We start from the raw sequence: 288,358 nt of genomic DNA, 5'->3' as shown, positions 1-288,358 counted from the left end.
CAGATAAGTTCTGTGCCCATGGTGAAGTAGGTTGGAGTGCGATAAGTTCTGTGCCCATGGTGAAGTAGGTTGGAGGTGTAGATAAGTTCTGTGCCCATGGTGAAGTAGGTTGGAGGTGTAGATAAGTTCTGTGCCCATGGTGAAGTAGGTTGGAGGTGTAGATAAGTTCTGTGCCCATGGTGAAGTAGGTTGGAGGTGTAGATAAGTTCTGTGCCCATGGTGAAGTAGGTTGGAGGTGTAGATAAGTTCTGTGCCCATGGTGAAGTAGGTTGGAGGTGTAGATAAGTTCTGTGCCCATGGTGAAGTAGGTTGGAGGTGTAGATAAGTTCTGTGCCCATGGTGAAGTAGGTTAGAGGTGTAGATAAGTTCTGTGCCCATGGTGAAGTAGGTTGGAGTGTAGATAAGTTCTGTGCCCATGGTGAAGTAGGTTGGAGGTGTAGATAAGTTCTGTGCCCATGGTGAAGTAGGTTGGAGGTGTAGATAAGTTCTGTGCCCATGGTGAAGTAGGTTGGAGGTGTAGTAAGTTCTGTGCCCATGGTGAAGTAGGTTGGAGGTGTAGATAAGTTCTGTGCCCATGGTGAAGTAGGTTGGAGGTGTAGATAAGTTCTGTGCCCATGGTGAAGTAGGTTGGAGGTGTAGATAAGTTCTGTGCCCATGGTGAAGTAGGATAGAGGTGTAGATAAGTTCTGTGCCCATGGTGAAGTAGGTTGGAGGTGTAGATAAGTTCTGTGCCCATGGTGAAGTAGGTTGGAGGTGTAGATAAGTTCTGTGCCCATGGTGAAGTAGGATAGAGGTGTAGATAAGTTCTGTGCCCATGGTGAAGTAGGTTGGAGGTGTAGATAAGTTCTGTGCCCATGGTGAAGTAGGTTGGAGGTGTAGATAAGTTCTGTGCCCATGGTGAAGTAGGTTGGAGGTGTAGATAAGTTCTGTGCCCATGGTGAAGTAGGTTGGAGGTGTAGATAAGTTCTGTGCCCATGGTGAAGTAGGTTGGAGGTGTAGTAAGTTCTGTGCCCATGGTGAAGTAGGTTGGAGGTGTAGATAAGTTCTGTGCCCATGGTGAAGTAGGTTGGAGGTGTAGATAAGTTCTGTGCCCATGGTGAAGTAGGTTGGAGGTGTAGATAAGTTCTGTGCCCATGGTGAAGTAGGTTGGAGGTGTAGATAAGTTCTGTGCCCATGGTGAAGTAGGTTGGAGGTGTAGATAAGTTCTGTGCCCATGGTGAAGTAGGATAGAGGTGTAGATAAGTTCTGTGCCCATGGTGAAGTAGGTTGGAGGTGTAGATAAGTTCTGTGCCCATGGTGAAGTAGGTTGGAGGTGTAGATAAGTTCTGTGCCCATGGTGAAGTAGGTTGGAGGTGTAGATAAGTTCTGTGCCCATGGTGAAGTAGGTTGGAGGTGTAGATAAGTTCTGTGCCCATGGTGAAGTAGGTTGGAGGTGTAGATAAGTTCTGTGCCCATGGTGAAGTAGGTTGGAGGTGTAGATAAGTTCTGTGCCCATGGTGAAGTAGGTTGGAGGTGTAGATAAGTTCTGTGCCCATGGTGAAGTAGGTTGGAGGTGTAGATAAGTTCTGTGCCCATGGTGAAGTAGGATGGAGGTGTAGATAAGTTCTGTGCCCATGGTGAAGTAGGTTGGAGGTGTAGATAAGTTCTGTGCCCATGGTGAAGTAGGTTGGAGGTGTAGATAAGTTCTGTGCCCATGGTGAAGTAGGTTGGAGGTGTAGATAAGTTCTGTGCCCATGGTGAAGTAGGTTGGAGGTGTAGATAAGTTCTGTGCCCATGGTGAAGTAGGTTGGAGGTGTAGATAAGTTCTGTGCCCATGGTGAAGTAGGTTGGAGGTGTAGATAAGTTCTGTGCCCATGGTGAAGTAGGTTGGAGGTGTAGATAAGTTCTGTGCCCATGGTGAAGTAGGTTGGAGGTGTAGATAAGTTCTGTGCCCATGGTGAAGTAGGATAGAGGTGTAGATAAGTTCTGTGCCCATGGTGAAGTAGGTTGGAGGTGTAGATAAGTTCTGTGCCCATGGTGAAGTAGGTTGGAGGTGTAGATAAGTTCTGTGCCCATGGTGAAGTAGGTTGGAGGTGTAGATAAGTTCTGTGCCCATGGTGAAGTAGGTTGGAGGTGTAGATAAGTTCTGTGCCCATGGTGAAGTAGGTTGGAGGTGTAGATAAGTTCTGTGCCCATGGTGAAGTAGGTTGGAGGTGTAGATAAGTTCTGTGCCCATGGTGAAGTAGGATAGAGGTGTAGATAAGTTCTGTGCCCATGGTGAAGTAGGTTGGAGGTGTAGATAAGTTCTGTGCCCATGGTGAAGTAGGATAGAGGTGTAGATAAGTTCTGTGCCCATGGTGAAGTAGGTTGGAGGTGTAGGTAAGTTCTGTGCCCATGGTGAAGTAGGTTGGAGGTGTAGATAAGTTCTGTGCCCATGGTGAAGTAGGTTGGAGGTGTAGATAAGTTCTGTGCCCATGGTGAAGTAGGTTGGAGGTGTAGATAAGTTCTGTGCCCATGGTGAAGTAGGTTGGAGGTGTAGATAAGTTCTGTGCCCATGGTGAAGTAGGTTGGAGGTGTAGATAAGTTCTGTGCCCATGGTGAAGTAGGATAGAGGTGTAGATAAGTTCTGTGCCCATGGTGAAGTAGGTTGGAGGTGTAGATAAGTTCTGTGCCCATGGTGAAGTAGGTTGGAGGTGTAGATAAGTTCTGTGCCCATGGTGAAGTAGGTTGGAGGTGTAGATAAGTTCTGTGCCCATGGTGAAGTAGGTTGGAGGTGTAGATAAGTTCTGTGCCCATGGTGAAGTAGGATAGAGGTGTAGATAAGTTCTGTGCCCATGGTGAAGTAGGTTGGAGGTGTAGATAAGTTCTGTGCCCATGGTGAAGTAAGTTGGAGGTACAGATAAGTTCTGTGCCCATGGTGAAGTAGGTTGGAGGTGTAGATAAGTTCTGTGCCCATGGTGAAGTAGGATAGAGGTGTGGATAAGTTCTGTGCCCATGGTGAAGTAGGTTGGAGGTGTAGATAAGTTCTGTGCCCATGGTGAAGTAGGTTGGAGGTGTAGATAAGTTCTGTGCCCATGGTGAAGTAGGTTGGAGGTGTAGATAAGTTCTGTGCCCATGGTGAAGTAGGTTGGAGGTGTAGATAAGTTCTGTGCCCATGGTGAAGTAGGTTGGAGTGTAGGTAAGTTCTGTGCCCATGGTGAAGTAGGATAGAGGTGTAGATAAGTTCTGTGCCCATGGTGAAGTAGGTTGGAGGTGTAGATAAGTTCTGTGCCCATGGTGAAGTAGGATAGAGGTGTAGATAAGTTCTGTGCCCATGGTGAAGTAGGTTGGAGGTGTAGATAAGTTCTGTGCCCATGGTGAAGTAGGTTGGAGGTGTAGATAAGTTCTGTGCCCATGGTGAAGTAGGTTGGAGGTGTAGATAAGTTCTGTGCCCATGGTGAAGTAGGTTGGAGGTGTAGATAAGTTCTGTGCCCATGGTGAAGTAGGTTGGAGGTGTAGATAAGTTCTGTGCCCATGGTGAAGTAGGATAGAGGTGTAGGTAAGTTCTGTGCCCATGGTGAAGTAAGTTGGAGGTGTAGATAAGTTCTGTGCCCATGGTGAAGTAGGATAGAGGTGCAGATAAGTTCTGTGCCCATGGTGAAGTAGGTTGGAGTGTAGATAAGTTCTGTGCCCATGGTGAAGTAGGTTAGAGGTGTAGATAAGTTCTGTGCCCATGGTGAAGTAGGTTGGAGTGTAGATAAGTTCTGTGCCCATGGTGAAGTAGGATAGAGGTGTAGATAAGTTCTGTGCCCATGGTGAAGTAGGTTGGAGGTGTAGATAAGTTCTGTGCCCATGGTGAAGTAGGTTGGAGGTGTAGATAAGTTCTGTGCCCATGGTGAAGTAGGACAGAGGTGCAGATAAGTTCTGTGCCCATGGTGAAGTAGGTTGGAGGTGCAGATAAGTTCTGTGCCCATGGTGAAGTAGGTTGGAGGTGTAGATAAGTTCTGTGCCCATGGTGAAGTAGGATAGAGGTGCAGATAAGTTCTGTGCCCATGGTGAAGTAGGTTGGAGGTGTAGATAAGTTCTGTGCCCATGGTGAAGTAGGTTGGAGGTGTAGATAAGTTCTGTGCCCATGGTGAAGTAGGTTGGAGGTGTAGATAAGTTCTGTGCCCATGGTGAAGTAGGTTGGAGGTGTAGATAAGTTCTGTGCCCATGGTGAAGTAGGATAGAGGTGTAGATAAGTTCTGTGCCCATGGTGAAGTAGGTTGGAGGTGTAGATAAGTTCTGTGCCCATGGTGAAGTAGGTTGGAGGTACAGATAAGTTCTGTGCCCATGGTGAAGTAGGTTGGAGGTGTAGATAAGTTCTGTGCCCATGGTGAAGTAGGATAGAGGTGTAGATAAGTTCTGTGCCCATGGTGAAGTAGGTTGGAGGTGCGGATAAGTTCTGTGCCCATGGTGAAGTAGGTTGGAGGTGTGAGATAAGTTCTGTGCCCATGGTGAAGTAGGTTGGAGGTGTAGATAAGTTCTGTGCCCATGGTGAAGTAGGTTGGAGGTGTAGATAAGTTCTGTGCCCATGGTGAAGTAGGTTGGAGGTGTAGATAAGTTCTGTGCCCATGGTGAAGTAGGATAGAGGTGTAGATAAGTTCTGTGCCCATGGTGAAGTAGGTTGGAGGTGTAGATAAGTTCTGTGCCCATGGTGAAGTAGGATAGAGGTGTAGATAAGTTCTGTGCCCATGGTGAAGTAGGTTGGAGGTGTAGATAAGTTCTGTGCCCATGGTGAAGTAGGTTGGAGGTGTAGATAAGTTCTGTGCCCATGGTGAAGTAGGTTGGAGGTGTAGATAAGTTCTGTGCCCATGGTGAAGTAGGTTGGAGGTGTAGATAAGTTCTGTGCCCATGGTGAAGTAGGTTGGAGGTGTAGATAAGTTCTGTGCCCATGGTGAAGTAGGATAGAGGTGTAGATAAGTTCTGTGCCCATGGTGAAGTAGGTTGGAGGTGTAGATAAGTTCTGTGCCCATGGTGAAGTAGGTTGGAGGTGTAGATAAGTTCTGTGCCCATGGTGAAGTAGGATAGAGGTGTAGATAAGTTCTGTGCCCATGGTGAAGTAGGTTGGAGGTGTAGATAAGTTCTGTGCCCATGGTGAAGTAGGTTGGAGGTGTAGATAAGTTCTGTGCCCATGGTGAAGTAGGTTGGAGGTGTAGATAAGTTCTGTGCCCATGGTGAAGTAGGTTGGAGTGTAGATAAGTTCTGTGCCCATGGTGAAGTAGGATAGAGGTGTAGGTAAGTTCTGTGCCCATGGTGAAGTAGGTTGGAGGTGTAGATAAGTTCTGTGCCCATGCTGAAGTAGGTTGGAGGTGTAGATAAGTTCTCTGCCCATGGTGAAATAGGTTGGAGGTGTAGATAAGTTCTGTGCCCATGGTGAAGTAGGTTGGAGTGTAGATAAGTTCTGTGCCCATGGTGAAGATGAGCAAAGTGGAAAGTCATAACTTTCACAGATGTATGTGGGAAAGCACTGGACTAGGGACCACCTTTTGAAAGTATCTTCGATAATGGCAGGGTTCTGTCGGTGATAGAACTGGATGAGACTTTCACCCTCTGTACCCTGTTTCGAGACTCTGCAGCATCTGGTGACCCTGTGATCTCTGTCTCAGAGGCCACCATCAGAACATCTTTGTTACACCTGATAGAAGTGTTGAAATCCTGTGCCAACCAACCGAAGGGAGAGTTCAAGGACATCTTCAATCTCTCACTGATGCAATCAGAGGTTCCCACCTACTTCAAAACCATGACTATCATAAAATGCCCAAGGAGAGCCTCAACGACTATTGCCCAGTTGCTCTCACATCTACTCTGATGAAATGCTTTAAGAGGTCTCCTTAAAGTGGCCAGAGCAAGCTACTGCCTAAGCAAGAACCTGGATCCACTGCAATCTGCCTATCACCACAATATGTCTACGCTGGCTGCAATCTCACTGGCTCTCCGCTCAGCCTTGGACCACCTGCACAAAAGTAATACTGTACCTACATCAGATTGCTGTTTATTGATTACAGCTCAGCATTCAACACCATCATACCCTCAGTATTAATCAACATACTCCAAAACCTGGGCCTCTGTACATACCTCTGAAACGGGATCCTTGACTTCCTCATTGGAAGACCAGAGTCAGTTCAGATCGTATATAACATCTCCTCCTCACTAACAATTAACACTGACTCAATTCAAGGATGCCTGCTTAACCACTGATCTACTCTCTCTATGCTCATGACTGTGTGGCTAGGCACAGCGCTAACACCATCTATAATTGTGCCAATGACACAACTGATGCTGGCAGAATTTCAGATGGTGACAAGGAGGTATAAGCAGTGAGTTAAATCAGCTGGTTGAGTGGTGTCACAACAACAACAACTTTCCACTCAATGTCAGTAAGACCAAGGAATTGATTGTGGACTTCAGGAAGGGCAAGTCACAGGAATTCACATCAGTCCTCCTTGAGGGATCAGCAGAGGAAAGAATGAGCAGTTTCAAATTCCTGGGTATCAACATCTCTGATTATCTATCCCGGGCACATTGATGCAATTACAAAGAAGGCATGACAGCACATTTCATTTGGAGTTTGATGAGATTTGGTATGACACCAAGTACTCTAGGAAATTTCTACAGATGCACCATGGGGAGCATTCTAACTGGTTGCATTACAGTGTGGATGGAGGGGCCACTGCACAGCTCTGGAAATAGCTGCAAAAAGTAGAAAATTCAGCCTGCTCCATCATGGGCACTAGCTTCCCCAGCATCGAGGACATCTTCAAAGAGCGATGCCTCAGAAAGGCAACATCCATCATTAAAAACCTTCATCACCCAGGACATATCTTCTTTTCATTACTACCATCAAGGAGGAGGTAACAGAAGCCCAAAGACACACACTCATCATTTCAGGAACAGCTTCTTCCTCCCAGCCATCAGATTTGTGAATGGTCAATGAACTCATGTGTACGACCTCAATAATGTTTCTCTCTTTTTATACTACTGATTTTATTTGTTTTATATATATTACAATCAATGACAAACAATGGCGGGGTGTGGGTCTAAATGGGAGAATGGATCAGCTCATGATAAAATGGTGGAGCAGACTCGATGGGCCGAATGGCTGACTTCTGCTCCTTTGTCTTATGGTCTTATGGTCTTATATAAATTAAATTAAATAGGTAGTGCAAAAACAGATACACAGCAAGAACAAAAGAACAAATTTCATGGCATATGCCAGTAATATTAAACCTGATTCTGATTCTGATTGGAGCTTCCATACCAAGCTGTGATATAACCAGTCAGAATGCTCTCTACTGTATATCTATAGAAATTGGTAACGTACCAACCTCTTTAAGTTCCTAATGGAGTCTAGCTACTGGCCTGCCTTTATCATGATTGTGTCAATGTGTTGAGCCCAGTTTAGATCCTCTGAGATGTTGATGACTTCGAACTTGAAACTGCTCACCCTTTCTACTACCGACCCCTCAATAAGGACTGGTGAGTTTCTCCCATTTTCCCCTTCCTGAAGTCCACAGTGAGTTCTTTGGTCTTGCGAGATTGTTGTTGTGACTCCACTCAACCTGCCAATCTATCACCTTCCTGAACGCTTCCTTGTCACCATCTGAGATTCTGCCAACAACAGTCGTGTCATCGGCAAATTTGTAAATGATATCTGAGCTGTGCCTAGCCACACAGTTATGAGTGTAGAGGTTTCTTCATTCTCCTTCTATTCCACCTCTGGTCCTCTTGTTTTTGTTCCTTTTCCCATTCCATTTCTCCAGCCCCATCTTCCAAACCTCCCTCCCCACTTACCCATTGTCCTCAGCCACTTATATCCACACACTTCACCCTGTAGATCCCCTCCCTCACTTGATTCCCCTTATCCTTCATCTCTCCTTCATCACTAGACCAGTAGATTTTGTATCCCTGTCTATCACCCTCGAGCAGCCATCTCTAGCTGCAACACCCCCTTCCTCCGCCTAATTCTATCTGCCTTTTTATCCCCTTGCCTGCTTCCACCAATCACCCACCTACCTCTGCCTTTCAACTCCACTTCTTTCCCTGCTCCACCAGACTCCATCGGCCCTTCATTCTTCACCCTTCCTCAATCCACCCATCAGATACTTTCAGGCTGTTTGTTTCTTGCTCCAGATTCTATTGTCTGCAGTTTCTTCTGTATCCATCCTGACAGTAGTAGAGGGTTATGTGGGGTTGTGAACTATAAGGTTGGATGCTGTGAAGGGAATATATCTGGAGCAAATGAAATCAGTGATTGTCTGGCAAACAATAGCTTCTGGGACCATGGTCTAGAGAGAGGAGTGCACTGTCTGAGAGCTGATATTTGGCCACTGCAACAAACCACAACAGGATCACTATCAGCACACACGAAGTGCTGGATGAACTCAGTAGGTTAGGCAGCATCTACAGAAAGCAATAAACAGTCGACGTTTCGGGCGAAGGCCCTTCATCAGGACTTCATCATCACTGTTGCTGCTTTAATGACAATTTTGAGGTTGGTCCATAGAGAAGTGGAACACTGCTACTTTATGGAGACATACAGCATGGAGAGAGGCTTTTCAGCCCAACTAGTCCATGCCAGCCACAGTATTCTCCCTGTCAAAGGGTTTCAGCCCGAAACGTCACCTGTACTTTTTCCCATAGATGCTGCCTGGCCTGCTGAGTTCCTCCAGTATCTTGTGTGTGTTGCTTAGAGTTCTGGCATCTGCGGATTTTCTCTTGTTTGTGACAGTATCCTCCCTGCTGGCCCAGTTGCCTCCATTCGGCCCATAACTCTCCAAGCCCCTCCCCTCCTTGTACTGATCCTAATGCCTTTTCAAAGTCACAATTATACCTGACTCGACCACTTCCTCTGGCAGCTCATTCCAAGTACTCAATACCTCTGTATGATGAAGTCACCTCACAAGTCTCTTTTAAATCTCTCCCCTCTTGTATCGGTGCCCTCTGGTTTTGGACTCCCCAGTCCTAGGAGGGAGACTGTGACCGTCCACCTTTTCCATAGGCCTCGTGATTTTATGAACTTCTGTCAGGTCACCTCTCATTCTCCTATGCTCCAAGGAATAAAGATCCATTGTGGCCAACCGCTCCCTATAACTTTGGCACTCTAATCCAGACAGGAACCTTGTAAATCTGTTCTGTACCGTCTTCTGCTTGACAATGTCTTTCTAATACAGGTAGTCCCTGAGTTACGAACGTCCGACTTACGAACAACTCGTACTTACGAACGGCCTGCCACAAAGCCTATTATTGAAAATTCGAGTTAAATCCAATCGTTCGTAGTAACGAACGCATGCACTAATACCGGATTACCTGTTCCGATTTACGTACAAATCCAACTTAAAGACAGACTCAGGAACAGAACTCGTTCATAACCCGGGGACTGTCTGATGATGACCAAAACCGTACATAATACTCCGTAAGGTCTCACCAATAACATCTGGAAATGCAGCATAATATCCTACTCCTAAACTCAATGTCCCGACTGAGCAGGCCACCCTGTCGATGAATGCCTGCCATTCACTGTATGAGTCCTACCCTAGTCTGACGTTCCAAAATGTGTTACCTCACTGTTACCGAAGCCCATCTCCTGAAATGATCAGGATCTCTTTGTAGGTCATTGTAACCTGCCTCACTATCGACAAGAACCCCTAATTTAGTATCATCAGCAAACTTACTAATTATGCCTGGTACATTCACCTCCAAATGATGCATAAAAATAATGAATGGCAGAGGTCCCAATACTAACCCCTAGGATACCTCACTAGTCACAGGCCTCCTGTTGGAGAATTGACCTTTAATCGCCACCTTCCTAGAATCAAGCCATTTCTGAATCCACCTCACTAGCTCTCCATGAATCCCATGCAACCTAGATCAATCTGCCATGTGAGACTTCGTCCATGTAGACAATATCCACTGCCATAACTTCATCTATCCCTTTAGTTGCTTCTGAAAAACTCCAAAAAATTCACAAGACATGACCTCCCAGACACAAAACCATGCTGACTCTTCCTGATCAGGTGTTGACTACACAAGAGATTGTAGATCAGAGTTCTCTCCCGTAATTACTCTATCACTGAAGTCAGACTCTTGGGTCTGTAGTTCTCTGGTCTGTCTTTGCTACACTTTGTGAACCATAGAATAACATTAGCCACTGTCCAGTCTCCCCAGTGACTAACAACAAAACAAATAAGTCTATTATGGTCTCCACGATTTTTTCGTTGGCTTCCCGTAATGTCCAGGGTGCACCTGGTCAGACACTGGAGATCTGCCTGCCTTTATGTACTTCAAGGCTGCAATTACCTCCTTCCCAGTAATATGCATGTGATCTAAGACCTCGCTATTTCTTGCCCTTATTTCTTTGACATCCTTAATACTCTCCTTAGTAAACACCAAGAAGAAATAAACACTAAAAATCTTTGCCATCTCCTGCGACTTTACTCATAGATGGTCTTTCGTCTCTCCCTAGTCACCCTTTTGCTTTTATACCTGAAGAACTTATTGGGCTTATCTTCAATTTTGGTTGCCAAATCCATCTCATACATTCTTTTTGCCCTTCTGATTTCCCTCTTCAGTCTGCTCTCAGCCCAAACAAGGTGATCATCTTACTCTTATTTCTAATTTCAACCCAAAGAGCCTCATTGGATGCTCCCTCAAGAATATTGCTCTAAGCACTGCTTTTATGCCCTCCCTTATCAAAAAGGACAACACCCCTCCACTCCTACCTGTCCAAGTGTCACACCTAAAACATTGGTATCCCAGAACATCGAGCTGCCAGTCTTGCCCTTCCCTCAGCCACATTTCTATTATGGCCACAATACCTCGTCCCTAGAAGCAATATTCACCATCAGTACATCCACCTTACCTGTTAAGTTACATGCATTGAAATAAATGCAGTTTAAGGCAGCAGTCCTATCTGCCTTTTGCCTGATTGCTAGGCTTACACACTTTGATTGATGCATAGACCCTTGTCTTCTCACTGACTTTGCTTTCTTGATCTCACTCCATGCCCATCTAGTTTGAACTCTCCCTGGTGGAAAAAGCAAATTTCCGTGCTACTGTCTCCTGAAGTATATATATGTACTGTAATATAACTTGATGACTGAGATTGGAATGATAATTGGTTTTAGAACTGAGGCAATGAAGGAAAAACTTTGCTGCTCTTCTCGAGGTGAAATGTAGCAGCACAGGAGGAGATTGAAAAGGAGGTTGGTGCAAAGATACAGTTTTGCTTGACTCCGGTATGAACTGGGATTGGGGCTGGCAAAAATTGAAATTTTGACTTGTTATTTTTAAATTACTTATTATGTATCACTTTGACATTCAGTAGACACCATAATTCATCAGAAAACCAGATGGCTATTAACATAACATTTAAGCTCACATAAATGCTAACCATTCATGCTGTAGAGCAATCATAAATTTAGTCCTCTAGTAACACTATGTTCTGCAGTTTGCTAAGTTATCTTTTTTACAAATGTACAATCTTAGAAGAAACATGTTTGCTAAGCCTGATGGGGCAGTGGTTAGGCAGATTCAAGAAGCTGTGATGGGAGACACTGCACAGACCAGGGACTGGGCAAGCATGTATCTAAATAGACTGTGATCTCAGTCAGGTTATTCCATTGGAAAAACTCATTATAAATTCACATCAAAGTCCCAATCCCTTGTGTCCAAACTATCACTAATCATAGGACAGCCACCAGGATTCATCAACCTGCCTGCTATCATAATAAGAGTTATGTACAGTAAATATTGCATTTAGTAAGCCATTTATAAACACACATATGAAGAGTGATTTATTCTTCCACTTCCAAACCAAGTTTCTGTCAATCAGAAACCATCTCTTTTAGAAAATTAAACTGGCATCTATAGTGAAAACAAGACAAGTTCACTTTTTTACTGCATATTTATTTTGGAGAATTGTTTCCATTCTAAGTGGCAAAATACATGCTTTTACTGTAAATTATTTGCCCTTTCCAATCAAGACCGGAAAATGAGCCATTAATGACTTCACTGGAATCTTGTTAAGCAGTCTAGAAGTAAAAGGCAATAGTTAGCACTCTCTTGACCATTCATGGAGATTCAGGCAGCTGGCTTATCTTTCCCATTTCCCCTGATGAATCCAGGAAGAATTTAAAGGTTAACATCGCAGTGCTTTGCTTCTTTTTAATTGCTGCCAGTTAAGTATTTGCATCACTTCATTGCTCAATTACTTAGGAATGACAAACATTCTTGGATAATACTTCTGCAATAATAATAAGTCTGCAATTCCCCAAAGCAGAAACATTTCAATCTAGTCTTATTATTTTTAGCAACTGTGATTGACATGATTGTAGAATAGACACATTCCTTGCAGAGCCACATTTGGATTAGGATAAATAACTCTACTTAAAATGATAGCGGTAAAAAAACTGTAACATCCAGACTAATTTTGTTCTGCAGTTAATCTCAACAAATTGTGCAGGCAAATACAGTTGTAAGCTTCACATTTCATTTAGATTCTCTGGCACTGCATCCTGGTTTTATACTGAAATGCCTATCCCATATTGACCCAAGTGCAGAGGGAGAGACACTGAAGCAGAATGAACAGTTCACTGAGTTTTAACAAGAACTGTATGGAACAAAAAGGAAAATATAAATGCTAGGCCAACAGGGCCACTAACTAAAACTCTCAAGCTAAAACCAAATAGCATCACTGCGGCTCTAAAGCAGTAATTTTACTACTAAATTAATACTGTTGTAATGTGAGCATTATTAAAAGTAACTTAATACTAATTAGGATAATGGGGGGTTTTACTTCCGTTCTTTTTACTTCCGGTGTGCTTTGTATATAGTGTTCCTGCCATGCCGTACAGGTTGTAAAAGCTTCTGTATATACATAACGGTTTTGAAGTTCGAGATAAAGTTGTTTCTTTGGGCATGAAGTTGTCGAGTGTGCCTTTTTCAAAGTAGAAGTTACACATATTCTTGGCGACAAGGTAAATTGGTTCTGTGGACGTGTCGGCACGTTTCGAACGGGAGCAGCAGCGCTGATAAGGAGCCTCATGTTCAGATGGCTACGTTTGGGACTATCGTTGAATTTGTGGAGTTAATGGAGGACTGGCTGGAGTATGAGGAAAGGTTGGGACACTTTTTCTGTGTTAATGGAATTACTGAGGAGGCTAAGAAGCACTCTATTCTCCTGAGTGTGTGTGGGGCGAAGACTTACAAGCTAATAAGGAATTTAGCCGCTCCGCAGAAACTGGGGGACATTCCATATGACAAACTGGTCAAGCTCGTGGGGAACCACTACAATCCGAAACCTTCTGTGATAGTCCAATGGTGTAAGTTTCACAGCCGTTTCAGGAAGCCAGGTCAGTCTGTGGCCGAGCTTTGGCAGCTGTCGGAGCATTGTGATTTCAGAGTGGTGTTGCAAGACATGCTCCGTGATCGATTGGTATGCGGCATTAATAATGACGACATACAACGCCGCCTGTTAAGGGAAACCCCACCATTGACTTTCAAGAAAGCCTTAGAGATTGCCCAAGGCATGGAGATTGCTGCTAATAATGTCAAGGATATCTAGAAAGGACATGGAGAGTTGCAGTCGGCAGCAGTGCACCAAGTCAGGAGGGAGACTGGTAAACAGGCAAAGCGGGTGGAATGTTTCCAGTGTGGAGGAACGCACTATGCAAATGATTGCAAATTCAAAAACACTGTCTGCCATGCTTGTAGCAAAAAGGGACATTTAGCTAAAAAGTGCAGAAGTTCAAAGGGTAAAGTTAAGCCTGGGCCGGGGAAAGCTCAACAGGCTCAGGCAGCCACACACCATCTAGAAGAAGCAGATGAAGAGGCAGCGTGTGCCTACAACGTGTTTGCAGTGGAAACAGATGAGGAACCACCTGGACCATATTGTGCCACAGTCACTGTCAGGGGAAAAGACATTAAGTTTGAGATTGATTCAAGGGCTACAGCATCGGTCATCAGTGAGGAGACCTACAGGAGGGCATGGGGGTCCAACCTGCCTCCCATTACACTGTCAAAGCTCAAACTCAGGACCTATATGGGGCAGCCCATACCTCATTTAGGGTTGTTATGTGTGGACATTTGAGCCGGGGGTAAGAAGGCTGAAGCCAGGCTAGTGATAGCTAAGGGCAGGGGGCCCAGTCTTTTGGGTCGCGATTGGCTTCGCAAAATCCGGCTCAACTAGCATGAAATCAAGTATGCACACACGACGGAGGACATTCTGCAGTGGTACAGTGACGTTTTCAGGGACGAGCTAGGAACACTGAAGGGTGTGACAGTGAAACTCCATGTCGACCCTGAGGCTACACCACGTTTTTTTTAAGCCCAGGTCGGTGCCCTATGCCATGAAAGGCAAAGTCGAGGAGGAGCTGGAACGTTTACAGAGGCTGGGCATTATTGAGCCTGTCCAGTTTTCAAGGTGGGCGGCTCCCATTGTTCCAGTTTGAAGGCAGACAAAACAGTGAGGATATGTGGGGACTATAAGCTTACAGTGAATCAGGTCTCTAAACTGGAGGAATACCCATTGCCACGGGTGGATGACCTGTCTGCGACCCTGTCAGCAGGGGGTAAGCTGTTCACAAAGCTGGACATGAGCCACACCTACCAACAGTTGCTGCTCGACGAGGATTTAAAGGAGTACCTCACAATTAATACGCACAAGGGATTATTCAAGTACAATCGCTGGTGTTTGGAGTGGTGTCCAGCCCTGCCATTTTCCAAAGGACAATGGACACTTTGCGGCAGGGGATTCCACACGTAGCAGTGTACCTTGATGATATTTTGATCACGGGGGCTACGGAGGTGGAGCGTCTGGCTAATTTAGAACGGGTGCTGAAGAGGCTCTCAGGTGCAGGGCTGCGGTTGAAACGCGAAAAATGTGTGTTCCTGGCATCGAGTGTGACTTACCTGGGGTACAAGATCACAGCTGAGGGGCTTTGCCCTGTGGAGGACAAAGTGAGAGCTATTAAGGAGGCCCCAAGCCCTAAGACCGTCACAGAACTCAGATCATTTTTGGGCATGGTGAATTATTATGGCAAGTTTCTTCCTGACCTCTCAAGGGTTTTGACCCCACTGTATAAGCTGCTTCACAATGACACTAAGTGGCAGTGGGGTGAAGAGCAGGAGAAAGCTTTCAAGGAAGTGAAAGAGCTCCTCCACTCAGCGAAGCTGCTTGTTCACTATGACCCGGACAAGGAGATCACCCTTGCATGTGATACCTCACCCTATGGAGTCGAGGCAGTCTCTCACATGTAATGGAGGACTGTTCAGAGAAGCCTATTGGTTTTGCTTCATGTACCCTGACAGCTGCTGAGAAGGGATATTCACAGCTAGACAAAGGCCATTGTTTTTGCGGTCAAACGCTTTCATCAGTACCTTTATGGACGCATATTTACAATTTATACGGACCATAAACCACTGATGAGCCTATTCAGTGAGACTAGATGCATCCCACCGCTAGCCTCAGCCAGGATACAGCGGGATACAGCGTTGGGCTCTTACATTGTCAGCCTACCAGTACACTATAGTGTACAGAGCGGGTGGGAATAATGCAAACGCTGATGCACTGAGTCGACTACCTTTACTTGAGACTCCTGTTGCTACATATGTGCCTCCAGAGACTGTGTTTTCATTGGAGAGGCTGTCAGAGACACCTGTAAAGGCGGCCCAGATCAAGCAGTGGACAGGGAGGGACTCAGTCCTGCCCAAAGTCAAGACTTCTCTTTTACAAGGTTGGCCCAGAGTTGTGGAAGGAAAGGAATTGAGGCCTTATGCCAAACACAAGACAGTCTGCAGGATGGCTGCATTTTCTGGGGGGTGAGGGTCATCCTGCCTCCCCCTGGCCATTCACAAATTGTGGAGGAAGTTCATGAGACTCATCCAGGAGTGTCTCAAATGAAAATCCTTGCAAGATCCTACGTTTGGTGGCCAAGAATGGATCAAGATCTGGAGAACAAGGTAAAATCATACACGCAATGTCAGACTAATCAGAATATGCCACCACCAGCTCCTTTGCACCCATGGGAGTGGCCAGACCACCCCTGGTCTAGGCTACATTTCGACTTTGCTGGCCCTTTTATGGGGCAGATGTTTCTTGTAATGGTAGATGCGCATTCTAAATGGATCGAAGCTCACATCATGAACAACGTCACAGCCCCCTCAACCATAGACAAACTCAGGCAAGTGTTTGCAGTCCACGGGTTGCCTGACACTCTGGTCAGAAATAATGGCCCGGCATTCACCAGTGAACTGTTCAGTGAGTTCATGCAGCAAAATGGCATTCATCACATTCAGACGGCCCCTTTCCACCCAGCCTCAAATGGTTTGGCTGAGCGGGCTGTTCAGACAGTGAAGGAAGGCCTGAAGCGGATGACAGGGGACTCCCTTAGCATTCAGCTTTTGCGTATCCTGTTTAAATACCACCTCACGCCATAGACTATAACTGCCCGCACTCCAGCAGAGATGCTGACGGGGTGTAGGCCCAAGTCAAGATTGGACCTGCTGCGCCCGGACATGAAGGCAGAAGTGAGACAGACGACTGCGGATCCATGTCCACCAGTGACTTTGCCAGAGGGCGAGATGCTGGCAGAGGTGTCGGGGTCCCCTGAAGAGGATGGACATTCTCACACAGACACACAGACCCCTCTCATGCCCCCAAAACCAGATGCACCCAAAACACCCTCACCAGTGTTGTCTGCTGGGTCACCGGGGGTAGTGCGCAGATCACAGTGCACTCGTAAACCTCCTGACAGACTGAATCTTTGACGGGACAGTTTTTTTTTTGTTGTTGTTATATTGAATGTTGAATCTGTCATGTTTTCCAGATGTTTTGTATTGATAAACTGTTGCTGAGATACTAGTATAAGTTTTCAGTGGTACACAAATTAATAACACCACTGTTTTTATTTACTAGTTTTTACATTTGGGGAATGTTGGATTTTAAAGGGGGAGAAGTGTTGTAATGTGAGCATTATTAAAAGTAAGTTGATAATAATTAGGACAATGGGGGGTTTTATTTCCGGTGTGTTTTGTATATAGTGTTTCTGCCATGCCGAATGGGTTGTAAAAGCCTCTGTATATACATAACGGTTTTGACGTTCGAGATAAAGTTGTTTCTTTGGGCATGAAGTTGTCGAGTGTGCCTTTTTCAAAATAGAAGTTACCACAAATTCCACTCATTTACAGTGTGGTAAAGTACATGGACTAAGGTAGGAAGGGAGTGTTGCTGTTGCTATTGTGACGAAAGAGGGTTACAAAAAGTACACATAGACTAAGATGTTAACTGTCCTGTGCTGGCACCAGTGGGATCGGCAGTTGATCTGCCACCTGTCTTCAGGAGAAAGAGAGATAAGGAAGACAATGGAGCAGCATTTGGAAATGTTAATGAAGAGACGAGAGAGTTTAACGGAAGGAGACACCGGTCTGAGAACTGTCAAGATCAGCTCCTTTTTGAACCCTGAACTGTTTGAAGTGTGATGGACAGGCGATACCCCAGCAGGGGGATAAAAAGGGACAGGTTCGCTAAGGCAGGACACACACGACACCACGAGGAAACGAGACCCTGGAAGCGGTGCGCCTTCCACAAGTCGGTGGGAGTTTTGGAGGGCTGGTCGCGGGACCAAGCCATAGACGCACAGGGTGGAAAGGTACGATCGGCGGGAACCTGGTGTGTGTCCACCCTTGCCTGGGTGCCAGGTTCACTGCAGAGGAATGATCGTATCTGAAATGGAGGGGCCACAGTCGGTGACCTCAGAAGACATTACAAAGGGCTCGCCTGAAAGCTGACTGTGAGGAATATCGAAGGTCTGTTTGGAATCCGATTTGAATATTCATTCGCTCTCTCTCTCTCTCTCTCCCAGGGCGATGGCGATTACTGCGAACTGAACTAAACTGAACTCTGTCACTTTGAAACTGGTCATTTACCCCTAGACGATGATAGAGCTTGATTGATCCTATTATCCTAGTTCTGTGTACATGTGTGTTTATTCATTGCTAACCTGTTGCATTTATATCCTTACTATTAGAGTACTGTGTTGCTTATTTTTTTAATAAAACTTTCTTAGTTCCAGTAATCCAGACTCCAACTGAGTGATCCATTTCTGCTGGTTTGGCAACCCAGTTACGGGGTACGTAACATAAGTGGGGTTCTCGTCCATGATTTTGAATGCTAAATTTGGGACGGAGTAAATTGATTGGGTTAAAATTCCCGAAAGAAAGAAAAGGCAAACAGCAGAAATGGAGATTGAGGAATTTCTAAAGGCGCCGACCTTGGAGGCATTAGAGGATGCCAGGAAAGCGGAATTGGCAGCTGTGCCCAAACAGTTGAATCTTGTTAAGGGGAAGTCGACAATGAGGAGAGAGGAGATACACAGAGCTATCGTAGAGCACTATGTATCTAAAGGTGTGTTTCCCCAAGGAGAGCTGGAGGTGATATCTATTGGAAAACCTGGTGGAGACGCAGTACAGGTGCAGATTGAAAAACTGAGACTCGAGCACGAGTTCCGGGTACGGCAGCTAGAACACGAAGAGAAGCAGTTAGAAAGGCAGGAGAAAGAGAAGCAGTTAGAAAGGCAGGAGAAAGAGAAACAGTTAGAAAGGCAGGAGAGAGAGAGATAGAACGGCAAGAAAGAGAGAGGCAGTTGGAGCGAGAAGAGAGGGATAAACAGTTGGAGCGAGAAGAGAGGCAGAGGGAAAGGGAATTTGAGCTGGAGAAGTTAAAGATGATGGCAGCGCAAGGGCCCATGCCGAACCAAGGTGGAGGGTTCAGGGCAACCCAGGAGGTTAGGCTGGTTCCCCCATTTGACGATACCGATGTGGATCGGTACTTTCTCCATTTCGAAAAAGTTGCTACAAGTCAGGACTGGCCGAGGGATAAGTGGGCTGTTTTGCTTCAGAGTGTACTTAAAGGAAAAGCCCAACAAGCTTACTCAGCTTTGTCCGCGGAAGATGCCCAGAGGTATGTGGTGGTGAAAGAGGCCATCCTCAGGCTTTATGAGTTGGTCCCGGAGGCATACCGGCAGAGGTTCCGGAATGCGAGGAAGCAGTGGGACCGCACGTAGTTAGAGTTTGCCCGTGAGATGCAGACATATTGTGAGCGTTGGTGCGCCTCGAAGGGGGTAGAGGGGGATTATGACAGACTGCTATAGCTGATCCTGATTGAGCAGTTTAAAGGTTGTGTCCCTGAAGGTATGAGACCCTACCTAGATGAGAAAGAGGCAGCCACTTTAGCCGCAACTGCTAAGTTAGCGGATGAGTACGCGTTGACGCATAAAATGAAGTTTGCCCCGAGTAAAGGCTACCAGAAGGGTTGTCAGGACGGCGGGGAGAGTCCGCCAGAAAAGTCAGTAAGTAAGCCGGGGACTAGTGAGAAGGATAAGGTAGACCGGGAGCAGTTTGGTAGGAAGTCTCCTGGGGTCGTCTGTTATAATTGTGGGAAAGTAGGACACTTTGCGTCCAGGTGCTTTGCCCCAAAGAAGGATACGGGGAAAGGAAAAACAGGGGTTCTGACTGGCTGTATTGAGCTGGCAAACCAACCTCCAGGGGAGACGAGGTCTGCCAAAGTTCAGGAAGTGTGCGAGAGGTTTATCTTGGCCGGATTGGTGTCGGTGAAGGAGGGGTTAAACCCAGTTCCAATACGGATCTGGAGAGACATGGGAGCTTGTCAGTCATTGATCTTGAGGAGCGTTTTAGACTTTAGTTCAGAGACCGAGACTGGGGAGGTCAGTGTGATCAAAGGCATTGGAAAAGGGACTGAAGCCGTGCCTTTGCACCAGATACACCTACAAAGCGACTTCATCTCTGGACCAGTCACGATCGGGGTGAGACCTGCACTACCGATGAAAGACGTGGAAGTCTTACTCGGTAATGACCTCGCGGGGGGAATTGTGTTCCCAGCCGTGAGATTGACAGCATTGAGGCCCCGCCCATGGACTCGCAGGTTTATCCCATTTGCGCAGTAACTCAGCAGATGTCGAGGAAGGCTGCAGAGGCTGATATAAAGTTAGCTGAGACGTTTCTACCAGCCCTGTACCAGGGGGAGGCAGAAAGTGGAAAGAAGGAGCGTACTGGAACAAGAGGAAGTGAGGGAGCTGAAGCAGACTTAGCATTAGCCAGGAAGGACTTTATACAGGCACAGGAGCGAGACGAGGAAACAGCTCGCTGTGAAACAGAGTTAGGAAGAGAGCCAGTAGTCTATGGTGTGAAGGGGGAGGTGCTAAGGAAGGAAGGGAGACCAAGTACCGCAGATGAGGAATGGGGGATGGTGCCAAAAATCTCTGGGGATGAAATTTTTAACCTGGCCCACAAGGTACCCCTCGGTGGACATTTTGAGGTGCTGAAGGAAACAATTGGCGGAATCGTGAAAGAGGTTTACTGGCTGCACAGGAGGAAGGATGTTATTGATTATGGCAGACGCGAACTGAGACGGTCACAGGTTTTTGATATGCTAACAAACCCAGTCGGTGTTAGCGCGAAAATCAATGAAGCTAGGGTCCCCCTGATAAGGAAAAAAAACCATTTTGAAAAGATGAGTATGGTATCGACCAGATGGGAGAAGGCTATTGTTTTGGCCAGCTCTGCTGATAAGGTCTCTCCCTTAATCTACGAACAAAGCGACTCTTTAGGAGAAGTAATTAAACGGCTCGCACACGTGTGTTTGATTGTCCCGAGGCGATGCAAAGAACTGGGACGTTGGGTGGTGTTTGTCATGCTATGTCAGCCTAGTGAGCAACATCCCTATAGAATGAGTAATTCAGTGACAAAAGGGCTAACGAACACAGAAGTGTATATTGGTGATGTAATATGGCTGTCTGAAGCCAGCCTGATAGTGAACCTTGAAAAAAATGAGTTCGGCCACACGAAGGTCACTTATCTGGGAATTGTGGTGACACAGGGGCAGCTGGCAGCGATGCAAGCTAAGGTGCGGGCTATCTCTGACATCCCAACCCCGACAGACAAGAGGGCCCTCAGAAGGCTCTTGGAGATGGTGGGGTACTGTAGGAAGTTTTGCAATAACTCTGCGGTTACTACCCCTCCCCCTCCTACTAAGCCCTTGCGAGAGAAAACTAAGTCGGGATGGGACGACCCTTGTTATCGTGGTCCGGGATGAAACCCAATGAGACGTTACACTGATCGCAATTCATCAGTGTTTTCGGCCACTATGAAGTTTGCTAAGTTGGAGCCTGGTTTAGGGGATTATTAATAACACATATAAAAGGAACAGAAAATGTGATTGCTGACTGTCTGTCAGGTGTTGACAACTTAAAATTCTCTGTATTAGCCAAATAGCTGATGAAGATGTATATTTGTGTGTATCTAATAATGTATTCATGTTTGTAATTTTTACCCCAGTAAAAATCCTTAAAGGTGAGGGGTGTGACGAAAGAGGGTTACAAAAAGTGCACATAGACTAAGATGTTAACTGTCCTGTGCTGGCACCAGTGGGATCAGCAGTTGATCTGCCACCTGTCTTCAGGAGAAAGAGAGATAAGGAAGACAATGGACCAGCATTTGGAAATGTTAATGAAGAGACGAGAGAGTTTAACGGAAGGAGACACCGGTCTGAGAACTGTCAAGATCGGCTCCTTTCTGAACCCTGAACTGTTTGAAGTGTGATGGACAGGCAATACCCCAGCAGGGGGATAAAAAGGGACAGGTTCGCTAAGGCAGGACACACACGACACCACAAGGAAACAAGATGCTGGAAGCGTTGCGCCTCCCACAAGTCGGTGGGAGTTTTGGAGGGCTGGTCGCGGGACCAAGCCATAGACGCATAGGGTAGAAAAGTACGATCGGCGGGAACCTGGTGTGTGTCCGCCCTTGCCTGGGTGCCAGGTTCACTGCAGAGGAACGATCGTATCTGAAATGGAGGGGTCACAGTCGGTGACCTCAGAAGACATTACAAAGGGCTCACCCGAAAGCTGACTGTGAGGAATATCGAAGGTCTGTTTGGAATCCAATTTGAATATTCATTCGCTCTCTCTCTTTCTCTCTCCCACAGCAATGGCGATTACTGCGAACTGAACTAAACTGAACTCTGTCACTTTGAAACTGGTCATTTACCCCTAGACGACGATAGAGCTTGATTGATCCTATTATCCTAGTTCTGTGTACATGTGTGTTTATTCATTGCTAACCTATTGCATTTATATCCTTACTATTAGAGTACTGTGTTGCTTATTTCTTTAATAAAACTTCCTTAGTTCCAGTAATCCAGACTCCAACTGAGTGATCCATTTCTGCTGGTTTGGCAACCCAGTTACGGGGTACGTAACACTATCAAGATTGGACAAGACTAAAATGAAAGGAAAGGAGTTAAATACCACCCAAGTACCAAGAAACCCAAATTGACTGGAATATGCATTTTCACATGCATGATTGCTTATTTCTTCCAGATGTCTGCCTGCGAGTGAAACATGGGAACATAGAAAACCTACAGCACAATACAGGCCCATCGGCCCACAATGCTGTGCTGAACACGTACTTACTTTAGAAATTACCTAGTGTTACCCATAGCCCTCTATTTTTCTAAGCTCCATGTTTCTATCGTATCCACCTCCACCACCGTTGCAGGCAGCCCATTCCACACACTCACCACTCTCTGTGTAAAAAACTTACTCCTGACGTCTCCTCTGTACCTACTTCCAAGCACCTTAAAACTGTGCCCTCTAGTGTTAGCCATTTCAGTCCTGGGAAAAAGCCTCTGACTATCCACATGATCAATGCCTCTCGTCATCTTATATACCCCTATCATGTCACCTCTCATCCTCCGTCGCTCCAAGGAGAAAAGGCCAAGTTCACTCAACCTATTTTCATAATACATGCTCCCCAATCCAGGCAACATCCTTGTAAATCTCCTCTGCACCCTTCCTATAGTTTCCATGCCTTTCCTGTAGTGAGGTGACCAGATCTGAGCACAGTACTCCAAGTGGGGTCTGACCGGGGTCCTATATAGCTGTAACATTACTTCTTGGTTCTTGAACTCAATCCCATGGTTGATGAAGGCCAATATACCGTATGCCTTTTTAACCACACAGTCAACCTGTGCAACAGCTTTGAGTGTCCTATGGACTCGAACCCCAAGATCCCTCTGATTCTCCACACTGCCAAGAGTCTTACCGTTAATACTATATTCTGCCATCATATTTGACCTACCAAAATGAACCACCTCACACTTATCTGGGTTGAATTCCATCTGCCACTTCTCAGCTCAGTTTTGCATCCTATCAATGTCCTGCTGTAACCTCTGACAGCCCTCCACACTATCTGCAACACCCCCAACCTTTGTGTCATCAGCAAATTTACTAACCCATCCCTCCACTTCTTCATCCAAGTCATTTATAAAAATCACGAAGAGAGGGGGTCCCAGAACAGATCCCTGAGGCATACCACTGGTCACCAACCTCCATTCAGAATATGACCTATCTATAACCACTCTTTGTCTTCTGTGGGCAAGCCAGTTCTGGATCCATAAAGCAAGGTCCTCTTGGATCCCATGCCTCCTTACTTTCTCAATAAGCCTTACATGGGGTACCTTATCAAATGCCTTGCTGAAATCCATATACGCTATATCTACTGTTCTACCTTCATCCTCAAAAAATTCATTCAGGCTCGTCAGGCACGAACTGCCTTTGACAAAGACTATTCATAATCATATTATGCCTTTCCAAATGTTCATAAATCCTGCCTCTCACGATCTTCTCCGTCAACTTACCAACCACTGAAGTAAGACTCACTGGTCTATAATTTCCTGGGCTGTCTCTAGTCCCTTTCTTGAATAAGGGAACAACATCTGCAACCCTCCAATCCTCCGGAACCTCTCCCGTACCTATTGATGACGCAAAGATCATTGTCAGAGGCTCAACAATCTCCTCCCTTGCTTCCCACAGCAGCCTGGGCTACATCTCATTCGGTCCGGGTGATTTATCCAACTTGATGCTTTCCAAAAGCTCCAGCACATCCTCTTTCTTAATGTCTATATGCTCAAGCTTTTCAGTCCACTGTAAGTCATCCCGACAATCGCCAAGGTCCTTTTCCGTAGTGAATACTGAAGCAAAGTATTCATTAAGTACCTCCGCTACCTCCTCCAGTTCCATATACACTTTTCCACTGTCACACTTCATTGGTCCTATACTCTCACGTCTTATCCTCTTGCTCTTCACATACTCGTAGAATGCTTTGGGGTTTTCCTTAATCCTGCTCGCCAAGGCCTTCTCATGGCCCCTTCTGACTCTCCTAATTTCATTCTTAAGCTCCTTCCTGCTAGCCTTATAATTTTCTAGATCTCTATCATTACCAAGTTTTTTGAACCTTTCGTAAGCGTTGCTTTTCTTCTTGACTAGATTTTCAACTGCCTTTGTACAGCACAGTTCCTGTACCTTACCATCCTTTCCCTGTCTCATTGGAATGTACCTATACAGAATGCCACACAAATATCTCTGAACATTTGCCACATTTTTGCCATACATTTCCCTGAGAACATCTGCTCCCAATTTATGCTTCCACCTTCCTGCCTGATAGCTTCATATTTCCCCTTACTCCAATTAAGCGCTTTCCTAACTTGTCTGTTTCTATTCCTTTCCAATGCTATGGTAGAGGAGATAGAATTGTGATCACTAAGCTCACAACCTGACCAGGTTCATTTCCCAATACAAGATCAAGTACAGCCTCTCCTCTTGTAGGCTTATCTACATACTGTGTCAGCACTGGGGCTCCACAGGGGACTGTCTTGTCTCCCTTTCTCTTCACCATTTACACCTCGGACTTCAACTACTGCACAGAGTCTTGTCATCTTCAGAAGTTTTCTGATGACTCTGCCATAGTTGGATGCATCAGCAAGGGAGATGAGGCTGAGTACAGGGCTACAGTAGGAAACATTGTCACATGGTGTGAGCAGAATTATCTGCAGCTTAATGTGAAAAAGACTAAAGAGCTGGTGGTAGACCTGAGGAGGGCTAAGGCACCGGTAACCCCTGTTTCCATCCAGGGGGTCAGTGTGGACATGGTGGAAGATTACAAATACCTGGGGATACAAATTGACAATAAACTGGACGTGGTCAAAGAATACTGAGGCTGTCTACAAGAAGGGTCAGAGCCATCTCTATTTCCTGAGGAGACTGAGGTCCTTTAACATCTGTCGGACGATGCTGAGGGTGTTCTACGAGTCTGTGATGGCCAGTGCTATCATGTTTGCTGTTGTGTGCTGGGGCAGCAGGCTGAGGGTAGCAGACACCAACAGGATCAACAAACTCATTCGTAAGGCCAGTGATGTTGTGGGGATGGAACTGGACTCTCTGCTGGTGGTGTCTGAAAAGAGGATGCTGTCCAAGTTGCATGCCATCTTGGACAATGTCTCCCATCCACTACATAATGGACTGGTTGGGCACAGGAGTACATTCAGCCAGAGACTCATTCCACCGAGATGCAACACTGAGCATCAAAGGAAATCATTCCTGCCTGTGGCCATCAAACTTTACAACTCCTCCCTTGGAGGGTCAGACACGCTGAGCCAATAGCCTGGTCCTGGACTTATTTCATAATTTACTGGCATAATTTACATATTACTATTTAATTATTTATGGTTTTATTACTATTTAATTATTTATGGTGCAACTGTAACGAAAACCAATTTCCCTTGGGATCAATAAAGTATGACTGTGAAACCTTCCTGAACACAACTAACAACTCCTTGCTCTAGGGAGATGCCAATCAGCGTTGGGGAAATTAAAATTCCCCATCACAACAACCCTGTTATTACTGCACCATTCCAGAATCTATCTCCCTATCTGCTCCTTGGTGTCCCTGTTACTATTGGGTGGTCTATAAGAAACACCCAGTAGAATTATTGACCCTTTCCTGTTTCTAACTTCCACCCACAGAGACTCAGTAGACAATCCCTCCATGACTTCCTCCTTTTCTCCAGCCATGACACCATCTCTGATCAGCAGTGCTACGCCCCCACCTCTTTTGCCTCCCTCCCTGTCCTTTCTGAAACATCTAAAGCCTGGCACTCTAAGTAAACATTCCTGCCCCTGAGCCATCCAAGTCTCTGTAATGGCCACAACATCATAGCTCCAAGTACTGATCCATGGCTCTATGTTCATGATACTCCTGAGTGCTCACAGATTCCGTGGCAGTGTCTGCAATTGTGATGGGGCTCCCTGCCTAGATGCAGCTTCTGAAGCCCCAGAGGCCTGTGGTTGCTGGAAGTCGCTGATGAGAGACTTTCTCAAGTGGGAACCTAAGAACATTCCTCTAGGCCATATCTCTCCCAATCCATGATGTACTGGACTGCCCCACATCCGGTAAGATGCAAGGAGACACCACACAGAATAGACCAGGGACCCAATTGCCAGCTGGGAGGAGGGGTAGGTGACTGGAATAAGGGGAAAGAAAGTCACCAGTTTGAGTTGGGAAACATGGAACACTCCATGAATCCTCATGGATGATGGTAGGCATAGTCTAGAGGAGGCTCTGTTAATAGCCTTGGTCACTATGAATAGTCCCAAGTAATGCTGGGTCAACTTGTGGCTCTCAACTCTCAGTGGAAGATCTTTAGATGCCAACCAGACCTTTTCCCTGACCAGAGAGGCCTCAGCTGTTGATGAAGCATATTGGCCTGCCAGGCATATTGTTTCTGGGTGCACAGCAGAGATGCTCTTGTACGTTTCCATGTGTGCTTGTGGCATTGGACTAACTGTTCAGCAGCAGGGACTCCCATATCAAACCTTTGGTCAGGGAAGAGTAGTGCTCAGAATCCCTTTGGCACTCAAAGGGGGACATGCCAGTGGAGAATGACAGAAGCAAACCAATTCAACATGCCCCAGAGGACATCATTGACCATGGTCTGAAAAGCAGCAATGGTGACGGCCAGATCAAATGACTTCATGAGGTACTCATAGTGGCCAGTGGAGGTGTTGAATGCTGTCTTCCACTTATCTCCTTCTTGGACGTGAATCAGGTTGTAAGCATTGCGCAGATCTATCTTGGAAAATATGATTGCTCCCAGGAAATGTTCAAATGTAGAGGAGAGCAGAGAGACAGGGCAGCTGTTCTTCGCTATGATGTTGTTGGGTGGCCAATAATCAATGCAGGAATGGAGCTTACCATCCTTATTCACTGGAAGCAAGCAAGGTTCATGGACAGATAAATCCTAACGACAATCCCTCCTTGATGTATTCTTCCAGTTCTACTGTTTAAGGACAAGAGAGGTAAAAGAGCCAACCCAGGGAGGACTAGTACCATCTAAGAGGTCAATGGCCAGTTTGGAGGGAGAGAGGTGTCCTTCTTCATAATGAAGACTTCAAGAAGGTCAGCATATTCAGCTGAAACATCAGACAGGTCCTCACTAGCAGTTGGCACAGAGGAGGATATGCTGACAGGGGCTTGGTCTGGACCCAGACAGGTAGGCGGGCATGCCAGTTCCCTCTCTAGGAGCACTCTTAGGGACCCATTGATCTGTGGGTTGTGTTGAGATAGACAGGGAAGGCCAAGCACTAGCAGCAGTTCAGGTGCCAACGAGATAGACTGCTCCCTATGATTGCCTCCTAGCACACGTTGGAGGGGTGCTATGGAAAGCTGGATCCTCCTGGTGCCCAGAGGCTAACCATGCCGAGCTTGACATCAATATTCTCTCTCAATTGCTGAGTGGGATCTCCCCATCTTTGAGCCTGAGATGTATCCATATAGTTCCTAGCTGCCCCAGAGTCAAAAAATGCCTGAGGCTCATGGGTCTGTGATCCCCCATGACAGGGAAGCTGACAGCATTACTGAATTAGGAGAAGATGCTTGCAGGGAGAATCAACCCATCAGAATTCCCCTACCTGTTGATGGGTATTCTCTTTTATTGGGTGCTTGGTCAAGATGCCTGAAAGTGTCCTGAAGAGGCAGAAAGTAGAGGCAGAAAGCTGTTCTGCACCAATCTCATTCGTCCTGACTTAGGTGCAGGCCCCTCACCTGCATAGGTTCTTCTGCAGACTGTGTGCCGGGTGGTGAGAGAGGGGGTGAAGACAGGCTGTGATCTAATGAGTGGGAGGTTTGGGGCACTCCCTCTCCGTACCTCTCAACTATCTGGTTGTTTACTCAGATGGCCAGATTTATCAGGCCATCCAGCTATCCTGTTCATCATGCACTGCAATCTCATGCCAGACCCCTGCACTTAGCCCATGTTGGAAAGCACAGAAGAGGATCTCTTGTTCCACCCCTCTCAACTGCAAGAGTGTGAAACTCCACTCCATAGTCCCTCACTGCCTCTCTCCCTTGGTGCAGGTCCAGGCACAGTGGGCATCCTCCTGACCCCATGGACTTTTTACTCTCCTCCCATCCGGTAGGCGCTACAGGAGCCTCCGCTCCCACGCCAGCAAGCACAGGAAGAGCTTCTTCCCTGAGGCTGTGACCCTGCTGAACCTCACACCACAGCGCTAAACAGTATTGCACCCATATTGTACTGTCTCAGTACTTTTATATTTGTGTGCTGTAGCACTTCCTTTTTATTCGCAGTTATTTTGTAAATAACACTTTTCTTGGCATTTCTGGTTAGATGCCAACTGCATTTCATTGGCTTTGTATCTGTACTCGGCACAATGACAATAAAGTTGAATCTAATTTAATCTAATCTAATCCATATTGGAACATCAAACACTTTCTTGAACTTGACTACAAATTGCTGGAAAGACTAGGCTGCAGGGAACCTTGTTCTCATAGAGCATTGAATGGGCTGAGTGGGGGTCCATCTAAGAGATTCACCATGCAAGACATTTTACATGTATTATCATGGAACTGACCTGAAGTCAACTGTCCTCTCTCTTGCTGACAGCAGTTTGGTGATGGTCTAAGTGCAGAGAAAGCGATACGCCAGTGAAGTGAACGGTTCTCTGAGTTTTAATAAGAACTGTACACAACAGAAGGAAAATAAATGCTGTGCTAATGGGATCACTAACTAAAACTCTCAAACTAACATTTAACTCTGTCACTGTGGCTCAGAAACAGTAATTTAATCCGAAACTAATATCACTTCTTTTCAGCGTCAGTCTGAATTGTCATCTTCTTTCCCAGAATGTGGACTAAGATAAGCAGGGACCATTGCCGTTGCTGTTCTTCAACCAAGATGTGACAAGAAACATAGAAATCCTACAGCAAAATACATGCCCTTCAGCCCACAAAGTTGTGCCGAACATGTCTCTACCCTAGAAATTACTAGGCTTACCCATAGCCCTCTATTTTTCTAAGCTCCATGTACCTATCCAGGAGTCTCTTAAAAGACCCTATCGTATCCGCCTCCACCACCATTGTCAGCAGCCCATTCCATGCCCTCACCACTCTGAGTAAACAACTTACCCCTGACATCTCCTCTGTACCTACTCCCCAGCACCTTAAACCTGTGTCCTCTTGTGGCAACCATTTCAGTCCTGGAAAAAAGCCTCTGACTATCCACATGATCAATGCCTCTCATCATCTTATACACCTCTATCAGGTCACCTCTCATCCTCCGTCGCTCCAAGGAGAAAAGGCCGAGTTCAGTCAACCTGTTTTCATAAGGCATGCTTCCCAATCCAGGCAACATCCTTGACAATTTCCTCTGCACCCTTTCTATGGGTTCCACATCCTTCCTGTAGTGAGGCGACAAGAACTGAGCACAATACTCCAAGTGGTGTCTGACCACGGTCCTCTATAACTGCAATATTACCTCTCGGCACCTAAATTCAATTCCATGATTGATGAAGGCCAATACACTGTATGCTTTCTTAACCAAAGGGTCAATCTGCACAGCTGCTTTGAGCATCCAATGGACTCAGACCCCAAGATCCCTCTGATCCTCCACACTGCCAAGAGTCTTACCATTAATACTATATTCTGCTATCATATTTGACCTACCAAAATGAACCACTTCACACTTATCTGGGTTGAACGCCATCTGCCACTCTTCAACCCAGTTTTGCATCCTATCAATGTCCTGCTGTAACCTCTGACAGCCCTCCACACTATCCACAATACCTGCAACCTTTGTGTCATCAGCAGATTTACTAACCTATCCCTTCACTTCCTCATCCAGGTAATCTATAAAAATCATGAAGAGTAAAGGTCCCAGAACAGATCCCTGAGGCACGCCACTGGTCACCAACCTCCATGCAAAAAATGACCTATCTACAACCACTCTTTGCCTTCTGTGGGCAAGCCAGTTCTGGATCCACAAAGCAAAGTCCCCTTGGATCCCATGCCTCCTTACTTTCTCAATAAGCCTTACATGGGGTACCTTATCAAATGCCTTGCTGAAATCCATATACACTACATCTACTGCTCTTCCTTCATCAATGTGTTTAGTCACATCCTCAAAAAATTCAATCAGGCTTGTAAGGCACAACCTGCCCTTGACAAAGCCATGCTGACTATTCCTAATCATATTATACCTCTCCAAATGTTCATAAATCCTGCCTCTCAGGATCTTCTCCATCAACTTACCAACCACTGAAGTAAGACTCACTAGTCTATAAATTCCTGGGCTATCTCTACTCCCCTTCTTGAAGAACAACATCCGCAACCCTCCAATCCTCCAGAACCTCTCATGTCCCCATTGATGATGCAAAGGTCATCGCCAGAGGCTCAGCAATCTCCTCCCTCGCTTCCCACAGTAGCCTGGGGTACATCTCATCCGGTCCCGGTGACTTATCCAACCTGATGCTTTCCAAAAGTTCCAGCACATCCTCTTTCTTAATATCTACATGCTCAAGCTTTACAGTCTGCTGCAAGTCATCACTACAATCACCAAGATCCTTTTCCATAGTGAATACTGAAGTAAAGTATTCATTAAGTACCTCTGCTATTTCCTCTGGTTCCATAAACACTTTCCCACTGTCACACTTGATAGGTCCTATTTTTTCCACGTCTTATGCTCTTGCTCCAAAACAAAAGGAAGGGCGTTAAGTACAATTACCAAAAAAAAAACCAAATTGGCTGGAATGTGCGTTCTAACGTAGGTGATTTCCAGCTTCTTCCAGTTGTCCGCCTGCAAGAGCTCCTGGATTCTATAGCAGTATCCGTGCTTTTGACAAATACCTATCTGCTTATAACTATTTGAGGAACCAGGTGTTCCAAATTTTTATATTTTACGTTAACATAGCCTTACAAGTCATTCAATAGCACCAACTATAATTGCAATTCCAAGAGATGAAGCCTGTCTGAAAGAGGTTTCATTAGTTTTTCTAATGAAATATATTGTGGTAATGGTTCCAATACAAATGTTATCGTATTGTTTAGAATTACTCTGTTGTGTCAGGTCACTCCAAATTTGGTCCGAAATTTGATGCAATGTTGCTATTCACAATAAATGTTATAAATTATGGCTGTTGATATTCCAGAAACAAGTTTGTGGGAGAAGTGATCAGAGTACACCTCATTCAGCACAGGAGGTTGGAGAGTAAGGCTGAATTCACTGTTGAAATGTAATATTGTTTTTGCTATGGCCGATCTCCAAGGGGTTTGCTGATTTTTTGGGGCTAAATTAGTGATTATGCAGATACTAACCCAGAGGTTTCAGTTCCATACCCTTCTTCATATTCACCATTCCATTTGATCTTCCCTCTCTATTCCCAATAAGTTCTCAAATGGCTTCAGGTTTCATCCCTCTATGAATTTCTAACCTGATGTGAAGATAAGCTCTTCTTCTACTTCCTCTACATCCATATCTATTGCTTTGCCCAAGAGTTTTCATTTGTGACCACAGAACTTCTCACCCATTTCCAGAATCTTTAATCTACTTCAGTCCCTCCCCAGACCTATTCATTGATGATTGTCAACATGCCATTGACCTTTTAAAATTCCCCACTGTCTTTACTCATAATCTTGATTCTTTCAGTGAAGCATGCAAGAGGATGAGTTCAAACATCCAAAAGATCATAGTCCTCCAATGACCCAGAATCAAAACAAAATAACTATACTGTATTTAGGTGTATAAAATGACGAAGGGCATTGATCGCATGGATAGTTTTCTCAGGGTTGAAATGGCTAACATGAGGGGGCATTGTTTTAACGTGCTTGGAAGTAGGTACAAGGGGGATGTCAGAGATAAGTTTTTCACACAGAGAGTGGTGGGTGTGAGGAATGCACTGCCAGCGACTGTGTTAGAGGCGGATATTATAGGGTCTTTTAAGAGACTCTTGGATAAGTACATGGAGCTTAGAAAAATAGAGGGCTATGTGGTAGAGTAGTTCTAGGCAGTTTCTAGAGTAGGTTACATGGTTGGCTCAACTTTGTGGGCTGAAGGGCTGTAGATTTCTATGTTCTATGTTCAACGTGAATCATTTTTCACTTCTCAGGAGCAACCTCTCAGCAAAGGAAAAGATCGAGAACAAATTTCACTATCACCCCCAAAGCACCAACACTGCCCACTCATGCAGCCTCTTTGGAGGTACAGATTTCAAGTATTTCAGAGGCTTTGACAAGGACCGAGCCCCTCAACATCTGGCAACCCCAGGAACCTCCCCAGTAAGCCTTTGTGCTGGTTGCATCAGACTTAAGGCGGCTGCATTCCTTTACAGACATCTCGTTGTACTGGAAGACCAAATATCATCTTGAGAAGCTCCTCCCAGCCATATTCTGTTTGACACGTGGACTCAGCATATTTAGCTTCATCCTTATTTGCAGGTATTCTGTTACATTTCACTTGATTTATCAGGAAGGTTTAGATAACAATCCAGCTATTCTGATTAACACCTTCTCTAGTCCTGTGTTTTGTGTCTTTCCACCATCTGCTTTTTCATATCACATCTCTCACTCATTAACAGTATATATTTACACTCACACCATGAATAGGAGACATTTTGCTGTTTGTATTTCATAGTGAACTTGTGATCAATGCTTCAACTTGCAGATTGTAAAACTGTTTCAACAGGAAAGGATTTACAATTAACAGATAATCCAGTTCCAGGCAATGCCACCAGATAACCTGACAACCAGTCCATTGATGCTGAGCATGTTTGAGGGACCATACGTCCTGCTCTTGCTCACATTCCTTTATATGTTAACTAACTTCCTAATAAATATTCATGATCAGCTTTCTCATACATTGTTGCTGAGACAAAAGAAGGAAGGTGCCTCTGATCAGTCAAGTAGGAAGGGTGGAACTGGTCCCAGTCCTGATAGATGCTATCATGAGTAGCCTGGCCCAGAAGCCTCTAGAAAAGGCCAGAATGAAAGAAGTGGACCAGTGCAGTGAACAAAAATTATGCTAGCCGAGATCTCAAGCATAGCACATGCTGCAATTCTGAAAATTTGGAAGTGCTCAGAAAGTCAGTCAGTTTCCACAGTGAGAGAAATAGAGTTAACATTTCAGTCTGATGACATTTCATCATACCTTTCATCTATTGTGACTAGTGGTGTTCCACAAGGATCTGTTCTGGGACCTTTACTTTTCGTGATTTTTATTAACGACCTGGATGTGGGGGTAGAAGGGTGGGTTGGCAAGTTTGCAGACGACACAAAGGTTGGTGGTGTTGTAGATAGTGTAGAGGATTGTCAAAGATTGCAGAGAGACATTGATAGGATGCAGAAGTGGGCTGAGAAGTGGCAGATGGAGTTCAACCCGGAGAAGTGTGAGGTGGTACACTTTGGAAGGACAAACTCCAAGGCAGAGTACAAAGTAAATGGCAGGATACTTGGTAGTGTGGAGGAGCAGAGGGATCTGGGGGTACATGTCCACAGATCCCTGAAAGTTGCCTCACAGGTAGATAGGGTAGTTAAGAAAGCTTATGGGGTGTTAGCTTTCACAAGTCGAGGGATAGGGTTTAAGAGTCGCGACGTAATGATGCAGCTCTATAAAACTCTGGTTATGCCACACTTGGAGTACTGTGTCCAGTTCTGGTCGCCTCACTATAGGAAGGATGTGGAAGCATTGGAAAGGGTACAGAGGAGATTTACCAGGATGCTGCCTGGTTTAGAGAGTATGCATCATGATTAGAGATTAAGGGAGCTAGGACTTTACTCTTTGGAGAGAAGGAGGATGAGAGGGGACATGATAGAGGTGTACAAGGTAACAAGGGGAATAGATAGAGTGGATAGCCAGCGCCTCTTCCCCAGGGCACCACTGCTCAATACAAGAGGACATGGCTTTAAGGTAAGGGGTGGGAAGTTCAAGGGGGATATTAGAGGAAGGTTTTTTATTCAGAGAGTGGTTGGTGTGTGGAATGCACGGCCTGAGTCAGTGATGGAGGCAGATACACTAGTGAAGTTTAAGAGACTACTAGACAGGTATATGGAGGAATTTAAAGTGGGGGGTTATATGGAAGGCAGGGTTTGAGGGTCGGCACAATATTGTGGGCCGAAGGGCCTGTACTATTCTATTTTCTATGTTCTATGTTCTACCTGATAAAAGATCAATTCAAAGATTCAAAGATTCAAAAAACTTTATTGTCATTCTAACCGTACGCCAGCTCTGCAGGGCAGAATGAGACAGCGTTTCCTAGTAGCAGTGCAATCATAACATAACAAATGCAACACTAAATAATAAACATAACAATAAATAGTAAAACACAACAGCCACATGTCAGTTAAAATCAAGTTATAAGTGTCCAGTGCAAGTTAAAAGTGCCCAAAGCCGGGTCAGGTAGAGCAGCTATTTAGCAGTCTGACTGCCTGTGGGAGGAAGCTGTTTAGTAGCCTTGTAGTTTTAGTTTTGATGCTCCTGTAATGTTTGCCTGATGGCAGAAGAACAAACAGTTCATGGAGAGGGTGTGAGGGGTCTTTAATGATGACCTAAAACATTAGCTTCCTCTCTTCACAGATGTTGTTTCACCTGCTGAGTATTTCATGTCTTTACTTACATTAAAAATGCCTTTCAGAATCTCAAGATGTGCCAGAAAGATTTACAAACAATGAAATACTTTTGAATTGTAGCCACTCTTGGAATCTGTGAACATGAGAGCACTCTATTTGCAATGATAAGTGAACATACCTAACAGTAAGAGTGTTGATAATGCAGGAATGCATACCAGTGTCTCCTGGTATTTTCACCAGTTACAGTTTCACCCTGTTACTAGCCGTTGATGTAAATAGCTCATGTTTATTAGAATTTGTAGACAGAAATGTTCATTAAAGTCCAGAATACCTCATCTGGAAACATAGACTATCACAGATGATGAGGTATTTTGGCCTGTTGAAACAGTTGTGGTTTGATTGACCGAGAAAAGAGTGCATTCAATTTCTCAAGAGGAGTCCTTTTAAATGGTGTGAAGAATCCATAATGTCAATGAAGACAGATTCCATTTGTACTTCTGTGTCTATTCTGCTTTTTACAGCTCTTCCAATGGTCTTTAACTGGACAAACATTGCACCAGTAATATTTTGACATCTTGTGCTAAAACTTCTCAGTAGAAAAATAGAGGGCTATGGGTAACCCTAGGTAATCTCTAAGGTAAGGACATGTTCAGCACAGCTTTGTGGGCCGAAGGGCCTGTATTGTGCTGTAGGTTTTCTATTTTTCTATGTTTCAATTTGCATGTTAAAAAAATAAGTTCAGTTTTTTCTTCTATGCCAATCATCCTTAGTAATGTGAATTAAACATTGTGTCCAAATTTCTGGAAGTCAAATAACTGTGTTTGTTGGAAATCTGAGCTAAATGCAGAGAGAGAGAGAGAGGGAGAGGAAGAGACAGCAAGAAAAAGAGAGACTATGAGAGAGAGGGGGAGGGAAGGGGGAGAGGGAGAGAGAGAGATTGACTCAATTATAGTGGAAGTGAAAAGAAAGCAGTAATATCTCAGTACAGCACAATAGGATCCTCAGTCCTTCTGATATTCCAGACAACAGGTAGCTGGAGAGATTCAGACTCTTAAGCGGATCTATATTTGCAGTAATATATAATGTGATACTTTAACAAGCCTCTTACATTTAGCATTGAAATACTTAAATTGACCAATATGAGGCATATTTATTGGAGAATGCATTTACCTGGTTTAGAATTAAGCAATCTGCTTTCATCTTGTCTATGTTTGTCCAGCTCTGGTCCAAAACAGCAGCATCTCTGAATTATTACTCCAGTCTTCTCAAATAATTGTTCACATTGATCAACTAGAAACGACAGACAGCTTATAGTGATTCAGAACTAGTAGAGCTGAGTCACACACAACCAGCAAATGAAGATTTTCAATTTTACTTAATCAGGTGATGATAAGATAATACTTCTGAATTGACTGAAAGAATTTTTATTCATTCAAGGGATGTGGGCTTCACAGGCTGAGCCACAATTTAATTACTCATCCTGATTGCCCTCGAAAGGTTGTGGTGAGCTGCCTTCTTGAACTGATGCAGGTATTCCCTTTGAAGTTTCAAGATTGCAGGCTAGAGTAAGTAAAGGAACAGCAATATATTTCCAAGTCAGGATGGTGTATAGCTTGGAGTGTAACTTCCAAGTGGTCATATTACCATGCTTTTGCCGCCCTGGTCGAGGTTGTAGGTTTGGTCGGTGGTATCTAAGCAGTCTTGGTGAGTTACTGCAGTGCATCCCATAGATGATACAAACTACCACCATTCTGTATTTGTGGTGGAGGAAGTGAATGGCTGTGGATGGCTGCCTACCAAGTATGTTATTTCGAACCTGCATTCTTAAAGGCAAGTGAAGAATACTCCATCACAATCCTGACTTGAGCCTTGGAGATGGTGGATAAGCTTTGGAGAATTAGGAGGTCGGTTACTCACCTCAGGATTCCTAGTCTCTGACCAGCTCTTGTAGTCACATTGTATTTAAGGCTACTTTAGTTCAGTTTCTGATCAATGGATATTGATCATTGGGAATTCAGTGAACTTATTATGCCTTTGAATGTCATGGGGTGATAGCTGGATTGTCTCTTGTTGGATTTCATCCTTGCCTGAAACTTCTGTAGTATGAATATTACTTGCCATCCATCAGCCCAGGCCTAGAGGGTTTCCAGGCTTTGTTCAGGAACTGCCTCATTACATGAATGGTGCTGAACATTGTGCAAACATCTGCACTTCTGGCCATATGCTTTAAGGAAAATCATTGATGATGCAGCTGAAGATGGTTGGACCTAGTACATCACCCTGAGAAACTCCTGTAGAAATGTCCTGTGGACGAGATGGCTGACCTCCACCACAACCATCTTCCTTCGTGCTAGGTATGATTCCAACTAGTGGAGAGTTTCTTCCCCCTATTTCTCATTGACTCCAGTTTAGCAGGTTTTTTTGATGTCATACTCATTCAAATGCTGCAATATTGTACATAATTCAGTAGCATATCTTGAAAATGTAGGAAACAGGATCAAATAGAATAATTGGAATAATAGAGACTGTTAGGAAGACTTCACAAGTCTTGTTCTCTTGACTTTCCTCCCTCAGCCTGAAGCTGTATGTGGACTTCTTGCCTGGTGGTAACTCACTTATGCTTATGATGAGTGCTGATGAAAAGTCCTTCCTTTGTACACTCACAGTAGAAACAATCCAAAAAGTAGTAACAGGTTCCGACAACTAAAAAAATGCCTGGGATGACATTAATCTTTGATGAAGGTGCAAAATGGCTTATAGCAAACTATCAGCAATTATAAAGTCCACAAGATCTTCATTTACACTAATTCCATTTGAATGGAAAATCAGATAGTTGAACATAGATAATCAGTTTACCATGGCCCAGATTGCACCCTTCAGTCTCTCCAAATAAGAAATTGATTATTAGTTTTGCCTTTACTTGAAGTATTCTTCACTTGTCCGAATGTTACCCTTGTTCACTTGTGGTTCATTAGAAAGTTCTAGAACTTGTAGAACTTCTCTGAGTGGAAATGGCGCAGGAATATCACAAGCAGAGCAGTACACCTCTGAGCATATTGATATGCGTCTTCAGCCAGTTCTGGGTTCGAGCGCTGGATGTTGAATTTGAAATTCACATAAAAGTTTCATCACACATGACTTATGTGCAACTTTTGCAGAATGCAAGTCCTCTAGGTCAATTTCAGAGTAAATTTATTAACAAAGTACATATGTATACTACCTTGAAATTCATCATCTTCATTGTAGAGCAGAGAAATGCATAGTGTCAAAGAAAAATTACATAAAAACAAAGATTGAGAAACAATGTGCAAAAGAAGATGAACTGTGAAAATTTAAGTAGATAGACAGACTGAAAGTGAGTCCATTAGTTGTAGAATTAGTTAAGAGTTGAGGTGAGTGAAATTATCCATGCTGCTTCAGGGGCCTGTTGGTTGAAGAGTAATAACTGTCATAGAGGGAGTACAAAGAAGGTTCACCAGATTGATTCCTGGGATGGCAGGACTTTCATATGAAGAAAGACTGGATGAACTGGGCTTGTACTCGTTGGAATTTAGAAGATTGAGGGGGGATCTGATTGAAACGTATAAAATCCTAAAGGGATTGGACAGGCTGGATGCAGGAAGATTGTTCCCGATGTTGGGGGAGTCCAGAACAAGGGGGTCACAGTTTGAGGATAAAGGGGAAGCCTTTTAGGACCGAGATTAGGAAGAACTTCTTCACACAGAGAGTGGTGAATCTGTGGAATTCTCTGCCGCAGGAAACAGTTGAGGCCAGTTCATTGGCTATATTTAAGAGGGAGTTAGATATGGCCCTTGTGGCTACGGGGATCAGGGGGTATGGAGGGAAGGCTGGGGCGGGGTTCTGAGTTGGATGATCAGCTATGATCATAATAAATGGCGGTGCAGGCTCGAAGGGCTGAATGGCCTACTCCTGCACCTATTTTCTATGTTTCTATGTTTCTATGTTCCTGAACCTGGTGGTGTGGGATCTAAGTTTCCTTTTCCTCCTTCATGATGGCAGCAGTGAGAAAAGAACATGGCCTGGATGGTGGGGGTCTTTGATGATGTATGCCATTTTCAACTCTTCTGCATCAGAGAATTTTTACCATGAATCTAGAGATATAGGACATGGAGATTGGCCTCAATATTTAATTACTTATTGAGAATCAGCATGGAGTTGTCCCTTTGAGCTGTGCTGGGCAGCAATTTCCCAATTTAATCCTAGCTTAATCACAGGACAATTTTCAATGCCCAATTAACCTACCAACCAGTACGTCTTGGGATGGTGGGTGGAAATCAGAGCACGTGGAGGAAACCTAAGCAGTCAAGTTAGAATGTACAAACTCCTTACAGGGAGTAGCAGGAATGTTTGAAGTTTTATTAAAAAAAGAAAATGCTTCAAAAAACTCAGCGGGCAGGTAGCATCTGGTGAAACAGATGATGTTTCATGCCCAAGACTTTTCGGCAGAATATTGCTGTGCTCAAATTTCAACCTCTGGGAAACATTCCAACCAATACAATGAAGATGAGGTTACATGTGATGATTAGAACAATCACTCCTCTGTTGCTTTTATTGAAAATAACCTACGAATAGCTGACCTGCAATGTGGTTTATTGAAATAATTTAATTTGATACATTATTTTCACTGTAGATGTTCCATCAGCACAATAGATCTAAAATGAAGAGAAAAAAATTAATGCAAGTATTTGTAATAAGGCATAATTTATCCACAGTATTGAATGCTATGGAACCATGGATTGTATGACATGATGTTCAATCAAGCTGTACACATTTTTTTTGCTAGATGGGTGATGAATCCCTAAACACTGCAAATTTGACATTCTAACTAATTACAAATGCCTTTCTCTTTGTGACACACAATGAAGTCCTCAGAAGACTGATGAGTTACTTTGATGATGCAGGGATCGCTGATTGAGTTTATTTAACAATTATTACCACATTGAAATAAGTGTTTGGAGTACTTAGTAAAATTTCATATCTTCATATTTTCATATTTGAATCTGGTAAGTATTGAAACTACAACAAAATTATCAGGGAATATGCATCATTTACATTGTCTATTTTTTCCATTTTCAATTGGTTAAATATCTGTCTTGTGTTATCACACTACAATCTACAAATCAATTTTTTTTCATACCTCTGGCTGTCCTGAATATGAACTTACCTTATTTTAGGTACATACCTGAATTTGAAATATAAGATAATTGCCCCTAAGGTTTTATTGCCACAGGCAGTCCCCACAATAGATCTATTGGACTGATTGATCGATTACAGTAGAAATAATTATACCCGCAATCATCGTTTGTCTACACATATATTACACCACGAGACATAGGAGCAGATTTAGGCTATTCAGCCCATTGTGTCTGCTCCACCATTTCATCATAGCTCATTTAAAATCCCTCTCAAACCCATTTCCTGCCTTCTCCCAGTAACCTTTGATGTCCTGATTAGTCAAGAACCTGGCAAACTCTGCCTTAAGTATACCCAAAAAATAGACTGCACAGCCGTCTGTGGCAATGAATTCCACAGATTCACCACCCTCTGGCGAAAGGACTTTTTCCTCATCTCTGCTCTAAATGGGCATCCCTCATTTCTGAGGCTATGTTCTCTGGCCCTAGACTACCCCACCATAGGAAACATCCTCTCCATATCCACTCTATGGAGAAAAGTAAAAGTGGCAGGCCGACAAATCCAGGGCAAGCATTAAAAAGGGCCACTTTTCAACATAATTGTATAAGGGCTAAGAAGTTGTAAAAGAGCGCCTGAAGGCTTTATGTGTCAATGCAAGGAGCATTCGTAATAAGGTGGATGAATTGAAAGTGCAGATTGTTATTAATGATTATGATGTAGTTGGGATCACAGAAGCATGGCTCCAGGGTGACCAGGGATGGGAGCTCAACGTTCAGGGATATTCAATATTCAGGAGGGATAGACATGAAGGAAGGGGAGGTGGGGTGGCGTTGCTGGTTAAAGAAGAGATTAACGCAATAGAAAGGAAGGACATAAGCCGGGAAGATGTGGAATCGATATGGGTAGAGCTGCGTAACACTAAGGGGCAGAAGACGCTGGTGGGAGTTGTGTACGGGCCACCTAACAGTAGTAGTGAGGTCGGAGATGGTATTAAACAGGAAATTAGAAATGTGTGCAATAAAGGAACAGCAGTTATAATGGGTGACTTCAATCTACATGTAGACTGGGTGAACCAAATTGGTAAAGGTGCTGAGGAAGAGGATTTCTTGGAATGTATGCGGGATGGTTTTTTGAACCAACATGTCGAGGAACCAACTAGAGAGCAGGCTATTCTGGACTGGGTTTTGAGCAATGAGGAAGGGTTAATTAGCGATCTTGTCGTGAGAGGCCCCTTGGGTAAGAGTGACCATAATATGGTGGAATTCTTCATTAATATGGAGAGTGACATAGTTAATTCAGAAACAAAGGTTCTGAACTTAAAGAGGGGTAACTTTGAAGGTATGAGACGTGAATTAGCTAAAATAGACTGGCAAATGACACTTAAAGGATTGACGGTGGATATGCAATGGCAAGCATTTAAAGGTTGCATGGATGAACTACAACAATTGTTCATCCCAGTTTGGCAAAAGAATAAATCAAGGAAGGTAGTGCACCCGTGGCTGACAAGAGAAATTAGGGATAGTATCAATTCCAAAGAAGTAGCATACAAATTAGCCAGAGAAAGTGGCTCACCTGAGGACTGGGAGAAATTCAGAGTTCAGCAGAGGAGGACAAAGGGCTTAATTAGGAAGGGGAAAAAAGATTATGAGAGAAAACTGGCGGGGAACATAAAAACGAACTGTAAAAGCTTTTATAGATATGTAAAAAGGAAAAGACTGGTAAAGACAAATGTAGGTCCCCTGCAGACAGAAACAGGTGAATTGATTATGGGGAGCAAGGACATGGCAGACCAATTGAATAATTACTTTGGTTCTGTCTTCACTAAGGAGGACATAAATAATCTTCCAGAATTGTAAGGGATAGAGGGTCCAGTGAGATGGAGGAACTGAGTGAAATACATGTTAGTAGGGAAGTGGTGTTAGGTAAATTGAAGGGATTGAAGGCAGATAAATCCCTAGGGCCAGATGGTCTGCATCCTAGAGTGCTTAAGGAAGTAGCCCAAGAAATAGTGGATGCATTAGTGATAATTTTTCAAAACTCGTTAGATTCTGGACTAGTTCCTGAGGATTGGAGGGTGGCTAATGTAACCCCACTTTTTAAAAAAGGAGGGAGAGAGAAACCGGGGAATTATAGACCGGTTAGCCTAATGTCGGTGGTGGGGAAACTGCCGGAGTCAGTTATCAAGGATGTGATAACAGCACATTTGGAAAGCGGTGAAATGATCGGACAAAGTCAGCATGGATTTGTGAAAGGAAAATCATGTCTGACGAATCTCATAGAATTTTTTGAGGATGTAACTAGTAGAGTGGATAGGGGAGAACCAGTGGATGTGGTATATTTGGATTTTCAAAAGGCTTTTGACAAGGTCCCACACAGGAGATTAGTGTGCAAACTTAAAGCACACGGTATTGGGGGTAAGGTATTGGTGTGGGTGGTGAATTGGTTAGCAGACAGGAAGCAAAGAGTGGGAATAAACGGGACCTTTTCAGAATGGCAGGCGGTGACTAGTGGGGTACCGCAAGGCTCAGTGCTGGGACCCCAGTTGTTTACAATATATATTAATGACTTGGATGAGGGAATTAAATGCAGCATCTCCAAGTTTGCGGATGACACGAAGCTGGGTGGCAGTGTTAGCAGTGAGGAGGATGCTAAGAGGATGCAGGGTGACTTGGATAGGTTGGGTGAGTGGGCAAACTCATGGCAGATGCAATTTAATGTGGATAAATGTGAAGTTATCCACTTTGGTGGCAAAAATAGGAAAACAGATTATTATCTGAATGGTGGCCGATTAGGAAAAGGGGAGGTGCAACGAGACCTGGGTGTCATTATACACCAGTCATTGAAAGTGGGCATGCAGGTACAGCAGGCGGTGAAAAAGGCGAATGGTATGCTGGCATTTATAGCGAGAGGATTCGAGTACAGGAGCAGGGAGGTACTACTGCAGTTGTACAAGGCCTTGGTGAGACCACACCTGGAGTATTGTGTGCAGTTTTGGTCCCCTAATCTGAGGAAAGACATCTTTGCCATAGAGGGAGTACAAAGAAGGTTCACCAGATTGATTCCTGGGATGGCAGGACTTCCATATGAAGAAAGACTGGATGAACTGGGCTTGTACTCGTTGGAATTTAGAAGATTGAGGGGGGATCTGATTGAAACGTATAAGATCCTAAAGGGATTGGACAGGCTAGATGCAGGAAGATTGTTCCCGATGTTGGGGAAGTCCAGAACGAGGGGTCACAGTTTGAGGATAGAGGGGAAGCCTTTTAGGACCGAGATTAGGAAAAACTTGTTCACACAGAGAGTGGTGAATCTGTGGAATTCTCTGCCACAGGAAACTGTTGAGGCCAGTTCATTGGCTATGTTTAAGAGGGAGTTAGATATGGCCCTTGTGGCTACAGGGGTCAGGGGGTATGGAGGGAAGGCTGGGGCGGGGTTCTGAGTTGGACGATCAGCCATGATCATAATAAATGGCGGTGCAGGCTCGAAGGGCCGAATGGCCTACTCCTGCACCTATTTTCTATGTTTCTATGTTTCTATGTTTCTATCTATATTCAATAGGTTTCAGTGAAATCTCCCCTGATTCTTCTATAGTCCAGCAAGTGCAGACCCATTCATCTAATGCTCCTTGTATGTTAACAGTTTCATTCCTGGGATCATTCTTGTGAATCTCCTCTGGACCCTCTCCAATGCAGTACATTTTTTCTCAGATAAGGGGCCTAACTGCTCATACGTACAGTCTAACAGTGACTTTTAAAGCCTCAGCATTATATCCTTGCTTTTGTATTCTAGAGCTCTCAAAATGAATGCCAACATTGCATTCGGCTTCCTTACCACTGACTCAACCTGCAAGTCAATCTTTAGGGAATCCTACATGAGGACTACTAAATCCCTTTTAATCTCTGATTTTTGAATTTTCTCCCCATTTAGAAAATAGTCCACGCCTTTATTCCCTCTGCCAAAGTGCATGACGGTACACTTCTCTACATGGTATTCCATCTGCCGCTCCTTTGCCCAATTCCCCAATCTAAATCCTTCTGCAGGCACCCTGCTTACTCAACACTACCTACCCACCCTCCCATCTTTGTATCGTCTACAACCCTGGCAAAAAGGCCATCGATTCCTTCATGCAAATAATTGACATAAAATGTGAATAGAAGTGGTACCAACACCAAGCCCTGTAGCACACCACTAGTCACCAGCGGCCAACCAGAAAAGGTTCCCTTTATTCCCACTCAACCAGTCAGCCAATCTTCTATCCATGCTAGTACCTTTCCTGTAATACCATGGGCTGTTATCTTGTTAAGTAGCCTCATATGTGGCACCTTGTCAAATATCTACTGAAAATCCAAGTAAACAACATTCATTGACTCTCTTTTGTCTATCCAGCCGGTTATTTCCTTAAAGAATTCCAACAGATTTGTCTGGCAAGATTTCCCCTTGAGGAAACTATGCTGACTTTCACTTATTTTAGCATGTAGCTCCAAGTACCCTGAAATATCACCCTTAGTAATAGACTCCAACATCTTTCCAACCACTGAAGTCAGGCTAACTGACGTATAATTTCCTTTCTTCTGCCTCCCTCCTTTCTTAAGAGTGGAGTCACATTTACAAATTTTCAGTCCACTGGAACCATTCCTGAATCTAGTGATTCTTGAAAGATTATTACTCATGCCTCCACAATCCCTTCAGCTACCTCTTTCAGGACCCTGGGATATAGTCCATCTGGTGCAGGTGACTTATCTGCTTTCAAACCTCAGCTTCCCAAGTACCTCCTTCTTAGTATGGGGGAGGGGTAGAGGGAAGGAATCTAGGACCAGAGGACACTACTTCAGAGTAGAGGGAGATCCACTTAGAACAAAGATAAGGAGGGATTTCTTTAGCCAGAGAGTGGTGAATCTGTAGAATTTATTGCCTCAGGCAGCTGTGGAAACCATGTCACAGCACTTAAAGCAGAGGCTAATAGATCTCTGATTAGTCAGGGCATAAAGGTTTATGGAGAGAAGGCGGGATATTGGGGCTGAGAGGGAACTGGATCAGCCATGATGAAATAGTAGAGCAGACTCAATGGGCCAAATGGCCTGATTCTGCTTCTGTGTATTATGGTCTTATGGCCTAACAACGACACTCATTTCTGCTCCCTGACACTCTCACATTTCTGGCATTCTGCTAGTGTTTTCCACAGTGAAGATTGAAGCAAAATACTTATTAAATTTATCCACCATTCTTTTGTCCCCCATTACTACCTCTCCAGTTTCATTTTCCAGCGGTCCAACATCCAGCGTCATCTGACTTTTACTCTTTATGCAGTATATCTGAAAAACCTTTTTGTATCCACTTTTATATTATTGGCTAGCTTTCCTTCATATTTCATCTTTTCTCCCTTTTTGACTTTTTAAATTGCCTTCTGTTGGTTTTTAAAAGCTTCCCAATCCTCTACCTTCCCACTAATTTTTGCAATATTATTCATTTTTGCAATATTATTATTCATAATATCATCAATATTATTCAATATTACTCTTTTGCTTTAATGCTGTTTTTGACTTCCCTTGTCAGCCACAGTTGCCTCATTCTTACTTTAGAATACTTCTTCATCTTTGGGATATATCCTTCCTGCACCTTCTGAATTTCCACCAGAAACACCAGCCATTGCTCTTTTGCCATTGTCCTAACTAGTGTTCCCTTCCAATTAATATTGGCGAGCTTCTCTCTCATGCCTCTGTAATTCCCTTTATTCCACTGTAATACTGGTACATCTGATTTTAGCTTCTCCTTCTCAAACCACAGGGTGAATTCTATCATATTATGATCACTATCTCCAAAGAGTTCCTTTACCTTAAGCTCCTTAATCAAACCACCGAATCACTCAATCCAGAATTGCTGTTCCCCTAGCTGGCTCATCTACAAGCTGCTCTAGAAATCTATCTTGTAGGCATTCTACAAATTCTCTCTTGGGACCAACCTAATTTTCCCAATCTACCTGCATATTGAACTCCATGATTATCGCAACATTGCCTTTTTTATAATCCTTTTCTATCTCCTGTTGTAATTTGTAGGCCACATCTTGGCTACTGTTCAGAGGCCTCTATGTATCTCCCATCAGGGTCTTTCTCACCCTTGCAGCTTCTTAACTCTACCCACAAGGTTTCTATATCTTCCGATCCTAGGTCATCACTATCTGAGGAATTGATTGTACTTTTTTACCAACAGAGTCACCCCATCCCCTCTGCCTACCTCAAACATAAGAAAATCTGCAGATGCTGGAAATCCGAGCATCACACACAAAATGCTGGAGGAACTGAGCAGACCAGGCTGCATCTAGGAAAAAAGTACATTTTCTTCTTCCAGTGCAAGAAGGACGAGACTGCGCAGGCGCATGACGTAACAGGACAGCGCGGAGAGTTTAAAAAGGAGACCACCATATACAGCGGGCAGCGGAGTGAGTGTAGGGCTTTGGCAGTAAACGGGAAGAGCTGAGAGCAAAGCACCAACTCTTTTTTTCTCCCCCCACCTCCCCCCCCCCACTTTCGCGAATAGGCCGGACATTCAGGGCTCTCACAGCTAACGGTACGAGCTAACAGTTTAAAAAGTTTGTTTGGCGAGGTAAGTGGGTGAGTAGACTTATTTTTCCTGTTTCATTCCTGTAGAATTAGATAGCATGCCTGCAGGGTTAGTGCTTTGTTCAGGGTGTCAGATGTGGGAATCCTGGGAGACCTCCAGCCTCCCTGATGGCCACATCTGTGCCAGGTGCACCGAGATGCAGCTCCTCAGAGACCGTGTTAGGGATCTGGAGCTGCAGCTTGATAACCTACTGCTTATCAGGGAAAGTGAAGAGGTGATAGACAGGAGCTACAGGGAGGTAGTCATCCCTAGGCTACAGGGGTCAGAAAACTGGGTCACTGTCAAGAGAGGGAAGGGAAATGCCCGGATAGTGGAGAGCACACCCGTGGCTGTCCCCCTCAGCAACAAATATCTTGTTCTGGATGCTATTGAGGGGGATGACCTGACAGGGGATGCCCAGTGTGACCAGGTCTCTGGCACTGAGCCTGGCACTGTTGTGTAGGAGAGGAGGGAGAAGAGGAATGCGGTAGTCATAGGGGATTCCATAGTCAGGGGAACAGACAGGAGATTCTGTGAGCCTGATTGAGATACCCGCATGGTGTGTTGCCTCCCAGGTGCGAGGGTACAGGATGTCTCGGATCGGGTCCAGAATATTCTGAAGGGGGAGGGTGAGCAGCCAGATGTCTTGGTACATGTTGGTACCAATGACATAGATAGGACAAAGGAGGAGGTCCTGAAGAGAGATTTCCAGGAGTTAGGAAGGAAGCTGAGAAGCAGGACCTCCAGGGTAGTAATCTCGGGATTGCTACCTGTGCCACGTGCTAGCGAGGGCAAGAGTAGTAGGATCAGGCAGATGAATGCGTGGCTGAGAGACTGGTGCAGGGGGCAGGGCTTCAGATTCTTGGATAATTGGGATCTCTTCTAGGGGAAGTATGACCTGTTCAAAAAGGACAGGTTACACCTGAACCCGAAGGGGACCAATATCCTGGCGGGAAAGTTTAATAGAGCTGTTAGGGAGGATTTAAACTAATTTGGCAGGGGGATGGGAACCGGGAATGATAGAGCGGAGGAAGGGGAAAACGGAAATAAATTTGAGATAGTGAGCAGTAAAGATGTCAGGCAGGTGATGGGGCAAATTTGAAGCCATTGGGATGAGTTGCAGTGCAATAAAGTTGCAGTGAAATCAAAGCGAAAAGTACCAAATACTGGTCCTTAAGGTGTTATACTTAAATGCACGCAGCATAAGGAATAAGGTGGATGATCTTGTCATACAGCTACAGATTGGCAGGTATGATATTGTGGTGTGGCTTTATTGGTAAGAAATGATATTAAATCGTTAGAAAGAGGTGACATAGGATCGGAAGGTGCAGAATCTTTATGGATTGAGCTAAGAAATCGCAGAGGTAAAAGGACCCTGATGGCAGTTATTTATAGGCCTCCAAACAGCTGCAGGGATGTGGACTACAAATTACAAGAGGAAATATAGAAAAGACTTGTCAGAAGGGCAGTGTTATGATGATTATGGGGGATTTTAACATGCGAGTGGATTGGAAAAATTAGGTCGGCACTGGATCTCAGGAGAGAGAATTTGTAGAATGTCTGTGAGATGGCTTTTTAGAACAGCTTGTTGTTGAGCCCACTAGGGGATCGGCTGTACTGGATTGGGTATTGTGTAATGAACCGGAGGTGATTAGACAGATTGAGGAGAAGGAACCCTTAGGAGGCAGTGATCATAACATGATTGAGTTCACTGTGAAATTTGAAAAAGAGAAGCCGAAATCTGATGTGTCGGTATTTCAGTGGAGTAAAGAAAATTACAGTGGCATGAGAGAGGAACTGGCCAAAGTTGACTGGAAAGAGACACTGGTGGGAAAGACGGCAGAGCAGCAGTGGCTGGAGATTATGTGAGAAGTGAGGAAGGTGCAAGACAGGTATATTCCAAAAAAGAAGAAATTTTCAAATGGAAAAAGGATGCAAGCGTGGCTGACAAGAGAAGTCCAAGCCAAAGTTAAAGCAAAGGAGAGGGCATACAAGGAAGCAAAAATTAGTGGGAAGACAGAGGATTGGGAAGTTTTTAAAAGCTTACAAAAGGAAACTAAGAAGGTCATTAAGAGGGAAAAGATTAACTATGAAAGGAGGCTAGCAAATAATATCAAAGAGGATACTAAAAGCTTTTTCAAGTAAATAAAGAGTAAAAGACAGGTGAGAGTAGATATACGACCGATAGAAAATTATGCTGGAGAAATTGTAATGGGAGATAGGGAGATAAGGAGATGGCGGAGGAACTGAACGAGTATTTTGCATCAGTCTTCACTGAGGAAGACATCAGCAGGATACCGGACACTCAAGGGTGGCAGGGAAGAGAAGTGTGCGCAGTCACAATTACGACAGAGAAAGTACTCAGGAAGCTGAATAGTCTAAAGGTAGATAAATCTCCCGGACCACATGGAATGCACCCTCGTGTTCTGAAGGAAGTAGCTGTGAAGATTGCAGAGGCATTAGCGATGATCTTTCAAAAGTCGATAGATTCTGGCATGGTTCCGGAGGACTGGAAGATTGCAAATATCACTCCACTATTTAGGAAGGGGGCAAGGAAGCAAAAAGGAAATTATAGACCTGTTAGCTTGACATCAGTGGTTGGGAAGTTGTTGGAATCGATTGTCAAGGATGAGGTTACAGAGTACCTGGAGGCATGTGAAAAGATAGGCAGAACTCAGCATGGATTTCTTAAAGGAAAATCCTGCCTGACAAACCTATTACAATTTTTTGAGGAAATTACCAGTAGGCTAGACAAGGGAGATGCAGTGGATGTTGTATATTTGGATTTTCAGAAGGCCTTTGACAAGGTGCCACACATGAAGCTACTTAACAAGATAAGAGCCCATGGAATTACGGTAAAGTTACATACATGGATAGAGCGTTGGCTGATTGGCAGGAAACAGAGAGTGGGAATAAAGGGATCCTATTCTGGTTGGTTGCCGGTTACCAGTGGTGTTCCACAGTGGTCCGTGTTGGGGCTGCTTCTTTTTACATTGTACATCAACCATTTGGATTATGGAATAGATGGCTTTGTGGCTAAGTTTGCTGACATACAAAGATAGGTGGAGGGGCCGGTAGTTCTGAGGAAACAGAGAGTCTGCAGAGAGACTTGGATAGATTGGAAGAATGGGCAGAAAAGTGGCAAATGAAATACAATGTTGGAAAGTGTATGGTTATGCACTTTGGCAGAAGAAATAAATGAGCAGACTATTATTTAAATGGGGAAAGAATTCAAAGTTCTGAGATGCAACGGGACTTGGGAGTCCTCGTACAGGATACCCTTAAGGTTAACCTCCAGGTTGAGTCGGTGGTGAAGAAGGCGAATGCAATGTTGGCATTCATTTCTAGAGGAATAGAGTATAGGAGCTGGGATGTGATGTTGAGGCTCTATAAGGCGGTGGTGAGACCTCACTTGGAGTACCGTGGGCAGTTTTGGTCTCCTTGTTTAAGAAAGGATGTGCTGACATTGGAGAGGGCACAGAGAAGATTCACTAGAATGATTCCGGGAATGAGAGGGTTAACATATGAGGAACGTTTGTTCGCTCTTGGACTGTATTCCTTGGAGTTTAGAAGAATGAGGGGAGACCTCATAGAAACATTTCGAATGTTGAAAGGCATGGACAGAGTGGATGTGGCAAAGTTGTTTCCCATGATGGGGGAGTCTAGTACGAGAGGGCATGACTTAAGGATTGAAGGGCACCCATTCAGAACAGAAATGCGAAGAAATTTTTTTAGTCAGAGGGTGGTGAATCTATGGAAATTGTTGCCACGGGCAGCAGTGGAGGCCAAGTTATTGGGTGTACTTAAGGCAGAGATTGATAGGTATCTGAGTAGCCAGGGCATCAAAGGTTATGGTGAGAAGGTGGGGGAGTGGGACTAAATGGGAGAATGGATCAGCTCATGATAAAATGGTGGAGCAGACTCGATGGGCCGGATGGCCGACTTCTGCTCCTTTGTCTTATGGTCTTATGGTCTTAACAGTTCGGTCCGAAACATTGACTGCACGCTTTTCCTAGATGATCTCGCAGTGGCCACACATTTTAATTCCACATCCCATTCCCATTCTGACATGTCTATCCACGGCCTCCTCTACTGTAAAGATGAAGCCACATTCAGGTTGGCGGAACAACACCTTATATTCCGTCTGGGTAGCCTCCAACCCGATGGCACGAACATTGACTTCTCAAACTTCCGCTAATGCCCCACCTCCCCCTCGTACCCATTCCGTTATTTATTTATATACACACATTCTTTCTCTCTCTTTCCTTTTTCTCCCTCTGTCCCTCTGACTATACCCCTTGCCCTTTCTCTGGGCTTTTTCCCCCTCCTCCCACTTTTCTTTCTCCCTGGGCCTCCTGTCCCATGATCCTCTCGTATCCCTTTTGCCTATCAACTATCCAGCTCCTGGCTCCATCCCTCCCCCTCCTGTCTTCTCCTATCATTTCGGATCTCCCCCTCCCACTTCCAAATCTCTTACTAGCTCTTCTTTCAGTTAGTCCTGACGAAGGGTCTCGGCCCAAAACGTCGACTGCACCGCTTCCTAGAGATGCTGCCTGGCCTGCTGTGTTCACCAGCAACTTTTATGTGTGTTGCTAGAATTAGAGAACATAGGTTTAAGGTGTATTCATGGTCTAATGAACTATTTTACATTTTGATCCTATTTAAGACATTTTAACTTAAGATGAGGAATACACTGACTAGTATAACAGCTCTTTGATATTTTAGCTCAGTTTTGCAGATATTGAAAATCTTCAGATCTTTGTTTATTTAGCAATACAGTGTGGAGTAGGCCTTTCCGGCCCTTCGAGCCACACCACTCCAGCGTTCCCACAACCCTGATAAACCTGAACCTAGTCACGGGGCAATTTATAGTGACCAGTTAACCTGCCCAATACATCTTTGGACCGTGGGAGGAAACCACAGCACAGGGAGTGGAACCCCTGCATCCCATGAGGAGGACGTACAGAGAATCCTTACAGAATGGTGCTGGAATTGAACTCTCAACTCTGAAATACCCTGAGCTATAATCTCTGGCAGCAAAAGGTGCTGTGATAACAGGGTTAAGGAAGCAAGATGTTTGGCACTGTATAGGTGAGAGGGATTGGTATTAGGTGTCGTTGGGCTTACTTCCTGCTGGAAAGCAGTGCTGATGGGGTGAGCAGAACTTTTAGCTCCACTTTAATTAGAAAATTCTTGCCCTCATTTTCTTATAGCGCCTTTCATTTATCAGATTTTTTTTGTCATACTTCCTTGGCAAAGGTTAGGACTGATTACCCTGGTAGTTCAGGCAAGGAGACAATTAAAGAGTCCAAAGCTAAATTCTATGGTGGAATAATTTAGATTTTTGTTATGGTTGTGGGAGCTTGATGTTTCAGTTATTTAGTACCCAAATTTTGTGTATAGAGTGCCCAGGAGTTTTTCTGGGGAAATATCATTGGGTAAATTTTAGATTAGATTATGAGGACACACAGTCCTCTTTTATTGTTATTTAGTAATGCATGCATTAAGAAATGATACAATATTCCTCCGGTGTGATATCACAGAAACACAGGACAGACCAAGACTGAAAAACTAACAAAAACCACATAATTATAACATATAGTTACAACAGTGCAACAATACCATAACTTGATGAAGAACAGGCCATGGCACAGTAAAAAAAGTTCAAAGTCTCTCGGAAGTCCCACATCTCACGCAGACGGGAGAAGGAAGAAAACTCTCCCTGTCATGCCCGACCACAATCGGACTCTGAGTTGTCCGAAAACTTCGAGCCTCCGATCAGCCCTCCGACACCGAGTACTGAGCACCATCTCTGCCGAACGCTTTGACCCCAGCCTCGGTCACCAGCAGCCGGCAAAGCCGGGGATTTTGGGGCCTTCCCTCCGGAGATTCCCGATCGCACAGTAGCAGCAGCAGCGAACTGGGCATTTCAGAAGTTTTCTCCAGATGTTTCTCTGCTTCTCACATCTGTCTCCATCAAATCAGAATTGTGCATGGCATCCTACTTACAAATCCGATATCATTTCACCGGAGAGCTGCGTGTACTGCGTCACGCCGCCATCTTCACCTCCCACCTTTAGGTTGCTTTAGATTCTCCTGTGGAGTGAGAATAAACAAACTGGAAGATCAATCATGAACTAACATTGACACAAGGATCTAGTAGGGGTATGCATGGGCCTGCACTGATAATTCTATGGATCCAAATCATCAATAGAGGGACTATAGGGAAGAGGCAATGTAAGTCCAGTAGAAAGCCATAGGTGGAAGTTCATCTGGCTACAGTGGACTAGAATGCTGAGCAAGATAGCAACCAGCAGAAACAGCTCAGGGTAGAGTGTAAAAGTAAAAAACACAGAAGTGTTGATTACTAGGGCTCAGTAGCAAGAAAGCTATTGCTAGAATCAAGAGGAACTGGCAGGGTATCATCCCTTTAAGAACAGCAATCTCTAGGGCAGAAGTTGACTTCAGCCTGAGAAAATAAACGGATTCCGTCAAGGACTCACACAGCAGAAAAAGAAACTGAGAAAACAGAAAAGCAGCGAAATACAATTAGCAGCGAAGCATTATCAGTGGCAGATGGGAAAAAGACTTCAGGTTAAAGAAAGTTACTGAATAATTAAGATGACACAGCAAAATAAGAACTGGATTATTATCACTGACATATCACATGAAATGTGTTGTTTTTTGGTAGCAGAACAGTGAAAAGACGTAAAAAAAATCTATAAATTACAGAAATAAAAAAAATGTACAAAAAAGAACAAAGAGGTAGTGTTCATTGGTTCATGGACCATTTAGAAATCTGATTTCGGAGAGGTAGAAGCTGTTCCTAAATCACGGAGTGCAGCTCTTCATGGGCCTGTATCTCATCCCTGATGGTAGTAACGTGAAGAGGGCGTGTCCCAGGAGGTGAGAGTCTTTAATGATAGATGTCACACCACCTTTTGAAGGCTGGTATTGGTATTGATTTATTATTGTCACATATACCAAGATACAGTGAAAAGAATTACTTGTGTGATGTTTATACAGATCAAATCATTACACAGTGCATTGAGCTGAAATAAAGTAAAACAATAACAATGCAAAATAAATTGTAAAAGCTACCAAAAGAGTGCAGTGCAGATAAATGATAAAGTGCAAGTTTATAACAAGTCTGATTCTGAAGCCAAGTGTCCATCATATCACACAAGAGGCCTGTTCAGGTGTCTAATAACAGCAGGATAGAAGCTGTCCTTGAGCCTGGTGGTACGTGTTTCTAACTTTGTTTTACTTTCTGCCTGATGGCAGAGGAAAGAAGAGGGAATGTCCAGGGTGGGTGGGGTCTTCGGCTATGCTGGCTCCTTTACCTCGATGGTGAGGAGGGTTATGTCCATGATGGAGCTAGCTGAGCCTACAAGCCTCTGTAGCCTCTTCTGATCGTGTGCACTGGAAGACTCCATACCAGGCTGTCACGTAACCAGTCAGAATGCTCTCCACCATACATCAAAAGAAACCTTCAGCATCTTTATGACAACCCAAATATCCTTAAGTGGGCTGACGTCAAGGTGCTGACCTCGACAATAATGAAGTGCCTTGAGCAGCTGGTTATGGATGGCATTCAATGCCATCTTCCTGCTACATTGCATCCTTTCCAGTTTCACTCAAGTCGGTCCACTGATGACGCTATAGCCTCTGCACTCCCCTCTGTCCTGTCCCACCTGGAAAATGGTTCCACATATGCTGGGATGCTGCTTATTAGCTTTAGCTCAGCACTTAATACAATCATCCCTCAGAAGGTGGTGGGTATCCTGCCCTTGTTGGGTCTCAATATCTCTCTGTGCAATGGTGGGAGGTAGAATGGGGCAAGCACAACAACTTGAGTGGACAAGACCAAAGAGATCATTGTGGGCTTTAGGAACGTGCTGGCTGACCACTCCTCACTGCACATAAATTGCTGCTCCATGGAGAGAGTTAGGAGCACCAAGTTTCTGGACGTGCACATAACGGACAATCTCACCTGGTCCCTCAATACCACCTCTTTGGTCAAGAAAGCACAGCAGCATCTCCGCTTCCTGAGAAGCTTGAGGTGAATGAGGCTCCCCTCCCTCCCCCCACCTCCCCCGCCCATTCTAACCAATTTTTACAGCAGCACCCATCAAAGTGTCCTGACCTGCTGCATCACAACCTGGTACAGGAATTGCAAGGCATCTGGTTGTAAGGATTGCAAGAGGATCATTGAGGTCCCTCTTTCATCCATCAGAGATATTTATCAGGAATGCTGAGTCCAGCAATCTCTTTGTGTCATAAATGTACCTTATTATTTGTTACTTTACCTTGTGTTATATGTGCGTCCTATGCACCTTGGCCAGGAGGAACATTGTTTCATTTGGCAATATTCTATATATGTGAATGGTTGAATGATAACAAGCTGATCTTGAACTCGAGCTGCTGGTGTGCCTTCAGCAATGTATTAGGCTCAGGATAGATTCTCTGAAGTGTTGACACCCAGGATCATAAAGCGCTCATCCTTTCTCTCAATGGGGACTAAAACATATATTTTCCTGGCTTCTCTTTCATGAAGTCTACAATCAATTCCTTGTCTTGCTGACCTTGAGTTTGCAACACCATTCAACCAGCTGATCTATTTTACTCCTGAAAGCTGCCTCATGGCCATCTGAGATTCTACTAATAGCAGTAACAGCAAATAATAGCAAATTTACAGGCATTTGAGCTGTTTAGCCACTCTATCATGAGTGAATAGAGAGTAGTAAAGGGATGCTGATAGTGAAAAGTAACTATCTATCCACACTGACTGCGGTCTCCAAATAAGGAAGTCAAGGATGCAGTTGCAGAGTGAGATACAGAGGCCTATGTTTTGAAGCTTGTTTATTAATGCTGAGGGAATGGCAGTGTTAATCACCGAGTTGCGAAAAGAAGACCTTTTATTTATTCAGCATCATTCACAATGTTAGAATGTGGTTAAAGCGTGCTCCCTGGTATGCTGTAAAAGTATTAGCCTACTTCTACAATCAGTGTACCTCTAGTGGTAACATATCAATGACTAGAAAAAGATATTCAAGCAATGTAGATTGAATTTAAATATTAATCAAGAGAAGTTCCTTCATTTATCTTGAAAGAATGCCATGGAATGTTTTATGACTTCCTGCGTAGTGGATAGTTAGTAGTTAACATCTCCAGCAGCAGAACACTCCCTCAGTGTGCTGAAAAAGCAGTCTGGAATGCACACTCAAACCTCTTGACTCCAACATGAGCTCATGGTGAGCAGAAAATTGCTCATTAAAAGCAATTAAGCATTGCCCAATGAAATAAGATAATGCCGACATTCAGCAGGTTAGGCAGAATTTGACGAGGGAAACAAATATCAGTGAATGTGAAGTAATGGGATACTGTCATGTTACCTTGTAATGTAGAGCCATCGTAGCTACCAGAGCAGAGCAATCCAGAAATGCCCAAAGATACTTTTTAGCACCAAGAGTTCAATGCAAACAGATAACTTGCAGCAATGAGGATGTATATAGAAAATTTAAACTTGCAATTGGAGTTAATGGATCATAAACAATGAAAGAAAGAATTGGGAAGGAAGGAAAAAATAAAGCATAGAGTTCTTATGAAGTGTAACGTGGTGAAGTCCAAAACCAGCTTGAAACTCATTTGCTTTTCAACTTGATTATTTCCGAATACCCATATTCTTCACACATCATTCTTTGTCTTTTCCTGTGTGTCTTTGTTAATTTTCTCTCCCCCATCGGTTGCAAATGTTTTACACACATAGTGCATTTGTGTCTATGAGGTGTCTTTCATTTCTCTTTGAGGACATCTAGAACTTTTTAACAACGGAAGTATGTTTTGAAACATAGACACTTATAACACAGAAAACATGACAGTCAATTTCTACACAGTATACTCCCACAAACTACAGTGATAAACTCTAAGTAATGTTTAGCTTAAAACAAATGGCTGCTATACATTGGACTGCACTGTAGAATTGCCTCAGCATTGTAATGCAATGTCATATTGATTTTCATGTCTGTCTTTGAATGACACTTGAACCTGCAGGCTTCTGACTCAGAAGATTGTCATTTGCTGAGCCATAGCCAAATGAAATAACTTTTAGTTCTGAGAATGGCTATTTACTGACGAAGGGTCTCAGCCCGAAACATCAACTGTACCTCTTCCTAGAGATGCTGCCTGGCCTGCTGCATTCACCAGCAAATTTTATGTGTGTTGCTTGAAATTCCAGCATCTGCAGATTTCCTCGTGTTTGTACTTATAAACGATTTGTTTCCCTCATTAAATTCTTCCAAATCTGCTGAGTGTTTGAACAATGTTTAATTACTTTTTTACTTAATAACTAGCAATTTTCGGTTTCATGTCAGTTTGTGTTAAAAAGAACCTGTTATGATTCATTTACCTTGTTTAATGTAAGAAATTTGAGCAGTGTCAAATAAAGCTACACTGAATACACAATGCAGCTTCTCACAGTATTCTTCAATAAACCAAAGAAACTTGAATGGAATGTCAAGGTCAATCCCCCTTCAACTTGTTTAAGGACACTCAATTGAATAGTTCATTCCCACTTTGGATCAGCTACGTTTTCACTGTGTCTTCTGAAGTAATTTTTGAGCTGTCATTGAGAATTAAGAATTTAGTTTGATATAACATTAAAAAAATTACTGGTGCAATTTTATAAGGCTCGAGTTGATTTTATATCTAAGGAAGATAAACATACATTTTGTTTGTATAGAATCAAGTCCTGCGGCACTGTGAAATACAATAATATTTTAAAATTAAGTTAATCTCCATGAATGTTTGAGTATCCATGTTTAGTTGTTGTAATTTCCCTTTAATAAGTGAGTCATGTATTGCGAGCTGTTACACAATTCATCATACAAATGTATAATGTGCTAAGGGAATAGAAAGGCCATCTCATCAGAGCAATGCCTAGCTCACTGATTAAAATGTCTAGCAATATTCCTCCCACTGCTTAGCCTTGGATGAGAAAGTGTAGTTGACAGTTGCAGTGGCCTTTTACTGGTTGTATTAGGTGTTTGTATTATCTTCATATCCAGATTGTTACCATGACAACAGAACACTTCAGATAGGCATGCAGTTCTCTCCTTAGATGTGACTCCTGGGGCCTATAATATGCACCAGATATGATTATTAGATAGCAGACTGAACTGAGCATATTTTATTCTGCTTTGTCATTAATGAATGGCTTAGAGCTTCTTCCCAAATATAAAAATCCACAATGCTATCAGAAAAAGAAACAATCAGACATACATAATTGGACTCCTTACTGACTTCAACCATAAGTAATGGCTAACAATTTAACCTGAATAGTAACAGGAATACTGATCATGATAATGTTGAAAATTAAACAGCAAATATTTTCTTAAAACTCCAGTAGATATACAGCTTGTGGACCAAGGATTATCGACAGTTTTGATTAGGAAAAAATTGTCATCATTTTTGCAGGCATTCATATTTATATCAGGGTGTCCAGTTAGGTACTATTACAGTATATTATTTCTTTCATCAAATTGTGGATTTTAACATGGAAATTAGAACACAATCATGAACACTATTATTAAGTAAGTTAATTCTTCTAACTATATAGATTCTAAGAATTCCTTGCAAATACCTCATTAACTTGTCTGCTAAACATTTCTAGTTAATTGTTTCAATTATTCTGTCTTGGTGTTTTCTTTTACTATTCTTCATGGTCATAAAATAATGCTCACATTCAATGCCATGTCTTAATTCTACACTTGTCTGCTCTCTAAATATCATTTAAAGTAATCTTTATCAATGATCTTTTTCTGTTTCCATAATTATCTTTAATACCTTTACGTGTTCATCTCTCAGGAATCTGTTTTCCAGGTTGTAGACTGTTAGTCGTACTTTGATATTTTGCTTCAGTCTTATTTCTTCTTTCTGCATTGCCTCTACAATTTGCGTAAAAGCCATGCTTATATCTTGGAACGAGAACTGAAGCCACAAAGTGAAGTTAGCACAGAGAGTAATCAAGCATAGAGACTTCTGGTGCAATCATTTTACTTGCTGCTTATGCTTGCCTTCGATCATGAGCTTCCCCATGTACTGCAATCAATGCTCAACAAACTCTTCCAAATCTCGTTTCTGATTCCATGTTCATTTCTGCTTTAAATGTACGCAATTATGCAGTAATTTCATTTACACTTTCCTATCCTTTCCTCTGGTCCTTCATCATTAGTTACCATTTTATACTGGGAGTTTCTGATTTTTATTTCTCAAAGCTTTTTCTTCTTGAATGTCATTACACATGAGGCATATTAGTATTGAATACAGTAAGCTGCAACCAATATATCACCTAATCACACATTCAGACCACAAGCTCAGAGAGAGAATTCAATGCTTTTCACTATTTTCCATGACTGGATTTCATAGTTTCTCAGTAATTTGTCCTATTCGTTTATATTTTGTAATGTGCACAAAGTACGAATGGTGATTGATAAGTTTGTGGCCTAAGGTAGAAAGAGTCAATTTTAGAAAACCTAGCATATTTATTTTTCAACATAGTCCCCTCCTACATTTACACACTTAGCTCAGCGGTCGTGGAGCATACAGACTGTGGACCTCCAGAAAGTGCTCACAGCAAGGGTGATTGATAAGTTCGTAGCCTAAGGTAGAAGGAGATGAGTTATACAGCTCTCGTTATATGCACATGCAGTTCAACTCTTTGAGTGATTCAGAAAATTTGAGGTTAATAACTCATCAGGGGTGATTGATAAGTTCGTGGCCTAAAGTAGAAGGAGATGAGTTATTAACTTCAAACTTCCTGCTTACCCATCTGTGGACACTTTCTGGAGGTCAAAATCTGTATGCCCCACAACCTTTGGACTAAGTGTGTAAATGTAGAAGGGGACTATATGAGGTTTTCTTAAAATTGACTCCTTCTACCTACCTTAGGCCACGAACTTATCAATCACCCCTCGTATATCCTGTAAGTCTTGTGTTCTGTGAATCATGGACAGGAGATATATACTGTAATTAAATATGGGAATGCTTGTATTGGTTCATTCCAAAAGCACTTTTAGCTGATGGGTTATATTGTACTGCTGGGACATGCAGAATTATTGCTTTATAATGGACCATAAATTGATCCAACAACCATAAATGTGGTTGAGGTGATCATGCCATTCCTTCTTCCAAAGTTTTAGACCTATCTTAAGAGTCTGCTCCTCATAAACTTCAGGTAGAAAGATATCACACCATCCTGAATTCTAGCTACAAATGTGGGTATTTGGGATCCAGGGCTCTGTGAGTGTGATCTCCCAGCTTTTCCCCCTTCTTTATCAAATGGAGTATGAGCTGTCCTTATTGCCTATACACTCAGTGGTGATTTTATTGGGTACACCTGTACAGCTTGTAAATCAAATATCTAATTGGCAAATCATGTTCAGTAGTTCCATTTACTATCAGAGAAATGTATACAATATACATCCTGAAATTCTTTTTCTTTGCAGACATCCACAAAAACAGAGGGGTGCCCCAAAGAATGAATGATGGTTAAGATATCAGAAACCCAAAGCCCCTCTGTTCCCCCTTCCATCCACAAGCAGCAGCGAAGCATCAACCTTCCCATGTGGCCATAACGCAATGCATAAAACATGCAGACATGCTTGAGAGGTTCAGTTGCTGTTCAGACCAAACATCAGAATGGGGCAAAAGTGATTAAAGTGACTTTGACCATGGAGTGATTGTTGGTGTCAGATGGGGTGGTTTGAGTATCTCAGAAAGTGCTGATCTCCTGGAATTTTCATACACAACAGTCTGTAGAGTTTACAGAGAATGGTGCAAAAAACAAAAAAAAAACATCCAGTGAGTCGAAGTTCAGCCATTAGGCAAACATCCACTGGGCAAAAATGCCATGTTAATGAGAGAAGTCAGAGATTAATGGCCAAGCTGACAGGATGGTGACAGTAACTCAAATAGCTATGCATTACAACAGTGGTGTGCAGAAGAACAACTCTGAATGCACAACACATGGAACCTTGAAGTGGATGTGCTACAGCAGCAGGAGGCCATGGACACGTATTCGGTATCCACTTTATTAGGTTGTCCGTATCTCCTGTACTTAATAAAGTGGCCTCTGAGTGTGTATCGGGCCCAGTTAGAACCTTTGAAACTTTTCCATGCTAACTTCTATTCTTGGTCATTAAATGATGACATTCTTATCAGCTATATTTCATTAGGAGTGTGAGGAGATTTGGTAAGTCAACAAAGACTCTCGCAAATTTCTACAAATGTATCGTGGACAGCATTGTAACTGGCTGCATCACCATCTGGTATGGAGGAGCGAGGCTCCTGCACGGAATCGAAATAAGCTGCAGAGATGGTTTGCTCCGTCATGGGCACTAGTCTCTGTAGTATTCAGGACATCTTCAAGGAGTGATGCCTCAAAAAGGCGGCATCCATCATTCAGGACCCCATCACCCAGGTCATGCCCTCTTCTCACTGCTACCATCAAGAAGGTGGCACACACTCAACAATTCAGGAACAGCTTCTTCCACTCCACCGTCTGATTTCTGAATGGACGTTGAACACTACCTCACTACTTTTTTATTTCTATTTTTGCACAACTTATTTAACTATTATGTATATATTTTTACTGTATTTCACATTTTCCTTTCTGCATTACACTATTGCATTGTACTGCTACCGCAAAGACAACAAATTTCATGACATGCGCCGGTGATATTAAACCTGATTCTGATTCTGATCCTCACCTTTCCAATTACTTGTGTTGTATTGCAGACCCATCATTCCCATCAGATCACTTCTTTAATTGTTCTTCATGTATAATAAAGAAGATATGTTTACTTAATGTAATATCACATTCTGTTTGTACTAGATCCTTTGCACATGCTGTAGAAAAACTACACACATAAAATGCTGGAGGAACTCAGCAGGCCAGGCAGCATCTATGGAAAAAAAAAGTACAGTCAGCGTTTCAGGCCGAGTCCCTTCAGTAGGACTGGAGAAAAAAGGATTTTAAAGGTGGGGGAGGTGAGAGACAGAGGCAATGGCAGGCAAGGAGATAAGGCGACTGCTCATCACCTCCCTCTGGTGCTCCTCCCCGCTTTTCCATTTTCCATGGTCTTCTGTTCTTTCCTGTCAGGCTTCCCCTTCTCCAGCACAGTATCTCTTTCACCAATCAACTTTCCAGCTCTTCACTTCATCCCTCCCGCTCCCAGGTTTCACCAGCAACTTTTATGTGTGTTGCTTCACCTTGTGTTTCTCTCTCCCCTCCCCCACCTTTTAAATCTACTCACCTGTTTCTCTCCAGTCCTGCCGAAGGGTCTCGTCCTGACACGTTGACGGTACTTTTTTCCATAGATGCTGAAAGGCCTGCTGTGTACGTGTTGGTTGGATTTCCAGCATCTATAGATTTTCTATTTTTGTGATCAGAAAACCTACAGTTGATTCCTCCATTAACATATTGGCCATGTTTTTCACTTGTTCTTTTATCTAAACACGGATTTTTTTCCATGATTCACAGATCCTCATGATATATTTTATCTACCAGAGTTCCTTTCTCTATCTCTGGTAGGTTATTTTCAGAACCACTCCTATTTTGTTTCATGTGGACCTTCCCATTTAACCTCCAAGGCACTGCAGACCTCCAGCAAACTTCTCACAATCTAAGTACATTACTGAAGGAGTAGATGGTTCACCTTTGTTTTGTAGTTTGCTGGAGCTTTTCTTGTTTAGCTACTTGAAAACAGACCAAAGGCCTGTAAACTCTAAAGCTGTGAACCACACTTTGCTAAAAAGACAAATGGAGCAAATAGTCAACTTCAGCAATGCAATTTGGCAACAGGAAACTGATTCTTATTTGTGGGAAAATTAAATTGTGGAGGTGGAGAAATCAATCATAAAATAGCTATGTGTAGAAATTTTATAATACTCTGTGTGTACTTAACACTTACATTTCAGTCAACAACAAAAGAACAAAACATACTTGTGATGCACAATTAAGGTCAAAAACATCCAAGAAGCTCTTTAAGGAAGAAAGGAAAGATGGGAAATTTAGGCCCTAGGGACTCATAGCTAGAAGCAAAGGCACCATTGTTCAAGTTTAGTTAATTGTCATTCAAAAGTACACAAGTATATTGCCAAATGAAACAATGTTCCTCTGGGTCAAGGTGCATAACACAGTAAATATAAATCACACACTTAACACAGGAAGTAATATTAGCACCAGTAAATTAACAAATAATAAGATGCATTTATGACATAAGTTATAAAATAAACAGTATAATGCTGCTGGTGTTTCATATGTGATGAGACCTAGCTGGTGGCAGAGAGTTCAGAGGTCATATGATCTGGGGAGAGAAGCTGTTTCCCATCCTAACAGTTCTTGTCCTAATGCTATGGTACCACCTACCTGGTGGTGGTTGATGGGGGGGGGGGGGTCAAAGAGATTGTTGAACAGATTGATGGAGCAACTAAAATTGGTAATGAACAGAAAGACAGAATAAAAGAAACAGCTCAGTGTGTTATAGAGCTGGAGATTATATGGGTAGGGAGAATTAATTGACAAAGGAACAACAAAAATGAGGAGAATTTTTAAATTGAGACATTGCAAAACTGGGGTTAATACCTTCTGAGTCTTGTGGTCAAGGATAACTTGTTTCCCCATCTCATTCTGAGGGCTCTGAAGATACTTTTGTAGACTCAGAATCTGTGGACTCAAGCAGAGGTAGACTGGGCAGCATTTAAGATGGTACATGGGTGGGTTGTTTGAGAGATTCTGTGCTCCATTTAGTTTTTATACTTGGCTGCAGTGTCTTCACCAGACCCTGGAAACACGTGCTCTGCTCTGGAAGTCATCCTAGTTTAGTAAAAAGTGAAAGAACAGTCTGAAGAGTACTTGTAGAGAGTTAAATTCTGTGCAGGAAAGTTCAAAACTGAATGCAAGGCATGGAGCAGATACTGACCAAGGCTGGCCATTGGAATTGTGTAAAGGTACAGATGAAAGTTTCAGCAGAGGAAATGGACTCATGCCTGGAGACAGAAGTTCACGTGTGATGTCTTACATATTGTTCATTGATTTAGAGGCTTTTTATGTTTTGAAATTGTGCATCCATAAGATGAGATGCCACAGAAACTCAATGGGAGATGCAACTCATTTCACAATGCTACAAAAGTTACAAAGTTTGGTATCAAGTTCAGTTTGTTGTCATTCAACCGTACACTGCCAAACGAAACAATGTTCCTCTGGACCAAAGTGCACACCACAGTACATATAACTCACACACACACACACACACACACACACACACACACACACACACACATCACACAAAGTAATATTACCATAAGTAAATAAACAAATAATAAGATGCATCTATGACACAACATAAAAAATAAACAGTATAACAATACTGGTACTTGATATGTGATGAGACCTGGGTGGTGGCAGGGAGTTCTCTAGTCTTATGGCCTGGGGGAAGAAGCTGTTTCCCATCCTAACAGTTCATGTTCTAGCGCTATGGTACCTCCTGCCTGATGATGGTGGTGGGGGGGGGGAAGAGAATGTTGGACAAATAGGAGGGATTATCGACGATGCTATGGGCCCTGTGTATATGCAGTGCTCTGTTGGGTGGAAAAGATAGCCCAATGATCCTCTCAGCAGTCCTGGCAATCCTCTGTAGGGGCTTGTGGTCAGGTGCTTTGCAATTCCCGTACCAGACGGTGTTGCAGCTGGTCAGGGCACTCTCAATGGTGCTCCTGTAAAGATTGCTTTAAAAAGGGGGAGGAGAGAGCCCTGCTCAGCTCAATCTCCTCAGGAACTGGAGACATCACTGTGCTTTCTTGACCAAAGAGATGGTGTTGAGGTGCCAGCTGAGATCATCTGTTATGTGCACTCCCAGAAACAGTGCTCCTAACTCTCTCCACAGAGGAGCCGTGTATGTGCCATAAGCCTGCACATTTGCACATTCCTAAAGTCCACAATATCTGTTAGGTCTGGTTCAAGCTGACACTCATGTTGTGCTCTCACCATTCTACTTCCTGTTTGTACACTGTCTCATTGTTGTTGCTGATGAGGCCAAACACAGCAACTTGATGATTCGGTTTGAACCAGATCGAGCAGTGCTGTCGTGCACCAGCAGGGTAAACAGCAGACAGATAAACTGAGTGGGTGCTGAGTGTAGCAGGAAATGGGTGAATCGTGAAGAGAGAAAAAGAGTCAGAGAGAGAGCAGTCTACCTGAAATTGGAGAATTCAATGTTCATGTCTTTAGAAATATGAGGCATGGTTCCCTGAGTTTGCTTTAGCCTCACACTGACAATGGATCTTTCTAATATATGAATATTGGTATTAACATGTACCAAGATACAGTGAAAAACATCTCTTGCATACTGTTTATACAGATCCAATCATTACACAGTGCACTGAGTTAGAATAAAGTAAAATAATACTTGTGCAAAATAAATTCAAAATGTGACTGAAAAAGTGCACTGTAGATAAATGATAAGTACAAAATCATAATGATTGTGAGGACAAGAGTCTGTCCCATTGTACAAGAGGTCTGTTCAAGGGTCAGATAGAAGCTGTCCTTCAGCTTAGTGGTACATAAGAATGCTTTCTATGGTGCATCGCTAAAAATTGGTAAGTAAATGGGGACTTACCAAATTTGCTTAGCCTCCCGAGGAAGAGGAGGCATTGAACTTGAAGCTCTCAACCACCTCAACCTAAACACCTTTGATGTGGACAGGTGCACGTCCACTGCCCCCTCTCCAAAATCAGTGGCCAGCTCTTTTGTTGACATTGAAGGAAAGGTGGTTGTCACGACACCATGTCACTAAACTCTCTATATCCTCCCTGTACTCTAACTTATCATTATTTGATACGAAGCCCACTATGGTGGTATGATCTGCAAATGTCTAGAAGGAGTTAGTGCAGAATATGGCCAAGCAGTTATTAGTGTACAGGAAGTCCAGTAAGGGCTGAGGATACAGCCTTCTGGAGCACCTGTGTTTAGAATAATCGTGGCAGAGGTGTTGTTGCCTATCCTTACCGATTATAGTCTGTTGGTCTGCTGATCAAAAAGTCAAGGATCCAGTAAAATAATATGTAATTTATTGTGGATTCATTTCATATAATTTTTCTGAAATACTTGTACTATTGTGTAGCATATACAATATAGGTGAAAAATTATCTTTATGAACATGTGATCTGACTTTCAATACATTGTTATGATCTTATATGTGAGTTATTACCCCCGATAAAAGATATTGAAGATATTGTGCTGATCACTTTTCTTCTATTGTTCAGTAATGCAAGCGGCAACTCAAAAGAACCTGCATATCACTAAATCACTGCGATCCATCTTCCTCTGAAGTTAAGCCAACTTCCAGATGAAACCACAGAGAATCAAAGAAGAAAACTGAGTGGGAAGCAGTTTGGAACTGTTGCAGCCCTGAAGGAGGTTATTAAATTAGTGCAATGGTGTCACTATTCTCAGACAAATAGCGCCTGATGTCCTGCGCAGTTAAAGTGGTTGCAAGAGTACTCAAAACTTCAGAATCAGAATCAGGTTTATTATCAGGAATGTTTTCTAAATCAGTATATAGAGGGACCTTCGAGAGAGGTTGCAATACTTCATCTCCTATTAGGGAACCAGACAGGTCAGGTGACAGTAGTATGTGTGGGCAAACATTTTGGGTCCAGTGACCATAACGTCATTAGTTTCAAGTTAATTATGGATAAGGATAGGTCTGGTCCTCGAGTTCAGGTTCTAAATTGGAGAAGGGCCAATTTTGTGGAAATGAGAAAGGATCTAGGAAGAGTGGATTGGGATAAGTTGTTTTCTGGCAAGGATGTGTTCAGTAAGTGGAAGGCCTTCAAAGGTGAAATTTTGAGAGTGCAGAGTTTGCATGTTCCTGCCAGGATTAAAGGCAAAGTTAACAGGCATAGGGAACCTTGGTTTTCAAGGGATATTGGTGATTTGGTTAAGAAAAAGAGAGGCATATAGCAGGTATAAGCAACAAAGAACAAATGAGGTACTTGAAGAGTATAGAAAATGTAAGTAAATACTAAAGAAGGAAATCAGGAAGGCAAAAAGAAGACATGAGGTTGCTTTGGCAGATAGTGTGACCGTAAACCCGAAGGGTTTCTACAAGTACATTAGGTGTAAAAGGATAGTAAGGGACAAAATTGGTCCCCTAGAAGATCAGAGTGGTCATCTATGTGTGGAGCCTCACGAGATGGGGGAGATCTTAAACAGTTTTTTTGCATCAGTATTTACTCAGGAAACTGGCATAGCATACATGGAAGGAAGGGAAACAAGCAACAGTGTCATGGAACATATAGAGATTAAAGAGGAGGAGGTGCTTGCTGCATAACAGTGAATAAAGGTAGATAAATCCCCCAGGCCTGACATGATATTTCCTCCAACCTTGAGAGAGACTTGTGTAGAAATTGCAGGGGCCCTGGCAGAAATATTTTAAAATGTCCTCAGCCACAGGTATGGTGCCGGAGGATTGGAGGGTAGCTCGTGTTGTTCCGTTGTTTAAAAAAGGCTCCAAAAGTAAACCAGGTAATTACAGGCCTGTGAGCCTGACATCAGTAGTAGGTAAATTATTGGAAGGTGTTCTGAGAGATTGGATATACAAGTATTTGGATAGCAAAGGGCTGATTAAGGATAGTCACATACGTGTTTAATGAATCTTGTAGAGTTTTTAATATCGTGTTTAACAAATCTTGAAGAGTTTTTCGAGGAGGTTACCAAGAAAGTAGATGAAGGAAAGGCTGTGGATGTTGTCTACATGGACTTTAGTAAGGCCTTTGACAAGGTTCCACATGGGAGGTTAGTTCAGAAGGTTCAGACGCTGGGTATCCATGGAGAGGTTGTAACCTGGATTTGAAATTGGCTGTGTGGTAGAAGACAGAGAGTGATAGTGGATGATTGCTTCTCAGACTGGAGGCCTGTGTCTAGTGGTGTGCCGCAGGGATCTGAGCTGGGACCGTTGTTGTTTGTTGTCTCTATCAATGATCTAGATAATAATGTGGTAAATTGGATCAGCAAGTTTGCTGATGGCACTAAGATTGGAGGCGTTGTGGATAGCGAGGAAGGCTTTCCAAGCTTGCACAGGGATCTGGACCAACTGGAAAAATGGGCCAGAAAATGGCAGATGGAATTTAATGCAGACAAGTGTGAGGTGTTGCATTTTGGAAGGACATATCAAGGTAGGGCATACACAGTAAATGGTAGGGCACTGAGGAGTGCAAAGGAACAAAGGGATCTGGAAGTTCAGATACATAATTCCCTGAAAGTGGCGTCACAGGTAGTCAGGGTTGTAAAGAAGGCTTTTGGCATCCTGGCATTCATAAATCAAAGTATTGAGTATCGGAGTTGAGATGTTGTGGTGAGGTTGTATAAGACATTGGTGAGGTCAAATTTGGAGTATTGTCTGCAGTTCTGGTCACCTAACTATATGAAGGATATCAGTAAGATTGAAAGAGTGCAAAGAAGATTTATTAGGATGTTGCCGGGTCTTTAGGAGTTGAGTTACAGGGAAAGATTGAACAGGTTAGGACTTTATTCCTTGGAGCGTAGAAGAATGAGGGGGGATTTGATAGAGGTTTACAAAATTATGAGGGGTATAGACAGAGTAAATGCGAGTAGGCTCTTTCCACTTAGATTAGGAGAGATAAATATGAGAGGACATGGCTTTGGGATGAAAGGGGAAAGGTTTAGGGGGAACATTAGGGGAACTTCTTCACTCAGAGATTGTTGGGAGTGTGGATCAAGCTGCCATCTGATGTAGTAAATGCGGGCTCACTCTTAAGAATAAATTGGATAGATACATGGATGGGAGAGGTCTGGAGGGTTATGGACTGGGTGCAGGTCAATGGGACTAGCGGAATAAAGTTTTGGCACAAACTAGAAGGGCCGAATGGCCTGTTTTCTGTGCTGTAGTGTTCTATGGTTCTATCACTGTCATACAGTATGTCATGAAATTTGTCATACCATGGCAGCAGTCACCTATGCAGCTGGTCGCAAAATCATAGATTATAGGTTTAGCAGGCTTGAGAGTTTAAGTATGTGACACTTTACTGATGAAGCAAATGAGCAAGATGCATGAGGAGAGGGAGGAAAATATTTTCTCCGAGACCATTAGGAAGTAGTGTAATTAAATCCCAAAGCATTGGCTCATAGTCTCCTCTGTAGAAATATTACTTTTTTAACTCATCGCTGTATATTTCTACAGCTCAACAGAGTATTTTATTAATATTAAAATTAAAGTAAAATAGGCCTTTGGAACTAAAACAGGTACAAACCTGTTCCGGTAACTTCCCATCAAGCTTTTCTGTTCACTGGCAGATGATGGCTTGGCACTCTGTGATTTATATATCATTTCCAACAAAGTTCTGGAAAATGATAAGGATATTCCCCAAGGGAAACCTAGTATTCAATTTGTTTGTCAGGTAAGGGCAATTCTTCCTGCTCCTGGAACTGGGTAGATCAGATGACATTGCAGAGAGTATCCAGGAAAAACACCTCCAGTTTAAACGAAAGGACAGTCTGACTGATCCTCTTTTGCTTGATTTTCTGCCCTGGCAATCGGATTGTTCACCTGACCAGAAAAAGCTCCTCGCTGGTCAGTGCAGGGTCGGTGCCCCATGGAAACACCACGGACTTTTATCTATCAAAATCATTAAACATTTGAATTTGGATTTCAGAAATAAGCACTATTTGGTTCCAAATTCAAATTGTACAAACAATAATACATGCTTGAAATTTGAATGATGTTCACTTCCATTTTGCCATGTACGGCATAACACTGATTCAAAAAAACAATCCATTTGTAAATGCCAATCATTCATGAAGTGTTACACCAACCCGGAACATCTTGGGAAGGCTTTGATAAGTGCAGTTACTAACGTCCAGTAAGCCTCGTTATCTTGCAGCTATACAGCTGACAATATGTCAGTTTGTTTAATGTCTTCTCGTTCAGTGATATTGAATTGTTAAAGCCCAACCTGCAAGTGGAGATTAGGTACATGAACCGGGGCAGAGGAGGGGAGGAAGAGATCAGCAATAATACAGTGGTGGGACACTGGGGCTTGAAAATCTCACACAGGCCTTGTGCACAAGCCAAGATTTTATATCATGAAATATGCTGCGCCTGATTAAGAATTACATGCATCCATTATGAATAGAAGCCAGGATTTTAAATTCCTTGTTCTGCCCTGTTTGGCCGTGAGAAGCAATACATTACCAAAAGAGGTTTTTAAAAAACCTTTTAACCTCATATAATTGATTTTTATACTTCATACAGAACAGAAGGCAACTTTTCAGCCTGAGTACTGTATACGCTGGCTCTCAGAGCAATCTCATTCCCCCAGTTATTTCCTGATAAACCTTTCCTCCCTCACGTGCCCATCAATTCACACCAGTATTCCTGCGACCTTTTTACGCTGGGGGTAATTTACTATTGTCAACTAACCTATTAAACTGCACATGTTTGGGATGTGAGAGAAAACCATAGCACCTGAGTAAAACACAGTCATGGGAAGAATGTGCAACCTCCATGCAGACAGCACCCAACATCAGATTTGAACCCCGATCACTGGAGATATAAGGCACCAGCATTAACACCTGCACACTAACTATGCCAACTTTCACACTCCTCTGTTCAACTTACAAGTATCATATATGTACAATGTTTAGTTTGCTTCTTTGGATAGTCAGTTGTTAATCTTTATCTGACTATCTTAATTGCTACTTTGCATTTTTGGTATGTTGTATCTTCTCTTTTTCCAGCTTTTACTAACTCTAAAATTTGAAGGATGGGCAATGTTTTGGGAATTTTCCTTGTCCTCACATCATTGTACATTTTCCAAGGGAAAGATTCAGAGACAGTCTGCTCCAAACCAGCACTGCTCTTCAAAACATGATACCATTCAGCTATTCCACATTGTCTGTGTCCTCAGAATTTGCAATTGCTCCAGCATCTCTTCTACTTCTAAGAGAACATAGAACAGTACAGCACTGGAACAAGCCATTCCGCCTGCAATGATGTGCCAAACCAGCTAGAAAGGAAATCCAAAACACCCAAATACTAATCCCTCCTATCGACACCATGTCCATATCCCTCCATCTTCCTTACATCCATGTGGCTATCCAAACTTCTCTTAAATGCCTCTAATGTATTTGCCTCTAGCACCATACCAGGCAGTGCTTTCCAGGTATGCATGACTGTCTGAGTAAAAAGCTTACCCCTCACATCCCCTTTCAACCTACCCCCTCTCACCTTCAATGCATACCATCTGTTATTAGACATTTCAACCCTAGGAAACAGATACTCTCTGTCCACTCCAACTATGCCTCTCATAATCTTGTAAACCTTTATCAAATCCCTCCTAGGCCTCCAACACTCCAGAGAAAGCAACCCAAGTTTATCCAGCCTCTTGTGATAGCACATGTCCTCTAAACCAGGCAGCATCCTGGTAAACCTCTTCTGCACCCTCTCCAAAGCCTCAACATCCTTCCTATAGTGGAGCGACCAGAACAGTACACAATACTCCAGATGTGGCCTAACCTGAGTTTTATAAAGTCGCAACATAACCTCCTGACTTTTGAATTCAGTGCCTGGACTCATAAAAGGAAGCATTCCATAAGACTTCTTAGCTGCCATATTGACCTGTGTAGCCATTTTCAAGTAGCTACGAACCTGGATCCCAAGATCTCTCTGCTTGGCAATACTGTTAAGGATCTTGCCCTTAATGGTGTACTGTCTCCTTGCATTTGTCCTACCAGGGTGCAACACCTCACATTTATTTGGGTTAAACTCCATTTCTCAGCCCATATTTGCAACTGATCTATATCATGCTGTGTTCTTTGCCAGTATTCTACACTATCCACAACTCTACCAATCTTGGTATCATCCACAAATTTACTAACCTATCCATCCACATTAAATCTTATAGCACACAACAATCAGCCAACAAGAAAATTTATTTTTGTATATCAAACTCTTTCCCACAATTAACTTGTCCACAATCATTCAGCTTACATCACTTTTCCTGACTGAAAGTCATCTTAAAACTTTATAATTACTAATACTATATCTCCCTCCCAAGTAAAGCCCACCCCCTTCCTGACTGCTCCCTCCAAACCCAACAAACAATACGAAGGGTATTTGGAGATGTCCAGTGAACACCTGGAGCATGCTTGCCTTTTACAGATGAGGACTGAGGCCAAATATTTGCATGCATGTTTTCGTGTGTGGAGTACTTTAAGAACTGGTTTACGTTATGTGGTATGAGTCAGATACACTGGTGTACAAACACTGCAATTCAGTTCAAAGTTATTGCCTTCAGTAACGGATGTTCAGTTCTAACTCATTTACAGTAGAACAATACTGAGTTAGTGATTGCCAGTATTTACAGTAACAAAAAGGAAATGCTCATAGACTGCAAAATTAGCTACACCCAAGAGACCTGTCTTCTCTGGTGCAGTGATTATCTCTGAACTTAGTTCTAGCCTTGCCTATTTTTAGACCTTTGGTTTTTGACTTAATACATTTTTGGATATTGCACAGGAAGCTCTTCTCTGGCACAGTTTCCACTGGTTACTACACAAACCATGCTACTGTTGACCAGGCTCCTTCAGCAGACTCGCATTGTCTGGTTTCTAAATCAGTTAAGAAGTCAGCAGATAGATCCAGTGGCTGATTTTACTGTTGGGAAAAGCTCCCTGCAATTTTTTTTTGTTTGTTTTTATCAATTACTGAGCACAATAACTCTTGGGAATACTAACTCCAGGTGTTTTTGAGCAGTAGTGACAAGTGATAAACATCTTAACGTTTAATACTTGTCAGTACTGCTCAAAAGCACCTGGAGCAAATTCATTAAGTCAGATGTGTTATATTGAGCTCCCATCACCTGAATGTAGGACTGAAGTACTTCTTTTGTATACAGGGAGGTCATTTTAGGAGTTACATCTTTCAGTTGGCTTTGATCTGAACCATTGCTGCTGTTAAAATAAAAACAAATTAGGACATTTATAAATAGTTGCTTTTCTATAAGGACTTTATTTTAGCCATGAGGGAACAATTTCTTCTCTGAAGAACAGTGGAAAGTACAGATCATATTTTAAGTTTCAAACCAATCTTAAGTGGCAACATATCCCAGTCAAAATGGTATTCACTTATGCTGGTAATAACAGTTGGACGATTCAACCTAAAACTTGAGACTTTGGCAAGTACAATCCAGATAGTATCTGCAGAGACAGGGAATGATCCAACCAGAAAATGAATAACGTATGTAAGGGGCGAGGATGTTAACCTGAGCAAAAAAAGTAACCATTTAAACAGATCACCTTAAAGTCACCAATAAGAGAGCTAACTGATGCCAGTAATGATAAACATTGTAAACAATTGGCCTGAAGGCTGTTAGGTCACATCCTTCATGTTGTTTCATTGCATGAAATAGACAAATATCTGAGTGACCAGCTGCATCACCATCTGGAACAGGAAATGAAAGGCATCTGACCACAAGACTGTACAGAGCAGCTTACAGGTTTGTGGGCCTGATGAATAAGCTTTGGTGAGGTGCTTCAGTGCATCTTGAAGATACACCAGTCAAAGTGTGTCAGTGATGGATGGGATCAAGGTAAAGAGCAATAGATTCTTCTGAGCTGCTGGTTCTGCTCCGAATCTATCCCCCTTGGTATAGCGGAAAGAGTCCTCATCCAGAAGATGATACCTTATACTCACAATGAATCCTACAGCTTAATGACATGGAGTAAACCGGAGACAAAAGAGGCTCCAAAGGGTGTGTAAATGTTTTGACTGGGACCCTGCATTAGGCCTGAGAAGGGACAGGAAAATTTTCCAGTATATAGCGGTTCAATGGGAGTAGATGGCGTGGTGTGATCGAGGCTCATAGGTGGTAGGTGAAGCTTGATGGAGAGGGTATGATGGACTGTTGGAACCAGGTGGATGGAGGGTATGGGAGAGATGAACAAAGTGAGAAGTAAGTTAAGTGGGCAGGCATGTCTGTGTGGTGAGAGAGCACTGAGGAAGTGGGTTACCTGAAAGTGGAGAATTCAATACTCATACCATTAGTATATAAGGCACTCAGATTAAATATAAAATATTGTATGTCCAGTCTACATTTTGCATTGTCCATCCCTAGCCTTATCCATTGCAATGAAAAGGCCAAATTCAAAGGACTATGATCTTCAATCATTCAAAAGTCAGAGACTCTTACCTTACCTTATATAGTCTTCCTCCCAAAAAAAACAATCATTAGTTGAAAACAAAACATAGGCAAATCTGGATTTCTGAATTGAAACCAGTATTAGCTATTTTAAATCAATGGATGAGTTAATTTGACAGATTTTTGTTATTCCAAAGGTAATGTATGCATTGCTTTCTTAAAATATACAATGAGCCTTTCCAGACATACAGCATATAAGTCAGATAGTTATCTTGATGTTAGTGTGCTATTGTTCATTAAATAAGGGTGAACGCAGCAGGCCAAGCAGCATCTATAGGAAGAGGCCTTCAGTTCAGTTCTTCCTTCAGTTAGTCCTGACGAAGGGTCTCGGCCTGAAACGTCGACTGCGCCTCTTCCTATAGATGCTGCTTGGCCTGCTGCGTTCACCAGCAACTTTGATTTCTACAGCTTATTGCTCAGTAAAGTTCTTTGATATCTATGCAACAGCATTGATTTTTTTAAATAAATCAGCTTTGGTTTTGTAGGTTACACACATATATTTTAGCTGTAAACAATAGCTTTAAAAATGTTGAATATTTTTGTAAATATATTGTTGCATTTTGAATGTCAGCGGATAAATTTTTAATATTAAACCCCCAAAAATAGTGACATGCTTGAAAACATCACATTGAAGTACTTATATTTACTTCATGAATCATCCTGGCAGTAATTCACCATTATTGATTTATGTGCTTCTCAATTTTACATCTACTACTTTTATATGTCATTTGCAAATAAAAGTCAGTTAACTTAATTAGTCAGTTGATCATGTAACAATCTCTAAGATTACATTTAATAATAGAACTAAATTAAGTTGTTGTGACCTGGACATGAGGTTCATCTAATTTTATAAGGCTTGAAATTTGACAGGATTTATTTTTGCTTCAACAACAGAACATAGAACATAGAGCAGTACAGTGCAGGAACAGGCCTTTCAGCCCATAAGGTTGTACTGAACCAATTAAATTAGTAATCAAATGCTCAACCAAAATAATTCCTTCTGTCTATACAATGTCCATATCCTTCCATTTCTGGCACATTCAGGTGCCTACCCAAGAGCATCTTGAATGCCTCTGTTGTATTTGCCTCCACCCCAGGCCACACATTCCAGGCACCCAGTCTGTGTAAAAAAAAACTTGCCCACATATCTCCTTTGAACTTACTCTCTTTTAACTTAAATGTACCCTGTGTTCTCTGGTATTAGATATTTCTATCTTGGGGGATAAAAAACAGGATTCCTACTTATCTATGCTCTTCATAATCTTATAAACCTCTATCAGACCACCATCCAGCCTCCACCCCAACCCAAGCTTGTCCAATTTCTCCTAAGAGACCAGATGCCCTCTAATCCAGTTGCAAACTGGTAACACTCTCCAATACCTCAACATCCTTCCTATAATGGAGCAACAAGAACTGAATGCAACAGTCCAGAGGCATCTTAATTAGAGTTTTCATAAAGCTGCAACATAACTTCCTGATTCTTGAACTCATTTCCTCAACTAATAAAGGCCAGGACGCCATTTGCCTTCTTTACCACCATGTCAACCTGGGTAGCCACTTGCAGGAAGCTATTGACTTGGACTCCAAGATCACTCTGCAAATCAGCACTGTTGAGAATCTTGCAGTGTACTATCTCCTTATGTTTTTTCTCTCAAGTGCAACACCACATTCAACCAGCCTAAACTTCATCTGCTATTTCTCCACACATATCTGCACTGGATTTTTATCCCACTGTATCCTTTGCCAGTCTTCTACACTATCTACAATACCACAATTTAGTATCATCAGCAAGCTTAATAATCCACCCATCAACCATCCATCCAAGTCACTTATATGTATCAGGAATGGCAAAGGTCCCAGAACCTTAGATCCCTGCAGAAACCAGCACAGACCTACAGCCAGAATAAGTCCCATCAACCACTACCCTCTGTTTTCTATAGGCAAGCTATTTTTGAATCCAAATGACCAACTCACAGTGGATCCCATACACCTAAGTTTTCTTGGTGAGCAGTCCATGAGGGACCTTGTCAGACATCCTACTAAAATCTGTGTCAAAGTAATGTGATCACTCGAGTTGAGTAAGATGTTTTCCTAAGGGGTTGTCTATTGGTGCGTCCTCAGTTGGCTGTTGAATAACCAGTCATGGCTTTTGTGATATTCATATCACGGCAGTCCCTAGCTCAGACAATTAAAGAGTGAGTGAGATGCCACTGTTTAGACTGGGCAGTGCTGCCAAGATGCCTTGAAATCCATGTAGACAACACCCACAGCTCTACCTTCATCAATCAGCTTCGTTAACTCCTTTAAAAACACAATCATTAATAACACATGACTTGCCCCACACAAAGCATGCTGACTGTCCCTAATTTGGCCTTGGTTTTAAAATTCAAAGTAAAACTGATCAAAGTACATGCATGTTACCATAAATGTACATATATATATATATATATACACCATATATGAAGGGTGATTGATAAGTTCGTGGCCTAAGGTAGAAGGAGTCAAGTTTAGAAAACCAAGCACATTTATTTTTCCTACATTTACATACTTAGTCCAGCGGTCGTGGAGCATACGGTTCCCCTCTTTGTAGAAGTCGGCATCTTGGACCTCCAGAAGTGGTCCACATCAAGAGTGATTGATAAGTTCGTGGCCTCTAACGAGAGCTGTACAACTCATTTCCTTCTACCTTAGGCCACAAACTTATCAATCACCCCTGCTGTGGACACTTCCTGGAGGTCCAAGATCCGTATGCTCCACGACCACTGGACTAAGTGTGTACATGTAGGAGGGGACTATGTTGAAAAATAAATGTGCTAGGTTTTCTAAAATTGACTCCTCCTACCTTAGGCTACGAACTTATCAATCACCCCTCGTATGTAGGTTTATTGTTCATAAATCCTATCCCCAAAGAAATCTTTCCCGTAATTTTCCTACCACAGTCATGAAACTCATCAGTCTACAGTTTCTGGGATTATCTCTATTTTCTTTCTTGAATAAAGGAATAACATTAGCTACACGCGTCACCTGTGGCTAAAGAGGACACAAAGGTATTGGTCATAGTCCAGCAATCTCATCTGTTGCCTCGCTCGATAACCTGGGGGTGTATTCATTCAGGCCTTAGGGACTTATCCACCTCAAAGCTCTTTAAGAGACCCAACACTTATCTCCTTTATTTTGAAATGCCCTAACAAATTAGCACATGGCACACTGATCTCCTTATTATCCTTCATGTTCTTCTTTTTGGTAAATACTGAAGCAAAGTACTCATTTAGGCCCTCACCCATATCCTACACCTCCAAGCAAATGTTCCCTCCTTTATTCTAGGGTGGTTCTACCCTTTTCCTAGTTGTCCTCTTGTTCTTGATGTTTTAATCAGGATCAAAATCACTGACATAAAAATGACCATGTCACCTATAAGATACACACACTTCCTCATCGATCTCACTCATATATTACCTTACTCCAGCATGTACTTACTGGTCATGACATCTACTTTCCTCTCAGAAGAGGTTCCAATGATCTAGAAACCTGCCACTACACCAGTTCCTCATCCATTCATTCATTTGTTCTATTTATCTGTTCCTGCCCTGGCTAGCACATAGCATCGTCAGTAATCCAATCTGTACCATGACCTCTGGTTGCTCACCCTCCCCTTGAGAACATTCTGCAGCTGCTTTGAGACAACTTTGAGCCTGACACTCAGGAGGCAAAACACCATGCTGGCATTTCTTCCGAAGCTGAGAATCTCCTGGCTGTCCCCCTAAGTAATGAGTCTCCAGTCACTGTCGCTGTATCTGACTTCACTCTTCCCCACTGGGATTCAGAGACATCTGCAGTGTCACTGACCTCATTGCTGCTCTGTATCCTGATGTCATCCATGGCCTCAGAAGTATCTAAAGAGGGATACGTCGCTGAGGGGAATGGCTACAGTGGAATCCTGTGGCTCGCTGCCCTTCTTGGTGGCCACCCATTTACCTGAAGCTATGGCTAGGTGTGACCACCTCAGTCTCATCTACGAAGCCCTCAACTTCCCAGATGGTCCTGAGTAAATTCAGATCCAGCTCCAGTTCATTGCCACAGTCTGTCAGGAGCTACACCTGGGTGCACTTCCCACAGATGTTATCGTCAGGGAGACCATGAGGTTTCCTGACTTCCCAGATCTTGCGGGAAAATTGTTCCATGGATCCAGTATGGGCACAACTCTCCTCACCATTAATGAACTCTTCAAGAGGCGGTGCCTCAAGAAGGCTCCATCCATCATTAAAGACCCTCATCATCTGGGACATACCTTGTTCACGTTACTACCATCAGGGAGGTACAGAAGCCGGAAGACCTACACTCAGTGTTTTAAGAACACTTTCTTGCCCTCTGCCATCAGATTTCTGAACGGTTCATGAACCCATGAAAACCACGTCATTATTCATCTTTTGCACTTTTTTTTATTTTTGTAACTTACAATGATTTTTATGTCTTCCACTGTGCTGATGCTACAAAGCAACAAATTTCTTGTCATGTGTCAGTGATAATAAACCTAATTCTGATTCTGAATAGACATAGCAAAGTGTACCTCCTAGCCCATAATTTTCTTAACGTTAACTTTAATTGACTGTTAATCATTATCTGCGTATTTCCCATTATTATGGACCAGTCATTATTTCATTCACCCGACTGTTAATAATCTCATATTATAGATAGGATATTGACATCTCTATGTTCTGGTCTGGCAAAACATGTATTGAATAGTGTACAATTTGACCTTTGAAGAATACAATATTTTCTCATTAGAGAATTAACTAAAATATTTACTGAGAAGTGCAAAGAATTTCTGTATCGATAATGCTGAGTCGGACAGTTGAGCATATTAGTCTTATGCTTTATATCCAAGGGTCCAGTAATTACTTAAACTTTTCAAAGCAAATGAATGACTAATTTTACTGTGATCAAACTTTTAAGTAAACATTTCTGAGGCTTAGTTCCCACAAAACTACAAGCTTATGTGACCTGCCAACAAGTTGCTGTTTCATACAAATGGATACTTCCACAATACATATTAAAAATTTCCCAACCTATGCAGTACAGATTATTTTTTTAAAATAACTTGAAGAATCATTAATTTTATCAATCTATGAGATGTATTTAAATTAAACATTTATACATTTTCCACTATGTGCTGAGATACCTGTCATTAATTTCTCCTGTCCAGCTTTTCCAACACATTTTAGGATTACAGCACAAATCCAGTCAGTGCTTTGGAATGGTTATTAGTACTGATAAGCGTAGTGGTGTTGATATAGTCTACATGGACTTCATTGAGACTTTTGACAACCTCCCACATGAAGCCATCCAGGAATCCTTGCTGTTACCTGCATTAACTATCTGGATGTGAACGTAGGAGCTATGCTTACTTAGCAGGTTTACAGATGACATGAAGATTGTCGGTGTGCTGGACAGTGAAGAAGGTATATTGATCAGTTTGAAAGATGTGCAAAGAATTGGCAGGTGAAATTTAATTCTGAAAAATGTGAGGTGACATATTTTAGGAAGGTTAAGACTAAAATATACACAGTGAATGATAGAAAATATTGAGGAACAGAAGGACCTTGGTGTATGTGATCCATTAAGGTACAATGGAGAGGGTGCAGGAGGCAGGCACCAAGATATTGCCTAGGATGGAGTGTTCTAGCTATGAGGACAGACAGGATAGGCTGTGCTTGTTTACTTTGATGTGGAGATATGCAAAATTATGAGGAGCCCAGATAGGATTGATGAGAAAATTTCATCTATTGATAAATTAGTTTATTTTAGTCACATATTCCAAGATACAGTAAAAACATTGCTTTTCATGCCATCCATACAGATCATTTCATCACATCATTGAGGTAGTACAAGCAAGAACAATAACAGAATGCAGAATAAAGTGTTACAGTTCTGAATTTAACATCCCTTAACAGAGACATCTATGACCAAAGAGCATAGGTTTAGGATAAGGGATAGCTGATTCAAAGAGATTTGAAGAAGAACTTTTCCAACCAAGAAGATGATTGAAATCAGGAACTGATGGGGTGGTCAAAGTATTCAGGGGAGCTCTTGAGGTGCCATAGTATAGAATGCTACAAGCTGAGTCCTAGTATAGATGAGTACTTAATAGGTGGGCCAAAGGGCCGCTTCCACGCTATATGACTCTAAATAAATTACTGAAAATGCACAGCAACTCGATGTACTTTCCTTTGGCCTTGTAATTAAATGCAATATAAAATGGAAACTTTATCCTCTTCAGACAAAAAATAACAGTAGCCCTTGTGGATTCTGGAAATGCCAATTTACTTATTAATAGTACAAGAATAACTCTGGGAGCCATATAAACATTTTATATGAATGTAGAAATAGTCACACTTGTTTGTTCACAAGAATAACTAATTATTGTTGATACAAAATACATTAAAAAGTACCCTTTCCAGTAATTAGACTGCTGGGATTACAAATTCACGAAGCATGATCGACATAATATTTCAAACTAGAGTTGATAGTCAAACCAAATCCACAAGTTAATATTTTGATAATCTTAGAATCCCAGTGGCTAACTCATAATGCTGCCCCTTGGTGCCTGTCAAAGAGTCTCTGAATCCTGTATAACCAGATTTAATTACATTCCACACTTCTGCAGTCCTTGTCTGCTATTAATCTTCATGCAACCTTTCTGTTCACCAAAGTCCACCTCTGTATTTTTTTGCAGAAGTTCCTTCTGATTTTATAATTTGCTTCAAGATTAAATTGACAACTATGCAATAAAAATTTTTCAACAGGACATTTAAAAAATGACCATAATTGAAAAGAAAGTTGTCATACGTAGGAAGTATGACTGAACTCTGTTCAATATTCATTGCCACACAAATCGACATACCCAACCATCTATTAAAGGTACTTTTGTAATCTTTCTGGATGAGTGAGGCACCACTATCAAACACTAAACATATAAATCAGTTCTGTTTGTTACCTACAGGATTAAATAATTTCAAAATCAATTTCATAAAGTAGCACTAGATTTTACTTTGGATGACAAAGCCTGTTTGAAGCGTCGTTTTAAGTCTTGCATGTTTGGGGACTTTGGTCGTGGAATAATTGATCCTCTTTTTTTTTCTGCATTATTGTTCATATGTAGCTTGCTAACTTCTCTGTGAATATGTTGAAAAACATCATATACATCCCCATAGTTTTCTCGGGTGGAGATTTCTAAGAATGTTGTTCCAAGTTCATTTGCTAATTGAATTCCATCATTGGTCTGGACTTGTCTGGCATGAAGTAAATCACTCTTGTTAGCAACAATGATCACGGGAACTTTGGTATCAGGGTGCATTTTGCGAATATGCTGATACAAGGGCCGAATCAGTTTGTAGCTGCTGTAGTCTGTTACTGAATATACCAAGATGAAGCCCTCTGCCCAGTGAATACATCGGGAGACCAGTTCAGGAAAATGTGCACATTCTCCTTGAACCTAAAAATAAAATATTTTTATTTAAATTACAAAATTGTCCAACACTCATAAAATCATCATGCTGTTTTCAAGTAACAGTTCCTTTCTTTTGTCCAAATAAATTGCAAAAAGCAAACAATAAGAATGACCCCTGAAATGTCTGTCCATTAATAGTGTCAGTTAAAACATATTTTACTCTGAATTCTGCAAATTTGTACTCCACATTACCAAACATATAATGATCCAATACCTGGATACAAGGTGTGTCTTGGACTTGTAGTGAAAGCTGTTCCCCTTCAATTAGAACCAATCTTGAATAAAGATTTCCTGGAAGATAAATCAATGGCTTATTAGAAATTATTTATTTCATTCCATCAATATTGATTTCCATCGTTCGATTTTGCCCTCGTGGTTTAACAAAAACGCACCTGTGTTTGATTCATAATCACCAATAAACCTCTTGGTTAAAAACCGAACGATCAAGGCTGGGAAGAAATAAAAAGACATATTAATATTGAACTGCAACTACAAATTCTCTCATTCTTTTATTCATCTTTTAGAAAATGATAATGTTCAATCTGAGCATCAGAGTCACAGCTGTTTTTGCATCTGTCCAAGATTTTGAAAAAAAGAGAAAGACAAATGCAATAACCTTCCTCCTTAAAAACAATTGTTTCATTAGCTATCTGACAATTAAGATCCAGTCAATAGCAATTCTGAAGAATACCTGACAGATTGATCAAGGTTGCAACCACTAAATCTATGTGCTTTTCACTATTGCAAGATGTGACTGAAAGCTAACAAAAGCAAGGGTTACTGAAGTGAACCAACTTCTCCAGCTGATGCCCAGGGCATCAAACAAAACCTGACACAACATAGAAAAGCTGCAAAATAAAACAGTGGATTAGTTAACAGCAGAATGTGTGCAAAGATTTATTTATCATCAGTGCAGGGCATGGGACTGTAGCTTTATGCACTTTTTATAGATGTTCATATATTTTTATTATAATAATTGCAAGTGTTTGTGTAGGTCAGCAGAGGTCAAGCAAAAGACACTAATACACCAATGGTAAACACAAGAAATTGCTGCCTGACTAATTCTACACCTTAAATCCTTTACTTCTTTCAGACATATTGCAGCTAAAAATCCCTGCAGTACAGGATAAAATACTTAACGGTGTAAATGTTACACATAGTTATTTCTAAATATGGCAAATGTGCACCGGTACAATTCAGTTAGTGTGGAACTGCAAATGAGAACAGATGTTCAACTTTGTCCAAGGTTGTAAATTACTGGGTGTACTTGATTTCATGTGTCAATGGTTTTACCAGTTTTTGCTGTTAGTGGTTTTTGTATAATTAAGATGTTGTAAAATTAGCAAAGTTCCACTGTGTCAAGTCAGTTTTGAAATCCAAGTATATGTTAACTTCAGCTAAAGAATAAAAACTCTTACGTATTCCTCAGTGAGATATTGGAAATGTAAATCTACATTAAGCATAGGAAAAGGACATCAAAAGTCACTGTTTATTACTAACTGTTAATGAATGAAGAGTTCAGCAAATTATCTTTTATGCACTCATTATGCACTCTAATGTACAAGACAAAGTTTGTGAACCCTTAGTGTAATTACCTGGTGTTCAGCATTAATTACTCATAAAGTGTGGCCTGATCTTCATCTAAGTCACAATAATAGACAAACACAATCTGCCTAAACTAATAACACAGAAATGACTGTACTTCTTCTGGTAAATACTGAGTACACCATTTAAACATCACAGTTGAGGTACAAATAAAGTATGTGAACCTCTGGGGTAATGCCTTCTAGAAAAGCTATTTGGAGTCAGGCGTTCCAATCAATGATATGAGAGTGGAGGTGTGGGTTCTATAAAAAAAAGACACACAGTCAGCTTTCTGACAGAGTCTGCTCTTCTCAAGAAAGGTCTGTTTATGTGCTTTATGCCTCCATTAAAACAACTTTCTGAGGACCTTAGGAGAAGAAGTGTTGAGATGCATGAAGCTGGAAAAGGCTACAAAGGCATTTCTAAAGACATGAGTGTTCATCAGTCCACGGTAAGAGAAATTGTCTACAAACGGAGGATAGTTGGTACTGTTGCTACCCTCCCTAGAGGTGGGCGTCCTGCAAAGATCACACTAACAGCACAACATACAATGCTGAAGGAGATGAAAAAGAATCCGAGGGTAACAGCAAAAGATCTGCAAAAATCTCTAGATCTTGCTAAAGTCTCTGTTTATGTGTTCACTATAAGAAAAACACAATGGTGTTCATGCAGGGACACTCGGGAAACCACTGCTCTCCAAAAAAAAAATTGCCACATGTCTTAGGTTTGTAAAAGACCACCAGGATGTTCCACAATGCTTCTGGAATGATGTTCTGTGGACAGATGAGACAAAAGTTGAACTTTTTGGCAGAAATGCACACCGCTATGTTTAGAGAGAAAAGGGCACTGCACACAAACACCAAAACTTCATCCCAACTGTGAAGCGTGGTGGAAGGAGCATTATGGTTTGGGGCTTTGCTGCCTCAGGGCCCGGAAAGCTTGCAATCATTGAGGGAATAATGAATTCAAAATTGTATCAAGACATTTTACAGGAGAATGTCATGGTAGTGGCCTGTCAGCTGAAGCTTAACAGAAGGTGGATGATGCCACAAGCCAATTATCCAAAACACAAGAGTAAATCAATAACAGAATGGTTTAAAAAGAAAAAAAAAAATTCGTGTTTAGGAATAGCCAAGTCAGACACCAGACTTTAACCCAATTGAGATGCTGTGGCATGACCTGAAGATGGCTGCTTATGCAAGTTATCCTAGAAGTATTGATGAACTGAAAGAGTTGTACATGGAGGAATGGTCTAAAATTCCTCCTCACCATTGTGCAGATCTGATCAGCAGCTACAGGAATGTTTGGTGGAGGTTATTGCTGCTAAAGGAGGTTCTACCAGTTATTAATTACAAGGGTACAAGGCCTGGACTGTGAATTATTAAACAATGTAGAAACATAGAAAACCAACAGCACAATACAGGCCCTTCAGCCCACAAAGCTGTGCCGAATATGTTGTTACCTGAGAAATTACCTACGGTTACCCATAGCCCTCTATTTTTCTGAGCTCCATACACCTGTCCAGGAGTCTCTAAAAAGACTCTATCGTATCCACCTCCACCACCGTCGCCGGGAGCCCATTCCACGCATTCACCACTCTCTGCGTAAAAAACTTACCCCTGACATCTCCTCTGTACCCACTTCCAAGCACCTTAAAACTGTGCCCTCTCGTGCTAGCCATTTCAGCCCTGGGGAAAAGCCTCTGACTATCCACACGATCAATGCCTCTCATCATCTGTGTTCAATAATGTGTTCAATAAAGACATGAAAAGCACAATTCTTTGTGTGTTATTAGTTTAGGCAGATTGTGTTCGTCTATTATTGTGACAAGTGAACATCATACCACATTTTATGTGTAATTAATGCAGAAAACCAGGTAATTGCAAGGAGTTCACCAACGTTTTCTTGCAACTGTAATTCAGAGGTAATTTTCTGTCACAGAAGCCCAGAGCTGCTGTACAGCCCAGTAAGAGATACATAAGAAATGTTGAAAAACCACAGAAATATACAATTTTAAAACATGATTTCTTAATTGGCTCATATAATGCAACAGTTTAGCTCAGCTGTGAGCATATGTACTTCACGTGAAGGGCAAAGAGAAATGCCATAAATGACTAATGTTAAAAGAATATTGGAGAATTAGCAGGTATGCATTATTTGGTTTACTCTTACACAATGTGCATTTGAGTAAAAAAGACAAACTCTGTACGTAACTCGTATTTGTTTCTAGAGCTATTTGTAATGGGACTTTTACCTACATTTGGATAAAAGATTGCAATATTCATTCTGATTGGCCTTTAATTAATTTTTTTGGCTTGTACACTTTGTTCAAACTATAGGCAAACATTCTTGACTTTTTTTCTTCAAAGTGAACAAAACATTCTGGAGCAGAGATTTTTTTTTGTCCTTCACCATTTATACCCATTGACAAAACATTTGGCTAAATATTAAGATAACATTCTGTGCAAATTGGCACTGAATTTCCATAATGAACATTACCCTCATTATTTACTTCCACTTCATTTTAAGTATCCCTTTCATATTAGTCCATCAGGTATTTTAATTTCCCATACTTTCTGTGAAAGTGAATTTCACAACAAATAGCAACCCAGCCCCGTTGTTGTTGACTCCCATTCTCTACAAATTGGAAAAATGAACTCTCCTTTCATGCAAATCCTTGGCTCAATTGTTAAGTCTTTCAAATGAATATAAATTGAGAAAATACAATAATTTCAAAATATTCCAAACTTATTCACCCCCAATTCTGTATATTTTGGTAAAAGCCAGATTAACCTACAAATGTATTTATAACAGCTACATAAATTCCACATCCAAAATTCAGACATGTAACAAAATGACCTGAGTTTCTTTAACTCCATTAGCTGGTGTTTTTCCACAGTGGCAGTTTCTGTGTTCCCCACCTTACCTCATTCTTTGCAATCAGACTAGCAGAACATATCCGAGTTTAAGAACATACTGTAATATACATCTGTCAGCACACATTCACTTGTGCTCACAGTTGTCCTTTTAAAACGTTGTTTTCTGCCAGTGCAAGAATTCAGAGATTTTTTTCCCCTTAAATCACTGAGCCAGTGCCAGTCATAATTAGTTAGGCAGTCACTATTTTCACACACACAAGAGTTCTGAATGCCATCTGCAAGTGTTGGGACTTTGTGGTAACATTGCCTTTCAAATCAGGATGTGCTTATCAAATTGAAAATACATTATATTATTCCCAATTGCAGAAAAATCCAACTGCCAGAAAGATTCAACTACATAGCTCAAGGAAAGCTTCTATCCCACTGTTATAAAGCTATAAAATAGTTCTCAAATATGATAAGCTGGACGCTTGGCCTCACAATTTACCTCATTATGATCTTGCACTTATTGTTTACATGCACTGCACTTGCGCTGTGGCTGTTATACTTTATTCTGCATTGTTTTTGCTTTACTGTGCAATGTATGTCCAGTACACAAGACAAGCTTTTCACTATGTACATGTGACAATAATAAACCAATTCCAAGAATCTGAGCTGATACATTAATCCCATTATCTTTAAGATGCCCTCTCAGATGCATGTAAAGATTCTGTGGTAAAATTTTGAAAAGCGGGTGAATAAGGGACTCGACTTGTGCCTTTCCCTCAATGATCTTCACTCTTACTGATTATCTAGTCATAACTGAGAAGCAAAAACCCTGCAGGAGCTGGAAAACTGAGATAAAAAGCAGAAGAATATGGAAACACTAAACAGCTCTGGCTGCAGAAACAGAAAAACACTCAACATTTCTAGTTCATGACCCACAGAAGCTGCTTGAGCTATTGAGTGTTTCCAGCATTTTATTTTTGCTTTAAGTATCATGTTGCTGATTGTGTAAATGATTTTTAGGCTTTCTAGACTCCAGTAAATACGTGAGGATATAAGGATGCCCCAAGGCTGACAAACTTATTTTGTATCACTAGGTGTACACACAGAGCATAATAACTATAGAGGGCCAGCAGGAATATACTATTGAGATAGAGGATCAGCTATCAATGTAACAACGAGAAAGGCCTGAAGGGTCAAATATCATACTCCTGATCTACCTTTTCGTCCTAAGGTAGTAAAAGGCAGCATATGAACACAATAGTCTACACACGATTAAACTGGTTTACTATAAAATTTTGCTCAGTAACTTTCTGCAGAGGCTTTTGGGTTGATTCACTGAGTTAAGGGAGCTAGGGCTTTACTCTTTGGAGAGGACGAGGATGAGAGGAGACATGATAGAGGTATACAAGTTATTAAGAGGAATATTTAGAATGGACAGCCAGCGCCTCTTCCCCAGGGCACCACTGCTCAATACAAGAGGACATGGCTTTAAGGTAAGGGGTGGGAAGTTCAAGAGGGATATTAGAAGAAGGTTTTTTACTCAGTGGGTGGTTGGTGCCTGGAATACACTTCCTGAGTCAGTGGTGGAGGCAGATACACGAGTTAAACTTAAGCGACTACAAGACAGGTATATGGAGGAATTTAAGGCGGGGGGTTATATGGGAGGCAGGGTTTAAGGGTCGGCACAACATTGTGGGCCAAAGGGCCTGTACTGTGCTGTACTATTCTATGTTCTGAAGAACTGCAATTGACTTACTTTATTTTAGCAACACCAACTCCCAACTCATTGTGCTAACATAAATTAACTACCCCAGTTTCTTTTGCCAAGAAATCTCTTGGTTTGCCTACAAAGTTGCCATCTCCGTGGACCCAGGTACAGACCTTCAGGAGGAGGGTGACTAGTTTCAATGACAGAGTGGTTTCAATGAGGGAACTGTTCTGGGCAACGCACCGCCAGGTCAAACGGTGCCATTGCCCAGAACTGATCAACCTCTCGCCACGGCACAAAAGAAGATACCACACGTCCACTTTGGCTGGACTTTATTCCAAGTTTCAGGGTGAAAAGGCTGTGGTTTCTCAATCCCATAATTGGAATTTAAAATAATCTAAAATTAACACAAACCACACAAGGTGTTTAACGTTAAATAGAAATACATATAGTCAGGATAAGGAAAGCAGATTTTTTATCCCTGGGTTACTAAGCACGAAAACACAAATCGTTTTAGTAGTAAAACAAGTTATCCAGGAGCAAAAAATTAATTGCCTTTCCATCCATCCGCTGAGATTGAGCAGCTGAGTTAATTCAGCCAATGCAAATTCCTAAGTGATAACCGATATAAGCAAAATACGTTTCTTTCTTTCGACAAAATGTTAATCGACAATTACAAATCTATCTCTCGATCAGTGTCGTCCCCGTAGAAACGTGCCTTACCTGTTTTCCCAACAGTGCTCGATCCCAAAACCGCGATCTTGGTGTCCCTGTGCGTTACATTGTCGCCTGATTCCGGTATTGGAACCAATAATAAGTTAGTCGACATATTATGAAAACGCATCAGTCCTCTCCGGTGGGAAATCGACTCGATGAAAGTTCACGCAGCCAACACGACTAAACAAAGAAGTAATGTCTTCTTGGGAAAAATCTGCAGAACAGATCTGCTGCTACTTCATATATTGAGTCTTGGAGCTGAGCGTCCTCCCACAGCTTCCATAAACCAATAGAGTTCCTCTGACGAACACAAGAACGTAAATACACTGAATACGTCCACGCGCACAAAATGCCCATTGTGCGCGCACTGAGGTAAAAGGAACAAGAAACGGGACACGCCGACAATAGCACTGTATGACTTTATCACTGTATCACTATACTTTCCCACCCTGGTTTATTTTCAACAACATTCCCCTCGCTCACCGAATATCCGAGATGAGCAAAAACCGATCAAGGCCAAGACCTACTGACCAGGTCAGGATAGGGCAGTTCTGATCCGGATCCAGAGAAACGCAGCACAGTCCAAGTATCCAGTCCAGATACATCTATATATAGAATAACAACTGAAAGTTTTGCAAATATTGAGCAGATCACACAGCATCATGCTTTTTCATAAGTGAACCTGAAAGATTAATTTTAAAATCTCCACTGGTAAAATTTTATTTGTTTGATGGCATGTCCGACACGTCAGTCCATGGTCTCTTACTGCCGCGATGAGACCACACACAGGTTGGAGGAGTAACACCTTATATTCTGTTTGGGTAGCCTCCAACTTGATGGCATGAACATCGATTTATCGAATTGCCACCCCACCCCCACCATTCCCATTTCCCCCCTCACCTTATTCCCTTTACCTGCCCATTGCCTCCTTCTGGTGCTTTTCCCTTTCCTGCTCCTGCCCTTCCCTTTCTTCCTTGGCCTTCTGGCCTCGCCTATCAGATTCCCCCTTCTCCAGCCCTTTAGCTCTTTCACCAATCAACTTCCCAGCCCTTTCTTTCACCCCTCCCCCTCTCCCGATTCGTCACCTTTCGCCTACCGTCTGTACTTCTTCCTCCCCTCCTCCCACCTTCTTACTCTGACCTCTCATCTCCTTTTTCCAGAACCGATGAAGGGTCTCGGCCCGAAACATCAGCAATTTACTCTTTTCCATTGATGCTGCCTGGCCTGCTGAGTTCCTCCAGCATTTTGTGTATGTTAATTTGATTTCCAACATCTGCAAGATTTTCTCTTGTTTCTGCTTTATTTGTTGAGTGTGTCATTTTTATATTAGATTTCCAGCACCTTTAGTCTTTTTAAATACCCCGTAAAGGATGGATCATGGTTCAAATCCACTCAGGTCAGACTCGCACAGTCGGATCCAGGTAACTGAGGCCTCTGATTTAGGTATATGTAGATACCAGGGGTGATTGATAAGTTCGTGGCCTAAGATAGAAGGGGTCAATTTTAGAAAACCTGGCACATTTATTTTTCAACATAGTCCCCTCCTACATTTACATACTTAGTCCAGCGGTCGTGGAACATACGGACCTTGGACCTCCAGAAAGTGCCCACAGCAGAGGTGATTGATAAGATTGTGGCCTAAGGTAGAAACAGATGAGTTATACAGCTCTCGTTACACACACATGCAGGTCAACCCTTTGAGTGATCATGCAGAAAGTTTGAAGTTAATAACTCATCTCCTTCTACCTTAGGCCACGAACATATCAATCACCCCTTGTAGTGTTCCCCACTCTTGATGTGGTCAAAAATAGAATTATTACTTCATGTCTTAGAACTGCAGCATTTTCCTCTTCCACAGATGCTGACTGACTTGTTGTGTTTTCAGCACAACATTTTTATTTCATGGTTACAGCATCTGGAGTTTTTTTTTATTTTCATGACACATTCTCAACTAGAGGATAGATCAGTGTTGTGTCTAGGTGGAGCACCCAATCCAGTTAAGGAGTGGCAGGGCAGTCCGATCCAGAGCAGCCCTGTCTAGGTGAGGAGGGGGCAAGGGAGGGCAGTCTGATCTAGGGAAGATTTTTGCAGATGGAAAGTAGGACAGAACAGTGCCATCCAAGTAAAGGAAGGCAGGTGAGGGGAGTCTGATGCAGGTGAGGATGGGGTAGGACAGGGCTTTAGTACAATCAGCTTGTATTATAAAATAAATACAAAACTAGGATTTAAATGGGAAGTAAGGGTTCAGTGACATTATTTGGATAAGACCAACTGTAGAATATAGAATTAGGTATAAAAATTACTTCTGAGTGGGCAGATATAAAAAATCACTAAATATTGTGTAGTTATTAAACTATGGTGATTCACTGACTGTGGATCTACAAAACCAAGTTTCACAAACATAAAATCACAAAATAACATGAATCCAATCGGAGCATTTATACTGTGTGCTGCATTGTTCAAATTGACAGTTAACACCCACCAGTTTAATTTCACTGATAACATTTGGGTTACATTGTCTATTAAAATGTCAATGGCTTCTGCATCAGCATTGTGCACAGTATGTATGGATGAGCACAATGTTTATTTCATTTTTATTTCTGTTTCGTCATGATGCAAAAATCACTGGGTCTACATTAACTCTTTTATTCTTTAAGGATTGTTTTATGGTTAGCTGGAGAAAAGATTAGCAGAAACTACAGTGCTTAGGTAACTAACTCAGATGCTTATGAGACTGGAACAGAGCACAACCAGCCAACCATTAAAAGCTTTACATAACAACCGGATCCTTGTTTTACTTCACCTAACCTAAAGCACTGGTTATTAATCAGGTGTGTGAGCTGTAACCCTGGTTATAATCACCTAATACCATGGAGACTTTGATAGGAAGATGATGCAGAGTCCATGTTCGGATGGAGCAGCTGTGATCTGATTGAATGGCAGAGCAGGCTCAATGGGTTAGATGGACGACTCCTGATCCCGACTTCTTATACTTCTTATTGCTGAATTGAATTGAACTGAATCGACTTCATTTCTTACATCCTTCACATACATGAGAAGTAAAAATCCTTACATTGCATCTCCGTCTAAATGAGCCATATGCAATCTTAGGAATTTACAATAATTTATAATGAATAGAACAGTCAATGTAACATAGAAATACACTCAAATCAGTGTGAGTTAATCAGTCTGATGGCCTAGTGGAAGAAGCTGTCCCAGAGCCTGTTGGTCCTGGCTTTTATGCTGCTGTACTGTTTCCCGGATGGTAGCAGCTGGAGCAGTTTGTGGTTGGGATGACTTAGGTCCCCAGTGATCCTTTGGGCCCTTTTCACACACCTGTCTTTGTAAATGTCCTGAATAGTGGGAAGTTCACAATTACAGATACGCTGGGCTGTCTGCATCACTCTCTGCAGAGTCCTGTGATTAAAGGACATACCAGGCAGTGATGCAGCCAGTCAGGATGCTCTCAATTGTGCCCCTGTAGAAAGTTCTTAGGATCTGGGGGCCCATACCAAACTTCCTCAACCATCTGAGGTGAAGGAGGCACTGTGGTGTGCACAGACCACGTGAGATCCTCGGTGATGTGGATGCCGAAGAACATGAAGCTGTTTACCCTCTCAACCCCAGATCCATTGATATCAGTAGGGGTGAGCCCGTCTCCATTCCTCCTGTAATCCACAACCAGCTCCTTTGACATTGAGGGAGAGGTTGTTTTTTTGACACCACTGTGTCAGAGATAAGAATTCTTCCCTGTAGGCCACCTCATTATTGTTTGAGATAAGGCCAATCAGTGTAGTGTCATCAGCAAATTTAATTAGCAGACTGGAGCTCTGGGTGGCGACACAGTCATGGGTATACAGGGAGTAAAGGAGGGGACTTAGTACACAGTCCTATGGGGCTCCTGTGTTGAGAGTCAGAGGGGTGGAGGTGAGGAAGCCCACTCTTACCACCTGCCAGCGATCTGACAGGAAGTCCAGGATCCAGCTACTCAAGGTACAGTCAAGGCCAAGGTCTCTGAGCTTCCCGTTGAGCCTGGATGGAATTATGGTGTTGAATGCTGAACTGTAGTCCAAGAACAGCATTCTCACATAAGCATCCTTCTCCAGATGTGTAAGGACAGTATGTAGAGCTGTGGCTATTGTGTCTGCCGATCAGTTGTGTCGGTGGGTGAATTGTAGGGGGTCCAGTGTGGGTGGTAGCAAGCTGCAGATGTAGTCCTTGACCAGCCTCTCGAAGCAGTTGCTTATTATTGAGGTATGACAGGACGCCAGTCGTTCAGGCATGTTACACCTTGGTCTTTTTTGGTACAGGGACAATGGTGGATAATTCGAAGCAGGAGGGCGGGTTGTAGCAGTGACTTTCCTCGGAGGCTCAGAGTTAGCAACATTGAACCAAGTGTAAAAGCGATTGAGCTCATCTAAGAGAGAGGCCACGATGTTGGCGGCACCACTATGTTTGGCTTTGAAGTCGCAATGGTGTGCAACCCTTGCCACATGTCACGTGTGCTATTCGTTGTGAATCTTGACTCAATCTTGTCCCTGTATTGCGTTTTGCAGCCTTGAGAGCTTTGTGCAGATCATAGCTGCTTTTCTTGAGCTCCAGCTGTTGCTGTCAATGTAAGCTCTATGTCGTGCGGTAAGTGCTGCTCACACAGAACTATTGATCCAGGGTTTCTGGTTCGGGAAGACCCTGGCCAATTTCAGGGGGAAAACATCATCGATGCACTTCTAGATGAAGCACGTGACTCCATCCATCTAACTCCCCCTGGTTAGCCTCTTGCCCCTGATATATGTATACAATGCCTTGGGATTTGCTTTAATCCTTCTTGCCAAGGACATTCATTGCTTTCCTAATTCCCTTCTTGAGTTCTTTTCTGGTTTGTTTATTTTCCTCAAGGGCTCTGTTTAATTCTAGCTTCCAAAACTTACCATACTTAACTAAATTCATCACCTCTCTCAATATCCAAAGCTCTCTTGTTTTGTCATCTTTGCCCTTGCTTCTGACTGGAACAGTTACTGACTTACACTGCTGGTGATTAGTGCAGCAATGAAAGTAATCCTTCTCTGTCTATCCTTGGTCACCTTCTCTATTGTGCAACAGGTGTGGTTCAGGGTCCTTATTTCTGCCTCCACTGTACGGCGCCAAGTTGGCTTTAGTGTTCCTCATTTCCTGCGCCCTTCAGGGGTCCAATGACGTGCTGCCTTGATGACAGAGTTGGCCTCTTCTCTCACATGTCCAGTCCACCTCCATTTCCAACTGATGATTGTGGCCATATCCTCTTGGTGACACTGAAGGAGTAGGGTGTGATTGGAGATCTTTCTTGGCCAGAAAATACGGAGGATCTTCTGGAGGCTCATGGTGTGGAATGACGACAGCTTGGCAAGTTCATTCTCTGTCACATGCCAGCATTCTGACACACACAAGAGTGTGGACAAAACACAGCTCTGGTACAGCTTCATCTTGGTATGGACGGAGTACTTGGTTGATTCCTATATGTTGCACATTGATCTGAAGAATTTTTAGCTTTGCTGAGCCTACACTGGATGTCATCCTTGGTCTCACTATCCTGCCGAATGATGCACCCAAGTAGATGAATTTGCTGGTGCTGGGTAAGTTGATGCCATGTTCCTTGATGGCAGGAGACTCAGCACTGAGGGTCATGGTCTCAGTCTTTCCCTGGCTGACTTTGAACCCATCCTGTCCACCAAAGGTACACAGGCACTGAGTTTTCTCTTGCATGTGCTGATATGTTTGTAATAGTAGTGTAAGGTCGTCCGCAAAGTCACGGTCTACTAAAGTAGTGAATAGAGTCCACCTAATATCGCTTGGTTTACCTTTTGTTAACCCAGTCAATCACCAGGTTAAATAATATCACTGACATCACACTGCCTTGCCTGACTCCAGTCTTGACTTCAAAGCTCAGACTGCAGTCCCCAACTGTGCGGGTGAAGTTAGCGTAGAAACTTTGGATAAGCTGGACAATTTTGGAAGGGATTCTGTATGACTTGAGAAGTCACCAGAGGGTCTCCCTGTGGATGCTATCAAAAGCCTTTTCAAAGTCCATGAAATTCACATGCAGCATCTCTGCCATTCTTGCACTGTTCTATAATGTTACGCCACGTGAAGATCTGGTCAGCACAGGCTCTGTTTCTCCTGAAGCCAACTTGCTGATTCCTGAAATACACATCGACAGCATCTGTAATCCATTGGACAATGCCTTTGGTGAGAATCTTGCTGGGCACTGACAAAAGTGTGATGTCACCCCAGATGTTGCAATCACCTGGCACTTCCTTCTTCAGAATCCAAACAGCAACTCCCTTTGTCCAGATCTTGGGTACTTGTCCCTGTTCCCAGATTAAAGTAAACAGTGGTTGCAGGATGGCTGCTGCAACTTTTGGTATAGCTTTGAAGAGTTTGGCATTCAAATTGTCACGTCTTGGAGCTCTGCTGTTCTTCAATGATTTAACCGCAGCAAAAATCTCCTTTTTCTTGGGTGGATCTGTGTTTATGTCAAGATCCTCTGCTGCCTCTTGTTTGTCAGTTTCTTCATTTGGTGGTGATCTATTTAGTAATTTTCTGAAATACTCCATCTATCATGCTTCTTGCTGTTTCTCAGTTGGCAAAAGCAAACTGTTCTTATCTCTCATGGGACCACTGGATCTTGTCGGGAACTTTCCACATACCAATTTTGAAATCTTGTATATACAGTATTTCCCTGATCTCCTCGATTGGCTGCTTTGGCCTCCTCTACAATGTCTTCCATGTAGACTCCCTTATCCTTTCTTACAAGTTTCTTCATTTTCTTATTAGCTTCAGTTTATGCTTTTGGAGTTCCTCCTTAATTTGTGTTGACTTTGCATCTAACACTTCCTTCTTTTTTTATCTTTCTTCTAAGACTGTCCATGTTTCTTGCTGTATTCATTCTTTGGTCTTCTTCCCAGCTCTGTATCTTAGGCAAGCCTTGTTGCTCTCCTTGAAGACTGAGGCAATCTGTTTCCACATTGTGTCAATCCTGTCTACTGACATGTTCACATCAAGGTCTTGCAAGGCCTGGAATCTGTTCTTAAGCAGAATGGTGTAGGCAGATCTCACACTAATCTCCTTGAGCTTTACAACTTCAAAATGTCTTTGTACATGTGTTCTGGTCCCAGTGCTCCTCAGCTCGAGTTTCATCACAGCTCTAACAAGATGGTGATCACTTCCTATATCTGCTTCTCTCTTCATCTTTATATCCTGCAAGGATCAACTCCAAATACCATTGATCATTAAATGGTCAATCTGGTTCTTGTCATGTCCATTGGGTAGCACCATATCAGCTTCTGGATTTCATGCTGTGGAAAGGACTGCTAACATTGCATTTGGCTTCCTCGCCACAGACTCAACCTGAAAATTAACCATTAAGGAATCCTGCACTAGGACTCCCAAGTCCCTTAGCACCTCAGATTTTTAAAATTTCTCTCCATTTACAAAAGAGTCTACCCCTTTATTTCTTCCACCAAAGTGCATTACCATACACTTCCCAACACTGTATTACATCTGCACCTTCTTTGCCTATTGTCCTAATCTGTCTAAGTCCTTCTGTAGTCTCTCTACTTCCTCAAAACTACCTGCCCCTCCACCTATCTTTGTATTATCTGCAAACTTTGCAACAAAGCCATCAATTCCATCATCCAAGTCATTGACATGTAGCGTAAAAGAAGCGGTCCCAACACAGACCCCTGTAGAACACCATTAATCACTGGAAGCCAAACAGAAAAGGCTCCTTTTATTCCCACTCTTTGCTTCCTGCCAACCAGTCACTACTTTATAGTATCTTTCCTATAACACCATGGGCTCTTAACTTGTGAGGCAGCCTCATGCGTGGCACCTTGTCAAAGACCTTCTGAAAATCCAAGTACACAACATCAACCAATTCTTCTTTATCTACTCTGCTTGTTATTTCTTCAAAGAATTCCAACAGATTTGTCAGGCAAGATTTTCCCTTGAGGAGATCATGTGCCTCCCAAGTACCCCAAAACCATATCCATCACAATCCACTCTCAACATCTTCCCAACCACTGAGGTCAGAATAACTGGCCTATAATTTGCTTTCTTCTGCCTCTCTCCCTTCTTGAAGACTGGAGTGACATTTGCAATTTTCCAGTCTTCTGGAACCATTCCAGAATCCGGTGAATCTTGAAAGATCATTAAAAATGCCTCCACAATCTCCTCAGCCACCTCTTTCAGAACCCTGGGGTATACACCATCTGTTCCAAGTGACTTACCTGCCTTCAGACCTTTCAGTTTCCCAAGAACCTTCTCCCGAGTAATTTCAACTTCACACACTTCTGACCTCTGACACTCTGGAACTTCCACCACACTGCTAGTGTCTTCCACAGTGAAGACTGATGCAGGATACTTACTTTTGTTCACCACTTCCTTGTCCCCACATTACTACCTCCCCAGTATAGTTTGCCAGCGGTCTGATATCCACTCTCGCCTCTTTTACACTTAATGTATCTTAAACAACAGGAATTCTGCAGATGCTGGAAATTCAAGCAATACACATAAAAGTTGCTGGTGAACGCAGCAGGCCAGGCAGCATCTCTAGGAAGCGATGCAGTCGACGTTTCAGGCCGAGATCCTTCGTCAGGACTTTTTTTTAGAAGTGTCACGAACATAGGTCGGAAGGGATTGAACAAGGGGGGATAAAACCATGTCGAGGTATGCAGAAACGAGTTCGGTGGGACAGGAGCAAGCTGAGACAATAGGTCGGCCAGGACAGGCAGGTTTGTGGATCTTGGGTAGGAGGTAGAAACGGGAAGTGCGAGGTGTGGGAACTATAAGGTTGGTAGCAGTGGATGGGAGATCCCCTGAGCCGATAAAGTCGGTGATGGTGTGGGAGACAATGGCCTGGTGCTCCTTAGTGGGGTCACGATCGAGGGGTAAATAAGAGGAGGTATCCGCGAGTTGTCGCTGTGCCTCGGCAAGGTAGAGGTCAGTACGCCAGACTACAACAGCACCCCCCTTATCGGCGGGTTGAATAATGTTAGGATTAGTGCGGAGGGAGTGGAGAGCAGAGCGTTCCGAAGGAGTGCGGTTGGAATGGGGACAAGGTGCGGTGAAGTCGAGACGGTTGATGTCCCGTCGGCAATTAGCGATAAAGAGATCCAGAGCAGGAAGAAGACCAGAGCGGGGTGTCCATGAAGAAGAGGAGGGTTGAAGACGGGAGAAGGGGTCATCGGTGGGGGTGGAAGAGTCCTTGCCGAAGAAGTAGGCTTGGAGACGAAGACGGCGGAAGAAGAGTTCCGCATCATGGCGAACACGGAACTCGCTGAGGTATGGGCGAAGGGGGACAAAGGTGAGGCCCTTACTGAGGACAGAGCGTTCTGCCTCCGACAGTTGAAGGTCGGAGGGGATGGTAAAGACCCGGCACGGATGAGAGCTGGGATCAGAGGGGGGAGGCTGGGGGTGTCAGTGGAGAGGGGAGGGTTGGGGTGAGAGGAAGATGGAGCTTCTGAGGGCCCAGGAGCTGACGATGGGATCTGAGGGAGACGGGGTTGCAGAGTATTGGTGGGGGAAGGGGAGACGGGAGTCACAATAGCAGCACATAAAGACCCGCCCTAGAGTTCAAGGCTGGAGTCGCAGTTGGTGGTTGCGCAATCGCTGTGAAGGTCGTTGCTGGAGTCCGGGTTTTGAATATGCCCTGAGGTGTTGGAGCCGGCGGGATCAATGGCGGAAGCCGCAATCTGAAGTTCATGCCTGCTAGTTTCATGGCCAGCAGGCTCTGGAGTCCGTAGGTGTAGGATCTTGCGATCTTTGCCTAACATGACAAAGTCAAAAAAACGGCGATTGCAGGCGTGAATCCGACGGAGGATGAAATAACGGGTAGGACCATTACAGGCGGCGAAGAAAGTGTCCCGAAGGTGTGGAAGGGTCTGGGATAGGGACACCAAGTACCTCCTCATGGCGGAGAGAGTCGCCTTCAGAACTTGACGGGAGAAGCGGCGAGAGGCAGAGTCAATAAAATGTGAGTACCTGGGATCCTCAGAAGGTCCAAATTGAGAGGCTTGGAAACGAATCCTAAAGCCAACTGGAGTAAGTTGGCGACGGAGGCACGTTCGAAGAAAGGATATATGGCTGTGATAGCGAATCTGAGTCAAAGTGTGGTCGAAAAGTTGAAGAGCCGAAGAAATTACAGATGGGGAGCAGTGAGAGACGGTTTCACTGAACTCCCGTCGAAGAGAGGATCTAAACTTCTTCGGCGTAGGCATCACCGGAAGAGGCTTCGCAGTAGTGAATTTAAACGCAAACAACAGGAATTCTGCAGATGCTGGAAATTCAAGCAACACACAAAAAAGTTGCTGCCTGGCCTGCTGCGTTCACCAGCAACTTTTATGTGTGTTGTCATGTATCTTAAGAAACTTCTGGTATCCTCTTTAATATTATTAATTAGTTTACTTTCGTATTCTATTTTTACCTTCTTAATGGCTTCTTTAGTTGTCTTCATTTAATTTTTAAAAGCTTCCCTATCCCCTAATTTCCCAATATTTTTGCTCTATTATATACCCTCTTTGGCTTTTACTTCTTATTAGTCAGTTGTCATCTTGCCTTTCGAATACTTCTTCCTCCTTGAGATCTATACATCCTGTGCCTTCCAAATTGCTTTTAGAAATTCCAGCCATTCCTGTTAGCGTTTTTTTCCCCCAATTTTGGCATTGGATGGAGCATAGCACTGGATCAGTCATGTTCACTTACTTCCCTTTCAGCCTCTCATCTGCCTACTGTTGATTGTTTTCTACGCCAATAAGCACTTTTCAGTCCTTTTCCTCTAAATGACAGCTACACCATGATGCTATTTCCCTTCTGAAGTATAAAAATGTTTCACCATTTGCTGCCTTTGATTTGCCAGGCTCTGTCCATCTGCTTTCACTGAAGTCTAGTATACGTAGGCTGTAATGACACATTTCTGCAGTTATTGTGCCAGCTTGCCACTGTTGTACATGGTTAGTCCATTCCAGAAGACAATTTTGAACTTGATCTTGGCAGTGTTCAGGGCTTCCTTTGGTTTTCACTATTATCAGTCATGCAAATTCTGGGTGGGGACTCTGAAATACCATCACACACAGATATAGGACCATTCATTGTTGTTTCCTTAACAATTTATTTTGACCAGTCCTGAGCTAACCCCCAAACCCAGAGGACCATTCAGTCTGGCCTCTACCCTTTGACCTGTTTGGCATAGGTGAACCTACCAAGACTTAAAGCTCAAGGCCCTGACTCCAGCCAACATAGCTCTCCGGGTCATGGGGGTCCCTGTTCCCAGTGAACTCTCCTTAGTTTCTGCCTAATGCTCTCATAATTTGCCCTGATTCAGTTTAATACTTTCCGGCAAGGTCCATCCTCATCCCTATCTATAGCTGTCTTAGAACTTAAGTTGTGGTCACTGTTCCCAAACTGCTCACCCACTGAAAGATCAGTCACCTGGCCAGGCTCATTACCCAACACCAGATCCAGTACATTTACCCATTGATTTAAGAAACCCACTAGGATGCACAAATTCTGTTCAGTCCACTTGCATGAAGATCCCAGTTTATACAAGGCAAGTCCCCCATGACAACAATCCTAATGTTTTTATGCCTTTCTGCATATCTTTTATGTCAATGTCCCAGTGGCTTTTATTTTCCGGGGGGGGGGGGGGTGCTGTAATACAATCCTGGAGTAATTGCACCTTTCCCATTTTGAGTTCTAGTTCAGTTCAACCATACATATGTATACTGCCAAATGAAAGAACGTTCCTCTGGATGAGGTGCCCAACACAGTATTAACTCACACATAATACCTGAAGTACTATTACCACATGAAGAGAATAAGGTGCATTTATAACAAGTAGACAGTAAAAAACACCGCTAGGGCTTCGAACACAATGAGACCTTGGTGGCAGTGAGCTTACTTAGGGAAGAGACTATTTCTCATCCTTACAGTTCTTCTCATAATGCTACAGTACCTCCTGCCTGATAGTGACAAGAGGAAAATCAGGGATGTAAAGAGATGTTGGCTGGACGGGTGGGATCATTGACCCTTTAACTTCAAATCATCACCAAATGTCAGTGATAAGGTAACCAGCTGAATCTATTGCTTTGCTTTCTTTGCCGTATTTTCCATTTAATTAAACCCAGTACAATATAGTTCCATTTATAAAATTTGAAAATTATTTAATTACTTCATTTAAATTCCTGTTATCAAATATGCCTACAGTTGCCACAACAGGCCTTGGACAGCAACATCAACGGGCCTGGTCTCCAGCTGTAACCTAGTGTGCTCACGTGGTACTTGTACATCCATAAACTACAGGAACCCCCGGGTCATGTCGTTTGGAGTAGGTAGTTTCAGCATCAACTAGATGGGCCAAAGGGCCCATTTCTGTGCAGTACTTTTAACAACTAAATTGCAGATCATCAGGAAATGGGCTTTTATTCTCCCACAATTACATAAATGTAGGTGTTCTAGCCCTTTGTTCCTGCACCCAATAATGACTGATTAAAATTTTTCATCTTAATTCATAAGAAGCCAGTTGGAAAATATACTAGAAAGCGGCCAGCAGTAACAGAGCCCCACTTGTAACCGGCCCAGCAAGGTGGAAAGGTGCTAATGAACACACAAAAATTAATACAAAATGAGAGATAGACATTTATTCAAGTTTATAACAATTATGCCATGAACTCATATGGAATAGGCTCCAGCAGCTGTGGCATGTTGGCCTTCGTTCGCACAAAGTGTGCCTTCCTGGGCTCAGCAGGCTGAAAAGTAGAAAAACAACATTGGTTTCCTGGAATTAATTTTATATTGAGAGTTTAGAATCTAATCCAAACTGAAATCATCACATTACCCATAACAAAATTAATATTCCAGGTCACACTGGATTGCTTCAGAAACATTTTCTACATAAGGTTATTATACACATGCAGCTCAAAAAAGTTATCCAACTCTGTTCCTTACCACCAAAAAATCATGGTATACAAGGTTTGAACATATGCAGGTGTTTCAGTATCAACTTAAACATAAAGCTGGTGTGTCACTGGACATGGAGAATGCACTTGCATTTTGACAGAGTAAAATAAATGATGACCAAAACAAAATCTAATGTCCATTGTCGAAGGCCTAATGAAAATAAATTCCTAACCATCACCCCTTTCAAAGTAAAACCTTTTACTTAGTTTTACACTTTAGTTTAACCTTGCTGGATTGACCGCACAATTCAAAATATCTGTTACAGTGACAATTTATGCCTTGAAATAGCAGTGTTATCAATAAAATGAAGTGGCCACTTTATGAAGTACCTCCTGTATGTTCCTATATCCTCCTCTGACCTCTCTCATTAACAAAGTATTTTTGCCCACAGAACTGCTGTTCAGTGGATTTTTTTTTTGTTGTTTTCTGCACCATTCTCTGCAAACTCAAGAAACTGCCATTCAAAACCACCCCTCTAGGCACCAAATTCGTTCCACGGTCAGTCACTTAGATCACATTTCTTTCCCATTCTGATGTTTGATCTGAACAACTGAATCTCTTGACCTTGTCTGCATTTAAGCTGCTGCCACACGATTGGCTTTTTTAAGTGCACTTGTGCATTAACAAGCAGATGCACAAGTGCACTTAATAAAGTGGCCACTGAGTGTAAATAAAACTAATTCCAACCATTCAAATATTGATATCCCACTTGTGCTTTGAACGGTCACCTAAAATTTAATTTGCACGGGCATCTTACCTTCCGCTTCAGATCAACCCAAGTCCCCTTTTCCTTTGCCTCTTTCTTTGCCTGTTCATTTGCTTTCACACGAAGCAGAAAACTGTCTCTGCTTTTTGAATGTTTAATGTGCTCCACACGCACATTAATTCTTTTGGCAAGGATCTTGCCCCTAGGATACAAATCAAAGCAAATGAAACAGAATGCCACTACAACCAAAACAATTTTAAGATGTGTACAATGTTATATGATTGAGCATATTATATACAAGATACTCTTTAAAGATAAAAGCAACTGCTGGAAGAACAGAACAGTGCATTATAGCAGGGAAGTAAATGTAAACATTTCAGGTTGAGACATCAACTGAAAACATTGATAATTCTTTCCACCTCTGTAAATGCCGCTCTGATGAATTCTTTCATCAGTTTGCTTTTTTGCTCCACATTCCATCATCTGCACTCTTATATCTCATTTGTTTAACAGAAAGCTACTCCAAATTTTAACTAGTAGAATGCACTACAATTATGCCAGTTGCTTCAACTCTTTAATGCTTTAAGCAATGGCTGTAGACTCAAGCCAGTTCTATCATAGGCACAACCCTCCTTGCCAGAGTACACCTTCAGGAGGTGGTGCACACATCATTAAAGACCCTCACCACCCAGGACATAACTTCGAGGTGGTACAGGAGCCACAAGACCCACACTCAATTTATTTATTTATTTATTTATTTTTAAAAGAACAGCTTCTACCCCTCCACAAGTTTCTGAACAGTCAATGAACCTACAAACACTACTTCATTTGGTCTTCATACTACTTGCTTTTGTAAATTTTAACAATTTTGCCTTGCACTGTACTGCTGCCATAAAACAAATTTCATGACACGATAGTGATAAGACTGATTCTGCAGAAACAATGAATAATAACTGGTATTTTAGAACTCAATTTACAGCTACACAAAACAAGTACAATAGTACTAACTGGGCTTATGGCACAGAATTCTTTGCATGTTTTGGATACAACTTAAAATATATTGGGGAAAGCCGAATTTTGTTTATGTTTTCCCAAGGACAGACCAAAAAGTATCACACGATTCCTCCTGTCAACTTCATAAATGTCCCCTGTGGTAGAAACCAAGTAAAATACAGTATACTTGGGTTTTATAAAAGGATACTTTACTCTACCCCACTTGAATGACCAATGAAGACACATGTCTTATTGGCAAAGTGAAAGGGGCAACATGAAAGTTTACATTTATGCCACAAAATTTAAAATTTATATCTGCGGCAGTTCATCTGTTGAATTCTTCCAGATGCACCAGTCACTCCCTTGCTGTCTGCATCTTGTTTCTCACACTTCTCTCCACACACCCCACCTTCTCTCAAGGCTTCCTTTCCTGGGTTCACAATATGGATGACAACAGAGACCATACAACCCTCTCCACCAATCTGTCAAAGAACTTCACTGGGCACCCAATTGTTCAGATTCTGATGGAACAGCATCTGTCCCATTAGTTCAGAATGAGATCCTGGGGTGCAGGGTGCAAGCTGTTATGCAGCTAAAGCCCAGATGTGTGCCAAGTATGCAGCCAAAACTAGGGTAGGGATTCAGAGCACCAGGGCCAGGAACATGGGTAGATCTGTAGTTAGAGCCAGAGAATTTCTATTCCCAAAGCTGAACCGGGAAATTAAAAAAGTAAAAGCACATTTGGGTATTAACAGGAATAATACCCTATTCCAAAAACAATCCAGCAGTAAAACCAAGGATGCTGAACTACCACAAGTTTTGTTTATTTCCCACAGAACAGTCCACTATTTCTCCAGTCTTTCAGCAGTTTAAAAGAAAGACAGCACCAACTTTTACACTTAGCTGCATCTCAGCCAATCCCAACGCCATAATGGACTCGAACCAGTTGCATTATTTCTAAATACTAGGAAAGCCAATCTACTGCCTAGAAAATTTCAGTGTGACGTCAATATAACTATCATACTACCCCTTACTGAAAAAAAATTGTTTTCTATCTTGTATTCTACTTATTAATCCCAAATATCGAATCAAAATAATTTCCACATTTATCAGAAAGACTAAAATACACATTTACTTGGTTCTGCACCCATTAAAGCCCACTTATAGCAGGAAACCTCAACAGATTTCCTTGTCCAGACTTGCATCATCCACTCATCCTTCACTAATTACTTCATCACTAGCCTTATTTTCCCCCCTGCTTTTACATCTCTTCATGGTCCCAATCTACTCTAACTCCAACACTTCCATCTATATCAAACCACATGCCTGAAAGGGATATACGAACACATGAAATCACAGCCAACTGGTTTCTCCACCCAACATGGTCCTTTAAGGAATGGCCACCCAATTCAGCAAACTTTCACGTAGACTGCCAAGTAACTCATGACTTAATATCAAATCTTTGATCAAACTTCTGTAATGTTGAATGTCTTCCAACGTTGAAATAAAAACACTGAATTTTTAATACTCACTTGACTTGCTTGTTGATAATAATGCCCACAGCATGTTGTGTAACATTATAAACTCTTCCAGTCTTCCCGTGATAACATTTGTGAGGCATGCCCTTCTGAACAGTACCTGTGCCCTAAACAGCAAGGTAGTTTTTTGTTATTTCTGAAGATCTATGAAGCAAAATTCAATAAGGTCCATACAGAAGACAGCTTATACAAATAAAATACATTGCTCAAATCTTTTCATCTGCTTTTCTACATTTAATGGGGGGCAAAAGATGCTTCTCCATTGTACAGATGAACTAATGTATAACTGTGATGTAGAAATGGCTTGTAAACAGAATGAAGAGGAAGCAGGGAATAAGGAAAGAATTCCAGTTTGCGAGGTTTGGTTACGGGGGCGGGGGGGGGAGGAGGGAGAGACAGGGGACAGTCATCACTAACAGCAAGATTCAAGAATGCAGCAGCGCCCAGTATTGGTGGAACCCCAGAACTTTCAGCTCCAGAACTCACAGGATTGGTGGTAAGGAGGATCAAATTTGCAATAAGTAAACAGCAGCTGCAAATTGAGCAATCCCACTTAGTAACCCTCAAGGTTTATTTTGTGCAATTAGCCACATGGCCAATATATAGATCACAAACCATGAGTATTATTCATCTCAGAACCACGTCTCTGGAGACTGGGCTTATCACTGCCATTTGCAATATCTATTAATTTTTAGGAATTGTGACAATTAAAAAGTTGAAATGTGAACATTTAAAAAAAAAGGCACAATCTAAATGGAATTTTCAGCACAAAATCATTTAAAGATCATTAACAAGTAAACTCAAACCTCAGAGCAGCATCTGATACTTATTAAACTCACTGACCTCAAAAACAATTAAGTACATTAATATTTCTTCAAAAATATTTTAAATGCCCTGTTTTCAGGGATAACTCCCAATTAAAACTGTAGAATTTCTGCACTGAACTAGCTTATTTTACCAGACTCTACCAAGATTCCATTTAACAGCAATAAAGACAATAAATACCTTGATGTCAACAATATCTCCCTTCTTGTATATACTGAAATAGGTAGACAGGGGGACAGGTCCTAAAAGACAGAATTTACAACAAATTAAATACACATAGAGGTTACTATAATAAACAATCCAATACAACCAAATAACAGTTTCATTTCACCATAGTTAAACGGAATTTCCTAGGTGTCCCCAAACAGCAGATGTAGGATATATTGGCCTGTGGCCATCAAACTTCACAACTCCTCCCTTGGAGGGTCAGACATCCTGAGCCAATAGACTGCTCCTGGACTTATTTCATAATTTACTGGCATAATTTAACTATTTATGGTTCTATTACTATTTATTATTTATGGAGCAACTGTAACGAAAACCAATTTCCCCCGGGATTAATAAAGTATGACTATGACTATATTCCTGTAGGCAGTTCAATGCCAGTCTTGCAGCACCAGGCACTAAAACCCAATCTCATCTTCATGAAATTGCACGTTTGCTGTGTCCCTGGGTTTCTTGCAGGTGTCTAGTCTCCTCCCAGACCCCAAAAGGCATGCAGGTTGATGGGTTAATTGGCCCCCATGAATCACCCCTAGGGTATACAAGTAGTAAAATACAAGGACAGTTGATGGAAAACAGAAAATAGCATTAATGGTTGATTGGTTGATTGTCAGTGTGGATTCTTGTGGGGCAAACAGCTTATTTTTGTCCAGTAACTCACTCCAAGGCAAGATGATTACTGCAGCTTCCAATTATCAGAACATGTTTGAGAACTGTACACACGGTGTTGTTGCTCAATCGTACTCCAACACAAGTCAGATATGCATAATCAGAATGAGCAAAGAGAGATACATTTCAAGCAAGAACTGAGAGAAAATAAATTTAATGCAGGTAGGTCATATTTCACTTGAGGGCTAATGGGGAAGTGAAATTCCTACAAACCATTTTGCATTTCAATTTTCTGGACAGCCAGTTGAAAAGAAACTTTTTTTTAAACCTTTAAATCACACCAATTCCACGACAGCAAATTTCATTCTTCATCTTAATATGTGCATAGCAATTTGTGAATCCTATAACAGTCAATTCCCATTTCTAAATGATTAATACAGGACATCAGTGCAACTGCACCTGGAGTACTCCGAACAGTATTGGACTATGATTGCACTGGAAGCAGTTCAAAAGTGGTTTACTAGACTAGTACATGGAATGAGCACTTTGACTCACGCGGAAAAGCTGAACACGGTAGGTTCACATTTGTTAGCGAGTTCATATACATGCCGCTCCGAAATGATTTTGTATTTGTAAGTAGGATGCCGTGCACAATCCTGACTTGATGGAGACAGACATGAGAAGCACGGAGGAACATCTGGAGAAACTTCTGAGATGCCCGCTTTGCTGCTGCTGCTGCTGCTACTGTGCGATCCAGAATCTCCAGAGGGGAAGGTCCCAAACCCTCCGCTTTGCCTATTGCCAGGGTTGAAGCGCTCAGCAGAGATGATGCTCGGTGTCCGAGGCTCGAAGTTTTTGGACGGACTTAAGAGTCGACTGTGGTTGGGCGCTTCCAGGGTGCTGTATCAGCAAGTTTGCCGTGCTGGAAGCTCATGGCAGGGAGTTTTTCTTCTTCCTACCGTCTGCGGGAGATTATGGGACTTTCGAGAGACTTTTTTTTTTACGATGCCCATGGTCTATTCTTTATCAAATTACGGTATTGATTTGCACTGTTGTAACTATATGTTATAATTATGCGTTTTTTTGGTCAGTTTTTCAGTCTTGGTTTGTCTTGTGTTTCTGTGATATCATTCTGGAGGAACATTGTATCATTTCTTAATGAATGCATTACTAAATGACAATAAAAGAGGACTGTGTGTCCTCATAATCTAAGTGAGCTGGTATTTTATTGAATAAAAAGACCCCGAGAGTGGACATGGAGAGAATGTTTCCTATAGTGCAAGAATCTACAAATAGAATCACTATTTAAGAATAATTGACTGCCTATTTAAAAAACAATGCTAGGCCAACATTTTTTTTTGTAACAGCTGTGTCTTGGGAACACTTCTTCACACACCTGTGGATAGAGTTTTTGAAAAGTAAGCCACAGGTAAACAGATACTTCATTGGAAGGGGTGAAAGGCTAGCCCAAGTAGAATCAAACTAAAAATCTTCACAAATGGTGCAGCAGACACAAGGGCCTACTCCTAAATTCTGTGCACACAAATCATCTAATTTTCTATGAAATATTGAAGGGAATAAGATTTTATTAGTCAATTTCCAGAATATTCATTACCTTTAAACATTCCACTAGGTCTATTTTAAATCAAAATTAACCAAAAACTCTAAAATGCCAAATGTTCTAGTTGCTCTCAGTACCGGTGAAATAATTAGTTCAACTTGCCCCACAGGGCAATCAAAAGAGGTTAATCATCATCGAGCACTAGTTTTTTTTTGGGAATCTACATAATGATGTTGTCTACCAAATATAAAATAAAAAAGGGTAATGAATCAGGCATTATTTCATTGGTCTTGAATAAAAAAAAATCTTCAAATGAGTGAAGGAACACCATGTGGTGTACTTTTGATTTATCTTCCTCTGTTCCCCAATAGTTGATTTCAACTTACAATTGATGTCAGTTTCTATTTGTCATTGCATAGCACAAAATAGAACCTCTGCAACTCAGGTTTTCTCACAAAGCGCTTGATAGAACGATCAGTGGTTGTTTAAAAGAAAACAAAGTTCTCACCATGCTTGCGGAAAGGCCTTGCGAACATGTATCGCGTTCCGCGCCTTTTACCCTTGGTGTTAGTCATCTTGAAGGTTCACTGAAAATGAATGAACGAGATTTAATTCATTGAAACCCCTCGAGAGATACTGACAAAAAAATACGTTTTATACTGAATGGTTTCAACGAGCGAACAAATTAAACGAATCGAGGGAACGTAGGTAACCCTAGTCAAGGCTAATCTCAGCATTCCATCCTTACCAGCCCGGGTCCCGATGTTTGGCCCGGACGACAGATTCCCCCCATCGCTACCTCTCCCAAGTTAACCCAGGATCGACCATCCCCCCCACCCGCCGCCACATGTCTGGGCCTCTGACCCAGTTCTCCAGCGCAGATACCAGCAATCAGGCCGAACCCCGATCGCCATCACTAGTCCGTCAAATTACAATATTATAAAACTTCATGGAAGCCAAAACCCCCAGTTCTTTGCTATTTTTCGACTACTTTATCCTCTTTCAAAGCCCAGCTCCTGCCGGCCACTACCTGCGAGATGGCGCCGCTCCGCGGAAAGGGCAGATGGGGGCCTCATACTCCTTACATGGCAACCGATGGCTGGCCATTCTCCGCCTGATCAGGAAACCCTATTCATTGGAAACCCTTTTGGTTTGAACTTTAATATTATGTGTGCAAATGCACATAAACGTTTGCTCGTATTTCAATACCACATGATTTTTTTTAAAAAACGTAGCAGGATGTGTTTTCAGAATCCAGCTAGTCGGGAGTCACATGACTCGTGGTTGGGGTGGGGTTTGCTTTACTTGTGCTGAGATGGCTCACTTGGAGTTGGAAATACTCAAAGGATTGTGTTCAATATAAACTACTCAGTGTGCATCAAAATGCGACTTTTGTGGAAGTGAATAATCTCAGAGTCAGTCTAGGTGTTTCCTTAACAAGAAATATCTATGAATATTCTCGTTATAGAAGATTTATTTAGTATGAGTGGGCTTGACTTTACAAAAAAAACCAAAAATCTGAGGTAATATTTAATTAATCTACGTGAAATGTACGAAATCAAACTAAATATGAATATAGAACATCCTGTTTCAAGTTCATATTGCAATAGTGAGAGTGCAATGCTGTGAGTTTTAATGTAACTGAATGATTTCATTGGTTCTTTAGAATCAAAATTCAACTCTGGGTGAGAGAAAGTCCAACTGAGTTCAATATGCTCTTGCAGCTGCTCACAATGACATACTGTATAACAAAAACAACTTAACTTACACAGACCCTCTGATGTTGAAAAATACCCCAAGGCACTCTGATGAAAGCTAATCAAGCTGAAATTTTAATTGTTGTTTCTCTCTCCAGAGCTGCTTCCTGGCCTGCTTTGTATTTTCAGCATTTTCTGTTTCATTCCAAGACTCTTAACAAGAATATTATCAAAAGTTCACAACCAGCCATATATTAGATCACATGCTAAAAATCTGTCAAAGAGATTGTTTCTTAGGGTATTCTTAAAGGAGGAAAGACAGGTAGATAGTGTTTGGAAGGAAATTACAGAGCTTGGTCAATTAGGACTTGACTTCTTAACATGAGAACAGTACAACACAGGAAAAGGGCCTTCAACCCACACTGTGATACAGAATTAATTTAACTAGTAATTAAATGCCCAGCTAAACTACTCCCTTATGCCTGTGCTTTGATCATCTCCTTACATTCTTTGCACATTTGTGTGCCTATCCAAGAATCTCTCAAATGCTTCTAACATATTTGTTTCCACTACCAACCCTGGCAGTACATTGCAGACAACCACCTCTCTGTTAAAAACTTGCCCTGCACATCTCCTTTGGACCTACCCCTCTCACTTTAGTGCATGCGCTCTAGTAGACATTTTGATCCAGTGAAAAAGATACCATTTGTCCATCTTATCTATGCCTCTGATAATCTTATAAACTTCTGTCAGGTCATCACTCGGCCTCCTTCACTACAGAGAAAACAGCCCAAGTTTGTCCAATCTCTCCTTATAACATGTGCCCTCTGATCCAGGCAGCATCCAAGTAAACAACTTCTGCACCCTCTCCAATACCTCCTCATTCTTTCTATAATGGGAGTACCTCCTTTACCTAATGACACTTAGGGGACCTAAATCCTTCTGTTCGAGGCCTAGCCTGCAGATTTTGATAGAGCTCATTTTATTTTTAAAGCCAGAGTCTCCAAATAGACATAATAAACTTACTGTCATACAAATAGTTTAAGTTCCTAGCTCTATTTTCCACCTAATGCTTTCAGTGAATCCATGAAAGATAGCAAACATATCAAGGATGTGTTCTGCTTTGTTATCAAGTACCCATAGAGTCAGAACAAATGACAGTTACATTTATGCATACAGGAAAATGGTAAATACACCACTTTTCACAGACCTATGGCAGAATCTAATGCCGGATTTGGACAACTGTTTTTCAACTAAAGTAACAGCTTTCTCAAGAAGACAGTGTGATATATCTTTATTTCTTGCTGCAGGAAACCTTGAAGATTTTCTGCTGCAAATGCCAGCCTCCAGAACGAGAAAGTTCCTCAGTTCAGTCTGGACCATGTCTGTTATTTGTAAATGATCCCAATGCCAGAAATACATTTGAGGTTATTTTAAATTTAGCCCCCATGGATTAAATTTAAAATAACTATTACTTCCAAACTCAAATTAACTGAGAGGGGTACATCTGCCCTACTCTATCAAAAGATTAGTCCATTCTCAAAGGAAGCTGTGCCTGTTCTTTCTGAAAGCACCGAATCATGATATACATGAAGCTACATAAAGGAAACCAGTATTTTGCAATTGCTCAGAAATTGTAGGATTGCATCAACCAGACCTATGAGGTATGATGCATTTCATTTGATTATGGCAAAACACCTTTACAGTACGCAATGCGTTCTTTTCTAATTTGAAGATAAAGTCTGGTTGACAGCTTTTCGGAACACCATTACTCAGCCCCTCAAGCCTGCACCAGCTTTTCAATATGATCATAGCTGATCTACCAGACGCCTCAAGTCTCCTTCACTTCCCCAAAGCCCTCAGTTCTCTGATCTTTCAAAAATTGATCTATCTTCTTAAATACTTCCAATAATCTAGTCTATACAACCTTATGGGTGTAGAATTCCAAAGATTTACCACCCTCTGTAGCTATGGTTCCAAAAAGTGGGTGGTTATCATTTCTAAGGTGGGAATAGAGATAAAGGGGGTGGTGGCGCTCGATAGCAAGGTGGGCAGCTGAGGGATTGCAGGCTTAATTTAAGAAATTAATCTCTTATTATAAGTGTTCGATCCTCCATGCCTCATAATTGATTACAATGATCACATAATCACCTCATATCTTTCTAACCCACCATTCACTTGGACTTTCCTCAAAGCATGAAAAGCAATGTGACACTTCTGACTTGGTATATCATGAGTAATCTGGATTGAAGAAATTGTGTTATTTCTGGGCCTAGCCCACGCATTATTGCTGTTTACTACTGTAATATAGTGTTAACTAGTATGATTCACATTCTCTAACAACACAGTGATGTAATTCCTGTGAACTGGGGTATGGCATTGGATGGCTAATGTTCAGAATCTGCCCTTTTGAATGACCTTGACCACATTTCTCTAGCCCATAGCCCAACTGAGATATTGCTACCCTTCTTTAGGTACCTTCCGGCAGAGAGTCAGGCTTTGCCTGATATTTGATGACATTACAGACATCCCGGAAGTTCTGGGAGTTTCCCACATATCGAAAGTGGCTCCCTGATGCCTGGAAATTATATACAATATTCTGGAAATCGATTTTTTGAGAAAGAAAGGGAGAGGGAGAGCAAGCATCCTGATTGGTCTCTCTTCGTGCTAAGAGTGGTCCCCAACCACCAGGCCGCGAGGAAACAATATGATTTGGCGATATGAAACGATATGAGTCAGCTGCACCTTTCCTCGTTCCCTGCCACGCCCACTGTTGAACGAGCGCACGCGAGGTCATTACCCGCGCATCATCCATGTCAGCACGGGAGGATCAACTCCTCGAGCTTGCAAATGACAGCAGGCTGAAAAGTATGTTTGACATAACATCTCTGCCGGCATTCCAGATCAAAGTCAAGGCTGAATATCCTGAGGTAGCCACGAAAGCACTGAAAACGTTGCTTCCATTTCCAACATATCTCTGCGATGAATGCAACGAAAACTAAATTGCGGAATAGACTGGACATAAGGAACCCCCTTCGAGTATCGCTGTCTCCCATCACCCCTCGATGGCACCGTCTTGTTGCAGGGAAACAAGCCCAGGCCTCCCACTGATTCAGCGATATTGGTGTGTTGCAATGATTTTATATGTTCAGACGGGGAAAATATGCGCTGTGTGTTTAATATCCAAACATAACTTAAAATGTGATGATGCTATTGACTTATAATTGACTTATCACTATATTCATGCGAGGAAAATATGCGCTGTGTGTTTAATATTAAATTCGTTAGATAAACCCTTTTAGAAACAAAATTGAGTGTATTGGCCACTTATAAATGACTCATAGTTGACTTATCACCTATATTCCGGTTGTGATTAACAACCACCCCCCCCCCCCCCGGGTCAGCCGGTCTGCAAGAATATTGTCAATATTAAATCGGTACGCAGTGCAAAAAAGGTTGGGGACCCCTGTCCTATGTGATGAGGCCAAACTCCCTGTAGACTTGCTTAAAGTTGTAATAGAATAAACATGATAATATAAGTACATATTTTAATGTCACATTTTCTGCATATACCCAACTTGGTTTACAGATTAGACAAGATCACTAAACAAAGTATTACATACACCCTTGGAGGTAGACCGGGCGGGGGGGAAGTATGGAGTTCCAGGGGGCGGAGGTGCTACCTCCCTAAAATGAGTTTTTGCAGGGAGGGATTTCTGACATTATAACCTTCCCTTTATTGATTACAGTGCTTGAGGTTGGACTTAAACAACAGGCAATAGCCAATGTGTCTGTTGTGTGAAAAAGTTTTTTCAAATGAAGCAATGAAACTGTCCAAACCTTTCTCCTCAAACCTTTGAAGAGAATACACTCTGACAAAGAAAGCAAGAAACTTGCTTATTTTCAGTTACTTCGTGAACATTTCCAGAAATGGAAAACACTTCAAAACATGTTTGCCTGCACTTCACAAGAAAACAGTGAATATTTGTGTGCTTCATATAACATTTCATTGCTCATTGCTAAATCTGGAAAGCCCCATACTATCGGAGAAGAACTGGTTCTGCCAGCAGTAAGGGAGGTTCTGAGTGCAATTTTGCATAAATCACCAGACCAAATAATTAAAGCGATTCCACTCTGCAATCAGTTCAAAGAAGAATTGATGAAATGTCTGAGAATGTTGAAGACTCATTTTGCAACATACTTAGGACAACAGAATTTTCTCTGCAGTTGGGTGAGTCAACTTTGCCAGGCAACAAAGCTTTGCTTCTCGGTTATGTTCACTTCATAAAATATGAAAGCATGGTTCAAGAGCTGTTATTTGCAAGGGAACTAGAAACAGGTATGAACAGGGAGTCAATATTTCAGGTTGCTGAGCAATTTTTCAAAGAGGACATCCCACTCACCAACATTCCTGCTTGTGCAACAGATGGTCACTGTCAATGATAGGATGCCACCGTGGGTTTATTACTTACTGGAAAAAAAGCTGTCCTAATATATTTACAATTCAATGTGTAATCCATAGACAATATCTTGTCACAGAAAACCTAAGCGATTGGCTGCACAAATCATTAAATACTGTTAACACAGTGGTAAGTAAAATCAAGTCCCATGCTCTCAGTTCTTGACTACTTCAAGAGTTTTGTACTGAGAATGATGAACAGTTTGAACACTTTCTGTTTAGATGGCTTTCAAAAGGAAACTGCCTGAGATGCTTTTACGCACTTTTTGAAACTGTGATAAAATTCTCTGAAGATTCAAAATCTTCATTCAGTAATCAACTCAAGAATATTAGGCACAACAATGCTTATTTGTCAGAATTATTTGTGGTGTTTAATGAAATCAACCTTCATTTGCAAGGAAATGATGTGAACCTCAAGTCAGTCATCTTCACATTTCTGTCCAAGTTAATCCTGTTTAAGTGCAACATTTTCCAATTTCCCCGCCTCTGAGTAGGAACAGAAAGAAAGAATATCAGATGCTGTATACTGTGCCCACCTTGGTGAGCTGCAGAAAGACCTGAACCAGATTTCAGGATCTTCTCTTGATCCATATTCTAGACTGGGTAATAAATCCATTCCTGAAGACTTAGAATGAGGAATTAACAGGAAGAATGAAGGAAAAACGTGTCTTGCTACAAAATGACTTTGAACTAAAACCGAGGTTAAAAAATGATGTCATCTTTTGGTTGCAGAAAGAAATCTCTGAATGCCATCCTGCACTGTGTCAAGATGTTCTTTATTGCCTTTCCAACATCATACTTAGCAAAGTATTGTTTCAGTGCAGTTGCCTAACTTCTTTCAAAGCAACAAAACAAACTGCAAATTATGGAACATGGGGGTCTGAGACTTCTTCTCGATCAGAGGCTCATTCAGCTTGATACTGAGAAGCTGATATCACTGCACAAAGCCCATGCATCTCATTGAAAGGTAAAAAAGCAATGAAGTAGTGAATAGTTGGACTGCTAATGTACGCTTTAAAAATTGTTAATGAAGATTGATTTACCGTGATGAAATAATGAAATAATTTTATTTGTAGCTTTAAAAACCACTCCACCTGGAAGTTGCATCCAAGCTACACTATGTTCTGACTATGTAATATATCACTGTTTTGCTGAGTCAAAATCCTGGAAATTGCTTCATTACGGGCAATCCACCTCGAGGACTAATATCTCTCTGTTTTGTTTGACCAGTCATGGTTGTTAGCCCTAAGCTGAACACCCAAACCTGGAGAACAGGTGGACCACTCTTAGTCTGGCCTCTACCCTCTGACCTGTTTGGTATGGATGACCCTACCAAAAACCAGAGCCTAAAGCCCTGAATCCAGCCAACATAGCCCCCTGGGTCATTGAGGCACACAAGCCTCCGAACCCTATGACAAGGTTGTGATCCTCTTGGAGGCCAAGGATTAATGTTGTCCACCAAATATAGAAATATGAAAGGGTCTTTGGGGTGACATACCAAATCCTCTCAAACACCTTACAAACTAGAGCCACTAGTATGCATTCTTCATGATCGCATCAATGTGTTGGAGCCCAGGATAGATTCTCTGAGATGCCTGACACCCAGAAACGTAAAGCTTCTCACACTTCCATAGCCTCAATAAGGTTCGGTGTGGGTTCTCCCGACTTTAACTTCCCGAAAGCCCCATTCATTTTCTCTGTCTTGCTGACACTGAGTGTGAGGCTGTTGTGACATCACTCAACCAGCAGATATATTTCATTGTATGCCTGCTCATAGGCATCTGAGATTTTACCAACAACAGTGGTGTCATCTCTGAAGTTATAGATGGTATTTGAATTAGCCACACAATCAATAGTGTAGAGAGAGTAGAGCAGTGTGCTAAGCACACATCACTGAGGTGTGCCTGTGTTTATCGCCATTGAGGAGGAGATATTATCACTGGTATCGCTGACTCTGATTCCCCAGTAGGAAAGTCAAGGATCCATGGAAACTGAGGTTCAAATGCCCAGGTTTAGAAGCTTGGAGATTAATACTGAGGGGATGATAGTATTGAAGCTGAGCTGTAATCTATAAACAGCGGGCTGAGCTATATTTTACTGTTGTCCAAGTATTCCAAAGCAGAGTGGAGAGCCAGTGAGATTGTGTCCACTGTAGGCCTGTTGTGTCAGTAAACAAATTGCAGTGAGTCCAGGTTCTTGCTTAGGCAGGCGTTAATTATAAAATATCCACCCTCTCTAAGTACTTTATTGTGGGAGATGTGAATGCCACTGATCAATAGTTGTTGAAGCCGTACACCCTGCTCTTCTTGGGCATTGGTATGATTGCTGTCCTGGGAATCTTGGACTGCAGCACTGAGAGGTTGAGGATGTCCTTGAACACTCCAGTCAGTTGTTTGGCACAGGGTTACAGTACCCAACCAGGTCACAATTGGGGTTGATGCCTTGTGAGAGTTCATTCTCTTACAGGGTGCTCTAATTCAGTCTCTGAGACAGAGATCATAGGGTTGCCAGATGCTGTGTGGATTTACAAAGGCATCGTGTCGTTATCCCTTTCACAGCATGCATAAAAGGTGTTGAGCTCATCAGGGAATGAAGCAGCACTGTCATTTAAATTGTTAGATTTTGCCTTGTAGGAAGTAATGGCATGCAAAACCTATCTCAGCTATTGTCCATTTGAATTTGTCTCTAACTTCACATGGAATTGCCTTTTCGCTCTCATAATGGTCTTTAGTAGATCGTAACTGGATTTCTTATAGTTTCCAGACTGCTGGTGTTAAATACCAGAAATCTAGCCCTTGGCCGACTGTGAATTTCCCAGTTCATCCAGCACTTCTGGTTTGGGAAAAAACGATATGTTCTCGGTGGCACACATTCATGCAGTCAGGTCTTAATGAACTTGGTGATGGCCGTGGCATTTAAGACCACTGATCCAGGATCCTACAAGAATTCCAGGTTTGTCCCTTGGAAGGTCACCAGCAGAGCGAAAAGGCAATTCTGTGTGAAATTAACACAAAGTCTACAGAAAGTAGTGGACACAGCCAAGTCCATTACAGGCAAAGCCCTCTACACCATTGAGCACATTTACATTGAGTGCTGGCACAAGAAAATAGCATCTATCATCAAGGGCCCCACCATCTGTAGCTCTCTTCTCTCTACTAACATTGGGCAGGAGGTACAGGAGCCTTAGGTCCCACACTACCAGGTTCAGGAACAGTTATTACCCTACAACTATCAGGCTCCTGAACCAGTGTAAATCACTTGACTCACCACAACTCTCAACTGATTCCACATCCTACAGACTCACTTCCAAGGACTCTACAACTCATGTCTTCAGTATTTTTTTTATTTGCACTATTTGTCACCGGCGATCACAGAGAATGCTCTTTTTTCTCCTCTCATATATGGAAAATACTACATATATCAATATACTGCATATAGATTAAAATTTACTGTCAAACTTAATTTTCATGAGAATGTACGAGTAGGACACTGCGAATCCCTTGAAGTAAAACTGATCCATCAGTGTTAAAAAAACTTCCTTTTAACACATTTATTTTACAATTTGAGGTGATGGAATTCTGAAATGAGCTGGATGTTTGTAAATCAGTGGGTGGACCACATGACTCTTCAATCCACAGATCTGGACCATACATGACATTCAGACTGAATAGCAAGAGCTAATACTGTTTACTTTTTGATATCCTTACCTTTGCTTACAAACATATCTTGGAATGCTTTGGATAGCACAATAGAACCCAGATCCAGTGAGGGATCTGTTAATGTTTAGGTAATAATGCATACTGAACGACAACATCTGTAAAGGTCAAATGCCAAGTAAAAAATACAGTATCAGAATCAGGTTATTATCACAGGCATATATTGTGAAATTTGTTAACTTTTTATATTGTGAATTTTTAAAAAAAGTAGTGAGATAGTGTTCATGTGTTCAATGTCCATTTAGAAATCGGATGGCAGAGGGGAAGAAGCTGTTCCTGAATCGCTGAGTGTGTTTCTGTACCTCCTTCCTGATGGTAACAATGAGAAGAGGGCATATCCTGGGTGGTGAGGATCCTTGATGATGGAAGCATTTTTCTGAGACACCACTCCTTCAAGATGTCTTGGACACGATGGAGGCTAGTGCCACATGATGGAGCTGACTAATTTTACAAGTTTCTGCAGTTTACTTTGTTCCTGTGCAGTAGCCCCCACTTCCCCCCCATACCAGATAGTGATGCAGCCAGTCAGAATGTTCTCCACGATACATCTGTAGAAGTGTTTGAGCATTTTAGGTGACAAATCAAACCTCCTCCAAACTCCTATAGCCACTGTCTTCCCTTCTTTATAGCTGCATCAATATGTTGGGACCAGGTTAAGAACATAATAACATAAGAATGTCTTCAGAGCTTAGGAGGACAATGGCACCTAACAACAACTCCTTTGCTTGCATCTTCAGAAATAGCTCTATTTCTATCTTTGATATCTCTTTTTTTCCTTTTCAAGGTCCTTTTGAAGGCCCTGACCTGGAGTTACACGCTGACTTTGGCTCTTTGCAGAAATGGACCCGCTCTCGGGGCCTCACGACTGGCTGTTTCTCGATATGCCAAGGATGCGGCCTGGAAGACTAGCGCGCCTTCAAGGTGCTGGATTTTCATGGTTCTGGAGACGGGTGGATTCAGGGCCGTGCCACCGCCTGATGTGTCGTGGGAGATGGAAGATCGTAAGCAGTGAGCTGGCTGCTGGCCGTGATCCCAGAGACCTGAGTTCTTTGGGCACAGAGCTCGGAAAAAGCGACGTAACAGATTTTTAACACCATAAATCAGTGAGTTGATTTGCTCTGTCCCCCCTGTCGCTGTGAAACGGGGACACCTCTTTTTCCCTTATTAGAGAGAGAGGGAGGGGGAGGGAGGGGGAGAGAGAGAGAGAGAGAGAGCGCGCGCGCCTTTGGTATTTCGAATACCAGGTGAACGAGTAGTCTTTGGGGTACCACAAGTCTGTGGCTTTATTGATGTTTTGCTGCACGCTTAAGTGCCTGATGGGGGGGCGCCAATGCTTTTTTGTTGTTGGGGAGGGGGTGTTGTTGCTTTGCTGCTGCTTATGCATGGGAGGGGCGAGCTGGGGGGGGCCTTTGGGGTTCTACCATTCAACTATCATTAATTCTTTGGGGCACTCCTCTGTTTTCGTGGGTGTTTGCAAAGAAGAAGAATTTCAGGATGTATATTGTATACATTTCTCCGACATTAAATGCACCTATTGAAATAGGAGCAGGAGTGGTCCATCTGGCCTGTCGAGCCTGCTCTGCCATTCAATGAGATCATGGCTGATCTGACCATGGACTCATCTCCACCTACCTGCCTTTTTCCCATAACCCTTAATTCCCTTACAATTTCCCTAAGAGATATTGACACCCAGGAACTTGAAATTGCTTATTCTCTCCACTTCTGATCCCTCTGTGAGGATTGGTTCATGTCCCCTCATCTTACCCTTCCTGAAGTTTACAATCAGCTCTTTGGTCTTACTAATATTGAGTACAAGGTTGTTGCTGCGACACCTCTCAACTAGATGGTATATCTTACTCCTGTACACCCTCTCATCACCATCTGAGATTCTACCAACAATGGCTGTAAATGCCAAATTTATAGATGGCATATGAGCTATGCCTAGTCACACAGTCATGGGTATAGGGAGAGTAGAGCAGTGGGCTAAGCACACATCCCCGAGGTGTGCCAGTGCTGATTGTCAGCAAGGTGGAGGTGTTATTACCAATGTGCAGAGATTGTGCTCTTCTGGTTAGGAAATTGAGGAACCAGTTGCAGAGGGAGGTACAGAGGCTCAGATTCTGTAGCTTTTCAATCAGGACTATAAGAATGATGGTGTTAATCACTGAGCTGCATCCTGAGGTAGGTATTTGTACTGTCTGGGTGATCCAAGGGCCTGTGGAGAGCCATTGAGATCACATGCACTGTAGACCTATTGTGTCGACAGGCAAATTGCTGTGGGTCCAGGTCCTTGCTGAGGCAGGAGTTGACTCTAGCCAAGACCAGGCCTCAGAATGTTCAAAAAATTTGCAGTGAGAAATTCCATCCACAAATCCACATGTTTAATCTTGATATCAATGAAGAACAGGATTGAGTGAGGATCTGAGAGACTTCATAACCATAACCATCCTTGAGAAAGGTGACAAATCTCACTGTAGCAACTGCAGAGGGAGCCCCTTGCTGTAAGCCACAGGGGAAGCCATGGACAACCAAGCTCATCTTCAGCTGTCACCTCCTAATGGCCGAAGAAATGCTCTTCAAATGACAGTGTGAATTCCATCTAACTTTAGGCATCGTGGAGATGATGCTCATATTGTGATGTTTCCAAGAGAATTGCAGACATCACCAACAAGCAATTGGGCTTTACTTTGCCGCATTAGATTAAATTCAATTCATTTATTGTCACATACACAGGGTGCAATGAAATGCCTTGTTTGCACGAACCTCAGAGTAAACATTATATATGGTGATAATAAATACTAAAAATAAATCTGATAGCGAGTGCAAAACAGCAGAATGTAGACACTGCCCAGTCTAGCATAGGTTCATCACATCCTTCCTTCCATTCAGTACATACTCATCAGCAAAGTTGACAGCAGCTCTGAGGATGTCACCCACCCTTTTTCTCACCATTTATTTTTCTTTCTGTAACTTTCTAGGGGAAGATACAAGAGCTTGAAAGCTTGGATAAACAGACGCAACAGCAGCTTCTTCCCCACTGTTATTACCTTTTTGACCCAATCAGCTCTTTCACATCCCCTTTCTGGTGTGGCTGCCGCTCCTCAAACCCTGAACATTGTCACTTTGCACTACTTCAGCTTTCACTGCTATATGTGTGTAGTGCACTGTGCCATAGTTTTACACCCGTCCCTGTATTTATAGTTGTAGTTATTATTACCATGTATACCATTTACTCTCTGAGCTTTACGCATGCAAGGAATTTCGTTGCATTCTGGTGTATATGGCAGTAAACTAATCTGAATGGTGCAAAGTTCGTAGTGAACTCTGAAGTGGTAAAAAAAGAAATGCTAAATTTAGAACAATAGAATGCTTGACAATAAATACTCACTGGAGCATTTCAAACATGAGAAAATCTGCTGGAAATCCAAAGCAGCACACACAAAATGCTGGAGGAACTCAGCAGGCCAGGTACCATCTATGGAAAAGAGTAAACAGTCGATGTTTCGAGCCGAGACCCTTCATCAGGACTGGAAAGGAAGTGAAGAAGTCGGAGCAAGAAGGTCGTGGGGAGGGGAGGAAGAAATATAGGGTGGCAAGTGACAGGCGAAACTGGGAGGGGGAGGGGTGAAGTAAGTGGATGGGAAGTTGATTGGTGAAAGAGATAAAGGGCTGGAAAAGGGGAATCTGATAGGAGAGGAAAGAAGGCTATGAAAGAAAAGGAATGAGGAGCTGCACGAGAGGGAGATGATGGGTAGGTAAGGAGATAAGGTGAGAGAGGGAAACTGGAACGGGGGATGGTGAAGGAAAAAGAGGTGCAATTATGGGAAGTTTGAGAAATCAATATTCATGCCATCAGTTTGGAGGCTACCCAGTTGGAATATAAGGTGCTACTCCTCCAACTTGAGTGTGGCCTCATCATGGCAGGAGAGGAAGCCATAGACTGACATGTCAGGATGGAATGGGAAGTAGAATTGAAATGGGTGGCCACAGGGTTATCGCACTTTTTGAGGCGGGCAGAGTGAAGGTGCTGGATGAAGCAGTCTCCCAATCTATGTCAGGTCTCACCAATACACCCCACCGGATGCAGTAGATGACCAGATGACCCCAACAGACTCACAGATGAAGTTTCGCCTCACTTGGAAAGACTGTTTGGGGCCCTGAATGTTAGTGAGGGAGAAGATGTAGGGGCAGGTATGGCATTTCTTCTGTTTGCAAGGATAATTACCATGAGGAAGATCAGTGGGGAGGGACAAGTGGATAACGGAGTTTCATAGGGAGCAATCCCAGCGGAAAGCAGCAAGTCGGGGAGGGGGGTGGAATAGAAGGATGTGCTTGGTGGTGGGATCCTATTGGAGATGGCAGAAGTTACAGAGAATTATGTACTGGATGCAGAGGCTAGTAGGGTGGTAGGTGAGAAACCCTATCTCTGGTGTGGTGATGGAGGGGATGGAAAAGGCAGATATGCATGAAATGGAAGAGACACTGGTGAGGGCAGCATTGATGGTGGAGGAAGGGAAGCCCCTTTCTTTGAAGAAGGAGAACATCTCAGAAAAGCCTCACCTGAGAGCAGATGCAGTGGAAACAGAAGAACTAAGAGAAGAGGATGGCATTTTTACAAGTGGCATATGATGCCATTGACCAGGCGGGTCTGTGTAGCATCTTCTTCAAATCTACTACTCACAAGAATTCATCTTCAAGCCATGATCCTAACTAACTGATGCACAGTGGCACCAATCTCAGTACAGGCCAGTGTGATAGAAAACTGTGCCATTGTCCTAAACTTCATTCCAATCTTTGATGTTGCACTGTTGCACTTTACTTCCCACTAGCTCATGCTGACGTGAAACTAATCTACAGAACCAATAGGAAACTTTCAGACTTTACTCCTTAAAGACACTCACCCCAACTTCAGTAACTGAGCTGATGTACACTTGGGACATTTGAATTTACTCAGATTTGGAGGCTGAGCTCCAAATGATAAATGACTGAAGCATAGACAAGTTGGCACCAACACTAGTATCCACAAAGCAAAGATCCTCTACCAACCACTGTACAACAATACTCTCTGTCATTAACGTCCTTTATCTTCAGAGCCAGTTCTCAGCAAGGAACATCTGTAATTAACTTTCACTTTCAGTATACAATCTTAGCCTTTTACTGTCTGAGAAAAAGGGTGTTTGAAGATCAAAACCTCTGACCTAGCACAAAACTCATATTTTTCTGGGCGTCTGTGATCTCTGCCAACCAAAACCAGAATCAGAACTAGGTTTAATATCACTGACAAATGTCATGAAACTTTATGTTTTGCAGCAGCAGTACATTACATTACATAATAAAAAAGCTGTGAATTACAATAAATATATAAAAATTAAACGAGTAATGCTAAAAAAAGCAAAAAAAAAAGAAAAAAGAAAAGAATGAGGTAGTGTACACGTGTTCGTTGTCCATTCAGAAATCTGATGGCGGCAGGGATGAAGCTGTTCCTAAAATGTTCAGTGTGTGTCTTCAGGCTCCCATGATGATAGCAATGGGAGGAGGGCATGTCCTGGGTGATAGGGGTCCTTAATGATGGATGCTGTTTTTACGAGGCATTGCCTTTTGAGGGTGTCCTTGATACTGGGGAGGCTAGTGCCATGATAGAGCTGGCTTGACTTTGCATCTTTCTGCAGCTTTTTCCAATCTTTTTCAATGGCCCCTCCATTACAGATGGTGATGCAACCAATTAGAATGCTCTTAATGGTACATCTGTAGAAATTTGCGAGGGTTTTTAGTGACATGGCAAGCTAGCTCCATCATGGGCACTAGCCTCCCCTGATTCGAGGACACCTTCAAAAGGCGATGATTCAAAAAGCCAGCAGACAGCATCCATCATTAAGGATCCTCATCAGTCACAATAATGCCCTCTTTTCATTGCTACCATCAAGGAGAGGGTACAGAATCCTGAAGACATACATTCAACATTTTAGGAACAGCTTCTTCCCCTCCACTGTCAGATTTCTGAATTTCTGAATGGACAATAAACCCATGTACCCTACCTCACCACTTTATTCTTTTATTGCTCTCTTTTTGCACTATTTATTTAATTTAATTTTTACATATTTTTGTACTTTATAGCTTTTTTATTATCAAGTATTGCAATATACTTGCTGTAGCAAAACAGCAAACTTCACCACATATGACAGTGATATTAAACCTGATTCTGAACCATTGGCCAGGCCTGGTTTAGCCACTAAAGTGTGTTATCCCTTGGGAAGCCAGCAAAATGGAGCCACTTCATACACAGGGTATATTCCCAGGAGGATTGCTATAACAGAATCCAGTGCCAGAACTCCCCTGTTTATTATTGACTTCAATTTTTTTTGCAGGCTCTTTTAATTACATATTTGAACATATTTTGCCATGATATCAAAGGCAGTCACTTCAATTACTTCTTTGGAATTCACATCTATTTTTTGATAACAGCTGTAATGGAGTATGTTGTGAATTGAAGTTGAAGTTCTAGGTTGGCATGAATGAGAAAGTTATTTGTTAATAAGTGGTACATAGTAGCACTGTCAACAACTGCTCATATCATTTTTCTGATAACCGAGAGTAGGCTGATGGGCATTCATTATTTATTTTGGATTTCTCTCTGCATTTCTTTGTTGTGAATTTCTATGAAGAACTTTTTCAAATATTATAAATCATTTTGAGTGATGTTGTTTGAGAGATATGCATAGGTCAAGCGCTGGCATGTACTAACTCATAATATCACTGAATCTTTTACGTCTGAGAGAAAAGAAGAGTGGTGATTTGATGTTTCATCTACCACCTTCATTTTAGTTTAGATATCTGATTTCAAGTCTCCAAAATGGGACATGGAACACATCATTTTCTGCCCCTGGCTATAGGCCACAGTTGACATTTCGGATTGAAACCCCTCATCTCAAAAGTGAGTCTACATTTATTTAAAGGGCCTCAACCCAACATGAAGACCAACCATTTCCCTCCATAGATGCTGCCTGACCTGCTGGGTTTCCCGCAGCATTTTGTGTATAGCTCCAGCTTCCAGCACCCTCAGTCTCCTGTGTCCCTACTAACAAATGATGCATGCCAATATAACACCATTGTGGCTAATTAGAGTCTGCTTTAATTTAGATAAACTAATTCCCCTGCTTTATTTACAACTGATTATTTTTTTCTTCATATCATGGCATGTGTCAGTGTGATAGTAAACTTGATTCTGATTCCAACATTTACCAAAATTCTTTCTTAGCTATTTGAAAGATACGTACTGTTCCTATATTTTGGAAACTAATGACCGGGGAGGGGGGGTGGTGGTGGAGGGGAACAAGTTGAATGTTTTTAAAACCTCCCTGGAGGACACATTATGTATCGTCCCCACTGACTACTGGGAGTCCTGTCTTTTGACCGCTCAAAGTAGAGGAGGAGCACTGGGAACGGCAGTAGGAACATCAAAGTCCAGATAAATGACAGAAGGAGCGCACCGCCTCACGAAATACCCTCTCGTCTATCTCGATGGGCACTTTCTGCCCCATCCATGGCAAAGTCTGTAGGTCCCACATCGGTTTCATCCGTGTGAACTTAACACCGATTTGGAAGGAGGTATCACGGCTCCCGAGGGACGACCTGAAGAAGAGCATGTGTATTGTCAGCAAATGAATCACAAGCCCGCATTTAATACTTACAGATGTCACTGAAATTGCTTACACTTGCTCTCTGTTGTTTATCTCTTTTATGAATGCATGTGCTTGAGGAATGCGTTTGCAGTGCATGGGGCGGGTGTTCAGCAGCACCACAGCCTCAGCGTCGTCCACACTGTCCCCGCCCCTAATTGGAGCCGAGTGAGCGGATGAAACATGGCGCTGGACGGATGGAAATACTAATGACAGTCGGAAAACTCGCTTCCATTTGTACCATGGTAGGTGTCCTGCGGGGTTCACTCGCTTCTGGTTCTACAACAGCGGCGGCTTTGTCAGCGGTTTCCCGGTGTGGAGCAGGCCCCGGGGCCCAGCCGGCCGCTTGGCTGCCAGGTCACCGCTTCACTCCCAGTCCAGGGCTCCACTCCGGCCTGATGGCTGCTGACGGGCCAGGGAAGCAAACGAGATAGGCATAGTCATTAAGATACATGGAGGAAGGAGGCCTAGCCCCTTGCAGCCCGGTTCCTCAGTCCCGCAGTCTCTCCCCGTGTTCCACCTGGCCTTCCCGGAGCCAGGCGCTGCAGGAGTTTCAACCAAGGCCGGGAGGCAGGTGCAATGAACGGGCAGCCTAGCGGGTCGTGTGTGGACCTTACCCGCCAATAGTCTGGCTGCAACCCTCGTGTTGGAAACTTGGCTGTTCTGTATTCAGTTTTATAAAGCTTGGGGACGTTTAGAAAGTACAAAACGTATTTCCCCGGGTCTGCCAAAGTGCAGGGTTGAATCTACAACAAGACTGGCACTTTCCTAATGGAACCACCCTGTCAAGCTCCTCCTGATAACCTTATTTTGGATTGTTCATGAAAGTTCTCAAATTCAATTGGAAACCATCTGTAATTGATTTAGTTTGCATTTTCGCAATAGAAAAAGCATATACCAGCAGTTTTATTTGTGTCTTGGGGTTTATAAATTAAACTCAATTTTGCTTATAAGTTGCAGTATAATTTGTGGTTTTAGTCAAACAGGACCTTTTTAAAATTTTCCAACATCAGTGCTATCACTTTCAATTTTTGTAATAAAAATTGTCTAAATTTACTTCGTAAATAGAATATCACGTGGTTTGGTACCTTAAATTTTACTCCCCAAAGTAGTTGGTTGGTGTGAAAGGTTCAGCAAGTTCCCTGCGCTATGTACACGTGACAAAGTACATTTGAAGATAATCTGATAAGCGATTTTACTAATGTACTGTGTCATTGATAGGACAAGTAATTGGCTGTTCAGGATTTAGGACACATCCTGAGGATTTCACACATGACATAGTAGTTCCTAATCAGTTTCTTTGTTCACTTCCACTTTAAATATCAGCATATATTTTGAGATGTGATTCTGTTCTCTCTTAAATGGAAACAATTTATAGTTGGTTATCATAGGGGACTGGCACATGCCGCTAAGAACAGCACCACATTCAAATGTGGAATTTAAACTAAACTAGATACTCATGGAATGCATTGAAAATCAGGCATTTTAGCACAAACGTTGTCTTTTAAAGCACCAGAATAATATGGTTTATAGTCATAGACTTTCAAACCATTTTTAAAAAAACAGTCACTTTCTCCATGGTGAGCTCAAATTGTTTCAAATTGATTGGAAGAATGGGCATTGTTGTGGGATAAATACTAAACTTACTTCGGTTACTGCATGATCCTACAAAACAACTCATTGGTTAGTTTAGTCCTTTAATATATGAAATAAATTTTTTTCTTTTTAATTATTTTTGAAAAAATATTTTTAAAAATCCCCCCCCTTCCCTCTTTAGTTCCACACTCTGGCTCCCCTCTTATCTCTTCTCACCTGCCTATCACTTCCCCCGGTGCCCCTCCTTTCCTTTCACTTGTGGTCCACTCTCCTCTGCTATCAGATTACATCTTCTCCACCAATCATCTTCCAGCTTGTTACTTATCTCCCTTCCCCCACCCACCTGGCTTCACCTATCATAAAAAGTGCTGGTGAACGCAGCAGGCCAAGCAGCATCTATAGGAAGAGGTACAGTCGACGTTTCGGGCCGAGACATGGCGTTCACCAGCATTTTTTGTGTGTGTTGCTTGAATTTCCAGCATCTGCAGATTTCCTCGTGTTTGTGGCTTCACCTATCACCTTCTAGCTTGTACTCCTCCACCTTCTTATTCTGGCTTCGTTCCCCTTTTCCAGAACTGTTGAAGTGTCTCGGCCTGAAACGTTGACAATTTATTCATTTCAATAGCTGCTGCCTGATCTGAGTTCCTCCAGCATTTTGGTGTGTTGCTGTGGATTTCTCGCATTTGCAGAATCTTTAGTGTTTAAAAATATAACCTTTTCAAATACAGCAGTTCCATAGTAGCACTGTACCAAGCATGTTTGAATTCACAATATTTTGTCTTCAGTACAGGACTTGTTGAAAATGTTTATAGTTAATATATAGGATCTCTCCAAATTCCTGATATTTCTATCATACTTAAAATTTTTACTGTCAAAATTAATTTCATCTGTGTTATTTTTTTCTCTGATTGTTGGTTGACAGTTTTACTTGCCCTCAAGGTACTTTTAGATGTGATGGAGGCCTGGTGCTGATGGATTCTCAATTTTTATTGCCATTTAGTATCTATTTTCTCCCCAATTTGTGGGTTAAATATATGTCCACTTTGCATCTGTGTTTCTCTGAGTTGTATCCTAGTTGGTGTAACCAACTGGTGGTTTGAGGTTTCCTGAACTAAATATTCTAATTAAAAATGTGTTGTAAAAACCTGTCAGAAATTTAAATAGTTTTATTTGCCTATGTTTCTGAAGATTTATAGAAAATTGAAGGGTACAGTAGTCCAGTGAATATTTTTTAGTTTTCAGCAGTACAAGTATCCTCCGCTTTTCGAACGTTAGCTTTACGAAACCTTACTGTTATGAAAGACCTACATTAGTACCCTATTTTCGCTTTCAGAAGGTGTTTTCACTTTTACGGAAAAAAAATTCAGCGCGCGATAAAAGGCAGCGCACCCCAAGCAGCCGCTCTCCCCCAGATTCTCACCGGCATTGCTTAAACACGAGCCTGTGAGCAGCCATTTGCAAGATGAGTTCTATGGTATCGGAAAAGCCTGAAAGAGCTTGAAAGGGTGTTACCCTTATGGTAAAACTAGACATAATTAAGCATTTTGATCGTGGTGAACGAAGTAAGGACAACGTGAGTTTGGCTTGTGGAAGCTGACGAAGATGATGTTGAAGAGGTTTTGGCATCCCATCACCAAGAACTGACAGATGAAGAGCTGATGCAATTGGAAGAGGAAAGGATAACAATCGAAACCGAATGAGTGATGATAAAGTACGACTTTAATTTTGAAAGGGTACATTGGTTTAGGGGATATTTGCAGAATGTTTGAGTCCTTATTAAAGAACTGTGTGATAGAAAAATACGTGAGGCTCAGCAGTCAAGCAAGCCTTCCACAGCAAACTACGAACCTCGACCTTCGACATCGAGGTGGGCAGTCATAGGAGAAGATGAGCTGCCTGCTGTAATGGAAACAGATGACACCCCAGCGTCCCACCACCCCAACCCCCAGGCCACAGACAGATACCGATTCGCGAAGAATGCAAAGGTAGCCGGGAGTCACACAGTACATCTTTAAGAAAAAAGCCGAAATAAACATGCTAATTAATTAGGTGCTGCCGACAATTATGGGCGGCACCTAATTAATTAGCATGTTTGTTTCAGCTTTTTTCTTAAAGATGTGCTGTGTACTTCCTGGCTACCGCTGGACCCCTGCATTCTTCACGGCAATGTATCGCTCAGCGGCCTGGAGGGTGGGGGGGCCACTGCACCACCCAAACTGCAACGACTCAGTCTAACGCACCAACATCAGTGTGCTCGGTGCTGTCCCGATTCCCATAAGTGATACTACACTGTACATACATTATTTCTACTTTATATCGGCTGTGTATTTTTACGTGTTATTTTGGTATGATTTGGCAGCTTCATAGCTTAAAGGTTACTGGAGAGCGCTTGCGCGTGTTTTTGCCAACAGCGCTTGCGTGAGATTTTCTGCCGACGGCGCTTGCGTGAGATGTTTGCTCCGGAGACCAGTTCAGTAATGATTGTGGGAAAGTATTTCTACTTTATATAGGCTGTGTATTTATCATATCGTTCCTGCTTTTACTATATGTTACTGCTATTTTAGCTTTTATGTGTTATTTGGCATGATTTGGTAGGTTATTTTTGGGTCTGTGAACGCTCACAAAATTTTCCCATATAAGTAAATGGTAATCGCTTTTTCGCTTTATGACATTTCGGCTTACGAACCATTTCATAGGAACGCTCTACCTTCGGATGGTGGGGGAAACTTGTATTAATCTGGAGAAACTGGTGTTATATTTAACATAAATTTCTTAACTAGGTTTGAGTTGTTTCATGTATCACCACGTAATTTCTGCAATAACACTTGAGAAAACTAGCCAGCTCTTAGTGCTCATAGTCTTGGTCACCTCCCACCTTCCCTTACTGGCCACCAAAACTTTACCCAGCTGTTGTCACAAACAAGAGAAAATCTGCAGATGCTGGAGAGTGCTGCCGAGCTGTTGTCATATGCTTTTCTTAGTAATGTCATAGTGTCTTTCATGTATACTCAAGTGTGGAAGTTCTCCCATTCCAATGTTTCTGGACACCATATTATCAAAATGCTCTAATTGCAACTAAGCCCCCTCTCCCAGTATTCTGGGCTTTCCTCCCTTCTGCTAAATCCTTGCACGGTTTTTCCATTTACTAAACAGATGACAATTCTTATCATTTTTTGTGTATATTACAAGATTTTATAGCCTCAACTCATACATCTCGTAGACCTTCATGCTCCAAAACCTCATGGCACCTTTCCTAGTGTTGCAAGCCCTCGGGTACCTGCAAAATAAAAAGAGCTAATGTAACAAACAATGTTTTTGAAGGAACTCAGCAAACTAAGCAGCATCTGTTGTAAGGAATGCAATTGTTGACACTTTGGTTTGAAGCCCTACATCAGGACTAATAGCCATTATAAAGAAGAGAGGGGGAGTGTGCAAGAGGAACAGATGATAGGCGAACTGAAGGGAGTTGAAGGATGGTGGGCAATTTGAACCAGGTGGAGATTGTGTTGGGAGATGTGGATTTGTCTCCCTGTATCTCTTCCATTGATATGGTATTTTGGAAGGTTTTTTGTCATTAAGGTAGTAAGTAAAAATCTTTGTGAGTGACTGATAGAGCACCTATGTGGGATTTTCATTTATTTATTCAGTATTTTGGGATTGTGCATTTTGCTGGTAAGGCCATTGTTCTTACTATCCTTAATTGCCTTTGTGCTGATGACAATAAGCTACCTTTAAATGCTGCTGTCGTATTGAGGTTTTCCCAGAATGCTATTGGTGGGGTGTTGATGGGCTTGCATCTAGTACCAATGAAGACATTATTATTTATTTCTAGGTTTGAATGGATTGCATTTTGCAGGTAGTGATCCCAAATGCCTTTTGCAGAGGTTGCAGGTTTGGGCCGTAGCCTGGATGAGTAACAGCAGTAAATTTGTAGATGGTACAGATCTCAACCGTGCTGCAACAACGATGGAGAGAATAAATGTTTAGGATGGTGTATGGTATATCGCTCAATCTGGCTGCTTTATTCTGGGTGGTGTTGAACTTCCTGAGTGTTAGAGTTGCACTCTTCCGTGCAAGTGAAGAGTATTCTATCACAGTCTTTCTTGCGTCTATTAGATGGCAGAAGGGCTTTGGAGTGTCAGGAAGGGAGTCATGCAAACCTTTGAGCTATCTCTAGTGTAATTTTGTGGCAGGTCCAGTTGTGGTTCTGGTCAATAGTCTCCCCTTGGTGGTACACTGTGTGTTGGAGATGATTTATCTGGCACTCCTGTGGCATGCGTACAATTTTTCTGTAATCACCCATACCTGTATGTTGTCTAGATATAGCTGCATGCAGGTACAGGCAGCTTCATTTACTGAGGAGTTGTGAACGTAAACCATTGTGCAAACATCCCCATTTAAGACCTTTTCAAGGAAGGAATGTCATCGATTAGGGACTGAAGATGTTGGGACTTGCGATTCTGTCAGTGACTTCTGCAATGATGTTCTAGGGTTGGGATAACTGACCTCTGACAGCCATGACCATCTTTGTCCATGGCGTCATTACAACCATTAAAATGATTACTTACACTTTTGCCAAGGTTCCCAGATGCCTCTTTCTATTAGGTACAGCCTGATGTTGAGGGCAGTGGCTCTCATCTCACATCTAGAATTCATTTCTTATTTGGACCAAAGGTGAGATAGTGTCTGGAAATGGTGATCCTGACTGAACAAAAACCGGACATTGGTGGGCAGGTAATTGTGGAGCAGCTAGTGTCAATAACATCTGCCATTATTTTGATAATTGTGGAACAGTCTGATTAGGTGATCATTAGCAGGATTTGATTGTCCTGTGTCAGCCTGGTAAATGTACAGGAGCAGCTTGGTTTGAGGCACAGCTGCTTCTGCAGCATGCCTTCAGTATTTTAGCCAATTTATTTTGTGGTTCTATATTTTAGTTTATTTTTGTTATATCCGGGTCTCTCAGTTATGCGTGATGTCACACTGAATCACCTTGTTTGAGGATGAGCTTATGTGTTAGTGGGGAGCTCCAGCGAGGCTGAGTGAAAAAATCTTCTTGATACTTCTGAACATAGCTATGAATGATTTAGTTTCACCTTCACAGTCACATACTGCACCCCATCATCGCTGAGGTTGCAATGTGCTTGGAGCTGCTTCCTCCTGTTAGTTCGGTGGTTGTCCACCACCTCTCTTGACTCGGCGTAACAACACTGCAAGCTTTGGTTGTGAGATTGCAATTGCTGATTTGCATACTGTTTAGCCTGCACATAGTCTTGTGCCTGCAGCTTCATCAGAGGGACACGTTACAGTATCTTGCTGTTACTGCTGATGTGCCATTCCATACATGTTGAACCAGATTGATCCTCTTGCACCATAAAACATGGGAGTAGGATTTGGCCATTTGGCCGATCAAGTCTGCTGATTGTAATGGTGGGATAACAGATACACTAGGATGTAGTATGTTGTGATGTATTTATTTTTAATCATTGGATGCCTAAATTTGGACTGCCTGTTCTGTTCTGCCACAGAACAGAACTGCTCTTGGTATGAAGACAGCATTTTATCTCCATAAAGGTGGCACAATGATCACTTTTATCAGTGCTGATATGGCTTCACAGTTGGGTTTAGGAGGAAGTCAAGTTGATGGAATCATAGAGAAGTACATTACAGACACTGGTCCTTGCTCACCTTATCATGCCAACTCTGATCTCTTTCTACACTAATTCTGACTTCCCGCATTGATCTTGTAATCCTAAACTCCTTTCCCATTTAAGTACCCGTCCAAAATGCCTTTTAAATATTGTAATCATCCCTGTCTCCACTTCCTCCTCCAGCAGCTTAGTCCAAATATTCATCACCCTCTACATTGAAAAGATTTCTAAACCTCTCTGTCCTCACTATAAACCTGTGGAAGCTGGATGGTGCAGATCATACCGCTGCCTGCATGAGAGGCATTGGAGGGGGTGAGTGAAGGAGGTATGCAGTTGAACAGTGAGTGATCGTCTCAGTCATTTGTAATCGCAAGACATGTTAATGTGGAATGCTGCAAGTGTGATTCACCAGTTTATTGGCGTGGTGGGGGGGGGGGGGTGCTGCGTAGCCTCAGACGTAGTGAGGACTAGGCCTCAGGCCTGGGTGTTGCCTGTTTGCAGCTGCCCGAGAGAGGCACCAGAGTCGGTGCACTCCACCAGAGTCGGTGCACTCCACCAGAGTGACTGAGGCAGTGTGGCACAGCATACATGCTGGAATTGGTGCTGCCTTCCAGTGTTCACTTGGCAGAAGATAAGATGTATTATGTTCTACTACAGACTGCTGCAACATTCATGGACTCAGGGACAAGGACTATATATATTTTTTGTGATTGTATGTGCCTTGTGCAGTGTATGACATTTGGAAATGTGTATTGCACCCTGGACCTGGAGTAAAGCTGTTTCATTTGGTGGTATTCATGCATGAATGATAATTAAATTTGAACTAGGGCTCAGTAAGCTCTGTCATTGGTGATACTACCAATCCATTTTAGGTGATGTTGTTTGATTATGGTTTTTCCAGGAGCACTAGTGTTTCAGTTGAAGAAGAATAATGGGTGGCCTCATGCTATAAAACCTCATGCAGTTTGAAGTAAATACTGAGAATTCCCAAGGCAAGTCTATCCCACCTATGGAGTGTTGTCTTCTCTTCTGGCAGTGGGATAGGACATGTATAAAGTTTAAGCTAGAGCAGGAAAAGACAGCAGATGCTGGAAATCCTGAAACAAAATGGAAAATGTTGGAGGTAGCATCTGTAGACAGAGAAACAGAGTTAGTACTGAGATTAGATTAGATTATGAGGACACGCAGTCCTCTTTTATTGTCATTTAGTAATGCATGCATTAAGAAATGATAATGTTTTTCCAGAATGATATCACAGAAACACATGACAAACCGACTTAAAACTGACAAAAACCACATAATTATAACATATAGTTACAACAGTGTTAAGGAATACTGTAATTTGATAAGAACAGACCATGGGCACGGTAAAAGTCTCAAAGTCTCTCGAAAGTCCCATCATCTTACGCAGATGGTGAACCTCCAGCGCTGCAAACTTGCATCCTGGAAGCATCCGACCATAGTCTGACTCCGAGTCCATCCGAAAACTCCCAGCCTCCGACCAGCTCTCCGACGCCGAGCACTTCGACCCCGGCCCCGGCAACAGGCAGTAGGCAAAACTGAGGATTTGGAGCCTTCCCCTCCGGAGATTCTCAATCGCACAGCAGCAGCGAAGCGGGTATTTCAGAAGTTTCTCCAGGTGTTCCTTCGTGCTTTTCATGGCTGTCTCCATCAAATCAGGATTGTGCACAGCCCCCTAGTTAACACATATCGATATCAATTTGGAACGGCCGCGTGTGCTGTGTTGCGCCGCCATCTTCTCCTCCCTCCTCATGAGATCAGTGAAGTCATGAAAGCTCAAATTGCTTCTGTCTGACTTGCTGATTGTCAACAGTATTTTCTATTCCTTGACTAATCCATTGGGCAAATCTAGACATGACATTCAAATGTTTATGATAGTAACTTTTGCTGGGCTGGAAGTGACTGTGTCTGAATTTGTTAATTTAAACTGATGTTGGCGATCATTACAGATTTATTCTTCCAATTCGGCTTTTGTACTTTTACTACATTTGAGTAGTTTGCATTTCAGTCAATCACATAACTTATAGATCTGAAGTCGCATATAGGCCAAGTAAGGATGACAGATTTTCTTTCTGAAAGAACTTCAGTCAACCAGATATTTTTTTATGACAGTCTAATTTAGTGATCATCATTGCTTTTTTTTAAGTTCGAGTTTTAACTGAGTTTAAATTCCATAGTCAGAATAAAAGATAAATCCCTTGTTAATTGTTCATCTAGGTCTCTGAGATACTAGTCTGGTATTTTAGAGCATGTCACCACTTTTCCACTAATGAAAGGGAAATATTGATAGCATTCCAACTGTTCCAGTACTGTTATTTGCTGGTTACTTGAGACTTTGCAAAAATTCAGAATATTCTTGTTCATGTCAGTTCAGTCTTAATAAAGTAGATTAAATCAGTGAAGTCTGAACCGGTGAAACAAAATTCTTTATAAACGGGGTTTAAATAAGAGTTTTAAAAACATTTCAGTTATCTTAATATCTTATTAATATGATTACAATATTTAATAGAAATAAGGAATTTGTATTTCTTTTGAGCAAGGGTGGAAATATTTTCCTGCTAAGGCAATCTTATGAAGGATGAGATCCATGGAAACTTGGATGTGTGGAATTGGAATTGGTTTGCCCACAGAAGGCAGAGGGAGGTAATAGATGGAGCATATTCTGCCTAGAGGTGTTCCACAAGGATCTGATCTGTGACCCTTGCTCTTTGTGATTTTTATAATGGCTTGGATGAGTAAGTGGAGGGGTTGGTTAATAAGTTTGCAGAAAACAAGAAAGTTGGAAGTGTTGTGGACAGTGCAGAAAGTTGTAAGTTACATGCAGATATTGGCTGGATGCAGAGTTAGATGGAGAAGAGACAGCTGGAGTTTTAATCCAGAAGATCAAACTTGAAGGCAGGATTTTTAGTATCAGAATCAGATTTATTACCACCAGCATGTGACGTGAAATTTGTTAACTTAGTGGCAGCAGTTCAATGCAATAAATAATCTAGCAGAGAGAGAGAGAAAAAAATAATAAATAAGTAAATCAATTATGGTATACATGTATTGAAGAGGTTTTTAAAAAGTGCTAAAACTGAAATGCTGTATATGTTAAAAAGAAAGTGAGGTAGTGTTGGAAGATTGAATGTCCATTTAGGAATCGGATGGCAGAGGGGAAGAAGCTGTTCCTGAAATGCTGAGTGTGTGCCTTCGGGCTTCTGTACCTCCTATCTGATGGTAACAGTGAGAAAAGGGCATGCCCTGGTTGCTGGAGGTCCGTAATAATGGATGCTGCCTTTCTGAGACACCACTCCCTGAAGATGTCCTGGGTACTTTGTAGGCTAGTACCCAAGATGGAACTGACTAGATTTACAGCCTTCTGCAGCTTCTTTCTGTCCTGTGCAGTAGCCCCTCCATAACAGACAGTGATGCAGCCTGTCAGAATGCTCTCCACGGTGCAACTATAGAAGTTCTTGAGTGTATTTGTTGACATGCCAAATCTCTTCAAAATCCAAATGAAGTATAACAGCTGTCTTGCCTTCTTTATAACCACATCGATATGTTGGGACCAGGTTAGATCCTCAGAGACCTTGACACCCAGGACCTTGAAATTGCTCACTCTCTCCATTTCTGATTCCTCTGAGGATTGGTATTTGTTTCTTCGTCTTACCCTTGCTGAAGTCCACAATTAGCTCTTTCGTCTTACTGACGTTGAGTGCCAGGTTGTTGCTGCGACACCATTCCACTAGTTGACATATCTCACTCCTGTACGCCCTCTGGTCACCACCTGAGATTCTACCAACAATGGTTGTATCATCAGCAAATTTATAGATGGTATTTGAGTTATGCCTAGCCACATAGTCATGTGTATACAGAGGGTAGAGTAGTGGGCTAAGCACACACCCCTGAGGTGCGCCAGTGTTAATCGTCAGCGAAGAGGATATGTTATCACTAATCCTCACAGATTGTGGTCTTCCGGTTAGGAAGTCGAGGATCCATTTGCAGAGGGAGGTACAGAGGCTCAAGCTCTGCAACTTCTCAATCAGGATTGTGGGAACGATGGTATTAAATGCTGACCTATAGTAGTGTGGAGGAATGGGGATTTTCGGGTCCAAGTCCATAAATCCCTGAAAGCTGCTGTGCAGGTTGATAGGAAGCTTAAGGTGTATGGTGTGCTGCCTTTCATTAGACAGGGGATTGAGCTCAGGAGCCTCAAGGTAATATTTCAGTCTACAAAACTCTGGTTGGACCACAATTATGATCAAAATGGTGCCAGTGAACTACGGGGATGTTCTGAGGGTTGTGTACAATACTTTTAAATATATCTCTTTTGAATTGCTCTCACTGAAATCTGCAGCATGTAATTTTCCTCTAAGCAATGTATTTTAAAATCAACTTAATGATCGACTGATTTCATGGTCATCTGAAGGACTTGGCAGACCAAGCAAGTACAGTACCTTTAAGCACACAAAAGCTCATTGTCATGGCCAGAAGCAAGGCAGGAAGGGTGGGGTGGGGGGGGAGCTCCAGGCCAGGCTGAAACATAGAGGGAAGAGGCCCCCTCTACCCAGCATCTTGTTAGAAATGTGCAGTCACTGGAGAATAAAATTGAGGACCTGAAGGCAAAGTTGCTGTATTGGAGGGAAATGAAGGATTGTTGAGCGAGTGTAGCTATGGTCTGAGTGAAAGCTATGCCTGAGTGAGATGTGGCTTTCTCCCAGCATGCCAGATACAGGAATCAAACTGGAAGGCTTCTCAGTTTACAGAACTGTTGAACTGTTGATTCGGAAAAAGCGAGGTTTGTGTTTCATGATAAAGTCTTGGTGGTGCTCCGATGTGCAGATTGTCGAACTCGTGCTTCCCCAACTTTGATCACCTCATGGTCAAATGCCCGTCCTTTCTATTTACCCTGAGTTCTCCTCCATAATCCTGTGCACAATTTACATACCACCAGTAGCCAACTATAATCAATCACTTGAGATAGAACATAGAATAGTACAGCACAGTACAGGCCCTTAGGCCCACAATGTTGTGCCGACCCTCAAATCCTGCCTCCCATATAACCCCCCACCTTAAATTCCTCCATATACCTGTCTAGTAGTCTCTTAAATTTCACTAGTGTATCTGCCTCCACCACTGACTCAGGCAGTGCATTCCACGCACCAACCACTCTCTGAGTGAAAAACCTTCCTCTCATATCCCCCTTGAACTTCCCACCCCTTACCTTAAAGCCATGTCCTCTTGTATTGAGCAGTGGTGCCCTGGGTAAGAGGTGCTGGCTATCCACTCTATCTATTCCTCTTATTATCTTGTACACCTCTATCATGTACACCTCATCCTCCTTCTCTCCAAAGAGTAAAGCCCCTAGCTCCCTTAATCTCTGATCATAATGTATACTCTCTAAACCAGGCAGCATCCTGGTAAATCTCCTCTGTACCCTTTCCAATGCTTCCATATCCTTCCTATAGTGAGGCGACCAGAACTGGACACAGTACTCCACAAGTGTGGCCTAACCAGAGTTTTATAGAGCTGCATCATTACATCGCCACTCTTAAACTCTATCCCTCGACTTATGAAAGCTAACACCCCATAAGCTTTCTTAACTACCCTATCCACCTGTGAGGCAACTTTCAGGGATCTGTGGACATGTACCCCCAGATCCTTCTGCTCCTCCCCACTACCAAGTATCCTGCCATTTACTTTGTACTCTGCCTTGGAGTTTGTCCTTCCAAAAAGTACCACTTCACACTTCTCAGGGTTGAACTCCATCTGCCACTTCTCAGCCCACTTCTGCATCCCATCAATGTCTCTGCAATCTTTGACAATCCCCTACATTATCTACAACACAACCAACCTATGTGTCGTCTGCAAACTTGCCAACCCACCCTTCTACCCTCACATCCAGGTCGTTAATAAAAATCACGAAAAGTAGAGGTCCCAGAACAGATCCTTGTGGGACACCGCTAGTCACAATCCTCCAATCTGAATGTACTCCCTCCACCATGACCCTCTGCCTTCTGCAGGCAAGCCAATTCTGAATCCACCTGGCCAAACTTCCCTGGATCCCATGCCTTCTGACTTTCTGAATAAGCCTACCGTGTGGAACCTTGTCAAATGCCTTACTAAAATCCATATAGATCACATCCACTGCACTACCCTCGTCTATATGCCTGGTTATCTCCTCAAAGAACTCTATCAGGCTTGTTAGACACGATCTGCCCTTCACAAAGCCATGCTGACTGTCCCTGATCAGACCATGATTCTCTAAATGCCCAGAGATCCTGTCTCTACGAATCTTTTCCAACAACTTTCCCACCACAGACGTAAGGCTCACTGGTCTATAATTACCCTGACTATCCCTACTACCTTTTTTGAACAAGGGGACAACATTTGCCTCCCTCCAATCCTCCGGTACCATTCCCGTAGACAACGAGGACATAAAGATCCTAGCCAGAGGCTCAGCAATCTCTTCCCTCGCCTCGTGGAGCAGCCTGGGGAATATTCTGTCAGGCTCCGGGGACTTATCCGTCCTAATGTATTTTAACAACTCCAACACCTCCTCTCCCTTAATATCAACATGCTCCAGAACATCAACCTCACTCATATTGTCCTCATCATTATCAAGTTCCCTCTCATTGGTGAATACTGTAGAGAAGTATTCATTGAGGACCTCGCTCACTTCCACAGCCTCCAGGTACATCTTCCCACCTTTATCTCTAATCTGTCCTACCTTCACTCCTGTCATCCTTTTGTTCTTCACATAATTGAAGAATGCCTTGGGGTTTTCCTTTACCCTACTCACCAAGGCCTTCTCATGCCCCCTTCTTGCTCTTCTCAGCCCCTTCTTAAGCTCCTTTCTTGCTTCCCTATATTCCTCAATAGACCCATCTGATCCTTGCTTCCTAAACCTCATGTATGCTGCCTTCTTCCACCTGACTAGATTTTCCACCTCACGTCACCCATGGTTCCTTCACCCTACCATTCTTTATCTTCCTCACTGGGACAAATTTATCCCTAACATCCTGCAAGAGATCTCTAAACATCGACCACATGTCCATAGTACATTTTCCTGCAAAAACATCATCCCAATTAACACCCTCAAGTTCTAGCCTTATAGCCTCATAATTTGCCCTTCCCCAATTAAAAATTTTCCTGTCAGAGATGCTGCATGATATCTCCAAACAAGAAACAGTCCATCACAATGCATTTCAAATTGTATTCGGGGACTTCAACCTGGCTTGTTTGAAGAAAGCCCTTCCCAATTACCATCAGTCTGTAATCAGTAGCACAGGAGGTCCCAACTCACTAGACCACTGTTATATCTATCATTCCATGCCCAGACAGTAGTTCAGTAAATCAGATCACTTGGCTGTCCGTCTCCTAGGTGCATTCAGGCAGAGACTAAAGAGCAAAGCTCCAGAGATTAGGACAAGGAGGTGGTCGCAGGAGACAGGAGCAGCTATGAAATTGCTTCAAGTCGGTGGGCTGAGCCATGTTCAAGGACTCATCTGTGGATCTGAAAGAGTACGCCATGTTTGTCACAGACTTTATTAAAACAGTTGTAGACGAGTGTGTCCCCACAAAGTCATTCATTCTTCCCCAACTGAAAGCCCTGGATGAACCATGAGATCCACAATCTGCTGAGGGCCAGATCAGAGGCATTCAAGTCTGGTGTGGCCAAGAAAGGTCCAGGTATGACCTCCGGAAAGCCATCTCATGGGCGAAGTAGCAATTCTGGACTAAACTTGAATCAATAAAGGATGCTCGATAATCGTGGCAGTGCTTGAATACTGTTACCTTATAAGGTTAAAACAAGCTGTATACAATAACAGAGCTTTGCTTCCAGATGAGCTCAGTGTCTCCTTTGCTCACATTGATTGTAAAATCATGGAGGAACCATCACAAACTCCTACACCTTGGGACCAGAGGGGAGAGCCTCAGAATAGAGGGATGCCCATTTCGAGCAGAGTTGAGGAATTTGTTTAGCCAGAAAATGGTGAATATGTGGAATTTGTTGCCATAGGCGGCTGTGGAGGCTCTGTCATTGGGTATATTTAAGGCAGAAGTTAATAAATTCTTGATTAGTCAGGGCATGAAGGGTTACGGGAAAAGGTTGGAGATTGGGGTGAAAGGAAAATAGATCAGCCAGGATGAAATGGCGGAGCAGGCTCAATGGGCCAAATGGCTGCATTCTGCTCCATATTTATTAGTCTTATGGTCTCAGAGATGCAAATATCAGGATGCTCTTCATTGATGATAGCTCATCATCCCCTCAAAACTAATCAATAAACTTCAAAACCTTGGACTCAGTACCTCCTTGTGTAATTGGATCCTTGATTTCCATGCTTGCAGACTCCAGTCAGTTTGAATTGACAACATCTCCACGTTCTCCCTCAGCACAGGTGTGCTTTGTCCCCTGCTCTACTCAATTTATACTTGTGGCTGTGTGGCTAAGCACAGCTCCAATGCCATATTCAAGTTTGTTGATGACACCACTGTCATAGGATGAATCAGCATATAGGAGGGAGATTGAGAATCTGGTGCCTCTACTTCCTTAAGAGTTTATGTATATTTGGGATGACATCTAAAACTTTGACACTTCTATCGGTGTGTGCTGGAGAGTATTTTGAATGGCTGCATCATGGCCTGGTATGGAAACACCAATGCCCTGAACGGAAAATCCTACAAAAAGTAGCAGATACGGCCCAGTCCATCTCACTGGTGAAGCCCTCCCCACCATTGAGCCCATCCACATGAAACGTTGTCACAGGAAAGCAGCATCCATCATCAGGGTCCCTCACTACCCAGGACATGCTCTGTTCTTGTTGTTGCCATCAGGAAGAAGCTCCAGGAGCCTCAGGACTCTTACTACCAGGTTCAGGAATAGTTAATACTCCTCAGCCATCAGGCTCTTGAACTAAAGGGGATAACTTCACTCAACTTCATTTCATCATTGAAATATTTCCATAACCTATGGACTAACTTCAAGGACTCTTCATCTTACGTTCTCGAAATTTCTTGCTTATTTATTATTATATCTATCTTACTGTATTTGTATAGTTTGTCTTTTGCACACTGGTTGAATGCCCACGTTTATGCAGTCTTTCATTGATTCTGTTGTGGTTATTATGGATTTATCAAGTCTGTCCACAAGGAAATGAATCTCAGCGTTGTATATGATGACATAAATGTACTTCGATAATAAATTTACTTTGAACTAAGAGGATTGTGTTCGGCCCTAGTCGTTACATTATAGAAAAGATATGGAAGTTTAAAGAGGGGTGCAGAAGAGATTTACCAGAATATTGCCTGGATTAGAGAAAGTTTTTAAAGGAAATGTTGGGTGAGGTAGGATTTTTCTTTTTGGAACAACAGTGGATGGAAGGTTATTTGATAGAGGTTTATAAGAGAGTGGACAGCCAGTACCTTTTTTCCAGTGCAGCAATGGTCAATACCAGAGGGCATCTATTTAAAGTGAATGGAGGAAAGTTTAGGTGAGATGTAGAAGGTAAAATGCAAAAGTGTGGTGTGTTCCTGGAACGCACAGCCCAGGATGGTGGTAGAGGCTGATACAATAGGGACATTTAAAAGATTCTTAGATAGGCACATGGATATTTAAGGAAAATAGAGGGTCATATGCTGCGTAGGAGGAAAGAGACTGATTGTGAAGTAGGTTAACGCAAACAACAGGAATTCTGCAGATGCTAGAAATTCAAGCAACACACATCAAAGTTGCTGGTGAACGCAGCACGCCAGGCAGCATCTCTAGGAAGAGGTACAGTCGACGTTTCAGGCCGAGACCCTTCATCAGGACTAACTGAAGGAAGAGTTAGTAAGAGATTTGAAAGTGGGAGGGGGAGGGGGAGATCCAAAATGATAGGAGAAGACAGGAGGGGGAGCGATGGAGCCAAGAGCTGGACAGGTGATTGGCAAAGGGGATACGAGAGGATCATGGAACAGGGGGTCCGGGGAGAAAGACAAGGGGGGGGAACCAGAGGATGGGCAAGGGGTATAGTCAGAGGGACAGAGGGAGAAAAAGGAGAGTGAGAGAAAGAATGTGTGTATAAAAATAAATAACAGATGGGGTACGAGGGGGAGGTGGGGCATTAGCGGAAGTTAGAGAAGTCGATGTTCATGCCATCAGGTTGGAGGCTACCCAGACGGAATATAAGGTGTTGTTCCTCCAACCTGAGTGTGGCTTCATCTTTACAGTAGAGGAGGCTGTGGATAGACATGTCAGAATGGGAATGGGACGTGGAATTAAAATGCGTGGCCACTGGGAGATCCTGCCCTCTCTGGCGGACAGAGTGTAGGTGTTCAGCAAAGCGGTCTCCCAGTCTCCCAGGATGAGGCTTTTCATTCCAGGACGAGGGAGATGTCCTCCTTTTTTAAAGAAAGGGGCTTCCCTTCCTCCACTATCAACTCTGCTCTCAAACGCATCTCCCCCATTTCATGCACATCTGCTCTCACTCCATCCTCCCGCCACCCCACTAGGAATAGGGTTCCCCTTGTCCTCACCTACCACCCCACCGGCCTCCGGGTCCAACATATTATTCTCCGTAACTTCCGCCACCTCCAATGAGATCCCACCACTAAGCACATCTTACGCGACTCCCTTGTCCATTCGTCCCCCCCATCCCTCCCCACTGATCTCTCTCCTGGCACTTATCCTTGTAAGCGTAACAAGTGCTATACATGCCCTTACACTTCCTCCCTTATCACCATTCAGGGCCCCAAACAGTCCTTCCAGGTGAGGCGACACTTCACCTGTGAGTCGGCTGGGGTGGTATACTGCATCCGGTGCTCCCAATAGGGCCTTCTGTGTGTTGGTGAGACCCGATGCAGACTGGGAGACCGCTTTGCTGTACACCTATGCTCTGTCCGCCAGAGAGGGCAGGATCTCCCAGTGGCCACGCATTTTAATTCCACGTCCCATTCCCATTCTGTCATGTCTATCCACGGCCTCCTCTACTGTAAAGATGAAGCCACACTCAGGTTGGAGGAACAACACCTTATATTCCGTCTGGTTAGCCTCCAACCTGATGGCATGAACATCGACTTCTCTAACTTCCGCTAATGCCCCACCTCCCCCTCGTACCCCATCTGTTACTTATTTTTATGCACACATTCTTTCTCTCACTCTCCTTTTTCTCCCTCTGTCCCTCTGGCTATACCCCTTCCCCCCCCCTTGTCTTTCTCCCTGGACCGCCTGTCCCATGATCCTCTCGTATCCCCTTTGCCAATCACCTGTCCAGCTCTTGGCTCCATCCCTTCCCCTCCTGTTTTCTCCTATCATTTTGTATCTCCCCTCCCCCTCCAACTTTCAAATCCCTTACTCACTCTTCCTTCAGTTAGTCCTGACGAAGGGTCTTGGCCTGAAACGTTGACTGTACCTCTTCCTAGAGATGCTGCCTGGCCTGCTGCGTTCACCAGCAACTTTGATGTGTGTTGCGTGAAGTAGGTTAATGTTGGTTAGCACGACACGGTGGGCCGAAGGGCCCATACTGTACTGTTCTGTGTTCTAAGCTGATGGTGCCATACGCCAGTAAGCTAAGTTAACGGGTGCCTTCTGATGTACTTGCAGCTGTATAATCTGTCAGTGTTGCTCAAGCATTATATTTATTGTACTATTGTCTTTCAGCTTCAAGTTAAATACATAATCAAATTGCTTTTCTCTCTTCCTCATGGCTGCGCCGGGGTAAATTAACATTTGTACTGATCTTTCATGCAAGGAAATTCTTATTTTAAGTAACTTTTTTGCCGAAAATATTTTATCTCATGGAATTCTGAAAGACTTTTACCAGAGAATATTTGTGAAATGCTCTTCAGAGATCAGCAAACAGAACATTTTGATTGAAATATTATTGTATTGCTGTAAGTTAAAACCCGATCATCAGCTTTGCTGCTGTAAATTGTCCTTTCTTTTAAAATTTAATAATGCTGCATGTTAAGGCACAACTTGTACATCTATGTAAATTCAAGCTTTCAGACTTAACAGTTTCAAGTAACCGCATTTCTGTTGGTCCACAGAAGAGACTGTGCCTTTTTCTGTTTCAGTTTGTATCTTTTGTTCTTTTGTCACCATCTCGTTTGTAAAGTAGTTGTTGATTTTCACCCTAGCACAGACATTCCAATCCTTCTGTTCCTTTCAGGCCGTGCTTATTTTCTCAATTTTCCAGTTCTGGCCTTGACTCTTCCCGGTTTTTAAAGTAATTGTTGCCCTGGCAACTTTGTTCTGCAAATTATTGCAAGCATTCCCTTTGATTTCTCTCTTTTTCTCTTTTATTGTTCTCTACTTCTTCACCTACTCTGCTGAGTGCTTCCAGTATTTTATATTGTCTTCTGGGATCTCTTTGCCTATTCATATGATGTGCCCATGCCCTTTTGTTTCACTTTGACTGAGAAAGTGTTTCAGGCTTTTCAAAATGAAACCTGATATGGGTTTGGCGGTTCATCTTTTCATGGCTTAGTTCTGATTCTTGCTAAATTCCTTTGATTTATCAACATAAATGTTGATATAAAATTGACCATTACATTGTTTGACTTTTGAGAATATGTAGGCATATGTCCAGATGATGTGATTTTTCCCAATCTGTGTGTCAGTCCAGTAGGCAGGTAACAATCTTCTTTTGTTGATGCCTACACTGTGTGTAAGAGAGAGCAAGCATAATTCTTTTCCTTAAAAATGTGGAAAACAGCCTGATTTCTGTTCAATAATTCCCCCTAGAGTAGCGACCTGATTGGCAAGATTTTGAATTTTAATCTAAGTTTCATAAGGTGTTTATTTCCAATAAAAGAAGCTAGGTTATTTACCATTTGAATAGAACAAAGAAAGACTAAGATAGAATCATTGCAGTGCAGACAAGAGGTCTGGATGATTAAGTAGAACACCATTTTCCTGCATCTTACAAGCAAGGCCAAACAGTTTTTGTACTTGGTTTTCTTTGAGATAGAGATAACTATAATTCAAAAAGGGCTGGTGCCTGTAAGAGTGACCATTAAACTGTGTTGTAGTAAAGCTCCAGCAGGTAATGTACCCTTTAGAAATTGCTGCCTGTTGATCTTGTCCGATGCAGTTCCAAGGTGACTTAATTTCCTCATCTTAGTTGGTTTAACTGTCCACACGAAATATCAAAAGATCTGATCTAGATAATTGAAGTAGACAGTCAAATGGAAAGGATTAACAGGGTTTAATTCAACATGTGGTGACCTGGCTTTCATGCGGATGGGAGAAACGTAATCACATCCTCTGAGTGGCTTGGAAGTCACATTTAAAGAAAAGGTTGAAAATAGGATATTATTTGGGAAGTGAGGCAATATCCCTTATAGAGAACAGAACAAAGGAAAACCAAGTGGGGAAGAACAGAGAAACAATAGGAAAACAAAATTTAAAAATCATTACTAATGAACAAGGTTTTCAATGTATCTGAAACTTTATTAGTGTGTACTAATAGAAGAATTAGTCTATATTAATAGAAGAAAGAAAATAGAAACATACCTACATCACAAACATGAGAATATTTGCAGATGCTCGATTCCAAAGCAACACACAAAAATGCTGGAGGAACTCAGCAGGCCAGGCAGTATCTATGGGGAAAAAAGTACAGGTGATGTTTCGGGCCGAAACCCTTCAGCAGGACTGGAGGAAAATAATGTTGAGGAGTAGTTTTGAAAGGTGGGGGGAGGGGAGAGAGAAACGCCAGGTGATAAGTGAAGGCCATGGAAGAAAGGAGGAGGAGCACCAGACGGAGGCGATGGGTGGGCAGTTACTTAACAAGGGGATGGGAAATGGTGAAGGAAGGGGAGGGTGGGGGGCATTACTGGAAGTTTGAGAAATCAAAAGTTCATGCCATCAGGTTGGAGGGTACTCAAATGGAATACAAGGTGTTGTCCTCCAACCTAAGTGTGGCCTCATCACAACAGTGGAGGAGGCCATGGATGGACATATCGAAATGGGAAGTGGAATTAAAATGGGTAGCCACTGGGAGATTCCGCTTGTTCTGGCAGATGGAGTGTAGATGCTCGGTGAAGCAGTCTCCCAATCTATGTCGGGTATCACTGATATACAAGAGGCTACACCAGGAACGCAGTATATGACCCCATCAGACTCACAGGTGAAGTGTCGTCTCACTTGGAAGGACTGTTTGGGACCCTGAGTGATAGTGAGGGAGGAGGGGTAGGGGCAGATGAAGTACTTGTTCGGTTTGCAAGGGTTAGTGCCAGGGGGGAGATCAGTGAGGAAGGACGAATGGTCAAGGGAGACGCATAAGGAACGATCCCTGTGGAAAGCAGAAAGTGGGGGGGGGGGGCAAGGAAAGATGTGTTTGGTGGTGGGATCCCCTATTCCCCTCTGATGTTATTTCCTTGTCCGCCCATCGCCTTCCTCTGGTGTTCCTCCCTCCCCACCTTCTTTCTTCCATGGCCTTCACCTATTGCCTGCCGTTTCTCTCTCTTGCCCCCCCCCCACCTTTCGAATCTACTCCTCAGCTTTTTTTTTATCTAGTCCTGCCGAAGGGGTTTTGGCCTGAAATTTCGACTGTACTCATCCATAGATGCTTCCTGGCCTGCTGAGTTCCTCCAGCATTTTGTGTGTGTGGTTCGGATTTCCAGCATCTGCAGATTTTCTCTTGTTTGAGGAACCTACCTATGTGGCCAGCAAATTTCTGAACTAATAAAGGAGGATCAACTGGATATTGGAAGTCTAGTTTGTCAAGGTTTGGTTACTGAGAAATTACCCTAAGCTGGTTTCTCCTTTAAGTCAGAGACATATCACCCATATAGCTACCCATATCACATTGTTCTATGTACACTATGATTTTTATTAATTGAATATTCACACTAATGCTATCCAAAATCACATTGGAACATAGACAAGCCCTTTGGCCCGTGTTGTTGTGCCAACCTTTTAACTTTGTTTAATCTAATTCTTCCCTTCCATGTAGCCCTCCATTTTTTTCACCCCTGTGCTGATTTAAGTCTCTTAAATGTCCCTAATGTATCTGCGTCCACCACCGCCATCAGGAGTGCATTCATTCCATGCACTTACCACTGCCTTCTTATCAAAACAAATTTACCTCTCCCTCCCCCATAAACTTTCCTGAAATCACCTTAAAATTATTCCCTCTCGTATCAGCCATTGCTACATGGGGGGAGGGGAGAGGGGGAGAAGCGGGTGAAAGGCATTGGCTGTCTACTCTATCAATGCTTCTTACCTTGTACACCTCTATCAAGTTACCTCTCATCCTCTTTCACCCAAAAGAGAAAAGCCCTAGCTCACTCAATCTTTCCGCTCAAGACATTATCTCTAATCCAGGCAGCATCCTGGTAAATCTCCTCTGCACCCCCTTTAAAGCATCCACTGTTTTCCTATAATGAGGCAACCAGAACTAATTGCCGCCCCACCTCCTTGTGGTATACCGAAGTTCTATATTACCTTGTGGCTCAATTAATAGGTTTAGACCGACGTGAGACAGTCTAGTTTTACCATACTGATAATGTGTTGTTGCAACAGTAATCCTGCTCAGTACGAGAGGAATCACAGGTTTGGACATTTGCTGAGGAGCCAATGGTGCGAAGCTACCATCCGCAGGATTATGACTGAATGCTTCTAAGTCAGAATCCTACCTAAATGCAGTAATATCCTAGCGCCAGGGATCACTGGTTGGCCTCAGGTAACTGGCCCCCTCGTGCGGCCGGCAAGAAGTGCCATTGCTACTAGCCTGGAGCGCTGACAGATGGGCGCCGCCTCTAAGCCTGTTTAGCACACCCAATGTTCATGGGGAACCCGGTGCTAAAATACTCACAGACAACCTAATTCGGGCTCAGGGTTTCGTAAGTAGCAGAGCAGCTACCTTACTACGATCTATTTGAAAGTCATCCCTCGAACCAGACTTTTGTTTTTCATGCGTGGAATGGACTCCTGGCAGCGGTGGTGGAAGAGGAAACAATAGGGTCTTTTAAGAGACTCCTGGATAGGTACATGGAGCTTAGAAAAATTGTGGGCTATGGGTAAGCCTAGGTAGTTCTAAGGTAAGGACATGTTCAGCACAGCTTTGTGGGCCAAAGAGCCTGTATTGTGCTGTAGATTTTCTGTTTCTAATACATACAGTAAATTAATAGAATATATACAGTATCTAATGAATATTGTGATTGTACATAGTTCATATTGCAGGCATAACTCTCCCCACACTTCACCTACGAGACTGAGGTAATCTCCTATATATTGATGAGGCTGCTCCACCGAGCACTTATGCTCTGTACGCCAGAAAAAGTGGGATTTTCCGATGCCCTTCCGTTTCAGTTCTACTTCCCATTACCATTCCGACATGTCAGTCTACGGCCTGCTCTACTGCTACGATGAGGCAACACTCAGATTGGAGGAGCTATACCTTGCATTCTGTCTGGGTAGCTTCCAACCTGATAGTATGAACATCGGTTTCTCAAACTTGCAGTAATTGCCTCCCCACCCCTTTCACTATTCCCCATTCCTATTTCCCTCTTTCACTTTACCACCTTACATGCTTATCATCTCCTTCTGGTGCTCATCCCCTCTCCTTCCTTCCATTGTCTTGTATCCTCTCCAGCCCTTTATCTCTTTCATCAATCAACATCCCAGCTCTTTACGGGGATGTTGTATATTCGGACTTTCAGAAGGCCTTTGACAAGGTGCCACACATGAGGCTGCTTAATAAATTAGAGCCCATGGTATTACAGGAAAGTTACTGGCACCTGGTCAGACCCCACTTGGAGTACCGTGCTCAGTTCTGGTCACTTCACTACAGGAAGGGTGCAGAGGAGATTTATAAGGATGTTGCCTGGATTGGGGAGTATGCAGTATGAGAATAGGTTGAGAGAACTTGGCCTTTTCTCCTTGGAGCGATGGAGGATGAGAGGTGACCTGATAGAGGTGTATAAGATGATGAGAGGCATCGATTGTGTCGATAGTCAGAGGCTTTTTCCCAGGGCTGAAATGGCTGCCACAAAAGGACACAGGTTTAAGGTGCTGAGGAGTAGGTACAGAGGAGATGTCAGGGGTAAGTTTTTTACTCAGAGTGGTGAGTGCGTGGAATGGGCTGCCGGCAACTGTGGTGGAGGCGGATACAATAGGGTCTTTTAAGAGACTTTTGGATAGGTACATGGAGCTTAGAAAAATAGAGGGCTTTAGGTAAGCCTAGTAATTTCTAAGGTGGGGACATGTTCGGCACAACTTTGTGGGTCGAATGGCCTGTATTGTGCTGTAGGTTTTCTCTGTTTCTATGGTTAGTGCATTGGCTAATTGGTAAGAGACAGCGAGTGGAATATAAGTATCCTTGTCTGGTTGGCTGCCAGTGACTAGTGGTGTTCTGCAGGGGTCAGTGTTGGGACAGCTTTTTATGCTGTATATCAGTGACTTAGATGATGGAATAGATGGCTTTGTTGCCAAGTTTGTAGACAATATGAAGATTGGTGGAGGGGCAGGTAGTGTTGAGGAAACAGGAAGGCTGCAGAGGAGAATGAGCTCGAAGTGGCAAATGAAATACAATGCTGGAAAATGCGTGGTCATGCACTTTGGTAGTAGAAATAAATGTGTAGACTATTTTCTAACCAGGGAGAAAGTCCAAAAGTCTGAGATGCACAAGGACTTGGGAGTCCTTGTGCATCTCAGACTTTTGGACTTTCTCCCTGGTTAGAAAATACTTGGGAGTCCTTGTGCAGAACACCCTGAAGGCTAACTTGTAGGATTGCAGGTTGAGTCAGTGGTGAGGAAGGCAAATGCAATGTTAGCATTCATTTTAGGAGGTCTAGAACACAAGGCCTCCTTGTGTTGGCGTGTGGCCAAGTGGTTAAGGTGTCGGTCTAGTGATCTGAAGGTCATTAGTTTGAGCCTCAGCTGAGGCAGCGTGTTGTGTTCTTGAGCAAGGCACTTAACCACATATTGCTCTGCAACGACACCAGTGCCAAGCTGTACCACGCCCTAATGCCCTTCCCTTGGACAACATCGATGGCGTGGAGAGGGGAGACTTGCAGCATGGGTAACAGCTGGTCTTCCATACAACCTTGCCCAGGCCTGCGCCCTGGAAACCTTCCAAGGTTGCAAATCCATGGTCTCACGAGACTAACAGATGCCTATATAAAGAACACGAGCAGGGATGTGATGCTGAGGCTTTATGAGGCACTGGCAAGTGAGTCCTCACCTTGAGTGTTGTGTACATTTTTGGGCTCCTCGTCTAAGAAAAGATGTGCTGGCATTGGAGAGGGTTCAGAGGAGGTTAACAAGGATGATTTCAGGAATGAAAGGGTTATCATATGAGGAACATTTGATGGCTCTGGTCTGTACTTACTGGAATTTGGAAGGATTGGGGAGGGGATCTCAATGAAACCTTTTGAATATTGAAAGGCCTAGACAGAATAGATGTGGAAAGGATGTTTCCCATGGTGTGGGAGTCTAGGACGAGAGGGCACAGCCTTAGGATAGAAGGGCGTACATTTAAAACAGAGATGCAGAGAGATTTCTTTAGCCAGAGGGTGGTGAATTTGTAGAATTTATTTCATTCCTCCCCCTCCCATTTTCACCCACCACCTACTAATTTATACGTTTTCCTCCCCTCCCCCCCACCTTACTCTGGCTTCTCTTCTATTCCAGTCCTGAAAAAGGCACTCAGCCTGACATGTCGACTATTTACTCGTTTTCCATAAATGCTGCCTGGCCTACTGAGTTCCTCCAGCATTTTGTGTGTTGCTTTGGAATTGAGCATTTGCAAATGTTACACAAAAAATGCTGGTGGAAAGCAGCATCTATAGGAAGAGGTACAGTCGACGTTTCGAAGGGTTCCAGCCGGAAACGTCAACTGTACCTCTTCCTATAGATGCTGCCTGGCCTGCTGCATTCCACCAGCATTTTTTGTGTGTGTTGCTTGAATTTCCAGGATCTGCAGATTTCCTCGTGTTTGCAAATGTTCTCGTGTTTGTGATGTAGCATGCTGTCTGTACACGAAAGGGAATTGTCCTGAATGAGCCTTGGTGTCAGTGGATGAGGAGTTGTTGGGAATGTGAGAGAGAATAGTTTAAGGTAAATTAATGGTGAAATGGAATCAACAGGATTGCTTTAAGATCCAGCACGGAAGAATTGTTCAGCCCAATAAGTATGTGCTGTAAGGAAGTATGAGTCCTATTGTTTCAGGAAAAAAATAGCCAAGTTACTTCTCTTGCGTTTGTGATCGTTAATATGATAGTCAGACTGAGTGAATAGAAAATCAACTGTATCTAGTAGAATAGCTGTTACTACATATGATCTAAATGGAACTTATGGATAAAATCTGTAAATTTATTTGTTACTCCACACCAAGCATAGTAAACAAGGATTTCCTGGCCTCTCAAAACCAGTTTTTTCATCAGGCAATTCAAACAAGTTTTCAGCTGAAACTTCAGAAGCTACTTCCAGCTAAAGTAAAGGTAGTTTGTCCAGGAAATTGCAATGCTTAGAGGATTATACAAGCACATTAAGCAGTAGATCTGACATCTGTAGCTATGTAGCCATCAAGTTTATTTGACAGAAAAATTTCCCTAGCAAGGTTTCAACAGTTCTTTTAAACTCCCCTCCTCCCATTTCTCTTCCTCTTAACCACCCCCCTCCAGATGTTGCTTGATCTGGTGATTTTTGTCCAGCAGATTGTTTGTAGCTCCTGATACCAGAATCTGCAGTCTCTTGTGTCTCCAATTCCCCAATCATCTTCATTCTGGTTGCAGTTAGCCTTGCCACCATACATAGCCTTATTGCAAGCAGGTATTGGCTATACCAATAAAATACCTGGTACTTTATTCCCTCTGGTATGATTTGAACTGCTTATCTGAATTTATAAAGTTATTGAGAATGAAAATTGTTCTTTTTTCCCCTACCACATCCACATTGATTATGCCATATACCGGAACACTGTTTTCCTTCTATATCTCTATAAACTCCAACTCACTCACCTGTACTAAGGAAATTTACAGAGGCCAAATACCCTTCTAATTAGCAAGTCTTTGGCAGGTGGGAGGAATCCAGAGCATCGAAACAAAATGCATGCAGTTACAGGAATAACATGCAAACTCCACACAGACAGCACCCCAGGTCAAGGCCAAACCCTAGTCTCTAGAGCTCTGAGGCACCAGTGCTAACTAACTGTGTCACTATACTGCCTGGTTTTAGATTTGGTTTGCTAATGATATAGCACGCTTAACAGGAACGCTCTACCTTCGGATGGCGGGGGAAACCTGTAATTAGTAAGTTATTAGCTGGGAGTCGTAAAAATAGTTTCCTGACTAATAAATACAACATTTACAAGAAGTTTTTATAGGTTTCCCCCGCCATCCGAAGGTAGAGCTTTCCTTTGAAACGGTTCGTAAGCCGAAATGTCGTAAAGCGAAGAAGCAATTACCATTTATTTATATGGGAAAATTTTGTGAGCGTTCGCAGACCCAAAAATAACCTACCAAATCATGCCAAATAACACGTAAAATCTAAAATAACAGTAACATATAGTAAAAGCAAGAATCATATGATTAATACACAGCCTATATAAAGTAGAAATACTTTTCCACAATCATTACTGCAGTGTTCGCCGAAGTGAAAATCTCACGCAAGCGCTCTCGGCAAAAACACGGAGCAAACGCTCTCCAGTAACCTTTAAGCTATGAAGCTGCCAAATCATACCAAGTAACACGTAAAAATACACAGCCTATATAAAGTAGAAATAATGTATGTACAATGTAGTATCACTTACTGTAATCGGGAAGACAGCTTGCCGAACACACTGATGGTGTGTTAGACTGAGTCGTCGGAGGTTGGGTGGTGCAGTGGCCCCCACCCTCCAGGCTGCCGACAGATACATTGCCGCGAAGCATGCAAGGGTCCAGCGGTAGCTGGGAGGCACATAGCACATCTTTAAGAAAAAAGCCGAAATAAACATGCTAATTAATTAGGTGCCACCCAATACGTAATTGGCGGCCCAGATCAGTGCCGATTGCATCGCCTCTCATCTGGGCCAACATTTACGTAATTATGTCTAGTTTTATGCTAAGTGTAACACCCTTACGAGCTCTTTCGGGCTTTTCCAATACCTCAGAACTCACCTTGCAAACGGCTGCTCACAGGCACGTGTTAAAGCAATGCTGTTCCGAATCTGGGGGACAGCGGCTGCTCGGGGCGCGCGCTGCCTTTTATCGCTCGCTGATTTTTTTCGTAACAGTGAAAACACCTGAAAGTGAAAACAGGGTACTAATGTAGATCTTTCATAACAGTGAGGTTTTGTAAAGCGAACGTTCGAAAAGTGGGGGACACCTGTACTTGCAGAGGTTCAATCATCCAGTAGAAATCCTTCTGTAAATACTGGTGAATGAAGCATGCCAGGCAGCATCTATAGGAAGAGGTACAGTCGACGTTTCGGGCTGGGACCCTTCGTCAGGACCCGGCCCAAAACGTTGACTGTACCTCTTCCTATAGATGCTGCCTAGCCTGCTGCGTTCATCAGCATTTTCTGTGTGTGTTGCTTGAATTTCCAGTATCTGCAGATTTCCTCTTGTTTGCGTTTTGAAATCCTTCTGTAAAGGCTTGTAAAGAGAAAGTGGATAAATATTTGGAAAAAAGAAAAAAAAACATGACTTTTCTTTATAATTCTGTGCAATGTGCAAGTAAGCTACTACATATAGGTGGAGGAAAGGGAAATGGACAAACTTTGAAACAAATTAACTCAGTACAATAGTAATTAATTGATGGTTTCACTTGAGCATGGCACAACGTGACATAAATTTCAGGAATGAGACAACATCAAGAGGTGAAGGGAAAATGAAAACATTTTTTCACAGGTCCTGGCAAGTAAAAATTGAGTTGTGTAAATTAGAGAGCAATTTGGTAACGGGAGTGCGGGTGCGAATTAGGTTGAGGATAACAGAACCTGAATAAACTGTGGCTTTTGTAGGATTGAAGATTCAGTTCAAAGATTCAAGTCCTAAAACACCCAAAAAATATTAAAAGACATATGAATAGGGAGTTATGGTTTAACGTTTTTAACATGGCTTACTCTGGTGACTATAACAGTATATTGGGTCTTGTAGTTGCTCAGTAATATCTGAAAAAAATTCCGGAGTTTTGGTTGAGGAAACAGTTAACACTTAATTAGTTTATTTGTTCATCATCAGAAGCATTCTTCAGCTGAGTTTTGAAGTGGTGTAAATAAGTAATCCCTTGCCATTTATCCTTGTGGAACTGTAAGTAGCTCTGTGCTTATTAAAGTCCTGTGCAGTAATGAGATACAATTCACATAAATGCAAACCTAGCACTTTAATGGACCATCTTACGTCTCAGGAAAATCTGAAAGTTATACTTGCACTGAACTTTGAACCTTAGATACTGTGTGAAAATATCACGAATTACAAATTCTGCCTCGGATGTTCCAGAAACGTAGTCTGCTTGTACTTTGATTTCTTTGTTTACAGTCAATCAAAACAATTATTTTTCTTTCTTTTTCCTAGGGCATCAATGCCTCTGCTCTGGAGAAAGAGATTGGGCCTGAACAGTTTCCAGTCAATGAGCATTATTTTGGTTTAGTCAACGTAAGTATCTGAAATTTCAAAATGGCACCAACAGATCAATGCTAATTATATCATTGTGATTGAAGTATTTTTAAAGAGATTCTTAACTAGAATTTATAAATGGATCAATAATAAAGTTTGATTTCATTCTGGGTGATATTTCAAACTTTTGAACTTTCATTTGGCAGAAAGGGTAAACGTAATTTAGTCGTACCTCCAATGAGGAAAAGAATACTCTAGATTGGCACTCCTGAACCTTCAATAGTACATCCAGTATTTTGCAAAAATAAACTGTTTGAAAGGAGCATACACCTCATGTAGAGTGAGAAAAAAGATAAAGTACTTGGGAAAAGAGAGCAGACCTCAAACGGGTTTCCAGGAGATCAAAAATAGAGTATAAATGAGACTATCCACTTAGTTCTTTAAGCCTCAACACCATCGACCCCTTTGAAAGCAGTCATGCTATGCTATACCTCAGTGTGTTTGTTCAGTCCTCCGAGCTTCCCCAAGTGCCTCCTTTTCCATGAGCAAAATGGAAAGTTAAAGATTAAGCTGGTATATTAATGGAACCTGTTATGAACTTTCTTGATAGTCAACACTATACTCTCATCATTAATCACGCAAGTTAAATTCCAGCAAGATTGCTATTGGCTGACTAATGATTTTCCATCATCAGTATAATTAGGACAAGTGCAAACTAGATGTCAAAGGTGACTCTTGCCTGTTGGAGCAGTTAAGACTAGGACAAATTAATGTATTTACCTATTGAACCATCAAGAAATCTTTGTTAAATTTTGGTTATAGTTTCTGGTAAATTGTACTATTGTTTTGATGCAGTCCATGCAAAATCAGCAGAACTAATTTGATGTGGCTCCAAAATTATCCCCATTCTCATTGATAGTAGACCCTACTACCCTGTATTTAAGTGCAAAGGATATGTCTGAAGAAACAATCTTCAGTAAGAGGTAGTGGATGGATAATCCATCTCAGTGATCAGTATTAGTTTTCAGCCATTTAATTCACTCCAGCTGCACAAAGAAAACACTGAGTCTATGGGACAAATTCCAGGCTTGTGACAACTTGTGCCCCAGAGTTGGCCATTCTGGGCTGTAAAGGACTGTTACTAATATGCAAAACTGTCCAGCGATGCCTTGACCATTAGAAAAGGAAGAGGATAAATTCAATCCAGCTAGTTTCTTGCCCATCAGTTTGCTCTGAATTAAGGGGGGGGGGGGAGAGAAGAGATGCTGTCACTGGCAATGCCATCCAGTAGCAGAAACCCATATATCTATTTGGATTAGTAATTGTCACCAAACCTCCTTAGCCATGGTACGAACATGGATAAAAGAACTACATTCTTTCTGTGAGAGTGACTGTGATGACATAACAGTAACATTTGAACATATTTGGCATCCTGGAGCTCAGGTAAAACTAATATCAGTCCGAACTGAGAGAAAAATTCTAGATTTAGTAGAGATGTTCATCTCACAAAAAGATGATTGGGGTTGGAAGCCAGTCACCTCAACTCCAGGATATCAGGAAAATGGACAAACCTTAAACATTTTCAACTGCTTAAAATCAAAGAGATTCTGCAGAAGCTGGAAATTTTGAGCAATACATAACTCAGCAAGTCAGGCAACATCTATGGAGAGGAATCAGTTGTTGACATTTTGGGTTTCGATCCTTCATCAGGATTGGAAAGGAAGGGGAACAAGCATCAGAATGAGAAGGTGGAGGAGGGGAAGGACTACAAGGTGGCAGGTGACAGGTGAGACTGGGTGGGTGGGGGCTGGATGAAACAAGAAGCTGGGAGAGGGATTTGAAGTAAGAAGCTGAAAGGGATAGGTGAAAATGGTAAAAGGCTGAATAAAGAGGCCTCTCAGAGAAGAGGACAGTGGATCATGGATGAAAAGAAAAGAGTTTTGTTGCTTAAATGGAAAGATGCCACTCCGCCTACTCACGCCCATTGGTTGATTGGTGTTACGTCATGTTTAAATCTAGAGAAGATTAGGTGTGCTATTTCTATACCTAGACAAGGTTTTTCACATCATGGGGACCTTTTTGGAACTACTTTCACAATTTTTGATTTGGTCAGCAATGATGGTGGCTGTTATATGTTTGAATTTACGACTATATGTTAGAGATTTTTTTTTCTTTAACAAAACAGCTGTTTTTCCCCCTCATTCTGTTTTGTTTTGGAGTTTTGATTTTGCTTCAGATTACAATAAAATATACCTTTTCAATGTTATGGTTAATATAATATACAGTTATGGGACAATTCAATCTTGTTTCTATTTCCATAATATCATAATGTATTTTGTATTCGTCTATGCAAGTAATTGATAAAACTATTGAAAAAGAAAGAAAGGAGGAGGGGATCCAAAGGCAGGTGATGAACAGATGAGAAAATAAGGGGTAAGAAGGTCAGAATTGGAAATGGAAAAAGAGAAAAAGGAGGAGGAAATACTCAAAGTTAAAGAAATCAATATTCATGCCACCAGGTTGGAGGCTACCCAGACGAAAAATCAGGTGTTGCTCCTTGAACCTGAGATTGGACGTAATATGAGATATTTCTCCTCCAACCTGAGTCCTGGACATCGATTATTTATTCCCTTCCATAGATGCTGCCCAACTTGCTAAAGTTCGTCCAGCATTTTCTGTGTTGCTTAAAATGAGGAAATTTGCTTATGAATAGAGCAATTTTGGCAGCTGTAGGCAGTGAAGAAACCTGGGCACAACTTGGGCATGGGTTGATACATGGTAAATAGTCATGCCACATGAAAGGCACTGACCATCCCCAACAGAGGATTTAACCACATCTTTAGTTTAATGACAGTTTCATGACTGAGATTCCTATGAACTTCTTGAGCTTTAGTATTGACCTAACTGGAATAGCCACATAAACACTGCGGCTAAAAGAAAAGCTGGGAAGGTAGGTTTTTTTTGGCACCTGAGTCACTGAGTCCCCTGATCATTTCCATTGTATACAAGGTAAAGCTGTGAAAGAATACTTTCAACTTGTTTGAGTGCAATTTCAGTAACACTAGAAAAAGCTTGAATCCACCTACCACAAAGCTTCTCACTCAGCACCCAGTCTACAGTATGTTCCATTTATAAAATACACCATGGCAACATGCCAGCTTATCGTTTTACAGCATTTCCTGAACCTGCTGCAAATACGCATTGCTCTGTACCACGCTGACTTGAAGAAACATTGCTTTATATTGTCTAAATATTAGAATTTTGAGGACTATCAGATTACCTCAGCACATGGGCTGTAACAAATCCGGTGGTTAATGATAACAGCATAATATGTACTTTTAGTTAGTGTCGTCTCGAACCTCAAGAGGAGTGCTGAATAGTTAGGGATCGAGCAATTTGGCATTATTATAGCTTAAGAGAAGAGTTGCCCTACTTGAAAGAAATTTTGCCTGACTAATTTGTGCCGGTCTGAGGGAGACAATTTCCTGTGTGATTCATGATTAAGTTCCTGCTCCCATGATGCACTGCTAAAGTCTTCTGCCTTTACTTACACATGCCTAATGCAAAAATCACCACCTAGAAAGTCATGCATGTACACAAAAGATGCATTAGCATGAATTCAACATGACCAAGTCTACCCAATACTGCATCACCTAACTGTGATTTAAAGAATATATTTATTAAAACATTCTTACTGAATTAAGAGGAGTAGGTGGAATATTTATCCAAAGGTCAACCTCTTCCCACTTGAAATTCTTCAGCACCTGGTCCCAATTCCACTACATACTCTGATAAACTTGGATCTATTCCAATCGCATTGGGCAGATCCAAGTTTAGCATGTTAATTGCAGAGGACAAGGCACAGTGGAAGCAAGAAGCTCTGAGAATGAAGTGTGTTAGTAGGCTGATATACATTTCTTGATTGTAGCCCTATTAAGTTTATGCATTTATCTTAACATTTGTAATTTGTACGTGGCTTACATGAAGCATTTAAAAAATTGACCAAATATTTTTAAACAACTTAAGAAAATTATCTTGTGCACAATGTTAGTTGTGCATGTATACATAATATGTAACAGTAGCTTGGGCCCAGCAGATAAGTGCTATTATGAAGGAAGCATGGCAGCCCCTCTACACGTTAGGAGTTTGCGGTGATTTGGCATGACATCTAAAACTTTAACAAATGTCTACATTGACTGACTGCATCATATTTTCGTATGGAAACACCAATGTACTTGAACAGAAAATCCAACAAAAAGTAGTGACTATGGACCAGTCCACTGTGGGTAAAGCCCTCCCAAGCATTGAGCACATCTACATGGAATGCTGTCGCAGGTAAGCAGCATCTGTCATCAGCGGCTCCAACACTCAGGTCCGTGCTAGGCTAAGAACAAACCCTAGCCGGCCAGCTCTCCCATCCATTCTGCTCTCCAGTGTCCGCTCCCTGGACAATAAATTGGACTACATCCGATCCAGTGGACTACTTGGCGGGAGTACAGAGTCTGCTATGCTTTCGTTTTCACAGAAACATGGCTTTGCGACAGAGTTCCGGACGCCGCCACTCAGCTAGAAGGGCTTGCTTTGTTTCGGGCTGACAGAGATGCAACTCTGTGCAGTAAGACTCGCGGTGGGGACGTGTGTATTTACATCAACACGGAATGGTGCAAGAACTCTGTGCTGGTCTCTAGTTACTGCTCATCGCTGGTGGAGTTTGTGACTGTTAGATGCAGATCATTTTATTTACCATGGGAATTCACCACTGTCCTTATAGTCAGTGTGTACATTCCCCCCACCGCTAATACTATGGAGGCACTCTGTGAACTGTATGAGACTATTAGTGAACTGCAGGATGCACACCCTGATGGACTGTTTACTGTCGCTGGAGATTTTAACCACGCGAACCTCAAGTCAGTGCTCCCCAAATTTCATCAGTACGTAGACTTTGCAACGAGAGGGGCAAACATATTGGACCTTGTTTACATGAACATTCCCGACCCATACCGGGCAGAGCCCTGCCCCCATCTCGGTTACTCAGACCACATCTCTATTATGCTAATCCCAGCATACAGACCGCTCATCAGGTGCTCCAGACCACTTTAGAAGCAGGTGAAAACCTGGCCAGCAGGAGCCATCTCTGTTCTTCAAGACTGCTTTGAGCACACTGACTGGCACATGTTCAGGGAGGCTGCAACCGATGGCGACTCTACCAACTTAGAGGAGTACACAGCATCAGTGACTAGCTACATCAGCAAGTGCATCGATGATGTCATTGTGTCCCAGACCATCACTACACGCTCTAACCAGAAGCCATGGTTGACCGCAGAGGTGCATGCGCTGCTGAGGACCCGTGACTCCACCTTCAGAGCAGGCGACAAGGCAGCCCTAACAACAGTGAGGGCCAAATTGTCCCAGGCCATCAGAGAGGTAAAGCGTGCACATGCCCAGCAAATCCACAGCCACTTCCAGGACAGCGGCGACACGCGGTGCATGTGGAAGGGCATTCAGGACATCACCAACTAGAGGACAACATCACCTGTCTGTGCTGGTGATGCCTCCCTCCCAGATGCGTTGAACAACTTCTACGCTCGTTTCGAGGCGGAAAATGACGTGGTGGAGAGGAAGACCACTCCTCCCAATGATCAGGTGCTGTGTCTTACCGTGGCCAATGTGAGGAAAACTCTATGCAGGGTCAACCCACGGAAGGCTGCTGGACCAGACAATATTCCTGGCAGAGTGCTCAGAGGATGTGCAGACCAGCTGGCAGATGTTCTCACTGACATCTTCAACATTTCCCTGAGCAGTGCCGTCATTTCAACATGCTTCAAGGCCGCCACCATCATCCCCGTGCCGAAGAAGTCTTCAGTGTCCTGTCTCAACGACTACCGTCCTGTTGCTCTCACGTCCATCATCATGAAATGTTTTGAGAGGCTTGTCATGAGGCACATCAAGACCCTGTTGCCCCCCTCATTGGACCCCCTGCAGTTCGCGTATTGTCCCAACCGCTCAACAGACGACACCGTGACCACCACCCTCCACCTGGCCCTAACCCACCTGGACAAAAAAGACACGTACGTTTGAATGCTGTTCATAGACTTCAGTTCAGCATTCAACACAATCATTCCTCAGCACCTGATTGGAAAGCTGAAACTGCTGGGCCTGAACACCTCCGTCTACAACTGGATCCTAGACTTCCTGACTGGGAGACCTCAGTCAGTCCGGATCAGGAGCAGCATCTCCAACAACACCATCACACTGAGCACGGGGGCCCCCCAGGGCTGTGTGCTCAGTCCACTGCCGTTCACTCTGCTGACCCACGACTGTGCAGCAATACACAGCTCGAATCACTTCATCAAGTTTGCCGATGACACGATCGTGGTGGGTCTCATCAGCAAGAACGACAAGTCAGCACACAGAGAGGAAATGCAGTGGCTAACAGACTGGTGCAGAGCCAACAACCTGTCTCTGAATGTGAACAAAACAAAAGAGATGGTTGTTGACTTCAGGAGAGCACAGAGCGACTACTCTCCGCTGAACATTGAACTTCTCCATTAAGAGCACCAAATTTCTTGGTGTTCACCTGGTGGAGAATCTCACCTGGTCCCTCAACACCAGCTCCATAGCCAAGAAAGCCCAGCGGTGTCTCTACTTTCTGCAAAGGCTGAGAAAAATCCATCTCCCACCCCCCATCTTCACCACATTCTACAGAGATGTATCGAGAACATCCTGAACAGCTGCATCACTGCCTCGTTCGGGAATTGCACCGTCTCTGATCGCAAGACCCTGCAGCAGATAGTGAGGTCAGCTGAGAAGATCATCGGGGTCTCTCTTCCTGCTATTATAGACATTTACACCACACGCTGCACCCGCAAAGCTAGCAGTATTGTGAAGGACCCCAGGCACCCCTCACACAAACTCTTCTCCCTCCTGCCATCTGGCAAAAGGTACCGAAGCATTCGGGCTGTCATGACCAGACTGTGCAACAGTTTCTTCTCCCAAGCCATCAGACTCCTCAATACTCAGAGTCTAGACTGACATCTACATATTATTATTATATTGTAATTTGTCCTCTACTGTGCCTATTGTCTTGTTTATTAATTATTGTACTGCCCTGCACTGTTTTGTACACTTAATGTAGACCTGTGCAGGTCTGTAGTCTGGTGCAGTTTTTATGTTGTTTTATGTAGTCTAGTGTAGCCTTGTGCTGTCTCACATAGTCTAGTGTAGTTTTGTGTTGTTTCATGTAGCACCAGGATCCTGGAGGAACGTTGTTTCGTTTTTCCTGTGTACTGTACCAGAAGTTTATGGTCGAAATGACAATAAACTTGACTTGATTCTCTCTTCATGCTGCTGCCATTAGGAAGAAGGTATAGGAGCCTCAGGACTTGCACCACCAGCTTCAGGAACAGTTACTACCCCTCAATTATCAGGCTCTTGAATCAAATCGATAACTCAACTTCACTTACCCCATCACTGAAACATTCCCGCACCAACAGATTGGCTTTCAAGGACTCTTCATCTCTTGTTTTCAATATTTATTATTATTATTTCTTTTTATATTTACACAGTTTGTGGACTTCACACTGGGTGTACACCCTAGTTGAGTGGTCTTTCATTGATTCCGTTATGGTTATTATTCCATAGAATTATTGAATATATCCAGAAGAAAATTAATCTCAGGGTTGTATATTGTACTTTGGTAATAAATTTACTTTGAATTTTGAATCCTTTTTACTCTTCCTGGATTGGAAAGAAAAGTTAAAAATGATGTTTCACTTAATAATTGATTACAATATTAATAATTTCTGGATGCCTGAAATATGAACATATTTTTGTGCAACTTTGTGAAAACGTATTTTAAGTAACAAGCTTTTGGAACTACATTGTGATAGATTTCAACTAGTTTTGTCCTCTCGTTTCAGTTTGGGAACACCTGCTATTGTAATTCAGTCCTCCAGGCACTTTATTTTTGTCGACCATTTCGAGAGAAAGTTCTAGCCTACAAGAATCAGCCAAGGAGAAAGGAAAATCTCCTCACGTGCTTGGCAGATCTCTTCCATAACATAGCCACACAAAAGAAGAAAGTTGGTGTAATACCTCCCAAGAAATTCATAACAAGACTACGAAAAGAAAATGGTAATTTTTTTTTAAAAAAAAGGAAATTGTATCTTTTCAAGTTGATTACCATTACCAGGTATACACTCAATATAAATGATCAATAATTTAAAATTAAACATTAAAGCTACTGACAATATAAGTGGGGATGATTGATTGTTGGGCAGGTCATTGAGGAAAATAATTTCTCTATCTTTGGTGTTGCAGTAATTTCTTGATTTTAATATTTGGATGCACAATAATTAATAAATCAGAGGAGTACAGATTGCCTGAATATCCCAGTCTCTGAGTAAAAAAACTAATAAATGGTACTGATTGTTTGTAAATAATGATGTTAATGATGTTTTGGTATCTAGCTCAGGGGGACCATGGAGAATTTATTATACTTTGCAATATGTGGAAAAATAAATCTGTTTGCAGGTATTGATAGGAGTTATATCTCCTAATACATAACCACTAAAGTCCTGAGTTTTTAAGGAAGAGTTTTTTTTTCTTCCTATTTTGTTTTCTTTCCACCACCTGTCCAAAATGTTTTCACCTTATTTTCCTATTCAAACTCGGTCTGAGACACTTTGCATATTCTTTCCTTCGCAAAAATGGCCTGCTTCCATTTCCAAGACAATGTTAGGTTTCACCTCTATTTCCTGTTGAGCACAGCTGAAATACTTATCCACATCTTTGTAATCTTTAGACTTGACTGTTCGTAAGCATTGGCTGATCTACCATCCTTGAGCATCTGTACCTGTTAGCTTACTCAAAGCTTCTCTGAGATTTCCACCCAGGCAAAGTCATGTTCACAAATCAAAGTAATCTGAATTTTACTGGATCTGATGTTCCTAATGCCATGGTGTTCTAGTGTCGGAAGGAACAAATGCTTAAAATAGTGGATTTTGGTTTTTTTGGTCCTGGGTGAGTGCTTTGAGTTTTCATTGAGCTGCATTTGGGTAGATGGATAGTATATTGTTATATTCTTGATTTGTGCCTATGGTGATGCCTGATGGTGGAAAAAGCTTTGGTGTTATAGGAGCTGAGTAACATACTGTACGGTAATGACTCTGACCTGTCTTTCAACTACAGAATAAATGTGACCAATCCAGTAGGGTTTCTGGTTAATTCTGAACCAAGGGTGTTGATTCTGCAACTTGGTGATGGTAGAGCTTTTGATGTCAATGATAGGTGATTAGATTATTTATGTTAGAGGCAGTTAATACCTGGCAATTTCAAGATATAAAATATTTGTTTCTATTAATCAGCCCATGTTTAGGTGTGCTAAGATAAAAAAACAGAAAATTCTGGAAAAAAACTCAGCATGCCAGACCACATCTGTGGGAAGAGAAACAAGTTAACATTCTGGGTTGAAGACCAGTTCTGACAAAAGGTCTTTTGCCTGAAATGTTAACTCTGTTTCCTTTCCCGCAGATGCAGCCTGGCTCACTGAATATTGTCAGCATCTTTTGTTTTTAATTTTTGTGACTTGACTGTTAAAGATCATAGATGGTAGTATAAATTGAGTAGTTTAAATTAAGTTTTATTGCGTCATGTTAATCTCCCTATTCATACAGTCTGACGTCTTCATCACTCAACTTTTTTATTGTTTCAGAACTTTTTGATAATTACATGCAGCAGGATGCTCATGAGTTCCTGAACTATCTGTTAAACACTATTGCCGATATACTGCAGGAAGAGAAAAAGCAAGAGAAGCAAAACGGACAGCTACATAATGGTTGTATTAATGACGACAATGGCAATGACGTACTGGAGCCAACTTGGGTACATGAGATGTTTCAAGGAACATTGACTAATGAAACCAGGTGTCTTAACTGTGAAACTGTAAGTTTGATGTTCAGTGAACTGAAGTTTTAAAATTGATTAAACTTTATTATTTGCAAGTTGTTGTTTTTGAATGTTGATTTAGTTCAAAGAATGAGGAAGTAACAGGTGGAGTGAATGACTAACTTGTCAGATAATTGTCAAAAGCTTATGTTTGCACCCTATTCATTGGCTATAGTAGCACGAATTCCAGTGGATATTACTTGTTCAGTTGTGCCAGTGCTAGCTCCACATCAGAGTATCTAACGTAATCCCATGTCCCTGCACTTTTCACATTTTCTTTTTCTTGAATTCCCTTTTTGATGTATGTTTGAATAATGATTTATTTTGTTTTGCTTTAAACACAGAACTCAATTTCCATTCATTTAACCAACCACTGAACACTGGGAAATTTCTATTATGTATTGTATTTCAATAATTTCAGACTATTGCATTATTGCTTACTGCTATTAGTAATTAAATTGTCCCTACTTCACAGGTAAGTAGCAAAGATGAAGACTTTTTAGACCTATCTGTTGATGTGGAGCAGAACACTTCAATTACGCATTGCTTGAGGTATGCTAAGTAAAATGTTTAAATAGCTTTGTAGTTTTTTTTAAAGAATGCAGCATATAATTGTTACAAATATTGCATGTTAAATAATTAGACCAGAGCTTTATAAACAGCTTCTAAAAATTATAGTTAATCTTCACCTTTTTTAAAAGAAAAATTATATTCTTAAATATTTCAGATTATTACAGAGATTTGTGTTTTTTTGCACAGGGGGTTTAGTAATACAGAGACATTGTGTAGTGAATATAAATACTACTGTGAGGTGTGCTGCAGTAAACAAGAAGCTCAGAAAAGGTAAGATTGCAATGAGCCATAAATGTGCTGTAAATAATGTTATTATTTATTAACATATTATGCAGTGAGTCAATTTCAATTCTCAGAGGAAGAAGTAGTCATAAATTGTAAACTGTACAGAGTTTCAAATCTTGCGGTTTTCCAAGGATTCTGTATATTTTTTCAGATTTAATTTAAATCAGTTATTCTAAAGTATTGGAAATCGGGTAAGACCATAAGACATGGGAGCAGAATTAGACATGTGGGCCATCGTGTCTTCTCCACCAGTCTGTTATGGCTGATTTATTATCTCTCTCAACCACATTCTCTGCCTTATCCGATGTGCAAATAAAGGACAACTTTAACTGAACTTTTGGAATAGTGACTCTAAAATTGAATGCATACAGTTACAGAATTTTTATTTAGCCCAGTTTAATCAGTTTTGTAAATTGCTGTCTTTAATTTATTTTTAGATAAGGAATTTATATTCATAAGTGCATGCACAAGATGTCTTCCCTCTTTCTGGTTCTGGCAAAGATAATGTTTTTCTTATCCAAACTACGTGATTATATTTGACAGATCTTCAGACAAAAATGTCCAGTTAGGTTTTCCTGCTTTTAAAAAATAATTTCCTCTCAGGTCCTCAAAGGAAACACATTATGTAACACAAAAGTACTCATTTTACTGATTCCCAGTTTTTTTTTGAGATTCTTGCACCTTGCAAGCAAGGGAGGTCTTAGTTTTACTTGGTTTCTGCAGATTTTTAAAATTGCTTTGTTGTCACCATGTTGGTGATGTGGAACTGAATACATTGAAAACTGTAATACAAAAAAAAAGCTGGTGTATTAAATATTCATTGGTAGCTGTACAATTTACAGCAAATAGTTTTTTGGAAACCACCTTCTAGGAAACTGACTTGTTTTTCATTTAATTTCATTTAACTGTATTTTCTTTTGATGTAAGTATTCTATCTATTCAAAAATATTTTTGAAGGATTTAATTTCCATATTGATCTTTATTCAAGACTCATCTGAAGTAATCTTTGTCTCAGAACTAGTTTTTAAAGTTCATCATCATGATGTGGGTGATCATTGTCTTCAATCTATCTTTAATCTGATTCTTTTCTTTATTCATGACTATGATTTTTTTTGGTGTGTGCCAGCGTGCGTGAGTCTGTGCGTCTGCGTGTACGTCCGTAATGATGTCTTTTTCATGGCTTTTACAAGGCGTGGAGTGAGAGAGAGACTGTGTGACGTGTCACTCCTCACACAGACATTTTCACAGTATTTTTCCCGTCCATTTTACGAGGTCGAGTTGCGATCTCGACACTCAACCCAGCACAGATGGAACGCGTACTTGGGAGCGGACCTGACTGGTCTCGAACCCGGGAACCTCCACGCCCGGGTCCGGCGCCAATGTCATTGCACCACCAGCCGGCTGACTATGATTGTTCTAGGTATATTTTTCTACAGAAGTGGTTTGCCCATTGCTGCCTTCGGGGTAGTGTCTTTACAAGACAGGTGATTCCAGTCAGTATCAATATTCCTCAGACTGTCTGCCTGGCGAAGTGCTCCCACCATTGAGTACATCTACATGGAGAGCTGTCACAAGAAAGTAGCATCCATCATCGAAAATCCCACCATTAAGGCCATGCACTGTACTCACTTCTACCATTGGGTCCGAAGTACAGAAGCCTTGGGTCCGATACCACTGGGTTCAGGAACAGTTATTACCCTTGAATCATTGGGCTTCTGACGTGGTGTGGATAACTTTGTTCAGCTCTACTCTGAATTGATTCTCCGATCTACAAGCTCACTTTCGCAGACTCTTTACAACTCCATGTTCTCAGTATTATTTTTATTTGCAGTTTGTCATCGTTTGCACATTGGCGTTTGTCACTTTTTGTCTGTTTATATAGTTTTTTTTTGAAAACTTCTATTTTATATCTTTGTAAATGCCTCCAAGAAAATAAATCTTCTATTAGTATTTGATAACATATATGTGCTTTGATAATAAATTTACTCTGAACTTTGAAGATGGGAAGAAGTATAATCAGGATAGCTGTAGGAGTCTGTGGGCTGGGCTATGGCTTCAGATAGAGGCAGAGAGGTCCAGAAGGGGAAGAAAACAGAGATAGTGTAAAAAAAAAGAGCCAAGTGGAAATTGGCAGTGAATGCACTGAAGTTTTCAAATTCTGTATGCCTGCAGAAGCAGCACCAATGTACTGGATAAAATAGTTAATCTGCATTGTCTTGGGTTCAATGTTATCTCATATTAACAAGTTTTTCCTAAAATACATAACTCTGGTTACCATCTTAAAATAGTGTTTTTATTTCAAATTTAGTCTACTGTGTTTGATTTAAAATTATACTCTGAATCATTGACTTTAATTTGAGAGCTTAGCCACTTCCAGAGAGGGACATTCTTTCAGTTATCTTTACACTGAGGAAATAGTCAGCATAAAAGTAGTGATTTTGATGACAAACACTTTTTTCCTGATCTGATCACTCTACAAATATACTTTGTGAGGTCAATGATTTACCCTTAACATTTGCTGATGCTGAGCAAATTTTAGGAATTTGTAGATTTGTGCCTCTGATTCTCCACCTTCTTGTAAGAAATATAATTGAACGCAAATGAGTTTGGAAATTTTAGAGTGGAGGATCAAGGATAATTTCCTCTGTAGTGTTTTCTTAAAGTTCAGATTCTGTGCTAAGTTGGGTCGCTCCATCAATACAAATAGAATGCAAGTGTACCTTTAAGGTTCAAAGTAAATTTATTATTAAAATACATATATGTCACCATATGCTACCTAGAGAAGCATTTTCTTGCAGGCATTCACAGTAGAAAAACAACAGAATCAAAGAAAAACTGTACACGAACAAGACTGACAAACAATCAATATGCAAAAGAATGAAAACTGTCCAAGTACAAAAGCACAAATAACAAATAAATAAACAAATTATGTTGAGAAGGAGGTGTATAGTCCTGGAAAGTGAGCCCACAGGTTATGGAATCAGTTCAGTGTTAGGTGAGTGAAGTCATCCAGGCTGGTTCAGGAGCCTGATGGTTGAAGGGTAATAACTGTTCCTGAACCTGGTGGTGTTCCTGTACCTCAATGGTAGCAATGAGAAGTGTGTTTGGCCTGGATGGTGGGGGTTGATGATAAATGCCGCTTTCTTGTGGCAGCACTCCTTGTAGATGTGCTTAACTGAGGAGGGCTTTTCCTGTGATGGACTGGGGTGTATCCACTACTATAAACTACACATAATAATCATTTCACTTGTGTGCATAGTTAAGTTAATGTTGAGTCTTGGGAAACCATGGATCTGCGCCTGGAAAGTCTTCACTCTCCAGGGCGCAGGCCTGGGCAAGGTTGTATGGAAGACCAGCAGTTGCCCATGCTGCAAGTCTCCCCTCTCCACGACACCAATGTTGTCCAAGGGAAGGGCATTAGGACCCATACGGCTTGGCACCAGTGTCGTCGCAGAGCAATGCGTGATTAAGTGCCTTGCTCAAGGACACAACATGTTCCTTCGGCTGGGGCTCGAACTCACAACCTTCAGGTCGCTAGTTCAGTGCCTTAACCACTTGGCCACGTGCCCAATGTTGAGTATACTTTCAATTTAACAACTAATTGCTACTTGCTGAATACATAAAACTTGTTTCCTGGTAAAAGAGGAAATGGAAATTATTCTATTAAAATACTGTGTTAAATAATTTTAGAGAAGGAAATTAAGTTCCTTTTATTGGAACAAGTTGAACTTTAAAAATGATGTTTATCTGTTAGATGTAGAAGGAAGTATCCTTAGCTCCTCCTATGTGAATGAAAGTTATGCCATACAGATCTGTTCACAACATCAGTATTGGCTATATTTTAAGCAAAGGTTGATAGGTTCTTGATTAATAAAGGTGTCAAAAGTTGTGGGGAGAAGTCGGGAGAATATGGTTGAGAGGGATAATAAATCAGCCATGATCGAATGGCAGAGAAGACTCAGTAGGCTGAATGGCGTGATTCTACTCGTGTCTAATGGTCATAGCTTTAGATTGGCAACATGCACCTTGAACCTTGGTACTAGCATATGCTACTTGAATGGAGAGGATGAAAGCGGAGACCCCATAATTGTCAGTGGTTAAGCAATTTAGGTGTATAATATAAACATAGAAAACATTTTGTGCCTAAACTGATGACTCGAACACAGACATTGAGATTATGTTAAAATGTTAGCTTTTTGTATTGTAGCATTTGTCACTTTTCCTTCTTTGTCATTTTGCAGGATGAAAGTAAAAAAGCTTCCTATGATTTTAGCTCTTCATCTGAAAAGATTTAAATATATGGATCAGTTACATCGATACACAAAGTTATCTTACAGAGTAGTCTTTCCTTTGGAACTCCGATTATTCAACACATCAGGGGATGCTACGAATCCAGATAGAATGTATGACCTGGTTGCTGTAGTAGTGCACTGTGGAAGGTAAGAACACAGCAAATATGTAATGATCTCCTTTCCAGTTCAAGCTTAAATTTAATCTTTCTGCAATTCTGCTCCTGCACATTTCCCCCTTGATCCCTTTCTCACTATACTTGCCCCTCAAGCTTGTATTCTTGGTCCACTTGTAAGCTGACACTTAGGCATTGTCCCTCAAGATATTCCTTGGTCACTTTTCTCAATAGAAATCTTAACTCATTTCAATTTTGTGCAAAAAAATTCCATCTCTAACCTACATTTCACTACTAAGCATAGCTTTAAATATTTGCACAGTTTTGTTTGATTTTTTTTTGAATTAGTGCTGTCGTATTCCTGCTTTATCACAGAATCAAACTTATAATTTCAAGTATTTCATAAGTGACTAATAAGAATAATATAGCTCAGCATTCCATTCCCATCCCATACTTCTCATTCATTTGCAGCTTTAGGCACAATTTGCAGTGTCTTTCCACTATTTGTCATTCTCAATTGAATTGTCTTCACTTACCTGGTTCTGTTCATATCTTCCACCTCTCAAGGTCATTACTTTTGGCGTTCCCCAATGAATGATCAGTATGTCGTCCTTTTCCTCATTTACTTGGAGACCTTCGCAACTTCATGCAAAAATACTGCTAGTTTTCATATGTACCAGCAAAAGGTATTTGATAAGGTGCCACCCATGAGGCTGTTTAACAAGTACAGGAAAGATACTGGCGTGGATAAAGGAATGGTTGACAGGCAGGAGGCAGCGAGTGGGAATAAAGTGGGACCTTTCTGGTTGGCTGCCTGTGACTAATGGTGTTCCTCAGGAGTCAGTATTTGGACCACTACTTTTCACATTGTTTGTCAATGATTTAGATAATGGAATTGATGGCTTTGTGGCAAAGTTAGCGGATGATACAAAGATGAGTGGAGGGGTAGGTAGTAGCGAGGAAGAAATACGATTGCAGCAAGGCTTAGATAAATTGGAAGAATGGGCAAAAAGTGACAGATGGAATACAGTGTTGGGATATGTATGATGCATTTTGGTAAAAGGAACAGTAGCGCAGCCTATGATCTAAATGGAGAGAAAGTTCAAACATCAGGGGTGCAAAGGGACTTGGGAGGCCTTGTGCAAGACTCCTAGAAGGTTAATTTACAGGTTGGGGAATAGAATATAAAAGCAAGGAGATAATGCTGAGGCTTTATAAGACACTAGTCAGGCTGCACTGGGAGTATTGTCAACAGTTTTGGGCCCCATAAATGTATTGATATATTGTTATTGGAGAGAGTCCAGTGGAGGTTCACGAGAATGATTCTGAGAATGAAGGAGTTAACATATGAGGAGCATTTGGCAGCTTTGGACCTGTTCTCTCTGGAATTTGGAGAATGTGTGGGGATCTCATTGAAACCTGCTGAATGTTGAAAGGGTTAGTTGGGGTGGATGTGAAGAGGATGTTTCCTTTAGTGGGGACATCCAGAACTGGAGGGCACAGCCTCAAAATTGAGGGGTAACCTTTTAGAAGAAAGGTAAGGAGGAATCTTTTTTAGACAGAGAGTAGTGAATCTATAGAATGCTCTGCCACAGACTGTGGTGGAGTCAAGTCCATGGGTATAGTTAAAGCAGAAGTTGATAGTTTCCTGATTGGTCAGGGAACTAATTGAATTGAATTGACTTTATTACTTAAGTCCTTCATATATATGAGTAAAAATCTTTATATTACGTTTCTGTCTCAATGTGCAATTATAGTAATTTATAATAAATATTATGTATAACAGTATAACATGGAAATACAGTTGTGTCAGCATGAATTAATCAGTCTGATGGCCTGGTGGAAGAAGCTGTCCCAGATCCTGTTGTTCCTGGCTTTAATGCTGCAGTATCATTTCCCAGATGGAAGTAGCTGGAACATCTTGTGGTTTGCAGTGACTGGTCCTCAATGATCCTTCAGGCCCTTTTTTGCACTTGTCTTTGTAAATGTCCCGAATAGTGGGAAGTTCACATCTACAGATGAGCTGGGCTGTCCGCACCACTCTTTGCAGAGTCCTGTGATTGAGGGAAGTATAGTTCCCATACCAGACAGTGATGCAGCCAGTCAGGATGCTCTCAATTGTGCCCCTATAGAAAGTTCTTAGGATTTGGGGGCCCATACCAAATTTCTTCAACCGTCTGAGGTGAAAGAGATGCTGTTGTGCCTTTTTCACCGCACAGCTGGTATGTACAGACCATGTGAGATCCTCGGTGATGCTTATGCCAAGGAGCTTAAAGCTATTCACCCTCTCAACCCCAGATCCTTTGATGTCAATAGGGGTGAGCCTGTCTCCATTCCTCCTGTAGTCCACAACCAGCTCCTTTGTTCTTGCGACATTGAGGGAGAGGTTGTGTTCTTGACACCACTGTGTCAGGTTGATGACTTCTTCTCTGTAGGCTGCCTCATTATTTGTGATTAGGCCAATCAGTGTAGTGCTATTTGCAAATTTAATTAGATTGGAGCTGTGGGTGGTGACACAGTCATGGGTATATAAAGAATAAAGGAGGGGACTTGAAGGGCAACTGTGTTGAGGGTCAGAGGGGCAGAGGTGAAGGAGCCCACTCTTACCACCTGCCGGCCATCTGACAGGAAGTCCAGGATCCAGCTACACAGGGTGAAGGCCGAGGTCTCTGAGCTTCTTGTCGAGCCTGGAGGGAATTATGGTGTTTAATGCTGAACTGTAGAAAAAAGAACAGCATTCTCACATAAGCATCCCTCTTCTCCAAATCAAAGAATATGGCGAGAAGGCTGGTCTATGGGTTGAGTGGGATCCAGGACCAGCCATGATGGAATGGTGGAACAGACTTGATGGGCTGATTGGCCTAATTCTGCTCCAATGTCTTACGGTCTAAAACCAACCAACAATCCATCACAATCTTTCTCAATCCTTTTGTTGTTTAGAGATTGCTATTTTAGTATTCTATCAAGGATGAATAAATATTGCTTCCAGCTGAGTTTTGAAAAGACTTGAAGCCATTGCTCCCAAGCTGCTGACTCCATCCCTTCTAATAGCTGCTGGAAAAGCATCAGACTATTCACAGTCTTGTTTGTTTAATCCTGAGATGGGTATTAGTCATGTATGTAGGCCAATACTAAGGTTTTCTAATTTCTATAATGTTCTAATTTACCGCTGTTCTAAATTGCTGATATAGCACTTATTTATGTCTTTCTCTTCTATTATGATGAACTGCATATGATCGTTGTTAAAGTTGAGATCATCTAAGGCTCTGCTGCCAGAAGCCTAACATGAATTGAATCTTGGTTTTGCATTAATCCCATTGTTTTCCAGTTAAACAACACATTTGTTTTCAGATCCCTCAATAGCTTTTCCTCTTCCTATGTAACTTTTACAAACCTATAATCTTCAAAATTCTAAGTAAATTTATTATAGTACATATTTGTCACCATAGACAACACTAAGATTCATTTTCTTGCAGGCATAATCAATAAATCCATAATGGAATAATAATCATAGTAGAATCAATGAAAGAACGCACCGACGTGGGAGTTCAACCAGTGTAAGGAAGACAACAAACTGTGCAAATACAAAAATAAGTAAATATTAAATTTAAAGAACATGAGATGAAGAGTCCTTGAAAGTGAGTCCATAGGTTGTGGGAACATTTCAATGATAGGGCAAGTGAAGTTATCCCCCTTTGGTTCAAGAGCAGATGATTGAGAGGCGATAACTGTTCCTGAACCTGGTGTTGAGAGTCCTGAGATTCTTGTACCACTTTTCTGATGGCAGCAGTGGCCTGGGTTGTGAGGGTCCCTAATGATGGAACCTTCTCATTACCTCTGGTTTCTCCCAAGAAACTCTCTATTGGTAGTTACTGATATTTCTCATAATGACTTTTACAACTTCATCCAAGTCGTAATTTAGTTTTCACATGGCCATTGGAATGTGAAGCAGAATGTCACCATGGCCTTTCTGTTCTATTCTATTGCTTAGACATTGCTATATACAAATTCAATGCTGCTCCACTTTTGGCCTCATGATCATGCTTGATCTTAATCTCTGAATCATTGGTGCCAGTGTTTTAAGCTGTTAAAATTGCTCACGACTCTAACTCTCTATTGACCGTCCAGCCACTCCTTAAACCATATTCTAGATATTTAAGTTAATATTTCCTTTAACCTGACAATAAGGCTCTTAGAAAAACTTTTGAGATTAGAGGCACAAATGCAGACCATTGTTGCCATGCCATTTGTATTTAAGAATACAAAGAAAAAACATTTACTCTTTATTTGCAAAATTCTGCTGTATCTTCCACTTTGTCTGCAGCATTTTATCTCCAGCAGCAATCTCCCACTTCACCTCTTTTATGCCCCACCTAAGTGAAGCAAGAATAAAGTAATACTCTGTGACGAGGATGGGAGAGAGAAGACATAATGCAGCTGGATTGAGAGGATAGGAGACGGCAGTGGTAGTAGAAAGGTTGGGGAGAAGGAATACATTGAAATTGGGAGGGGAAATGCAAGGGAGTGATGATCAAGAAACTAATGTACCATAAGTAGTAGTGAATCTGCTCTGAACCAAGATTCAAAAGTTCCTATGACTAACATGTTACAACTACTCCGACAGTCTCTGCTTTTATGTGATTGTACATGCACCAACTTTGTTTTATAATGCTGAGATAGGGGAGTGAATACTTTGTTAAATGCAAAGAACATTCACATTTCACTCATTTTCAATTTGCATCTGATATATAAATAAGGACAATAGACTACTATCTATTGATTGTCACCAATTACGGCATGGTAGTGTAACTTTAGTGTAACGCTTTACAGCACTAGAGACCTGGGTTCATTCTTGGCTGTTGTCTGTGAGGAGTGTATATGTTCTCCCCGTTACTGTGGGTTTCCTTGGGAGCTGTGGTTTCCTCCCACATTCCAAAGATATGCGGGTTAGTAGGTTAAATATTCACATGGGTGTAATTAGATGGCGCAGGCTCACTGGGTCAGAAGGGTCTGTTACAGTGCAGTATCTCTAAATAATTAAAAATACCACAGTGATCTAGGTGAGCTATAATCTGCTCATCACAGCAGAATCTCACAGGCAAGACACATACTCAGTTGCAAAGGTTTCCTATTTGATAAATGCTGGAAAGCATAGTAGAATCATAGTGCGTGGTTCTAACCTGCACTCGTGACCAGGGCAGACTGTACACAGAATTCATCTTACCTGCTGATTATCATGATCTCCACTTCCAGCTATGACAAATTGTACCATTAATTGTTTTAGTACATCATCCCAAAGGGACTTATTGTTGTGCAGTTTATGATGGCTTGTGCTGATCAAATCCAGTGTACAACTCTTAAAGAGCATGGGCACTTGAATGGAGTAGATGGTGGAAAGTATTCCAAGGTCTTTACAGATTACTAAAAGAATGGTGAAAAACTGGTGAGAGTTATGCCAGCCTGGATTTCAGTGTGGCACTTGAGGCCTTGGTTGACAAGTTAGGAAGTAGCTTTTCTATTGGGGACCCAAGAACCTTCAGTCAAATGTTGAAAAAGAAGTGAAGGAGACATCTGTGGAAGTAGATGTAAGGTGTGCTGTAAACCTGGATGCAAAATATGATAACTTCTTAGTAAATACTTCCTCAAGTCCAATGTGCTACTCATTGCAATACAGCTCTTAGCACTCCGGTGAATCACCTTGCCACCAATCACCTGCTGATAATCTCTATGGGTCAGGGACAAACACTTTCACATTACTGCTGTTCCACTGATATTCCCAGTTTCCACAAAGTGCCTGCTTTCAAGTTTCGTCCACTTATGGGACAAGTTGATAAAACTTGGGCCAGTGACATCTAATTAATGGGGCTAAAACGGCTTGACCTGCTTTTAAGTGAGAGTATGTGGGTCAAAATTGGAACAGTTATGACTGCATCAGAGGCCAAGGAAGGATATGAAGTCTTCACAAATAATCTTACTCAATGCTTCTGGTGTACTGCTCCCACTGATCTAACAGCCATCTTTTTTAGCCATTATACCTTTTAACATTTGTGAGGCCCTCCACATGTTGCACTGTTGCCACTACTAGAGACCTTACACACACTCAGCTATTCAACTTTAATAGGTAGTTCATCCAGATCTGTTGTTAATGAATGTTTTTCATATTTGCTGACTAGTGAGGTACACTTCTGTGGCTTAGAATAGGCTTTATCACATTCAAAAAAACTTGGTGTATACCTGTCATAACTGGAATGTAACTGTGCTAGTCAAGAGACAGGTTGTTGAAGACAATGATATACTTGTACCTATTCCTTTAATTCTGCTTTGTCTTCATCACTTGGCTTCTTCTGGCAGCACAGTAGTGTAGTGGTTAACATAACGTTTTACAGTACCGGTGACCTGGGTTCAATTCCTGCTGCTGCCTGTAAGGAGTTTGTATGTTTGCCCCTTGATCACATGGGTTTCCTCCTGATGCTCTGGTTTCCTCCCACAGTCCAAAGACGTAATGGTTAGTACATAGTAGTTAGTTTAACTACCAGTTAGTAGGTTAATTGGTCATTGTAAATTATCCCATGATTAGGCTAGAGTAAACATAAGAACATAAGAAATAGGAGCAGGAGTAGGCCGTCCGGTCCATCGAACCTGCCCCGCCATTCAGTAAGATCATGGCTGATCTGTCCATAAACTCAGCTCCAACTACCTGCCTTTTCCCCATAACCTTTAATTTCCCTACTATGTAAAAATCTATCTAACTGGATCTTAAATATATTTAGTGAAGAAGCCTCATCTGCTTCCCTGGACAGAGAATTCCACAGATTCACCACTCTCTGGGAAAAATAGTTTCTCCTCATCTCCGTCCTAAATCTTCTCCCCTGAATCTTGAGGCAATGCCCCCTAGTTCTAATCTCACTTATCAATGGAAACAACTTTCCTACTATCTTATCTACCCCTTTCAAAATTTTGTATGTTTCTATAAGATCCCCTCTCATTCTTCTGAATTCCAGAGAGTATAGTCCCAGGCCACTCAATCTCTCCTCGTAGGTTAACTCCTTCATCCCTAGAATTAACCTGGTGAACCTCCTCTGCACTGCCTCCAAAGTCAGTATATCCTTCCTCAAGTATGGAGACCAGAACTGCATACAGTACCCCAGGTGCGGCCCCACCAGTACCCTGTATAGTTGCAACATGACCTCCCTGCTCTTGAATTCAGTCCCTCTAGCAATGAAGGCCAACATTCCGTTTGCCTTCTTAATAACCTGTTGTACCTGCAGGCCAACTTTATGCGATTCATGCACAAGCTGTCCCAAGTCCAGCTGCACAACAGCATGCTGCAATCTTTCACCATTTAAACAATAATCTGCTCTTCTGTTATTCTTTCCAAAGTGGATGATCTCGCATTTACCAGCATTGTATTCCATCTGCCAGACCTTGGCCCACTCACTTAACCTATCTATATCCCTCTGCAGACTCTCCACATCCTCTGTACAATTTGCTTTTCCACTCAGTTTAGTGTCTTCAGCAAATTTTGCTTCGCTACACTCTGTTCCCTCTTCCAAATCATCAATGTAAATAGTAAGCAGCTGCGGGCCCAGCACCGACCCCTGCGGCACCCCACTCACCGCTAACTGCCAACCTGAGAAACACCCATTTATACCAACACTCTGCCTTCTATTGGTTAACCAATCCACTTCCTCCAACTCCATGTATCCATATCTTATTTATAAGTCTCTTGTGCAGCACCTTATCGAACGCCTTCGGGAAATCCAAGTATATGCCATCCACCTGTTCCCCTCTATCCACTGCACTCATTATGTCCTCAAAGAACTCCAGTAAGTTTGTCAAACAGGACCTGCCCTTTCTGAATCCATGCTGCGTCTGTCTAATGGAACCACTCCTTTCTAAATGTTTCACTATTTCTTCCCTAATGACAGCTTCAAGCATTTTCCCGACTACAGATGTTAAGCTAACTGGCCTATAGTTGCCTGTCGTTTGCCTGCATCCTTTTTTAAAAAAGTGGTGTGACATTTGCTGTCTTCCAATCCGCTGGGACCTGTCCAGAGTCTAGATAATTTTGGTAAATGATTACCACTGCGTAAAATCTGGGGGGGTCGGAAGGGCCTATTCCATGCTGTATCTCAATAAATAAATAAAATTAATTTGTAAACAGTAATGGTATAGGAGATGTCTCTCATTCCATTCACCCCTTCACACCGCCGTGCTTACTCTCAGCATAACGCTTTTTCTGTTTTCAGGCATCTAGTGAGTACAGTCTGGTTATTAAGTAATGAAGACGAAGTCATACTGTGATTTAATATGTAGCTCATAAGTTCCAGCTCAAATATTGTTATTTTCTGCACATGAAGTTGGGTTAGAGGTAGGAAAACCATACAGTGAATCACTGGCAATAAGTGCTGTGAAAAACGTAGCTGAGGGGATGAGATACAAGGAACTCTACTGTGGAGAACTTGGATGAGGACTTCATTTGGACAGCTGGAAAGTGGATATAACAATTTTGCATACTTTAAAAACTGGTCATCAGCAAACTTTCCAGAAAACTGGTTTGCTTTGTTGAATATGACTCACTACCCAACACCAATTTATTCCAATCCTACGTGAATTTTATTTGTCTGGTCCTCTCACATTCCCAGTTCCACCCCACCACCTCCAGATTATATTTGACTCCTACACACTAAGGGCAGTTAACAGTGCCTAATTAACCTACCAAACCATGCATCTCTTTGGGATGTGGGACGAAATCAGAGCACCTAATCTCAGGAATAACATGCAGAGCTGTACTAGCTTTGCTGCACAAAAACATGGTAGTGTAGTCCCTCAGTTATTGGCTAATAGTCAAAAGTAAGGGCTATTGATCTGATCGTGATCTCTAGACTCAAGGTCAAATGCCATTGTATCCAGGGAATTAAACTACAAATAATGGAGGGGAAAAAAACTGCAATCAAAAGGATGACCCTGAAACTGCTTAAAATCTATTGGGTTCATGAATGGCGTTCAGGAAGCCAAATCTTCTACTACCAACTCCCAACTAATCTAGGCAAGTTGTTTCAAATAAAATCAAATTCAGATTTAATTGTCATTCAACCATACACGAGTACAACAGAATGAAACAGCGTTCCTCTGGGGCCAAAGTGCAAAACATACACATTAGCGAGCCAAAAGCATAGTTATGGGAAAAAATATATATATAGCTCAGGTCTCAGAATATGATAAAGTAATGTGGTTGACTCTTTTCTGTCCTCTGAATTGACTTAATAGAGTCAGCTGTAATTAGGGATTGTGGGGGCGGGGGGGAGGGCGGGTAGAAAATCAGTGGCAGCACCAGAGATTTTTTCTTGCTGGTGCTACGGAGGGGCAAAATGATTTAGTGATGGTGCTGAGGGATGCACTGTATGGTAATATGTATTCACAAGGCCAGACGCGAGGCGTTAAAAAGTCAGTTTCAAGCACTATGTGCCTACTATAAATGCCTCTGTTGATTCACAAGCAACAGCAATTGATAGATCTAATATAGAAGTGAACTGTTACAGTGTCAACGGCATTCAAGACAACCTGGGCTACATGGAGCATAAACAAAAAGAACAAACAGAGCATCCGAGCAACAGTGGACAATGTGAATCACGCACCAATCCCGCAATCAGTGTCAAATGCGTGCTTTTCAACTGAAAAACACAAAACGAACCCACTGCTGTTCGCGTTACATAGACAGCAATGCCAAAAGATACACCGCTATTAAAGTCAAATAAGGCAAACAACAGATGCAAGGCTTTACCAGGAGTTGGACAAATCGTACTCTGACCATGCAATACCTCAATTAATTCGGCTACTGAATTTAAAACAAAAATCAACAGAATCACCGCTTGGAAGTCTAAGCAAAACCAGTAGGCTTAATAGCAGTAAATGTAATATTTTAGGATTTGCAGGAAACATAAGGACTATGGGGTATCCACCACAAAATAATAATAACAATAATCAGCATTAGTCTTGGCCCAAATTTTTAAAAAATCAACTGCACTGGCCATTAATGTTTTCAGAGAAGCACAATCCGTTTGTTGTTGTGATTGGTGGCGAAAGAATCAATGATTTTCTGGAAGTCAAGTGCCTTGGTCCTCAGGCTGTTTATGGCCAACAGAGCCAAGTTGCTGTTCCGAGCATCACCGCTGCTATTCCTTAAGTAGTTTTTGACGTGTCTGAGGCAAGAGAAACTCCGTTCGCATGAGGACCGATACTGACCTATACAGGTGTTCTTATCAATAACACACTGGGCGAATGTCTGTTCAATGCTCTTAAGAAGCGACTCTACGTCCAACCCTTCGGCTGGAGTGAAGTGCAAGAATTCTTCAAGCACTGTTTCATTATTCAAATACGGCACCACCACTGATATTTGCTCCTTTTTACTCAAGTCTTTACTTTCATCCACCATGATGGCAAAATATCCAGCCTCCTTGATTTCTGCACTTATTTGACGTCTGACCATATCTGCTATAATACCCATAATTTCATTTTGGATATCGTGGTGGGTGTTTTTTGCATTTCCAGGATTGTCCCCTTTTTTTTTTAGCTACAGTCTTATCAAACTTCCCAATTACACTGAGCAACTCAACAAAGTTTCCCCTATTGCCAGATCCATCAACCTCCCGGTGTCCTCGCTGGGCAGTGCCTTGGCACGCAGTATAGCGAAGAGACTCAACCACTGCTCTCATGTACTCACAATTTTCTTGGACTATCTTTGCATGTCCTTTATCAAGCATATTTCCCAATCTTGAACCATTTTGTTTTCTCAATCTGAATTCGGCCCATGCCTCCGTCGCAAACTTATGAGCTGCACTTACATAAACAACAGGAATTCTGCAGATGCTGGAAATTCAAGCAACACACATAAAAGTTGCTGGTGAACGCAGCAGGCCAGGTAGCATCTCTAGGAAGAGGTACAGTCGATGTTTCAGGCCGAGACCCTTCGTCAGGACTAACTGAAGGAAGAGTGAGTAAGGGATTTGAAAGCTTTCCGCCAGTTGCGATAACTGGTGACAGTGAAAGTAGACTCAGAATGGAACCCATGTCCTCCACACAGGAAATGCCTGCATGCGAAGCAGAATGTAGCATCTTTTGTGATTGAATATTCCAGCAAGGAGTACAGGTCAAACCAGCCACGAATAAAACTCCTTTGCTGATTGCCAAACTGCTGCAAAGGGTACTTTTTCAATGCTGGCCAGCAGTGTCCCTCCTCAGGCTGCTGGCTAACATTGCTAACAGTATTCCCACTCGCACTAAGAGCAGCTTCATCCACGTTCTCTTCCGAATCCCACTCCATTTCTTGTTCCTCTACTTCGCCTTCACACTCCGGTGAACTGCTGTCGTTCTCATCCCCACTTACTTCTTTCTGTATGTCACTTTCAATTAAGACATGCTCAGGCTGAGACACCACTGATTCCTCTGGATGAAGTCGTTTTCTGACTAAAAATCGATCCGTTTTCCACGCCGGCCAAAATAATGCACGTGTGAGGTCGACGCTGGCTTGTGTGCGAGTGTGGCATCCGTTAGTCTCGCGAGACCATGGATCTGCGCCTGGATGTATACTATCAATCTCTCGTGTGAATGAGAGTGAGAGACATCACCACCTTAAGTGATCTTAGATCAGCTTAACTGATCTGAGGACAGCAACGACAAGACATTGACAACGAACGAATAAGCAGCAGTGTAGGGTGGATCTGACAGAGTTTATAACTTTATTGCTGCGTGGGTGCTATGGTAATTGGGGGCGCTGTTTCACTAGATCAACTGGAGAAACAAGCTCTATTCAAAACTATACAGAGAAAGCAAAGCAGCTGCAGTTAATTTCTTGGTGGTGCTATGGTGGGGCTATTGCAATTTCTGCTATAGCCCCAGCTAGCACCACGTTAGCACAACCCCTGGAGAAAATCTTACCTTAGAGATATCTGCATTTCTTGAATCAATAAAATCAATCTGTAGTTTCTGAATCACATAGGTTGGCCATAAGTGTTGTGGCATTCTTGCTCTCCAGTATATTGCTATTTAGGCATTGTCTTTGTAGAGAATGTATTTACTTCATTCTTTCAGGGTATTAGTATTCATGGTCCTACCAGTGCCCTTGACTGTTTGTTAGTCAGCAAAGGCAAAAGGTGCTTGCTGCTTCATGGTCGGTTTTCAAGGCCTCTGTACCCTTCTCCATTATAAGTCATTGACCAATTCGCAATCACACGAGAATGCATTGTGTCAGTCAGGAGGAAAGCCAAAGCACAGGAAAAACTGGCACCTAAAGAATACATGAGGGTGATTAGTTGATGTTGAATGCTTAAATTTGCTTTTGAATTTTGGTTTAAATGGCTTCAGTAATTTATCTTAACTTTAACACTGTTTTTGTTAATGATCTCTATCCTTTAATCCAATCTCTGTTTACCACCATTAATTGTTTTTATTCCTCAGGGGTTGTGGAGGATACTAGTAAAACCAAAATTTTATGCTCCTCCCTAATTGCCCTCAAAGGTGGTGCTGAGCCTTATTACTGAACCCTTGTAGTAATTGTTCCAGGATTTTGATTTAGTGAAGATGAAGGAATGGTACTATAGGATATATTCAAAATCAGGATGTGCATGACTTGGGGAATTACAAATAATATATGCCTGCTGTTGACATTTACTACATGGAAGGGTTGATTTTGAGGAAAGTTGTCAGTAATGGTGTGTTAAATTTTGTAAATACCATACTGAATTCACAGGTAGTCTGGGATGGTGTTTATCTCCTTGAATGCGGATATAGCTGCATTCATGCATGCAGTGGAAAGTATTCAATCATGCTTCCGCCTTGTGCTTTGTAGATGGTGAAATTATAATCTGAGTTGTTTTTGCTGCAGAAAACTAAATCTGTATAGTAATACTCATGTGATTGATCCAGTTGAATTTCTGGTCAGTGGTGATATTGATAATGGAGTCAACAATGGTAATACCATTGAATGTCATGAGTAGGTAGTTTGACTCTGGCATTGAAGAAGGCAGTGTGGTAGAAAATATTAACTATCACAGTTTTCAGCCGTGCCATCGTGATAAATCTCTCTACATACAAGCAAGCACTAACATTAAACTGAAGAACTGTGAATGGAATTGAACAGTTTGTAATCATCAATTAATATTCCAACATCTAACCTGCTCTTAGAGTGCAGACAACCGATGAAGCATCTGAAGATGGTTGTGCTTAGGATGCTGCAATGAAGAAATTCTACAAGTGCATCTTTCTTTGCAGTGGTTATGACCTGTGGAAAATATTCCCCTTAATTTCACTTTTATTGGTGCTGCCTTGATGTGAAGAACAGACATGCTTACTTTGCCTCTGGAATACAGCTCTTTTACGTTGATGTGGCAATTAGCTCTACTGGATTTCTTTTGACTGTGATTCAGTCATTTCAAAAAAAGTTTCCAGAATCTTGCAGCTATGCCGAACCGACTAGAAACATCTGGTTAGAAGTGTAATTAGTTTCTTGGGCACACTTTTAACAGAGCTGTGTTGGTGATGTCCCATGGCTCCACAGTGCTCTCAGAGGGATGTTGCTCTTGTGTTGAGTGAATTAAATTATTCTTAAAACTTTGTTTGCATCTGTAGAGAACATTTTCATCTTTGAATGCCTCTGTTAACTGTGTTTTGACCGTAGTTCATGAGTTAACCTGCCAGATTTTCAAAATGGGAATGGAATTGGAGATAAATTGGACCGATTAACATTTAAAGGCAATTTCTTTATCACTTGATGTGGTTTTGCTGCAAATTTTAATAATTGTTAGCTAATTTATGTGAAGTTATGAGAATTTTGAAGTGCATTTTCCCCCACTAATAATGTCAATTATTTCTTTTGATCAGTGGTCCTAACAGAGGACACTACATTGCAATAGTGAAGAGCCATGATTTCTGGTTGCTGTTCGATGATGATATTGTAGAGGTATGTTTATTGCAGTTATTACTGAATATGATTGAAGTTTGTTTTCTGAAACTATTACTAATCCAGTTCTGAACAATGAGTTTCACAAATATTAATGTTATTCCAAACATTACTTTTGCTATGTAGTTGAAATTTGGATTAAAACTGTTTTGTATCAGAATTTGCAGACACTTAATGCTAATTAACTATTACATTCAGGATCAGAAACAGTACTTTCGTTAAATTATAAAGTATCAATTTCTATATTTTTTTCCAAAGAAACCTGAGCGAGGGGAAAATGAGGTAAAGAAAAAAATAGTCTAACATGCAGAATGCATGTGCCCTGTCAAAAATGATTTAAACGATGCATGCAGAATAAAAAGAGACTTCTTAATAGTTTAAGAAACAGAACTTTGGGGTCATAAAAGCTATCCCTATTTTATGTTGAAGTAATTTATATTCAACGATTGTTATTCTTATGAGAGCAACAGAATACATACCTGTCATAGCATGTTGAGGCAAACGTCTAAACTAGAGCATAAAAATTCTTGGGAACTGCTTAAGAACTGTTCAGGGGCTCGGTTATGAATAGCAGAGGAAATTCTGAAATATCATAGTGGTGTATTATGCTACCAGAATTTGTAAATACAAGTACAGACTATCCACCAGTTGATCAACAGATCCATAAAGATAAAGGTGACAATAACTCAAATAATCACACGTTACAACAGTGGTGTACAGATGAGCATTTCTTCTGCCTCCCCCCCCACCTGTTTCCCCACAACACCCAGCAACACCCCATTTCCTCTCCTGGCCAGCCAACCCCCACCCATTACCTCTTCTGGCCAGCCAACCTCCCCCTCCCCCTCCACCCCTGACTTTTCCTCTCCTGGCCACTTCCCCTCCCCTCATTTCACTTGCCTCTGCTGGCCACCACTCCCCTCCCTTAGCTTCCCTCTGCTGGTTTAGTCCCTCCCTGCTCCCCCCTTCCCACTGCTGACTTGGCCTCCTCCCCCTCCCCCTTCCCTCTTCTGGTCTGGCCACCTCTCCCCGCTCCCCCCACCCCACCGGCAACTCCCAGCCCCAGTTTCATTTGAGAAATGCCAAGGGTCCAGCTTTTAGCTCTTTCAGAGTTGGCGCAGTTATGGTGTGCAGAATGGTTCCCTCTGTACAGCTCCAATCCACGTGGCCCTGCAGCTTTCGAAAAAGTTTTGTTTCAAAGTGGTCTGGCAAATATTCAAAGTATAGTTCTAAACCTGAAAGTTAAAGATGAAGCAGTAAACATCTTGTTATTATTTCGCATTTCTGGTAGTAATTCACGTAGTGCAATTGGAAGTCATCCCTTACATGCATAGGTAATAATATTTTGTTTATTCTGAAGAAAAGTACACGAGATATCTAGCATGACATTTATATAGGGGTATGCTTCATTGTTTTAAAATTTAAACATCTGTGTTTTGATATCTTTTAAAAGTCTGTTTTTAAGTATTTTTTTTAACCTTTTGGAGAAACGTCACTGCAGAATGCACACTTGAGCTGCACGCTGTCATGTGGGAGCAACAATTTAATAACACAGAATAGCAAGGCCAAATAGGAACTAGTAGAAGAGTGTTACTGTAGTGATTTTTATCGCAATACATTAATATGCTTTTAATTTGTAAGGAGTAATTAATATGCAAATATCATATTTCTGATATTGAAATGGAGATCCTATGGACAGTAATAGTTCTTGTATTGCATAATATTTTTAGTCTTGTTTTGAAAGTTTGCTGTTCTGTTATTAATGGTTGTGGGCTATGAATTTGCATGGATTAGTGGGGATCTAGTAGTTTTGCCAAAGATTCTTTGAGAGCATCTTCTGAATAGGGAGAATGGTGCTGGCTTGTGAATGATATGGTCTTTCCATTGTAGCTTAAAGTGTTATTGAGACCTCTGCTGATTTTGGCCTGGCAAATAATTCTGGCATTGGTTTACTTGTCCTGCTAGTAGATTTGGAAGACTTTATGAAGACAGTGTTGGTCTAGTGAGCTTTGAGATACTTTCTATAGGTAGTCACTGACTTGGAAGTGTACAGAAATGCAGGTTTCCTTTCTGCCACATAGACTGAGCTTATTGTAGGGTTTGGTGTTTTGGTGTACAAAACACTCTTTCAAAGACAGGTTGCAGGCAATAATGAGTTTTATTTATCTGTCTTCACTGCAGATGACTTGTGAGATATAGGAAGTGCTGCATGCTTTCCCAGGGCCTTGCCAGTCTCGTACAGTATTGGCAGATAGGTAGAGGTGCTTTGTTTTGTGGATACAAGAGTCATTTGCTTGAATGCTTCAGTGAATGAATTAATAATGACTTGAAGTTCCATCATAGGTATGCGTTCATGCATATGTTTTGCAACTTGATGTCTAAAATTTGGTTCTGAAGTGGAGGCAAAGTAGGTTGAATAGCTTCTCATTTGTCCTGCAGAGTGCCTGACTTGCTGGAACTGGGATGCAGTATTGCTGTAACAACGATTTGGAAATATGTTGGTGGGGTGGAGGGGTGCAATAATGTATCTTGGTATCACTCAGCATAGGGACTGGCTTTTAAAGTCTGGACCAGATTGGAATGATATCATGATGTATAAGATACATCATGATATAAGATGGAGACAAACTTCTTGGACAGCCAAATTTGAGGAGATGCATTCTTGAATGATGAAGTTAATCTTTGAGGTTGGTAAAGGACGCATTCGTTGTTGATGCTGCTCTCTGAATATATCATTAGTAGAAAACTCATTGGGTTGGAATTTTTCCTGAGCAGTTTTGCAAACTTGTAAATCGGCCCCCTGGTTCTCACCTACCACCCCACCAGCCTCCGGGTCCAACATATTATTCTCCGTAACTTCCGCCACCTCCAACGGGATCCCACCACTAAGCATATCTTTCCCTCCCCCCCTCTCTCTGCATTCCGCAGGGATCGCTCCCTACACAACTCCCTTGTCCATTCGTCCCCCCCCATCCCTCCCCACTGATCTCCCTCCTGGCACTTATCCGTGTAAGCGGAACAAGTGCTACACATGCCCTTACACTTCCTCCCTTACCACCATTCAGGGCCCCAAACAGTCCTTCCAGGTGAGGCATCACTTCACCTGTGAGTCGACTGGGGTGATATACTGCGTCCGGTGCTCCCTATGTGGCCTTTTATATATTGGTGAGACCCGACGCAGACTGGGAGACCGCTTTGCTGAACATCTACGCTCTGTCCGCCAGAGAAAGCAGGATCTCCCAGTGGCCACACATTTTAATTCCACATCCCATTCCCATTCTGACATGTCTATCCACGGCCTCCTCTACTGTAAAGATGAAGCCACACTCAGGTTGGAGGAACAACACCTTATATTCCGTATGGGTAGCCTCCAACCTGATGGCATGAACATTGACTTCTCTAACTTCCGCTAGGCCTCACCTCCCCCTCGTACCCCATCTGTTACTCTTTTTTATGCACACATTCTTTCTCTCACTCTCCTTTTTCTCCCTCTGTCCCTCTGTATTTACCTCTTGCCCATCCTCTGGGTCACCACCCCCCCCCCGTCTTTCTTCCCGGACCTCCTGTCCCATGATCCTCTCGTATCCCCTTTTGCCTATCACCTGTCCAGCTCTCGGCTCTATCCCTCCCCCTCCTGTCTTCTCCTATCATTTTGCATCTCCCCCTCCCCCTCCAGCTTTCAAATCCCTTACTCACTCTTCCTTCAGTTAGTCCTGACGAAGGGTCTCGGCCTGAAACGTCGACTGCGCCTCTTCCTATAGATGCTGCCTGGCCTGCTGCGTTCACCAGCAACTTTGATGTGTGATACTTTCCAATGTCCTGTTTTGTTTGCCAGTCGTACGTTCCTGTTCCCGTGGATTTTTTAAAAAATTCCCCAGTAGGTTGTTAATTTGAGGACTTTTAATAAAAAGAAATGCAGATTATCTATGTTAGATAAAAGCCTTTCTGTGATTCATTCTTACACCAACTGTGTTTAGGATTAATCATTTATGACTATTTTGGTAGACTGAGCTATTAGGGTTAAGCATAGCTCCTCTGCTGCACTTTCTCCATTAATATAATTTGCTATCTATCCAACAGAAAATAGATGCACAAGCCATTGAGGAGTTCTATGGATTGACTTCTGATATCTCAAAGACCTCTGAATCTGGTTATATCCTTTTCTACCAGTCCAGGGATTAAATGAGTGCAAGAGAACAGTTCCATCTCACTCACTTCCAAATGCTGACCCTTGCAGATCAAGGCACTGGGATCATTCAGAAGAAGCATAAGATGGAAGAACATTGCATCTTGCTTATGGAGTTTCAGTTACACTAGAGTCATACTGATTTTAATGGCAAATCAAAAATATCCTTTGTGATGAAAGCAGTTTTACTCATGTAAAAATTTGCATTGCAATGAGTAGCAGCAATGTTGCTTGTGTGAGTGGGCCACTGAGTTGGTGCTAACATGTTGGTTCCAGAGCTCAAGTCTGACATAATTGAAGGTGATGCATGCTAAATGCATATGAATGAAACCAAAGTGAACTGATATTTGACCTGATTAATCTTCCCTGGTTTCATCCAGTTGGCATTTTACGTTAGGCAATTTTTACATCCTCAAATTTTGGAACTACTGAAATTTTTTTTTTCAAAAAATTGACCAAAAATGATGACAGTTGATCATAATGAGTTTGCGCAAAAATTGTCACCAAAGACTAACATGATATTGTGGATTTTTGTAGGGCTTCTGAATCTCTTTCTTACAAAACAAAATACTTGACCAACATCTAGTCTTGCAGTTGTCTCTTTTCAATTTCCACAAGTTGAATATGTAATATTCTGGAAGTCTTGGTGTTAAGTTGCATTAAATTTTAGTGTTTTTTAAAAATATTGCCATCTAATCATACATCTGAACTTTTTGTTAACAAAAATCTGGTGCTGATTACTGAGTTGTCTAATGCGCAAGAAGCATCCTATATGTGTAGATGTTAAATACAGGGCAAGAGCAATGGCAGAGTTATAGGGCCTTGTAAATACAACATAAAGACAATTTTGTAGTGTCAACAAATTAAAATACTTTTTTAATAGCTTTTCGTATCCCAGAGAAATTGTAAAGTGGCGAAGTGTTATAAAGATAATTCCAATTGTTTTTGTCTCCATGCAAATATATAATGAAAAAGTAAATAAGATCATATTTTAAATGCCTTAGTAGAATGAAATCCCCCTACTGTTCTGTTATATTGGAGTGAGCACTAATTATTTTCAGTTGTATATAATATATAAATAATGTGATTAATCATTTTAAGATTCATTGGTTTCTATTTACTATTTCAGTTCCTGTAAATCTTTGCTCACTATTTTGTAAAATTATTCTTTGTCATCTTAAAATTTCTCCTACTTTATGTTCTTCAATGTGGTGATTGAAGTAACTGACTATTTTGCCTGGAATATATGGTTTGTGCTCCCATGCACTTATTGAACTCACAGTCACAGATGAATGTAATATTTGAAGACCCTGTTTACACAGCATATATAGGTTTGGAACTGTTTTGCATTTCTGTTTATGGGAATTGATGCACGCTGTTTATACAATTCCTATAAATCAGGGGTCCCCAACCTTTTGCGCACCGCGGACGGTACCGGCCGACCCGTGGGAGGGGGGGTGTTCAAGTTCAACAGTGCATGACGGGGAATGAGGAAAGGTGCAGCTGACTCATATCATTTCATATCGCCAAATCATATCGTTTCCTCGTGGCCCGGTGCTTGGGGACCACTGCTATAAATGACTGGCAGGTTTTCTTTGTAAAACTATCCCCTTCCCTTTATTAGTTTCAAATTGAGTAAGTTTAATCAAACTTGATTGTACAAGAGGTGATTGATAAGTTCGTGGCTGAAGGTAGAAGGAGTCAATTTTAGAAAACTTAGCACATTTATTTTTCAACATACTTAGTTCAGCGGTTGTGGAGCATACGGATCTTGGACCTCCAGAAAGTGTCCACAGCAGGGGTGATTGATAAGTCGTGGCCTAAGGTAGAAGGAGATGAGTTTTAACTTCAGACTTCCTGCGTAATCACTCAAAGCGTTGAACTGCATGTGCATGTAACTCATCTGCAGGACTAAGTGTGTAAATGTAGGAGGGAACTATGTTGAAAAATAAATGTGCTAGGTTTTCTAAAATTGACTCCTTCTACCTTCGGCCATGAACTTATCAATCACCCCTGGTAAATCGCTGCCTGGCTACTCCTAATGATGCACACCAGCCCATGTTTCTGAATCAAGGTTTGATGCTGTCTGATTAGATGTCCGAAGCATGCCTATAATTTGAAGATAGATTTGTTACCCTTTAATTTAACAGGATCCAAGCATTTATGATTGATATGAGAGCATACTATACTCACCCTAAAATGTATTTTAAAGTGGCCTGCAAAAACTTTAACCTAGGGTTTAAGACCAGAATCACTGTTTTGAATAATCTAGGTGGAGGACTTTACCACCTTTCTCTTGTACAGTATTTCATATTGATACTTTGAAATCCAATGAAGAATGTCTATCTGCTGCTAAAAAGAAAACTTTAATTAATCAGAGAACATCTAGCTGTTAGAATAATGCTTGTTGCCTCAGGAAATGCTGTGGTCTTTACGATTGATGCCATTTAGCCCTTAGCATTTTTGTTTAGGTTTCTTCAGAAAGGTATGGTATCATGTTATTGTGGCAAGATGTTAAGTTGGGGACAGGGCCTGTTCAGACTGATTGGCTTCTAAGTAGATAAAGTAGTAGCTGAAGTCTCAATTAGCTTTTTTCTTTAAAAATGTTATTTTTCGTTTAAGTCTGTTGGACTTAACAGTACTTCAATTTCCTTTTATCCCTGCATTAAAACACATTTTTGGGATTCAGGAATAGAGAAGCCATGACATTCTATTGAATGCATTTTGCTTCCTCCTCTCTGCCTCCCTACTTTTAACTTTGGTAGGATTGTACACTTAATAGTCACTCTCTTGTTTTTAAAATAAAGGAATGCTTCAATTAAATAAAAGAAAAACAAAATCATTGGTAGAATGAGATATCTTTAGAATATTGCAGCATTATGCATTTGTTCCTGTGTTTGCTCGGGTTTTGTGAAACAAAATGTTTTGGATGTAGATTTTAGTGACTTTGAACTAATTTGGCTATTGTATTGCAGTCAGATGGTGCATAGTTTGGTAAAGTACTACAACATTGCATATTAGCCATCAGAAATCAGGGTGATAGGGAAATGTAACCGGTGAATAATGGAACTGATTTGTGTCTTAAGTCATGAAGTTCTTCGGGGCACAGCTGAATATTTTGTATATTGCATAAAAAAAAAGAAAAAAATTTCTACAGAAAAATGTATGTTCTTTGATAGCATAATATTGTATGTATATATTGAAAAATTACTCTAAATTATAAATTGTTGCACTTTTGATACTGATTTTTAGGTGTATTTAAGGGGTTACTTGAGACAGACTGTTTAATTATGTTTTTGTCTTAAATAAAAAAAATATAATTTACAAGTCTAAGGACAGCTTGAATTTTATATTGTCTTTGGTAATTGCACAGATTCATCAAATTAATTGTCATGTCCAATTACATTTTATTTCATCAGAATATACATTAGGTCCTGTACAAGTAAGGCTCAAAACTATAATATTTACAGTGGTTATCAAAAAGAATTAAACACACAAAAAATGCTGGTGAACACAGCAGGCCAGGCAGCATCTATAGGAAGAGGTACAGTTGACGTTTCGGGCCGAGACCCTTCGTCAGGACTTTTGAATAACTTGTTGAGACTAATAGGACTGTGCACTTGAAAGATACTTATGATTCAACAATCAGTGAGGGTAAAGCACCTGACATGGTATTGGTTGTGAAAGTATACAGTCATTGAAAGCAAGCATGCAGGTACAGCAGGCAGTGAAGAAAGCTAATGGCATGCTGGTCTTCATAACAAGGGGAATTGAGTATAAGAGCAAAGAAGTCCTTCTGCAGCTGTACGGGGCCCTGGTGAGACCACACTTGGAGTATTGTGTGCAGTTTTGGTCTCCAAATTTGAGGAAGGACATTCTTGCTATTGAGGGATTGCAGCGTAGGTTCACAAGGTTAATTTCCGGGATGGTGGGACTGTCATATGTTGAAAGATTGGAGCAACTGGGCTTGTATACACTGGAATTTAGAAGGATGAGAGGCAATCTGATAGAAACATATAAGATTATTAAGGGATTGGACATGCTGGAGACAGGAAGCATGTTCCCGTTGATGGGTGAGTCCAGAACCAGAGGCCACAGTTTAAGAATAAGGGGTAGGCCATTTAGAATGGAGTTGAGGAAAAACTTTTTCACCCAGAGAGTGGTGGACATGTGGAATGCTCTGCCCCAGAAGGCAGTGGAGGCCAAATCTCTGGATGCTTTCAAGAAAGAGGTGGATAGAGCTCTTAAAAGATAGTGGAATCAAAGGTAATGGGAATAAGGCAAGAACTGGATACTGATTACGGATGATCAGCCATGATCACAGTGAATGGCGGTGCTGGCTCGAAGGGCGGAATGGCCTACTCCTGCACCTATTGTCTATACGGCATACACATGCTTATAGCCTACATCACCTCCCTCACCATCATACAGGGAGGGCCCCAAACTATTTTTCTAGTTGAGGCAACACCACCTGCAAGTCTGTCAGTGTCATCTATTTTATTCAGTGTTCCCAGTGCAGCCTCACTCAGGTTGGAAGAGCAACCCCTCAAATTCTGACTAGGTAGCCTCCAACCTGACGGCATGAACATCAATTTCTCTAACTTCCAGTGATTCCTCCCCCTTCTTCCTTCTCTCCTTTTCTATTCCTCGTTGTTTCTTCTTCTCACCCCTTCTCCTCAACTGCCTATCACTTCCCTCTGGAGGCCCTCCTTTTCCTTTCTTCCATGGTCCACTATCCTATCAGATTCCTTCTTCAGCCCTTTACTACTTCCACCTACCACCTCCCAAATTCTTTCTTCATCCCCCTCATCTGGTTTCACCAATCACCTGCCTGCGTGTACTCCTTCCCCTTCCCCCTCCCCCATCGTATTCTGACTTTTGCCCCCTCCTTTCCAGTCCCAATGAAAGGTCTTGGCTCAGAATGTTGACTATTTACCCTTGCTGATTTTCTCCAGCATTTTGTGTGTGTTTCTCAGGATTTCCAACATTAGCAAAATCTTTGCCTCTATGCTTAAACCTTTTATTGCTTTGACATGTAATGACAATTTTAATATGATGTTTCTGACAGTGCATTAAACACAAATGTAACAAGCTATTGTATCTAATGCCCATCGTTGTTCTCACATATTACCTAATGCAACAAGGCCTAATTTGACGTGAATGCACAGTGTGAGTTTGTCCCCATTTTGAAGTAATAGTAATGTCAATTTTTGTATCTGATTCCATTGTGTCTCCATGTTTTTTAATGGAACTATTTATCTAAATTTGTACTATACTTCAACACTATTGCCAATGGTGGTGTTGCAGTGCATAAACTTGAATGCTTTGGTAACAGAATGATCATTAAAGTATATCAAGTTATGTTGGCAGATATCATTATAAATGTAAACATTAGAAATTAACATGGAAAATTGTCAATGCTTTCAACAAATCATGGGTTAATCTTAACAACACAGAGCCAGTCAGAATATCAACGCTGGCCTTCCTGTAGTTTATATTCCAGTATAGTGACCATTAGATAAAGTATATAATATACTGTAATTTGAGAATAATGCACTTGGAAAATTTGAATTAAATAGGCATTTACTATGCTTTATTGGGTAGAATGAAAAGCTTTGCACCAACTTGCCTGCTCACAAGTATTTTTACTCTCGAGCTGTAAATTTGAATACTTATGCTTGGTATAATCCATATGATCAAACAAAATGTATGCTGAGTCTGGCACAGATCTGACAGGATAAATCTGACGTGGACATTCATTGACTAGATATGACTTCTTCCATCGTCTCAGTGCTTTCTCTTAAAACAATTTTTTTTTGCTAGCTACAAATAATAGAAGCTTGTTAAATTACTTGTGATGTAAGTTGACAGTTGCTGTTTCAAAAGGACCTCAGTATTGGTATTTCACAATTCTTGGCGAGAGGCAAGATAAATGATTCACTTTGTTTGAATTATCTTGGCATATTTGGATTTTAGGGCCTTTCAATTATTTAACAAACTGGATCAGTCAGTTAGAATTAATTAAGTTACTTCGGTGTGCTAGGTCATTAGAATCAAATAGATCTGAGTTTGAGCCACAAAATTTTTCTAATAACTTAGTTTTATAATGAGTCATTTAACCTGACCCGAGGAATTCCTAATATGCCGTACAAAGATTTGGAGCTTTAACGATTTTCAAATTATTTGATTTGAATACTGCACTTAGAGACAAGCTAGTAGTTCCTATTCTTTAAACTGTTAAAGTTAACTCTTAACATTTAAAAGTTAGCATTAACTGTTCAAGTTAATGTTACAAATCTGACGGAAGCTTTGCCTAAATAATCCATTTATGGCAACCATATTGTGAAGTTACAATATTGTTTTCTCAAAGGTGCTGATCTCTATAGGGATTCAGTTTCATTAACTATTTGTAAAGCTGCTGAGTTGATCCTGAGAAGTTGTTTTAAGAGCTATATTCCAGGAAGCTCCTCACATGTTATGATAAATCTGACAAGGGTAGATAATGACAAGCAGTCTTTTTGTCTCACAAATTTGGAGGTTTTGATAGTTTTACCAGAATGTCAATTTTGCAATAAAGCTGAAAATTAGCACTTTCCATGAAAATGATTCAATTTTACAATCATTAAGTTAACAATTTCTGTTCCCATTTCATTTGACCCTCCAATATCAATAAGTGTATTTACTTTCATATGTAACATACAGCATATCTTTATTTGAAGTTGTGCTTCAGTGATGACTGATTTTGTAAAATCCTTGACCCTATTTCTTTGGAAGGACCAAATTTATTTTTAAATATGTTAATTTGTACATCGTAGCTTTTAGATATGTATAATATTGAACTCAGCTGCTCAGTGTTTCAACATTACTTCTTTGTCACTGACTGAAATTACTGTTTTTCTTTGAAGTGTAAGGATTGTTTCCACCATAGTTCCCAATTTGGTGCCATTCAATTGGACAACACAAAATAGGAACTTCTCACACAACCACACTATGGTAAGAACTTTTAAAGAATGAAAAGATGGGAGAGTGCAGCCCCACAAATCAATGGGCTTTCACCCCAAGAAAAAGGGCAGCATTGACCATTGGCAGGAGGGGCTGCCAGGCACCAGTAGCAACATTTTCCAGGGTTTAGATGTTTCAATAGAGACAGGAAGGGATGTAAAAGAAATGGGGGGATTGGCTTCACTGCAACTTCTGCCATCTGCAGTGGGATCCTACCACCAAGCAGATCTTTCCCTCCCCCCCCCCACCCCCAACCACACATTTCAGAGATGGTGATTATAACTCCCCATCCTTTAACATAGCCGTGGACAAGGATAGGAACAGACAATATGGGAAAGTCTTTAATTGGGAAGGGCTAATTACAGTGGTTTTAGGCAGGAATGTGGGCATGTAATTTGGGAACAAATCTCAGGGAAATGTACCACAGAAATGTGGAGGTTGTTAGGGAGCCCTTGTATTGAGTTCTGGACAGGTTTGTCCTGCTGAGACGGGAAAGGGTAGCAGGGTGAGGGAACCATAGTTTATAAGAAATGTAGAACATTTAGTCGAGAGGGAGAAAGAAGCATACTTAAGATTTAGGAAGCAAAATTCAGACAGGAGTCTTGAGAATTATAAGGTAGTCAGGAAGGACCTCAGGAAAGAACTTAGGAGAGCTAGAAAGTGGCATGAGAAGGCCTTGGTGAGTAGGATTAAGGAAACCCCAAGGTGTTCCACATGAGTATGTGAAGAAAAAGAGGATTGCCAGAGTGAGAGTAGGACCAATCAGGAATTGTAGAGGAAATGCATGGAGTTGGACGAGATAGGGGAGGTCCTTAATGAATTCTTTGCTTCAGTGTTCACCAGTGAGAGGGAACTTAGCCAACGTGAGGTCAGCACAGAACAGGGAAAAGTGTTGGAGCATGTTGAGTTTAAGAAAAGCAGTCTTGGATCTCTGAAAAACATTTAGATAAATAAGTTTCTGTGACGAGACGGGATATACTCCAGGTTACCATTGTTCGAAAGGGAAGAGATTGAAGATGATAATACCAGAGGATCAGAGGCGGCAAATGTTGTTCTAGTGTTCAAGAAAGGTAATGGGGATAATCCTAGTAATTATGGACCAGTAAGTCTTAAGAGGTGGGCAGCTAATGGAGAGGATTGTTAAGGACAGGATTTATGAGCTTGTGGGGAAGCATAACCTTATTAGGGATAGGCATAGATTTCTGAGGGGGTGTCATGCCTCACGTGCCTGTCTATCAGATTATAAAGTTTTTCGAGGAGGTGACAGAATAAATTGAAGGTAGACTAGTGGAGGTGGTGTGCATGGACTTCAGTAAGGGATTTGATAAGATGGTAAACCCATCCAGAAAGGCATGAAACATGGGATCCTGGCTACATTGATTCAGAATTGGCTTGCCCACAGAAGGCAAATAGTGGTGGTCGATTCAGCATATTCTGTCTGGAGTTCCTTGACTAGTGATGTTCTGCAGGAATCCTGTTCTGGGACCCCTACTCTTGAGATTTTTATAAATAACTTGGATGATGAAGTGGAAGAGTGGGTTAGTAAGTTTGCAGATGACATGAGGTTTGGTGGTGTTGTGGAAGGTTGTCCTAGGTGTTACAGCAGAATGAAGAGCTGGGTGGAGAAGTGGCAGACAGAGTTCAATCCGGAAAAAGTGTCATCTGATACACCTTGGAGGATCAAACATAAAGGTGGAGTGATGATTAAAAGCAGGATTTAAGCAACTCTAAGATAGGCACTTGGATGTAGGAAATTTTGGAGGATTATGGGCTGTGTAGGAGGGAAGGTCCATGCACACCACCTCCACTAGTCTACCTTCAATTTATTCTGTCACCTCTTCGAAAAACTTTATAATCTGATAGACAGGCACGTGAGGCATGACACCCCCTCAGAAATCTATGCCTATCCCTAATAAGGTTATGTAGGAGGATTGTATGGATCCTCACTTCCTTTGTCTTTGAGTAAGTTAACTGATAATCTGGTAGTTAATCACACTATGAGGATTTGGATACAATTCCGAAAGTATTTTGGCTTACTGAGATTTTCTCTTTCGAGTCCCATTTTTTTTCTATAAACGTAATTATTTTTAAACCCTCTATGATTGATGTGGCTTTTAAAGAATGGGATAGATTAGGTATTAAATGCTTTCAGGACTTGTTTGTAGAGGGAAGTCTTTTTTCATTTGAACAATTGTCAACTAAATATAGTTTGCCCAAAATGCATTTTTTTCGATATCTACAAATAAGAGATTTTTTACAGTCTCAAATAAGTACATTTCCTAAAAGTCCTGATAGAATCTACTTGGTGTAATCTTTAATCTGAAACCTTTTTATAATGGATCTATATCTAATATTTATAATATGCTGTTGGGAATGAGAAGTGTTCCTTTAGATAAAATTAAAGATCTTTGGGAACAAGATTTACAGACTTCAATTTCTGAGGAAACTTGGAATCAAATTTTTTAATTGGTCAACACTTCATCGTTATGTGCCCATCACTCTCTCCTTCAATTTAAAGTGGTCCATAGGGCCCATATGACTAAGGGTAAATTGTCTCGTTTTTATTTAGATATATCTCCGTATTGTGATATATGTAATAATGGAGAAGCTTCACTCATTCATATGTTTTGGACATGTTGGAGTCTTGGAAAATATTGGAAAGAAGTATTTCAAACCTTTTCAATATTTTTTAAAGTAAATTTCAAGCCTAATCCTTTGACTGCTTTATTTGGTATTGTTGGAGGAAAGGATATTATTCTGGAGCCATCTGATTTGCACATTTTGGCTTTTATGTCTCTTATGGCCAGAAGGATGCTTTTGCTTAAATGGAAAGATGTGGCCCCTCCTATTCATGCCCAATGGTTACGTGATGTGATGTCATGTTTAAAATTAGAGAAGATTTGACGTTCAATCTTTGAATCTAATCAAGACTTTCAAACATTGTGGGGACCTGTTCTGAATTATTTTCAAAACCTTTGATTTGCTGTTGCAGCACCAATGATGACTAACAGTCTTTTTTCTTTTTTTTTCTACTAATCAGCTTCGGTCTTGGTAGTGGGTTAGATTTTTTTAATATAATAAAATTATTATTTTTCAACGTTATGAACTAATTGACATGTATGAATATAGGGTAAGGAGTCTTTATGTGCGATTTAGTCTAATGTATTGACATTTTTTTCCTGTACTCTGTATTCTTATATATAAGTTAATAAAAATATTGGAAAAAGAAAGATATAGGTCTGCACAACATCATGGGTTGAATGGCCCATACTGTGCTGTATTGTTTAATGTTCAATTTTCAGGTGCAATTGCTGTAGTTTTATTTATAAGACAATATTTTATCAACAACCTGCCAGAATTGTGCAACTGTGATCAATATATGCAGCTGGGATATTAGGCATTGCTGAGGTGCTATCGGATTGACATAAACCTATTCATGTAAAAAATTACCTTTTCTTTCTCGGCATTTGTAGAACAATCATTAGTGAGAAGCACATGATTTAACACTGGTGTTTGTGGTCAATGTCTTTGGTTGCAAAAGATATTTAATTATATAAAAAATGAAAACTCTACAATTTCCTGCTTGTCAAGAACACGTCCATTTGCAAAAGCTGAGAAGGTGATGTGGAAATAGTATCGAAAGCCGCCAGTTTTCTGATGTTCAACAGTTGCTAGTGAGCAGACCTTACTATCAGTAATTTATTCCTTTTTCTTAACAATGTGTTGGACTTCCTTTTCTGAAATTTTCCTAATCGTCAGATTTACTAAGTACAAAGTATTTCCTTGGCTCTCAGCTTCCCTCTTGTTGGCCATAATTTGGCCAAATCTCCTGTTAGGTTTTCAAATCTTCACTAAGTTGTATATTTTTACCATTTTCCCTACTCTGACTCTATTTAGAAGTAGCCTCTTGTTTTTGTGTGACATTACGGAGACATTAGCTTTCAGTGTCTTTGTCTCTATCAGATCAAAAATGGAAATCTGAGAGACAAAAGAATACAGAAGTGAATAGTCTGATGTCATTGAAGGAAGACACAAATGTTGAATATGACTACAAAACAATGAAAGCTGGCCGGTGGTGTAGTGGGATCAGCCCCAGACTTTGAGGCGAATGGTCCCGAGTTGGAGTCCGGCTGGCTCCTTCCACAGTTTCCGTTCGTGCTGGGTGTTGAGCTTGCAACAAAACAGTCACACTTATCGAAACAGCAAAAATGCAGCCCGATGCAAACAATGAACCCATATTCCCTAGGAAGAGCTGCAGTCGACGTTTCAGGACGAGACCTGAGGCTAGTCCTGACGAAGGGTCTCGTCCTGAAACGTTGACTGCACCTCTTCCTAGAGATGCTGCCTGGCCTGCTGCGTTCACCAGCAACTTTGATGTGTGTTGCTTGAATTTCCAGCATCTGCAGAATTCCTGTTGTTAACCCATATTCCCTTTGAGTACCAGTAATGGCAACATAACCTAATACTTCTAAAGGCTGAGTGATCGGTAGCTGTGTGCTCTTGAGGATGGTGGTCAATTGTCTTAAAATTAAAATGGGGGTCAGATTCACATGTAATCCAGGTGGTTAATGCAATGCACAAAATGAAAATAAGCTATAAAGGTAAGTGAAATTCCAAATCCATAAAGTCGATGATCTCCTCAGGATAGCAACTGGAATACTCCAATGTATTATGTCACCACTTAATGGGCTTTAATTAGCCAGTGCTTCCTCTTCTGGTAATAGTCATTAAACCTGATCAGAAAACTTGATTATCTTTAATAATAGTACATTCCATTGGTGCTTAGTGATTTTATCAAACTAGGTTGTCTCTGGTAGTTAGTTACAGTGTATTTTCATTCTCACATCCTTCACATTTATATGCTCTGAGTTTTAATGCTTCTATTAGGCAGGAACTGGGGGCCATACTTTGGGACCAGATATACTCAGGGAAATGTTCAATAGAAATGTGGAGGTTGTTTAGGGAGCACTTGATGGGGATTGTGGATAGGTTTGCCCCATTGAGACAGAGAAAAGATGATTGGTTCCTTTACCCTGAGTTGACAAGAGAAGCAGAACATCTAGTCAAGAGGAAGAAAGAAGCACATTTAAGGTTTAGGAAGCAAGGATCAAAGAGGGCTGTAGAAAGATGAGGAATGGACTTAGGAAAGCCAGAATGGGGCATGAGAAGGCCTTGGCCAGTAGGATTAAGGAAAACCCCAAAGCATTCTATGTGTATGTAAAGAACAGGAAGATGGCCAAAGTGAGAGGAGGACTGATCAGGAATTGACGAGGAAATATGCTCCTGGAGTTGGAGGAGGTAGGGAAGGTCCTTAATGAATACCGTGCTTCAGTATTCACCAGTGATGGAGACTTCGACGATTCAGCGTAGAACAAGTTGATATGCTGGAACATGTATTTATTAAGAAAGAGGACGTGCTACAACTTTAGGGAAAAAGAAACGTTAGGATAGATAAATTCTGGGGCCAGACACAATATAACTAAGTTACTACGGAAAGCAGTGGAAAAGATTGTTGCGCCCTTGGAAATGATCTTTGCATCCTCACCGGCTACAGTAGTACCAGGTGATTAGAGAATGGCAAGTATTATTCCTTTCTTGAAGAAAGGGAATAGGGATAACCCTGGGAATTATAGATCAGTGAGTCTTATTGGAGAGGATTCTTAGAGACAGTATTTATGAGTACTTAGAGAAGCGTAGTCTGATTAGGGATAGTCAGCATGGCTTTGTTAGGGGCAGGTCATGCCTCAGGAGTCTGATTGCATTCTTAGACATTGTGATAAGACCATTGATGAAGGTAGAGCAATGGATAAGGTTTATGTGCATTTCAGTAAGGTGTTTGATTCAGAAAGTCAGGAGGCATGGGATCCAGGAAAATAACTGTATGGATACAGAATTGGCTTGCCCAAGGAGGGCAAAGGATGTTAGTAGATGGAGAGTATTTTGCCTGGAGGACAGTAACCAATATTGTTCTGGAGGGATCTGTTCTGGGCCCCTGCTGTTTGTGATTTTTATAAATGGTTTGGATGTGGAAGTGGAAGGGTGGGTTAGTAAGTCTGCAGGTAACACGAAGGTTGGTGAAGTTGTGGATAGTGTGGAGAATTGTTGTAGGTTACAACAGGACATAGACAGGATGCAGAGCTGGGCTGAGAAGTGGCAGATGGAGTTCAACCTGGAGAAGTATGAAGTGATTCACTTTGGAAGGTTGAACTTGAAGGCAGAGCACAGGGTTAATGGCAGGATTCTTAGCAGTGTAGAGCCACAGGGGGATCTTGGGGTCCATGTCCTTGGATCCCTCAAAGGTGCCGTGTAAGTTGATAGGGTTGTTAAGAATGTGTATGCTGTGTTGGGCTTCATTAATATGGGACTGAGTTCAAGGTAATGTTGCAGCTCCATAAAACCCTGGTTAGACACACTTGGAATAGCATGCACAGTCTGCCTCATTATATGAAGGATGTGGAAGCTTCAGAGAGGGTGCAAAAAATTTTTTACCGGGAAGTTGCCTGGACTAGAGGGCATGTCTTATGAAGGTAGGTTGAGTAAGCTAGGGCTTTTGTCTTTGCAGTGAAGAAGAATGAGAGGTAACATGATAGAGGTGTATATGATGTTGAGAGGTGTTGTTAGAGATCTTTTTTCCCGGGGTGGAAATGGCAAGGGGGCATAACTTTAAGATGATGGGAGGGAAGTATAGAGGGATGTCAGAGTTGGGTGTTTGTGTGGATGCGTGGAGAGTGGTGGGTACATGGAACGTCCTGCCAGGGGTGGTGATTGAGGCAGATAAGATTATAAGGTTGACACTACATCGTGGGCCAAAAGGCCTGTGCTGTGCAGTACTGTACTATGTTAATAAGGGTCACTTTTGTCAAATGGTCGGTGATACTGGACCTGGGAACATCCAGTGCAAATCTCAAGGCAGCTGCCCGTGTACAAGATTCCCTCATTTGTCCATGTTGAAAGTAATTTAAAAGCTCAATTAAAAATAAATTACTGTTTTCAAGTTGATTTAGTTGGCTTCTTTACCACTCTGGTACTGACTTAGATATTGAAAGATAAATGTGGATAAGGTCCTCTTATCAAATCAATTGTGGGCTCTAGCCAAGGCCGCCTTATGTTGCTGTGTATGTAAGTTCCAACTGGGCAAGCAACAATTCGTGATGCAGATAGTGAGGGAAATGTGCTCTTTCCTAGAGGTGAGCATGGCACAATTCTGTGAGGATATCTCAGCTAGCTAGCTTCTCTCTCTCCCAGCAGTGCCCTTCTGAGTGATTCCAGCAATTTCTCACGTGGTTTCAGTATTTTGCTTTCCAGTAAGATGGCCAGTGTTCAGTTTATGTAGTAACCGTATTATCCAAGCAAAACAAAAGGATATTTGTCCTATGATACAGTTAATGGTAACTTACTGTTAGTGACCTGTATTTTGTTATCATTGCGTAATGTTGATGTCAGCCTTTAATACCATGCATCACAGAGCTTATCACTGACACCACTCTTTTCGGAACACAATGCAAGTTCCAGTTCATTTCTGGCTCTTAAGGGGTTTGATGCCAAAGTGTATAGTGATGACGATTCCTTTACTTTATGCCAATTGATGTTATCATAGCTGAGGCTTAGATGGTTGCTTGAGGCTAAAGACTATTTTGTTCAATGCCAGCTTGTTACGCCACGAGAAAGAAATGATTAGAAGTTAGCTGATTTCTCACTTCCCAAAATTTCCTCAGATAACTCATTCAAATTGCTCTCAAAAGCTGTTGCTGACTCTGTACCCCTCACACTAACAGGCAGCAAGTCCCATATTCTAAACACTTCTTGTCTATTTTGATTCCTCACTTTGCATCTAGTGTTTTGCCAGCCATTTTATATTTGTGCCCTGTGATTATTGATCCCTCAATATATTAAAGATTTATTCTCTACCTTTATCTAAAGCCATTTCTTTGAGATCTGATCTCATTCCCTTTTGATTTAAAGTGAACAAATTGTCTAGATTAATTTTGTAGCCTGGGGAAAAGTACACACTCAGGACAACAAATACTTTTTCGGGTTTTAATTCCTTTATCTGTTTTAGATGTTTAAGTGCCAGAAGAGGGTTGCAAGACAAAACGAACAAATTTACAACCAGTTCTTGCCGTTACAATCTCAGTTTAACTTCGATCCCCACCCTTGTGTGTGGACAGAATTGCGTATGCAGTATAAAAAATACCAGAACTAATACAGTACTAATATGGTAATGGCAATTCTGAAGGAACGCAATACAAACAACATTAAAATCCCACCCACCCTGCATCTTATACATAACAGTGAAAAATGTAAGTGAATACATCTCATCTAAGACATACACACGTGCTGAACTTCCAAACAGAGACTAACCATTCACGTTACGAGGTTACATGCACAGTCAGTCCTGATGCAATAAAGTTAGACAAAGGGTACACCTTGGCACAACTTTTACAGGGTATTGCCTGGTAGTTAAGTTACAGGAAGACTGACCTACTTGGATAGTGAGGAACTTTGCATAAGCCACGCGATCCAGCGTCGATGCCTTTACTCATGAAAATCTAAAGCATCCACATGTAAAACATGCCAAATTATCGATATTCTCGATTCGCCAACAAGCATAAACGAATTCACATGGATACCATCAATTAATGCTCACCTTTCCTCACCATGCCCAGTCTCGGGGAGGAAATCAATTCCAACGCCCCACCAGCGTCTTCAGCAGAAAACAAAATGGTCTCCCCACAATCTCGCGCGTGTGTAATGACATCACCATTTCCCTTAAAGGCACAGACAACTATTCTAGCATTACCTGGGTGGATGCCTAAGTACACTTTTAACGATACTGAATAAGATCCGACGGTCACCCAGTTATATTCTCCCCTGCATTCAAGTAATCGTCCTCAATTACTCACTCACTACAAGGGTACTTTTAACCTCCTTAACTGCTTCTCTAAAGAGAACTGAACTGAGACTAGCCAGTATCTCAGACACTGCTGCCGGACTTATGGAGACCTCATCAAGGACTGACCTTGGTTCGCGATGTGGGTTAGGGTGCTGTCCAGCATTTACTTGTTTACTCCTGCGGGGTGCTGCTACGAGAGGGCTACCGACCTCTGACCCTGCATTAGCCATCGTCGGCTCCCCAGTCTCAGTTCCAGAAGGTGTCATATCTTTTACCACTATCACACCATTCTCTGAATCCTCAGAATCTGATTCATGCCCCAGGGGTGAGCTGGCCTGAGTTACTGGAGTTTGCAGTCTCCTTCGGGTAGCAGGAGTGGGATGGTTCTCATAGGGCCTGATGTCTACCCTGTTCACCCTCTTGCTAGGTCTACCCTCCCAAGGTTCCACCGTGTAGGTGTTGCCCAGTACCTCTACCACCCTGAGTTCCAAGCATCTTGGATCTTATTATGGCCTAATGGTCTGATCCTCAGGTAACCAGCGCATCTACATCAACTTTGGGACAGTACACTTTGACCTCCTGCCAGCCATGGGTTCTGCCGCCTTCTGTTCAGAGTATTCTTTTGCTTTGGCATGCGTATCCCTCAGTCGGCTCTGGTGTACAGCTAGCCAGTCATGTTTCCGGTCCACCATCTGTTCTTGCCCCAACAGAGCATCCACGGGCAAGTGGGGATCCGCCCCAAACAACAGACAGTAAGGTGAATACCCTGTGGTTGCGTGAAGTGTCGCATTATATGCATCCACCAACTCAGGTAGATGTTCTAGCCGTCTGCGCTTCTTTTCTGGAGGCAACGTACGCGACAAATCATGCATCGTCCTGTTGAAACGCTCACGTGTTGCTAATAGAATGATGAGGTGTGATACGGCTTTTCTTTACCCCATATAGTTTGCCAAGCTCAGCTACGACCTCACTTCTGAAGTTACGGCCCTGGTCAGAATGCAGTCTCTCAGGAACAGCGTACCTCATGAACCATTTCCTCAAGAGCACCTTTGCTGTGGTATCCGCCTTTTGATCCCGAGTCGGAAATGCTTGGGTGAATTTAGTGAAAACGTCCATGACCACTAAGACATTCTCACGCCTGTCAGTTGCTGGCTCCAACACAGTGAAATCTACCGCTACAACTTCAAGCGGCCTGGAAGCCAGAAGTGACCTTATGGTGGGGGGGTGGGGGTGGATCCTAGACTGCGGCATCTTAGTTAGCACACGTGGACAATTTTTGATCCACCATACCACATCCTCGTGTATACCCACTCAAAAATATCGGCTTCTCAACAACTGCAGAGTACGTTCTATGCCTTGATGGCCCATAGAGTCATGTACATACTCTAAAACTTTGCTCCTCAAGCTGTTAGGTACCAGAAGCTGGTAACACTCCCCAAGCTTCTCATCCTCAACTACTCTATACAGTAACCCTTTATGCTCCCTGATTCTGTCCCAGTGCTTTAACAGAGACAGAACAGGTTTAGGCAGGGTTTTACGCACCTGGCCACTCAGCTTCCTTTTCTGATCCCATAAATCTCTTGGGACACTTAACACAGGGTCTTGCTGCTGAGAAGTACGCAAGTCCCCATTAGAATAACCTGGGAGGGTTGGCGTGTTCCCTTGCGTCGGATCACTTACCTCACTAGTACTAGCTTCAAAGTCTCAAATTTGATTAACCCTACAGCTGTTAAGACCAGCGGTAACCAGTGCCAGGTCAAGGGCAGTGCCACAATTGATCAAACTACAGATCGCCACAGCCCCATCAAACTCCGCATCCTCTGAGACAGGCTCAGGCTCCCCTGCAAATGGCTGCCTAGAGAGTGCATCAGCCAGACCCGGACGATACTGGACATCGAAGTCAAACACTGGCAGCTGTGAGATCCATCTCTGCTCCACTGCTCCCAACTTGGCAGTTTTCAAGTGGGATAGGGGGTTATTGTCAGTGATTACAGTGAATTTGGAACCCAATAAGTATCCACGAAACTTCTCTACTACAGCCCACTTTTGTGCAAGCAGCTCCAATTTCATGCTGCTATAATTCCTATCATTCTTTTCAGCATTCCTTAATTGCCGGCTTGCATATGCGATAACCCTCTTCCCTCCCTCCCTGCTGTTGGTATAACACAGCTCCTAGCCCATGATTGCTGGCATCGGTCTCCACTATAAAGGGCTGGGAGGAATCGGCAAAGCCAAGGATGGGGGAACTGGCCAGTTTCTCTTTGAGCAAGTCAAAGGTAGTCTGACATTCTTCCATCCAAGACTGTTGTAACAGCCGATTTGTTTTACTTGGACTCCCTACATTAGTACACAAATTCACTGCGTCACGCAGTGGACCTGCAATCTTTGAGAATTCCTGAGTGAATCATCGATAATAACTGCAAAAGCCAAGAAACAATCTTAAGTCCTTAACTGTTGATGGCACTGACCATTGCTGAACAGGATTGGTGCCTATCCCCTTGACTGATATCTGGTGTCCTAAGAACTTGACCTCTGACTGCAGAAGATGACACTTCTCCAGTTTTACCTTCAGACCAGTCTCCTTGAGGCGCTTAAGCAGAGTGTCGATCCTCTCCAAGTGTTCCTGGAAAGTCTGTGAATACACCACAATATCATCCAAGTACACAAGCGTGATTTGGAAGACTAAGCCATTCCTGGTTGCCTGCATGAGCCTTTGAAAAGTTGCCAGCCCATTACAGGCCCCAAACAGCATACGAAGATATTCATACAGACCAAACGGGGTCGAAAAAGCATTCTTATGCCTATCACTCTCCTCTACCGCCACTTGGTGGTAACCACTCGCGAGGTCTATTGTCGAGAAAAATTGTCCACTCCTGGTACCAAATTTTGCAGCCTGGGGAAAAGTACACACTCAGGACAACAAATACTTTTTTGGGTTTTAATTCCTTTATCTGTTTTAGATGTTTAAGTGCCAGAAGAAGATTGCAAAACAAAACAAACAAATTTACAACCCAGTTCTTGCCGTTACAATCTCAGTTTAACTTTCGATCCCCACACTTGTGTATGGACAGAATTGCGTATGCGTATAAAAAATACCAGAACTAATACGGTAATGGCAATTCTGAAGGAACACAATACAAACAGCATTAGAATCCCACCCACCCTGCATCTTATACATAACAGCGAAAAATGTAAGCGAATACATCTCATCTCAGACGTACACACGTGCTGAACTTCCAAACAGAGACTAAACATTCAGGTTATGCGGTACATGGACAATCAGCCCTGATACAATAAAGTTAGACAAAAGGTACACTTTGGCACAACCTTTACAAGGTATTGCCTGGTAGTTAAATTACAGGAAAACTGATCTACTTGGATGGTGAGGAACTTTGCATAAGCCACGCGATCTAGCATCGATGCCTTTGCTCGTGAAAATCTAAAGCATCCACATTATCGATATTTTCGATTCGCCAACAAGCATAAACGAATTCACATGGATATCGTCAATTAACGTTCACCTTTCCTCACCATGCCCAGTCTCGGGGAGGAACTCAATTCCAATGCCCCACCAGTGTCTTCAGCAGAAAACAAGATGGTCTCCGCACTATCCCACGCATGTGTAATGACATCACCATCTCCCTTAAAGGCACAGACAACTATTCTAGCATTACCCGGATGGATGCCTAAGTACACTTTTAACAATACTGAATAAGATCCGACGGTCACCCGGTTACATTAAACTGATTCCATCTATTTCACCATTCACTTGACAACGTTATCTTCCTCGCTATTGAATACTGTGTCAGGTTTTACTGGACGGGGTAGGTACTGAAGATGGAACAGATGTTTGTATGTGGGAGTTCCTGGGTGTCACCCTCCATGTATCACTGAAAGAAATTTTTAGGGTGCAGCAATTATTTGGTAAAGCAAATAGCACGTTGGCCTTAGTTGCAAGAGGACTTGAGTACAGGAGCAAGGAAGTCTTGAATAGCTGTGAAGGGTCTTGACAGGACAACTTCAGGAAACTTGTGTACACTTTTGATCTCCAAATATGAAAGAGGATATTCATGCCTTTGGAAGGAGTCAAATAATGGTTCACAAGACTGCTTTTGGGATGTCAAGACTGAGAGATTGTGTTGATTAAACGTATGTTTACTGGGACACCAGAATCAGGTTTATTATCACTGAGAGATGTCATGAAACTTGTTCTATGGCAGCAGTCCAGTACAAGACATAAAATTGCAATAAGTTACTATCACTTATAAATCTGTTTTAAAATGGTGCGGGTGCTGCTTTACTGGTAACAACAAAACTACAAGCTACTTCATGAATTACACTTCCTCTGGAAAATAATCAGCCTGCAACTTCTCTTCCGGAGCTGAGCTTTATGACCTGGCATTTTTGCGTTGTGAACTGAAGTCTCGAGGGTGCAGGACAGTTGCGACATGGCGCGAATGAGCCGAATTGAGGTGGCAGGGCCTAGGCCCAAGAGCGGGAAACAAGCTGGTGTTTGGCCATTGCTGGAGCAGATTTGGAGCCTCAGCTCTGAGGCAAAGCAGGGCCCAGGCCTGAGAGCAACGAATGAGCTAATGCTTGAGTGATTGAGGTGCCAGGCTGGTGTTGAAAAGGTCAGGGTATCTGAGCTGGAGGCGAAGGACAGGCTGGTGTTCAGCTTGTTGCTCAGTGAGGTTTTCTTGTCTCTGGACTGAAATGAGGCTGTGGCCTGCAACTAATGGGCCCCTGGACCAGCTGTGGTGATGACTGGCTGTGTGGCTGTGAACTCTTTTCCCTGAACTTTAGTTCTGAATGATAATTGCTTACCTTTTATTGTTTGCACCTTTTGTTCTTTTTTTTTGCACATTGGGTGTTTGACAGCTTTCTTTTGTAATGGGTTCTATTGGGTTTCTTTTCTGGTGGTTGCTCTCAAGGTTGTATATACTTTGAACTTGAATAAATAAATGATGCAAAAGGGGAATAGAGAGGTGGTGTTCGTGGGGCATTTAGAACACTACCTTGCTATTCCTCTTCTGCAATATTTACTTATCTGTTATTGTAATGTATTGTGATTTACTATAGAAGAAAGAGAATAAATCTCATAGAAGCCAATGCAGTTCCGGTAAATAGAAACATAGAAAATAGGTGCAGGAGTAGGCCATTCGGCCCTTCGAGTCTGCACCGCCATTCAGTACAATCATGGCTGATCATCATCGGTAGGGAGAACATTGCTGGTGGCTGGGAATTCCGGAATTCCTGAATTCCCAAAACAAGGCACAGCATGTGCCGCTTAGAGCTAAGAGCAGGAGAGTTCCCTTCACCTAGAAGGTCATGAATGTGTGGAATTTTCCACCACAGAAAGCAGTGGAGTCCAAGTCTTAAATATATTCAAGAAGGAGAGTGCCGTATTTCATATTCCGGGAGGGAATCAACAGTACAGGGAAGAAATATGGGAACATGCCATTGGAATACACGATCAGCCATGGGCATATTGATTGATGGAGCAGCCTTGAAAGACCGGGCTGTCTACAACTGCTCCTATGACGAATGCTCCTTTTCTCTGTTTCCTCTTTAAATCATCCATAACATCAAAAGAAAAACTGACCACCAAAGAATGCTTACTTGCTTCAGTGGAAAGCAGAGGAATTCAGGGTAAGGAGATTACAGTTTGTAGCATCATTCTCTGATAGCAGTTGGAAGAAGGCCTGGGCCTGCAGTATTTTATGTGTCAGTCTCCCACTTGTGAATGTGTTATCAGGGAGCTGCTGGTGTTAGGGGTGATGTTTGCCGTAACAGATGCAGATTTTTGGCCTGATTACTGCTTAGTATGAACGAATATCTGTAAATATTTTTTTTTGTTTTGTGTATTTATTGAAAATCATAACAGCATACAAATTTGATAAAAATATTATTAGTTTATGGTTCAGTTCAAATAGGACCATTCTCAGTGAATAACATGGGGAGCCCTCCTAAACTCAAAGAATTGTTTATATCTTAAGTTCCTGAGAGATTTGTAATAATTTCCTAATGGCAATGCCTCCAGAGTTGCATGTAAATCATCAGAAAGAGCACACTTATTCCCAGTCAGCCCGAGATGTTGCATACGTAGGTAATGTCACTGTGTCAGCATTTTGATATTTACTTTTGCAGTCTACATTACGTTGAAAGTGACTAAGCTCATTAATCATTTTGCTCATGTTTTCACAGCCGTCTTAATGTCAGCAGTTAATAAGTCTATCTGACAAATTTGAGTCATGCCGAAACGTTCACAGTTGTTTGCCACAAATTTACGAAATAAATTCAGACAAATGTCTACATGTCGTATTTCAGTTGGATGCTTACCATTCTGGTATGGGAGTACAAATTAATTCATATGCGTTACGTGGCAGACTGGAGCTTGCCAGGAAATTTAGAAAACTGTAATACGAGAGGCCTGTATCCATCAACAACTGTAGAGTAAAGCAGAGGAGCCCTAAACGTAAATCATAAATGGGTATCCATTATTGTATAGGAATCCTATTCAGTATTGGAAATCCTTGAATGAATTGTAACAATGTTATAATAGCTGAAGAATAATTACATTTTAAAATTGCAAACAGGACTATAAAACTAAACTTCATCGACTGAATTTACTAATGTGTACCATGATGCAGCAAGAAGTGATTGACCTTAATGACCTTGCTTCCTAAAGAATATGTAATATTGGCTTGTGAAGAGCCAGTTGGTTAGATGTCCTCTGTTTCATTTTTCTCTTCAGCCATATTTGTTCATGGCCAACATTCACTGACCATCTGGAATTTCCCCTGTACCAAGTCGCTTGGGCATTGAAGAGAATGGTTCTAAGTCAACCGCAAAGCTGCGGCTTTAGAGCTTCCGTCCCTGATCAATGCAAATAAACCATCTGGTTTTGTGACTGTAGTTGGTTATTTATTCAATTATTTTCGAATGAAATAATTATCGTGAATGAACAAAGGTGCAGAGAACAAATGTTTTTGTTAGCTTTTCCAGTTGTTATGTCGGAACTTGAAGTTGACTTCTGATCAAGAGGGTGGGTTGCCCTTGGAGAGCAGAACATGACAACAATGCATTCCACTGCATCATAATTTCTTACAACATAGAAGGAGGCTGCTGGAGGAATTCAGCAGGCTATGCAACGTCTGAGTGTGGGATGGGGTTGGGGTTGGGGCTGAAGGAATTACCAATGTTTTGAATGAAAGCCCAGCATCAGGACTGAGATGAGATCCTCCGTCTCTACTCTTTGTCCTGATGCAGCATTTCAATCCAAAATGTTGACATTTCCTTCAACGCCCGCCCCCCTCCCCGCACACACACATAGATGCTCAGCAGGTGAAGCAGTTCCTCCAGCAGAATACTTGTTCCAAATTCCAGTACCTGCAGTCTCTTGTATCTTCATAGAAGGGAGCTCTTTCTGTAACTTATTGCTATATAGACTCCTATAAACTCTCCCCAGATTCTACCCCTCATTTACACACTAGAGGCAATTTGCAAGGGCCAAATAGTCGACCTTGTGCTTGTCTTTGGGCTGTGGAAGGAAACCTATGTAGTGACATGGAGTGTGTGCACATTTCTGCACACAGCACCAGAGGTCAGGGTGGAACCGAGCTTGCAGGAGTCGTGAGGCAGCACCTCTACTCAATGTGCCACTGTATAGACTGGAGACAGTCACAGTATCAAATTGCACATCTTTTCTTTTTAATCCTCAGCTATTCTGGGTTCCAATACAATTTCTAGGTGGTTCCTTAACAATGTCCTATGTCCAAGGATGTCCTGAACTATCTATTATGTTTGAGGGCGATATGATTTAGTTGCAGACAAATGGATGGAGTAATGCCTTCATTTAGGCTCATGGTCTCACACCTTCATATTACCTCACCTCTGTTACTTCAGTTACCATATGTTCTATGGTTGTTATCCTCTCCTCATTTCCTTATCTCTTTCCAAAACAGAGAGCAATAAAAAATTTTTAAAAACATTTCTCTGTTTCAGAAACCTGCGTTGAGAGCATATACAGCACAACACAGTCACGCAGTAAAAGGAGATCACCCCCTCCCTCCAAAGAGATTGTTAATGGTTCTAGCAATAAACATGGAAAATGCTGAACGTGTTCTGCAGTTTAGATGTACAGTATCAGTGGGGAGACAGTTTACATTTCAGGTCAATAACCTTCCATTTCATCTCAAAACTGATACTATTTGTCCATTGAACATTTTCAAACATTTTCTCTTTTTTCTTTTGTCCTGGATCTGCTGTATTTTGCATTTGTATAATGGATCTAGAAAGTTCAAAGGCTAGTCTTTTATCAAAAACACAAGTTGAATGTGGCGCTTGAATTAGAATATCAGCTGTGGCTCAGGTTTTGTTTGGTTAGTGATGTACCTGTTTTTCGAAGAACAAAGGTCGGGCTGTTAACAGTAATCACTCAACTAATGGCAGTGCTTAGAATAACGTTGTATCAAAATTCATACCATATTCTACACTTAAGAATAGTACAACTGGGAGAAACAAGTACAAGGATTTAAGCTGAACATCTGTGCAGTAGTGAGGTCCTGTTTTTCAGATGAGATGTTAACTGAAGACCTGTCTGTTCTCTCGGTATTCCACAGCACTATGTTGAGGAATCGCAGGTTAGTTAGTCCTCTGGATGAGACTCAGGCTTATTATCATCGACTTATTGTGTATTGTGAAATTTGTTTTTTGGGGGAGCAGCAGTACAGTACAAGGCATAAAAAAGTTACCGTAAGTTACAGTTAAAAATAAGTCATGCAAAAGAGGATGTAGTGTTCAGAATCAGAGTTGGGTTTATCATCACTGACATATGTCGTGAAATTTGTTGTTTTGCAGCAGCACATTGCAATATATAAAATATATATGCTGCAAAGAGTTCTATATGCAGTCATTCTTATCCTCGGCCACTGGGCTCTATAATGAGTCAACCTCATGTGATGCCCCCCTCCTGTTAGACTGTTTGAGGTAACTTTTTAAATTCTTTCTTACTTCTAATATTTGTGTGGGCACGTGGCCAAGTGGTTAAGGCATTGGACTAGCTACCTGAAGGTCGTGAGTTTGAGCCCCAGCCGAGGGAACGTGTTGTGTCCTTAATCACATATTGCTCTGCGACGACACTGGTGCCAAGCCATATGGGTCCTAATGTCCTTCCCTTGGACAACATCGGTGTCGTGGAGAGGGGAGACTTGCAGCATGGGCAACTGCTGGTCTTCCATACAACCTTGCCCAGGCCTGCGCCCTGGAGAGTGAAGACTTTTCAGGTGCAGATCCATGGTCTCACAAGACTAACGGAAGCCTTAAAATATTTGTATATCTGTGCACTTGTAGTGCTGCTGTGACACTGTAATTTCCTTCAGGATCAATAAAGTATCTATATTAATATGTTACAATAAAAAATTGGAAAAAAAAGCAGTGCAAAAGGGGGGCAAAGCATTGAAGTAGTGTTCGTAGGTTCATGAACCATTCAGATATCTGATGGCGGAAGGGAAGAATGCCCTCCTCCCTGATAGAGGTATTGAGAAGAGGGCATGTATCAGACAGTGAGGGTCCTTAATGATGGCTGCCGCCTGCTTGAGGCACCATCGTTTGGAGATGACTCGATAGTGAAGGGGCTTGTGTATTGGATGGAGCTGGCTGAATCTCCAGTCCTCTGCAGCCTCTTGACATCGTGAGCATTGGAGCCTCCACTGCAGCCGGTGATACAGCCAATCAGAATACGCTCCTCTGTACCTCTGCAGAAATTTCCTAGAGTCTTTGGTGACATAATGGATCTCCTCAAGCCCCTAATGAAGAATAGCTGGCATACCTTCTTTGTGTTTGAATCAACGTGCGGGGCACAGGATAGGTCCTCTGAGAAGTTGACACCCAGCAGCATGAAGCTGCTCGCCCTTTCCATCACTGACTCCCCAAATGAGGGCTGGTGCATGTTTCCCCTGACTTTCCCTTCCTGAGTTCCACAATCAGCTCCTTGTGATTGCGAATGTTGAGCACAAGGCTGCTGATGCAACATCTCCGAACGACCAGTCCCAGTGACCTGATCAATGTTCGTAATTCAATCAGTATTGCTGATTGTTTGAAGCATAATGTGCACATTTGCCGCTGTATTTCCTGCGACTAAACACAGTTTAATTGGCTGTAAAGTACTTAATGCCAGACTGAAAGGCACCTGAAAGGCATTATATATACGATAGCAGGTTTGTTTGAGTCTGCTGCTCAAAGCAGCTAACATGGTTGATCATAGTGTCAAAATGGTATTTAGAAACAACACACACATACATACTCAATTATGTGGAAACAGCATTGTGAGCTGGTGTATCGAAGTAGGTATGAGAATATACACTCAACAAGTCAGATTCCAAAAAAGCCAGCAGCGGCTACTGGAATACCCTGCCTGGCCTGATCAATGCAAGGCCAGTGGTGCATGCTTTATGTCATTTCTAAGGAGCTCCATAGATCTAGATAGAGTGGACATGAAGAGGATGTTTCCATTCGTGGAGGAGTCTAGGACCAGAGGATGCAGCCCCAGAATACTAGGACATCCTCTTTAGAACTGAGGTGAGGGGGAATTTCTTTTGTCAGAGGGTGGTGAATCTGTGGAATTCTTTGCCACAGATGGCTGCGGAGGCCAAGTAATCGGGTATAATAAAGTGGAAATGGATAGGTTCTTGATTAGTAAGGATGTCAAAGATTACGGGGAGAAGGCAGGAGAATGGGGCTGAGAAGGGTAATAATCAACCATAATGAAATAGCGGAGTAGACTTGATGGGCCAAATAGCTTAATTCTGCTCCTATATTTTAGGGTCATACCTCCAACAAAAGTGTGCCAGTTTTAGAGTGATTTATCTCAGTTTAGGGGTGTTGTTGGAGGGAGAATCCTGGGGACAAGAATGTGCTGATGGAAGCAGGTGTTTGGAACTGAGCTGAAGAGTTAACTCCAAGGTGACACACCTATAAAGAGGAAAGTTTTAACCTGTATCAATTCAACTTGCTTTCTGTCCTCTAGGTTCATTGCCCTGGCAGAAAAGATAAAAACAAAATCGCCAGTGTACTTTGACTTTCAGAGAACATTTGTTAACAAGAGGTTACTAGATAAAATCGCAGCATACGTTATTGAGGTAATTCACAGACCCGCACTGAATATCTGTTAACAGGTAACACACAGCAAGAAAGGTTACATGGGTCATTCTCAGCTGGGGGGCTATAACCATGGGATAGATGTTTGCTGAGTTGCATGTGTAATATGTCCAAGTTTGCTGATGGTTCAGAGCTAAGTGGCAATGTGGCCTGTGAGGAAATTGCAGGGAGGCTCTGGTGGGAGATTGGGAGGCTAATTGATTGGCAGCTTTATTTTAAATTCATTTTTTTGGTTGAGGCTTTGCTGCAAGGTCAACATTTAACGTCCATCCATAATTGTCACCGAGGAGGTGATGGTGAGTTGTCTCAAAGCACTTCAGTTCTTCTGGTAAAGGTACTCCCAAAGCACTGTCGCTGAGCCATTTCCAATGCTTGGACTATATGATGACAATGAAGTTACGCCTACACAAGGTTAGCGTGGAGCTTGGAGTGGTCCTGCAGACGGCAGCGGTACCATGCGCCCGCCATCCTTGTCCTCCGTGACGATGTGAGTGTGAGGTGAGGAAGGTGCAGGTGGAGTAGCTCTGGTGTGTAGAACTGCAGTGCAATTTGTAGATGGTACGCTCTGTAGTCACTGTGAGTGGTGTTGGAGGGAATGAATGTTTGCGGTTGTTTGATGGGATGTCGGTTCAATGGACTGCTTTCTCCTGGAGCTGCAAGCAGAGTCACAGAGTATTCCATCGGACTCCTGGCTGTTGCCTTCCACCTGGTGGGAAAGCTGTGGAATGTCTGGAGGTGAACCTTTTGCTTGGGGAACCCACTTTCTGAGGCAGATTCAATGAATTTTTGTTCCGTGCTGATCCTGCAGAATACTGACTGCAGAGGACAGAGTGATAAAAACTACTTTAAGAGTCAAAGGTGAGAGGTTAGACCCTCCTTCAGGTGGCCTTTTGTGGCCAAATGCTATAAGCACAAACCTTTCATTTGCTGGGTCTTGCTGCACACAGGTGTGGACCAGTTCATCAGCTGAAGGGTTACTACAGATATGGACCAGTTGGTCAGCTGAAGGGTTGCTGCAGGTGTGGACCAGTTCATCAGCTGAAGGGTTACTACAGATATGGACCAGTTGGTCAGCTGAAGGGTTACTACAGATATGGACCAGTTGGTCAGCTGAAGGGTTACTACAGATATGGACCAGTTGGTCAGCTGAAGGGTTACTACAGATATGGACCAGTTGGTCAGCTGAAGGGTTACTACAGATATGGACCAGTTGGTCAGCTGAAGGGTTACTACAGATATGGACCAGTTGGTCAGCTGAAGGGTTACTACAGATATGGACCAGTTGGTCAGCTGAAGGGTTGCTGCAGGTGTGGACCAGTCGGTCAGCTGAAGGGTTACTACAGATATGGACCAGTTGGTCATCTGAAGGGTTGCTGCAGGTGTGGACCAGCTGGTCAGCTGAAGGGTTGCTACAGGTATGGACTGTTAGAGTGGATTTGTCTTGGGCAGATGATTTGTTTACACTTAAATGACTTTGGCCACCAGACTTCTATTTTAACTGTTTGACAAAGGACTGTGGATTGAGTCCACCACAATGGACTTCCTAAAAGGCGTAAATACCAGATGCTTCTGACGCCTGATGCTGTAGTTTCGAAGACAGTCTTATCTATACATTATAAATATTAATTGTCTTCTATGTTAGCACGTAAAATGCCAAATAAATGTATTGTGGATTGAACTAAAAGCTGTGGATACCAACCCAGACATGTTGGCGTCAGAAGGAAAGGATGAAATCTGAAGGTGTGATGTTTGTATGTAACTTCAAAAGGAAGCATTGACTGTAACTTTTAAGTAGCGATTGCCTTTGTGTTTAGCATATAAATATCGAGCCCACATTTAGCTAGCAGACCTTTCTGCGGAAAGCGTCTCCATACGTAGATACCTGCTGTACCTCGTTATGTCGAATAAAGAAGCTGCTTTGTATCTACAAGTGACTCTGTCTCTCCGGTAATTTCGTCCACATTACAACATGGACCAGTTCGTCAGCTGAAGGGTAGTAATAGGATGGAACATTGTGCAAACAGCAAACATTTGATAGACGGCTTCGAACACTGCCTGGAGTGAAGACATGGGACTGCGATGACTGTTGTTCCGTAGTCATAGAGCAAGAATGACAATTGGGTGGTAGGATTAAATATTTTTACTGAGTCATGTCAGTAACGGTACCCGTTGGGGATCTTACAGTGTGAGAAATATGAACTGAGCCCAATGAGACCAAACATGCACATTCGAAAGCCCGTGAGAAAAGAGAGAGCCTTCTGCACATGTGAGGCCCAATGGATTCACTGCACCATCAGACAACTGCATGCTGACTTGCCAATTCTTGCAATTGATCGGATATGGTTCATCACTTAGACCATAAAACATAGGAGCAGAATTAGATCATCTGACCCATCGAGCCTGCTCCGCCATTCAATCATGGCTGATTCTTCTTTTTCTCCTCCTCACCCCAGTTCCCGGCCTTCTCCCCGTAACCTTTGATGCCATGTCCAATCAAGAAGTTATCAATCTCTGCCTTAAATATACCCAACGAACTGGCCTTCACACCTGCATGTGGCAAAAAGTTCCACAAATTCACCACCCTTTGGCTAAAGAAATTTCTCTGCATCTCTTTTTTGAGAGGGTGCCCTCAATCCTGAGGCTGTGCCCTCTTGTCCTAGACCCTCCCACCATGGGAAACATCCTTTCCACATCTACTCTGTCTAGGCCTTTCAACATTCGAAAGGTTTCAATGAGATCCCCCCTCAACATTCTGAAATCCAGCGAGTACAGACACAGTTTCATCAAACATTCCTCGTATGATAACACTTTCATTCCTAGAATCAACCTTGTGAACCTCCTCTGGACCCTTTCCAATGCCAGCACATTGATCTGAACTGAGGGGCCAAAAACTGTTCACAAGGTGAGGCCTCACCGGTGCCTTATGAAGTCTCAGCTTCACATCCCTGCTCTCGTATTCTAGATCTCTTGAAATGAATGTTAACATAACATTTGCCTTCCTCACCACCAATTCGACCTGCAAGTTAATCTTCAGGGTGTTCTGCACAAGGACTCCCAAATCCCTTTGCATCTCTGATTTTTCAATTTTCTCCCTGTTTAGAAAATAGTCTGCACATTTATTTCTATTACCAAAGTGCATGACCATACATTTTCCAACATTGTATTTCATTTGCCACTTTCATGCCCATCCTCCTAATCTATCCAAGTCCTGCTGCATCCTACCAGTTTCCTCAACACTACCTGTCCCTCCACCAATCTTTGTATCATCTGCAAACTTGGCAACAAAGCCATCTATTCTATCATCTAAATCATTTATATACAGCATAAAAAGAAGTGGTCTCAACACCGACACCTGTGGAACACCACTAGTCACTGGCAGCCAACCAGAAAAGGATCCTTTTATTTCCAGTGGCTGCCTCCTACCAATCAGTCAATGCTCTAACCATGTTAGTAACTTTCCTGTAATACCATGTGTTCTTATCTTGGTAAACAGTCTTATGCTTGGCACTTTGTCAAAGGCCTTCTGAAAGTCCAAATATACAACATCCACTGCAGCCCCTTTATCTATCCTACTTGTAATCTCGTCAAAGCATTCCAACAGGTTCGTCAGGCAGGATTTTCCCTGAAGGAAACCATGCTGACTTTTATACTATCTTGTCCTGTGTCACAAAGTACTCCACCACCTCATCTTTAACAATTGACTCTAACATCTTCCTAAGCACTGAGGTCAAGCTAACTGGTCTATAATTTCCTTTTTGCTGTCTTCCTCCTTTCTTCCCCTAAAGCTGGGAACCACAGAAGAAGGGAGTATGTGAAGTAACCTGAGAAAAATTATAAAATGTCTATCCTGCTTGATAATGGTCAACCGGCTAGCACACCCTTGTGGATCGCCACAGGGAGGCCAGCTTCTCACTCTGCCCTCCTGATTAGCTGACATCGACGGCAGTGGGCTGTGAATTTCTTCTCTTGATGAAGGTCCATGGGTTCATCTGTGGAATACTGTTTTCATCAGCAGAGGTCACTTCTGTAGCTTCCCTAGGACCCTGTCAGTTATATGATCCAAATGTTACCTAACAATTCATTCGTGTGTCAGCTCAAGTTCTGCTACTTAACCGTGACCTTTCTGGTTGATAGCCGCTAGCCAGTTTTCTTTCATTGAGATGCACGTGTAGACTTTGCCTCTGGCACCAAATATTTGCTGCCTGGTGTAATATTGTTTCATGGCCTCTGGCTTGCTGCAAATTTGCTCCTGGACGGCTGGCTCCAAGAGATCTGTTCTCTGTGATTGATCCAATTGTACCTTCTGCCTTTGGGCCCAACTCATATGGCAGTGGGTGGGCCTTGTAAAACTCTGTCTCACAGTTCTTCATAAATTTGAATTTAACTGCTGGGCCAAAGTATTGACCCAAAACATCAGCTTGGAAAACCCACTGGTGCTCTTGTAATAGAGAATTCAAAGGGGGTGATACGATTGACGCAGGACACCACTGATGGCATCTTTTTAATCCAATTTCTGTCCAGTAAATTAGGCTGTTGATGTCTCCTAACTACGTGCACGAATGAGTAAAACAGGTCCCCCTGTGAACCACTTCTGCTGTAAAGGCATCCACGCTACCTCCAGTGTAAATGAGGAACACTGAGTCTGATGTTCATAACTTTGGAATCTGGGGATATTAAGGATAATTTGCTTACCAAGGTGACAGTTGACATGGGAGCCAGCTCAAATTTCATGGGCCAGTTGTCCACTGTGAGTGGAACCAAGTAAGGAGGCTGGTTTCGGTGGCCCTTGTCATGGGTTTGGAAAATGGTGCCCACTTCTTCACTCCAGCCGTCTCCTTGCGGGGAGTTGATGGTTGATTTCTGCCACAGGCTCACAGCGCCTTGCTTAAGGAAGCACAACTTCTTGAGGTGCCCGGCCGGCTTTCTGACAGAACTGTCAGGCTGTCTTTTGATGCTTGCAATTGGACCATTCAGCAGAACTTCCCCCACAGCAATGGCAACTCTGTGGAGGCTTACGTCATCTGTGTGGATCAGTATCCGTTGGCCAGCATTGACATTTTAGGGAGGGGCAATTGGTCCACTACTGCCTTAATCAATGGTGATGGGGGTTGGGGTGGCTGAATCTGTGTAGTTTGACTTTGTGGAGCATGCTTTGTCCCAGAACAAGTTGTACTTTTTGGATAGGAGGATCACCTGCATTCTCCTATTTCAAACTCTAACAATCAAAGTTTAGATAAGTATCATTCCTTTGAATTTTCTGAGGAGAATATCTTTGTACTTGCACTCTTGTGCCACTAGAGTCAGTCTTCTGATGAAATCATCTACATTCCCATCAGGGGAGGGGTGGGAGATGGTCTGAAGTATGGTGTAAAGACATTGTCCTGCGTCCTCCAAACGTTGCTCAATGCTTCATGCCTGTCTGAGAGTTCAGATTCGATCTGTAGGTGCAGAGTATTGAAATATAATGGATTCCAGTTAACCAGGCCAGCTGCTTATTTGGGACAACTCTTAAAGAACAAAAACTAATTGAGAAAATAGACTAGATTCCCTTTGTTTGTATGGGACATTACACTGCTTAATTGGGGCAGGAGACTGTTACTGAGTAGTTTCTAATTAGCTTCAGACATGTGCTCTTGTGTGGACATTATACACTATGCTGTGCTTAGAGCAAACAGTTTTTAAATAGCGTCAGCTGCATGTACTTGTGTTCAAAAAGCAGAGTTTTTTGGTCACTGATAGTTGGCAAGAAATAAGCAGTAAGACAAATCAGAACGGTTTTGCTCACTGTGGTTTCAAGCATTCAGGTGCTCAGCCTTGGAGATGCTAGAAATGGCCGGGAGTGAAAATGAAACAATTTCACTGCTTCAACAACTTAAGAACTATGAAAAAAATTGAAGGTATCAACAATCATTTTGAATGTTACAATTAAAGTGAAGATTTGCAGGATGCAATCTTTCATAGCATAGTATGAAGGCAGTCCACTATCTACACCAGGTGTCTGTACTGATTTCGTTCATGACAGTCAGTCAAAATAATGCAGCGGCATACGGTGGATTAATTCCTTCGTCAATAACTATTAGAAACTAATACACAGTTTTATAGTATTGTGTAGTATTGATAGTGTTCTAATTTGTTCTGAATTTCATTTAAGTGCATAATTTGTTACTCAGTTTGCTTGCTTGTTACATACACCTGTTAGGGTACATCCTTCAATTACTTTGTCCTTTTTTTGTACCTTTTTAACTATTTCCGTTAGATTTGAGCTAATTGTTGCGGCCCCTTAATTGAGCCAAAAGATACTGATCCTGATGTGTCCCAATTAACCAGAATCCACTGCACTCTTGCCTGTTTCATTGCTTCCTCCAGCTTTGCTGTTGGTGTTAAAAATGGTAGGAGTTCGACGTAGTCAGGGAAGCTTATGCCTCTCTCCATGTAAACCTCCCGATCGGCATTTATGGTCCTCCCCTTAAACTTAACAGGCTATTTTTATGAACTTAAAGCTGAAGTTACAGGCTATTTATTGATTGCAGTGATCATTGTCTAGAAAAAAAAGTGATCAATAGAACTCATTTACCTAAAGATCCTCTTGCAAAGACCCAGCTGCCTTGCTCTTGGTGGCCACCTTCTTATTTTGGTTTCTTCCCCCCGACTTTCCAGTCCTGATGAAGGGTCTCGGCCCAAAGCATCAACTCAATTTCTTTTCCATAGGTGCTGCCCGATCTGCTTCAGCACTTTGTACGTGTTGCTCTGGATTTCTGATATTTGCAGAATCACTTGCTTAGGAATTATCGAAGAGTTGTCTCATATTGCCATCTAGTGGTGTGTGTGTGTGTGTGTGTGTGTGTGTGTGTGTGTGTGTGTGTGTGTGTGTGTGTGTGTGTGGGGGGGGTGCAAAGGCCTTGTTTCTATTGTTTTTCTAGATTTAACAAGAAAGTTAAGGACATAATTAATGGAACATGCACAATATGAATAATTTTCAGATAAAAAAATCATGCAGATGAGGCAAAACATAGCAAGGTTACAGTGAGAAGGAAAGGATTAGCATCTACAAGGAGCAATGCCACAAGTAAGCAGCATCCATCTTCAAGGACCCCCACCTTCTAGGCCATGCTCTCATCTTGCAGCTGCCACTGGGGAAGAGGTACATGAGCACACCACCAGGTTCAGGAACAGTTATTACCCTTCAACCATAAGGCTCCTGAAGCAGCCTGGATAACTTCAATCACCTCAACCCTGACGGATTCACAACTTGTAGACTCACTTTCAAGAAATCTACAACTCATATTCTCAATATTTAGTTATTTATCTTTCTGGCTACCCAGCCTGTCTGTCTGTCTGTCTGTCTATCTATCTAATTATTTATTGCACAGTTTGTCTTATTTTACACATTGGTTGATTGTCAGTCTTTGTTTTTGCATCATTTTCCTTTTATTCTATTGTATTTCGTTGTTCTACTGTGAATGCCTGCAAGAGAATTAACATGACAATTAATTAATAGTGACATATTCTGCATGTACTTTGACAATCAATTTACTTTAAACTTTGAAGATTGAAGGATGATATTAGTGGTCTGCTGACTGGGCAGAACAGTGATGATTGAGAAGTGGGAGGAACTGTATTTGGGAGTTGCGTCAATAAATGGCACGATATTGAGTGGTGCGGAGGAGGAGAGATATTGGAGTGTGGGTGCTTGGATCACTAAAGGTAGCAGGCAAGTCATTAAGTGAAAATTCTTGTAGAAAAGCCTTATTAGTTGAGATGCACAAGGGCAGAGAACTCTAGTAAGGTAATTGATGACAGGAAAGGTGTGAAGGACAGATTTCTTAAGAAAAGGGGCTGTACACCAAAGGTGTTAAGATTCACATTAATAGTTAGGACTGAAGGGAGATGAGGAAAAATGTTTCACACACAGTCTGCTTTGTAAAGCTAGAAATCAGTATCTTTGAGCCCCTTTTTGTAGTTTCATTTCCATTTACCTTGCCATGTGTGCAAATGCTATGTAAAAATAAACAGTACTACAGTAATTAATTTAGTAAAACTGTAAGCACTTACTGACCGGGTGCAGAAGTATTTTACTGAGGAAGCTGACAGCCAGCAGAGGAGCAAGTTATAATATGATGAGCCCGTGACAGCCAGCAGAGGAGCAAGTTACAATACGATGAGCCTGTGTTTAAAATGTTGCTCCAGAGATGAAATTAATGCTGGGGGCCAATGCACATAGCTATTGTTCCAAATTTATCATACAGCATAGAATACTTTCTCATCTTTTACTATTATTTGCCTTTGCTATTATCATTATTAATTCAACAGTCAATAAATGTCCATTTCTGAAAAACTCCACTGATTATCTTTGACAATGGCATTGTTCTTGCTGCTAAAATGAAAATTATAATGTTAACCAAACAGTATTAAAAACAGATCTTTAAAATCAGATGATTTTATTCACTTATTTTTCCCATTTTTTTTAAGATGTACAGTAAAAAGTTTTTTTCCCATATCATGGCTTGCATGGCAACTGCTTTGCCTGAGACTACAAGAAACTGCAGTCATTGTGAACATAGCTCAGCACATCACAGGGTCCAGCCTCCCCTCATTGGACTCTGTCTGCACTTCTCACTGTCCCAGTAAAGCAGCCAGCAGAATCAAAAGAGCCCCAGCCTGCCTTGGACCTTTTCTCTTCTTATTAAATGATGGAGCAAGTTTGTGGGAGCTAAGTGATGTGTGCTCATGTAACAACAGTGCTGTGATCAACAATTCTGTTTAAAGAAAATCCTGTCTAAATTGAAACATGACAATTATGTGGTTTTCAAAGGTAAAATTGACAGACAATGGGCTTATAAAAACATTGCATCTCTGCAGGATTTAAAATTTAATAATAAATAGAACTGTTAGCGGTTAGCAAACTTTTAATGGAAAGAAAAGATAGGAGTTTGTGTCAAAAACATCAGTAATTCCACTCACTAAATAATTAAGTCATTTATACTGCAGTGGTGCTTCAAATTAATGATATATAATTATTTTTCATTCTATCTGATACAATATCTGCTGTATCACCATCTGATAAATTTTGTAGTATCTGGAAACAGGTCGGTCAGACTGAGTGATTAATTACACTCAGTCTGGGACTGGGTGGCGCCAGAATATATCATAACTATTTTGATGATTGTATTTCCTCAGACTGCCTACAACTTTTCTTTGTTCAATCGATGTTTTACACATTAATATCACTATGGTGAATAGGAAGTGAATGAGAGATGTGGCATGCAGAATAAGTGATTCTTGGTTTACTTCTGCATTTACTAAATGTGAAGCTAAGAAAACCCACAACATGTAAAAATAGAATGAAGGTACTAATCGTGTAATTTTGGATGCTACTCTTGCAGATTTTCTCCAAAACTTTTCTGTAAAACTTCTTGTGACTTTACTGACTGCCCATAATTCAATTGCCTAGACTGACAGTACTTTCCAAAACAAAACTCCGCGTATATAGAGAATATGAAAACAGGAGAAAGGACAGGATGCAAAACATAAGTCATTCAGTACACTAAAGCCGAAGTTCTTAGTATTCTAAATTTTCATAATTGGACATGCTCATCACACATGCAAAACAGGCATGGATTAATTTCCATGGTTGTACCACTGCATTAATGATGGACTTACAGTAGGTCAGAACAACATTTAATTACTTTACTTTATTGTCACCAAGCAATTGATACTAGAGTGTAAATCATCACAGCAATATTTGATTCTGCGCTTCGCACTCCCTGGATTACAAATCAATAGTAAATATTAAAAACTTAAATTATAAATCATAAATAGAAATAGAAAATGGAAAGTAAGGTAGTGAAAAAAAAACGGAGAGGCAGGTCAGGATATTTGGAGGGTGCGGCCCAGATCCGAGTCAGGATTCGTTCAGCAGTCTTATCACAGCTGGAAAGAAGCTGTTCCCAAATCTGGCCGTACGAGTCTTCAAGCTCCTGAGCCTTCTCCCGGAAGGAAGAGGGATGAAAAGTGTGTTGGCTGGGTGGGTCTTGCCCTTGATTATCCTGGCAGCACTGCTCCGACAGCGTGCAGTGTAAAGTGAGTCCAAGGATGGAAGATTGGTTTGTGTGATGTGCTGTGCTGTGTTCACGATCTTATGCAGCTTCTTCTGGTGTTGGACAGGACAACTTCCATACCAGGTTGTGATGCACCCTAGAAGAATGCTTTCTACGGTGCACCTATAAAAATTAGTGAGGGTTTTAGGGGACAGGCCAAATTTCTTTAGCTTTCTTAGGAAGTAAAGGTGCTGGTGGGCCTTCTTGGCAGTGGACTCTGCTTGGTTGGACCAAGTCAGGTCATTTGTGATATTGACCCTGAAGAACTTAAAGCTTTTGACCTGTTCCACTTGCGCACCACCAATATAAATCGGGTCGTGTGGTCCGCTACTCCTTCTGAAGTCAACAACCAATTCCTTTGTTTAGCTGACGTTGAGGGATAGGTTATTGTCTTCGCACCATGCCACCAGGTTCTTAATACAGTGACAATGTTTAGGTTCATTAACACCACTGTGTTAGAGAGCTACTTAATCTAGCAGTGGTCCACAGACCCCTAGGTCCATGGCATAATAAAGTTTGGGAACCCCTGTACTAGAGTAATGCCAAGAGCACATACAGTGTGGAAGTTACATTTTGCACACGGCAATTCCAGCTGGCTGTACATTAGTGGTCATCTTTCAGATTCATCAGTTCATGGTTCTAAGACTTCAGAGTGTCTGTAGCCAGTAGTTCTAACCTAGGACGTATGACAAAAAAAGGAAAGCATAGTTTTCGTTCGTATTTACATGTTCTTCAACTAAAGTTTGATTTTCTTTGAATGCAGAGTAACTTCTGTCAAGGGCAGCATATGTATTAATAATAAATAAATTATGTAGCAGCCCACTGAGTCTGTGCTGTCCATTGAGCATCTATTTGCATCCCATCATACTATCCCATCATACCATCTATTTATATCCCATCATACTATCCCATCATAGTATCTAATAATAAATAAATTATGTAGCAGCCCACTGAGTCTGTGCTGTCTGTTGAGCATCTACTTACGCAATCCAATTTTATTAACTTCACTTACACATTATCTCCAGTCAGGTTCTTCCTCTGACTTGTACATTGATAGTGGACAATTAGCCTTCCTACCTGCGCTCCTTTGGGATGTGGGAGCACCTGGAGGAAACCCATGTGGTCACAGGAAGATTTGCAGCACCAAAGGTCAGGATTAAATGAGGATTAATGAAGCTGAGAGACAAGAGTCCCAGCTGCTATGCAGCACCCCTCTCCCCTCCAAAGGTTAGTGCACAAAATTAGAAGTCACAGCATTCCTGGAGTGCTTCGAATTAAGTCAAATATGATTCAGGATTCAAAGTTCAAGTCTATTTATTAGACTAGATTATGAGGACACTTAGTCCTCGTTCATTGTCATTTAGAAATGCATGCATTAAATCACATCAAAACATACAGTGAAATGCTTTGTTTACGTTAGCAACCACGCTACCCCAAGATTCGCCACATTCCGGCTCCAACGTAGCATGCCTGCAACGCTCAGAAGGGAAGACAGAACAGAACACCTTCAATGCCTTATTTCAGTTTTCTGTGAGCTTAGCCCCTTTCTCTGCTCGCTTTATATTTATGACTGAGTGGCTAAGTACAGCTGCAATGCCACATCTAAGTTTGCTATTGACACCAGTGCTGTTGGCCAACTCAGAGGTACTGATGAATTGGCATGTGAGGGAGATTGACATCTGGCTGAATGATGCCACAACAATAACCTCTCACACAATGTCAGCAAAACCAAGGAGCTGATTACTGACTAAAGGAAGAGGAAAGCAGAGGTCCATGAGCCCATCCACATCAGGGGATCAGAGAATCAGCAACTTTAATTCCTTGGTGATACCGTTTCAGATTATCAGTCCAGAGTCCAGCACGTAAATGCCATGACAAAGAAAGAATAGCAATGCCTCTATTTCCTGAGAAGTTTGCGAAGATTTGGCATGTATCTAACACTTTGACAACTTCTATAGATGTGCAGTGGAGAGTATACTGACTGGTTGCAACACTGCCTAGTACGGAAACAGCAATACACTTGAACAGAAAACCTACAAAAGATGGTGGATGCAGCTCAGCCTGTCACAGATAAAGCCCTCTCTACCATTGAGCTCATCTATATGGAGCTCTTTCACAGGAAAGCAGCATCCATTATCAAAGATCTCCACCATGCAGGCCAGGCCAGGCCCTCTTTCACTGCTACCATCAGGTAGAAGGTACAGGAGCCTCAGGATGGACACCACCAGGTTCAGGAGCAGTTACTACCCCTCAAACATCAGGCTCTTGAACCAGTGAGGATAACTTCACTCTCCCCAATGCTTGGACAATGGACTCACTTTCAAAGACTCTTCATCTTATGTTCTCAATATTTATTGCTTATTTGTTTATTTTCTTTTTGTATTTGCACAGTTTGTTGTATTTTGCACATTGGTTATTTACCTGTCTTGTTACGTGCAATATTTCATTGACTCTATTGTGTTTCTTTGTACTTACTGTGAATGCCTGCAAGGAAGTTAATCTCAGGGTTGTATGTGGTGACATGCATGTGCTTTGATAATAGATTTAGTATGAACAAGACAACAACATCAAAACAGAACCCGTTCCTCTCTCCCACCCACACACACAGACACAGCCCTCTAACCCCACGAAAGACTGTGTTCTTTGGTCTCCAGCCTCAGATTTGGAGCTGGATGTGCAAACCTTGGGCCTTCAACTACCCCAGTGGACTTACAGAGATGTAGAGACCCGGGACTCCAGCCAATGAGCTTCAAAGTCCGGATTTCCAATTTGACTCACAGGTGTTGATCCTTGGCATTGACATCAGCACCCACCAATGACCAAACACCAGGTTTGGCCAATGACGAACCTGAACACTAGGCTACAAACTCTGGTCTCACCAATTTGCAAACCCAAGAGCTCATCGGAGCTCGCTCCTCAGGAAAAGCAAAGAGCGATTTGGTGAAAGGAAGTCATTTGTGGGGAGCTATGCTGTTCAAACCTGTGGCTGTTTTGATTTGGTATAGATGTGAGGACAGAAACTGTCCTAGTCTAGCAAAGACCAGAAGCAATAAGAAGCACAGGTTGATCAAACACACAAGCCGTGATCTGAATTGCCAAGTGGCAAATAACTTTTTTGCAAGTGCCTTTATTAAATGTTATATGATTGGTCTAGTAAGGCAGAGATGTGAATTCCCTGAAATCTTTTAAAATTATATATATGGTACATATCAGAGCTAGCAGTCTAAGAACTGAATTCACACACATTAACTAAAGTTGCTGAGAATCTATTCATGTTAACAAGTAAACAGTCACATCTTGAAGCCAATTTTGAAGAATAATCTTCCTGATTAGGAACGATGGAAAGTGTCAGTAAAGTTTGTTTAATGAAGCAATGGTCTTTCTGAAAATGCTGGTAGGAAATCGTTGTCCTGCAGCTTACAAACCAAGACAAACATTGGATGTGTTGTACTGGAGTTGATCACCTGACTACAGAGAGGACTGGAATGAACCCATGGGCTCTTTATCACTGAGTCACCACTTTCTATTGATTAGAGTTGAAGTAAAAGCCAGAGTCACCTGTCATTACCTTGATTACTGGTCACAGTAATAAACACAAATTTTTGGAGGTTCTCGAAGAACATAGAACATAGACATTACAGCACACTACAGGTCCTTCAGCCCATGATGCTGTGCCAACCTTTTATCCTACCCTAAGATTAATTTGATCCTTCCCTCCTGCATAATGTTCCATTTTTCTATCATTCATGTGCCCATCCAAGAGTTTCTTAAATGACCCTAATGTATCTGCTTCTACCTCCACCCCTGGCAGGGTGTTTCATGCACCCCCAACTCTCTGTGTAAAGAACTTACCTGTGAAATTTCCCCCTATACTTTCCTCCAATCACCTTAAAATTATGCCCCCTTTTATTAGCCATTTCTGCCCTGGAATAAACTTTCTGGATATCCACACTATTCCTCTTATCATCTTGTACACCTCTATCAAGTCACTTCTCTTTCTCCTTTGCTCCATCGGGGAAAACCAGAGCTCACTCAACCTATCTTTAGTCCAGGCCACATCTGAGCAAATCTCCTCTGCATCCTCTCTAAAGCTTCCACATCCTTCCTATAATGAGACAGCCAGAACTGAATAAAATAGTCCGAGTGTGGTTTAACCACCTCTCAACAAGACAAATCCCATCGGTGGACAAGGAAATAAAGGCTGGATCCATTAGATAATTGAACTGAAATATTAACCTTACATTTCTAACAAAACAAATTCTGACTGAGTTCGAAGTTTTCCAACAATTTCTGATTTCCAACATCTGTTGTATTTTAGAATTTATCTATGTGAAATATTTCATTTGTAATAAAGCTTGATCTTATGTTAATGTAATCTCAATATGTTTCAGCTTGTTTACATTTCCTCAATTAAATGTTGTAAAAGATTTACTTTTATGGGGACAGGGGCTATGCAATAGGTAACTTATGCATTTCAAGATATTCATATCTACGATAATAAACAATGCCACCGAGGAACATTCCAGGATACTTAATAAGACTTTACGCAAGAAGAGAGAGGTGGTTCTATAATCCATCCATTTGCTCAGTGTTAACAATTCTTATGAAGACACTAAAAGAGAAAGTTGAGACATGTGAATAAATAGGGACAGTCGTGGTGAATGGAAACTGGCCAGTTGTCAGTGAAATAATCGTTGAAATTCGGGTGCATAATCTAGTTAAATATATTCCATTATGCATTTCAGTCAAAATCTCATGGAAATGGTGAACATCAGTAATTAACTGAAGAGATTAAGTGAAGTATTAAGCTGAAAGAAGCTTATAATGTTGCCAAGAAGAGCAGTTGAGATTGGGAGAGTTGGTAATGAGAGAGAAAATCGAAACATGAATGAAATAACGTAGAAAATAGATTAAGAAGAATTGCAAGAGTTTTACCATCAATGTAAGCACAGAATAACTAAAATAAACATGGGCTTTGGGAGGCAGAGGCAGGAGAAATGATTATGGTGAGTGAAAAATGATTGTCAGAAAATAATATTTTATATTTGTCTTCATTGCAAATGGTACAATAAAAGGGGATGAAAACCCCACCCCCCCCCACCCCATCCCCATGACTTTCCCTCCTGATGTCCACAATCAATTCTTTGGTCTTACTGACGTAGAGTGCAAGACACCAGACAACCAGATGATCTATCTTGCTCCTCATGGCTATCTGAAATTCTGCCAATAACAGTGGTGCCATTGGCATGTTAGTAGATGTCATTTGAGCTGTGCCTCGTTGCAGTCGTAGGAGTAGAGAGAGGAGAAGCAAACAACAGGAATTCTGCAGATGCTGGAAATTCAAGCAACACACATCAAAGTTGCTGGTGAATGCAGCAGGCCAGGCAGCATCTCTAGGAAGAGGTACAGTCGACGTTTCAGGCCGAGACCCTCCATCAGGACCCTCCTGACGAAGGGTCTCGGCCTGAAACGTCGACTGTACCTCTTCCTAGAGATGCTGCCTGGCCTGCCGTGTTCACCAGCAACTTTGATGTGTGTTGAGAGAGGAGAAGAGTGGGTTAAGCATGCATCCTTCAGGTGCACCTGTGCTGATAGCCAGCAAGGAAAAGATGCCATTATTGACCTGCACTGACCCAAAGAGGAAGTAGATGATCCATTTGCAGAATAGGTACAGAGGCGCAGGTTTTGATGCTTAGTGAGGGTATGATGGCGTCTTCAAGATACCCAGTAGGCATACTGTATCACTGACTAGTGAAACTGTTGCTACCAGGCCCAATCACTGCCTGGAATGGAGGTTTCAATACACAGGATTGAAAGAGGCTGCAAAGTGCTATAGACTCAGTCGGCTCTCCTTACCATCATGGGCTTTCATCATTCACCAGTGGTTCTTTAGTTTCTGGGTTTTATGCTTTCTGCCTTCTGGTGCTGGAGAATTATTTCTCTACCTCTGAGAAATGATAGAGTTTCCAATTCAGAAACATCACATGTTTGCAGTAGGCTTCTTGATCTCCTGGGCATTTTCTAGTCAAAAATAAGCCCATTTGTTCTTGGTAGAAAAGCCAGGAGTGTCTTTGCAGTTACTTCATGAGTTCTATCCATTCTCAAGTGAAAGCTTTAATGACATAACATCCACTTCTTAAGAAGAAAGATGTCACATCTTTATTCACATCAGAAGAACTGCATTGTTTCTTCTAAAATCTCCTTTGGATTAACTGCTGGAAAACACCCATAATTTTAATATTTTGTATACATTTTGTCGGAATTAAGTGGTTTATTCATATGCTTCTGATTTATCATTTATTTGTATATTTATTCATTCAGTCATCCACCCATCCGTCTGTCCATCTGTCCATCCGTCCGTCCGTCCTTCTATCCATTCGTCCGTCCATCCATCTATCCATACGTCCGTCCATCCGTCCATCCGTCCATCCATCCATCCATCCGTCCATCTATCTGTCTGTCCATCCATCCATCCATCCATCCATTCATCCATACATCTGTCTGTGCATCCATCCATCCGTCTGTCTGTCTGTCCGTGCATCCATCCATCTATCCATCTATCCGTTCATCAGTCCGTTCGTCTGTCCATCCATCCATTTACTTATTTGTTTGTTTGTCTGTTTGTTTGATTGATTGTTTGATTTTTTTGGGGTCAAACTGCACAGCAACTCGCTTATTTAACCCTAGCCTAATCAAAGGATAATTCACAATGATCAATTAGCCTATGTTCCAAGTCTACATTCAGTCTACACTGGTGACCATCCCACACTTTCCTATGCTACATTGACGACTGCATTGGTGCAGCTTCTTACACCCATGCTGAACTCATCGACTTCATCCACCTTGCCTCCAACTTCCACTCTGCCCTCAAATTTACCTGGTCCATCTTTGACACCTCCTTTCCCTTTCTCGATCTCTCTGTCTCCGTCTCTGGGGACAGCTTATTTACTGATGTCTATTATAAATCCACTGACTCTCACAGCTACCTGGACTATACCTCCTCTCACCATCCCCTTCTCACAATTCCTCCGTCTCCACCGCATCTGCTCTCAGGATAAGGCTTTTCAATCCATAACAAAGGAGATGTCTTCTTTCTTCCAAGAAAGGGGCTTCCCTTCCTCCACCACCAACTCTGCTCTCAGATGCATCTCTTCCATTTCACGCACAACTGCTCTCACCCCATCCTCCCACCATCCCACCGGGGATAGGGTTCCTCTTGTCCTCACCTACCATCCCACCGGCCTCCGCGTCCAGCACATAATTCTCCACAACTTCCACTTCCATCATCTCCAATGGGATCCCACACCAAGCATATATTCCACGCGCACAACCCCCCCCCCCACTTTCTGCTTTCTGCAGGGATCACTTCCTACTTGACCCCTTGTCCAATCATCCCTCCCCACTAATCACTCTCCTGGCACTAATCCTTGCAAGCGGAACAAGTGCTACACCTGCCCCTACACCTCCTTCCTCACTACCATTCAGGGCTGTAAACAGCCCTTCCAGATGAGGCGTCGCTTCACCTGTGAGTCTGTTGGGGTCATATACTGTGTCTGGTGCTCCTGGTGTGGCCTCCTGTGTATTGGTCAGACCCGACGCAGATGGGGAGACCGCTTCGCCGAGCACCTATGGTCTGTCCGCCAGAAAAAGCGGGGTCCCCCAGTGGCCACCCATTTTAATTGCACTTCCAATTCTCATTCTGATATGTCTATCCATGGCCTCCTCCACTGTTGGGACAAGGACACACTTAGGTTGGAGGAACAACACCTTATATTCCACCTGGGTAGCCTCCAACCTGATGAACTTCCAGTAATCCCCCCACCCCCCGCAAACTTCACCATTTCCCATCCCCTTTTCTTTCTCTCTCTCAGCTTATCTCCTTGCCCGCCCATCACTTCCCTCTCATGCTCCCCCACCACCTTTTCTTTCTTCCATGGCCTTCTGTCAGACTCCCCTTTCTCCAGCCCTGTATCTCTTTCACCAATCAACTTCTCAGCTCTGTACTTCATCCTTCTCTCTCCAGGTTTCACCTGTCACCTGGCATTTCTCCCTCCCCTCCCCGCACCTTTTAAATCTACTCCTCAGCTTCTTTTCTCCAGTCCTGCCAAAGGGTCTCGGCCAGAAACAGCGACTGTACTCTTTTCCATAGATGCTGACTGGCCTGCTGAGTTCCTCCAGCATTTTGCTTGACCAATTAACCTACTAACTAGTATATCTTTGTAATGTGGGAAGGAACTGAAACAGCTGGAGGAAACCCACACTTTTACAGGGAGGATGTACAAACTCCTTTGATTGAGAAGGTATCTTTTTTGTACCAGCCATATTAATCATCCTGCTAACATCCCATTTCCAAATGTCAGAATTGCAAGGCAATGTGACTATATAAACTCTATCATGTTGTTTGAAGTCACTCCCTTCATGACTTGAGTCATATTTTCATTTTTGTCTCAACTGTCCTTCATACATTCTCCTCTTCAGATTTGGCTGAAACAAGTTCAATCATGTTCTAATCTCCTACTTATAATGTTTCATGTTAACATGTTAACTGCTAGCCATAATGCTAAAAGACATATGAGCTTAATGGCTTCTTGTTTTGAGCAACTCTCAAATAGAAGAACTATTATCCAAGCCATTTTCTTCATGAGGAGAGAAGTTTGAATTCAATTTTTCACCATCATGTTCTGTAGCAGTACAAAACCTGGCATATTTTACCTTGATCTAATTTGAGTGACTATCTTTGGGTAATAAAATATTATGAAACAGTAATTCAAATGTAAACTTGGGAAATTTTAGTTGGTCAGTTCCAACTCTGTAAAAGTGCCTTTGACAATTTGGCTGCAATATTGATACACTACTGACAGTTAGCGCTTAATCAACTGCTTCTTCAAAATTTTTATCAAATCATGGCCAATAAACAAAACATTTGACTCCTGCTCACGGTGCCAGAATGTTCAGTGTGAGGGTCATCGAGAATTTTTCTCTTAATGTGCATGACATGTCATCTTTGTTCCCACTTAGCATGATCGTTTTGCATCAACGCCCCTAAGGTTTTAGTGCAGTAACCAAAAAATCTTCTGCTATTTTCAATGTAAAGTTTATGTTTTCTCTCCCTGTGAATTCCTATTTGATAACTTTGATAGCATATCTGCAATCAAATTTAGTTTTGAATTTTTATATTTGGTGGTGGCTTCCTTTGTACAGATGACAACAATTCAGTCTCATCTATGTGTTTTTACTTTGGCGCTCTCACCTTGTTACAGGTCTATCAATATACACTCAGTGGCCACTTTATTAGGTACTCTTGTATACCTGCTCGTTAATGCAAATCCCTAATCAGCCAATCATGTGACAGCAACTCGCTGCATAAAAGCATGCAGACATGGTTAAGAGGTTCAGTTTTGTTCAGATCAAACATCAGAATGGGAAGAAATGTACTTTAGGTGGCCTTGACCGTGGAATGATTGTGGGTCCCATATGGGATGGTTTGAGTATCTCAGAAACTGTTGATCTCTTGGAATTTTCACATACAGCAGTCTCTAGAGTTCACAGAGAATGATGCAAAAAACAAGAAGAAAGTCATACAGTGGCAGTTCTGTGGGTGAAAACATCTCGTTAATGACGGAGGTCAGAGGAGAATGGCCAGACTGGTTCACTCTGACAGGAAGGTGACAGTAACTCAAATAACCACGCATTACAACATTAGTCTGCAGAGGAACATCTCTGGATGTACAACTCATTGAACCCTGAAGTGGATGGGCTACAGCAGCAGAAGACCACAAACAAACACTCAGTGACCACAGTATTAGGTACGGGAGGTGTCAGACAAAATTCTTTCGCAATGATTGGTCCCATCTCCAGCCATAATTTTGCACATATGTTCTGAATGACCAATTCTGTCTGTTTAAAGAATTTGATTGAAGTTACTCACTGACTAGACCACAAATGAACTTGTCACACAATACTGTATGAATACAAATGTTTCAGTCCTTCAATAAAGTGATATACTGTACTTACTGACAAGTTCCCAGATTTCTGTCTAGCTTCAGATTTGTGGTTCTCTACAATTGTTGATTGTTTATGATTGAAAAGATCTGTAACCTTTGTACCATGTTTCAAGCAAAATCATCAAAGATTTGCAAATCTAATATACATTTGGAACCCTTCTCAGTTAGTATATCTTTATTTTGTAATGGCACATTCTCAAAATAGTATGGTCAATTTCCACTGTACGAGTGGAAATTCGTATTATTTGTTCTAAAAAGCATTCCCACTGCCCTTGCACCACCCCTTCCTCCCCAATCCTGTGCATTTACATCTTGAGTTTGAGCAGCATTTCTGTCTTGTTCTTGCTTATACAGGAATATAACTCATGCTTAATTACTATTTTGAAATCTTTTGCCAGCCCTGAGTTTTTTTTCCATCAATTTCTCCTTGTTTCTTGCAACATGATGTTTACAACATACTTAAGCTAATTCTTGTGCAAGGTCAAAGTTAAACCTTCCCCTCTGCTTCCAGACTCGCTCCTTAAATTTTACTCATAATCATCAACATACATCTTGTTTTGTTAAACAACCTTCCTCATCGCCAACTTGTTAACTGTGCTGGTGCACACACATGTGTGTGTGTGTGTGTGTGTGTGTGTGTGTGTGTGTGTGTGTGTGTGTGTATTTTCCTTGCTTCAAACCCAAGCAATGCAGAATGCAAACAAAAACACAAAGGCATGTAGGATAGATAAAGGGGATATAGTGGATGTTGTATATTTGGATTTTCAGAAGGCCTTTGACAAGTTATCACACATGAGGCTGCTTGCTAAGTTAAGAGCCTGTGGTATTACAGGAAAGTTACTTGCATGGTTAGAGCATTGGCTGATTGGTAGGAGGCAGTGAGTGGGAATAAAAGGATCCTTTTCTGGTTGGCTGCCAGAGTGACCAGTGGCGTTCTGCAGGGGTTGGTGTTGGGACCACTTCATTTTTTGCTGTATATCAATGATTTCGATGATGGAATAGATAGCTTTGTTGTCAGGTGCACAGGTTATGAAGATTAGTGGAGGGGCAGGCAGTATTGAGAAAATGGGAAGACTGTAGAAGGATTTAGACAGATTAGGAAAATGGGCAAGAAAGTGGCAAATGAAATACGATGTTGGAAAATGCATGATCATGCACTTTGGTAGAAGAAATAAATGTGCAGACTATTTTCTAAATGCGGAGAAAATGCAAAAATCTGAGTTGCGAAGGGACTTGGGAGTTTGTGCAGAATACCGTCCAGGTTGAGTTGGTGGTGAGGAAGGCAAATGCAATGTTAGCATTCATTTCAAGATGTCTAGAATATAAGATCAGGGATGTGATGTTGCGGCTTTATAAGGAACTGGTGAGGCCTCACCTTGAGTATTGTGAACAGTTATGGGCTCCTTATCTGAGAAAAGATGTGCTGGCATTGGAGAAGGATCAGAGGAGGTTCACAAGGATGATTTCAGGAATGAAAGGGTTATCATACGAGGAACATTTGATGGCTCTGTGTCTGTACTCGCTGGAACTTAGAGGGATGAGGAGGTATCTCATTGAAACCTTTTGAATGTTGAAAGCTATAGACAGAGTAGGTGTGGAAAGGATGTATCCCATGGTTTGGGAGTCTAGGACAAGAGGGCACAGCCTCAGGATAGAGGGGTGTCCATTTAAAACAGAGATGTGGAGAAATTTATTTTGCCAGAGGGTGGTGAATTTGTGGAATTTGTTACCAAAGTTACTGTACCTGCAGAGGCCAGGTTGTTGGGTGTATTTAAGGCGGAGATTGATAGGTTTGTGATTGACCATGGCATCAAAGATTATAGGGAGAAGGCCGTGGAGTGGGGCTGAGCAGGGGAGAAAAAATCTCAGGCATAATTGAATGGCAGAGAAAACTCAATGAGTCAAAGGCCTAATTCTGCTCGTATGTCTTACAGTCTTATGATTTCTTAACATCAGATTACTCTTCATAGAACCTTGATATATTCAGATTGCTTGTTCCAATTTTAGAGTATACTTACACTTCAAGATTACTTGATTGGTTGTATGATGTCTTCAATTGTTCTGCAAATGTAAGAGCTAGATAAAATGCTAGTAACTGATTTTTAATTTTTTTCTTTTTTATGGAGAAAATTTTAAATTATAATGAAAATAGCTACCAGTACATTGAAATCCCTTATTTACACAGTGAATTGTCCTAAAGCTGTAGAGATATTAATTCAACCATTTACACATACTCTATATTAACATGCATAGGCATCCGTTAGTCTCGTGAGACCATGGATTTGCGCCTTGGAAGGTTTCCAGGGCGCAGGCCTGGGCAAGGTTGTATGGAAGACTGGCAGTTGCCCATGCTGCAAGTCTCCCCTCTCCACGCCACCGATGTTGTCCAAGGGAGGGGCATTAGGACCCATACAGCTTGGCACAGGTGTCGTCGCAGAGCAATGTGTGGTTAAGTGCCTTGCTCAAGGACACAACACGCTGCCTCAGCCAAGGCTTGAACTAGCGACCTTCAGATCACTAGATGAACAACTTAACCATGCACAAATGAATCAGAATCAGGTTTATTATCGCTGGCATGTGTCGTGAAATTGTTAACTAGCAGTAGCTGTTCAATGCAATACATAATATAGAAGAACAAAAAACTAAAATAAAATAATAATAGTAATAAATAAATAAGTAAACCAATTACAGTATACATATATTGAATAAATTAAAAATCGTGCCATAAACAGAAATAATATGTATTAAAAAACGAGGTAGTGTCCAAGGGTTCAATGTCCATTTAGGAATCAGACGGCAGAGGGGAAGAAGCTGTTCCTGAATTGCTGAGTGTGTGCCTTCAGGCTTCTGTACCTCCTACCTGATGGTAACAGTGAGAAAAGTGCATGCCCTGGGTCCCGAAGGTCCTTAATAATTGACGCTGCCTTTCTGAGACACTGGTCCTTGAAGATGTCCTGGGTACTTTGCAGGCTAGTACCCAAGATGGAGCTGACTAGATTTACAACCCTCTGCAGCTTCTTTCGGGCCTGTGCTGTAGCCCCCCCATACCAGACAGTGATGCAGCCTGTCAGAATACTCTCCACGGTACATCTATAGAAGTTTTTGAGTGTAACTGTTGACATGCCAAATCTCTTCAAACTCTGAATGATGTATAGTTGCTGTCTTGCCTTCTTTATAACTACATCAATATGTTGGGACCAGTTTAGGTCCTCAGAGATCTTGACACCCAGGAACTTGAAACTGCTCTATAGTCAATGAACAGAATCCTGACATAGGTGCTTGTATTGTACAGGAGGTCTAAGGCCATGTGAAGAGCCATTGAGATTGCATCTGCCATTGACCTATTGTGGCAATAGGCAAATTGCAATGGGTCCAGGTCCTTGCTGAGGCATGAGTTCAATCTAGTCATGAGCAACCTCTCAAAGCATTTCATCACTGTAGATGTGAGTGCTACCGGGCAATTGTCATTAAGGCAGCTCACATTATTCTTCTTAGCAATGACTTAGCAAAGTGGCAGTTTAGTACAAAACAGTTTAGAGCAGATTGTGGTGTGTAGATAAAAAAGTTGTGCAATATTGCAGTGCTACATTTGACAGGTTTTAGGGGTTTAATATCTTATGATTTAAATGCAGAGGGGGCAGGAATAAGCAAATAGAGAATGGAGAAATAGAGGGAGTGCTGGTGGAGAGGTCAAGATGGGTTTGATACCACTGACACTCTGTATGTCATCAAATTTGTTACTCTGCGGCAGCTGTACATTGCAATACATAATAATAAAAACTACAAAATACAGTAAGAAGTAGATATACTTAAAAAGCTAAATTAAATATAAGTAGTGCAAAAAGAGAGAAAGAAGTAGTGAGGCAGTGTTCATGGATTCAATATCCATTCAGAAATCTGGCTGTAGAGTGGAAGAAGCTCTTCCTGAATCATTGAATATGCACCTTCGGTTTCCTGTAACTCCTCCCTGATGATAGCAATGAGAAGAGGGCACGTCCTGGGTGATGGGGGTCCTAAATGATGGATGCCACCTTTTTGTGGCATCACTCCTTGAAGGTGTCGTGGATTCTGGGGAGGTTAGCACCCATGACAGAGCTGACTGAGTTTACAACTTTCTGTAGCTTATTCTGATGCTCATTGTTATAGTAAAAGTCCAGAGACAAGCTTCACGACTTCATTGGCAGTGGGGTGGCTTCAAAGTAACAATATTTAATGCTGTTTTTTATCTTCTTTAAACTTCATCTTCCTTCATGCGTCTTGTGCAACATATTATCAAGGCACTTATAAATTATCCTGCATAAAGAAAGATCATTGGTATCTATAATATAGCACCACTAGAAAAAGAGCATTTATAAAAATGTAGTTCATATTGCTCATTCATGGTGCATTAATAGATGTTGTGATTTACTAAAAAGTCTTTACAGAATGTAGTATAAGGATAAAGAAACCTAAACCTATTGTTAACGGATATTTTCCCCCAGATCTCAGTGGTAAAAAGGGCTTTTTCTTTGTTTAAAAGGGTATTTGTACACCACTGAGGTCATGTACCCCAGGTCCTTTGATGAGACAATGTCTGATAAGTGCTTGAGCCATCATCGAGAGAGAGAACAATTCTCCCCTCTTACAGCACTGTTGGCCCTGCTGTTTGCTTAGCTGCCAGGAATCATAAGACAATATTGTTTACAACTCTGAACAAGAGAATGACCAGTCTCCTTTTGGTAGCTTCTTAAATAGCAGAGCTGAGCTGTGTTTGGGACTGATGCAGAACCCCTTCAGTATTATTCTATGGTGCCACACCATTTCCCAGTCCTGCTATTAAAGGCAAATCACTTGACCTGAGGTATCCTATGGTTGGGGACAGCTTACCTCGTTAAAATAAACCATTTACTCTTTGTGATGCAACCCACCTATTGGGAATCACTTGAAATAGTGTTTTGCTATGATTTAACTAGTGAATTAAAATAGTTTGCCGTTTGAATGCTTAAATATTTTACAATGTCCTCCAAGAAGAAACAAAGTACAGAAGTCAAACTGCAGCTACAAGCTTGTCCACAAAGTTTGGCCCATAATCCTGCTGTGTGAACAGTTCTGCAATTTGTCAGATTGACAACACCTACAAAGCCTCTCTGTACCTTAGATAGTGGAGGGTACATTTCATTTATCTCTGCATTCATCATTCTGAAATAAGGACTTTCATCACCACCATGTTAATCATTAATTACAGAGCTGCCATATTCTACAAGTTATCAAACATGTTTGGCAGGCCTGGACCTTTTTTATTGCTGAGAGCAGAAAAGTGCAGCCTTGGATTCTGTTTAGATTGCGTGATGATATGAAGCTGATTGGCTGCTATTAACAGCACGGTGATGCAGGGGTCATAGACTGCATGTTTATTCTTCTTTGACCTGTTGGGAAACTAAATGAACTGATGTATCTATTGACAATAGGTGTGTACTGACTTTGACTCCTATCTAGGATTGAAGTCACAAACACATCTTCAAGCTCTCTCACTTGCAGAATGGGCCACGTAAATTGGGAATTATCAATTGTTTTAAACACTGAAAAAAAATCTAATGTGATTTTGCCTTGTATGGAAGTTCTTATCTAGTACTCTGTTCTCATAACATGGCAAGCTGGTCACCATAAATAAGCACACAGAATTGATATACAATACATTAAACCATTCAGAACTGGCTATTAATCTGGTTACTTGTTTCCTGGTGCTGTCCTCACCTCCTACCTGCAATAATCTTTCAGGTCGATTGGAACTAGATCAATAAGTATAGAATTTGCCATATCTTTGATAAGTAGAGACAGATCAATGCCAAGTAATTGGAAATACCTTTCCTAGTGGTTAAGTATCACAGAATCAAGGCCCCAGTTAGTGAATTGAAAACTAATATGTTACTAGCTTCTTTACCAATGATTTTCTACATGGTGAGTCACAGGATTACCTTCTGTAATATACAATGTACTATCAAGATCACTCATCTGTGGAGATTATGTCAGTCAAAGTACATTTATATTTAAGAGTTCAAATTCCACAATTATATGTTTGCATATAGTGGAGGGAAAATTTTAACGACTTCCTCCAGAACCCTCACACTCTCCTCCATGATTATCAGCATTACATTTGGACAAGACTTTGGGATTCCAGAAATCACTTGCCAATGTGTGCCAGTAGATTGAAAGAGAGTTGACATCTGTGGAATACCAGACGAATGACCAGATTTCCCAACCTAACTGGAATTCTTCTGGAGAGGTGATAGGAATTCTTTTATATAATTGTAATATTTATTATTGTCACATGTTCTGAGGTACAGTGAAAAATGTGTCTTCAATAATGTTCATGGAGAACAATTCATTACAAAGTGCATTGACGTAGTACAAGGTAAAACAAGAACAGAGTGTAGAGAAGTGTTACTGTAAAGAGAAAGTGTAGTGCAGGTCGAGTTCAAGGTCATAATGAGGTAGATTATGAGGATAAGAGCACATCTTTTCCTTCTAGGGAACTGTTGAATATTTTTATAACAGCAGTATGGAAGCTATCCTTGACCCTGGTGGGTACATGCATTCAGAGTTTTGTACATTCTGCCCAATGGAAGTGGAGAGAAGGGACAATATCTAGGGTGGGCAGGGTCTTTTATTATACTGGCTGCTTTAGTGAGAAGGTTGGACACAGTCCATGGAGGGGAGGCCAGTTTTCATGATATGGTGAGATGTGACCACGACTCTGCAGTTCCTTGTGGTCACAGGTAGAGCGGTAGCCATACCAAGCCTTGATGTATCTGGAGAATACATTTCCAAGGTGCATTGATCAGAATTGTTGAGGGTCAAAAGGGGTATGGCAAATATCTTCAGTCTCCGGAGGAAGTAGACACATTGGTGAGATTTCTTGGCCGTGGCATCAAAGTAGTTGGACCAGGACAGGACGGGTGATGTTCACTCCTAGGAGTTTGAAGCTGTCAGCCCTCTCAACCTCAGCACTGTTGATGTAAACAGGAGCTTGTGCACCGCCCCGCCCCAAGGTCATTGACCAGCTCTTTAGTTTTGCTGATATTGAGGGAAAGGTTATTGTTATGACACCATGTCACTTGGCTCTCTCTCTCTCTCCTTTCCGTACTCCGACTCATCGTAAGTTGAGATATAGTCCACTATGGTGTATCATCCACACACGTGTAGATGGAGTCAGAGCAGAATGTGGCCAGGCAGTGGTGAGTGTACAGGGAATAGAGCAGGGTACTAAGGACACAGCCTTGTGGGGCACCAGTGTTGAGATTAATTGTAGGGGAGATGTTGCTGCTTATCCTTCTCTGTTGTCGTCTGTTGGTCAGGAAGTCCAGAATACAGTTGGAAAGGAAGGTGTGGAGTCCCAAGTCTGCGAATTTGGAGATGCGTTTTTTAGAATTATAGATTTGAATGTGGAGCTGTAGTTAATAAACAGTAGTCTGATGTGAGTGTCTTTACTGTCCAGATGCCACACAGATGACTAGGGCCAGTGAGGTGGCATCCCTAGCATCTGCTACAGACCTATTTTGGCAGTCAACAAATTGCAGTGGGTCGAAGTTGTCAGGAAGACTGGAGTTAATGAGTGACATGACCAGCCTCCAGAGATACTTCACGCCAACAAGTGGTCATCATTAAGGCACATTACCTTGTTTTCCTCAGAGGCTGGGATGAGAATGGTCTTCTTAAATCAAATGGGAACCTCAGATTGAAGCAGGGGGAGGTTAAAAACAGGATCTGCACAGGATCTAAGGACACGGCGAAGGATACCATCCAGGCCAGATGCTTTCAACAGGTTCACTCTCTGGAAGACTGACCTTATGTCGGCAAAGGTGATTGTGGGTTCAAGTGCACTGGAGCCTCTTGGGACTGGTGGTGACATTTCAATCCCCTTCGATTCAAAGCATACATAGAATACATTAGCATCATCAGGAAGGGATGTGCTGTTGTCAGTGATGCTGACTGATTTTGTTTCTTAGCCCATTACAGCACGGAACCCACAACTGACAGCTGCTCTGAAACTCGATTTTGGACTGGTATTGTCCCTTGATATCCCTGATAGCTTTGTGGAGGTTGAATCTTGATTTTCTTGTAAATTTCAGGGTCACCTGATTTGAACGCCACAGTCCTAGATTTCAGTAGGGAGTGAATCTCCCAGTTCATTCATGGTTTCCAGTTTGGGAACACCTGGAATACACAGCCCTCAACACACTTGCTGATAAGCTCCATAAAGTCAGTGACATACTCATCTAGGCTGGTAGCTGAGCCTTTGAAAATGGAACAATCTCAAAGGAGATACATAGAATCTCATCTATTTCCTCAGACTAGCTTTGTATGGCTTTCTGTGCTGGATCCTGCACAGAACTTGTTGTCCTAACTTGTCCTGACTCTGATGGGTCTTCTTCAGTCCATTTCTTTGTGTATAATGGTGGTAGTGACCTTACACCACTGCCCCATCACTTTCCTCAGGTGCTAACAAAGAAAAAAATACGTGCACACTGTGTATCAGGAGGACAGCTGCAAAAAGGAAAAAAAATCAATTTAAAAATAAATTGCTTTACAATTGATTTTATAATGGTTTGACCTTGAGGGCACAGAAGTTTAGTATTATTGAAAAGGTAGGAAGAAATCAGCAGGAATCAAAATTGAATTAATAAACTGAATCACACTATTATTTCCTCTTCTTTCCCCACACCTCTACTTCCCCTTTCATCTTCTTTTCCTGCCTTTTATCCATCCATGGTTTCACTGGTTTGTTTTGTCATTTCCTTTATCATCACCTCTCTTTTTTTCTCCACACCATTCAGGGTACCATAATTTTATTAGTCTCTTTCCAGAGACTGACCTCAAGATATGTTCAAATCTCACTACAGTAACTGAGAAGCCAAAAGATTAAATAAATCTGGATTAAAAAGCTAGTACATTAACCACAAAACTACTTTTGGTTCACAAATAGTCTTCAGGGAATTGAACCTCTTGTCCTTACCTACACTGGTCCACATATTACTCCAGAGCCTCAATATAGTTGACATTTACCTCCGTTCCAGTGCAACTGAGGATGGACAGGAGATGCATGCTACACATTGCAAGAACAAATAAATAAAGGAGAATCCTCTCAAAGACAATAGCGCCCCCACCTCCCACCAATATAGTTTACAGTGGCTTCAGCACATTTTCCTATTGAGGATAATGAACAGGTCATACTTTTATTTAGATGTGCAGAGCAAGAGGGAACTTATGGAATAAGAGTGGATTACAAGTGGTGATTGATAGGTTTGTGGCCTAAGGTAGAAGGGGTCAATTTTAGAAAACCTAGCACACTTATTTTTCAACATAGTCCCCTCCTACATTTACACGCTTAGTCCAGCAGTTGTGGAGCATACGGATCCTGGACCTCCAGAAAGTGTCCATAGCAGAGGTGATTGATAAGTTCATGGCCTAAGGTAGAAGGAGATGAGTTATACAGCTCTCGTTACATGCACATGCAGTTCAACGCTTTGAGTGATTATGCAGAAAGTTTTAAGTTAATAACTCATCTCCTTCTACCTTAGGCCACGAACTTATCAATCACCTCTCGAGTTTTTAACTGATGAGTTATATGATTTCTGTTTTGCACTATTTTTAATCTAAATATTTAATATACAGTGACCACCACTCCCTGGCCTTTAACATTATCATGGAAAGGGATAGAATCAGAGAGGACATGAAAATTTTTAATTAGGGAAGGGCAAATTATGAGGCTATAAGGCTAGAACTTGTGGGTGTGAATTGGGATGAAGTTTTTGCAGGGAAATGTACTATGGACATGTGGTCGATATTTAGGGATCTCCTGCAGGATGTTAGGGATAAGTTTGGCCTGGTGAGGAAGATAAAGAATGGTAGGGTGAAGGAACAAGTGAGGTGGAGAATCTATTCAGGTGGAAGAAGGCAGCATACATGAGGTTTAGGAAGCAAGGATCAGATGGGTCTATTGAGGAATATAGGGTAGCAAGAAAGGAGCTTAAGAAGGGGCTGAGAAGAGCAAGAAGGGGGCATGAAAAGGCCTTGACGAGTAGAGTAAAGGAAAATCCCAAGGCATTCCTCAATTATTTGAAGAACAAAATTTGAAGACAGGAGAGAAGATAGGACCAATTAGAGATAAAGGTGGGAAGATGTGCCTGGAGGCAGTGGAAGTGAGCGAGGTCCTCAATGAATACTTCTCTTCGGTATTCACCAATGAGAGGGAACTTGATGATGTGGAGAACAACGTGAGAGAGGTTGATGTTCTGGAGCATGTTGATATTAAGGGAGAGGAGGTGTTGGAGTTGTTAAAATACATTAGGACAGATAAGTCCCCGGGGCCTGATGGAATATTCCCCAGGCTGCTCCACAAGGCAAGGGAAGAGATTGCTGAGCCTCTGACTAGGATCTTTATGTCCTCGTTGTCCACGGGAATGGTACCGGAGGATTGGAGGGAGGTGAATGTTGTTCCCTTGTTCAAAAAAGTTAGTAGGGATGGTCCAGGTAATTATAGACTGGTGAGCCTTACGTCTGTGGTGGGAAAGCTGTTGGAAAAGATGCTTAGAGATAGGATCTATGGGCATTTAGAGAATCATGGTCTGATCAGGGACAGTCAGCATGGCTTTGTGAAGGGCAGATCGTGTCTAACAAGCCTGATAGAGTTCTTTGAGGAGGTGACCAGGCATATAGATGAGGGTAGTGCAGTGGATGTGATGTACATGGATTTTAGTAAGGCATTTGACAAGGTTCCACACGGTAGGCTTATTCAGAAAGTCAGAAGGCATGGGATCCAGGGAAGTTTGGCCAGGTGGATTCAGAATTGGTTTGCCTGCAGAAAGCAGAGGGTCATGGTGGAGGGAGTACATTCGGGTTGGAAGGTTGTGACTAGTGGTGTCCCACAAGGATCGGTTCTGGGAACTCTACTTTTCGTGATTTTTATTAACGACCTGGATGTGGGGGTAGGAGGGTGGGTTGGCAAGTTTGCAGATGACACAAAGGTTGCTGGTGTTGTAGATAGTGTAGAGGATTGTTGAAGATTGCAGAGAGACATTGATAGGATGCAGAAGTGGGCTGAGTAGTGGCAGATGGAGTTCAACCTGGAGAAGTGTGAGGTGGTACACTTTGGAAGGACAAACTCCAAGGCAGAGTACAAAGTAAATGGCAGGATACTTGGAAGTGTGGAGGAGCAGAGGGATCTGGGGGTACATGTCCACAGATCCCTGAAAGTTGCCTCACAGGTAGATAGAGTAGTTAAGAAAGCCTATGGAGTGTTAGCTTTCATAAGTCGAGGGATAGAGTTTAAGAGTCGCGAGGTAACGATGCAGCTCTATAAAACTCTGGTTAGGCCACGCTTGGAGTACTGCGTCCAGTTCTGGTCGCCTCACTATAGGAAGGATGTGGAAGCATTGGAAAGGGTACAGAGGAGATTTACCAGGATGCAGCCTGGTTTGGAGAGTATGCATTATGATCAGAGATTAAGGGAGCTTGGGCTTTACTCTTTGGAGAGAAGGAGGATGAGAGGAGACATGATAGAGGTATACAAGATATTAAGAGGAATAGATAGAGTGGATAGCCAGCGCCTCTTCCCCAGGGCACCACTGCTCAATACAGGAGGACATGGCTTTAAGGTAAGGGGTGGGAAGTTCAAGGGGGATATTAGAGGAGGGTTTTTTACTCAGAGAGCGATTGGTGCGTGGAATGCACTGCCTGAGTCAGTGGTGGAGGCAGATACACTAGTGAAATTTAAGAGACTGCTGGACAGGTATATGGAGGAATCTAAGGTGGGGGTTTATATGGGAGGCAGTGTTTAAGGGTCGGCTCTACGTTGTGGGCCAAAGGGCCTGTAATGTGCTGTACTGTTCTATGTTCTATGTTCTATCTGTATACCTACTGTAATTTATTTATTTAGTTCTTACATAGAACATAGACATAGAACATAGAATGGTACAGCACAGTACAAGCCCTTTGGCCCACAATGTTGTGCTGACCCTCAAACCCTGCCTCCCATATAAGCCCCCACCTTACATTCCTCCATATACCTGTCTAGTAGTCTCTTAAACTTCACTAGTGTATCTGCCTCCACCACTGACTCAGGCAGTGCATTCCACGCACCAACCACTCTCTGAATGAAAAACCTTCCTCTAATATCCCCCTTGAACTTCCCACCCCTTACCTTAAAGCCATCTCCTTTTGTATAGGACTGCCTTAAGGACTCCTACTCTGGATTTTTCCCTCGAGGTTTACTCCCAAAGCCTTCCCCATGAGTGGGTATAACCACAAGGCAGCGGAGTTTTGAGATCAGAGTTTTCCTTCTCCTAGATGAGCTGCCAACCATGACTGACGTGCCCTATCTGTCCGAAGCCAGCCTTTGCCCCGTCAATAGAAACGGTCTTAACATCTAAGCCACATGTGAAGGCCTGGAGCTGGACTTGGTTGTCAGAGGCTATTTGAGGTGAACGCCATTGGGAACATTTAGTAAGTAGTGGGAGCTTGTCCCCATTACCACCCCTGGCTATAACAACCTTAAGAAACCCCTATGATAACTACACAAATATTAACATGCAGGAACCATTTTTGCCCTTTCCATTGCAGTGATACCGAAGCCAAGACAAAGCTCAAAGTAAATTTATTATGAAACTACATTAATGTCACCATATACATGTCCCCAAGTCAGCATGAACTAGCGATTACACCGAGATCTTCCCTAGTTTGTATAACAAAATGGCAAGCAATACATTAAAAAGTAAAAACTAATTGCTATATTTGTATCACTTTGACTATGAATACATACTGCTACCCTCAAAGTGAAGAATCTTAATACAAGATTGCAGGCTAATACTCGGAGTACAAGTGAGCAGGTATGTTGCCTATTTCCCTGAACTTTGAAGTGAAGCATTAACTTAATTTGATAACAGCTTTGTTAATCCGCTTGTCATAAGACTACACAGAGCATTTGTTAACAATTATGGCTCCCGATAAGTTATAGGCTGGTACCCATGATGACATTGGCCATGAACTTTAAAGATAGAGGAATACAGCATTTTCACGGGAAAGGACACTATTGTATTGATATCAATGATATCCAACTGTTGCCACAGGGTAGGTCTTCATGCTACATTTGTGTTTAAATAAGAAAACCTTGGAGATATTTAAAGCTGCTTTTCCTGGAAGCTGCTGACTCCAGTGAGATGTGGGGCCTGCCTTTATCAGCAAAGTTAAGCATGCTATAAATGTTTATGGGTTACTGGTCTGCACCATCATGGGATAGCAGCTGCTAGCGATTATCCAGCTCTCCTGTTGACAGTTGATCAAAGGACAGGTTTGACTGATAAGATTTGCCAGACCAAAGTATTTTGCTGTTGCTGCGGACTGGATTCTTGCCACTCACCAGTAGGGGGTTCGGCCTCTGTGTGATAAAGACAAGCAGCAAGGTGTAAGGCAAGTCAATTAGATTTCATTATAGTTAGGTAAAATAAAGTACTTCTTAAAGGATAAACACTAGAATATTGTAGCTGTGAAATGTAAAGCTAGAAATTTATAGAAGCACATACCCTGCTTACAGACTGTTTGTCCCACTCTTATCAGGGAGGAGGCTACATAGCATCCATCTAGGGCCACCAGACTCAAAATGCGGTTACTTTCCACAATTCGTCAGACTGATCAACTCCTCCACCTACTAACACCACCACTGCTTTATTATTTCCCATCATTCACCTTATGAACAGCCTAGCACACTTTATGGACATGCTATCAATCTATGTATATAAGCTAATTTATGTATTTGTATTTATTGTGTGTTCTTTTAAGTTTTATTGTGTTTTTTATCTTTTGTGTTTTGTTTTGTGCTGCATTGTATCTGGAATGACAATTATTTTATTCTCCTTACACTTGTGTGCAGGAAAAGGCATTAAACAATCTTGAATCTTGAATTTACAGATCCTGGTATTGAAACTAAGCAGCTATCACACACTATTATTGATGAAATGATTAGAAACATAGAAAACCTACAGCACAATACAGGTCCTTCAGCCCACAATGCTGTGCCGAACATGTACTTACTTTAGAAATTACCTAGGGTTACCCATAGCCCTCTATTTTTCTAAGCTCCATGTACCTGTCCGGGAGTCTCTTAAAAGACTCTATCGTATTCGCCTCCACCACTGTCGCCAGCAGCCCATTCCACGCACTCACCACCCTCTGTGTAAAAAACTTGCCCCTGTCATCTCCTCTGTACCTACTTTCAAGCACCTTAAAACTGTGCCCTCTTGTGTTAGCCATTTCAGCCCTGGGAAAAAGCCTCTGACTATCCACACGGTCAATGCCTCTCATTATCTTATACACCTCTATCAGATCACCTCTGTTGCTCCAAGGAGAAAAGGCTGCGTTCACACAACCTATTCTCGTAAGGCATGCTCCCCAATCCGGCAACATTCTTGTAAATCTTTGATATAATTACTTTATATAAAAGAGAAAATAAGTGTTCACTGACCAAGAGAATGATATTTAAATTTAGCCACCTCTAACTTTGTTGTTAGAAGTATATACTTCATAATGTTAATATAGAAAGTAAGTTTTAAGAAGAAGTGTCAGAAAATAATGCAGGCATATCAATATTTCAGCAATGTGGTGGTGCATAAAACAATTAAAACAGGTGTAGGCATAGATTTTCAGTTATTCATTGAAACAGGTCTTTCCATCACTTGAAAGCGTTGCACTGTATTACAGGAAAATGTGAATCAACTTTTATGTAAAACATTTGTCAGACAGTGAGTGGGTAGAGTGTGTGTGCTTTGTCACCTCAGTACCACCAGTAGGATTGCTAATCCATTGCGTGGCCAGTTCTCATTACTAGGTAACTGTTCATCAGCCGGAGCTAATAAGTAACTCACCTGTTACCGAGTGAGAAATCAGGCAGGGTCGTTGTTACTCAATGGTAGCATGTAACTCGGTACACGTTTCGGTTCGACCCAGTATTTTCTGCAGTGGCAAACTGCATTATTTCATCCAACAGATTCTGGGCTGTAGTCATGACAGGTCAGACAGTACAAAAACAGTCAGGTATAAAATATGCCCAACCTTTTCCCATTAAACATGCAATAGCTACCTGCACAAAGAATTTGGCACTATGGGCAGAGCAAATCAATGTCCCTAGTATTTGACTTCAGAAGAGGAAATTTACCAACTTCACCAGAATGGGAAATCCTTATTAACAGAAGAACATAAGAAATAGGAGCAGGAGTCGGCCATCTGGCCCATTGAGCCCGCTCCACCATTCAATAATATCATGGCTGATCTGGCCATGGATTCATCTCCATCTACCTGTCTTTTCCACATAACTCTTAATTCTCCTACTATGCAAAAATTTATCCATCCTTGTCTTAAGTAAATTTACTGAGGAAGCCTCCACTGCTTCACTGGGCAGAGAATTCCACGGATTCACCTCTCCTTGGGAAAAGCAGTTCCTCTTCATCTCCTTCCTAAATCTACTCCCCCAAGTCTTGAGGCTATGTCTTCTAGTTCTAGTCTCACCTATCAGTGGAAACAACTTTTCTGCCTCTATCTTATCTATCCCTTTCATAATTTTATATGTTTCTATAAGATCTCCTCTCATTCTTCTGAAGTCTAGCGAGTACAGTCCCAGACGACTCAATGTCCCCTCATAGTCTAACCACCTCATTTTTTCGGAATCAACCTGGTGAACCTCCTCTGCCCCGCCTCCAAAGCCAGTATATCCTTCCTCAAATAAGGAGACCAGAACTGCACGCAGTACTCCAGGTACAGTCTCACCAGTACCCTGTACAATTGTAGCAAAACCTCCCTGCTCTTAAATTCAATCCCTCTAGCAATGAAGGCCAATATTCAATTTGCCTTCTTGATAGCCTGCTGCACCTGCAAACCAACCTTTTGTGATTCATGCACAAGCACTCCCAAGTCCCTTTGTACAGCAGCATGCTGCAATTTTTTACCATTTAAATTATAATCTGCTCTTTCATTTTTCCTTCCAAAGTGGATGAGCTTGCATTTACCAACATTGCATTCCATCTGTCAGACCCTTGCCCACTCATTTAACCTATCTGTATCTCTCTGCAGACTCTCTGTATCTTCTGCACAATTTGCTTTCCCACTCAATTTAGTGTCATCAGCAAACTTAGATACACTACACTCAGCCTCATTTTCCAGATAATTAATGCATTTTACTTTCACTCCTTTGTTATTGTCCCCCTTCCATCCCTTTAGCACCATTATCCCGCTCTTTCAGGCTCGCTTTTCCATTATAACAGAATACTTCATTACATTGCCTTCTGCAACGCACACATAAAATGCTGGAGAAACTCAGCAACTCAGGCAACATCTATCAAGAGGAATAAACAGTCGACGTTTCGGGCTGAGACCCTTCATCAGGGTCTGTCTCCGAAAAATCAACTGTTTATTCCACCTCCACCCCTCCATCCCCATAGACTTGCTGAGTTCCTCCAGTATTTTATATGTGTGTTGCTCAGGACGTCCAGCATCTGCAGAACCTCTTGTGTTCGTGATTTGAATCATCTTCTGTCTGGACCCACACACCCACTGCAGTTACACACTTCACTCTCCCTCCCGCCAGTTCACTTCCACTCTTGCTGCTTCATGTCCTACACACTATGTTTTAATATCTCAAAGACTCATCAGGACAGATAGTGTCAAAGCACTTATGGAAGAAGTAGAAAAACAACAGAAGGAAGAGCACAAAAACTGAAACATAAAATCTGACTCCAATGAAGGGAGCAGTGGCCAACTTCGCTTGCAGAACCCACTGTAGAGGAGGTCACCAGGGTAGAGGGGTCGATGTAGAGCTTCAGGACTTTCCCCACACGTACTAGCCTGGTCTCTCTTGCACATGCACATCTCGTTACTGACTTCCACTCTCATTTGAGGTCCACCCTTAAAGTGGAGCGACAACAGTGAGTCAACCAGGACTCTTCGAAATGGGCTGAAAATAAATCCCTGGCCGCCGTTCTTCTTTCTAATTGAAGTCAGAGACGAAGATCAATCATGATGTAACCAAACTGCCGATGAGGCATTTCCAGCTGTTGCAAAAAAACAGCCAAACTGCTGGAGGCACTCGGTGGAACGAGCAGCATCTGTGAAGGGGAAAATGACAGTCGACATTCTGTATCAGCACCACTGTAGATGCTGTTTGACCCACTGAGTTTGTTTCTTGCTCCTTATTCCAGCATTTGTAGTCTCTTCTGTTACTGAACATCTGCCTGAGAATCTGAAAATTACAAAACTTATAATTTTCTTATAACTTAAAACTTACAATTTAAATCATAATTATAATTCATAATTTTCTCTTCTGGGCAACAAAACAGAAAAGTTGGCAGTGAAAGCGATTAGTTTAGATTGAGAACTCCAGAGCCTGGATTATTCCATCAGCTGCATATAGCCACCACAACAGGGAGAGGAGCTGACTGATAGGAAGAGAATGGTCCAGTTTTGTTTCATCTCTTCATCTATTAGACTGACCGATTCTTCCCCCATGACCCTTGAACAAGTCCGTGAGCCTCCTGAGTCATGGCATTCCAATGAATTTGGGAAATTCCTACCTTTCTTTTGGCTTTTATCCTGACTAATGGTCTCACAGTAAATCCCAGCCGTCCTTTCCCACCATGTTATGAGCAAATCACCTGAAACCACCGATTCTGTTAGTCATGGCCATGCTCCTGTCTGGGAGACAATTAAATTGGGTTCTTGGTACAAGCACAAATAAATACACTGGAAATAATCAGCAAGTCAGGCAGCACAAATAGAGTGAGAAACACGGCCAGCATTTCAGCTCAATGCCCTTTCCCCAGAAATCTCTTTTGAGCTCAGAATATTGTTTTCAAGTGATATTTTGAGATCTATTGGGGCAGCAGGACATTGGCACAGCTGGGTGCTCAGAGGCATACTAAGAGCTGAAGTAGAAATCTAAAGTTTCCAATGCCAGAAATCTGAAATAAAAACGGAGAATCGAGAACTAGAGGGCATAGTTTCAGGGTGGCTCGGTAGCGTAACGATCAGTGCAACGCTATTACAGCTCAGGGTGTTGGAGTTCAGAGTTCAATTCTGGCATCCTCTGGATGAAGTTTGTACGTTCTTCTCATGTGAGCATGGGTTTCCTCCGGCCGTCCAAAGTTGTACTGGCAAGTAAGTCCATTGGCCATTGTAAATTCTCCTGTGACTAGGCTCGGCTTAAATAGAGGGGTTGCTGGGTGGTGCAGCTTGTTCAGCCTCTTCTGCGCTGTATCTTGAAATAAGTAAATAGTTTTAAAGGGAGGGAGTTAACAGGATTCTGAGAGGCAATGTTTTTGCACAGAGGGTAGGCGGTATAGGGAATGAGCTGACGGGGGTGGATGAGGCTGGTATATTAACAACATTTATAAAGTACTTGGGCAGGTGCATGGAGAGGAAAAATTTAGAGTTTTATGGGCCAAACACAGGAAATGAGACGAGCTTAGAGAGAACTCATGGTTGGCTGGTTGGAAGGGCCAGTTTAGGACTATTGTTATCTATTGAATGGTTCCCTAGTATGATAAGACAGACTCTCGTGCTCACAGTCTACCTCATTAAATTTGTGCACCATATTGTTTATCTGCACTACACCTTCTTTGTGGCTGTTACACCTTATTCTGAATTAGACCATAAGACCATAAGACATAGGAGCAGAATTAGGCCATCTGGCCCATCGAGGCTGCTCGGTCATACAATCATTGCTGATCTTTTTTTCTATCTCCTGCTCAACCCGAGTTCCGAGCCTTCTCCCCGTAACCTTTGATGCCATGTACAATCAAGAACCTATCAATCTCTGCCTTAAATAGACCCAACGACCTGGCCTTCACAGCTGCACGTGGCAACAAATTCCTCAATTTCACCACTCTTTGGCTATAGAAATTTCTCCACGTCTCTGTTTTGAAAGACTGTCCCTCCATCCTGAGGTTGTGCCCTCTTATCCTAAATTCTCCCACCATGGGAAACATCCTTTCCACGTCTACTCTGTCCTTGGCTTTTCAATATTCAAAAGGTTTCAATGAGATCCCCCCCGATCCTTCTGAATTCCAGCGAGTACAGACCCAGAGCCATCAAACGTTTCTTGTATGATAACCCTTTCATTCCTGGAATCATCCTTGTGAACCTCCTCTGGACCCTCTCCAATGCCAGAACATATTTTCTAAGATGTGGGGCCCAAAACAGTTCATAATACTCAAGGTGAGGCCTCACCAGTGCCTTATAAAACCTCAGCAACACATCCATGCCCTTGTATTCTAGACCTTTGGAAAAGAATGCTAACATGGCATTTGCCTTCCTCACCACTGACTCAACCTGCAAGTTTAGTGCAAGCAGCATAATTACATTTGTAAAGAAGATACTGAAAAATGCAGACAGGTCATAGCATGGACTGGACAAGCATGAATCTCAGCACAAATTACTCAGCTTTAAACCAAGATCAACACCAGCAAACAAGTGTGCATATTCGGATGTAATTATCCTTTAAATCAGTTTCATATGTTGTGGTTCAAGTTCAAATCAAAAAGTTGTGTAACACTATCAGCACAGGAACGCATAACAGTTTCACACCCGAGTTATTAAAGGTGTTCGGAGGGTGAATCGGCTTTCAGGTGAGGTGAATGTGGTGGTGAACCCTTTCACTCTGTGCAAGCATGAGATGGTGCTATGGAAGGAATTAGTTGTGGGAGAGATGTCGGTTCGTACTCTGCAATAACACCCGGTTCTTTGGCAGCAATAAACTCTTTACAGGAGTACCGTAGGTAATGGTGATACAAAGCCACACATTAACCTGGTGACCTGAAGGTAGTTTTTAAAGAGAGAGACATAGTTCCAGGCATTATGCCCGAGGCAGGTAAGAGGATAACATTCCAGTGACAATGAAATACTTCCCTGGAATCTTTATTGTTGGCTGGGAAAGGCAAACAAATTGATGTTTAGATGTAATAATTCTCAAACTGGCTGAAATTACATTACCTTAATAATGCACTTGTGGAAACCAATTGGCAATAAAGGGCTTTATTTCAAGGGAAAATTACACCATATTTTACAACTATTTGCTGAAGACTGTCTCAAAACTTGTTTCTTATTTACACTTAATAGGATTTCTAGTGCTGAAAAGTATCAATTATTTATTGGCTATTGTATCAACGTAGCTTGGGTTCATGAAGGAATGAAAAGGAAAGCCCAGCCAGTGGGAGCCCACTAAACTGAGAAATCATTTAACACTCCAGACACTATAATTCACCCAGGATAATTGTTTCCTAAACATTATCATCTAAAATTGCTGTCAACAAATTTCACTCCTTAATTTGAGAGTAATTGGCTTTTACAATGTTGTAAAAAAGTATTGATGAGACCTGAATTGCATTGGCCACTATTCACTCCACTTAGCTTTTATCAATGTGGTATTATTTGACACATTTGCGCAAACAGATTTGCAAAAGTTTCTATAGCTTACAAGGAATATACTAATTGAAGATTAGTGTAACAGCTCTGAGCATAATGCACTAAAAAGTAATTAGGTTGACTGATGTGGCTGTAAAGTCTCACATTTTATCATAAGGCCTTGTCTTGAGATTTTACAGCATCATTTATGCTATTATTAATCCATCAGAGCCATGCGTATAGTTATTAAAGTAGTACTTCCCATGTTATTGATATTGAAATAAGCATAAGAAATCCTCAGTTATTTATGAGGACTTGGGAAATCCAGCTGCAAACTATGTTACATCCAGAACTGAATTTCACAGGTATGACAGGCTGCACTGTTTTTGATAGATCAGAACTTGGCTACTCACTCACATTAAAATATTTTTATCTACTTCAATTGCAACTTGATTTTCATGAAAATTAACTTTGTTAAATTTGGGATAGTGTGGCTAAAATTAAAACCTGAATGCAAACTATTTCTAATCTATGAATGGAAATTATTCTCAGCTTCTGTGAACTAGAAATGTTGAAAAGCATTCAAATGAAAAAATGGAAATCAATGGTTAATTTTTTTGTTGTTTATTTTACAGAGTTAAAATTTGCAGGGAGGCAGTTAGATTAAACTAAAAACTGGTAGCTTTTTACATGTTAAATGCAGTAAGATGAAACTGAAATTTATTTCTAGATCTAAAACTGTATTTCCAGTGATCTGGTGTATTGCAATGCAAAGTTGTATCAACATTCAGGCAGAAGTAATCATTGGCTTGAGACACAGACACAAATGAAGCACAAAACTGTGAAACTGGAGTTTATGGTCTTTGAGTTTGTTTTGAGGATCATCAAACAGGAGTTAGACTGAGGAATATCCATACTGCCAACAAAGCTGAAGTACCAGAGTGAAAAGTGCCAATCATTAATCAGCCTTAAACAACATATAAGAGTTGGCAGCATAATTACAGTGTGGCGGATAACAACCTGATGCAAAGAGCATTGTAGTGCATCAATTATAAATGTTCTATGGAAATAAAAATATAACTTTTACTAACAGCAAAAATAAATGTTGGTTTGAATACTTCTGCTGGGTGAATAATTATAAATTCTGTAACCATTCATTGCAACGTGAAAGATGTAATGTTTCTATTTAGTTAGATTTTCTTTTATGTTTCATTTTGTTCATGTAAACCATGCTAGATTATGAGAGTGCAGCACACTTTTATCTGTAATTAGCTTAATTGCTTGATTATATTAGTTTAGGGCTGTGATCTGCTGAAAGCAAGGGTAAATTGAAACTTCCTTATTCCATGGAAACCAGGCAGGGAAGCACTTAAAATCGTGGTGTGAGGGAGGGCTTGGTGGGTTCTGGCTGTTTGGCTTCCTGTCTGAAACCTGCAGATTGCAATTTGAAAATTACACCTGCCAGGGACACCATTTCAAACTTTGACTGGAAGCACAGAAAGAGAGTGATATTTTATTTAGTGGTAGATATCTAAAATCCTTTTTTTTGCTGGAATTGAACATGACTGTGACCATTTCTGGCTTAATCATGACACTTAGGAACTCAGTCCAGTGTTTCCAGTCATGATTCGGTTTTGTACAACCAACATACCTTCTGTATAGTGCCATGACACCATTTCTTTGTGGCAAACCCTGTGTAGAATATTTCTGGGGGGAAATGGTTCGCGTTGTCTGGGAGTGCCAACTGCACACTCCCAGTCTCTGGTCTGGACCCTAAATGATCCTCTCTCTCCCATCACAGCTAAGACCTGGCCCCAGCCCTGGAAATGAGAGTGAACACCAAGCAATCGGCTACTCCCAAGGCTCCTGAGGTTTGGATGCAAGACTGGAGAATACAAAGGTGAAGGGTCCATCTCACATCCCAGTATAGGATGCACAAGATCTTTTAGTCCATGCTAGTTCTATTGAAGAAGATGATGGGTTTCCTTGTCATACTGCACCCATCTGGTAAGTTTTGCTTTCCTCCTTGTGGAGACAAAAGGAGCAGAGTTTCTCTCTACTGTCCAGGCAGTCTCCACCTTCCCGAAGCTCACTGCCACCTCCTTTCTTCTCACCTTGTGCCCATTGTGTGGATGCTGCCAGCTACTAACTTCTGCCACCTCCCAGCCTGCAGCATGTTGAGACTGTTTGGGATCCCACTGCTCCTTCCATTACCCAGCTCTCTGGTCAGATGCCTTACTACGAGGGAGATAAAAAAAACCAGTCATCGGACGTTTGACAGTCAAGTAATTCTTTGGTTCAAGGAGTGAAAATACTTCTGATTATCTGATAGACTTGATAAGACACAAGCTTAATAAGGGGGGCAAATTTGGCACTGAAGTTCTGTGAAATAAAACATCAAGTGCTGTAATTTTCAATACTTTAAAACAGACAAATTTCACTCTACGGTGTGTGGATGTCCTAAGGAGTAAAGCAGTTGTATATAATTCGAGCATTGTGCCAAGTTTTGATCTCTTTACCTAAGAAAGGAATTATTTGCTAGGAAGTGGGTAAAAACTCATTCCAGGCGTGGTGGGTTTGTCACATGAAGACAGGTTGAGTAGACTAGGATTCCATTCTCAAGAATTTAGAAGATTGAGTGGAGAACACATTGAAACTTCCACTATTCTTACAGAGCTCTGCAAACAGAATGCGGGAGAGACATTTCCCATAAATAGGGAGGCCAGTACCTGGGGTCAATCTTAGAATGAGGGCTAGGAAGTTTAGGGCTGAATTGAGAAACATCCTCCCTCAGAGGCTGGTGAACCTTTGGAATTCCCATTGAAAATCAGTAATTGAGTCCATTCAAAACAGAATATTAATGACAGCACATGGGGTAGAGGAGGAAGATAGTGCTGAGATCATGATCAGGCACTGGGATTCCAACTGCTCTGCATGTGACTGCAGAATTTGCAGGAAGTTGTGAACCGACACAGCTCAGCATATCACAGGAACCAACCCACCCTCTATGGACTCTGCCTACACATCTTGCTGCCTCAGGAAAGCAGCCAGCAGAATCAAAGACCCCACCCACGTCAGACATTCTCTCTTCTCGCCTCTCCCATCAGGCAGAAGATACCAAAGAAACAGCACATACCACCCAGCTCAAGGACATCTTCTACCCTGGTGTTATCAGACACCTGAATGGAACTTCTTGTACAATGAGATGGACTCTTGACTTCACAATGTACTTCGTTATGGTGTGCTCATTATTGTTTACCTGCACCACTCTTTCTCAGTAGCGTTTACACTTCATTCTCCACTCTTTTATTGTTTTGCCTTGTTCTCCTTCAATGCACCGTGTAATGATCAGATCTGTATGAACAGTATGCTCAAAGTTTCCCACTGTATCTATGGCAGTAATAAACCAATATTACAACCAATTCCATCAATATTCAGAATGTATATCCAGGGAGTGGGTCCTGACAGGATAAGAGCAAATAAAAGAACAAATATATAGACGTAAATGGTATTAAAGCCCTCTGGGTGTCAGCCCACTTGAAATTGTGAAGCAGCTAAAACGAGAAAGACAAAGATACTATTGCAAATTAAGTTGTTCAGTCCTTAAAGCTAAGTTACATAAGGTATTTTATTGTCATCTGCTCTGGAGACTACATATTTACAAAGTCACAAATCAATTGGGAACCATGGCAACTTCATGTAGCTACTACATTATGTTGGTAATTAAACTAGAAATATCAAATGTTTCATGATGTGTAATTACACTGCATATGAACAGCTTGTAATTCTCATAAGTATATTTGAATTGAAGCCAAATGCAAAAGGCAAGGTTCACAAGTGTTTACAGAATGTGTAGTTCATGTCATTTTCAATAGATACACATTTCTAAATTAACATTGCTTATTTGATTACCTTGGAAGTAGCAATTATTTGCTCAGAGCTCAAAAGATTAAATAGGTGACATAGAGCTCACAAGAGAGTGGATTTTATAGGATTTTACATAGGAACAAGTTTGGTGGATTGCATGCTATCTTCTCCATCATTCTGGATAAACCAATGACTCTTACACAAAACATCACTGTCTTCTGGGGATAATCGAAGGAACCTCTCTAACTTCCCAACCTGTATGTCTGAATGAACATAGAGCATAGAACATTACAGCACAGTGTAGGAACTTTGGCTCACAATGTTGTCTTGACCTTTAACCTACTCTACGATAGGTTAATGTCAATCTAACCCTTCCGTCCCACATAGGCCTCCATTTCTTGTCCAACCCTGTGCCTGTCTAAGAGCCGATTAAATGCCCCCAATGTATCTGCCCCTGGCAGTGCAACCCACGCACCCACCACTCTCTGTGTAAAACACCTACCTCAGACATACCAACTTCAGTCACCTTAAAATGATGCCATCTTGTATTAGTGATTTCCATCCTGGAAAAATGTCTCGATTGATGCCTCTTAACATCTTATACACCACTGTCAAGTAACCTCTCAATCTCCTTTGTTGCAAAGAGAAAAACCCTAGCTCGCTCAACCTATCCTCATAAGGCACACTCTCTAATTCAGGCAGCATCCTAGTAAATCTTTCTGAAGCTTTCACAACCTTCCCATAACAGGGCAACCAGAACTGAACATAATATTCCAAGTGTGGTCTCACCAGCATTTTATAGAACTGCAGCACTATTTCATGGCTCTTGAAATCATCCCCCGATTATTGAAGGCCAATACACCATGCACCTTGTGTAAGGTAGTGTTTTCCTCTTTGGAGCAAAGGAAGGTGAGAGGTGACTTCATGGAGGTGCACAAGATTGTAAGAGGCTCACGTAGAGTGGGCAACCAGCATCCTTTTCCCAGGAGAACATTGGCTGATACCAGAAGACATACTTTTAAATTGAGTGGAGGAAAGTTTAGGGGACAAGTCAGGGACTGGTTTTTAACACAGACAGTGGTAAATGCTTGGAATGCATTGCCAGGAATGATTATAGGGACGAACACATTAGGGATATTTTAAGAGAGATTTAGACATGCACATTGATGAGGGAGAAAATGGAGGGTCATGGGCTGTATAGGATGGAAAGGTTAGATTGATTGAGGAGTAGGATAAAATGATAGCACAACAGTGTGGGTGGAAGGCCCATACTCTGCTGTACTGTTCTGTTCTATGTTTAATCCAACCATCCACATAAAATTTCTGCGTTTTCGATCGTGAAATATTCATATGTATGCTCAGGGGATTACTAATTCATTTCCAGTTGTCAGCATTGCAATTTCTTCTGTTTGTCTAAATGTCAGCAAACTCTATCTTAATTTGCAGCTATGCATTTAGATTAACCCACAGGATATTACCTACTGAGCCCCTACTGATTCTTATCCGTAATCTGCTTTGCTCCATTATTGGTACAACCTGTGTTACTATTAATTTTTATCTGTGGTTAATTAATGGAAAACAAAAGAGTTTACAGTGTGAATGTACCAGGTCCTGAGATTTATCGCAAGCTTATTTTTCTGTGCAGCAGCTGATTAGGTCACGCAACATACATCAAAGTTGCTGGTGAACGCAGCAGGCCAAGCAGCATCTATAGGAAGAGGCGCAGTCGACGTTTCAGGCCGAGACCCTTTGTCAGGACTAACTGAAGGAAGAGTGAGTAAGGGATTTGAAAGTTGGAGGGGGAGGGGGAGATCCAAAATGATAGGAGAAGACAGGAGGGGGAGGGATAGAGCCGAGAGCTGGACAGGTGATAGGCAAAAGGGGATACGAGAGGATCATGGGACAGGAGGTCCGGGAAGAAAGACGGGGGGGGGGTGACCCAGCGGATGGGCAAGAGGTATATTCAGAGGGACAGAGGGAGAAAAAGGAGAGTGAGAGAAAGAATGTGTGCATAAAAATGAGTAACAGATGGGGTACGAGGGGGAGGTGGGGCCTTAGCGGAAGTTAGAGAAGTCGATGTTCATGCCATCAGGTTGGAGGCTACCCAGACGGAATTAGGTCAACGTTTCTGGTTACCGTGTTACAACTGGTCTGACCCCTGTCCTGGGGTGAAGTCAATGGATATTTGGGAATTATTGTCCACCAGAATAACATTTCTAGAGAAATGGTACATGATAAAAATCATCCAGGCCATGCCTTCTTCTCAGTACTACCACTGGGCAGGATTTACAAAAGCCTTAGGTCCTACACCACCAGGTTCAGGAACAGTTATAGCCCTACAACAAACAGGCTTCTGAAATGGTGTGGATTACTTCATTCACCACTACTCTGAATTGATTCTACAACCTTTAAGGACTCTTCACAGCTCATGTTCTCAGTATTGTTTCTGTATTCGTAGTTTGTCTTCATTTGCACATTTATTGTTTGTCCCTTTTCTCTGTTTATGTATAGATTTGCATAAATTCAATTGTATTTCTTTCTTTCTGTAAACGTCTGCAAGGAAATGAATCTCAAGGTGGTATATGGTGACAAATAGGGACATAGTAGCCATTATATTAGGAATCTCCTGTACATAATGAAGTGGCCACCGAGTGTATGGTGATCTTCTGCTCCTGTAGCCCATCCACATCAAGGTTTGACATGTTGTGCCTTTCAAGGTGCTCTTCTGCACACCATTGTTGTAACGTGTGTTTATTTGAGTTACTATCTCCTTCCTGTCAGCTTGAACCGGTCTGGCTATTCTCCTCTGATCTCTCCTTGACAGGACATTTTCTCCCACAGAACTGCTGCTCACACAGATTGTTTTTAGTTAATTGCACCATTCTCTGCAAACTCTAGAGACTGTTGGGTGTGAAAATCCGAGGAGATCAGCAGTTCCTGAGGCATTCAGACCACCCTGTCTGGCACTAACAATGATTCCATGGTCAAAGTCACATAGATCACGTTTCTTCCCCATTCTGACGTCTGGTCTGAACATCAACTGGACCTCTTGACCATGCCTGCATGCTTTTACGCATTGAGTTGCTGTCACATGATTGGCACTTGCATCAACAAGCAGGTGCACAGGTGTACCTAATAAAGTGGCCACTGAGTGTGCATAATAAATGTATTTTGAACTTTGAATCATTTAATTACTTAACTGTAAATGACGCTGTCTCTGCAAACCTCAGCAAATTTGCACTTTTTGTTCTCAGTACAAAATGAAGAAGATTTAGTATCTACTTGCTAAATCCAGTGATCTCAGTGTGAGAAATGAACAGATCACCCTTTGGGTGTTTATGTTCAGCATTAAGCACAGCCAAGCTGGGGTAGCTTGTGCTTGGCACAGGGTAAGAGAGTCAGACAATGAGATAGCACAGAAACAGGCCCTTCGGCCCATCTTGTCTATGTTGATCAATGAGTACCAGTCTCATATTCATACACTTCAATGCCCTGGTAATTGAAGTGCTCTTCCAAATATTTCTGAAATAAAGTGACAATACCAGCTCCTGCCAACCCCTAAGACAGTGTCTGCAGATTCGAACCGCCCTCTGGCTGAAAAATTTCCCTAATCAGACCCCCGGGTTCAATTCTCTGAGGAGTTTGTCTGTAAGGACAAAAGTTAGTACATTTTCCCCGTGACTGCGTGGTTTTTTCCCGGGGTGCTCCTGCTTCCTCCAACATTTCAAAGATGCGCCACTTAGTAGGGATTAGTAAATTGTGACCATGCAATGTTGGCATTGGAAGCAGTCGATACCTGCGGGCTGTCCCAGCACGTCCTCGGGCTATATTGGTTGTTCACGCAAAGGTGACGCGTTTCACTGTATGTTTTGATGTATCGATGTAAATGTGACAAATAAGCTAATCTGATCCAATAGACCGTAGAACATTACAGAACGGGACAGGCCATTCTGCCCATGATATTGTGCTGATCTTGATGTAAATTTATACTTAATGTCTTCCTCCTGTGTATCACCCACATCCTTCCATTTCCTCATGTTTGTGTGTCTATCTAAAAGCCTCTTAAACTCCACCAAACTGTCTGCTTCCATCACTACCCTGGGAACCCATCCCAGGTACCGGTCATTCTGCATAAAAAACCTGTCCCTTACATTGCCTTGAGCTTCACCCCCTCCCCCCACCTTTCCTGTATTCTTAAAGAATATGCTCTAGTATTTGACATTTCCATCCTGTGGCAAAGATTCTGACTGTCCACTCAATCTATGCCTCTCATAATTTTAAAATCCTCCATCAGTTCATCCCTCATCCTTCAGCACTCCAGAGAGAGCAACCCAAGGTGTCCAACCTTTCCTTTAACTCATGCCCTCTAATTCAGGCTACTCAAGAAGAAAAGCAAATCCAGCCTATCCCGTCTTCCTGTAACTAACACTTCCCATCCTAGGCACCATCCTGGTGAATCTTCTGTTACCCTCTTTGATGTAATCACATTCTTCCTATATTGTGGCAACCAGAACTGTGCACAGTACACCAACTTAACTAATGTTTTATAAGGTTGTAAAATAACCTTGCTGCTCTGACTGTCCGTGTTCTGGCCAATGGAGTTAAGCATCCTATATACCTTACTAATCGATTCTTACTGTGTCATAGCAGTGGGGAGTGGAGAGTGACTTCTGATCTTTGCTATATATGGACAAAATGTAAACAATTTATGACCTTTCAAATAGAAATTAGCAGTGAAAACCCTTCTGATTTCCTCAAAATTATTCGTTTATTATGTTTTCCATTTTTCAGTGTCTGCTGACTTTAGTATCTGTGGAAAAATGGAAAATGTTCTGCTGTGACTCATAAGGATCTCTCTTAGCAGGTAAGGGCCTGCTGCCCAAAATACTAACTTGTTCAATTGGCCAGCGCCATAAATCAATCTAACTATGGATTTGAAATCCACATGTGTGTCAGATTGGTTTCTTTGGATTTAATTACCTTGATTCTTCTGTGAAACAAACTGCATGAATGAATTAACACCAGCAAACCAGCAGAACTACATTCAATTGAATTTTATTTAACCAATATATATTAAAAGTTGAGCATTTAATGAGGTAAGCGAGAGCGAGCATAGTGTGTAACATGGAACTTTAGCGCCATCCTGTGGAATTATAAAGCTACTGTGACATAGTGATGGTCCAAAATTAAATGATTTTAATTCATTTCTACAAACAATTCATTCCCAATGAACTTATAGATATGTTCATTTACTTATATATTTACCTAGCATTCATCTAATGGTTTCTATAAAATGTCAATAGCCAAATTTCTATGTATTTTGGATCTAGTTCGGGTTAGCAGCCCCATCTCCTCCACGATCTCCATCAGCACAAGTACACCACAGGACTGTGTGCTTAGCCCTCTGCTCTACTCACTTTATACTTATGACTGTGATGCTACGACCAGCTTCAATGTCATATTTAAGTTTGCTGACAACACCACTGTCATTGGCCAAATCAAAGGTGGCAACGAATCCCTTAGGGGAGATTGAAAATCCAGCTGAGTGGTACCACAGCAACAACCTGTCACTCAATGTGTGCAAGATAAAGGAGTTCATTATTGATTTTAGGAGGAGGAACCTGGAGACTCATGAACCAGTCCTCAGCGGAGGATCGGAGGTGGAGAAGGTCAGCAACTTTAAATCCCTTGCTGTTATCGTTTCAGAGATTCTGCCCTGGGTTCAGGATGTAAATTCCATTATGAAGAGAGCACAGCAGTGCTTCTACATCCTTAAAAGTTTGCGAAGATTTGGCATGTCATCTAAATCTCCCTCCTAACTGCAGGGAAGCAGCATCTATCATCAAAGACACCCACCAGCCGGGCAATGCTCTCTTCTTGCCATCAGGAGGAAGGTACTGAACGCCTCAGGATCCACACCACCAGGTTCAGGAACAGTTATTATCCCACAACCACTAGGCTCTTGAACCAGACGGGATTACTCCACTCAACTCCATCATTGAACTGTTGTTCCCATAACTTACGGGCTCATTTTCCAAGGACTCTTCCTCTCATGTTCTTGATATTTATTGCTTATTTATTAATTTTTTCTCTCTTTTGTATTTGCACAGTTCGTTCTATTTGCACCTGCACCTTGGTCATCTCTGAGGTCAAAGAATGCAGGTGTTTCCAATGAGTGGACAGTCGCAAGGCTGCGGGACCGGACGGCATCCCAGGGCGGGTACTCAGAGTGCGCAGCACAACTGGCAGGTGTGTTTACAGACATTTTTAATCTCTCCCTCTTCCGGTGTAGAGTGCCCTCCTGCTTCAAATTATCCACCATTGTCCCTTTACCAAAAAAGAGCAGGGTAACATGCCTGAATGACTGGCATCCTGTCGCACTCACCTCAATAATAAGAAAAAGCTTTGAGAGGCTGGTCAAGGACTACATCTGCAGCTTGCTGCCACCCACACTGGACCCCCTACAATTCACCTACCGACACAACCAATCAACAGATGATACAATAGCCACAGCTCTACACACTGTCCTTACACATCTGGAGAAGTAGGATGATTATGTGAGAATGCTATTCTTGGCCTACAGTTCAGCATTCAACACCATGATTCCCTCCAGGCTTGTCAAGGAGCTCAGAGACCTCGGCCTTCATCCTGCCTTGTGCAGCTGGATCCTGGAGGCAGGTGGTAAGAGAGGGCTCCCTCACCTCTGCCCCTCTGACTCTCAACACAGGTGCCCCTCAGGGTTATGTCCTAAGCCCCCTCCTTTACTCTCTGTATACCCATGACTGTGTCACCATCCACAGCTCCATCTGCTAATTGATTGGCCTAATCTCAAATAATAATGAGGCAGTTTACAGAGAAGAAGTCATCACCCTGACACAGTGGTGTCAAGAAAACAGCCTCTCCCTCAATGTCGCAAAAACAAAGGAGCTGGTTGTGGATTACAGGACGAATAGAGACAGGCATCAATGGATTGACATCAATGGATCTGGGGTTGAGAGGGTGAACAGCTTTAAGTTCCTTGGCATAAACATCACTGAGGACCTCACGTGGTCTGTACATACCGGCTGTGTGATGAAAAAGGCACAACAGTGCCTCTTTCACCTCAGACGGTTGAAGAAGTTTGTTATAGGCCCCCAACTCATTCTACTAGCTCTCCTTGGATTGACAGATAGATGGCTGATCACCACACTGGATTGCTTGAATATTGTACACCAAAAATAAACAAGTGCTTCTGGAACCAAAACAGTAAATCGAATGAGATTACAAAATGGCAGTTCAATTCCCACCTATTTTTACCGCAGTTAAATGGGTGTAACTGATAAGAAATTTCCCTGCCTTGGGAATTTAATTCAGAGTTACAAATGTAACGAGCAAGGAAGATTGTGCATTAACAAAATTAAAAAAAGAATAATTTCAGGTTTTATTTTTCATTTTAATTTCTGAAAGCACAGAAACTTCTTATATCTCTTGTGCTAGTTACCAGGGAACATTTCTAGCACTACTGTGTTCTACTGCTAGATTTTAAGTACAATGTGGTGTGGATTCAGATGATTCAAGTGGGAGGTGCTACATTAGTGGGGAGCCGACATCTCTTTAAACTCCTGTATTAGCTATTTTAACAAAAACTCGGACATTTAACTTTAATTATACTTGCAACTTGATATGATCACCTCTAAGAGTTTTTATAGTAATGTTGCTCACAGTGACCTTAGGTTTTGTCCCATAAATAAGAAATGTTAGAGAGATTAAACTTCTAATGGAATTCTCCAAACTGACCGTGAAGTATTATTTCAGCCGGTTTGAAAGCAGGAAGCACAGTCACATTTTCAGTTAGCACCAGTCACCTTCAGCTATGGCAAATGAAACTGCAGCCTCATGCTTAATACACTAAAGTGCACGGGTGGCTTTGATAGGGTTTTAATGAGATGAATGCATATGGATTTAGATGTGACCTGAACTAACTCAGACTAATGCAGGTTATTTGTGGAATGGGATCATAACACACATTTTCTTAGAAACATACAACGGTAGAAACATAGAACACCTACAGCACAATACAGGCCCTTCAGCCCACAAAGCTGTGCCGAGCATGTACTTACTTTAGAAATTACCTTGGGTTACCCATAGCCCTCTAGGCTTCAAAGCTCCTTGTACCTGTCCAGGAGTCTCTTAAGGACCCTATTTTATCCACCTCCACCACCGTCACCGGCAACCCATTCTTGCTAGGAGAATACACCAGACACCAGGCAGGGGTCATGGAAATGGAAGTGGGTGAAGCAGATCCAGAGGGAATGGCAGGACAGCCCGCTCCTCGCGATGTACCATCGCCTGATATCAGAGGTGGCTGACATAAGAAAGTTCGACCGATGGCTGGAGATGGCAGGGCTGAGGGACACCACAGAGGTGCTTCTCACGGCTGCACAAGAGCAGGCACTGAGCACAAAAGCAATAGAAGCAGGGGTCTACCACACCAGACAAGACCCACACTGCAGACTCTGCAAGGAATCTGCTAAAATTATCCAGCACATAGTAGCAGGGTGCAAGATGTAGGCAGGGACAGCATACACTGAATGGCACAACCAGGTTAGAAACCATAGAAACCATAGAAAAACTACAGCACAGAAACAGGTCTTTTGGCCCTTCTTGGCTGTGCCGAACCATTTTCTGCCTAGTCCCACTGACCTGCACACGGATCATATCCCTCCATAAACCTCCCATCCATGTATCTGTCCAATTGATTCTTAAATGTTAAAAAAGAATCCACATTTACCACCTCGTCTGGCAGCTCATTCCATTCTCCCACCACTCTCTGTGTGAAGAAGCCCCCCCTAATGTTCCCTTTAAACTTTCCCCCCCTCACCCTTAACCCATGTCCTCTGGTTTTTTTCTCCCCTTGCCTCAGTGGAAAAAGCCTGCTTGCATTCACTCTATCTTAATTTTAATCATAATTTTATAAACCTCTATCAAATCTCCCCTCATTCTTCTACGCTCCAGGGAATAAAGTCCTAACCTATTCAACCTTTCTCTTTAACTCAGTTTCTCAAATCCTGGCAACATCCTTGTAAACCTTCTCTGCACTCTTTCAACCTTATTAATATCCTTCCTGTAATTTGGTGACCAAAACTGAACACAATACTCCAGATGCGGCCTCACCAATGCCTTATACAACCTCATCATAACATTCCAGCTCTTATACTCAATACTTTGATTAATAAAGGCCAATGTACCGAAAGCTCTCTTTACGACCCTATCTACATGTGACGCCACTTTTAGGGAATTTTGTATCTGTATTCTCAAATCCCTCTGTTCCACCGCACTCCTCAGTGCCTTACCATTTACCCTGTATGTTCTACCTTGGTTTGTCCTTCCAAAGTGCAATACCTCACACTTGTCTGTATTAAACTCCATCTGCCATTTTTCAGCCCATTTTTCCAGCTGGTCCAAATCCCTCTGCAAGCTTTGAAAACCTTCCTCACTGTCCACTACACCTCCAATCTTTGTATCATCAGCAAATTTGCTGATCCAATTTACCATATTATCATCCAGATCATTGATATAGATGACAAATAACAATGGACCCAGCACTGATCCCTGTGGCACACCACTAGTCACAGGCCTCCACTTAGAGAAGCAATTCTCTACCACCACTCTCTGGCTGCTTCCATCGAGCCAATGTCTAATCCAATTTACCACCTCTCCATGTATACCTAGCGACTGAATTTTCCTAACTAACCTCCCATGCGGGACCTTGTCAAAGGCCTTACTGAAGTCCATATAGGCAACATCCACTGCCTTCCCTTCAACCACTTTCCTGGTAACCTCCTCGAAAATCTCCAACAGATTGGTCAAACATGACCTACCACGCACAAAGCCATGTTGACTCTCCCTAGTAAGTCCCTGTCTATCCAAATGCTTGTAGATTCTGTCTCTTAGTACTCCCTCCAATAACTTACCCACTACCGACGTCAAACTTACCGGCCTATAATTTCCCGGATTACTTTTCGATCCTTTTATAAACAACGGAACAACATGAGCCATTCTCCAATTCTCCGGCACCCCACCCGTAGACACTGACATTTTAAATATATCTGCCAGGGCCCCTGCAATTTCAACACTAGTCTCCTTCAAGGTCCAAGGGAACACCCTGTCAGGTCCTGGGGATTTATCCACTTTAGTTTGCCTCAAGATAGCAAGCACCTCCTCCTTTTCAATCTCTACGGTTTCCATGATCTCACTACTTGTTTCCTTTAATTCCATAGACTTTATGCCAGTTTCCTTAGTAAATACAGATGCAAAAAACCCATTTAAGATCTCCCCCATTTCTTTTGGTTCCGCACATAGCCGACCACTCTGATCTTAAGGAGGACCAATTTAATCCCTTACAATCCTTTTACTCTTAATATACCTGTAAAAGCTCTTTGGATTATCCTTCACTTTGACTGCCAAGACAACCTCATGTCTTCTTTTAGCCCTCCTGATTTCCTTCTTAAGTATTTTCTTGCACTTTTTATACTCCTCAAGCACCTTATTTACTCCCTGTTTCCTATACATGTCATACAACTGTCTCTTCTTCTTTATCAGAGTTGCAATATCCCTTGAGAACCAAGGTTCCTTATTCCTATTCACTTTGCCTTTAATCCTGACAGGAACATACAAGCTCTGCACTCTCAAAATTTCTCCTTTGAAGGCTTCCCACTTACCGATCACATCCTTGCCAGAGAATAACCTGTCCCTATCCATGCTTTTTAGATCCTTTCTCATTTCTTTAAATTTGGCCTTCTTCCAGTTTAGAATCTCAACCCTAGGACCAGATCTATCTTTATCCATGATCAATTTGAAACTAATGGTGTTATGATCACTGGAACCTAAGTGCTCCCCTACACAGACTTCTGTCACTTGTCCTAACTCGTTTCCTAACAGGAGGTCTAATATTGCATCCCCTCTAGTTGGTCCCTCTATATACTGATTTAGAAAACTTTCCTGAACACATTTTACAAACTCTAACCCATCTAGACCCCTAACAGTATGGGAGACCCAATCAATATATGTAAAATTAAAATCCCCTACCACCACAACTTTATGTTTCCTGCATTTGCCTGCTATCTCTCTGCAGATTTGCTCCTCCAATTCTCGCTGACTATTGGGTGGTCTATAATACAACCCCACTAATGTGGCCATACCTTTCCTGTTTCTCAGCTCCACCCATAAGGACTCAGTAGACAAGCCCTCTAATCTGTCCTGCCTGAGCACTGCTGTAACATTTTCCCTGACAAGCAATGCTACTCCCCCACCTTTCATTCCTCTGCCTCGATCACATCTGAAACGTCGGAACCCTGGAATATTAAGCTGCCAGTCCTGCCCCTCCTGTAGCCAAGTTTCAGTAATTGCTATAACGTCATAATTCCACGTGTCAATCCACGCCCTCAACTCGTCTGCCTTCCCCGCAATATTCCTAGCATTGAAATATATACACCTCAGAAGATTTTTACCACCACTCACAACCTTTCTATTAGCAGATTTGCTTGAACTTTTAACATCATTTATTTTCACCCCAGCCCCACTGTCAGCTGTGGCCCTCTGGTTCCCATCCCCCTGCAAATCTAGTTTAAAGCCTCCCCAATAGCATTAACAAACCTCCCTGAAAGGATATTGGTCCCCTTGTAGTTCAAGTGTAACCTGTCTCTCTTGTACAGGTCCCACCTGCCCCAGAAGAGGTCCCAATTATCCTGAAATCTGAAACCCTGCCCCCTACACCAGTTCCTCAGCCACTTGTTCATCCTCCAGAGCATCCTATTCCTACCCTCACTGGCACCTAGCACAGGTAGCAATCCTGAGATTACCACCCTCGAGGTCCTGCTTTTCAACTTCCTACCAAGCTCTCTATACTCACTCTCCAGGACCTCCTCACTCTTCCTTGCTATGTCATTGGTACCAATGTGCACCACGACATCTGGCTGATCACCCTCCCACTTCAGAATGTCATGCAAGCGATCAGAGACATCCTTGACCCCGGCACCCGGGAGGCAACAAACCATCCTGGATTCTCTGTCACGACCACAGAACCTCCTATCTGTACCTCTAACTATCGAGACCCCTATCACTACTGCTCTCGTCTTTTTCCACCCTCCCTTCTGCACTGCAGAACCAGACTCAGTGCCAGAGATCCAGCTACTGCAGCTTGTCCCAGGTAAGTCATCTCCCACCACAGTATCCAATGCAGTATACTTGTTGTTGAGAGGAATGGCCACAGGGGAACCCTGCTCTGCCTGCCCTTTCCTCTTCCCTCGCCTGAAATTGACCCAATTTCCTGTGCTCTGCTCCTTTGGCGTAACTACCTCCCTGTAGCTACTATCTACACTGTTTGTATAATCTCCTCATTCTCCCAAATGATCCGGAGGTCATCCAGTTCCCTAATGCGGTTTGTTAGGAGCTGCAGCTGGATGCACTTCTTGCAGGTGTCGCTGTCAGGGACACCGGAGGGCTCCCTGACTTCCCACATCCTGCAAGAGGAGCATTCCAACATCCTGCCTGGCATTCTCTCTACTCTAAACAATCTGAACAAAAAACTTACCGGAACCTACCCTGGCCTCTGCCTGTTCTCGCCGAAGCCTGTTGAGCCAAAGCTGTCCCACTCTGCTCCCTCTCACTCCGCTGCCCGCTGTATATGGTGGTCTGTTTTTAAACCTTGGCGTTCTACGTCATGCACCTGCGCAGTGCAAACCCTTCTCCCTGAGCAGTGTTTTTAAAAAAAAGACTTTTTGCACCCGATTTCTTCACTCCCTTCTTCTCAGCTGCTTGCTTCGACTGAAACAAGTTGCAGGAAATGTGTACAGGAGCATCTGTGCTGAGTATGGATTGGACATTCCTCAGTCCAAATGGGAAAAGCCTGGGAAGGTAGTGGAGAATGACAGAGCTAAGATCCTGTGGGACTTCCAGATACCAACTGATAAGCAGGTACTGGCCAACCAACCAGACATAGTAATACTGGACAAGGAACAGAAGAAAGCAGTACTAATAGATGTGGAAATCCTGAATGACAGTAACATCAGGAATATGAGAAGCTGGAGAAATACCAGGCTTGAAAGAGCAGATAGAAAGGATGTGGAAGGTTAAAGCCAGAGTAATCCCGGTAGTGACAGGACTGGGAGAGTGGCTCCATCAAATTCTGGGAACAACATCTGAGATCTCGGTACAGAAGAGTGCATTACTAGGAACAGCAAAGATAGTGTACCAAACCCTCAAGCTCCCAGGCCACTAGTAGAGGACCCGAGATTGAGAGAGAAATACACATACGTACTACCCATAAAGGATGAGAAAAAATATATTTAAAAAATCTGTCTATCTATCTATATATACAAAGTTTGTACATATGTATGTATATATACACAGTGCCTATAAAAAGTATTCACCCACATTTGAAGTTTTCATGTATTATAGTTTTACAACATTGAATCACAGTGGATTTAATCTGGCTTATTTTGACACTGAGCAACAGAAAAAGACTCTTTTGTGTCAAAGTGAAAACAGGTCTCTACAAAGTGATCTACTAAGTTAATTACAAATAAAAAACACAAAATAATTGATTGCTTAAGTACGTATTCACTGCTTCAAGTCACTATCTAGTAGATGCACCTTTGGCAGCAATTACAACCTTGAGTCTGTGTGGATTGGTCTCTATCAGCTTTGCACGTCTGGACACTGCAGTTTTTCTCCATTCTTCGTTACAAAACTACTCAGGCTCTGTCAGATTGCATGGCGATCACGAGTGAACAGCCCTTATCAAGTTCATCCACAAATTCTCAATTGGTTTGAGGTCTGGACTCTGACTTGGCCACTCCAGGAAATTAACTTTGTTGTTTTTAAGCCATTCCTGTGTAGCTTTGGTTTTACGCTTGAGATCATTGTCTTGCTGGAAAACAAATCTTCTCCCAAGTCACGGTTCTCTTGCAGGCTACATCAGGTTTTCCTCCAGGATTTCCTGGAATTCATTTTACTTTCTACCTTCACAAGCCTTCCAGGGCTTGCTGCAGTGAAGTATTCCCACAACATGATGCAGCCACCACCATGTTTCACAGTAGGGATGGTATATTTTTGTTGATGTGTGGTGTTTGGCTTATGCCAAACATAGCGTTTAGTCTGATGGCAAAAAAGCTCAATTTTGGTTTCATTAGACCATAGAACCTTCTTCTAGCTAACTTCAGAGTCTCTCACATGTCTTTTAGCAAACTCTAGCTGAGATTTCATTTGAGTCTCTTTCAACAGTAGCTTTCTCTTTGCCACTCTCCCATAAAGCTGTGACTGGTGAAGCACCTGTAATCAAAGGGCATCAAAGGATATGGCGAGAAGGCAGGTGTATGGGGTTGAGTGGGATCCGGAATCAGCCATGATGGAGCAGACTCGATGGGCTGAATGGCCTAATTCTGCTCCTATATCTTATGAAAACTTCCAAGGGAGGTAAATACTTTTTATGGGTACTGTATATATATTGGGTAAGGACAGAAGAAAGCAATAGTAATAGATGTGACAATCCCAAATGACAGTAACATCAGGACGAAAGAATATGAGAAGCTGGAGAAATACCAGGGCTGATAAAAAGGATGTGGAAAGTGAAAGCCAGAGTAATCCTGGTGGTGATAGGAGCACTTGGAGCTATGACACCTGGACTAGAAGGTTGGCTTCAACAAATGGCAGGAACAAAATCTGAGATCTCAGTTCAGAAGAGTGCACTACTAGGAACAGCAAGGGTGCTGTGCTGAAACTCTCAAACTCTCAAGCTTCTGATAGAGGACCTGAGATTGAGGGAAAAATACACATACACACCGCCTATAAGGGGTGGGGAAAAGGTATTTATAATATTGAGAACGTGAATTGTAGAGTCCTAGTTCATTGGTTTAGAATAATAATTTTAGGTAAATTATCAGTACGAATGGGAACTGGCAGATTGCAGAGGCAATGCACCATGTAATCTAATTTTAGTTTATGGGAGGAAGGACTACACATTTTCATGTCGTTCTCTAAGGCCATCTCAGGTCATCACTAACTGCTTTACATTAATCTTCCGTATTTTAACTCAAAAATAGTGAGAAAGTAATCATCTGTCATATCAAGGGTGATGTATTGGTCACTCAAGAGCCAAGTCAAATTATTATCTAATATTAGTGCTAAAATGATGATGTGCTGTAAAAATATTCCAATAGTCTTTTTAAAAAGCCGTTCAACCAACAGCTTTTTAAAAATTCAAATATTTTTATTGTTTTTTTAAATAAAGAGAACATAGTATAAAGGAGGTTTGTGTGGTTCATAACCAACAGCTTTTTCAGAATAAAATTCGATTGCTAGCTTAAAATTTGAAACATAAATCACTTTGAGTGAAAGATTACAGTGAAATTTCATTTCTGCTATTGGTTTTGACAAGTCAAACTCAGGTATACTTAGTTATACGTTGTTATTACTCAAAATGTGACAACTTGTCACATGTAATTGTTAAAACATTGCATTGTAAGATTGTGTTGAAGTATTCACACTTACCTTTTGAATGTTCTTTCCTTTTCTCTCCTGCTGTCCAAATGGCAGTGATTCATTCTTAATGTAGTTTCCCAGTTATTGCTAGCCTTTTCGTTCAAATGAGAATTCTTCAGATACTGCACAACCAGAGAGAGTAAGCAACTGCACACCAGTTGATAATGGATATTATCACTTACTTGCAAACAGTTTATCACAGTGGAAAGTTCTTGCAGTCATTTATTTTCATCGCAATAAACTTAATTGAATTTAACTGAGTCTAAACATGCTCAATATCCCAGCAGTAGCCATTTAGTAAAATAGGTAATATTATTCCTATATAATTTTCAACTCTCTGAGCAACTTCCGTCAATCTTTTCATTCCTCTCTCTTTTCTAGCAAACAATGGTTGGATAAAAATTGATGGGAACAAGAGCCATATAAATGCAGTTACTGCTCACAAAATCCCAGCTGCCAACTTTATTATAGTTCATCTGCGTGCCCCGCTGAACCATTTCCTCACTCCGGGGTGCTTATTTCACAATGGGGCAGCAAGATTTGCTCATCGGGAATAAATAAATACACACTATTACTGCAGTAAGCAAGTAAGCAGCACAGTCAGTTAAACGGCAGACTTAGCACATTGAGGCACTTCCATGGGTATTAATCAGACTATTTCTCTCAGTTAAACTAACAGAAGACCCTTTCCTTGATGACAAAACTTACCTTCCAAATGTGTCCATAGTCTGAGGCATCCCTAGAATAAATACTTCAATTATGCAGTTGTTTCCAATTACAACACAATTCTATAAACTGCTGTTCTTTTAATAGAAAATAGAAGCCTTCATGTAGAAGCCTTTGTCTTCTGAGGAGGCGCAGGTTGAATTAAGCATTCTATAATCTTATATGAGCATTCCCAGATTTGAGTTAGTGCAAGAAGGAAGGTGTAATTACCTCATTATGGTAATGCAGAAAGGGAAACAGAGATATGCTATTCAACTAGGCTCAGCCATTTTCAATATTGTTTTTTCACCTCCCAGAAAGCCAAGAAAGCTGACAGTTGTGTAAACATTAAGGTGATACAAGTATGTGACAAGTATTTGAAGGCTAGGTTCCAGCCGTGGCTGATAGAGATTGCTGGTAACTTGTGCAGCAGTTAATTTTCTTTTGGTAGAGCAGCCATGTTCTTTGGCCGTTACTCCTCATATCCACTTTAACAGCGGCTCTTCTTGCTGCCACTGGACAATGTGCACTGACCGTCTGTGAGCAGAGAGCAGCTCTCTGCCCTATCTGCCACATACTCCAGTGCTGTGTCACACTCCCCACTGATGCCATGTTTTGCCATTCCCTTCCAGAAAATTATCAAACCTCCTAATCTGACTTCCATCACAAACCATCTCTCACTTACAAAGCATGAGCCGATTTCAATGGGAATTGAATTCTGTTGAACTCATGAATTTACCTTCTGTGTTTTCTTTACTAGGACAATGAACAATACGGTTAACACCAGCTGATGGCTGAGATCTTTCCAAGTAGGTTGCATTATAAACAGTCTGTGTATCCTACACAGAGTTAGTGGTGTATCGCGATCATAGCTTACATTTTCCTACAATATCATTTTAGCCCACAAGGAATTTAATTTGAACCCTCCTTGACTTCATTTCTCACTACCAGATGAAGCACTGAATTAATGTGGCAGCTTTAAATCTATTTTTGGCAGAAAATACAATGCCTCTTATAGTTTTGTGAAGGACCTTCCTTCGCCTGCAGGGCAGACTTAACTCCTGCTGTGACTAAAGGAGTTTGAAACAAATAAATAGTTTACTAGTTTTCCAAAATAATGGGCTTGACTATTAGATTGTTTTATCATCAGCATATACTTAGCAAAGGTAATCTTCCTTTATGACAAAATTCTGGAAAAAAAGGTGAACAGGCAACAGAATTAGCTCTTTCTCAAACTCATGAAAATATTATTTTCTACATTTCCAATTCTGCTCCTCATTGTCAACGGGCTTTTTTTTTGAGACAATGTGAGTGGTCTCTAGGATACCTAAGATAATCTAAAGGGCTTAAATCAATATACTCTGCCGCTTGCATTTCGACCATTGCTATCAGATGATCTATGGTTTTCATTTTCCTCAAGACATTTTATGGGGTGTTGGTTCACTGAGGTTAAAAATACAATGGGGGTGAATCAGTCCTCTGTGGCAGCACAGCTATGTGATTGCGAATCATAAGAGAGACACAAGGGATGCATGTTCCAAAATGTCTTGGAATATAGAGCATTAAACAGCCTACTGAAGGAACCCACAGGGGAGGTCTTGATGCAGGGTCTCGACCTGAAACATTGACAAATGTTTTCCTTGCACTGATGCCACTTAACCTGCTGAGTTCCTTCATCAGATTGTTCATTATTGTGAATCATAAGATCATTTTACAGCGTTCAGCCTGATAATCAGTTGGCTTCAATGAAAATGATTAACTTGCAATATTATAATTAGATTCCACCTTGGAAATATATCGTGTTAATGAATGTTTATGCAATTAAATCCAAAGCCTACAATAGGTGGTAAAAGACACCAAATTTCAAATTAAATTTCAATAATAAGATCATAAGACATAGGAGCAGAATTAGGCCATTTGGCCCATCAAGTCTGCTCTACCATTCCATCATGGCTGATTTATTATCCCTCTCAACACCATGCTCCTGTCTTCTCCCCATAGCCTTTAATGCTCTTACTAATTAAGAATCTATCAACCTTCATTTTAAATATATCCAGTGACTTGGCCTCCACAGTCATCTGTGGCAATGAATTTTGCAGATTCACCACTTTCTGGCTTAAGAAATTCCTCCTCTTCTCTGTTCTAAAGGGAATAAAGATTATTGATGTGTTAACATCATTTAAAACATGTACACTTGGAAGAAAAAATTAATTTCCATCAATTTTACATTAAATTGTTCCTATCACTCTGTGGAGTTCCACATTGATGGGTGAAATCAGTTCTTTAAAATGAATGCAGTTTGAAAAGAATTCTTTCCATACCATATCTATCTATATAATACCTTTTAAAAATCTCATAAACTTTCAGACACTCACATCAAACAATCACTTAAAGATTGGCATTTTCACATTTCTTTTTTGGGTTTCTCTGCCAAAGTAAAAAGATCTTTTAGCATAATAACCTTCAGGCCTTTTGGTAAATATTCTCATTTACACTGAACAGAGAATAGGGGAAGGAAGCCATCCTCACTTTAGAGTTTTAAACTATTTCTTCCAGAGCAGGGTCAGGGTCACCTGAACAGGATTTTACTGAATCACCCTTGTGTTGCAACAAAGCAGCTTTAATTTACTAATTCTAATTTTGTTGCCATCCATATTTGAAAGAATTAAACCAGCCTGTTTAAAGAGATGGCTTGACATATAGTAAACACAAAATAATCTGCATATGCTTGGGGTCAAAGCAACACTCACAACACGCTGGAGGAACTCAGCAGGTCAGGCAGCATCTGTGGAAAAGATCGGTCGACGTTTTGGGCCGGAACCCTTCGTCAGGACTGAAGAGGGAGGGGGCAGAGGCCCTATAAAGAAGGTGGGGGGAGGGTGGGAAGGAGAAGGCTGGTAGGTTCTAGGTGAAAAACCAGTAAGGGGGAAGATAAAGGGGTGGGGGAGGGGAAGCAGGGAGGTGATAGGCAGGAAAGGTGAAGAAGGAGTAGGGGAAAACACAATGGGTAGTAGAAGGAGGCGGAACCAAGAGGGAGGTGGTAGGCAGCTGGAGGAGGGGGCAGAGTGACATAGGGATAGAGGAAGGGAGGGGGAGGGAATTACTGGAAGTTGGAGAATTCTATGTTCATACCAAGGGGCTGGAGACTACCTAGACGGTATATGAGATGTTACTCCTCCAACCTGAGTTTGGCCTCATCATGGCAGTAGAGGAGGCCATGTATGGACATATCTGAATGGGAGTGGGAAGCAGAGTTGCAGTGGGTGGCTTCTGGGAGATCCTGTCTGTTGTGGCGGACGGAGTGGAGGTGCTCGACGAAGCGGTCCCCCAATCTGCGTCGGGTTTCACCGATGTAGAGGAGGCCGCACCGGGAGCATTGGATGCAATAGATGACCCCAACAGACTCACAAGTGAAGTGTTGCCTCACTTGGAAAGACTGTTTGGGGCTTGACATATTATTACTTAATCATAAATGCGTTGCTTACTGAAACGCTTTGTTTCAATCATGATCACTTAATCGTAATCAACAATGTTGTTGATTGATATTTTAGCTTGATGCAGAAACGTGGAGGTGATTAGTGTGAATTGGACTTCTCCAAGGATCATCAGCTTGCCGTGTTCGAGGGACTGAGGGTTTGAGATCCTGAGATCTGGAACTGAGTTCCTGGTAGGGTCACCCACGGTGGTTGAGGTTCCAGTCAAAGAGCAATCCAACCAAGACCTCAATGATGGAAGATGCCGGCTCGTCACAATGGCAGTGAAAGTGGAGAAAGGTTGCAGCAGAGAAGGGTCCCCAGTCCTCTTGCATTCCGTACCACTGGACCCTGACCCCAAACTGTCAAGGACCATGTGGTGGTTGCTCCTGTATCAGCCTCCCCACATTAAATAACCCACTAGGAGAACATCATACTCAACTCAAGTGATCACACTATTACCAATACTTTGACTTGGCCAAGACTATGGAATATGTTGGAAGTACAATGTTCAAAGAAAATTTATTATCGAAGTACATATATGTCTCCATATACTACTTCGGGATTTATTTTCTTGTGGACATTCATAGTAAATACAAAGAAACACAAATAGAATCAATGAAAAGCTACACGTAAGCAAAGATGGTCAAGCAACCAATGTACAAAAGACAACAAATAGTGCAAATATTTAAAAAAATGAAAAAAATAAATAAATCTAGAGAACATGAGTAGTAGTGTCCTGCGAAGTGAGTCCAAAGATTGTGGAATCAGTTCAGTGATGGGGTGAGTGAAGTTATCTACTTTGATTCAGGAGTTTGATGATGGTTGAGGGGTAGTAACTATTTCTCAAACTGGTGGTGTGAGACCAAAGGCTCCTGTACCTCCTTCCTGATTGCAGAAGTGAGAAGATTGTATGGCCTGGATGGTGGGGCCCCTAGATTATGGACGCGGTTTTCTGCAACAACACTCCTTATAGATGTACTCAATGGGGGGGGGGGAGGGGGGGGGAGGCTTTGCCTGTGATGGACTGGGCTGTATCACTGCCTTTTGTAGGCTTTTCTGTACAAGGGCATTGGTGTTTCCATACCAGGCCGTGATGTTACCAGTCAGTCTATTCTCCACCGTGCATCTATAGATGTTTGTCGAGCTTTTAGATGACATACTGAATCATTGCAAATTTCTAAGAAAGTAGAGTTGCTGCCTTGCCTTCTTTGTAATGGCATTTATGTGCTGGACCCAGGAAAGATCCTCTGAAACTATAATGTTGAGGGATTTGTATTTACTGACCTTCTCCCCCTCTGGTCCCCCTATGAGGACTGGCTCATGGACCTGCAGTTTCCTCCTCCTGTAGTCAATAATCAGCTCTTTGGTTTTGCTGACATTGAGTGAGAGGTTGTTGTTGTGGCATCACTCAGCCGGATTTCAATCTCCCTTCTATATGCTGATTCATCCTCACCTTTGATTCGGCCAACAACAGTGGTGTCGTCAGAAAATTTAAGCATGGCTTTGGAGCTGTACTTAGCCTCACAGTGATAAAGTGTGAAGTGTGTAGAGAAGGGGGCGAAGCACACAGCCTGTGTGGCTGATTGTGAAGGAGATGTTGTTGCCAGACCATGCCGACTGGGGTTTGCAAATGAGGAAATTGAGCATCCAGTTGCACAAAGAAGCCTAGGTATTAGAGCCTTTTGATTAGTTTTGAGGGGATGATAGCCCTTTGGCCCATGTAGTCCATGCCAACCCATTTAAACTGCTTACTCCCATCGGCCTGCACCTGGATCATAGTCCTTTATACCCCTCCCATTCATGTACCTATCTAAGCTTCTCTTAAACGGTGAAATCAAAATTGCATGCCCCACTTGCGCTGGCAGCTCATTCCACACTCTCACGACCCTCTGAGTGAAGAGGTTTCTCCTCATGTTCCTCTTAAACTTTTCAGCTTTCACCCTTAGCCCATGACCTGTAGTTGTAGCACCGCCAAACGTCAGTGGAAAAAGCCAGCTTGCATTTACCCTATCTATGCCCCTCATAATTTTGTATTCCTCTATCAATTCTCCTACATTCCAAAGAATAAAGTCCTAACTTATTCAGTTTTTCCTCATAACTCAGAACCTCCAGTCCCAGCAACGTCCTTGTAAATGTTCTGTTTCACCTTATTAACATCTTCCCTGTAGGTAGGTGACCAACACTGCACACAGTATTCCCAATTAGGCCTCACCAACATCTTATACAGCTTCAACATCCTGTACTCAATACTTTGATTTATGAAGGCCAATGTGCCAAAAGCTTTCTTTACCTGTGACACTACTTTCAATGAATTATGAACCTGTATTCCCAGATCCCTTTGTTCTACAGTACTCCTCAGTGCCGTACTGTTCACTGTGCAAGACCTATCCTGGTTGGTCCTACTGAAATGCAACATCTAGCACTTGTCTGGATTAAATTACATCAGCAATTTTTCAGCCCATTTTTCCTGCTGGTCCCGATCCTACTGCAAACTCTGTCTTCCTTGCTGCCCACTACACCCCCAGTTTTGGTGTCATCCACAAATTTACTGATGCAATTAACCACATAATCATCCAGATCATTGATATAGATGGCAAACAACAAGTGTTGAATGCAGGGCTGTAGTCCGTGAAGAGAATCCTGATGTATGCATCATCACTGGTCAAGATTGGGTGAAGGAATGAAATGCCATTTGCTGTTGACCTGTTGTGATGGTAGGCAAATTAGAATGGACCCAAGTTGTTCTTCAGGCAGGAGAGCATATATTTCATCACCCTCCTCTCAAGGCATTTCATCCCAGTAGATATAAGTGTCACTGGATGATGGTCACTGAGGCAGGTTACTGTGCTCTTTTTGTACACCGGTGTAATTGAAGCCCGCTTGATGAACTTCGGAAGCATGTAAAAGTGTCAGTAAGGACTCCAGACACTTTATTAGTGCAGGTTTTCAGTACTCAACTAGGTGCACTGTCTCAGCCAGATGATTTCAAGTCAGCCTCAGAGACTGAAATCACAGGGTTATCGGGGAGTGCATGAAGGCCTTGCTCTTTAGCCTCTGCCCTGTATTCAGGTAGGAGAAGACAGCCAGATGATCATATTTTCTGAATTGTAGTCTAGGGATGAAACGGTAGGCATTCTTTATCGTAATATGACAGTAGTCAAGTGTGTTGGACCCCTATTGCTGCAGTTGACATGTTGATGATAACTCGGCAGAGACTTTTTCAATAAAGCTGATTGAAGTCCCCAGTAATGATTTTTGAAAGGTGTTGAGGTAGGCTAATCATAGCACTCAGTACCTTGCTTGTGTACTTATCATCTGCCTTTGGCAGTATGTAAACTGCAGTCAGGATCATGGAGGAGACTCTCCCAGAAGTAGAATAGATGCCATTTAATCATTAGATATTCCAGGCTGTGAGAACAAGAGTGCAACAAGACTGCTACATTCAAGCATTACAAAGGGTTTATCATGAAACATGGACCCCCATCTCTTGATCTTTTCAAATCAGAAGTTCGGCCCATTCGGCGGATCAAGAAGCCCTTGGGTCTGACACTGTATCCAGTATGTCCGAAGTGAGCCATGTTTCCATAAAACAGAGAAGGCAGCAATCCCTCATTGCCCTCCAATACAGCAATCTTGCCCTTAGGTCCTTTATTTTGTTCTTCAGCGACTGTACATTTGCTAACAAGATGCTGGGTAGAGAGAGGTAACAGCATTGTGAAGAGGGAGATGAAGGTGAAGAAGAATATTTAATTTTCTCACTAAAGCCATTAATCTCATTTGTACTTTCAGGCATTGACTGACCTATTATGTGATTACAGCATTTTCTGAGGAGAAATTTCTTTAACCAGAGCTGATGAATCTGTGGAGTTCATTGTCACAGATGGCTGTGGAGGCCAATTCAATGGGAATGTTTAAAGCGGAGCTTGATAGGTTTTTGATTAATAAGGGTGTAAGAAGTTACAGGGAGAAGAAAGGAGAATGGGGTTGAGAGGGAGAATAAATCAACCAAACTGTAATGATGAAGCAGACTCAATGAGCCAAATGGCCTAATTTTGCTCCTATGTCTTATGGTCTCACCTTAAGCCAACTAGTCTTAACATTTCCCTTCATATTTATTAGCTATTTTTGCAGCACATCATAAATATTCCTAATTCCATATTATTACTACTAATTTTCAGAATATGCAAATATTTAACACTGATGCTTGAAGGATTTAGTAATCAAAGTTATAATTTTCCAGACATTTCCATTTACAGTACATGATTAGTTACTTGTGTGAAATTATTGCAGTCTCTAATTTAATTGATATTTGAATTATCATTCAACATATTGCAAGAGGAACTGGGCAATAATTTCCTCAGCATGTTGCATGGCAGTTAAATATAACCTTAACTTTTAATTTTGCTTTGGTCTACGAACCCACTCACAGGATTTCTGTGTTTGAGAAAAGATTCTTTTACCTCATGCTTAACTTAGTTCAGGAGTCATGATGTCAATATTAATCACTTTTTCCACTGAAGATTAACTGAGTTTGTTTGCTTGTGTGTGCACATGAGTTGATAATTTAGAAGCATTCAAAGACATCATTTTCTTTGCTTTCTTATCAAAGATACACTGTTAACTGAATCCAAATTATGGTGTGCAAAAATGAACTTAATACGAACTAAAAAACAAGGTGGCATCAGAAAGTGACAACTCTGCGTGCAGCTCCGAAGGGAATCATTGGATATAGGATTATTTTAGCTGAAATCCACATTCACAGAAATGTTACTTATTTCAATAAGCAATAGTTTTTAAAGACATTTTAAAAAATTTATCTATCCCAAAATTTGTGAATCCTAAACTGCAGTTTCAAGTTGTGAGTGCAGTTTTCCTTTAAGAAAAAGGAAATGCAGAGCAATGTGCTGGGCAGCGAGTAACATTGAAACACAGACCCCATAGACACCCTCTCCCCACTATCTTGCTGGTGAATGAACTGTCCCTGAAAAATAAAACTAAAGACCTCAGAGCAAGATGCCGTTCCAGAAGCACAGGGACTGTTGTGTACTTGGCTTCACAGAAACATGGCTCACCCCCACCATTTCAGACACAACGCTGCAGCCTGAGGGTTTCACCATCCACTGCATGGAGAGGGGAGAGGGGAGCCTCTTAAAGGTCGAGGAGGCAGAGCATGCTTCATGATTAACACATCGTGGTGGTTCTGTCTCAGTGCTGATCACCCAACTTGGAACATTTAGCAGTCAAGTGTCATTGATTTTATCTGCTAAGAGTGATTTCCACTGTCATTCTGGTAGTGGTGCACATTCCACCCATGGCCAACATCAAGCAGGCACTGGAAGAGCTGAGCACTGTGATCAGCAGTCAAGAAACACCACACCCTGATGCCTTCCCAATTATTGAAGGGACTTCAACCAGTCCACCTTGAAGAAGTCTCTGACCACCTACCACTGACATAACATTTGTGGAGCCAGAGGAGCCAACACACCTGACCACTGTTATAGCACCCTCAAGTATGCTTACTGTGCCATCCCACGCCCACACTTCAGTAAGTCCGATCACCGAGGTGTACTTGTGCTTCCAGCATACAGGAGGAGACCGAGGACCGCAGCATCAGTGGTATATCTATGAAGGTATGGTCAAGGGAGGCAGAGGGACGCTCGCACTGGACAATATTCAGGGATTCCTCTCCAAATCTGAACAAATATGCTACAATAGTCACCGACTTCTTCAAGACCGGTGTGGATGAGTGTGTGCCTTTGAGAACATACTGGATACACCCAAACCTTGGATGAACCAGGAGATTTGCAGACTGCTGAGGACTAGATCAGAGGCATTCTAGACCGGTGATCCAATACTATACAAGAAGTCCAAGTACAACCTACAGAAGACTATTATAAGTGCAGAAAGACAATTCCAATTGAGGTTAGGGATGGAATTGGATGCATGTCAGCTCTGGCAGGGTTTTCAGGCAATAACTTCTTATAAGGCAAAACCTAACATCATTAACGTCTGTGATGTTTCACTCCCTGATGAGCTCAATGCATTTTATGCACGCTTTGAAAGGGAGAATAGCACTGTATCTATATTTTATCCCAATGATGTACCTGGTAAGACACTGAAAACCTGCACCAACCAATAGGTGAGAGAGTTCAAGGACATCTTCATTCTCTCGCTGCGGCCATTGAAGATTCCCACCTTTTTCAAAAGGGCGACAGTAATACCAGTGCCCAAGAAGAGCAGGGTGAGCTGCCTCAATGACTATCGCCCAGTTGCACTCACATCTACTGTGATGAAATGCTTTGAGAGGTTGGTCAAGGCCAGAATCAACTCCAGCTTAAGCAAGGGTCTAGGCCCATTGCACTTTGCCTGTCACCACAAACTACCAACAGCAGATGCAACCTCACTGGCTCTCCACTCAGCTTAGGGTCACCAGGACAGCAGCAATACATATGTCAGGCTGCTGTTTATTGATTACGGCTCAGTGTTCAACACAATCACACCCTCGGTACTAATCAACAAGCTCCAAAACCTGGGCCTCCGTACCTCCCTCTGCAACTGGATCCTTGACCTCCTCACCGGGAGACCACAGTCAGTGCAGATCAGTAATAAGATCTTCCCCTCATTAACAATCAACGTCAGCACACCTCAAGGATGTGTGTTTAGACCAACACTCTACTCTTTCTATACCCATGACTGTATGGCTGGGCACACTCAAATGCCATCTATAGATTTGCTGACGACACAACTATTGTTAGCAGAATTTCAGATGGTGATAAGGAGTGAGATAGATCAGGTGGTTGAGTGGTGTCCCAGCAACAACCGTGCACCCAGTGTCAGTAAGACCAGGGAATTGATTGTGGACTTCAGCAAGGGGAAGTTGAAGGAACACCAGTCCTCATCTAGCGATCAGCAGTGGAGAGGGTGGGCAGTTTCATGTTCCTGGGTTTCGATATCTCTGAAGATCTGTAGTATCCTGGGCACAATATATTGATGCAATTACAAAGAAGGCACAACAGTAGCTATATTCATTAAGAGTTTATGGAGATTTGGTATGTCACCGATGACTCTAGCAAATTTCTACAGATGTGCCATGGAGAGCAGTCTAACTGACTGCATCACCAGCTAGTATGGAGGGGCCACTGCACAGGATCAGAAAAAAGCTGCAGAAAGTTGTAAACTCAGCCAGCCCCATCACGGGCACTAGCCTCCCCAGCATTGAGGACATCTTCAAAATGCATCATTACAGACCCCCATCACCCAAGGCATGCTCTCTTCTCATTGCAACCATCAAGAAGGAGTTACAGAAGCCTGAAGGCACACACTCAGTGTTTGAGGAACAGATTCTTTCCCTCCGCCATTGGATTTATGAACAGACAATGAACTCATGTACACTATTTTTCTCTTTTTTTGCTCTATTTATTTAATTTAATTATATATATATATATATTTCTTATTGTAATTTATAGTTTCTTTTATTATGTATTGCACTGTACTGCTGCCACAAAACAACAAATTTCACGGCATATACCTGATTCTGATTCTGATGAAAGTTAATTAATTACAGATGCTGTAAATCTGAAATAAGAGAGAAAATGCTGGAGACACTCAGCAGGTCAGGCCGCACCTGTGTAAAGCTGTAGTTTCAGTTTCAAAGCTCTTTATCACAACTTCATTTGGTTGTGAATCTAAGACAGAGTTAGACATTATTGTAAACAGTATTGTTGTAAATCCTTGGATGTATTAGCTAAGAGAAACAAGAAAGGATGGAGGCATTATGCAGTATAGCAAGGAAGAAAACGTGTATGTAAAACTCCAATAACCTGCAAACCATCTTTTCAGAAATCCCAGCAGCTTGGCATCTAGCTCACTGGGTACTGATCTCTGTGCCCTCTTGAACTTTGCACACCCCAGTTCCCACACTGCTTTGCAACTCGCCTGGGCCTGTTTCCCATGCTCCCTTGAAATCAGCTGGGATCTTGTTCCCTTTAAACTTAATGGTTTAACTGGAAGATATATCATTTTTTTCAAAAGTGAATATAAATCCAATAGACCAAAAAAATTGCTAGTTGGGCACTATGAAGCTCCACAGTATGCCTAAGTAATGGAATTTAATATAATATATAGCTAACATAATTATAACATTAAGAACAACAGCAACTCTAATTAATAGCACTTTACATTTGATGTCAACTTTGCCTCTAAGTAGTTCTGGAATCATTCTGACTACCAAGTAATACTGTGATTACTGTGGTTAATCTTTCCAGCCCCAGAACATTACTACAGGCCTATCCTGGGACCAGTTATCTTGAACTCCTTCAGTCATAAGATCTGAAGTCAGGATATTTGGTAGTGATCACACGATGTTCAACGGAATTTGCAATACCTCAATGAACAAGTCACTCCACGCCTGCACACAACAGGACCCGGACAACATTCAGGGATGGGCTGATAAATGTCAAGTAACGTCCACTCCTCAAGGGTGTGAAAGAGAGAGATTCACTTACCTTTAGCATCCACTAGCATTACTGTTCTATTTTGTAACTCCAGAAAATAATCAAATGAAAATAAATGTGAGCCTGGAATAACATGTCTACTTTGTTTTACTTTAGTGAGGTGCTCATTTATGATGTGGTCGGGTAACGGCGAAAGCTATTCATGTACTTTTACATATAACCTGTAATAATGTAAAGAATTATGTAAACAACAAAGAATGCTTAATCAAACAATATATTTACAATATTCCTCAAATATTACTAAAATATTAAATACACTACAACTACCACTGTCACATCCCCTGGGTGTGACTATCGATCAGAAACTGAACTGGAACAGTTGTATTGATAACAGCTACTCAGACATACTGTGGCTGTGAGAGCAGGCCACAGCTTGCTTCTCCTAGGGAGCAGCTCACCTTGTGAAACCC

General features: G+C 42.1%; 3 protein-coding genes, 2 long non-coding RNA genes and 1 other non-coding gene across 12 annotated transcripts; 2 read left to right on the top strand and 4 right to left on the bottom strand.

Annotated features, from left to right (window-relative positions):
- Positions 1 to 52,042: 52,042 nt before the first annotated feature.
- Positions 52,043 to 88,631, bottom strand: LOC134349629 (ras-like protein family member 11A). Of its 3 annotated transcripts, none has more exons than XM_063054236.1 (4): positions 88,181 to 88,631; positions 81,691 to 81,747; positions 81,513 to 81,589; positions 52,043 to 52,608 (listed from the first exon to the last, which is right to left on the bottom strand). In XM_063054236.1, the coding sequence occupies exons 1-4, from the start codon at positions 88,299 to 88,301 to the stop codon at positions 52,576 to 52,578; spliced, it is 288 nt and encodes a 95-aa protein (XP_062910306.1). In that variant the 5' UTR covers positions 88,302 to 88,631; the 3' UTR covers positions 52,043 to 52,575. The 3 variants fall into 3 exon arrangements, with proteins under 3 accessions (XP_062910306.1, XP_062910304.1, XP_062910305.1); XM_063054234.1 differs by lacking the exon at positions 52,043 to 52,608 and adding an exon at positions 79,596 to 81,283; XM_063054235.1 differs by lacking the exons at positions 52,043 to 52,608; positions 81,691 to 81,747 and adding an exon at positions 79,596 to 81,283.
- Positions 88,632 to 100,830: 12,199 nt separating this feature from the next.
- Positions 100,831 to 108,719, bottom strand: rpl21 (ribosomal protein L21). The gene is made up of 6 exons (XM_063054233.1): positions 108,649 to 108,719; positions 108,127 to 108,205; positions 105,407 to 105,468; positions 104,396 to 104,508; positions 101,922 to 102,072; positions 100,831 to 100,953 (listed from the first exon to the last, which is right to left on the bottom strand). The coding sequence occupies exons 2-6, from the start codon at positions 108,191 to 108,193 to the stop codon at positions 100,864 to 100,866; spliced, it is 483 nt and encodes a 160-aa protein (XP_062910303.1). The 5' UTR covers positions 108,194 to 108,205; positions 108,649 to 108,719; the 3' UTR covers positions 100,831 to 100,863.
- LOC134349983 (small nucleolar RNA SNORA27) lies at positions 103,010 to 103,137 on the bottom strand. Its single transcript, XR_010018796.1, has one exon. It is a non-coding gene; the product is annotated as a small nucleolar RNA SNORA27 (small nucleolar RNA).
- A 16,488-nt stretch (positions 108,720 to 125,207) lies between the features above and the next one.
- On the top strand, positions 125,208 to 196,451 carry usp12a (ubiquitin specific peptidase 12a). Its single transcript, XM_063054232.1, has 9 exons — positions 125,208 to 125,411; positions 154,905 to 154,985; positions 162,866 to 163,079; positions 164,659 to 164,888; positions 165,367 to 165,443; positions 165,651 to 165,734; positions 169,991 to 170,188; positions 184,033 to 184,111; positions 188,192 to 196,451. Exons 1-9 carry the CDS (start codon positions 125,343 to 125,345, stop codon positions 188,291 to 188,293), a joined length of 1,134 nt encoding a protein of 377 aa, XP_062910302.1. The 5' UTR covers positions 125,208 to 125,342; the 3' UTR covers positions 188,294 to 196,451.
- On the bottom strand, positions 128,975 to 222,101 carry LOC134349627 (uncharacterized). 3 transcript variants are annotated; one of them, XR_010018729.1, is made up of 5 exons: positions 221,924 to 222,101; positions 153,507 to 153,631; positions 153,158 to 153,316; positions 145,919 to 146,003; positions 128,975 to 130,039 (listed from the first exon to the last, which is right to left on the bottom strand). It is a non-coding gene; the product is annotated as an uncharacterized LOC134349627 (long non-coding RNA). The 3 variants fall into 3 exon arrangements; XR_010018727.1 differs by lacking the exon at positions 145,919 to 146,003; XR_010018728.1 differs by lacking the exons at positions 145,919 to 146,003; positions 221,924 to 222,101 and adding an exon at positions 170,085 to 170,163.
- A 19,454-nt stretch (positions 222,102 to 241,555) lies between these two features.
- LOC134349036 (uncharacterized) lies at positions 241,556 to 288,005 on the top strand. 3 transcript variants are annotated; one of them, XR_010018567.1, is made up of 5 exons: positions 241,556 to 241,712; positions 257,670 to 257,768; positions 264,527 to 264,599; positions 265,846 to 265,984; positions 287,700 to 288,005. It is a non-coding gene; the product is annotated as an uncharacterized LOC134349036 (long non-coding RNA). The 3 variants fall into 3 exon arrangements; XR_010018565.1 differs by having other exon boundaries at positions 257,670 to 257,875; XR_010018566.1 differs by lacking the exon at positions 257,670 to 257,768.
- The last annotated feature ends 353 nt before the right edge of the window (positions 288,006 to 288,358 follow it).

The sequence above is a fragment of the Mobula hypostoma genome, chromosome 7 (assembly GCF_963921235.1).
Source record: "Mobula hypostoma chromosome 7, sMobHyp1.1, whole genome shotgun sequence".
NCBI lineage: Eukaryota > Metazoa > Chordata > Chondrichthyes > Myliobatiformes > Myliobatidae > Mobula > Mobula hypostoma.
Note: the sequence above shows the minus strand (reverse complement) of the source record. Positions and strands in the feature narration are given on the sequence as shown.

Bases quoted from the DNA above. Each gene is read 5' to 3' on its own strand.
- LOC134349629 (XM_063054234.1), bottom strand. From the start codon at position 88,301: ATGCGTTTTCATAATATGTCGACTAACTTATTATTGGTTCCAATACCG. The intron at 81,748-88,180 runs GTAAGGCACGTT...ATTTCTTCCCAG, and splicing joins GAGCACTGTTGGGAAAACAG to CCTTGATCGTTCGGTTTTTA. The intron at 81,284-81,512 runs GTATTGGATCAT...TTTTATTTTTAG, and splicing joins AAGACACACCTTGTATCCAG to GTTCAAGGAGAATGTGCACA.
- usp12a (XM_063054232.1), top strand. From the start codon at position 125,343: ATGAAACATGGCGCTGGACGGATGGAAATACTAATGACAGTCGGAAAA. The intron at 163,080-164,658 runs GTAATTTTTTTT...TTATTGTTTCAG, and splicing joins AAGACTACGAAAAGAAAATG to AACTTTTTGATAATTACATG. The intron at 164,889-165,366 runs GTAAGTTTGATG...CCTACTTCACAG, and splicing joins GGTGTCTTAACTGTGAAACT to GTAAGTAGCAAAGATGAAGA.
- rpl21 (XM_063054233.1), bottom strand. From the start codon at position 108,193: ATGACTAACACCAAGGGTAAAAGGCGCGGAACGCGATACATGTTCGCA. The intron at 102,073-104,395 runs GTGAGTATTAAA...TTTGTATCCTAG, and splicing joins ATTATCAACAAGCAAGTCAA to GGGCAAGATCCTTGCCAAAA. The intron at 100,954-101,921 runs GTAAGATGCCCG...TCTACTTTTCAG, and splicing joins GGGTTGATCTGAAGCGGAAG to CCTGCTGAGCCCAGGAAGGC.